The 243,793-nt window shown below is 47.1% G+C and overlaps 2 protein-coding genes and 3 non-coding genes across 16 annotated transcripts; all 5 read left to right on the top strand.

Moving 5' to 3' along the window:
* The first annotated feature begins 4,808 nt into the window (after nt 1–4,808).
* Nucleotides 4,809–139,060, top strand: PUM1 (pumilio RNA binding family member 1). Of its 12 annotated transcripts, none has more exons than XM_037057223.1 (23): nt 4,809–4,926; nt 9,588–9,899; nt 11,175–11,236; nt 39,861–39,929; nt 57,351–57,456; nt 58,428–58,606; nt 69,017–69,183; nt 71,097–71,367; nt 84,230–84,323; nt 85,640–85,756; nt 92,390–92,541; nt 99,503–99,641; nt 100,932–101,075; nt 102,178–102,474; nt 103,554–103,790; nt 118,478–118,745; nt 120,473–120,602; nt 121,991–122,125; nt 125,155–125,292; nt 128,014–128,139; nt 129,706–129,827; nt 133,856–134,048; nt 137,222–139,060. In XM_037057223.1, the coding sequence occupies exons 2-23, from the start codon at nt 9,599–9,601 to the stop codon at nt 137,351–137,353; spliced, it is 3,579 nt and encodes a 1,192-aa protein (XP_036913118.1). In that variant the 5' UTR covers nt 4,809–4,926; nt 9,588–9,598; the 3' UTR covers nt 137,354–139,060. The 12 variants fall into 12 exon arrangements, with proteins under 12 accessions (XP_036913118.1, XP_036913124.1, XP_036913123.1 ...); XM_037057227.1 differs by having other exon boundaries at nt 4,810–4,926; nt 57,348–57,456; nt 85,655–85,756; nt 121,991–122,119; XM_037057226.1 differs by having other exon boundaries at nt 4,810–4,926; nt 57,348–57,456; nt 85,655–85,756.
* LOC118994584 (small nucleolar RNA SNORD103/SNORD85) lies at nt 99,752–99,829 on the top strand. Its single transcript, XR_005068092.1, has one exon. It is a non-coding gene; the product is annotated as a small nucleolar RNA SNORD103/SNORD85 (small nucleolar RNA).
* On the top strand, nt 122,953–123,037 carry LOC118994582 (small nucleolar RNA SNORD103/SNORD85). The gene has a single exon (XR_005068090.1). It is a non-coding gene; the product is annotated as a small nucleolar RNA SNORD103/SNORD85 (small nucleolar RNA).
* Nucleotides 134,890–134,974, top strand: LOC118994583 (small nucleolar RNA SNORD103/SNORD85). Its single transcript, XR_005068091.1, has one exon. It is a non-coding gene; the product is annotated as a small nucleolar RNA SNORD103/SNORD85 (small nucleolar RNA).
* A 10,352-nt stretch (nt 139,061–149,412) lies between the features above and the next one.
* Nucleotides 149,413–182,676, top strand: SDC3 (syndecan 3). The gene is made up of 5 exons (XM_037057221.1): nt 149,413–149,638; nt 176,482–176,599; nt 178,031–178,644; nt 180,467–180,758; nt 181,615–182,676. The coding sequence occupies exons 1-5, from the start codon at nt 149,501–149,503 to the stop codon at nt 181,779–181,781; spliced, it is 1,329 nt and encodes a 442-aa protein (XP_036913116.1). The 5' UTR covers nt 149,413–149,500; the 3' UTR covers nt 181,782–182,676.
* The last annotated feature ends 61,117 nt before the right edge of the window (nt 182,677–243,793 follow it).

Genomic DNA, 243,793 nt, shown 5'->3' with positions numbered 1-243,793 from the left:
ACACCCCTCCCATTGGGAATGGGTATGTGCCCTAACTGGGATGGAACCTGTAACCTTTTCGGCACATGAGATGATGAGCCACTCGCCTAGGGTGCACTACCCCTCAGGAAATGCCCCATCTGGAGAAGTGGTCCTAAGTGTGGGGCTAAAATCCCTCAATTTCTTTCCTTTCCCAGATTCTGGCTCAGTAATTCTTCACTAATTTGTTAACTTTCCAATGATTTTTCCAGTTTTCCTCATTAGTACAGTAGTTTTCCTCAGTGGGCAAATGGCCAGAATTACCTAGTGACCAACTCCGGAGGCCCAAATGCTCCCACGCTCCCAGCTTGCTATGGAAAAAAAACACCCCAAAACACTCTACTAAACAAGACTTGCTAAGAAACAAAGTGACAATGAAAATGTTAACAATGTAAGCATTAGGGAAAACCAAAAACAATAAAGTGCCACCCAGGAGAGATTCTGTAGATATGCAAAAACATTAGTGTAACACAGTTGAAAGAGCAATGCAGACAGACAAACACTGATAACAGAGTATCTTTCCAGATAGTTTGGAGTGTTCCAACTTTGAGAATGTTTGTATCCAGTTTGCCACATTATGGTAACTTGTAGCCAATAGCAGTTGGCTGTAAGAAAGAATGTAAGACTGTGGAATGGAACAGCATTTATCCACTCTGGGATTGGTTCTCAGGTGTCAGTGTGGCCAGGTCGGTGGCTCACCAGTGAGACCACAGTTTGAGAACTACTTACTACTCAAGGAAGTGGTAACGTTTAAAATTCTTGAACCAAGGCTTTCTTGAAGGGCCTTCACTAAATTTTTCTGTCTTGAGATCTCTATCTTTCTCTGATTAGGTTACAATGGGATGAATTGGGTTTCTATTTGTAGTTAAAACCCCAATCTCATATCCAACCTAATCCCCCGCTCCCATTTGTATGAGTGTGGGTTTAAGCAGGTGAATTGTGAAGATTCCCAAGTTTTAGGGGTGACTTCAATTTCAGCGAATAGCCTTAGATAACATTTTTGGGTAAATGCTAATTCTGTTCCTCAACTTCTGTTCCTCAACTTCCCTAAACCTCAGTTTCTCTTTTTTTCCTTTCTCACACGAGAACTTTTAAAAATAAGATTTTATTTATTTATTTTTGGAGAAAGGGAGGGAGAAGGAGAGGGAGAGAAACTCATTTTGTGGTTGCCTCTCATGTGCCCCCATTTGGGGACCTGGCCCACAACCCAGGCATGTGCCCTGACTGGGAATCGAACCCTTTGATTTACAGGCTAGTGCTCAATCCACTGAGCCACACCAGCCAAGGCCAGAACTTTTCCCCCCATTGCTTTTAGAGAGAGAGGAAGGGAGAGAGAGAAATATCATTGATGTGAGAGAAAAGCATCAGTTGGTTGCCTCCCATATGTGCCTGTGACCAGACCAGGGACCAAACCCGCAATCTAGGTTTGTGTCCTGACAGGGAATGGAACCCTCAACTGAGTCACTCAGCTGAGTCACACTGGCCAGGGCAGTTTTCTCATTTTTAAATGAGACTAATGATGTCCATGTCACAGGTATTTGGGGAGGACACACTTAACTGATTTTAGAGAGAGGAAAAGGAAGGGAGAAAGAGGGTGAGAAACATCAGTAAGAACCTGCAACTCAGGCTTATGCACCTACCAGGAATTGAACTCATGATCTTTCAGTTTATGGGAGAACACTCCAACCAACTGATCCACACTGGCCAGGGCTGGAAGTGATGCTCTTATAGGGTTGTTTTGAGAGACCATGGATGGATAATTAGTATTCTGTTGGGATTACAGCATTTGACTGGGAAGGGGTCTGAATAGGGAGTGGTACCACATGGCTGTGACTAAACTGATATTAGAACCTCTGCACTCCAGTAATGAAAGTTAAAGCTTAAAACTAAGGACTTAATCATGGATCTCAGAATGAAATCATGGAGCGCAGCACCTGGTAAGACTCTGGAAATGTTCTGATTTTCTCACGTCTGCAATGTTTCCTCGGCTTACATGTTTTCCCATTACAGCTACTCAGCCCTCTCCAGGGTCCTCACCCCATGTGGCTAAATGCTTTGTCTGCATTATTTCCTATAGTGCTGCTATATTATTAATCTCATGTTACATGGAGAAAAATGGAGGCTTAGGTTATTTCTGGTCTGGCTTAAGAGGTGGATCTGTGTATACAACATATTTCTTATAGGGTTGTTGAATTTGAGAGTTGACACTCTAAATGGCTGTCGAATTCATTCACTTAACAAACATTTAATAAGCCATGACTGCATATCCTGCACTATGTTGGTATTTGGGTTTTCAGAAATGAATATTAAGACTGCAACTACAATAAAGCAGCTACATTTTCTGACAGCTAATTTTGTGTCAGGCACTTTGTATCCGTTAGTTCATTTAACCATTTGTAACCACCTGTAAGAGGAGTGTTGATATCCTCGTTACACAGATGCGGAGTTGAGACTCTGGGACTTGCTCACAGTCACGTTGCCCGGGAGTAGCAGAGCTCAGGATCTTTGTTCCAAGTCTTGTTTTGTTTTTTTTCTCTCCTAGAAATAAAAATCTCACTATTTGCCCTGGCAGGTATGGCTCAGTGGATTGAGCCCTGGCCTGTGAACCAAAGGTTGCTGGTTCAATTCCCAGTCAGGGCACATGCCTGGGTTGCAGGCCACATCCCCAGTAGGTGGCACATGAGAGGCAACCACACACTGATGTTTCTCTTCTCTTTCTCCCTCCCTTCCCCCTCTCTAAAAATAAATTAATAAAAATCTTTAAAAAACTCACTATTCAATTTTTCAAATAAAATAAAATTTAAAAAATAAATATGTATGTAAACAATTTAATCAATACGAATGCTAATTTTCTCTTGAAACTTGCTAAAACAGGGTGTTATAGTCATTTAAATTTTTGCCCATGTATTTAATAGATGAAAATATTCTATTTCAAAGTTGCATTTCTTTTATTATTGCATTTCTCAGTTTTATAGTTTTATGAGATATATTGCACACATCAAAAACTTCACTCATTAAAAAAAAACTTCACTCATTTGAAGTGCACAGTTCAGTAATTTTTAGTATATTCTCAGAGTTGTATAACCAGCATTACGATCTAATTTTAAGATTTTTTCAACCCCCCCCACCCCCCACCCCCCCACTTTTCCCCACTAGCAGTCCCTCTCCATCTCACCATCAGCCCCAGGTTAGTTATTACTTGTGGTTATTGGCATTAGTGATTTTTATGTCTCTTTAGGATCACTCTTTTTTAATTGATTAGAAGTTCTATACTTATCACAAAGATTCACTATTTGTCTACCATGTATATTGACATATTTTAAAGCTATTTTCTCATTTGTTCTTTGTTGCTGGCTATTCTTACTGTAAAGATATTTACATTTCTTTTAATTTTTAAATAGATTTTATTTATTTATCTTTAGAGAGGAAGAGAAGGAGAGAAATATCAATGTATGGTTGCCTCTCAGGTGTCCCCTGCTGGGAACTGGGCAGCAACCCAGGCATGTGCCCTGACTGGGAATCGAACCACGATCATGTGGTTCGCAGGCCTGTGCTCAGTCCACTGAGCTACACCAGCCAGGTCATTTCTTTTAATTTTTAAAAAATATTTTATTTATTTTTAGACAGAGGGGAAGGGAGAGAGGAAGAGTGAGAGAAACATCAATGTGTGATTGCTTCTCCCAAGCACCCTGCTGGGGACCTAGCCTGCAACCCAGGCATGTGCCCTGACTGGGAATTGAACCAGAGACCCTTTGGTCTGTAGGCTGGTGCTCAATCCACTGAGTTACACCAGCCAGGGCTAAATTTCTTTTAATTTTTAAAATGACTTAATTGATTTTGATTCATTGTAAGTATTTCCCTCCTGCAATTATAAAGCTTTTTCCCATACATCTTTTTCTCTGGTCTCTTGGAGTGTTGTGGTTTGCATAAGCTTTTAATCCAGCTCGGGTTTAGTTTGCAAGAGAATACCTATACTTAATCAAATAATACTGATTGGAAAAATCACTTTTATCAAATGGCCAAATTTCTATTCATTTTTGAAACTGGACAGAATGACAACACTGATTGAGTCCTCACAAACAGGGTCAGCCTCATGTTTTTGGTTTAAGGTTCTGCTATTGACGTCTTGAAATTCTTAACAATTTTGGACAAGGGACCCCGCACTTTCCTTTTGCAGTAGACCCTGCAAATTATGTAGAGAGATTCTGCTTACAAGTTCCAGGCACTGTACGGAGCTCTTTACATATATTATTTCACTTAATCCTCATAGCAATTTTAGGTAGCCGTTTTCATTTTACTCTTCATTTTGCAAATGGGGCTCTGGAGACAGGAAGATTAAAAAAGCAACAGAACCAAAAAGCTGCAGCAAAGGGTTTTGATCCCAGCACCCGTCACGCCAGAACCTCGCGAATAAGCGTTCATTTATGCCGCAGCCTATTGCAATCTGGAGGTGAAAGGGAGTGCGCGGGAGCAGGTGCCACGTCTAGACTCCCTTAGTTCATTCTGTGGATCATTTCTGTCCTGACCCCGGGTGCCCAGCTCCGTGTGGTGCGCTCCTGTGCAGGTCCCCCGAGATTTTGAGATTTTTGCCTTCTATCCGCGGCTGCGCGCTCGCCTAGCAGGCGGGCACTCGCGTGAGCTGCCGCCGCGTTGCTTGCGAGTTCCCCAAGTTCACACAGGCCTCGGGTTGGCATGGCAACCAGGCAACCTGTTCCAGAGCAGCCTGCCTGCTCCGCACATGCCGCCGCCACCGCCAGAGCCGGGGCCAGAGCATATCCCATGATGCTCCGCGCCAGCCCAGTCCCTAGTGGGCCGCCATGTTGTTGGAGTGAAAGGTAAGGGGGAGCGAGAGCGCCGGAGAGAGAAGATCGGGGGGCTGAAATCCATCCGCATCCTACCGCTCCGCCCGTGAGTATCCGCACCCCGCCGGCCTCAAACGCTGCTCCGGACCCCCAGCGAGCGGAATGTCCCATTGTATTGGTGTTTGAGAGCGGTTGGGGGGTGAGAAGGGCTTTAGAAAAGTCGCCGGGGCCCTGGCTGAGGCTTCTCACTCGATATTCCTTGTACATGTTTTGGAGTCAGCAGTAAGGCCCCTATTGTTATCAAAGGAGGGATGGGGTGGGGAGCGGGATGGAAACCAGGAAAATGCCAGGGGTTTACGTCCGGGCCCAGGGCATAGGGTTCCCTCTACATTTCTGCTCGGCCTCTTTGGAACCCCCAAAGATTGGTGTTGCCATTGCGGTTGCTTTTTTGATGGGTTTGTGAAGCCCCGAGGGCTCTGTGTGGCCATGAAGTGTAATTTCGTGCCACCCTGGATTTCTTCGACTTCTTGAGCTTCCGTGGCAGCGCCGAAGCAGGAGGAACAATAAATAGCTTTAGAAGCAGCCAGGGCCCTTGTCTACGGGCGAGACCCATCGTGGGGGAACTTTGCGAGCCGTGAATGTGGAGAAGTGGCGATTAGGAAGTTTCAGATCGTTTTTTTTAGGCTCCTGGGTGCTTGTGGCCTTTTGTTTTCGGGAGGGCTGGTGTTTTTGGTGGGTTCTTCCTCTTCGAGCCTGCCTGTGTTGGTGCGTGTCTGTCTTAACTCAGAGGGGTCCACCCCTCGGTAGCAGGAAAACAGATACACAGTCCGAGATAGTTTTAGTCCTCACAAACGTTCTTGGTAAACAGAGATCATTTATTGTACTTGTCACCACCACTCCCACGTCGAGCGAGGAATCTGCTCCTGTAACTTTTTTCTCCCGTCTGTAATCCCCCCCCTCCGAAAAAAAAAACCCCGCACACAACCATGATCAGGGAAGGTTTATCTTTATCGTGACTTGAAGGATTGTTACTTTTAATTGTTCAGATACGAAGGCACTGTGTTTAGTTGTCGGCAATCCGCTCCCTTCATACCCTTCCTGGGATTAAGAATGGTAGTTTGTGAGACTTTTGGGGGGTTCTTTTTAAAAGTCATGTACTTTGGAAGCAGCAGGTTTGTACCTTTAGCTCTTTGTTTATTTTGTGAAAACACAAAAACTCACCAAGACAGACCTCCGAGATATGTGGCTCTTGGTGCAGTTTTAGTAAGCAAAGTATCAAAACATTTGCTCCGTTGCTAATTTTATAACTTTATAAAACACTCTTGGGGGCTATTGATTGTTTATCTGGATCTTTGGGAAATATTAGATTCTGAACTCTGAGTTAGTGTTTTGCCTTAGTCACAATTGAATTAATTTTGTCCAAGGCCACACAGTTGTTTGAAGTTTAATTTGGGTTTAAGATGAACTGTTTTAAAATAAATTTATGACCATAGTTTTTTTTCTCAGTGTGGTAAAAACAAACACTACTAAATTTTAAAATACTAAGCATTTTTGTAGGAAAACGGTGAGCTGTGGAGAGAGATTAAATTGTGTTCCTTTGTTTGAAATAAAATCTAGGAGAGTTATTAAAACCTTTAATGTAAACAGTTTGGAACTGTGGAAGAGCAACTACAACCAGCCCTTAATTTTAGTTGCCTAAAATACTTATTTTTATAGTGTTCCATTTGTTAAAAAACAAGTCACATTCCAAATGCTACACATAACTTTTTAGTGGGCTTTGAGGGTTTTCTGAAAGGTATCAGCAGTGTAAATGTTTTCTAACATTTAACTGGCTGTTTTAAAGTTTTGTGCCAAGATATTAATTACAAAACACACAAGGCATATATTAATTGCTTAGGTATTTGCTACTTTCACACTGTCCCTTCTGCCACGTTTTCTCTTGTTTGGGAAATTGCCTTGCCTAGGTAGGTAAAGCAGGAAGTCTCAGGGCATACAGATAGCTCTACAAAAGCCAATTGTTTTGTTTGAACATTTTTATGGGAATCTCTCCCCCATCCCTTGTGGTAATGAAGTTGAGTTCACTGTGTTGCAGTGGAGAACACCCTTTTCATATGGAAATGATTGGTTAGATAAATGTGGTGGCAAATCTTGGACTTTAGAAAAGCTTGCATTTGCTGATTTAGGAATCCTTTCGGGGACTGGAGTGCCATTGCCTTCATGGGTGGTAACTGGATTCTGGAGTCTCAGCATAGTGACTTTAGTTTACCAAAACTTTTACATCTGTTTTATTTTGATTAAAAAACAAACTTGTGAAGCATGGAGAAAGGATTCTGCGCCCCCCTCCCCCCCATTTTTCTAGATGAGGAACCATGCTCAAAGAGGTTGCGAGTTTAATGGTAAAACTTGGGATTTGAGATTCTTGGCTTGCTCTGGACAAAGACTGTTAGATTGATGCTCCTTTGTGGAAGAAAATGGAACTGGCTACTATCGGTAATAAGTGCAGTGAATTCTTTTGAAAATCAAACTGAAGGCATTAGGATGGCTAGCACTTTGCAAAGACCTACGGTAAACACAGCAGTGACTTAATGATTTTGGCACTTAACCATGAATACAGTTCAATTCATGAAAGCAGAAACTGAAGTCTAGAAAGCCTAGACAAGCCCTAGTAAGATTCTGATGGATTGGAATTGTTAACTGACCAGGCATTTCCAAATTAGGCTTTGAACAAATTACAAATTTCATTGTGTCTTTTTACTTCTGACTTCAAAACATGAATTAGTTGTGAGAAGCAGATGCATCTTTATCAGATGGCTTAGTTATTCAGTAAAGAAATAATAGATTTCTCATAAATCTTGTGAGTCTGTGTTTGAAATGTCAGTTTGGCTAGGGAGAGAGAAATTTGTAGCAGGTTGATTAGCCTTGAAACGAGACTGGTACCTGTGGACACATGCATTCTAGCTGGTCACTGATTAATAACTTTGTAGCAATTTTTAGCACCTACAGGGTGACAAGTGTTACATCTTATATACACATGTAGTTTTTGATTGGAAGAAACTTAAGTAGTAATGTTTCATAATAACATTTTGGAGATTCTTTGTTGAAACTTCCAGAGAAGAAAGAGTAGCAGATGTAGGTGAGAGAAACTGTGTTTCTGTTGACTTACTGGACTGTAGCATAGGGCTGACAGAGGTAGGCTTGGGTGCAAAATGGTTTTAAGTTTGAATCCCTTCTCTGCAACTCATTAGCTGAATGGTCCTGGGCACATCATATAACTTTTCTGTCCCTTTGTGTTTTCATCTGTAAAATAGGGACAGTTAGATAAGTTTGCAGTATATTTGCTGCACAATTATTGCGTTGAAGTTTTGTTTTTTTTTTTAAAGAGTGAGACTCTTCCCTAACAAAGTGTGTGTATCTTGTTTGGTCTCATCCTCTTTGCTTTGCAGGCCAGTGTTCAATCCACTGAGTCACACCAGCCAGTATGAGATTTTATTTTTTTTTAGAGAGAGGGGAAGTAAAGAAGGAGGAGAGAGAGAGAAACATCAGTGTGTGGTTGCCTCTCGTGCACCCCCGACTGGAGACCTGGCCAGCAACCCAGGCATGTGCCCTGACTGGGAATTGAACCTGCAATCCTTTGGTTCACAGGCAGGCACTCAGGCCTCTGAGCCACACCAACCAGGGCACATCCTCTTTTTTTTAAAAAAATAATTTTATTTATTTATTTATTAGGTTTTATTTATCTTTAGAAGGGAAGGGAAAGAGAGAGGGAGAGAAATATCAATGTATGGTTGCTTCTTGTGTGTCTCCTGCTGGGAACTGGCCCCTGCTGGGGACTGTCTTGCAACCCAGATATGTGCCCTGACTGGGAATGGAACTGCGATCCTTTGGTTCGCAGGCCCGTGCTCAATCCACTGAGCTACACCAGCCAGGGCAGGGCTCATCCTCTTAATAGGAGTCAAAGTACTAGTAGAATAATGATGTGATTGCAATTATAATTGTAAATTATTGGCAAAAATTTTGAGTCATCCCCCAATCAATAGTAGCTGAAGACAGGTTTCAGGGTAAGAACATTCTGTTGCTCTTCTTGGTCATGGGGCCTTACTGTTAATTCGAAGAGCATGCTATGAATGTGTTGAATATTTTGAAGGGTCCTGTCAAGTTTTACACAATTTGAGTCATTGTTAATGGGGTTTGGATTTTTTTTTACATTTTTTAAAAATATATTTTATTGATTATACCATTACAGTTGTTCTATTCCCCCCCTTCATTCCCCTCCACCGGCACACTCCCCCCCCCCCCATTCTCCCTGCCTTAGTTTATATGGGGTTTGGATTTTTGTTTGGTTCAGCTGCTTCAGCTGTAAAGTGATATTTTATAAAGCTCTTGCTCATTTTAAAAGTATTTGCCAAATTTAGCTTAAGGTGTAAATAAGTTGGGTGGAGCCACTGATTGAAGTCTAATCCAATGCTGTTACCTTTGATAATAGCATGTTTCTCTGAGGTTGCTGTACTGAGGTCTGATCTCTATACATTGTCTGTAACCTGTCACCAACTACGTTTATTTCCATACACACCCTCAACAACTTAAAAATGGAGGTTTTAGTTTAGAAAGTTGTGTTATATAAGTATTTTTAAATATTTAACTGCTTGTTATAAACTAGTTGTGTATAGCAGTGCAAAAGATGTGGAGCTCACTTTTATCTTGGTGTATGTCAAGTAATGTTTTAAAAAAAATGCAAATTTTAACCATTTGTAACCTGTTTGTCCTTAGGTGTTGGTGGAATGAGCGTTGCATGTGTCTTGAAGAGAAAAGCAGTGCTTTGGCAGGACTCTTTCAGCCCCCACCTGAAACATCACCCTCAAGAACCAGCTAATCCCAACATGCCTGTTGTTTTGACATCTGGAACAGGGTCGCAAGCGCAGCCACAACCAGCTGCAAATCAGGCTCTTGCAGCTGGGACACACTCCAGCCCTGTCCCAGGATCCATAGGAGTTGCAGGCCGTTCCCAGGACGACGCTATGGTGGACTACTTCTTTCAGAGGCAGCATGGTGAGCAGCTTGGGGGAGGAGGAAGTGGTGGAGGCGGCTATAATAATAGCAAACATCGATGGCCAACTGGGGATAACATTCATGCAGAACATCAGGTAAAAAAAAGTTCACTCTTTCAGCTTTGAAACTCTTTTTTAATCGCTGTCCATATAGGATGTCTGCTTTTCATGAATGTCTTCAAAAGCTTAAATTGCTAATTTCAATTCATCTGAATTAAACTGTCACTTGTTTTAAAGGATGATTGTTTTAACATTGTCACATAGAATTTTGGGGCTAAATAGTAAATGACCAATTCATTTTAAAAAGGACTTAAGATTGTTTTAATGTGCACATTGCATTTCTAGGCATACTTTTTTTTTAAACAAAATACTTTTTTCATGACATATTCTTTTAGGAAGTCTTCAGGCTGTTTAAAGGCCAAATACATGTTTTAGAGCCTTTCCTGCTGGGTGTGGGTGACTTATTTTTAAGATGTTAATAGTTGAAAGTAGTAGGAAATTGATTAAAAACCAGCTGTTCAAGTGAAATTTATTTGAAATGGAACTGATACATATCTAAAGTTTTTTGTCACAGAGGAGAGGAGCTTTTAGGTTTTAACCATCTTATCCTCTTGTTCTACAAACTTGTTTCATTCGGTTGATTTTATTATGCTTTTACTAATCTAGAACTGTAGCTAGGAATACAGCATATTTTACTGAGAAGAGTTGAGCCTCATCTGTGTTTCCTAACTTCCTGATAGTGATGAAATGTTTTAAACAGGCTATTCTTTGACATTGGACACAGGTTGACTTTTTGAAGGTTCGTTTTAATTGCCACTACCTGACTACTGACTAGCAAAAGGAACTGGCATCTGTCACTCGGCCTCTAGAGCTTCTGCTCTGCTTCAGAAACAAGTTAGGCACAAGCATACTTGCAGATCTGGGTTCTCAGTTGTGCTTCCCATGTCCCTTCAACAGAAGTTTATTGAGCACATTGATCATAGGCCTTGGTTACCGGAACAGTCATCAATATTGGTGCTCTTTCATAAGTACCTACTGTGCGTAGGTGAGGGATACTAACAAGTATGAGGTATGGGGGGTTCTTGTAAAGCTTAGGGTACTTTTTATCTTTATTATATATCAACTAAGGCATTGTTTCTGATTTGCTTGGAGTCTTGTAGGAGGGGATCAGATTTTATTCATCTCAGTATCCCAGTTCCTAGAATTTGGCGTATATAATAAGAGTCTCAGAAGAAATTTTTTCCCCCTAATTTTTATTTAATTATTTTTCAAGTACAGTTTTCTGTCTATTACTCCCTTTGAGAGGGAGGCGGCTATAATAATAGCAAACATCGATGGCCAACTGGGGATAACATTCATGCAGAACATCAGGTAAAAAAAAGTTCACTCTTTCAGCTTTGAAACTCTTTTTTAATCGCTGTCCCTCAGAAGAAATTTATTGGATGTATGAGTCCTTAATCCTTTGGCTTTAAAATAAAGTTGGGATAAAAGGACATTGTCATGAAGATATAGGCTTTGAATGCCAGGCTAAGATTTATTTCAGTAGGCAGTAGGGTTTTTGAGTGTGTATGTATGGGGTGGCATTTAGTGGTGTTTTGGGAAGACTGAGTTGGCAGTAAGGGTTTGGAGTGCATAAGGGCTGAGATTAATTGGATCACTATGCTAATAGTTTTGGTATGTGCAGTGGAAAAGAAGGTATGGATGGCACTCTAAGGTCCTTGGGAAAGTGAAGTAATATAGGAAGATGAATACAGAGGGGAATATGGTTTGGGGACAAAGTAATTAAATTTAGTAGTATACATGTTGAGCTTGAAATTTAGGTAGCTGTATAGGTAGAGAGACAGACAGACTCCCCCTGCTCCCTGCCATAGGAGGTGCTAAATTAGAGTCATCACAACACAGTTCTATAGGGCTGGACACATGGTATAATGAACAACACTTTAGGGAACCGAGGGTAGCTGCTACGCTGCAGATGTTGGTCACCCACAAATTACCTCTCCTGCAGTCATTATAGTGTATTACGATTTATTGGTATTTTTAAAAAATATTATTTGTATTTATTTTTAGAGAGAGGGGAAGGGAGGGAGAAAGAGGAGGAGAAACACTCATGTGCAGGAGATACATCTCGATCTTACCTCTCATACACCTCCAACTGGAGTCCTGGCCAGCAACACAGGCCTGTGCCCTGACTGGGAATTGAACCAGTGACCTTTCAGTTTGTAGGCCAGTCAGTGCTCAATCCACTGAGCCACAGAAGCCAGGACTATAATTTATTGGTTTTGGTATTGATCTTGCCTCCTGAGGATTAAAACTGAATTGTTCTAGGGCACAGACTCTTGTATGTTTCATGCCTCCTTCCCAGGAGGTGTATGGAATTTTTGTATTGATTGAACGAGGGAATGCCACACAGGTTCTTGAGATTTGCACCAGGTAAAGTGTTGGAACTTGGAGCTCAGCTGTCCTGCTGGGAAACACATGGCAACAGGTAGAGGCTGCTTGGACAAACCGCAGTGCTGAGTACAGTGTAGTTGAAGAGTGGAGGGGCGTATCTGGAGTATCTCGAGGTGGAGATACTGTTATTGATTGGAGTAAGGGGGCTTCTCTGTCAGGTGGGAGTACAAAAGAGATTGAGAATCACTGATGATGCTAGGTAAATTTACTGAGCACTTATGTCCTAGGCACTGGCTATATATTTCCTGTACTTAATCCTCAGTCCCATGAGGGAAATAATACCCATTTTTGAGAGATGAGAAAATGAAGTGTAGTTAACCAGGTAGAACCTGGTTTTGAAATGAGGTCTCTGATTCCAGCGCCCAGGCTCTCTGTAGATTTTTGCCTCCCATTTCTAGCCTTAACAACTTAAACCAAACCAAACTATCGTAACAAAGTAACACATTCTAAGTAACATTCAAGTAATTATTTTCCTTGAATTTTAGAGTAACAAACTTTAGAATAAGGAGATGAATACAAATAATGTTGACTTTTCTCCTGTAATTGCAAGGGCCCTCCCTTTTTTCCCTCAGAAGAGCAATAATGCTAAAGTCTATTTTTTCCAGTTTTATTTTTATTACATGTGTGTTCTAAGTAGAATTGTGAGAAACTTACCTCTATCTCTATTAAGACAGAATGACTCAACATAAATTGATTTTACTGCCAGCACATTCTGCAATATCACTGGGCTATTCCTTTTTGGTGTACCTGTTTCCTTTGCCTCTTTAAAAAAGCCTTTTGGCCCTAGCTGGTGTGGCTCAGTGGGTTGAGTGCTGGCCTGGTAAGCAAAAAGTTGCTGGTTCGATTCCCAGTCAGGGCACATGCCTGGTTTATGGGCCAGGTTTCTGGTGGGAGGTGTGCAAAAGGTAACTGATTGATGTTTTCTCTCACACATTGATGTTTTTCTCTCCTTCTCTTTCTCCCTTCCCCTCTCTCTAAAAATAAATAAATAAACTCTTAAAAATAATACAATAAAAAAAGCCTATTATCACGGACTGTGATGCCAGCCAGCAGTGTTGGAGGGAAGGGTACTATTCATTATGCCAGGTTATGTACTTTACATTCATTTCTCTCAATATTACTCCGATTTATTAGCATTCAGTTTTTTACTGTAAAACATTTTTAACCTTTTGGTGTTAGGGTTTTCCTGTCTGATGTAGGAATCTTCTTAGTGTCTGAGTTTTCCCCTCCTTTACTGGTGAGCTCTTTAAGCTGTGCCAAAAATATATATATGACTGAATTTTTAATATTTAAGTTTTTTTTCAAAGTATGAAACTTGACAGATGAGTAGCATAAGGGCCATTATATGAATTTAACATTAACAGCTTGAGAACATGTATTGAGGTAATATGCAGTACACGGAAATATTTAAAATTAGATGACATTTAGAAACTATAAAATAATATTTCGAGGTGAGGAAGGATGTTTAAATTTGTATGTTTATTTTAAAAACTTGTAACATTCACAAACACTCTGGACTTCATGTATTTTTTTCCCCACATTAAGATTACAAACATTAAGTATCACATTTTTATTTATTCATTTTTTTAATTGATTGATTTTTTAGAGAGAGAACATTGCTTTGTTGTTCCACCCGTCCATACACTCATTGGTTGTTTCTTGTATGTGCCCTGAACTGGGATTGAACCCTCAACCTTGGTGTATTGGGATGATGCTCTGAACAAGTGAGCTGATTGGCGGGGGCTATCACTTGTTTTAGTACAAAAAAATGTTTGTAGTTGGTATACTTGAAAACTTAAAAGCCTCCATTTTGAGGCCAGATTGAGGTCTTTGGAATGGAGGGAAAGAAGTCCCATTGGAAAAATAGTGTATTTATTTTTGTCTATTAAATTTACCCACAGTAAATAAGACTATGTGAATCAAGATACAGAACACCAGCCCTGACTGGTGTGGCTCAGTTGTTTGGGCGTTGTCCTGCAAAGCGAACCCTGTCAGAGCACACCCCCGGGTTGCCGGCTGGCCCCACTGTTGGGCAGGTGTGAGAGGCAAACCGATCAATATTTCTCTCCCTCTTGTTCTCCCTTTGTTACCCCCTCTGCAAAAATAAATAAAATCTTTAAAAAAAGTTATAGAATACTAGATAATACATCTTCTTAACTAAGTGAATAGTTAAAATGTTACATACAAATAATTTATGAATTGCCCTAGCTGGGTAGCTCAGTTGGTTAGGACATCATCTTCATGTGCCAAGGTTGTGGGTTTGATCCCTGGTCAGGACACATACAAGAATCAACCAATGAATGCATAAATAAGTGGAGCAACAAATCAGTGTTTCTTTTTCTCTCTTTCCTTTCTTCTCCTTATTTCTCCCCCGACTCTCTCTTCCCTGCCCTCCTCCCTTCTCTCTCTAAAATCAATAAATAAGAATATTTTAAAAATCACATGTTTACCAGATTTTTTAGGACTTTTTTCCTGAATAGTATTAAAGTTTTCATTATGCAAAGGCCAGGGTCAAGTCTTTGACTTGTTATGATAGTTTTAGTCTCTTATTGTGAAATCTGTTTTCTCTGTAAACTTCTGTGAGATAAAGTGGGTGATGAAATTGGGAAAACATTTTAAGATTGATCAGATCAGTTGAACTATGGTCTCTACTGGATTTTAAGGGCTAGAAATAGGCAGAAACTTAGCTTTGGGAAAAAGAAGATTTAGAGGACAACTCCACAGAGCGTTCTCAGTTCTGCTCGTAGTGTCGGTGCTGGGATGTGTCAGTATCCACAGTGAACTGGCAGCTGGTGGGAGATAATTCTTTACGGCCAGGCAGAAGTCTGTGGGTGCATCCTTCCTTTGGTTCTGTTTGTATCCCCTTTTGCTTCTGCTTGGTGTTGCTGTCTTCAAGTGGTATTATGACCAATCTTTGACATGTCTGTCCTTTCTCCTCTCCAGTGACCGTGGGGGAACCCTGACACTTGTGATTCATAAATACTGTGTAAACCGGGAGGGGGCTCAAGTGTTCTTGATACTGGGAATTTCGCCATTCCCTGGAGATCCTTTTCTGTTGTTCCTGCTGAGTGACTGTTAGACCGTGAGTCTCTTGGCTTTCTGGGCAGTTTGCTAAACCCCCCAGGACTGGGCCAGCAGCATTTAGTTACAACATGTGATAAGGCTGAGTGATTCATGCTCTCATATTTTGTTTTCCTTTACATCTGTACTCTTAGAGCCTTTAAACAAATTGTATTCGGTGTTAACGAAGACTTAACATTGTGCTCTTGGTGGAAAGGACCATCAGTAGGCCTTCTTTGACTATAACTTTTTCTATGTTAAGAATTTGGCTCCAGTGTTGAAAGTATTCATTCAGATGCTGTATGGTACTTGATTGTATGTGCCTACTAGATGCCAACTTGCAGAGGTTTAGGATATATTTTTGTTTGTTGCAAATGTTTTTGGTGTGGAATTAGGGAAAAATTATGGGGTTGGCAGTACTGAGATGTGACAGTGGGAAAATAAGGCTATGTCAGGAAAATAAAGGGGGTATATACAGAATTTAGAAATATAACTAGAGTAGTAGGTTACAGAATTTTCTCTGGGTATCCCTGTAGCCAAAGAAAAGAGGGAACTGGGATGAATCATGAGATTTTTAGTAAGAGAAAAACAGTAGTTACTTAGGAAAAGCTATGTTTCAGATTTCAGTTATGGATATGGTCGAAGTGCTTTGTAAACTGTAAAGTCACATGGGGGTGTTTTCCATCACACCTCTCTGTACTTGCAGAAGAGATACATCTTCTGTGCGTGTGTCCATTTTCTCTCAGGCAACAGCATTTACCGAATACTTTCTACAGGGCGAGCCTGGTACAGAATTATGCTTCTGGGTATTGTAGAAAGAACACTTAAAGTTTATTTATTTTACTTATTTATTTTAAAAAGATTTTAAATATACTTACTTATATTTAGAGAGAGAAGAAGGGGAGGAGAGAAACATCAATGTGTGGTTGCCTCTTTTGTGCCCCCAAGTGGGACTTGTCCTGCAACCCAGGCATGTGCCCTAACTGGGAATTGAACCAGCAACACTTTGGTTCGCAGCCTGCGCTCAATCCACTGAGCTATGCCAGCTGGGGCTAGAACACTTTAGAAGCTATCTGTTCACTCTTGGGAACTGGCTTAACACCCTCAAAGGAATGTAGGGCTGAAAACATAATGCCAGGAGAGTTGGGGGTAGTGTAAGTAATAGTGTTTTTTGCTGCTGTTGTTGAGGGATTCCTCACCCCCTCTTCCCTAGTTTTACACTTACTTTCTTTATCTTCTGGGTATAGTAAGGAGCCAGGATGGGAGTGTGGCTTCAGCCTAGTGGAATGCTGGCAGTTTGCTCTCTGCTTTGAATATTGGGAGATATGGTGGTCAGTGATTGGCAATAGAAGAGTTTAACATTTTAGAAATTTGATTTAAGAACTTGGGCTTGAAGGGTGTACTGTGGTGATAAATCCTGCAGTTGAAGAGTTATTGGACCTTCTCCAGAGAAATGCTATTCGTATTTTTTCATGTAATATTTTTGACAACTGTTGATTTTAAAGTGTCTTATTAATGGTTCCAGAAGACTTAGCGACATGGATTAGTCTATTGCCTTTAATAAGTGCTCTTTTATGGTTGAAGTACGTTTTAAAAAATTAATCAGTTATTTATATTTTTAGATGGGGGAGAGAGAAGGGGAGGGAGAAATAGAGGGAGAGAAACATCAATGTGTGGTTGCCTCTTGCATACCCCCTACTGGGGACCCAACGTGCAACCCAAACGTGTGCCCCAACCGGCGACCCTTTGGTTCAGAGATGGGTGCTCAATCCACTGAGCTACCCCACCCAGTACTCTTTTCTTTTCATTTTTAATTTTTTAAGAGAGAGGGTAAGTGGGACAGGAAGAAAGGGGGGAGAAACATCCATTTGAGAGAGAAACATCGACTGGTTGCCTTCCATATACACCCTGACTGGGGACCAAACCTGCAACCCAAGCATGTGCCCTGACCAGGATTCAAACCATTTCAATTTGTGGGACAACACTCAATTGAGCCACAGAGGAGGGACTAAAGTGCCTTTCTTAATACAAATCTTACAGGAAAACTAAGTTTGTGGAAATTGGGGGCCCTAAAGATTTTTAGAATAACTGAATTACTGATCTGTAATTCACACATTTAAAATATATAATTCAGTGGCTTTTAGTAAATTACAAGAGCTGTACAGTCATCAGCACAGTCAATATTAGAACATTTTTGCTCATTCCTCAAACCTGTACCTAGTAGCAGTTGCTCTTTAGCCCTAGGCAAGCACCTGTTTATTTTCTGTGTCTGTGGGTGTGTCTCCTGGACATGTTACACAAATGAAAACATGCAATATATGGCCCTTTGTGACTGGCTTCTTTCACTTAGTAAGTTGTAAGTGTTCATCCATGTCTTAGTATGTTTCAGTACCTCATTTCTTTTTATTGCTGAGTAACAGTTTGTTATGTAGATATATACCACATTTTATTTATCCATTTATCAGTTGATAGACCTTTGGGTTGTTTCAACTTTTTTGGCTGTTAGAAGCATGTAAACGTTTGTGTACAAATTTTTGTTTACCTGAGGATTTTAAATACTTAGAGAGAGGGGAAGGGGGAGAGAAAGAGTGACAGAAACATCAGTGTGTGTGGTTGCTTCTTTTGTACCCCCAACTGGGGACCTGGCCCCGCAACCCAGGTGTGTGCCCTGACTGGGAATTGAATTGGTGATCCATTGATTCGCAGGCTGGCATTCAATCCACTGAGTAGTACCAGCTAGGGCAGAGTATCTAAAGATTTTTAAAGGTGCTTATACCTCTAATGTACAGATACAAAATAACAGATTTCTTCAGTGGTGCGAGTGCTTTTTAGAAATAGAGATAGGGAGGGTTAATTTATCTACAACTTTACACCATAAATTTGGATTTTTCCAAGTGACGAGTTTTACTGGGCTAATGTACCTTTCTTCTCCATCTATGATGAAAGAGGTTTTTTTCTTAATTCCTTTTTTCCCCCTAGATTAACAGCATAAATAACTTGTTTACAGCCCTGGAAAGAGGAATGTTTAAATTACAGAGAACAGCCCTGGCTGGTGTAGCTCAGTGGATTGAGCGCGGGCCTGGGAACCACACAATCGCGGTTCGATTCCCAGTCAGGGCACATGCCTGGGTTGCAGGCCAGTTCCCAGCAAGGAGCTCATGAGAGGCAACCATACATTGATATTTCTCTCCTTCTCTCCTTCTCTTCCCCTCTAAAGATAAATAAATAAATAAAATCTTTAAAAAAAATTACAGAGAACAGGTGTTTTTTGGGAGCTGTATGTTTAGATATCATAAATATACAGTCAGTTGATCTGATAATGACAAATAATTTCTGTGTATTAAAGAACGTTCTCTAAGGACTTTAACAAGTGAACAGTTCATTAACCTAATTCTAGTTACTGTATGTATTTAAAAGCACCATACCTGCTGTTAATTTTAAAAAGCCCTTTAATTTGTGAAGAATTATTGAATCAAATTGTTCTTTTTTCCCTAATTGTCCAAATTAGAAGAACACTACTTATATGGGTCAGAAGCCTAGCAAAATGCAAAATGATGAAATTAATATATTGTTCTTTCTCTCAAGAAACTTACTTTCATGAAGGATGGAGGAAATTATAAAGAAAGTGATTTTAAAATGAGAATTTCACTGAGAGTCTGTATTGAAATGGGTGCTGAGATGGAGCTGTAGAGAGGAATTTTATATTGCAGTTCCTTCATTTATTAATATTCTCTATAAAATAGTTTCAAGCTCTATGTATTTATTAAGAGTGATGATGTACCTGAAAAAGGGACTAGGAGGAAGTATAACAAAATACTTCTTTTGTTTGTGTGGATACGAAGATTACAGTTAATTTGGTTTCTTGTACATTTTGTATTTTCCAAATTTCAAACTCTGACATTTTTATAGGTTAAAAAAGAAAAAAAAAGACCTTATACCTTCTCTTAAGAGCTGGTTGACCATATTGGATGAAAGTGAATAGGCTGATACATTTCCAGTGAAATTTTGGTGTTGGAGAAGATCTTGGAAATCACTTAACTTTTTTCCAGTGCAGTCATGTCCTTTATGCTAATTATCTCTGTTTTAATAAAAAAAATTTTTGCCTTGGCTGGTGTGGCTCAGTGGATTGAGTGCCCACCGGCTCGATTCCCAGAGCACATGCCTGGGTTGAGGGCCAGGTCCCCAGTAGGAGGCGGAGAGGCAACTGATCCATGTCTCTCTCACACATTGATGTTTCTCTCTCCCTCTCTTCTCTCTAAAAGTAAATAAATAAACTCTAAAAAATAGTAAGAATAAAAATAATTTAGCCCTGACCTGTGTGGCTTAGCTGGTTGGATATCATCCCACAAGAGGAAAGGTCTCCGGTTCCCGTCCTGGCTAGGGCATATCACATGCCTGGGTTGGAGGCCTGTCCCTGGTTGCGCATCCAGGCAGCCTATTTCTCTCACACATTAATGCTTCTCTTCTGCCCTTCCCTTGTCTCTAAAGAGAAATAAAAAAATCTTTGAAAAATTTTTAGTGTTGATCAGAAGTTTCTAAGATAGGTTGAGTATTTCCAGTGAGATCTAGGTGTAATTTTATTTTAGTATTGAATACTTCCTTAATGTATCTAGAAGCAATAATGACACGTACTCTGTAAGTGATGTGCTGGAATGGTTCTAGTCTTTTTACATAGGATTTGGACCCCTAGTAACTCTGTGTTGATTTTTTTTTTAATTTTTAGATTTTATTTACTTATTTTTAGAGAGGGGAAGGGTGNGGCAGCCTATTTCTCTCACACATTAATGCTTCTCTTCTGCCCTTCCCTTGTCTCTAAAGAGAAATAAAAAAATCTTTGAAAAATTTTTAGTATTGATCAGAAGTTTCTAAGATAGGTTGAGTATTTCCAGTGAGATCTAGGTGTAATTTTATTTTAGTATTGAATACTTCCTTAATGTATCTAGCAGCAATAATGACACGTACTCTGTAAGTGATGTGCTGGAATGGTTCTAGTCTTTTTACATAGGATTTGGACCCCTAGTAACTCTGTGTTGATTTTTTTTTAATTTTTAGATTTTATTTACTTATTTTTAGAGAGGGGAAGGGTGGGAGAAAGAGAGGGAGAGAAACATCATTGTGTGGTTGCCTCTCATGTGCCCCCCACTGGGGGCCTGGCTCCGCAACCCAGACATGTGCCCTGACTGGAAATGGAACTAGTTACCCTTCGGTTCACAGGCCCGAGCTCCATCCACTGAGCCGCACCAGCCAGGACTGTGCTGATTTTTTTTTCATTTCCATTTTATGGGTGAGGAAATGTAGGGTCAGAAAAGTGAGTTACTGTGTTTTCAGTTCTCATAGATGATGAATGTTGAAGGTGATCAGCTCATGATCTTTCTACCAGACCTCTTTGGAGACATGTAGTCGACTTTTCCCTAGAATATACACATAGGCTTCTTTTGCACATCACACATTTTAAGCCCTACCTGCTGTTTGTATATTAGGATTTAGGGACACCAGTAGAATTGAGTTTGCACGTCTAATTATAGGAGCCCAGTACTTGATTCATAGTAGGTGCTCAGTGAATGGCATGATGCTTTCCAAAATGAAACTCATTATTTTCCTTCATTCCCTATATTCTATTTCTGTGTATGGCATCTCCATTACAGGCATCCTAGGGATGTAACTACCTGTAGCTACCTCCTGCTTTCAGTAGTTCCGGGGTTATATTCATATGGCCTTATTTGATAGGCCTGTATTTCTTAGTAGAACATTTACAGTAGTCTTCTGACTGGTTTTCTGTAACCTCCCCCTGCCCCACCTTTTCTTCCTTCTGCCTATTCTGTGTTGCTGCCAAATTGATATTTTTGCAGACAAATCTGCTTATGTGTCACTCTTGCCTAAATTTTGTGTTTTGCTTGTAAATTGCTTTTAGCAGTTAACTTCTGAGCTCCTCAGCATGGCATGTTGGCCCTTTGTGTTTGAACTAGCTTACCTTTCCAGTCTATACTGGCACTTCACTTCAGCTGTACTGAAGTGTTTGTAACTTTCTGAGCACACATGCTACTTTTATAATTTGTGCAGTTCCTAAACATAGTGGTTGCGTTATTATTATTTATATAGTTTTCTCTTGGAGTCTCCTTCCCACCTCATCCATGTAGCCACTCCCTCATCTTTTAAACTTGAACAAAAAATATCTTCATTTCTAATAAACATTCCCCTTTAACTCCCTTTTCACGATGGTTGGGTGTCCTTGTTTGGTGCCACCATCATATTTAGTACACACTAATTGTGTTCAGCTCTGTGTATTGGAGTTGAATATTTACTTTTCCTTTCACCATTGGGTGGTAGGAAGCTGTTTCAGTAATGAGACTCTTGGACTTAGGTCCAGACTCACTGAATGAAAATCTCCGGTGATGAGGTGCAGTTCATGTGTTTTTTTAGAAAAAACAACATGTGTACTACCTTGGTTAAGACCCACTGTGATGGTTTCAGCCCTGTGTCTCCAGTACCTGGCAAATGTACCTCATAAATGATGAATGAATACATTATGTCATCAGGACATATTGAAGAGACTTGCTGAGTGGAGTGTTTTATTTTGAAGACTAATAAGATGTCATTTTGAATTGATAAGGTATAAGGTGGATCAGAATGTAGGGTCTTAGAATACTGAGAGGCTTTTGGGCCTGAAGGTAAGAAGGAGTCAGTAAGCATTTTTGAAGGGGTGCATAGAAATGGAAAAAATTTTTTTAAAGATTTTATTTACTTTTAGAGAAAGGGGAAGGGAGGGGAAAAGAGAGGGAGCAGAATGTCAATTGTGTGAGAGATATATGGATCTGTTGTCTCTTGCATGGCCCCAGCTGGGGGCCTGGCCCACAACTCAGACCTGTGCCCTGACTGGGAATTGAACCTGTGACCTTTTGGTTCATAAGCCAGTGCTCAATCCACTGAGCCACACCAGCCAGGGCTGCATTAACTTTTTAAAGTCATTGCTGTCCCATGGCTGGTGTGGCTAATGGATTGAGCCCTGGCCTGTAAACTAAAGCAGTTGCTATTAGCCGCCCCCCTTTTTTGTTTTTTTGTTTTAGGAAACCGTATTGGAGATGGGCAAACAAGGACTGTAGGAACAAGGTTTACTTTCCTGAATTTGTAAAACATTGAAACATTGTTTGTGTTCCCAGTCACATCATATATTGGGAAACAGTGCCATATCTGTTTCAACTTTTCAAGGTTCGTTCCTGTTCTCAAGTAAAGTTTTTGAATTTATTGGGGTTGGTAAAATTATAGATTTCAGGTATACAGATCTATAAATACATTTTTTAAAAAAGATTTTATTCATTTACCTTTAGAGGGAAAGAGAAGGAGAGAGGGAGAGAAATATCAATGTATAGTTGCCTGTTGTGCATCCCCTGCTGGGAATTGGCCTGCAACCCAGGCATGTGCCCTGACTGGGAATTGTACCGCGATCCTGTGGTTCGCAGGCCCGTGCTCCACTGAGCTACACCAGCCAGGGCTAGATCTATAATGCATTTTTTGTATATTGCATTGTGTGTTTACCACTCTAAGTCCAGTCTCCTTCCATTACCATTTATCCCCCATATCCTGTTCTGCCTCTGCCCCCCCCTGCCCCGCACCTAGCAGTGAGGTTTATCAACAAGAATAGTTGAAGAACGTAGCATTCTTAGGAAAATAGAGTGAAGGGTATAGTTTATTGTATTGTCAGTGGTTAACTGCTGTTCAGACTATTGACTTACTTTTCTTACTAGAAGCTTTTACGAGATGATATTTGAGTTTAAGGTTTCTACACTATTAAAGTGCAAAATTTTTGCATTTTATATTATGGTTATGGATTTTGTTCTAAAGTGGAATTTTAAAACATCTCTATTGAGAGATAATTCATATACCATACAGCTCACCCATTTAAAGTGTACTGTTCATTGTTTTTTTAGTATATTCACAGAATTATGCAACCATCACAACATATCAAATTTTGGAATGTTTTCATTACTCCCAGAAGAAACCCTGTACTCATTACCAGTCATTCTCTACTTCGCCCATTCCACCAGGCCTCAGCAACCACTAATCTACTTTCTGTCTAAAATGGAAAAATAATTTTTGATAGTACATGATTGTTCTAAAAAATTTCAGTTATCGTGTTTTTCAGAGTTAACTACTTCAAACAGTTTCATGTATTTCCTTCTAGATTTTCTGTGCATATATAATTTTTTAATTTTAATTTTTAATTTATTGATTGTAGAGAGAGAGGAAGGGAGAGAGTAACATCAATTTGTTGTTCTACTTACTTAAGCATTCATTGGTTGATTCTTGTATGTGCCCTGGTGGATGGAATTGAACCCACAATCTTGGCATATTAGGACCATGCTCTAACCAACTGAGCTACCCGGTCGGGCTGTGCATGTATATACGATAAATACAGATTTATGAATGTGTTGTAGTGTTAGAGGATGAACCCATGGGTTCATCCTCTCTCTGCACTGTATGAGTAGTCCCTTCCCTTGTTGTGGCCATCCTTTCAGGTCAGTATCCTTCTTAAGGGTCCTTGTGCATAGGAATACAATAATTTATTTTGAGTGATTTATTCCAGAGTGATGGACTTTTAGATTTTTTCAGCTTTTGGCATTCAACAATCCCGTAGTAAACAGTATTATAGTTATATTTTTGTACTCAGGAGTGATTCTTTGGAAGTAAAATATTTACAAAGTGAAATTGATGGATCAAAGAATTTATTTTAAAACTTGATACATCTATTTCCACATTGTTCTGCAGCTAGATTGGACCAATTTAAAGTTCTACCATTTTCTGGGTATTCTTTATCCATTTTTTCCTGTTGGTGTATACGAGGTCTATCCAGAAGGTATCTGACCGTGTAATATGAAAAATAGAGACATTTACTGAAGAAGATTTAAGATAGAAGAAACATTGTATGTAGGACAGTGATGACTCAATCCCCTTCAAAGTAGTCTCCTTGGGACCTCACACAATCCTCCCAGTCGCCATCAGGTGCCCTATCTTGTTTTCCTGAATCTCACTGATGGTCTGAATTCTCTTCCATTTCAAAGATGATTTTAGTTTTGAGTAAAGTCAGAAGTCTCAGAGCCCTGGCTGGTGTAGCTCAGTGGATTGAGCACGGGCCTGCGAACCACATGATCGCGGTTCGATTCCCAGTCAGGGCACATGCCTGGGTTGCAGGCCAGTTCCCAGCAGGGGACTCATGAGAGGCAATTATACATTGATATTTCTCTCCTTCTCTCCTTCCCTTCCCCTCTAAAGATTAATTAAAAAAAAAAAAGAAGTCTCAGGGCGCCAAATCTCGGCTTGTAGAGCAGCTGAAACACCTGAGTGATTATTTCACCAAAAAACTCTGCACAAAATGTGAGTGGGTGCATTGTCCTGATGAAGCTGCTGATCACCAGTTGCCCATAGCTTCATCCTTCTTAATCACTGAATAATTTCCGTGGATAAATGTTCAAGTTTACCATAAAATTCGATGTAGATTTGTTGCTCCACTCAGTTATTTGGAAAACAACAGCCACACAGTACATGTGCTTAGTCAAGAGTGTCTACTGCCCCCACTGACTAGTACAGTGAAGTCGTTATTGTTTATACATGTGCATTCCAGTTTACTTGCCTTGGTTGCTGGGTTGCATGATGTTACACATACTGTTCTCCTTATATTAACAGTGGTTGGACTTTTTCCGGACAGACCTCATGTATTATTTTTCTAGGTTGACATGATTACTTTTAAATGTCTTTTAACTTTGTTTACTCTATCTTGCAATTCAGTTTAAAATGTATGTAATCATATTGGTCTTCTGCTTTTGACTTCTTTATGTTTAGAAGTTGTCCCTCACCCAAGCTCCTGTTTCTTGTAATATTTTTATAGTTCTATTTTTATATTTTCATTTTTAATTCATTTGGAGTTTATTTCAATGTATCATATGTAAGGAATTATAATGTAATTTTACTTTTCTCAAGTGGGTAACTAGTGATCCTAGTACCATTTGTCGATTTGAAAAGACCTCCTTTATAATAAATAGGCCTTGTGTATATGGATCTGTCTTGACTCATTTGTTTTAAGTTGTGCTTATTCTGACTGTAGGGCTAGAATTTTAAAAAGTATCTTTATTAAAGTGTAAATGACTTAATAAAATGCATGCATTTTAAACTTGTTTTTTCTTTTTTAAAAAATATATTTTATTGATTATGCCATTACAGTTGTCCCATTCCCCCCCTTCACTCCCCTCCCCCCTGCACACCCCTCCCCCATCATTCCCCTCTTTTGTTCGTGTCCATGTGTCACAAGTTCTTTAGATTCTATATTTCCCATAGTATTCGTGCNCGCCCCCCCCCCCCCCCCGTCTATTTTCTACCTACCGTCTAGGCTGCTTATTCTCTGTACCTTCTTCCCCCTTCTCCTCCTCCCACTCCCCTGTTGCTAACCCTCCATGTGATCTTCATTTCTATGGTTCCTCTCCTGATCTAGCTGTCCTCTTAGTTTGCTTTTGTTTTAGGTATGGTTGTTAATAACTGTGAGTTTGCTGTCCTTTCACTGCTCATATTTTTTATCTTCTTTTTCTTAGATAAGTCCCTTTAACATTTCATATAATAAGGGCTTGGTGATGATGAACTCCTTGAACCTGCCCTTATCTGAGAAGCACTTTATCTGACCTTCCATTCTAAATGAAAGCTTTGCTGAATAGAGCAATCTTGGATGTAGGTCCTTGCCTTTCATGACTTGGAATACTTCTTTCCAGCCCCTTCTTGCCTGCAAGATCTCTTTTGAGAAATCAGCTGACAGTCTGATGGGAGTTTCTTTGTAGGCGACTGTCCCCTTATCTCTCGCTGCTTCTAGAATTCTCTCCTTCATTTTAATCTTGGCTAATGTAATGATGATGTGCCTTGGTGTGTTCCTTCTTGGGTCCAACTTCTTTGGGACTCTCTGAGCTTCCTGGATTTCCTGGAAGTCTATTTCCTTCCTTAGACTGGAGAAGTTCTCCTTTATTATTTGTTCAAATAAGTTTTCCACTCGTGGCTGTTTCTTTCCCCCTTCTGATACCCCTATAATTTGGATGTTGGAACATTTAAAGATGTCCTGGAGGTTCCTAAGCCTCTCCTCATTTTTTTGAATTCTTGTTTCTTCCTTCTTTTCTGTTTGGTTGTTCCTTTCTTCCTTCTGGTCTACTCCCTTGATTTGAGTCCCAGTTTCCTTTCCATCACTATTGGTTTCCTGTGCATTTCCCTTCATTTCAATCAGTTTAGCCTTCATATGTTCCTCTAATTTGTGGCTAAAATCAACCAGTTCTGTGAGCATCCTGATCACCAGTATTTTGAACTGTGCATCTGAAAGGTTGGCTATTTCTCGGTCACTTAGAATTATAGGCTCTGGGGCTTTGAGCTGTTCTTGAGTCAATAATGTTTGATCTGTTTGCACCTGTTATGTATGAGGGACAGAGCCTTAGGTGTTCACCAGGGTCCTGCAACCCAGTCTCTGGGTTGTGACGCTGTATTTGGGGGCAAGGTCAGAGAGGGGAAAAAAATGGCGCTTTGCTCCGCTCAGCTCTCTCTCAGATTTCTGTCCCCTCTGTGGCTTCCCACAAGCAAATTGGGCCCCTCTGGTGCTGGTTCCCGGGTGTGTGGGCCTGTGTACTCTCCAGGACCCAATGGGTCTCTCCAATGAACTCTCTGTGAGCCTGGGAGCCTCTCTCGGCCCCTTGAACCTGAGAAAGTCTTTCCAGTTTGTGCTTTCAGGCTCTAATTCTCATCCCTGGGGCCCTAGCCTGAGCGATCTGTCTCACTGTTTACTCATTCACTTGGTTGATCTGCGCGTGAATGTGTGACCACAGTGAGCCAGCCGCCCTGCGCCCTCACTGGGTCCACCCATCACCGCCCCATGCTTGGGGTCCACCAACCGCCTCTGCTCCTGGGTTGGTTGGACTGAACGCTCTTACCAGCCCTAACGCTCTTTCCAGCCTGACCTGGCTCTGCTGCTGACTTCGCCCCTGACTCCACCCCTCTTACCTGTCTGGCTGAGTGGTTTCTTGTTGTTGGACTTCCGTACAGTTCAATTTTCACTGTTTTGCCTGCGTTTTTGTTTCTGAAACTTCACTGCCTTTAAATTTAGTTGTGGGGGGGGGCACAGTGTTTCCACCTATGCCTCCATCTTGGCCGGAAGTCCGCATTTTAAACTTATAATTTGATAAGTTTTGACATTAAAATATTCTCTTGTGGTAACATCACTAAAATAAAGAGAATAATCCCCATTTGCTCCAAAAGTTTTATCAGACCCCCCCCTTTTTTTAAAGAGAGGGGAAGGGAGAGAGAAAGGGAAGGAGAGGAACCATCGATGTGTTGTTGCCTCTTGCGTGCCCCCCCCCACTGGAGACCTGCCTGCAACTCAAGCATGTGCCCTGACTGGAAATCAAACCAGTGACCCTTTTGTTTGAGGGCTAGCACTCAGTCCACTGAGCCACACCAGCCAGGGCTCCTTGGCCCTTTTTAATTTCCCTAGCATCAAGTGCTGGTCTGCTTTCTCCCTGGGTTTGGTCTAGACTTCTTAATTATTGTATTTTAATGGCATTTGGAATATTAAAAGAATTGTTAGAGCCCTGGCTGGTGTAGCTCAGTGGATTGAGCATGGGCCTGCAAACCAGATGATCGTGGTTCGATTCCCAGTCAGGGCACATGCCTGGGTTGCAGGCCAGTTCCCGGCAGGGGCCAGTTCCCAGCAGGGGATGCACAAGAAGCAACCATACATTGATGTTTCTCTTCCTCTCTCCTTCCCTTCCCCTCTAAAGATAAATAAATAAAATATTAAAAAAAAAAGAATTGTTAGAGAAAAGCATGCCCTACTGCCCAAGGTTTTGACTTGCAGTTGCATTTGCTTGAATGGTCCTCTCTCAGGTAACTATAAAAGTTGCTCCCTCACCTCCTCCGTTTTTTAAATGTTACCTTTTCAGTGAGGCCTTCCATGAACATTATTTAAATTGAAGTTTTGGCCCGGGCTGCTGTGGCTGAGTGAATTGAGTGCTGTCCTGTGAACTGAGAGGTCACTGGTTTGATTCCTGGGCAGGGCACATGCCTGGGTTGTGAGCCAGGTCCCTGGTTGGTGGTGTGTGAGAGGCAACTGATCTATGTATCTCATGTATGTAGATATTTCTCTCTTTCTTCTCTCTAAAATAAGTAAATAAAATCTAAAAAAAGTTGCAGTTTTGTCCCAATTCCCTGCTTAATTTTCTCAATAGCTTTTATAAACATTTTGTACTATTCTCTACTTCCCAAAATTTTTGTAGGGAGAATTTATTGTCTTTAGAATTCGAAATGACATAAAAGCCGTCGTTCTTTTTTTTTTTTAAGGTGTATTTATTTATTTATTTAAATAGAGGATAAGAGAGGGAGAAAGAGGGAGAGAACCTGCAACCCAGATGATTGCTCTGACTGGGAATTGAACTTGTGACCTTTCTTTTCAAAGGAGAACGATGCAACCAACTGAGCCACTTGGGCCAGGGTGGCTTACAACTCAGTACTGCCTCGTGGGTTTTAATTTCTCTGAGTTTTGTGTATATATCTATATTTATTCTCTCCTTCAATAGGTAAATCAGTTTCAGAACTCACTCTCTTGTGTTTTCAGGATGAAATTTCTGTTCCTGGTTACGTGGTTTTCTCCCTAGTTTTATGATTTATTTTCTTCGATCATCCTTGAATTAATAGAGAAGAGTCCTAGAGTTGTGGCCACAGAGGCTGTGTGGGTTGTTGCTTTAGCTTCAGATGATGCAGCTGGCTGCAGGGTAATACGCATAGCCCCTCCTCTTCAGGGTTTCCAGCAGGCTTTTATCTGTTGCCGGTTTGTGTGATCTAGATGGGTCTTTAGTCTTTTTCACCTCCATAGTTGGAGTACCCAAATATTATGATTCTGACATTGTTTAGGAGTCAGACTGGAGTTAGTCCGCCTGTGTAACTTTGGGCAAGTTATTTAATCTTTCTCTGCTTTAGTTTCCTCCACTATAAAAATGGGGTGGGCAGGGGAAGGAGGATAATTAGGAATTTTTTCATAGTTTGAGAAGTAAGTAATTCACATTGCTATCCAGGACATAGTCATTAAGTACTTGTTAATTATAACAATTATTATGTATGGCATAGAAGGCACATTCTATTTCTCCTCTTTTTCACAGTGCTGTCCTTACAGAAACTGCTTCCAGATATATCATAACCAGCCTTTTTATTTATTGTTGGATATTCTATCCCTCTCCCCATTTCTTATTGTTAAAAATGATTATGCAGTGAGCACCTTTGCTTATAAAGCTTATTTTTATTTTGGTATTTAAGATGTTTCTAGAAGAGGATTATTGGTTTGAAAGGTGTTAATATTTTGAAACTTAATAAATGTCGAATTTATTTTCAGCTGATTTTTATCATAGGCATTATAGAGAATGTAGAAACTAAAAAATTTTTAAGTTAACATTTGAGTATATTACCTTGCAGTATTATTTTGTCTATATCACTATGTGGAAATATATATATATATGTTTTTATATATACAGGTTTGTAGTCTACTTTAGAATCCTTAAACATATATATTTTCCTCTGTTTAGAAATTTAAAAAATGTTTTAAATAGTTGCATAAAATTTAATAAATGAACACATGATGTATTTAATAATTCCTGTTACATTTAAACTTTCCACTTTTCACTTTACAATGCCAAGTTGAAGATCTTTTGTTAACAAATCTTTGACCGTATTTCTGGTTATTTGCTTAGGCTAAATTCGTAGAAGTGTAATAAACTGGGTCAAAGGGCATGAACAGTTACAAAACTGGTGCATGTTGCCATTCCTTATTGAAAAGATTGGAAAAGGATGACCATTTCAAAGAAGCTGGCTCTAGAAGTTCCATTTCTGCTGTTTTATCATTTCTAAGACTAAGGGTAATTTTTCACATTACAAATATTTGTAGGTAATGCCTGTCATGCTTTTAATACTATGGGGATTACTTTTATAGAGATAAAGACAAAAATACCATGACACTATTGATAAGAGTACATTTTTGCTATTTCAGGAGAGAGCAGTAAGGCATGTGTACATGGTCTTTGAACCTTAATCTGCATTTCTCCAACTTCTAGTCTATCAAGAAGGGAGAGCAAATTAGTCTTTGTGAATCTGCCCCCTCCCCTTGCCCTGCCCCAGTCCGCACCCCAGTCCACGCCCCAGTCCACAGAGACTACACTGTAGACATGCCCCTTGGCTGATAGTTTTTCCTCTGAACTTTTCAGAATTGTCATTTTTACTTGTGATCTGAGTTGTGCATCTATTAAAAAATACTCACTGTCTTATTTGTAGAAAATTTGTATCTGTGGCTGTGGAGGCACATGATTTGTTTTCTTTCACAAACTGTTCTTGTGGTAGAAGTTCTTATAAAGCTGTTCTGCCTACTGTTGCATGTCTATTAGTGAATACAAGATGACAAGTGAATCTCAACAAATTTAATATTAACAAAACTTGGGAAAAGCCCATTCTGTGCCTTTATTTGTGGACAAATATTTGTTACTTTCACATCACTTACATAGATTCTTTTTTTTTTTTTTAAAGATTTTATTTATTTGTCTTTAGAGAGGAAGGAGAGAAGGAGAGAAATATCAGTGTATGGTTGCTTCTTGTGAGTCAGGAACTGGCCTGCAACCCAGGCATGTGGCCTGACTGGGAATCGAACCGCGATCGTGTGGTTTGCAGGCCCATGCTCAATCCACTGAGCTACACCAGTCAGGGCCACTTACATAGATTCTTACACTCTGCTAGTAAGATTGTTCCTGGTTCCATTGATGGCAAATAACATTAAATTTTATTTTATTTTATTTTTTAAATTTATTTATTTATCTTTAGAAGGGAAGGGAAGGAGAGAAGGAGAGAAATACCAATGTATGGTTGCTTCTGGTGCATCCCCTATTGGGAACTGGCCCCTGCTGGGAACTGGCCTGCAACCCAGGCATGTGCCCTGACTGGGAATTGAACTGCGATCCTTTGGTTCACAGGCCCGAGCTCAGTCCACTGAGCTACACCAGCTAGGGCTAAATTTCATTTTATTTTTAAAAAATAGCCTGATATTTCCAGATTTTCCATATCTGATTTAAGAAGTTTTGGATGAACATTTTTTATTCCCCCCCCCGCTTTTTTTATAGGTCATCTGTTGAGATTGGTATTTCAGAATGAAACTTTTTACTACTAATGAAGACCCTTTGATGTGTTCTCCATGTGCAAATAACCATTTTTTAAAATATAAATATGATCTGTATAGTTGTATACAAGTCTCATGTTTTTGGAATTAGTTCTTTTGTAATTCAAGAATATGCCCTTCAGCTATATGGCTATTATGTAGTAGTTTCCAGACAAGCAGAGATAAGATTTATCATTAGCTTGAGTTTTATGCCTTTTGTTTGGTTCTTTGCTGTCAATTAAAACAGTTTCTCTTTCTAGTTAAAACAGCCTTGTTCTCATTATTTATTTTAGTTTGATCTTGATTGGTGAAATTAAGGGAAAAAAGCTGTCAGAACCAGCAATGGTGAGATTTTTGTATTTAAAGGTCACTAGTACATAGGTTTATTAACTTATTTTGAAAGTACATTTGACTTTCTAAATTGTTTCTTTTATGTCTCAGAAGTGCTGAGATTTTTACATGAAGTGTATATAGTCTGCTAGCCTGGTGGCAAAATTGATAATTTAATTGTGGTTTATTACTTGAATCTATTAGCCATCCTAGCAGAATGTCATCCACAGGTTAGATAATCTGTAACTTTCATATTTACATGTTTACTTTATTTATTTATTTTTTATTTATTTATCTTGAGAGAGGAAGGGAAAGAGAGAGGGAGAGAAATACCAATGTATGGTTGCTTCTGGTGCATCCCCTACTGGGAACTGGCTCCTGCTGGGAACTGGCCTGCAACCCAGGCATGTGCCCTGACTGGGAATCGAACCATGATCATCTGTTTCACAGGCCCGTGCTCAATCCACTGAGCTACACCAGCCAGGGCTTTACTTTAATTGCTAAAGGCAGTAGCAGCTGTTTTTTAAATAAGGGAATTTATTTAGAAAGTCACAGGGGTAGAAGAAGTGAGCTGTAGAACAAAATGACCCAGGAGACAAGTTATAGAGGAGCCTTTGGAGCTTAGGAAAGAGGAAAGGTAAAGATAATGGATGGGGGTAGAGGGGAAAGTTGGGGAGGCCACCCCCGCCGCCTGCGGGGAAGTGCATGTGGCAGCAGCAGTTCTAATGATAAATGAAAAATTGGAAGTTTAGCCTGATTCTGGCTGCTGTGGTGACTTCATCCTTACCTCCCCCCTTTCATGGAATGGAGTGTGAGGATAGCTGTTTAACCCGGGTGTGGTGGGGCTTCTTTATGCTTGCCTGTGATGAGAACAGAGTAGTAGTAAAGAGTATATAGACCTGAATTTGAATTCCACTTCTGGTCTTTATCAGGTGTATGTATATCTTGGAACCTTGGTTTTCCCATTATAAAATGGAATAATGACAGTTTTCTAGGAAAGTGTCTTGAAACTCAGCAAATGTTGGTATTTAGTGTTGTTATTGACAGAGAATGGAAGATTCATAAATAAGATAATGTCGTAGAGTTTGCAGCCGCTTAAGCCAGAAGAGAAGCTTTTTATTCTATTCCCTCCAGTAATCAAGAGGAATGATGATTTATTTACATTTTAATTGAGCAGTGTAATAACTTCTTGCTTTTCTTACAAAAAAGGGATAAGAGCCACCTGTATTCTCAGATCCTTAAGACTATGAAGGAGATCATGATAAAGCATGTAAAGAATTAATAGGGCTCTGGCTGGTGTGTCTCAGTGGATTGAGCACAGGCCTTTGAACCAAAAGGTCATTGGTTTGATTCCCAGTCAGGGCACATGCCTGGGTGCATGAGAGGCAACCACACATTGATGTTTCTCTCCCTCTCTTTCTCCTTCCCTTCCCTTCTCTCTAAAAGGTAAACTTAATAGGACAGGGCCTGGCATGAAGTCTCAGTGATTTTTGTTGTTATTGTTTGTGATACAAATGGATAGTGGAGCAGAACATTCAGTGGTACAGACTTATTAGGTTTTTTTCCCCCTTAATGATTAAATTCAAGTTAGGTTAATTCTCATAATTGCGTTTCATCTTCTCATTGCTCACGTTTCTTTTGCTTTTGCCTGGCTTTTTCTCACTGGTATCTCTTTCCCGTAATGGTTCTTGGCACCAACTCTTCTGCTTATATTGTCCTGAATCTATGTTTGTGAAATGGAGCCGTCATGATCTAGGCTTGCCTGTGCAAAAAATCCCCTGGAGAACAAAGAAAGGTGGTTGTGGAGGAGAAAAGCACCTGACAATTTAGATTCAGTGGTTGAGGAAATAAATACTCTAGTAAAGGCAGCTTTGGTCTCAAGGTATAGAAATTTACTCTAGTTAGCAAAAATTCGGGGCATTAAATCGAAGACCAGGGATTCTCTCTGAACCCCCCAGAGCACTGGGAGGCTTTCTGTTTCCATAGTCTCTTGTCTTGCGTTTTTCAGCTCATTCTTTCTCTTCTCTATGTTGATCATCATTTTTCACCAGGTCGTACTTGACCCAAAATGATAGCCACAACTGCCAAGTCTTTAGGAAATTTCACTTTATTTTTCCATTGCTGTCTGGCTCAAATAAGAGAGAAATCTGATTTGGTCAGCTTACTTTTTTTTTTTTTAAACCACGTAGTAGGGGAATACTTTTGGTATAGTTGTTTGTGGCTAGAGGCTGTGGGAATCGTGAAGTTTCCCTTTTTTAGGCAGGGGTCTTGAAACTCGTCTGCTATAGAAAATGCTTTTTAAAATGTTGATTTGTTGAATTTTATTTTTTCAAGTGCAGTATATAGCTCTGAGTTATTCTTTTAAAATACAAACTTCCAGTGTTACTTAATAAGCACCAGTTCAGTGATACCCTTGAGTTCAAGTTTGGTTCTTCTGTATGAGCAACAGAGAACTGGTTTAACTGGGCCAACCAGGGGAACATTCATTGTAAAGACACAGTGAGCAGTTATAAGACGGTAATCCAAGGATAGGGATGTAGCAAAGGAAGGCCGAGCAAGAACTGGACTGGGATGCTGTTCAAACTTTGTCTTTTTTAGATCTTTTATTCTGGATGGTCTACCATGTTATCTGCTTAGTTTTGTTCTTTGAGGTTTAATGTTCAATAATATCTACTTGAAAAATTATAATTCAATAAAGTATTTGGATCATTAACTTCTTTACATTTTTTAAAGATTTTATTTATTTATTTTTAGAGAGAGGGAAAAGAGGAGAGAAAGAGAGGGTTTCCTGTAACACACCCAATTGGGAACAGGGCCTACAACCCCAGGCATGTGCTCTGACCGAGAATCGAACCCATAACCTTTTGCTTTTTGCAGGACGATGCTCAACCAATTGAGCCACACCAGTGAGAGCTGAGTAATGCCTTACATTTGGATTCCTTTGTGCTTAAGTCTGAGTTTTAGTTCTTTTTCTTTGACTATAATGTTGGCTGGCAAAAAGATGAACAAAAAATCTAAATACAGAGGTAGGAGGAGAATCATCAGTAGACCAGAGTGGTATGGAAGTTTCGGAATGGAGGAATTGTAGGTGACATTATTGAGATTCTTTTTAACAAAATGAGAACTGAAAGAACACAGGCTTGAGTTAGTGTGGTTTTTTTTAAGTGTAAGAATGGATGAGCATAAGGAATAGAGGTTTCTCTGAATTGATTATTTAGCTGGGAATTGAGAAAAATGGATGTACTTTGAAATGCTAACTTGTAGTAAATAAGGTAGATGTTCATATATCTAGGTACTTCTAATATACTGATTATGAAAATGACAAAATGGAGCCTCCTGCTGCCCCCAATTCCCCCCTCCCTCCCAGGAATAAGCAAAACATGCCCTGAACTAACTGAGGATAGGGAAAGAAAGGATGAATGTGTGGGAGAGGCATTTCAGTAGCCTAAAGCTAATCGTCTTTGAGGTGGGTACAGTTGAGTAAGTGCTTACTATATTGCACATTTTGTTTCATTTAATCATTATATCAAACTTGTAAAAGTAGCCCGTTACCTCACTTTTACATATGTAAAAACTGATGTATGTATCATTCATTGGTGATTCTTTTTTAAAAAAAGATTTTATTTACCATATTTTGCCATGTATAATGTACACTTTTTTGCCCAAATTTTTGAGGGAAAAATAAGGATGTGCATTATTCCTGGGTCATACCTGAAATACCTTATATCTGTTCTTGTGTTTTGTAATTATTTGCTACATAAAATTTATTGTACCATAATAAGTTCAAAAATAAATGCTAAAATTCCTTTATAATACAAAAAAGTATCTGAATATAAATAAATAAAAATTGAATTAAAAAGTTAAAGTGAAATTTTTTTCCTGAAAGTTTGGGGTAAAAATGTGGGTACATGTCGTACATGAGGGCACACCCTGCACAGCAAATACACTATTTCTAGAGAGAGGGAATGGGAAGGAGAAGGAAAGGGAGAGAAACATGGATGTGTGAGAGGTAATTTGACTCATTGCCTCTTGCATGCCCCAACTGGGGACCTGGCCCACAACCCAGGTATATGCCTTGACTGGGAATCGAACTGGTGACCCTTCGGTTGGTGCTCAATCCACTGAGCCACACCAGCCAGGGCTCATAGGTGATTCTGTTAAGTGTATATGGAACATGGGGTATGGTAAGTAGGGCTTCTCCAGGTATAATGGGTAGGGTAGGCACTTTAGAATATGATTCTTAAAATGAAGGTTTGTGATGTTTTTGCTTAATGTTTTCTTTTCCAAATGTGGTGTATTGTTCTGGGTTTATCTTTTGATATTATAATTTCCTATATGGTAAAGCACCAACTTAATTTGCTAAATTATGGTTCTCATTAGGAAGAATCCCTGTTAGAAGGCTTACAAAAGAAATTTCTGGGATCTGGAAAGTGGAAGGGAAACTCAAGCATAGGTCATGCATGTGGATGGTATTGGGTGGGATGAAGAGAAGAATATTGAAGTAGGCCAGGCAGTGAGGTGGTAATCTTGCTCTGACTCTTTAATAAAGGGATTGAGAGATGCCTTTATGGGGAGGGGCAGCAGCAGAGAAAGTCCTGAGTGGGCATGCGAAAGTTACATTCCTGGCAAGTAGCCGGAAGAGAAAAGTAGGAAATAATTTTGTGAAACCAAGAGAGATAGATAAGATTAGTTAGTGCAAGGGAGTCTAAGAGACATTTAGCAAAATTGAAAGAAATAGTAAGTAGTACTAGAAATTAACATCAACTGGCCACTCAAATTGAATTCAAGAGAGAGGGGAGTTTAAATACAAGAACTTGAAAGTATTATTGTCTTGATGGGAGCATTTACTCTGATTATAATTTACAGCCAGCTTTTCTTCTTTATAATAGAAAGGGCTTTGTATTACCTGCCTGTAATATTTCTACATTTCTATGTCTTTGTATTACCTGCCTGTAATATTTCTACATTTCTATGTCTTCGTTCTTTGATTTCTCTTGATGTCTGAGCGTCTTCTGGTGATTGTTTTTATTTTTTAGGAAGAACTTTGGAGAGTCTGCCTGATATTAATGACCATGCCAGGTGTAGCTCTCATTTTAAACAATAAGTTCCTTAGTAGTCAAAAACAGCTTTGTGAGAGTGAATTTTTTAAAAAGATTTTATTCATTTATCTTTAAAGGGGAAGGGAAGGAGACAGGGAGAGAAATATCAATGTATGGTTGTCTCTGGTGCATCCCCTGGTAGGAACTGGCCTGCAACCCAGGCATGTGCCCTGACTGGGAATTGAATCACGATCCTTTGGTTTGCAAGCCCACGCTCAATCCACTGAGCTACACCAGTCAGAGCAATTTGGTTTTTTGTGTGTGTGTAGTCAGCTGTGGACAAAATGATTTAAAACAGAGTTTCTGGACTAGCAAAAACTTCAGAAAGTGAGGCTGCTTTCTCAAAAGTCCTCTACAGGAGGTAGGAGGGTAGTACAAAAGGTAGGTGAGGCAGAGAGGGAGACACTGTGAACAAAGGGAGGGCTGAAGGTGAAGAGAGAACTAAAGAGAGTGAGAGGAGACCTGAGAGAGTGAGCTAGTGAGCAAGTAAGTGATGAGAGAGAATGGTGGGTGGGAAGACAGAATAGTGGGAGTTGCTACAAGGGGAGGATGGACATATTTTGAAGGTAGGGGGAAGATACAGTGGAAAGCAAAGACAGGGCCGAAGAAGCATGCTCATCAGAGCTTGCAGCAGAAACAGATGCAGTTTTATCTGGGGGTGGAAACTTCCTGTGGCCACCAGGAAGTTTGGTGATGTAGAAAGGACCTTGCTCTTTAAATTGGAAGGCCTGGATTTAGATCCTAGCAATGCCATTTAAGTCCTAATACCTACTTAAGGGTGGTTAGGGAAGTAATTTCTTTGAGGCTGTTTTCTAATCTCTAAAATGGGAAATGTCACTTAAGTTTTGATGATTACATATAAATATGCATATTGCTTTTTCTGTCTTTGCTTACTCCTCCTACATTTTCCTTGGGAAATAATACATAGAATTTCCAATGTTCTTGGTTAAAACTGTGTGTAGATTTTTGAAAGAAATACCTAGCTCTAGTTAAATTTATGATTAGGTTCCACAGAAAAAGGCAAGATACAGTGCTTTATGCATTTGCTTTACATATTTGTAAATATTAACTCTGACCTGAAGGCTCAGAATGATTTCATCTAACATGTAGAGTTTCCAGCTAACACCCTGTCCCCATCCTCACACACCCCTTTGTTTTTGCTGTATATCGTTTAGGAGCTTACTCAGTGTGCTTACCTAAATAAAGTTTTTACATTGTGGTCATAACTTCTTTTTCAAGGTTTTTTCAAGCTTTTACCACAGTAACAAGCCTTGTCTCTGTTTTGTTCTCATGGCTGAATTTTAGAGTCATTTTGAATTTGATAAACATATTTTTAGCAAGCATCCTGAAGCTGTTTTATATGTTAGTGACAGAATGTGTCATTTGTAGCATAGTGTGAGCTCTGAGTTTTGAAAATAATGTGATGTAAAACAATGCAACTGTATTTTTATGTCATGTCAGTTTAGTTACATTAAGATTATTGGGTTACATACAAGTAGCATGTTAATAAACCCTTAAATCGGTTCCCTGTGCTGCATTGTGGTTCATGCTTTCCATACTCTTTCTTCTCCCTGCCTGGCCCTAGCTGGACCTGCTTTGCATTTGCCCATTGCTAATAATTGTATACCTATGTTGGGAGGTAGTACTGATCAGATGAGGCAGTTTGAGAGATTGCTGCTTCAGGCAATCAGCAGTCTTTCTCAGGAAGCCTAATAGCCTTCCTCCCTTTTTTAAAAAAATTGATTTTTAGAGAGCGATAAGGACAGAGACAGATAGATTTGTTGTTTGACTTATTTATGCATTCACTAGTTGTTTCTTGTATGTGTCCTGACCGGGGATCGGACCTGCAAACTTGGCATATTGAGATGTCACTTTAACCAACGGAGCTACCCAGACAGGGTGAGATTAGCCTTCCTCTTTAACGAGCAAGGCACTGTACTCTAACCTAAGGCAGCAGAGGGGCTTGCTGCTCATATCTAAGAGGAGCAGCAGCCCATTGGACAACAAAGTGTTGTTGAATTTTGTTTGTTTTGAATCTTTCATATTTCAGCCCTGATCTGAACATTACCTTGTAGTAATGACGGTGGGGATGAGTTAATTTGAAGTATGGAAAGATTGTTACAATGTGGGTAGTACATTTAATGACAGGTAAAGGTTGAACGAATTCTTGCGATAATGTGCTATTTTTGTGGCCTCTGATTTTGAAATTTTAGCAGTCTTCCCAAGATCTTCCAGTATGGAGAAATGTTGGGGCATTCTATTATAAAATTTGCAGCACCTTTCCCTGAGGTTTAAAAAAAAAATACTGGATTGGCCCTGGCCAGGTAGCTTAGCTGGCTAGAACATCATCCCAGCATGCCAAGGTTGTGAGTTCAGTCCCCAGTCAGGACACACACAAGAATCAACCAGTTAATTCATAAATAAGTTGGAACAACAAATCAATGTTTCTCTCTCACCCCCACCCTGCCTCTGATTCAGCAGCCAGGTTTAGGTTACGTGGTCATCTTCATGTGAAATTGCCATTCAATATGTTGTTTTTTACTTATTAAATTAAAATGTATGAAAAGTAGCTAACATAATTTTTATATGATGTAATTTGCTTTTTCTTTTTTTTGGATTATGTGCTTTTCATGTTTTGAAAACAAAAGGGAATGGGAGGGGAGAAAGCAGGGGTGTTTGCTGAACCCTGATGGTTAAAGGTAAGTGAACGTTTAATCTCAGTCACTTGAATATTGTTATTGTCTTTGTCAATATCTGAAAGTCAACATAGAAAAGCTTTTCAGTTGTGTTTATTAATCTGTATATAAAATTTGAGATGCTAACTTGAAACTTTCCCCTCCTCTCTTCCGAACAATAGGTACGTTCTATGGATGAACTGAATCATGACTTTCAAGCACTTGCTCTGGAGGGAAGAGCGATGGGAGAGGTAAGTGAGCTGGTGTGTCAGAGCAGTGGGCTGTTTTGTTAAGGGAAGGTTGGAGCTGTCTTCCATCAGATGTGTCCGAATCTAGTCTCCAGAAGTATGTGCTTGTTTTTCCTTGTTGCCATTCCTCATGATAGGAGCAAAATGTTGCAAAATTTTGTCAAAATGATCTCAGTATTATAAGAATGCTGACCTTAGCCTAAAGTCTTAAAAACAAAACAAAGCAACCAAAATGTGAGCACAAATTATTGAATGTTAACCAGTCAGTTGTAAATTGAGGTGTTACAGTTTTACAAAATAATTTAATTTTATATGCATCAATGTCCTTACCTTTGCTTTGTATTCCAGTTGCTTGTGGAAGGGAGATTTAGATTGGTTGCTGATCAGGATGTGTTGATAACCTATTTATCGTAGTACCATTTTTGAGGAAGTTGTTTAGAGCTCCATTGTGGAGAGGAAGTTAGGTTTCTGATAAAATAATTCTGGACATAGAGGCTGAGGCAGTCATCCCTTATTTACATAGAATTCAGACTCAAGAATTTTGGTTCGTACTGTTTAAAATTTGCAAAAACAAACTTTGCTATCATCTATTACACTTGAGTAGGGAAGATTGCTATAATTCTAAAAGAAAGGGGAGTATAGATGAAGTACAGTCAACTTTTGGTGACTCTAGTTATTGACAGTAAGAATGTATTGGTAATAAGGTAGAACATACAATTTGAATTGCTGAAGATGTTACAGATTCATAAACCAGGGGCATTGACTTGTGATTCTCTTGTTCTAGAGAGTTACCTTAGGTTTTTTTTTTCTTCTGTCTTATTTTTTTGTGTATCTAATATTTAAAATTTCCTACATCAATTTTAATGTTTTCAATGAAGGGATAATAGCTATATTCTGGATTATTTTAGTATCAGTCATTAAATATGTTTGTTCTTTGATTTAGCCAATATTCTGTGATCCAGGCACTGTGCTAGGTTCTGAGGACTCAGAATTAAGATAATTTCTTTCCTGATTTATAAGAAATAGTCATAGATTTACCTTGTGGTTAGATATTAAATAGTTAAACTCTTTTGGTCCTGAGATTCTTGCTTCCTTTGTTTTAAGATTTGTTTACAACTTTTCTGAATCGTTTTGTGGTCAGAGTCCAGTGTCCTGTCATTTTAGGTTCATGGGTTTTTGGTCTGTTCCTGTTTTTTCCCCTAAGAGCTTTAAGAGAAGAGAAACACAGTTACTGTATTTCCTGTGCCTGCCGAATCATTGAAACAGTGCACATCAATAAACCTGTGTGGGTACTAGGCACAAGGTTTATAAATTAACTTCTGGAGCAACGTTTGAATAGAAAGTTAACAGATGTGTCTAACACATATAGATGGAGAAACCCCATTTATTTCCATTTCTGTGATTCTAACTTAGTCCACTCTACCAAAATTTTAGTCCCAGGTTTTAAAATTAATGACACAAAATAAAAACAGTGCCTTGTTGCTATTTTGTAGTCAGGACTTCATAGTCTAACAGATAGTGAACAGAATTGACTAAAAAGTGAGTTTTATTTAAATGACAGTAAGTCTTTTTTTTTTGCTCCCAAAATGCTTTTTTTCAAGGTCTCCAAACTTCATCTTCACTTTTGTTAGAAATGCCATTTTTTAAAAAGATTTTATCTGTTTATCTTTAGAGAGAGGGGAAAGGAGGGAGGAGAGGAAGAGAAATAGCAATGTGTGGTTGCCTCTCACACACCCCCTGCTGGGGACCTGGCCTGCCACCCAGGCTTGTGCCCTGACTGGGAATTGAATCAGTGATCCTTTGGTTTGCTGGCTGGCACTCAATCCACTGAGCCATACCAGCCAGGGCTAGAAATGCCATTTTTGATAATATATAAAGAACTCCTCAGACCTGTATGTAAACATAGTAAGTGACTAAACAAAGTACTTTCTATCCAAAAGTACAACAGTAATACAGTGTCATTCTTCCTTCTTTCCTAATTATGTATTCACCAAATGAGTTAAACTACTATTTGTTGACCATTTATGAGGCAGATGCTAAGGGGTTTGCACGCATTATTTCATCAGTAACCCTATCAAGATAGTGCTATTATGCAGAAAAGTAAGAAGGACAATAGAAATGAATTTATTTGCAGAGGGTCACGTAGCTAGTAAATGGTGGAGCTGGGATTCTGGCCTGGCTTCCTCTCCAAACCATGTGCCCATAGAATACACTAAGCCAGTACTTACAAGCTGACTGACAGTAAAAGTCTCTTTTTAGTAAGCTTTATGAAAATTGATTTTGGGGAGGATTAAAAATGCTTAATATACTTCTCAAAATACAAGTACTTAACTGGAGTTATGTTTTTGAAAGTATAACTATTTTCCATCCACAAAGGGGACAAACTGTATGGAGTGAAGTTTCCGTACTCGAACTTTCTCCCTTTAGCTGAGGAAGCAAATGCAGAAAGAGTGCACCACTTTTTGTATGTATGGTTTGAGTTTAGGAAAGGGAGTGATCTCTGTTGGCAGGACTAGTTTGTGATTACTTGAATGGAGGGAGGTGCAAGACTTGGGAATCATCTTCTAGTGTACTTGGGGTTTGTATAGGTGCAAGGTGGGAGAATGTTGGTTTATTTGTTTTTTTCCTAGTGATAAAAGGGAGATTGGCATACAAGAGAAATGAAAATAAGCTTTTATAATAAAAATTAAAAAATGCACAACTTCTGGTTAAACTTCATTAAATTTCCTGTCCTTTAAGCAGTAACACATCTCTGGGAGGGATGTGTGTAAACATAGCCTTCACCCATATAAACACTAGGGTTTCAAGTAAATTGCGTGGAATTCTAAGACCAGGCATGGTTTGTTTTTGCTGCAGTTAATTTATTTGTATTTGTATGTTGGGGCAAAGAAGGCAGGGACACCTCATTAGAATAAACATTACCTATGTTTGAGAATGTATGGATCTTTAGAATTCAAAGAGAATTAGCCACATTAAAAGTAATTGATCTCTAGTAACATTCAGGCTGCTTGGCTCTCGTTACATTTTTTCATCGCCATTACTAAGTTATTGGTGTTACTTTGCAAGATTTATTGACTGTTTTAGTAGAAATCTTGCTAAAGAAATGGCTTCTTGAAGACATCACCTTCAAACCTCGCTGGATGTCTGAAGTACAGCTCTTAGCTGAGGACTCCAGAGTACAAGTGCTTTACTTGCCCCCTTTTCTAGAAAGTCAACACAAGAAGGAAGATAGGAAAATGTCTCAGTTTGGGCCACAAATTATTTTCTAGTATTTCATTCACTGCTTTTATTCAACTTAAGAGTTTAAGTTCTGAAAAATTTAAAGGCACATATTTGAGCAGCTTCTTTATTTACGTATGAAAAGATTAGTCTGGTAGTTGAGTATTCAAGAATGTATCTTTGTAGTAAATACTGAGGAAGGCTCACTGACCTTGGGTTTCTTAGTTCTCTTTCTACATGGATTTGGTGTGATCTTGCACGATTTAATTGTTCCACCTGTAGGAGGGCTGGGCCACATTGTTATTCCTCACATCCTAAGAGGCATGGGTTTCTGAAAGAGGAGAGGGGTTCTAATTGGCAAGTACTTTGCGAGCCTTTGACAGAAAAGGCACTTTATTCTGCATAATTGGTTTTCTAACTTTTAAAAGACAATTTTTTTTTCTTTTCAAAATTACGTAATGTTTTATATGTGGTAAATTTGACAACTTTCAGGAAAGTTAAGATAGTAGTAATTATTTTTGGAGTAAATGAATGCATTTAGATGTGGCCCTTCATCTTTGTCTTAGACAACTGAAGCACAGAGAAACTTATCCTTGGTAATAGACAGGTTTGTGTACCTGAGGAAGGAAATACAGAAAGTGCTTCTGTGGGGAGTAATAGTGAATCCTAACACGTTCCCAGGGAGTAGAATAAGGTGAGATGTATTTAAAATATAGTTTCAGGCTCTCATCAGACATTTCATGGGAATTCTGTCCATAAGTGTGAGACAGCAGAATGGCTTGTAGAGGGAGGAATGTGATAGTGGTTTGGAGAGCTGGTCACCCTAAGAAATGTGTAACGTGATGAAAGATAGAGCTCTCACTGGACCAGAACTTGGAAGCTATAGCTTCCAGTCTGGGCTCAGACATGCATTCATCTTGTTTTGACTATGCTTTTTTCATTGTAAGACAAAGTAGGACTAGATAATTTGCTAGGATCCTTTTAAGTCTAAGATTCTTAGATTTTTGCCCATAATTTTATATTTAAAAATGTAGAAAACAGGTAGTTCTGCTTTTGCTAGGACATTGCATTGGGTATCTAAAAGATGCGTTTTTAAGGGACTTCACCCTCAGGTTCCATAACTTTCCATTGTGTTCTCTAATGAAAAGTTCTGTAGTGCCTAAGACATTGAAGGGTCTGTCCATTAGGGCTTGTGGGTTGGTAATTCTGAAATCAAGGCAGGGGGGAGTGATACCAAGTCTGTTGAAACTTTTCCCCCCACATCTTTCCATCATAGAATTGGAGGCTTTGAGGTAGCTAAAAGTAATTCTAAGGATCCACAGCCCTGCCTCACACTGACAATTCCTCGCAATTACAATCTCATGAGAGGAACTAAGTTGACTCCAAAATGGAATTTTGGAAAGGAGATACATTGTCTGCCAGCAAGACCATGCAACGTTTGTTGCATAAGGGAGGAAAGATTAATAGTTGCCTTTTAGTATGTTGGTATGAAAATGTCTGACCAAGCAGTGTAACCAATCCCTTTTGTTCCAGTATGTAGCTTTTGAGTACTAATAGGAGTGGTAAAAGCTGCCTAGTCCCATGACTCTGTGTTAATAACATTTGGTTGTTGGGCATTTTTTACATCTTGCTATTAAAATGAAATGTTTACTTTAGAGAAAAAATAGTAAGCCAGGCCAAGTGACCTGGAAGAATGCAATCCTAGTTAATAACTTTGCTGCATTAGATTAATGACTGTGTGTTAGGATTGAAGTGACCTCTTCCTGAGTCTTATTTGGGATCTCGTAACAGTTTTGGGATTGGGGTTGGACATTTTGAAGAACAAGATAAGATGAAGTTGTGGATGCAAATGACATTTGGAACTTGCTTCCCAGTTCTGCCAGTTTTAAGACTGTGGAACCCCACTCACTCCAGTATCTGTCTCTGTGCTGTACTGAGCAGACTGGGCATACCTACCGCCGTGTATGTTGAGCTGTCTTGGAATGTTCGGATGCAGTAACACATGCTCCTTTGAAGCAGGATCTAACTGATCCACATACTGCTTAGTCTGTCTGCATTTAATTTCTCCCTTTTGATCCTCCTTTGGCTAAAACGTTTTCATGCTTTTCATCCCCATAACTATGCTTTATATGAAGGCAATCCAATTAAATAAACTACAATAAAATATTATCACTTACTTCCAAGACACTTTGGCATTGAATTCATTACCTATGTGAATCTCCCAACAAGTGTTTGTGAGGTATTAGTACCATTTTTTAAAAGATTTTATACAGAGGGGAAGGGAGGGAGAAAGAGGGGGAGAAAAACACCAGTGTGTGGTTGACTCTTTTGTGCCCCACACCTGGATACCTGGCCCCGCAACCCAGGTATGTACCCTGACTGGGAGCTGCATTGGCAGTCCTTTGGTTTGCAGGCCAGTGCTTAATCCACTGAGCCACACCAGCCAGGGTTAGTACCATTTTTTTTTTTTTACATGAGGAAAATGAGTCCAAAGATAGTGTGACTCCAGCTAAGGTCAAGTGCAAGATGTTGGATTGACTTTATTTATTTATTTAAAAAAATTTTTTTAAAAATATTTTATTTATTTATCTTTCGAGGTGAAGGGAAGGAGAGAGGGAGAGAAACATCAACGTATGGTTGCCTTTCGTGCGTCCCCTGCTGGGAGTTGGCCTGCAGGGAACTGGCCTGCAACCCAGGCATGTGCCCTGACTGGGAATGGAACTGCGATCGTCTGGTTCGCAGGTCCGCGCTCAATCCACTGAGCTACACCAGCCAGGGCGGATTGACTTTAAATTTTATTTGATCAGGCTCAGAAATGTTGTGTTGGCCAAAAGGTTTGTTTTTCCCCCCATAAGATGGCTCCAGTAGTGCTTAGTTGTGTTTAACTTCATTTGAGACAGTTTTGTTAGATTTGTTAGGCAGCTGTCATATCAGCATGCATTTAAAAAAAATCAAAATTGGTGAATTTTTGTGTAGCCATTTTAATATTAAAGATGGAAGAAGATATGCATCATTTTCTGGCATGCTTTATTATTTTAAGACAGATAAAATATGACTGAAACATGAAAAAGATTTTGTGCAGTGTATGAAAAAGCGCTGTGACTGAGCGAATGTGTCAAAAGTGATTTGCAAAGTTTCATGCTGGAGATTTCTCGCTCGACGATGCTCTATGGTCGGGTAGGCTAGCTGAAGTTTATGGTGATCTAATTGAAACATTGAGAACAATCAGCATTATACCACATGGGAGATAGCCAACATACTCAAAATATCCAAATTAATAAAGTCATTATGAAAATGAAAATTATGTCTTTTATGGAAAAAAGTATGGACTTTTTGGCCAACCCAATAATAATAGCTGCAATATATTGAGCATATATGGTTTCTAGGTTTTGTGCTAATGACTTCATATACATTGTAACCTTCACAGTGGTCCTTCAGTATCATGATGCCCTTTTGTAGACCAGGCAAAGAGGAATTAGAGGGGTTAACATGATCCCGAGCCTGCGTCTGAACCCAGATCTCTCTCTAAATCCCACAGTTTTTTGTTCAGTTATGCATGTCTAGAGTCTCCCATTATTCAAAGTCCAGCCTTAATTACCAGCTCCAGTATAAAAGCTCTCTGATCTCACCAGTCAGAAGCTATGGAGGCAATTCAAATAGCAAGTTTTTTATATCATTCTTATAGCCCCAATTTATTTTGTACATGGTGATTTGTGTAAACGCTTTCTATTCATTTTGTACTTAAATTTGTTGAGGTCAGGGGCTATAGCTTATAATGTACCTTGTAAACAGTGTCTGCCTAATACATTTTTTTGAATGAATCTTATACCAGTAAATACCTTTTCCTAAGCATGGATTCCTCTTTATCTTCTCTTGTACTTTAGAAGTTGATATTGCCTCCCCTCAAGGGACCACAGTTCAAGTCAGCAAATATTTATTGTCTATATTCCCTGTTCAGAACACTTTTTTGCCCTCAGGGTTATGGGGGTGTGGAGGGGGGGATGAGGAACAGGCAAAACTGAAAAGCATTTATTCAACTTTCTCTGCAGATTTTTATAGTTTTGAACTATTAGATAATTACTTTTGTTTATATAATTGTAACCATATTAATAGGATAATTTTCTGGGTCATTTGCTGAGGCATGGAAATGTCCTCATATATATATNTATATATATATATATATATATATATATATATATATATATATATATATATATATATATATACATATATATACATACACACACATGACCAGACATAATGGTATTTAGAAAACCGAAATTACTGTCGTTACATTTCTTGTTGAAGCATGTATTAAACTATGCCATGTATAATTCTTATATGCTGATTTTTACTGATGAGAAATCAGAACACCAAAATTTAATTCACAGTCTCTTGGTTAATTAATGCACTCTGTGGTTCTCATAACAAGCACATAGAAGAAGTAGTTTATTTTCTTTCTGTATTGCTCTTCCCTGTATAGAGTAGCCATCCATGAAATATTCATTTCATGGAATGCATGAGAAGGGGAACTTGTCCATATCTGGTGTACTGAGATTCTTGTCTTGTCAGTTTAATAATTAAAAGTATTCGGAGGCTGACTGGGTGTGGGGATGGGTTTGAATATTTGGTCCTATTTTGAGGTAAAGGACTTTTTTCCCCTCTCTCTCAATTGAACTGTTTGCTTTCTTCTTTGGGGATATGTCATGAAGCACTCTAGATGTTTTCATAGTTTTATTGGTGAGCTTTACAGATCCCTACATAATCTGTAGGGTTATCTTTTGTGCACGGGGCTCTCAGGTACTGTAACTAGAATCATTTATGTATTTGTTAGAGTCTAGATGTAGTATAACAAGAAGGTGGTTTTTTTATCGATCAAACCATATAGTCTATACATGTATGGAAACAAATGACCTCGTTTATTTATAGGTAACTTGCAGAGGTGACATAGTCCTCTGTTTCCTTGCTTGCTTTTCCCCGTACCCTGCAGAAAAAGCCTGGGCCACTCTGGGCACTTCTTCATTTTTTTGAACATATTTTCCTATTAGTCTATCAACTTTTATGAAGACAGCAAAGGAAAGTTTCTTTTGGCTCTGTCCAGGAACTTGAAGGGGGAAGGTAGAAAGAAAACTCTAAGTGGATTCAGTAGTGAAGAAAGGATTACTGTGGAGCTTGCCCCAGGTTAATTTACCACAAAATAACATGGAGGTTTATGTCCTAACAGTAACTTTGAATTTTTTTGAAGAGCATACTCTATGAAAGTAATGGCCCGTGTCTTACTGTTTCTTTTCAAGGGTGAAGTTGCTCACAATGATTGTGTTCTTGGTGAGGTAAAGGATGCTGGGAAACCCCTGTGCTTCTTTGAAGAGATTGCATTTTCACAGTAGTCATCAGTTGAAGAACTGTTTGCTGTCTGATTTGTGGCTGTCCTAAAATTTGAGAGCCACCAAATTTTCCTTACCTCTATTTGATTGCCTTTTTTTTTTCCTCTTAACTGGTTCCCAGCAACCCACAGTAGATGTTCAAGACAACCTTAAAACTTTACTGTTGGACTTGTAAACTTAAACTTGCAACATCATATTCTTATATATTTGTATCCTGTTTTTATCTAGCCTTTTCACTCAGTTCACTCTACAGAACAGATTTCTGATTAAAAGAAATTCAGCAGTAGACTGACTTGTGTATACTTAGTGACTTCATTCTTGATCGTCTTAATGGCTGTGAATCTTCACTTTTGAAGTTCCATAGCTTTATTTTTTAATGCTTTGAGAACTGAGGCATCTAAGCTATAGTTTGCATCTTCCTTGCCCCTGTTTCTACAGGTTCCTTCTCTTACTGTTTTTTGCCTGGGTTATTGTCATGATCTGTGCTTAGCCTCTCAGCATCCATGTGCTTCCCCTCACCCCATTTTATGGAAGAATGTCAGATTAATTTTTTAAAATTAGTTTTTAGGATGTTATTCTCTGGATTAGAGCCCAACTCCTTAAAGCCTCACTGGCAACTGAACTAGTTGTGCTTTTTACACCCTTTCCTTACTCCTCTCCTCTGTCAATACCAGGCTTTTTTTTTACTGGTGGACATCTGCCCCACTTGCTCTCATTTCTGACTTTGCTCTTGGTGGAAAGTCCTTTTCACTGTGTTCTTCCTCTCCACCCCCCTTTTAAGGCATTCCTTGACCAGTCCTATCCAGGTTATAGTTTCTTTCTTCATTTGTGGTGGTTGTGAAGTTTAATAGTTGTACCACACTATTAGTGTGTTTATCTTAAAATGCTTCCTAAATGTATCATTTTGATTCCTGGTAGGTTTTTGTTTGCCATCTTTTCTTTCAGGGTAAAGAAATCTTTTACTGCTTTCATTATTCTAGTAGAGGCTAAATGCAGGTTGTTCAAGTAATAACTTACATCAGTAAGTACTTGAGGTGTTGAAACTTCCAAATTTTTCCAGCAGATAGAAAAGTAGTAGTGGTCTTCCAGGTGTGAGAGAGAAGGTTAGATTGCCGCATATTCCCCAGGCCTAAGTGATTTGTGTGACTTCACCCTTACTGGTGGGAATGTTATTAAAGGACTATAGATACAGCGTTTAACAGCGCTTATGGAAAATAATAACATAGCAAAATATTTTTAAAAATCTGTTAATTTTATTTACTGCAAAATTATAATTATACAAAAGTGAAACTTTTTTTAGAATATATTAGGTTTCAACCAAAAGAGATATTTAGTTAAGAGCCTGTTAATATGGCCATTGGTTTTCAGTAGTAACCATCTTGCTACATAAGCTATAGATTTTAAGAAGTAATTACTAGATGTCAGGTTGTGGTGCTGCCTCATAGAGAAATGTGGATAAACTGTAGCAAATGTTTATTCCTAGAGGTTTTTTTGTGTGATTTGAATGAAATGAAATAGCACAAAATGTTATAATATTTAAAAGTCATCTTGCCGTGACCCATGTAGCTCAGTTGGCTGGGCATTGTCCTGCAAAGCAAAGGTCACCTTTTTGATTCCTCCTCTGGGCACATGCCTGGGTTGCAGGCTGGTCCCTGACTGGGGGAGTGTGTGAGATGCAGCCAATCAGTGTTTCTCTCACACATCAATATTTCTCTTCCCTTCTTTCTCCCTCCCTTCCCCTCGCTTTAAAATATAAATAAATAAAATCTTAAAATAAAAATTATCTTTACTTATATGTATTGAGTAATTGATTAAAAAGAAGGCAGGATAGTCCTGGCTGGTGTAGCTCAGTGGATTGAGTGTGGGCCTGTGAACTAGACGATCGTGGTTCGATTCCCAGTCAGGGCACATGCCTGGGTTGCAGGCCAGTTCCCAGCAGGGGCCAGTTCCCAGCAGGGGATGCAGGAGAAGCAACCATACATTGATGTTTCTCTCCTTCTCTCCTTCCTTTCCCCTCTAAAGATAAATAAATAAAATATTTTTAAAAAAAGAAGGCAGGATAGTTCCTTAATTAGTAGATACTATATAAATGGAAGTGAGAACTTAGATCATACTCCTAAAACACCATCTTTGTGATTAAACTATTGAACATTTTGAACATCCCTTATTTAAGCTATAGTTTTTAAAGTGGATTGGAAGTTATCTGCTTGCTTTAAAATGTTTGAAACGTGTTATGAGCTCTTTCCTTAAAATCGCCAGACTTTTGTCACTTTAAACTTATGATGAAGTAAAAATGTCTCTGCTTAAGAGAGATGTAGTGAATTTTGTACCACCATAGTATCAGTTTTTATTTATGAGAAAATTCTAAATCATAATAAAAGTATATTTGGCAGCCCAGGCCGATGTGGCCCACTTGATTTATGCGTCGTCCAGTAGATGAAGGCTTGCGGGTTTGGTCCCTGGTCTGGCCACCCAGAGCAGCCATTTGGTGTCTCTCGCTTGCATTGATGTTTCTCTCTCTTTCCCTAAAAATGTACATTTTAATTTTAGTTGAACTCTACTTGAATATTTTTTAAAAGATTGTATTTATTTATTTTTAGAGAGAGGGGAACTGAGAGAGAAAGAGAGAGAAGCATCGATGTTTGGTTACCTGTCAAGTGGCCCCCAGTGGGGACCTGGCCCCGTAACCCAGGCATGTGCCCTGACTGGGAATTGAACTGGTGACCATTTGGTTCACAGACTATGCTCATTCCACTGAGTTACACCAGCCAGGACTACAATTTTTAAAAAATTTCTTTTAATCATTGAGATAAATTCTTAGGAATGAACATGACTTGATGTATATATACTTTCTGATATAAAAAGAATTGTCCAAAAGAATTGTAACAGTGAATGGATATACCTTTTCTTTAAGCCTTGTAAAAGATACTGATTTACACTTTTATATTTAAAGTGTTTCTTGTTAAAGTGTTAGCAATGATTTACATGAGTTTAGTTCGTAGTCTTTGGGAAAGCACTTCATACCCTGTCTCAGTTGATTTCATGACATAACTGTCTGTGGTGTGGAGGGCTAGGTAGATCCTAAGGGCATTGAGATTTTGAGAAGGGATTTTTGAAAATTTTTGCACATCAGAGCTCTGAGTAGAACATGTGACTATCAGCGCTAACTGGTAATACTGTATTTTCAGTCAGTTGTAAGTGTTCTTTTTCTGAGTTAATGTCAGATTCTTTTAATATAATGAGATATTTATTACTAAGTTGTTAAAAATGGGGGAGGAGGCTATATCTTACCAGCTAGTTAAAATATCAGGTATTTGATTTGAGCATTGGCTACATGCCAAGGAAACCACGCTTGTGTTGGGAGTTTGCACTGCTGGATAGTGATCAGACCTGATCGTGCCTGCAGGGCTGTAGCATTCTTGGGAATAGTACTCCTTAAGAAGCCACACGTCTGCGCTGAGAGACAGCTCTTTGCAGGCTATGTTGAGTATATAAGCAGTGATGTAATACTTCATTCCTGTGGAGCATAGAGCACTTGTTGGAGTGTGCGTCTAGTGTCAAGACCATCAGAAGACTTCACTGATACTTCCCTATGCAAATATTAGTGCAGATGTGGTCAAACAACCCCAGCTCTTAATAAAACATCCTGCCTCTTAGTTTTTGCAAAGCTGTGGTCATGGCTCTTCTTAGGGAGTTTTGTTAGGGCGCTTAATTTTATGGGATTTGCATTGAAGAGGGGTGGATGGTGCTGTGCTCACATCTGCTAGCTGGGCACTCGGTAGCATTTCATTGATTAGTCAATAGTTTTGTTAGTATTATTTAACAACAGAGAGTTAGCAGCTAATTCTTTGAGTGGTGAATGTTCCCGTAACAGTTTGTTTTGTAGGTGAGAAAATGGAGGCATAGAGGGGTTAAATTCATACAGTTGGTATTTAAAAACAGTTTTTTAAAAATGACTTCAGAGTGCTTGTGTGCTTTACCACTATATTATGTCTTAAAATAAACCTAGAGGTTCTTGACATTCTCAGTCCTTTATTTATAATCTCCACCTCAGTTTAAAGGGTTCTTAGGGAGGGGTTAATGTAATGATTGATTGATTGTGCAAGTGTGGCTTTGTGCATTGTCTGTTTGTTGGATGATAAAATAAAAAAGGTGTTTCCAGTCAGAATTTAGAGGTTTCCCCAGTGGATAACAGTATTTGTAAACCAGTGCTTGATTTCTGTTTTGTTCTCCAGAAACCTCATGAATACCTTACTTGATTTTTTTCTAAGTGTTCTCTTTTACAAACCTGTAATTCAAGCTGGGATAGTTGTGTGTTCATGTGCGTGTGTGTGTGTGTGTGTGTGTGTGTTGTGTTTTTCTCAAAGATTTGAGAACAGACATCATTAGGGGGGTAATTAGGAATTCTGTTTAATGAGATACTGCAAGGAAGAGTACAGGTCTGTTGTGTTGCTGGGGAGGATGTGGGTTCCCTCAAGTCCTGGTTCACAGTTTCATAGTTTCATAGGTCTTCAAACAGGGACTTTGATCACTGATTCAGAGATGATTGGATTATGAAATTAACCCACACTAACCAGAACCATAAGAGACTAATGTAACAAAAATCATAATGCATTTTACTAATTTATAAGGAGAAATAATAACTCTCAAGTGGACAGGATAATTACATCCAGTAACCAGCATGCTTGGCTAGAGGAGAGGAAGCCAAGTTCTTACACAAAAGTTACTTGATAAGCAGATCTGGGCCAGGGAAGTTACTTGGATGTTTTTAGGCTAATTTAGTCAAGCTTCTCTCTAACCTGGTGCATTGTTTTTTGTAAAGATAGACTTGTTTGTGCATCATATGCACAAACATGCCAACTGGATAATACTGCCTCCATCTGGCTCCCTGGGTCTCCTTTGCTTTCATTGGACCAATTCCTAATTTCTGTTATCTTCCTTCAGGATTGTCAAATCTTTTAATCCTCTTATTGCCTAGTTATTGTTGTTGTTGTTGTTTTAAGTGAATTTTGTAAACCTCTGCTGCAGTCTGTTCTTTTTTGTCCTATCAAAGAACAGCATTTGTTTCCAAGTTCTTGTTGGGCAAGCAAGCTACAACTATCTTTTCATTCACTAGGTGTACTTCAGTTTTTGGTGAATGAATTTAGATGTGGTTTAAGTGAAGTTTTGGCAACTGCTGACATTTATGCCAGCGGGTTGGTGAACCCCAGGATGTTTTAGCCAGTGCTGCAGATGACGTTACCTTCAGATCAGTTGGTGTTGAATTTGAAGCAGCAATTGGGTACTCAACATCACTTTGTTTTGTAATTCAGTAGATTTTATACTGTAACTTATTTTTTTTTAAAGATTTTATTTATTTATTTATTTTTAGAGGGGAAGGAGAGAGGGAGAGAAACATCAATGTATGGTTGCCTTTTATGCGTCCCCTGCTGGTAGTTAGCCTGCAAGGAACTGGCCTGCAACCCAGGCATGTGCCCTGACTGGGAATCGAACCGCGATCATATGGTTCGCAGGCCCGTGCTCAATCCACTGAGCTACGCCAGCCAGGGCTTATACTGTAACTTATTTTTAAATGATCAGATTAGAACAATAATGTATTTCAGTTGTCTCTTGAATATGTGATTGCTACTAATTCTCAGTAATCCTAACATGTCTGAGTTGATTTGATACAGAATTTTAAAAAGCAAGTCATCTTTAAATATGAGCTACAAGACAGAGTAGGGGATAACATGAAATGGAGTGGACATAATTTTTTCCAAATTCAAAAGTGCTTGCATTTTAGATATTAGAAGTGAAATAAGAAGTGCTTCTTGAAATCAAACTCAAAAAAGTTTTTTGAATCTAAGAAAACTCCCCCATATACTCACAACTACATCAGTTACCTGTTGCTATATAACAAATTACCCCAACATTTAGTGGCTTAAAACAACACAGTTTAAGCCCCACAGTTTCTGGAGGTCAAGAACCCAGTCATGGCTTTGCAGTAACCTGTATTTTCAGGGTCCTTCGAAAACTGCAGTCAAGATTTCAGCGACTCCTGAGTTTGCATCTGTCTTTGCTCAAGTACTTGGGTGCAGTGTTTTCCTTTCCTTCCCGTTTGCAGGGCACCCGTGCAACCCATAGTTTTCTCCCAGAATCTGCGTGCTGCACCCCCCTCTCCTACCATCTTTTTCTTTATCTCTGACAGACTCGCCTTTCAGTCCCTGCTGTTTTCACTGATAATAGTTAATTGGTTTTCTTGCTGCTACTTTGCCAAAGCATATTGAGTTCTAGTGCTTTTGGGGCTGTTCCTAGCATCCATTTAGGGATTTATGTGTATACTGATTGTTGATGGTGGGAGATAAGGCCTCTCGGTATCTGACTGGGGTCTGAATGTTTTTGGCACGTATTCACTCCTGTGAGACTAGTTGTATTTATTACTACTTTGAAATAGAATCTTCACTTTTTAGCACCTTTCTACATGTTGCATTTTTGTTTACTTTGGAGAGAATTTGTCCTATATACAGCCTTGCTTATGTGTTCGGCTGCTTTTGCTGGCTTTGTATAGCCTGGCAAGTTATAGGGAAAGACGGCAGGATTCCAGGAAGTCATTTGGAAGCCTTGAATTCAAGGACTCTGCCTTCAGTTAGCAATTTGACTAATTTTGGACAGATTGTATGTGTTTTGTACAGGGAGGCTGGTATTTATATTAGACGTTTTTCCTTAGGCTTGAGTAGAGATTTCCCAATTTGTGCAGAGATTGACGAACACTGTAATGAATATTTTTGTTTACCTTAGCTCTCTTTCCACTGTTCTATGGAGAATAAAATTAACCAACATGTGAGGTGTCCCCTTTGCTGACATTCTTTCTCCTGGTATGCAGAAGAGAAGCAGATGCAGGCTTCTGCTTGCTCACATTACCTACAAAATATAGGAGAAAAAAATCAGAATATTAGTTGAAAAGTGGATAACCAGTAGAAAAATAAATTCTGTTTGTAATCTTGTGAGAAGGCATTTTGAAACTGAAAGAAGTTGTTTAAAAACAAGAATTCTTGAATTGTGCTTGAGTAGCTCACATTAATTTTCAGTATCCCTTTTGTGACTCACAGCAATTTTTCCTGCTGCGATGCCATTGAATACATTTTTTGAGAAACTACTATGTGTCAGGCATTGTGCTAGGCACTTATCAACAATACTTATAACCACCACGCCAGCCTGAAAAATATTTCCTTCATTAGTACAAAGAGAATGAGGCCCAGGACAGTTCAGTGGTTATTCCTAGGACACATGACAGTTGTCTGATTCAGGGCTTCCTTACCCCACCACTTAGCTGTGGTCTGGGCTCCTCTTCCTGGTTGTCCCTTCCCTGCCTTCTCAGATCTTCTCAAGTTAATAGACCAGTTATCTCCTTGTTTTCCTCTGAGAAGGAGCTAGGAATTGACTGCTTATAACAACTCATCTTCAAGTAAACCTGTGCCCCTGTGTACTAAGTGCTAGACCATGATCTGCATTCTGTCATGATCTTGTTGGATTAGAAAATAGGACCTGAAGAGAAAGGTGTGTGGGAAGCTGCTTTGATCCAGGTAGTAGCTAGCCCATGTCTGTCAGATAGATATATAGAGCTGGATAAAAATTATGCTTAGAAACCTAAAATTTATGTTTGGAGAGTTGAAATTCATTTTGGTGAGGACAGTGTTGCATTATTCCTCCATTATCATTGGGTGATGGGTTTTATTATTGGAAAAGTAAACAGTGTTGTGGAGGAGACCAAGTGGTTTGTGCTTCCTCTGAGAAATTCAGCTCTCCAGGTGTGCTCTTTTATGTTCAAAAGAAGTGATTAAGTATTGTCTCAGACACCTGAGTTTGTTGTCTGACTAGTAGTAGCTGAAATGAAAACATAATTAGAGGAAATAAAGAGGGACATTTCAGTAAGTAAAGCTGATGACAGGAGAATGAAGAATGATGGCCTTCTAATGGGATTTTATTTTGTAACTCTGGTCACGAATGCTTTGATCTTGTGCAAAACTATACTGTGTTTTGCTTGAAGGGTACTTTGCACTTCTTTGGTTGAACCTAGTTTGAAGTTCTCATATTGGTTTAGGGCTATGATGCCTGCATTGCTGTGAAGCATAGAATGTTTTGCGACATCACTTTAATGGCATTACTAAGCACTGTTAAAATTAATTGAGGTTAGGAGATTTTATTTCTCTCCCAGTAATGTGGAAAGACAGCTGTTCTGTCTTTCCAGAATCTTGGAATGAGTTAATATGTAGTTGGGGAGCAGTTCACGCCCCCTCCCCCTTCTTTTTTTTCTGGTGATGGAAGTGTTTTGGTTAACAGAATCTCTGCATATAAAGGAGGTAGATTTTGCCTCCAGCATTCAGAGGTGGGGTCTGAGTTCACGCTCAAGCTTGAGTAACTTTGTATGGTCATTACACATGTGGGCAGGAGGGTTTTAGTAGTTGTAAGTACTTTTTTCAGTAAGAGTTTTCTTAGTAAGCAGTTAGCTAATAGATCTACTATTAGCCTCCCTCCCCTGCAAAAAAAGATCTTGGCATAGGTTAAGTGAATAATTCTAGAAATTTAAGCAGAGCCTCTATTGTGATGGGTTGATCTGTGCAGGCCCCACCCCCACCCCCACCCTTGCCTTAGGCTTCTCTGACTTTTTGCCAAATGTACAATAATTCTCTGACCACAACCTGTGTAGCCAGAACATTCCGATTAAAGACTTTCAGGGCACGTGAGCATCTTCAGTACCCTTGTCTAAAAGAAAGTGTTGACTGCTGTACTTTCATCCTTTATGAATTCTTTAAAAGCATCTATTATTTTTAATTTGCAGCAGCTCTTGCCAGGTAAAAAGTTTTGGGAAACAGATGAATCCAGCAAAGATGGACCAAAAGGAATATTCCTGGGTGATCAATGGCGAGACAGTGCCTGGGGAACATCAGGTAATCTAGACCTAGCGTCTGTACTGTGATTTGTGCCTGTCTTAGAGCTCCTTCCCCAGCAGTTGGCAAGTCGTGAATTTTGTATCAGCGACATAAGCATGTCGAGCAATGTCCTGTTCTGTAGTGTAATTGCCATGAAGGAGCTATATGCTGTAATTTATTGAAACATAATTAACACAAAATCAAATCTTCAATATTTTATTGAAGTGCTAGTCTCAGGGGAATGGTCTTATTTGAAATGACCATAATTTCAGCTATAACTTCTTGCTCTGTACTGCTGTCAGCATACTGGGAAGTAGAAAATCCATGCCTGCCATTTGAAGTCATGTTTCTTTTTCTTCCCCTTGCACCACCTGTGTAACGTGTATGAGATGATCTATCTACGAATGTGTTTGGGGCCAAATTAAGTCACTGGGCACGGATGCTCTTCTGACAGACTGCCCTTGAAGAGGGATGGGGAGAACTTGTAGAAGCAGACACAATGACAACAGAAGGGAATGGCAGATCCTAGGGAGGAAGGAGACAGAAAACTGGAAGGCTGATGTGCTGTTACAGCACAGTGTAAGAGTGGAAGCTGGAGTAACAGCAAGGCATCAGAAAAGATCCAGTTATGTTGTTTTTAAAAAGGGCAGTAAAATCATATTTTGTTTTAGTAGTAACACCAATAAAATATATTAAAAAGAAATTCTGCTACTTGAAAGGAGTAAACATTAATTTATCAACTTACCTACATAAACCAGTTGTGTGAACTGCTGAATTGCTCTGCTGTCCTGCATATATGAGGGGTGTGTTCCGTTTTGTTTAGCTATTTAGAATAGTATACTTAGGGAAAAGCACAATAGAAGGTTTTGGTTCAACTGACCATGGCAGGTTTCCTGATTCCCCGCCACTGGTTTATCCATGAGACATCACTCGTAATTTGTTTCGAGCCTCTGGCTGCACTGTATCATGTTTGTGTATCTTTTTTGTAGATCATTCAGTTTCCCAGCCAATCATGGTGCAGAGAAGACCTGGTCAGAGTTTCCATGTGAACAGTGAGGTCAATTCTGTGCTGTCCCCGCGGTCGGAGAGCGGGGGCCTAGGCGTTAGCATGGTGGAGTATGTGTTGAGCTCATCCCCGGGCGACTCCTGTCTGAGGAAAGGAGGATTTGTAAGTCGGCTCGAGGAGCTTGTTCCTGTCTCTCTCTCTCTCTGATCTCCTGAAACAAAACATGCCTGTTTAGCTTCCTCAGACACTCACAGCACTGATCACAGAGTATTGTGAGACACCTGCTGAAATTAGTAGATGTAAGACAAACTTTTAAAAATAGAGAAATTTTGGGGGGGGACATATTGATAGTAATGTGAGGTAAGAACTGAAATCTGGGTCTCTGTTCATTGGTCTACCAGAAAACACCATTTTTAGTTTAAAACAAAAACAAAAAAGTAAAAAGTGTAAGAACTAAAAATAAAGCTGAAGCTGGGGTGTTAGCGAACAGGTTGGAGAACGGTGATAATGTGCTCGCCCAGGAACCCATAAAGGGATTAGCTCCGCAGGCCGCTCTTGTTCTGCTAGCTGGGCTTCTGTTATGGAATGACCTCAGGCTGCTTCTGAACAGCTTTGTTTCTTACACCCAGCATGTCAGAAAATCAGAAATTCTGTTAATTCTGTACCTGTGCTTTTTTTTCAAATTCATTACCGTTGATTTCTCTGATGCCATATTTTAGCCAAAGCAGCTTTTCTCTATGCCTACAGCCTCTTCCCTTTTAAGTCTAAGCAGTCCTCTTCAAGTATCTTTGATAGCCTTTCTCAAAACTAGTTCTTTTGTCATCGACTCTCTAGATCTTAACACAAATATGTGAATCTTTCCCATTTAGTACTCTGTGATTGGTTTTATATTCAGGTCACAGGCAGGAAGGCCATGACAGTCACCCTGAATCTCTCTTCCCTTTTTCCCCCCCAACTCAGTTTGTTTTGTACCTTTTCAAAGCTCTTCCTCCCCTAAGTCTTTTTGAGCTAATACTACTTGTTGGCAATCAATTAGTAAGAAGTTGACCCCCACTTCTTACTAATTTTTCCTCCATAACTTTCTTTATCTTATAGCGTTTGTTAGTATTTTTATTGGCATACATCTGTTGCTAGGTGTCAGAGTCTTGGTCCTCTTTTCCCCATTCTACTGAAACTTCTTTAAAGTAACATTAATTCAGTTTTGGTGCAGCTTCCTCAAGTGCCAAGTACAGTTCTTCAACATGTTAGTGGATAGTAAGTGAATGATTTGTTGGCATGAAGAGAATAGGTCCACATGGAATTAGCTTTATTCTAGGCATGTCTGAGTTGATGCTTCCACTGACATTGACTCTTGATATACCTGGAGTTTTTAGTCATACAGGAAAAAAACCCAGAAAAAATGAAGTGAAATTAACTTATTTAAGAGGCTGGTTTGAGTTTCTCCCTGCTCCACACCTGGAAATTTGGTGAGGAGGTTAGTCAGAAGAGGATCTTTTATAACAACCATAGGAAGATCAAGGAATTAAACTGGGATTTTTGTCTTACTCTTAAATATTAGCCATTCCAAAGACCTGATTGTTTTGGACCCTTTGACCCTGTAAAGATGTAGGCCAGGTTTAGTGGCTTGTGCCTCCAGATAGGAAAAGACACTTTTTTATTTGAACCTACCAAAGAGGCTGCTTGGGAAAAACAAGGTCTGCGCTTTGGGTGTGGGGAGTGGTATCAGGCAAAAATGATCATTTGCCTATTGTCCTATAGGAAGAATGGTGTTACTACATCTCCAACTTACCTCCTTTATTTTTGGTTTTCATACTATCTCATGAGGACAGATTCCTCATAGGAAGTGCTGCCTTCTAATTTCTCCCAATAACTTTTAGTTATTTACTATAGGAGAAAAGTTAGTATCATGTATAGGTAAGTTGTTAGTGTGGTGAACTAGAACTATATGACTCCTGCCATGAATTCTTTGTTATGTGTCAGTTTCTAATTCTTGTGTATTATCTAAGGGTTGTGTGCCTGTGTTACTGTGAAATTTACAGGAGGCAGAAATATAATTGGAATAAGGAGAAAGGTAAAATGCTGGGATTGAATTATTATTTTTGTCTGTTTTTCTCTTTTTTAATATATTTTAATTTAACTTATTGATTTGATAGAGAGAAAGATATCAGTTTGTTGTTTCACTTTTATGCATTCAATGGTTGATTCTTATGTATGCCCTGACAGGGGACTGAACCCATAACCTTGGCGTATTTGGACAATGCTCCAACCACTGCATTACCCTGCCAGGGCCATTTTTCTCTTTTTGAACAATTGTTTCATTAATTAATCTTATGATAAAGTTATATCTTTTGCATTATGTCTTGTATTTGTATTTATAAAGGCAACGTCCATCCTTAGTTGTTTTGGGAGACGTGATTTTTAGCTCTTTACAGTATTGTCACCAGAAGTTAAGGCCTCAGGACAGAGGTCGGGAAATTGAACACTAACAGTCAGATAATTTACTGAGCTTCTGAGGTTTGCATTAAGATAAATGAAAATTCTGCACAGCTGTGTTCCAGCTTCTTCTCAGAAGGATGGTTGTGGGTAATGAAATATTCCATATTTTGATGTGGATGCCATCTAAAGGGTGATGTGGGAGGGACTGATCAGTGACATCAGTCTGTCACATTGGCATATTCAATATTGGTGGGTGGATGCCTGAGGATTAGTGAACTACTTTGTCTCTTTGTGGTTGTATCCTGCTGATCTTACACCTAACCTGGCTTTGCTCTGCATGTTGGTTAGGGTAACATCTGACCAAAGCTCTGGTTATGGAAACCTGAATCACTTTTTCTTGTCATGATATGCATGCATCTTATTGGGAAAGGTGGGCTTTTAAAAAAAATCTAATCTGTCTTTCAAAGGATTGTATTCAAAGGCCAACAAGCTTTTTGTAGCTGATAGTACTGAAAAGGTGGGTTATTGGTGATTTTTTGGGTCAGAGCACTCAGATGGTTTACTTTTTGGGTGGCTGTGCCAGCATTACCTCCAGTAAAGCCATGGAAAAGCCTCATTTTAATTCCCTAAGAGCAGAAAACATAATTTCTGATGACATAATGAATGTGGACCTCAAAACAAGTACTAAGGGATCATTCTTAGTTCTGACAACAGATAATCCAGACTCTGATTAACTTTTCAATTAAAGAAGGTTAGGCTTAGAATCATAGTAATCTACTCATTATAAAGTGGTTTTCCATTTGCAGTAAGGTTGTTTTCTGGCTATTGTGGAATGAAGGTATTTAATTCTGTCTAGTTTTTTAAAGTTCATTTTGATTCTACAAATGGATTCAATTTAGTAATTTTAGCTTCTGTGATTAGAGTACTTTCAGGCTGAAAATTTAGAATTCAACAGCAGTATTTTCTTAGCATGCACTGTAAATTTTTTTGTAGTATTTCACATAGGAGACAAAGACCACGGGATTGCAATTTTCAGAGTAGGAAACACCAGAATACCAGTTAGTCAAGTCAGGGTTGTCTTTTATTTTCATTTAATTTTGTTTATTTTTGTATCTTTTATTCGTAGAATAAGACACCCACCTATCCCCCAAAAAGCATGGTTCAGAATGCTTATAAAATCTCATGTAACTGGTATTTTGGAGCCACTGGGTGAAATCGGCTATAAAGACCCTGTCGTTGGAAAAAAAAATTTTGTTTTTTGATCTTCAAATAGATGGAAGCCTAGCCAGTCAGAACTTTCCGTCTTTCATAATTTCTATCTTTCTGGTTCATGGTATCCATTGAAATGAGAAAGACCACTGTAAACTTCAATTAGGATGAAGACCACTCTAATCTCAGAAGAAAGACTTAGAAAAAACACTGTGGGAGGCCTTTCTGCTTGTTGGTGCAGATTGACTTACTGTCCAACCTAGAGCATGCATGTACACTCACAGCAGTTTGTTCGGCTCATAAAACTTGGTGACTTGCTTTTCTAGTCTTTACTGCATGTATGTATGTATGTGTCTATTTATTTAAGAGATTATTTATTTTTAGAGAGAGGGGAAGAGAGGGAGAGAGACATCAGTGTGTGGTTGCTTCTTGCATGTCCCCTACCTGGGACCTGGCCCACAACCTAGGCATGTGCCCTGACTTTGAATTGAACCCAGGACCTTTTGGTTCACAGGCCTGTGCTCAGTCCACTGAGCTACACCAGCTGGGCTTTACTGCATTTATTTTAAGTAACCAGTGCTACTTTAATTTATTTCGTTTAAAAACCTTATGCAGTATAATGCAGTGAAAGTTGGGTTTAAGTCTTAACTGGATCTTAATTTCCTCATCTGCAAGATGGGGATAATTAGAACTCCAGAAGTCTTAAAAGTAGATAATATATATTCATATGTTTTGTAAACCTCATAAAATCTTGCTTCTCAAAGTCTTTGGGCCAGTAGCATCATCATCACCTGGAAACTTATTAGAAATACGGAATCTCGGGCTCTACCCCAGACCTATTGAATCAAGCCTGCATTGTTTTGACAAGACCCTTAGGTAATTTGGTATGCATGTGAAGGTATGTTAAATACTACTGTGAGACATATTTTTCTTAGAAATGTAAATACTAGGAAGCTGTGGATCAAATACAGAAACTTTTTTTTTTTTACAGGGTGGGGTTCTTTTAAAATTGAGCTTCCCTTGAACAAGAAATCTACATGCTGTACCTTGCAGTGTCAAGTTTTTAGACATTAGATAAAAAAGTAAAAAGAAAACTTTTAGAAAACCTATTTTTGGTTTTGATTTCTGTAATTAATACCATTGTAGACATTTAAGATGTTTTTTTTTTCTTTTGGATCTGGTGGTTACACAATAGACGTAAACACTCTTAGCTTTCTGCACACCAGGAATTTGATCATACATGCAGTGCCTGGTATATTGTGTGTTCCACTCTTTCTGAAGTGCACACCTCCTTGCTTTGCTCATTTTAAAGTTGGGATGCATCTTTCAGATGACAGCATGTCATAGTTTAATTGCTATTGTTTCCTTTTTAGCAGCACATAAAATGATTGCATGTCTTACAAATTGATGGTGTCTCAGATTTGATGAAATATAGTTGGTGGTGGCTTGATTCTCTACACACATCTCAGAAAAAACCACTGGGACAAAGAATCTAATGATTGGAGTCACAGCAGTTTCTTTTCAGCAGGGAAATGCGAGATGTCGAGCAATTTTAAAGTTTTGGGGGAGTAGAGGTGAGGGTAGGTGTGTTTTTAAAAAGACAGTAGTAAAAAATTAAAATGGGGTAGAGTACTGCTAAGAATTTTTTTTTAAAAAAAGAATGGCTCTTTCATGAGTTGCCGTATTTAATCATTGAAACAACCCTTTGAGGTAACTGTTGAATTTATAGATGAGAAAAATGAGGCTTTGAAGGGAAATGATGGTGCCTGGATTCAAACTTTGTACTAATTTCAGTTCTTAACTGCTTTCTTCTTCTTCTTTTTTTTTAAAGATTTTATTTATTTATCTTTTAGAGGGGAAGGGAAGGAGAGAAGGAGAGAAACATTAATGTATGGTTGTCTCTCGTGTATGCCCTGCTGGGAACTGGCCTGCAACCCAGGCATGTGCCCTGACTGGGATCGTGTGGTTCGCAGGCCCTCGCTCAATCCACTGAGCTACGCCAGCCAGGGCCTTAACTGCTTTCTATATTGCTTTCTATTATGTCAGACTGGCTTGTTTATTAGTTGACTTCCTCACAGTGGATTATATGTTAACTTAAAAGAGTAATTCACATGGCTAGGAATTTCAAACTTTTACTCATTTTAAAGTATTTTTAAAAGTATTTTATTTATTTATTTTTAGAGAGAAGGGAAAAGAGAAAGAGAGGGAGAGACATTGATGTGCAAACATTGATTGGCTGCTTCTCACACACCCCCATCTAGAGCCCTGGCCTGTAAGCCAGGCATGTGCTTAGACTGGGAACTGAACTGGCAACCTTTTGGTTTGCAGGTTGGTGCAGGATTCACTAAGCCACACCAGCCAGGGCCATTTTCTAATAATGCCCCCCAATTTTTTATTACTAGTGGAGCTATAAACTGCTGCTGAGCTTTAAAGGAAATTGATGTTTCAGTTTTTTGACGTTTTGTAAAAAACAGACAATATATACAGGAGAAACCACTTGTTTAGTTAATGTTAGGGTTTCTGGACTCAGTATGTCAAGCAGGTATGTTAAATACTCCTTTGTAAAACAGAGGAGAGGAGCCCTTGCTGGTGTGGTTCAGTGGATTGAGTGCCAACCTGCAAACCAAGGGATCACCAGTGGTTCAATTCCTGATTAGGGCACCTGCCTGGGCTGTAGGCTGGTTCACAGTGGCGGGCATGCAAGAGGCAACCACCCATTGATGTATCTCTCCCTCTCTTTCTCCCTTCCTTCCCCCTCTCTAAAAATAAATAAATAAAATCTTTTAAAAAAAGGGGAGAAGAGTTACTAATTTCATTAAATGTAACTTGTGCTGTATGGAGCTTTGTGATAAAATCACTTGCAACTTATTGCAAGTTAAATTCTCATTTCTCTTACTTCACTCAGAAATAATAGATGGTTCCTGAAATTTTCCTCCTGTTATATGAGTCTTTGAAGAAGCTAAGTCGTAAGTGGATGTACTGTGATCTCTGCAGTATATAGTTCCTCTCTCTGTCTGCTTTTCTCTCAATTCCTTGATATGTAGCAGTGGGACATTCCTTTGCCACTGTAGATCTGGGGTCTCATAGAGCCCGTCTTGGTCCCACTCTTGAGATTTTCATTGGGCTTGGCCGCTTACACTTTGAACACTCACTGAAGCCTGTGGTCGATTCCTGCAGGTTTTGGTTCACATTGAAATCCACAATAAAAAGATGCTGTTAATCCTTTTTTTGTTTTTTCTTTCATTTAGCTAATAGACTTTTCCAGTACTATTATGTACTAGGTAATGTATGACAAAAAAGCAAAATGTAAACTCTGCTTTTATGATGTTTATATTGGACTTAATTACAGTGGTTTACAATTGTAACTGCTTATTGGAGTTAACTGGGGAACTCTTTATAACATTTGTGGGAAGTTGTGTAGGCTAATTAAGTCAGAATCTCTGAGGGCAAGCCCAGACACACTCGTAAATTTTAAAAAGATTGTGATACCCAAACTAATCATAGAGCCGTTGCATTGTGAAAACGACAGTGTCCCTGGTAGGGTCAGATTGACAGTGTACACTTATATTAAAGTTAAACTACATAATTGGGGCATTTCAGATTTTAATCTAAATATCACAGATAACGTTACATAAGAAATTTTCTCCTAGTATGTACCTTTTACTAACATGTTATTTTTGTATAAAATGATTTATACTTTACAAAGCTGTTTTGCACATGTATTATTTCATAGATGTTTGCAAGTACTGTGTTTTAAACAGAATTACTGTTTTAAAGATGAGAAAACTAAGGCTCAGGTTTAATAACCTGTTCAAAGTCCTATGACCAGAAAGTATAGGTAATTAAAAAAGAATGTAGATTCTGTGCAGTCTGAGTTAGTACTTTCTTAAATACCATGTAGTTATGAACATCTTATCTTAAATATTAAAACAATTTTTAAAATCCCATGAAATGTACCAGTCCATTTATATCCATTGTTCTCTTTCTAGGGCCTTTACATTTCTGAGAGATCATTTTTATGATTTTGAATCCTGTATTCTTTTAATAATTTAGGCTTTTTATTCTTGGTACCATTCAGAAATCAGACTTTATGTCAACTATTTTTATTTAGGGCTGTTGTTGATTTACTGAACTTTTTTCTTTAAGCTTATATTGAACCTATGTATGGAAAGTGTGTAACTCATAAGTGTTCATCTTCATGAATTTTTACAAAATGAATACACCCATACATCTATGAAATAGAAGACTCCCTTGGGACATCTACCCTGACGCGCGCACCGCGGCCCCCCCCCCCCCCCCCTTCCGATAGAAGGAACCTGCTATTCTGGTGAGCCATCAGTAACCTACTCATAGTAAACCAGGTAGCTGTGTTTTATTTGAATGGACTATATAGGTGAAAAACAGTCCAGGGCTACCTCGGAAAACCTAGCCTTTAGCTATATGATTGAGAATGTAGGTATCAGTGGCCAACGGTTCAGGCTACAGTGGTCTGCTTCCAGACTGGTGGAGCGGCTTCTGCTTTTCAGCAAGCCCTTGCTAAGGGTCTCTGAGGGAAGAAAACACGGAGCATTGATTTGATGAGTGAGCCTCCCGGTCACCAGATTTCTTGCTTGTTGGTGAAACTTCCTACTCCTTCTTTATCCTGTTGTCTTCCCATTTTGGCCCAGAGACCTTGTGAACTCCTTGTGAGAAGTTGAAGCCGAGTTGCTGCCCCTAAGCCAGTGACTTGATTTGTGGGTTTGTGGAAGGTGACTTGGGCGTGTTAGTTGGGTGATCCTTTTAATGCTCTGTTGCTGACATTGCATGTGTCTAACTCATGTGGTTATTTGTTTGTGGTTATTTGTTATCTAGATTGTATCTCCACCTCTGGGATTCTTATCTAAAGATAGTGGGAGGACCCTTCTTTTAGCAGATAAATTTTGTGGGGAATTTTTTTGGTCATACAATTTTCTTTGTCATAGTTTTTAAACTTCTGCCAGGCACTGTATTTAGTGCTGGGGATATGAAAATGAAACAGCTTTTGTCAGTTTTATCTTTGCAGGAAGAGGGAGCTATTGTCTTTGGACATTTTGAAATAACTTTTTGTCTCCAGAAACCTGTCATATTTTCATCTCTGCTTTGAGATCTCACTGTAGTGCTTAATTAGCCATAAGTCACTACTTTTGGACCACCAACAATCTTACACTTTGAAGATTCTGCCTTGAAAGTCACATCTCAGTGGCTGCCAAGACTGATTTATCATCTTGATGCCATGTGAAACTAAGTTCTATATCCTAAGTTCCTTCTTGTATATGTTGCTTCTTTCATTTTAGCCACAACATCTTTCTTTTTCTGTGTTGCATTTGAACAGAGAATGATTTCGAAGGTACAGTGATCTCTGAACTGAGTTGAAAGGTCTAAGCATATCAAAGTACATGAGTCCCCTTTTCTAGCCAGAGACCTTTAGGAACTACTCTGAGGGCACCTGTTTATTTGCATCTGTAGGCCTCCCCATTCACAACTGTCTGCTGCTCCCGCCTCCATTACGAATGTCTTCCCAGGGGAATTGGGTTGTGGTGACCGGAGTGCTGTGCAGCAGCTCTCATCTTCTGATTGGATTTCGCCTCTGACCAGGAGCTTTGATTTGATGTGGGTGTATTTGTTTCTGCCTTGAACCAGAAGTCAGTCGTCGGGGACAAGTGAGGTTGCTTCTGTCTACTTTTACAAAAACAGTAGTTACCCTTTGGTAAGATTGTGCCAAGCTCTCTGTACCACGTCAAGTCACCTCACTAAATCTTCTTTTCCTTTTGGAAATTAGGGTCTTAACTTAGGATGCTAGTAAGAGGAGATAGATTTCATTTCCTTAGAAAGCAGGATATCAGCATGCTTGGCATCATATCAGCTTGTTTCTTTCTTTCTTTCTTTCTTTCTTTCTTTCTTTCTTTCTTTCTTTCTGATTTTATTTATTTATTTTTAGACAGAGGAAGGGAAAGAGTGAGAAAAACATCAGTGTGTGATTGCCTGTTGTGTGCTCCCTACTGGGGACCTGGCTTGCAGGCATGTGCCCTGACTGGGGATCAAATTGGCGACCCTTTGGTTCACAGGCCAGCCCTCAGTCCACTGAGCCACACCAGCCAGGGCCACATCAGTTCTTTGACATCCAGTCATTAATTATTCACAGTTTGAACCACTTCAGAGATAAATTCTGCTACATTAGTGATTCAGTGTAACATGTTCCATATAGTCTTAAGATAATCTAATATGGAACAGGCAGATAAACACTGGTGAAAAAAATTTATAGCTAGATTTAACATGTTTTGAAGGATTAAAAAAATGAAAGTTAAGGATTATTGGTGAAGATGCAATAGGCTGTGAGATACAGGGTGGAACTGGTGGGGGAGAGGTGGTGGTGGTGCAAGTCGTCAAAGCATTTCCCTCAGAGTAATTGAGTCAGAGTGATGTTAGACCTTGCTTAGCTTAATATTTGGAAGTAAGAGAGGAGTTTACATAGGCAATGGTGACATAGGAGGTTTTTTTTTAAATAGACTTAACATTTTTCCAGTTATACTTTTAGCTGCCGTATCTGGAGCTTCTTGGGAGTTGCACCGTTACATAGAGTTAGATTTGAGAGTAGAGAAGTGGGACCAGAAGATACCAAGTTTTGCCTGGGCTTTGGGTAGAAAGAAAGAAAAAATGGGATGGTGGGACATTGGGCGTGGTAAGATTGTCCTAAACCCTGTAACTTAAATGTATGTCTGTTCTCCCTCATTTGGCAAGACTTTCTGCGGTGTTCCTGCCACTGTGTTGTCTGTTAATTAGATTGTAATGTCTTAAAAGGGCACAGACACTATCCTTTTCTAATTAGAATCTAGTATAGTTTGGTGTCCACAGTGGTTGCCCACTATCATTAGTTGATGATTAGTGAAGCTGAAGCTATTTTTTAAACAGGGCCCAAGGGATGCAGACAGTGATGAAAACGACAAAAGTGAAAAGAAGAACAAGGGTACGTTTGATGGAGATAAGCTAGGAGATTTGAAGGAGGAGGGTGATGTGATGGACAAGACCAATGGTTTACCAGTGCAGAATGGGATTGATGCAGACGTCAAAGATTTTAGGTTTGTATGTTTTACACTTCTGGTTTTTGAATGGGGGCTATGGGTTTTTGGTGTGATTTAGTTTTATTTTGATTTGTTTTCTTTTTCCCTCCTTATGTGTCCTTTTTAAGAATTGAGTCAGGTGTAGGCCATACCACAAAGATTATAAATTAACTGGTAAGGCTGAATTTTCTAAGAGCTGTTGATGCCTGGTGCTTTGCCAAACTACAGACTTTTGTATAGGGCTGTCTGGTTTGCACATTGATTCCATAAAGAGCATTTCATGACTCAAAGATCACAATCATCTGGAATGGATGCCTTGGGACTTTTCCCAGGGTCCTCCCAAGTCACTGTCTCGGGAGAAACCGTGGTTACTAGTGGCAGTTTGTCATGTCTGTCTGGCATGTTAGAGTGAATGCGAAAACAGTTGAGAACTTATTTGAGACTCATAAGCTCCCTGAGACTCAAGCTCCCTTTAAGGTAGGTGGGTCACATATCATTTTTCTCATTCTAAAAAACCAGAGATGCAGCTTCAATGACTTTTCTTAAACACATCCTTTACATGGATACACCTCATTCCATCTCTGGTCATGATTAATTTGCCGGTTTTAACCTGTAATTTAACATACACAGTATTACACTGGTATTGTGTATTTGTCTTCCACATTTGGCAAATAGTCTTCATTTAAGTAGGTAACTTTTAGTGATGATCTATAATTTAAAAAATCTAAAGATCCTTGGTCAGTGATGTACAGATAGAGAATTAAATTTTGCCGCCAATGTCAAAATACAATATATTTTGGATCATTGTTTGTAGAACAATGTTCACTTGCTTAATATTTCTAATCTAGTTTTTGTATCTTGTGACTGTAAAGGATTAAAGTCTTTCGAAGAAATTTGAGGCACAGAGATACAGCGAGTTACCTGAGAGCTTTCAGATGAGTTTGGGCGGCCTCTCCAGCCCGTTGTCAGGCAGCCTGTAGTGGTGTTTCGTGGTATTTGACTTTGGGGCAGGCAGTGGCGGTAGGGTTTGTGTGTGTCGAGCAACACAACGTTAGCTTTGCTTTGTACCAGCTGTAGGATTTCTTTTAGAGATGAAATGTATATAATGTAGTCACAGGTTATACTCCTCTGAATAGATTATAGTACTATTCTGTATTAGTCTGATTTGGAATCAGATAGTCCTGCAGTCCTTTTGTGTAGGGTGGCAGTGCTTACGTGTACCTGTGTCCAGGACATGTACCGATAGTGCCCCTTTTTGCTCCTAGGAGTGTCCTGGCTTGGATGATAAATTACGTCCTCATACTATTTTTAATTCTTAGAGTTATCTCCTTAGCTGGGACATATCCTAGATAATGGATGTATTTGGTAGTATTCTGTAATGGTCTACTTCTTCTGATTTCTTAGAAGGGGAGAAGGGGAGACAGTTTTAGCGTTGCCTAATACATCTAATAATAACAAAGAAGACATTTTTTCACCTGTATAAAAATTTTTTTAAAATAGAATTATTCTCAGAAGTGGAACTTCCCCCTTAGAAACTACTTTTCCATTGTTTCTGTGTTTAACAAGGTGTTGGTTTTGAGGGCATATTTTATTATCTGCATTTTGGGGTCTCTGATTTCATGGATGTCATAGGTAGTGATTTTGGTAGTTCATCCAGTGTTCAAATCTGAGTCCCTTGGTTAAAGGGATTGTAAGTTAATAGCAGAAAATGTGAATTTAAGGGGTGGGTTGTGGGAAGACGAGTAATAGCAGAGTCATTTTATAGGATAGAACATGGAAACACCATAAATGGTCTTGATTGTTTTGCAGAAAATAGTCTTAAGTATTATTGATAATAACCTATGTCACGGACATTGTCCTTAAACTTGGCTTGCTATAGTGTCCCTCCCCACTCAAAATAAGGTTTAATGCCCTTTACTTTCTCTGTTTAGCCGTACCCCTGGTAATTGCCAGAACTCTGCTAATGAAGTGGATCTTCTGGGTTCAAACCAGAATGGTTCTGAGGGCTTAGCCCAGCTGACCAGCACCAATGGTGCCAAGCCTGTGGAGGATTTCTCCAACATGGAGTCCCAGAGTGTCCCCTTGGACCCCATGGAACATGTGGGCATGGAGCCTCTTCAGTTTGATTATTCAGGCACGCAGGTACCTGTGGACTCAGCAGCAGCAACTGTGGGACTTTTTGACTACAATTCTCAACAACAGGTACTGTGTGTGTCTCTGTCACTCTCTCTGCTCTCTCCCTCTAGCCAGCACATTCTTTAAGTAACTAAGAATGGTGGGAGTGGGAGGAGGGTGGCTTATTTTAGGCTATTGATAGCCATCCTTTCTTAGCCCAGCAGTGATGTGGGTTTACAAAGCCTCTGTATCTTCCCTTCAGGAGGCTGATTCCCATGCTGAGGTTGTTGGCAAGAGACCACCCTCCTTTTCAAGTATTTCCTTTGGCTCCTATCCCCGCCCCAAGGGCCTGGAGAGTGGGTGGAGTGATGTTACCTCTTGTGACACAATCCTCTTGGATGCTAACTTAATCTCTCTGAAGAGTAATGTGATTGCGATGCTATTGGTTTGTTTTGCTTTAAAAATAGTAAAAGCTCTGTTATTTACCATTGTCAGGAGTCCAGTGTGAGGTCGTCTTATTAGTAATGTCTTTTAATTGAGTTACTTACCTTTTGAAAACTAGTACCTTTCAGAAGTTAGAATTTCATTAGGGGAAAAATACACGCAAATCAACAGAAAATCTACAGTGAAATTACTTGGCTCTTTTATTCATAAAACCCTGGAAAACATTGCATGTGTGCCTTCTGGTTTTGAAGGCATTGTTTGACTAACTCTAGGGTTTACTGATTCTTCTTTTTTATTTTTTTAAATGAAAATTAGTTGTCTGAATTATTAAAGGGGGGGGCGGTAGCTTCTCAGTCTTGTTAAGTGCGACAGGTTCTCCCTTGTGGCTAAAAGGCGTGTGATGGGCCTTGAATTTCTGGTATGCCTTAATTTTAGACTGGAACATAAATATAAATGTCTGGGTTTTAAAGGTTAACATCTTACTTTGATGTTTCCAAATTCTTTATCAGTGGGGAAATTGACTTTGGGTCTTTGGAGGTCAGTTGTACCATACTGTTCCTTTAGTTGTCATAAATGGTTGACTTTAAATGAGTTTTGATTGATAGATGATTGGAAATAAGGTTAACCATAAAAAGTCTACAGAATGAGATCCCTTTAAGGGATTTTCTGTTGTGCATTTACTCTTATATCAGATGAATATGTTAGGTTTAACTCCAAATATTTTTTAAAGATTTATTTATCTTAGAGGGAAAGGGAAGGAGAGAGAGAGAGAGGGAGAAAGAGAGAGAGAGAAAGAGAGAAAGAGAGAGAGAGAGAGAAATATCAATGTATGGTTGCCTCTCGTGCATCCTCTGCCAGGAACCAGGAACTGGCCTGCAACCCAGGCATGTGCCCTGACTGGGAATCAAACCGCGATCATGTGGTTTGTAGGCCCACGCTCAATCCACTGAGCTACACCAGCCAGGGCCAAATATTTTTAAGAGAGTAAAAAAAATGTGTACATTATTTTTCCTGTAGATCTCTATAGATATGCCTTCTTCTTTGTAAGAATTGACTTTCTGTGTTTTTTCTTGTCTTTGTAAGAAGTAGTCTTTCATGATTTTGCCCTTTATCACAGTGAATCCTCAAAACAGCAGTTTTGCATGAAGCCAGAAATTATTTCAGGTGCTGAAGACATACTAGACTTCAAAATACTGTGTACCACTCCAGTGCACATGGGGACATGATATTTTTGTGTAGAATTCAACTTGTACAGCTTAGGGAATTAATTTGGCAATTTCTTTATTTACATTGAGGTTTGTGAGTATAGGCTAGTCAGAGTCTTTAAACTAGTTAATATCAAGAAGTTTTATCTGGACATCTGCAATAATATCATCAACAATAAAAATAAAGAAAAATAATAAAACATTTTTTCTGCCAATTTTTTATATGAATTCTTGTACTCTCTTTTTTGGTCCAAATTTCTGCAGCAACCCTTAGAACTGTGGCCAATTTTGGTTCTTAGCTTCCATTCCAGTTGGAACCTTTTGCTTGTTATTTAATGGAACCTTAGCTTCCATTCCAAATGGAACCTTTTGCTTGTTATTTAAGGAAGTATTTGTGTCCACTCTCTTATGAATGATAATCTGATTCTCTTTTGTTTAGTTGTTCTTTACTTCATACTCAGAGTTGGGATTCTCTTTGGATTTATCAATCTCTGGTTTTAAAATTGTACCGTTTTTTGGGAGGCTGGATAATTACAGAACTTGAACAAAAGAAATCCACTTTTGCACACCCACGCATAGTTTAGCATGATCACATCAGACACAACACCTCCTCCTATTTATAAAATCCAGGGTGCCTTCACCAAGAGTCCCATTTCAGCAGTTTTCAAAAGTGAACATTTATTATTTTGCAAGTTATTATTGCAAAACTGTTATTGGGCTCTGGCTTCCCATACGTGTCCTGGTTGCTGCAACACAGGGGCGTTGGTGCACAGAGATACCATCGGGGTATGATGTAGTCCCTGTTGTTTATCCCGTGGGTTCGTAATTCTTGCTTTTCTGAGTAGATTGCTTTACACGTTCTTGTACTAGGCACCCTCATAGCATGTATGGGAACCATTGGCTCAAAATTTCTGAGTACCTTCAAGACCTTTTAACCTCTTATAGGCCACTACATAAAAGCCAGTAGTGGTAAGAAGGGCGGATTGTTTTTCTATTGTAAATTGATGTTTGTTCTTACAATTTAACCCTCCAGTCTTTCTTTACCCTTTTGCTTTTCATTACATTTTATTCCCCTTTCCATTTCTACTAATTTACATCATTCTCATTCTTCAAGGTCCAGTGCTGTTACCTTTCTTGGTCTCCAAATCAATAAGTTGTCATGTCTGTTTCCTTTGAACTCTGTAACTCTGTAGTGCTTTGTATGTTGCTTTAAGAAAAAAATGTCACCGTGATTTGCCTTGTGTTTGGATTACTTGTCTAATAGCCCTTCCTAGATTGTAAACTCCTTGAAGGTAAGGCTTGAGTCTTGTCCTCTCTGTGTCCTCTGCTTTGCTGTAGCAGACCGAGTTTTCAGGGAACTAGTTCTCTCTTATGATATCTCAGAACTGCCCCCTCATGATTCATAAGCTTCCCAGAACTGAAATTTGAAATTAGTCTATTAACAGGCCTGGAGGCCACTTTTGAGGCCCAGCATATGTTCTAATACTCGAGTCCTTTAGACCACTGGCTTGTGCCTCAGATACAGATGACTAGCCTGTATGATATCCAGGAAATCTACCTCTTGGATGTTACCTCTCTGTTGCTATGTGATCAAAAACTATGGTTCTCTCATCAGAAAAATGAGCGTAATTCTTTTGATACCAGAATTTGTGGGTGACTTCATGGAAATCCCAGATCTTTGGACTGCAGATTATAAACTTCTGTTCACATTTTTTTGTTCTCACTTCTAGCCAAGTCTATCTTCAATGAGTGGAATGGGCTCCCCGCATCCCACAGCTCTCAGTTCACTTACTTTGACCCATTTGGTCATTTAAATACTGCAAGGAATTACTTGATGACAAGTAATAAGACATTTATGCCCACGTCCTAGGAACCTTAGACAAGGGAGAACATACTCCGTTCTCTGGGAAAGGAAGGACTTAAGAAAGAGGTGAATCTTCAGCTGTGCCTTGCAAGACCTGTTTTTATCAGGAAAAGAATAAAAATTCAGGTGGAGGAAATGGTAAAACTAAAGGCTTTGAATTAGAAATGAACAGGAACATGTTCAGTAGATATTTAGAGAGGTCACCCTACGTGGTAGTTGAGGCTGAAAAAAAAGTGAGGTTGCATAGGTAGTGTTGTGTGTCCTGCCAACTTTGCTGTGCTGCTTTATAGGCAGTGATAGGACAATTTAAAGAAGGAACGACTTAATTATTGTGGTTTAGTTCTTTTGTGCTAAGTGTTAGTTTACTAGCAGTTTTAGACATTCTTTTACCCATGTGAATCAGTTAACTGTTGAGTGTTGTGTCCTTCCAAGGAACCTTAGGTTCTGTCCATAGTGAACAGAGGTAGTGTTCATCATAAGGCTCCTGTACACGAAACAGTTGAGGGACTAAGTGTTAAATTGGTGGATCAGGATTGTGTCAGACCAGGGGAGGGCTTAATGAGGACCTGGGTTGCATGGATGCAACTTGAAAGACAGGTGGAGCATGTATTGCTGCGGTTAAGAGAGCAGATGTATGGAGATGGAAATGACCGTTATGAGCTTATAAGAGTGGAAGGTATTGGGTTGGCCAAAGATTTTGTTTAGTTTTTTCTGTACAGCGGCTCTAGTAGTGCTTAGTTGTCTTTAACATCATTTGAAACAATTTTGTTCATTCGTATTATGACAGCTGTTATATCAGTGTGCATTTTTTAAAAAGCATCAAAATTGGTAAATTTTTGTGCACCCATTTTAATATTGAAAATGGAAGAAGAGACACTACAATTTCGGCATAGTATACTTTATTATTATTTCAAGAAAGGTAAACTCTCATGGAAACACACACAAAAATTTGTGCAGTGTATGGAGAAGGTGCCATGACCAATTGAATGCATCACAAATAATTTGCAAAGTTTCTTGGTACTATTGACATTCTGGCCAAATAATTCTTTGCTCTGGGGCTGTATTATGCACTGGGAGATGTTTAGCAGCAGTCCTGGCCTCTACCCACTAGAAGCCAACAGCAGGAGATGGCCGACATACTCAAAATATCCAAATCAATAAATTTAGGGGTGAAAAGGAAAACCGTGTCTTTTATTTTGTGGAAACCACTGAACAGACTGGTATAGTGCAGTGCATGCATGGGCTTTGAGTCAGAGCTGATTCCAACCCCCAACTCTGCATTTAAACTGTGATCTCAAGACAGCTCTCTGAGCCCCAAATTCCTAACCTGTAAAATCATCACTCAGCAACTCACAAAACAAAAGCACTCAGCATAAGGTCTGGCAAATAGTTAATAAGGGTTCAGTAAATATTAATGTTAGTTAGCAAAGATCATTCTTTTACAGAAAAAAACTAAACAGACATTCTGGCCAACACAACATGTGTTAAAGGGGAAAAGGAGACAGGTATCTGGTCACAGAGGCCTTCCGAGCCAGGCCTGCGTCCCAGACCATGTTAATGATTGTGAGCATTGGACCAGATACCTAGTGTGACACACATCTTTATGTACATTCTGTCCTTTTACCGTAGCTTTCTTAAATAGGTATCTAAACCTGTTTGTTTTTAGTTTTGAGTTATTTGCTACAGTTTGTATGATAGCTTTATTTATGATTTTTTTGAGGGGATCTGTCTTATTTACTTTAAATCAGTGTTTTGATTTGGTGGGGTAAGTTGATTTCAAAACTGTTACTATCAGCTTATATTGAGATATATGACATAGAACAGCCTCAAAATACTGAAAAGGTAATTTTCATGTAGTTCATGACAAACTTAATGGTACTTGTCTAGTCACCTTTAATCTTAAACTTAACTTGTCTGTGTTTATTTAGAGTAGGGATTTGTGTGTGTGTGTGTGTGTGTGAGTGTGCTGTGAACCCCTTGGCAGTTCAGTGAGATCTGTGGACTGAATTCTCAGAATAATGTTTTAAAATGTAGAGAGGAAGTAGGGCTACCGAGGAAGTCTTTAACAACAAATTTGATGATGTGTGTGCTTTATCATATGATGCATGAATGTGAGTTAGGTGGACTTGCTATCTTAAGGAGCATAAACAAGATTTTCAGATGTCTTAACAGTTGCAAGTAACATGACAACGTGATTTCTTTATCACAGATAACAAAGTGGTTTGTTGCTTATAATCATAATTGAAGGACACACTAAATTTTGTTAAAATAAAAATAATTTTGCCCACCCCAAGTACCAAGATCTGGGGTTAAAGGCCCTAATTCAGGGTGGTTTGAAATGCTCATTTATATTTCTGGAACAGTCTCCCTTTTTACTCACATTTCCCCCCTGTATTTTCTTCTCCTCAATCCTGGAAAACATAATGAACAGTTTGTAGTGTTTGGCACCATTTTGTGTTATGATGCTTGAGCAATGTGTTTTTTACTTTATTATTTTTTAAAAGTGTTTATTGATGAGAGAGAGGGGGGGGAGAGAGAGAGAGAGAGAGAGAGAGAAACATTACTTGTTCCACTTATTTTTTTTTAAGATTTTAAAAAATTTATTTATCTTTAGAGGGGAAAAGAAGGAGAAAGGGAGAGAAATATCAGTCTATAGTTGCTTCTTGTGCGTCCCCTGTTGGGAACTGGCCTGCAACCCAGGCATGTGCCCTGACTGGGAATGGAACCGCGATCATCCGGTTCACGGGCCCGTGCTCAATCCACTGAGCTACACCAGCCAGGGCTGTTTGTTGTTCTACTTATTTATGTATTTGGTGATTGATTCTTGTATGTGCTCTGACCAGGGGTTGAACCTCCAGCCTTGGCGTAACAGGATGACACTCTAACCAACTGAACTACCTGGCCAGGGCCTTTAAAAAAATTGATAAAGAGCTATATACCTATTATATTTCCATAAATATATTTTCAAAAATTATTCTAGGTTTCATTAAATTACAATCCTGGAAAGGAGAAACCAAAGCCAGGATAGAGTAATCACATTAATTGTTGATATTCTTTTTTTAAAAAAAATATTTTATTTATTTATCTCTAGAGAGGAAGGGAAGGAGAGAAGGAGAGAAACATCGATGTATGGTTGCCTTTTGTGAGTCCCCTGCTGGGAACTGGCCCGCAACCCAGGCATGTGCCCTGACTGGGAATTGAACCACGATCGTGTGGTTTGCAGGCCCACGCTCAATCCACTGAGCTAAACCAGCCAGGGCGATATTCTTTATTTAGAATTCAGTTAATCTGAAAATAGCCTAATATAGCATGTTTTACAAAATTGCATACTGATGCACTAAAACACTTACCTGTTAAGCATGAATTTTAACAGAGAAAAACACTCTTAAAGTCATAATTGAAATATGCTGTACTTATTTTTTCACAACCCTAGTCAGATGGGAGAGGGAATTGGCATGCATTGCTTTTAGAAGTGTGGTAGTGATTAAATGTCATTCTTATGAGGCCAACTGTGTGCCTAATTTTAATGTAGGAATTTAATATTCTTGGTTTGCTTTTCAATTTACAAGTGAGAGAATTACTCTGTTAGTGTTGTGTATAATCACTGTTAAAATGCTCATGTTAGCTGATAGTTTGGTTGATTGAAGCTTAACTTTATTGTTATTTGACTTTGTTGAAATTTTATGTGATTTTTTTCCCAAAAGATATACTAATTTACTTGGAAGAAGGATATGGTTTTCTCCCCCACTTTTATTTAGATGCCATTTATTGAGGAATGTAAAGAAGTTTCTTTTTAAAAAATTCAGCAGTATGGTTTGTATGTACCTGTTAAACCAGAAATCATTGTAATCACTAGTTGGTTATTTAACCTCGTTAAATGTTAAGCAGTTCAAATAACCTGGTCAAAAGTGGGTTTTAACCCAGAAGCTTTTAAAGCAAACTTCTACAAATTTTATGTTTTGAGGACAGGCCCCAATATATACTTTCATTAAAAACTTATGGTCCCACCATTGATGTAATACTGTATTTTGTCATGTATAATGTGCACTTCTTTGACCAAATTTTTGAGGGAAAAATGAGATGCACATTATATATGGGTAGTACCTGAATTACCTTGTATCTGTTCTTGTGTTTGGTAATTGTTACATAAAATTTCTTGTAACATGTTAGAAATAAATGCTCAAACTCCTTTATAATACAAAAAAAAAGTATCTAAAATAAATAAATAAATAGGTGAATTAAAACAAAAGATATTTTTCTGAAAGTTTGGACCAAAAACGTGGGTGCACACTATACGTGGGAATGCATTATACACAGTGAAAATACGGTACTTTTGGTGTTTCAAAGGGCTGTGCTTTATGAATCCTCGCAACAGCTCCATGGAATAGGGCAGCTGTTTTATTTTTACAGGTAAGAAAATTAAGACATCACGAAGCTGAAAGACTTAGGTCATATACTGTAAGTTATGTAAACATAGGTTTTGGTTTCTAGCTTCAGGCTGTTTCGTTTGGACCTGGTACTAGAAATGCAAAGCCTTCGATATGTGGAGTCCTCTCACCTTCAAGTTCAGCTGCATTCATAGCTTTTTTTCTGCTGGAGATACTGTAAAACGGTACTTAACAACGATAACAAAGAATGGTTTTCCCCCCGTGTTATCTTTGTGACCCGTGGAGAACAATCAGTGCTCATGACCTCAGTGAGATTTTTCACTTTAACATTGACTCTGAAGAGTCTTACCCTCTGTTTCCCCCATTCCTGGGCTTTCTTGTTGGGGGAGAAGCTGTAAGAGGTAATCACAGAAGCATTGTGTCTGTGTGGGGGTGCTCATCACACACACAAGACTATTGTATGCTCTTCACATGTGTTAATGTTAATATAACAACTATATGAGTAATTCATATCTTTATTGTCTCTATTAGAGGAGGAGAGCGAGGCTCAAAGAGATTAGCTTGCACAAAGTCACAGAGAAAGTTAGTGATGGAGCTGAGGTATGAATCTGGGCTTTCTGGCCCCAGACTCTGCTCTCATGCCTTACTCACTATGGATATAGCCTTAAACTGGTAAAAAAGCCAGGGCTGGCAGTGTGTATTATTGAGGGCAGGTGGCCTAGGAAGATAGTCTTTCACATTTGCCAACTTCATATGTAAATACTATTCCGTATTCTGAAAACTCAACAATTACTGATAACAACAGTAATACTAATAGCTGTATTTTATACGATGCCAGCTATATGTCAGTCACTATGTTGGATGTATGTGAGTGCTCAAATTTTCTTTTTCTGGAATAAAACCCCCCACAAAGGTCTCTTGGAAGGTCATCTAGTGGGTAGAGAAGAGAGTCAAACCAGCTTGCTTGTGTTGTTCCCAACTCTTGAAATAGCTGATGTAGTTTCCTCTGCATTTAGTCTTTTGAGCAATATATGAATTCTACCCAAATAAATTATAATCAATAGTGGCACATTTATCATTGTACCAGCCTTAAAATAAACATTTTCTCCAAATCTCACGGAATTGTGTTTCTCAGTTATGATTAGCATGCTTTGTGGAAATCATGAAAGTGTTTATAGAGTTCTGTGCTTTGCCCAGCAGATGGCATTTGGGTGAGTTTTTTCAGGATTCTTTGGAATCCATCACTTGCCAATTACCTAATTTTGTTTTGATTACCCTGTATTTCCAGTTAATATTAGGCAATTTACATAAAGAGAACACCAGAATTACTGTAATCTGTAATCAGATCCTCCTGCTGTAGATGCATAATTTACTTTTGTTAATTGTTTACTGCGAAATACACTAAAAAAATAACTCCTTCTCTGGTCAGTGTAATCATCTGAGATGGATTAACTCTCAAATATAGGATATATGGGAATTCTTGTAGGACCTGTGTTTTTTAAGTGAAAAGTAATGTTTCCTTACTCTCAAAGTATGGTAACATGGTGGTTAGAACCACTAATTCATTTTATGTGGAATTATTACTTTTTGGTATTCATACACTTTATGTGTATTAACAGATACAATGTGTGTGTGTGCATGCGCATGTGTGTGTATGAGTTACATGTAATGTTAAAACATATGAGTCAAGAAGTCATATGAAACGTCATTGGGGTATGGTTTTTGGTTATATTAAATCAAGAAAACTGCCCCAGCTGGGTAGTTCAGTGGATTGAGTGCCAGCCTGCAAATCAAAAGGCTGCTGGTTCTATTCCCAGTTAAGGCACATGCCTGGGTTGTGGAGCCAGGTCCCCAGTAAAGGGGAGTGTGAGAGGCAACTACACATTGATGTTTCCCACCCTCTCTTTCTCTCTCCTCTCCCTGCTGTCTAAAAAATAAATGCAACCTTTTTTAAAAAAGAGATATCCTCAAGATATATATTCTCTATGGATCATCTCTATTTCCCATGTCACAGTGTCTAGCTAATAATGTGCTCAAAAAATGTTTGCTGAGTGAATTGAATTATATTGTTTACAGCAGGGTGCAGGAAAGAGGTTAGCCATGAACAGTGTCTCAGATGGTAAATATTTCCAAAGGTTTAGGCTAGGAAAATTCCAGAGTCCCACTGAATAGACAGTAGATATTTAGTGGAACTATGAGGTATTTTTATAACCTTCAAAAAATTAAAAAAATCAACTTCCCAATTTTACTTGCCTTCTGCCTCCTGGCTGCCCCTCTTGGGTAGACTGCTTCCTGTTGGTAAGAGTTCTGTGCGACTGTCTTTCAGATAAAACAGAAATATGAAACCAACCTGGCAAAACCCCAAGATCACAGTGACCACATGGTCCTGACTGGCTCCATTCCTGGGAGTGCACAGTTGTTTTACTATGTTTGTTGATACACTCCAGTATTTATCCTGAAGACTCAGTATTTAATCAATGTCTATAAAGTGGGGTTATCTTTTTATCAGCATCATAAATGAAATATTTCTTCTTTAACCTTTGAAAAACAGCCGAAGTATTTTTGAAATCTCTGCATGGTCATTATTATTACTATATTTTTAGATCCTCACTAGAGGATATGCTCATAGATTTTAAGGAGGGTGGGGAGAGAGAGACATTAATGTGAGAGGGAAACATTGATCAGCTGTCATGGTAGTATATGCCCCAACTGGGGATCGAACCTGTAACCTTTTTTTCTTTTTAGATGTTGCCTCATTGCTTTACTTTAGAAGCCATTTTAAAAAAAAAGATTTTGCCCTGGCTGGTGTAGCTCAATATATTGAGCACGGGCCTGTGAAGCAAAGGGTTACCAGTTCGATTCCCAGATTCCCAGAGTTCCAGATTCCCAGTCAGGGCACATGCCTGGGTTGTAGGCTAGGTCCCCAGTAGGGGACATATGAGAAGCAACCAAACACTGATGTTTCTCTCCCTGTCTTTCTCCTTCCCTTCCCCTCTCTCTAAGAATAAATAAAATATTTAAACAAAAAAAGATTTTATTTATTTATTTTTAGAGAGAGGGGAGGGGAGGGAGAAAGAAAAGGAGAAAAACAATGATCTATTGCCTCTTGCATGGGCCCCACCTGGAGACCAGGCCTGCAACCCAGGCATGTGCCCTGACCCCCTGTTGAACTGTCGACCTCATGCTTTGCAGGATGACACCCAACCAAATGAGCCACAAAACTGTCAGGACTAACCTGCAGCCTTTTGGTGTACAAGGTGACTGTCCTACCAGCTGAGCACCTGGCCATGGCTCTACATGGTTATTTTTGACATTCATATTGTAAAAGCAAAGACCAACTTTTACTCTGGGATTTAGAAAGATAAATATAGAGAAAGAGAGGTAAGAGGGGAAGTTGGTGAGTATGTTCAAAAATTCACCTTTGTTTTTATTTAAAATCGGGGTCCTCATATATTTGAGGCATAGAAGATAGCCAAATCATAGGATCAGGTCTTTCCATTGAAAGTTAAATTGGTGGAATGTCATTGTCTCCTAATGTCTGAAATAATTGGATCTCTTTATGAGAACATGTACAATTCATGCTCCATGGGGTCTCTTATATATCATCCAGTGATGTCTGCTGAGCTGTTGAAAAGCACCTTAATAAAAAGCAGGTAGAGCGAACGTGCTTTCTAGGGAGGTCCCTTCAGTAAGTGCTCTCACTCTGATTCCAGCAAACAAAGATGTCTTCAGAATGGCTGCATAAGGAGGCTTGTCAGGCCACTGAATCAGGTCACTGGCATCCCCTGTCTTTGTACCAGTACTATTCATGCTGCAGTGTGTGAATATTTGATTTATTGTTATATCCCTAGTTCCTTGCACAGTGCCTAGTAGGTTGTTTCATAAATATTTGTTGAATGAGTGAGTAAATGATTGACTTTATATTAAGACTCTTTGAATTCCTTTCCTTTTTGTGGGAACTAAGAAGTGTGCTAGGTCACGGGTCATAATCCACGTTTTGTTAGTAGTAGCTGTTCCTACGTATAAAGAATAGGTGTCCTGGAAATTCAGGAGCCCCCAAAAGTGGGGCAGTTGTCTGGTTTACTTATTACAATAAGCCATTAGTTGACGAAGGTATCCAGTATCAGTTCCCTGGGGAAGAGGCAGCCAGAGGACAAAATAAATACTTTTCATTTTGCTTTCCAAAACATGAGTGGGTGAGGCTTAACTCAGAGTTTGGGGGGGGGTCTGAAAAGAACTGGGGGGAGATGACAGCACTGGGGGCGGCATGGGAGTCAGGTCACAGTGCCCCTGTCTCATTTTTGCATGCCCAGCTCGGGCGGTGCCTCAGACCCGTTGAACAAGCAGTAGGGCACTTGTATGCATGCGTGTGGTTCAGGGACGTACGATCTGTAACGTCGTCAGCATGTGGGAACTGGGCACATCAAATTGAGGTGAAGAAGGAGGAAACAGAGAAGTAGGAAGTATTGGATACCATGGAAAAGGAGGAGAGCATCAGAACATTTTTGTTTAAAGTATCATGCCTTACTGGGGCTTATAGGAATTTTTATTCAGAGAGATTTTTAAATGATTCATGAAATAGTTCTCTAACGTCACCTTGTCTTTTTCTGACTTCAGCTGTTCCAAAGACCTAACGCGCNAGAGTTTGGGGGGGGGGTCTGAAAAGAACTGGGGGGAGATGACAGCACTGGGGGCGGCGTGGGAGTCAGGTCACAGTGCCCCTGTCTCATTTTTGCATGCCCAGCTCGGGCGGCGCCTCAGACCCGTTGAACAAGCAGTAGGGCACTTGTATGCATGCGTGTGGTTCAGGGACGTATGATCTGTAACGTCGTCAGCATGTGGGAACTGGGCACATCAAATTGAGGTGAAGAAGGAGGAAACAGAGAAGTAGGAAGTATTGGATACCATGGGAAAGGAGGAGAGCATCAGAACATTTTTGTTTAAAGTATCATGCCTTACTGGGGCTTATAGGAATTTTTATTCAGAGAGATTTTTAAATGATTCATGAAATAGTTCTCTAACGTCACCTTGTCTTTTTCTGACTTCAGCTGTTCCAAAGACCTAACGCGCTTGCTGTCCAGCAGTTGACAGCTGCCCAGCAGCAGCAGTACGCGCTGGCAGCTGCCCACCAGCCGCACATCGGTAAGTCCTTAAGCCTGCCACGCCTTCTTTCTCAGTGTGGCCACCATTTTAGGGTCCTGGGTTTCAGACAAATCCCTCCGAGTGAATGGCTCCATCCTCTCGTCCAGTTGTCTCTGGCTGCATTCTTTATTTTTGGAACACCTTCCAGAACTCAGCTAATGGGATTTCTTAATATCTAGCTATTACTGCTCTACCTCGGCTCTTTTAGGATTTAAAGGGTTTACTGTTGTGGTGACTAGCATCAACTCTGTTGGTAAGATTAGATAAAATCTACTCAGTAACGATAGTTTTGTCCATATAGGGGTTGTGTAGACTGTGAGTAGTATCAGCCTCTCTTATTAAGCAGGTGGTACTTACAAATCCATTTTCCTAGGGGCATTTATTTTAAAAGCAGTCCATATAATTACTTGTTTTTAAAGTAGTTTTGCCCTTTTTCTGTAGCAATAGATTTGCTGTGCATATTTTTGTCTTAACTGCCTAGATCAGGGGCGTCAAACTCATTTTCCCTGGGGGGCCACATCAACCTCATGCCTTCGAAGGAGAGAATATAATTTCAGCTCTTTAACAATTAAGGGGCAGGTACATTTACACAGTCCTACAATTACATTCAGCTCTTTGAAGGCAACTGTGAGGCTGATGTGGCCCCCAGGGAAAATGAGTTTGACACCCCTGGCCTGGATGATCCCCACCCACAACCTATTTAAGGTCTCTGAAACTAAGTGCTGTATTACCAGAGGAGTAGAAGTTTTGTTTTTTGTTTTTTGTTTTTCCTGATGTGTTAAAATGCCATGACTGAATAGAAAGGAGGTTGCCGGTCATGGATCGTGGCGTGCTGTGGGGGGAAAGACAGGCTCCCAGCCCAGATGGGTGAAGGCCGGGCGTAGAGGCCTTTGTCTGGGTTTGGGATTTTACAGTTGTAATAGTTTTCTTTAGAAATACTCATACATTTTCTTTCAGAAAAACTTGTTTGGAAAATTGTTATAAATGGAAATAAGTCCTTCCCTTCATCCTACTATAGTGTCTTTTTAATTCCTTGTTTTAGCTTATTATAATATTCTCTTTTACAAATTGTGCTGAATTCAAATCTGCAAGCAGTTTTAGTTGTAATTTTCTATCAAAGGTAAAAAAATAGACAAAAGATGAATGTCACCATAATTTTAGTATATGGATTATTTATTTAAAATTTTTTTTCTTTAGTTTCAACCTATCCTATCTTCTTTTTTTTCTCTTTTTTTCCAACAGCCTGGAATGAATAGTCAAACTAAGTAGTTATTTGGTAGGGCTGTAGTTTTAGTCAAGTTTGTTTTTACTGACAGGTGTGTTTTCAGCAGGTTTAGCTCCTGCGGCATTTGTCCCCAATCCATACATCATCAGTGCTGCTCCCCCAGGGACGGACCCCTACACAGCCGGATTGGCTGCAGCGGCGACGCTAGGTGAGACATTCTGCTGCATGCTGGTTTTTTCTCGCCTGCTCAGTGTCGTGTGTATGGGGCCTGTGTTCTTTGTACTCTTCCACAAATCTGTGTCTCCACTGGGGATTTTTCCTGACTTCCGGTGCCATCTACCTGCCAGCTGCGTATTTCTGCTCAGCTGTAATTTTTAGACTTGCATATACCTAAAGGCAAACAAAAGGTGAATAAATCAGCCACCTCTTGTGCAGGTGTTTGTGATCCATGAAGCCACCACCACCATTTGCTCATACAAATTTTGGGAATTTCTCCACTTTCTCATGTCTTTTTACTATGTCTAGTCTATCAAAGTTCAGGTCCTTATATGCTTTACCTAGACCTTTGCAGTTGTTCTCCTCCATATTCCAAATTTCCTTACATCTTCTCCCTCTGCCTCTAAAAATTGTTCACAAAAGCTGTCTGAAGCACAAACCTTATCCCTTTGCTCTTCTGCTTAAACCCTTCGTTGCTTTCTGTCTTATGTACCCTAATGTTGTGTACAGTGGTTATCAAATATGGCTGATCATTGTAACCTACTTGGGTGGTGGTGGTGGTGGTTGGTTCTTTGGAATCCATATTATTAATGAGGTGCCATGACATTCTGAGGGATTAGCAAGGATCGGGGCCCATTATGTATAGAGATCTCTCCATGGCCAGTACATTGATGTCTTGACATGCGCACCACTTTATCCTGCCCTCACCAAGTCGGGCTAGAATTAGCTCACAACATACATTCTAGCAGTGCTACACTGATTTTAGCTTATCGTAAATACTATGGCGGGTTAGGTCTCTGTGTCTTTGGACACTGGTTTCCCAAGTAAACTTTTCCTATTCTGTACCTGGAAGCTCCTTAGCAGCTGGCATTGCCACCTCTAAAAGGCCTTCCTCTGCTAACCCTTTCCTAATTTTTTCTCTCTTACTTACTATTGTTTTGCATATATTTGCTTGTGGGCGTATACATGGGAGTCAGGCCCCCGCCCCGCACTTAACTCTTTCAAAGGCAGGCGCTTTGGTTATTTTACTCGGGCACAGTTGCCGCTGTCATAGCGGGGTCATAAATGTATGTATGGTAAATTGGATTCAGCATTTGGACAAACGAAATATCTTCCAAAGTATTCTTTGGGAGCATATCCAAGTCATATTATTAATCATGACTAAATATTATTTTATGATTTCACTTATTGTAGAGCATGTGATTTGCCATTATGAACTCAAATGCAGTATAGAAGTTCACATTATTTTATTTAGAGTTGTTCACATATTAGAATGGGATGTAGTGGAAATGTGTAGTGTAGTTAGTTCCCCTGCTCACCCTCCACCTTTGCAGAAGAAATAGAAAGCTAATCCTAAAGAATGATCTTTGCAAACTGCCATTAATATTTACTGAACCCTTAATAACTATTTGCCAGACCTTATGCTGAGTACTTTTGTGAGTTGCTACATGATAATTCTATAGGTTAGGAATGGGGCTCAGAGAGCTGTCTTGTTTGAGATCACATAATTTAAATGTAGAGTTGGGAGTTTGAACCAGCTCCTACTCAAAGCTCAAGCATGCACTTCACTATACTGTTGTGTTGGTCAAAAAAGTCTGTTGAGTGTGTTCTGTAAAATAAAAGACACAGTTTTCATTTTCACCCGTAACTTTATTGATTTGGATATTTTGAGTATGTCTGCTATCCCCCTATTGACTTCTGTTGGTACAGGCCAGGGGTGCTGCTAAACATCTTCCAGTGTACAAAACAGCCTCACAGCCAGGAATTACTTGGCCAGAATGTCAGTAGTACCAAGAAACTTCTCAAACCATTTCTTTCACATTTAGTCAGTTATAGCACCTTCTCCATACACTGCACAAACCTTTTTTTGTTTCAGTTGTGTTTTTATCTTTCTGGAAATAACAAAGCATAATACTTCAAAACTGTGGCATATCTTCTTCATCTTCAATATTAAAATCGCTGCACGAAAATTCACCAGTTTTGATAAGTTTTTTTTAATGCACACAGATATGACAGCTTTCATAATACAATCTAGCAAAATTGTTTCAAATGTTAAAGACAACTAAGCACTACTAGAGCCAGAGTCTAAAGGAACTTTTTGGCAAACCTAAAATATATCTGTTACCTTAAATTATCTTTTCTGTACTTTCTTTCCTCTACTACCTTACTGTATGGTATTTGAAACAGAAATTGTCTAAGTTCTCCCTGACATGCTATTCTCCAGATCACAGTTTGGTGATAAGAACCTTGCTTTTTGTGCTCATTAGCTGAACCAGACTGAGAATGACTTAAGTGCTTTCATACAGAGCTGGACTGTTAAATACCCAAACTGTGAAACTGCGTAGTCTTATGGAGTGTTAATCATGCAGGAGTTGGAACAGGCACCCTGATGAGTCAGTCTCCAGTAATGATGTACCTGGGGTATTTGCCTAAACTCAGTCATGGGCCACAAGAACAGGGAACATAGGAGGAATGTCAGTTAGAGAAAACATAGGGGATAGTTTAAATGCTTATGGTAACAACAGTCTGTGCCCAATAGCAATTTGCTTTGTTGGCTTTTGGGGGAGGCCTTGGGAATATCATTGCAGTTGCAACCTAACCTTTCAAGGTAGGTGTGGCAGTACTCTGACACCTGTTACACCCATTTTGCATGTGAGGAGACTGAGGCACAGGTAGGGTCTTTGTAGTGTTTCTTCTTTCATTCTTTTCTTCAAGTGCCCAAAACCACTTTTCTTTATACACCAGATGCGTTTGGGAGCCAGTCACACTCTTTATCTTGGAGATATGGCTTTCGATGAAAATGTTTTAACCCATTTGTTTTTTATAATAACTCAACTATAACGTAGCTTTTGTAGGCAGATGTGGTGTTTCACAGTGGGGCACCATTATAAACAGTGCTTCTTGTTCTTGGCTAAGCCTACCAGTACGGAAAATGCCGAATTAGAAATATCGGGGCAACATAATTTGACTTGCTTGTGTTTTAGAAGTTTAACATGAAACAGAAAACATGTACCAATTTATTGTGCCTGTTAATGAAGTATGTATTACTCTAGGGTCAATGTCAGAATAGCTGTCTTTGAAACAGCTCTTTGGAACTCTATTGTAAGGTGTGGTTATTAATCAAGTTGTAAATATTTTAAACTCTGTTCTTTAAGAAAGTTCTAATTGGGGGTGTGTTTCAGCAGGTTTGAGGAGCTGGCTTTGAGTCTTTGTTTTTGTTGGCAAACAGGCAGCCTTGATATTTCTTGCTACCTGCTTCAGAAAATTCTGCAGTTTAGCCCTGGCTGGTGTGGCTCAGTGGATTGAGTGCTGGCTTGTGAACCAAAGGGTTGTCGGTTCCATTCCCAGTTTAGGGCACATGGGTTGCCAGTCTGGGTTGCCAGTCCTTAGTAGATGGCATGCAAGGGGCAACCACACATTGATATTTCTCTCCCTCCCTTCTCCTCTCTAAAAATAAATATTTTAAAAAAAGAAAATTCAGTGGTTTAGATTTTTCCCACATTCAGGTTGTTGCCTGCATAGCTCGCTTAGAAAACAAGAGCAGTCTATTACCTACTCTGGTAAAGACTGTGGCGGCAGCTGTTGTGAGAGAAGGTGAACTGATCGTTTAGTTTAAAGCAGAAAGGCTAGTTGTGTTTAAGATACTGAGCAGGTCTGTACAAAGTTAACGTGTTTTATATATATATAAAACTTACTCCCCTCCTACCTGCACATTCCCCCCGCCTTTTAGTTCATGTCCATGGGTCATACATGTAAGTTCTTTGGCTTCTACATTTCCTATACTATTCTTACTCTCCCTGTTTCTATTTTCTACGTACCATCTATGCTTAATCTCTGTACCTCCACCCCCCCACCCCCTTTGATAGCCATCCATGTGATCTCCATTTCTGTGTTTCTGTTCCTGTTCTAGTTATTTGCTTAGTTTGCTTTTGTTTTTGTTTTAGGTGTGGTTGTTAATGATTGTGAGTTTGCCATCATTTTATTGTTTGTATTTTTTATCTTTTTTTCTTAGATAAATCCCTTTAACATTTCATATAATAAGGGCTTGGTGATGATGAACTCCTTGAACCTGACCTTATCTGAGAAGCACTTTATCTGCCCTAAATGAAAGCTTTGCTGGATAGAGCAATCTTGGATGTAGGTCCTTGCCTTTCATAACTTGGAATACTTCTTTCTATCCCCTTCTTGCCTGTAAGGTCTCTTTTGAGAAATCAGCTGACAGTCTTACAGGAACTCCTTTGTAGGTAACTGTCTCCTTTTCTCTTGCTGCTTCTAGGATTCTCTCCTTCATTTTAATCTTGGCTATGTAATTATGATGTGCCTTGGTGTGTTCCTTCTTGGGTCCACCTTCTTTGGGACTCTCTGAGCTTCCTGGACTTCCTGGAAGTCTATTTCCTTTGCCAGACTGGGGAAGTTCTCCTTTATTGTTTGTTCAAATAAGTTTTCCACTTGTTGCTCTTCCTCTTCCCTTCTGGTGGCCCTATAATGTGGTTGTTGGAACGTTTAAAGATGTCCTGGAGGTTCCTAAGCCTCTCCTCATTTTTTGAATTCTTGTTTCTTCCTTCTTTTCTGTTTGGTTGTTTCTTTCTTCCTTCTGGTCCACTCCCTTGATGTGAGTTCCAGTTTCCTTCCCATCACTATTGGTTCCCTGTACATTTTCCTTTGTTTCACTTAGTGTAGCCTTCATTTTTTTCATCTAATTTGCGACCAAATTCAACCAGTTCTGTGAGCATCCTGATCACCAGTGCTTTGAACTGATGATCTAAAAAATCTAAACCACTGAATTTTCTTTTTTTAAAATACTTATTTTTAGAGAGGAGAAGGGAGGGAGAGAAATATCAGTGTGTGGTTGCCCCTTGCATCTGATAGGTTGGCTATCTCTTCATCGCTTAGTTGCACTTTTTCTAAAGTTTTGATCTGTTCTTTCATTTGGGCCATTTTTTTGGTTTCATTGTCGCCCCTGTTACGTAGTGAGGGGCGGAGCCTTAGGCTGGGCTGGGGAACCCACATTGCTGGCGTATGACTGTATGTGTGGGAGGGGTCCGAGTGGGAACAATGGCGCTTACTCTGCTCTCTGCAGGATTTCACTCACTTCCCCTGCTACTCACAAGGAAACTAGGCCCTTCTGGTGCTGATTCCCATGTGGGTGGGTTTGTGTACGTTCTAGGACCCTGTGGGTCTCCTGTGAGGCTGGGGTTTCTCCTGCTGCTGTCTCAACCTGCACAGGTGTTTTCACTCAATGGTTTGAGGCTTTATCTCCCGAGCTGGGGCCCTCTCCCCAGTTCTTTCTCCTGGTTTATTTGCGTACGAAGTGGAACTGCCCCATCCGCAATCCGCCGCCTAGCCCATCCTTCTGCTCCTGCCTTGCCAGCCAGCTGCAGTCTTCTGCTCCCCGCTCCCCAGTCCGCCGCCTCACTGGGTCCTCCAGCCACCACTTTGCTGCGAGTCCTCTCTGCCCAGCTGCCTGTCTCCCCCTCCTGCTGGTCTGAATGGATGTGTCTTCTTTAACTCCTTGGTCGTCAGGCTTCCATACAGTTTGGTTTTCTGTCAGTTTTGGTTGTTTCTTGTTTTTAAATTATTGTCGTCCTTCTTTTGGTTGTGTGAGGAGGCACAGTGTGTCTACCTACACCTCCATCTTGGCCAGAAGTCTTATTTTTTGTTTTTATTTGTTTTCAACTTTGACGTAAATTTAAAATTTTATATATCAGTGTCTTACTGTAGTTGTGTTGAGTGCCTTTTGTGACATTTGAAAAATAGAAATAGGAAAATTAAGCTAAGCCTCTTAGAATCTGAGCAGTGGAGGTTCAGTGGAGTATCTGTCTGGGTTTGTTCTCAGAAGACTGGTGGGTTTTCATGCTTCTGGACTTAATGAAGCACCAGGATCTCTACTCATATTCATCATCTGTGCCATCCTTACCAGTGAAAGCAGGGTACAACTTAAGTTTTGGTTCTTTTCCATCACTTTATGCATACAAATTCCACATTCATTTTTTTTCTAACAACAAACTCTTTTTGTATCTTTCCTATATTCTTTCTTTCTTGGGGAAAAGCATGCCTTTGCCTTATTCCTGACCAAGGCTAATTCCTCCATGTAGTCTTTTTTTTTTTTTTTTTTTTTACTTTTAGAGAGAGGAGGAGGGAGTGAGGGAAACAGTAGTATGTAAGAGATACGTAATCGTTGTTGCCTTTCGTGCGCTCCCTAACTGGGGACCTGACCCACAACCCAGGCGTGTGCCCTCATTGGGAAACAAACTGGTTACCTTTCAGGTCCCAGGCCAGTACTCAATCCACTGAGCCACACCAGCCAGGGCTCCATGTATTCTTAAACCCACCCCTTCCTGTTTCTATCAATAAGACTCCATTTTGATGTACCCAGTGTTTCCTCCTCTGTTAGCTTCTTCCTCTAGGGCTGGAATACATTACTGACTGCAGAAGACTTTGGTGTGGGGATCATGTATACTATTTTTTATTTAAGAAAAGGAATTAATGATTAGCTAGAATGAATCAATGTGTTTTTAAATTAGTATTTTACAGTAAGACCTGCTGAGTCAGATGCAGGCTTTGGAAACCCGGAAATGAGACTTACTGATCCAAACTCTCCTTCCCTTTCTCCTGCTGTTTTTAGGCCCGGCTGTGGTCCCTCACCAGTACTATGGAGTCACTCCCTGGGGAGTCTACCCTGCCAGTCTGTTTCAGCAGCAAGCTGCTGCAGCCGCTGCAGCCACAAATTCTGCTAATCAGCAGACCACCCCCCAGGCTCAGCAAGGGCAGCAGCAGGTAAATGTTAACGAAATTTACTCCGTGTAAGTGTGAATTTTATTTATATGAATTGAAAGGAAATGTTGGTCCAAATAGAGCAACACTGAGAATGGGTGAGTTCCGTCTCGTGTTTGTATCTGAGTTGAGACTCACACTTAGCTATGCTTATTAATGCCACTTATGAATCAGGTTCTTGGTCACTGTAACTAGTTGAAATAATGTTACAATTTACATGTGAGAAAATTGCTTAGAGAATTGTCCAGTTTAAGGGTACATGATTAGCAAGTGGCCAAGTTAGTACTATACTGATAGTAAGTTTTCTTTTGGCAATATTGCAGTGAATTGCTAAGCATCATTCTCAGATCGCTTCTGTCTCTCTTAAAAGTAGTTTGCTATCAGAGGGGAGGTACTGGTTCTTAAGACTGCTAACTTGTAACATCTACTGGGTTGGATATAGATCTTAAACCTGTTATGTCTGTTTTAATTTATTGTATTAAGAACTTTTAAACTGAGTTGGGAAAGAATAATAAAATGCAAAACTGAGTATGTTTTATATTATTTTACTTTTCTTCACCTGAGGACATGCTTAGAGGAGCAGGAAGGGGGAAAGAGTGAGAAACACTGATTGGTTGCCTCTTACAAGGTCCCTGTTGGGAGGGAATATGCAACCCAGGCATGTGCTCTGACTGGGAATTGAACCTGGGACCTTTTGGTTTACAGGATGACACTGTACCCAACTGAGCCAAATTGACCAGGGCTGTCTTTTGATTTCAAATAGGCCATTTTCTACTGTTTACTAGAATAACACCTATTGCTGAATATTGTGAATTGGAAAACTTAAAAACAAATTATTTTTTTAACGGAAGAAGAAACCAATATTAATGCTTGGTATCTGTCATTTTAGCATTACTTAATTAATTTTTTATAAGATTGGGAATATTCTGTTCTCATGGTTTTGCATCCTGCTTTTACAGTTTTCCATGTTATTAACATTTACTGGTTACATTTAAATTCATCAAGCCTTGGCTGGTGTAGCTCAGTGGATTGAGCGCGGGCCTGCGAACCACATGATCATGGTTCCATTCCCAGTCAGGGCACATGCCTGGGTTGCAGGTCAGTTCCCAGCAGGGGACTCACGAGAGGCAACCATACATTGATATTTCTCTCCTTCTCTCCTTCCTTTCCCCTCTAAAGATAAATAAATAAAATCTTTTAAAAAAATTCATCAAAGAATATCCCATACTTACTTTTGACCAATCCATTGTTATTTGATATTTAACTTAGCAATATTTTGATGTTGTAAATAACACCAATAAATATCCTTTGCACAAGTCCTTTGCAGATTATTAACCATGGACTAAACTCCTAGAAGTGGGTTTTTTTTCTAAGCAAATTAAATGGATGTTTAGCCTTTTGATATGTATTGTCAAATTAAAGCTGTCTTTTGAGGTGAAACATCATGCTCATATATATTTATATGACATAATCCAAATAAAAGTCCTTTGCTTTTTGTCATTCTCAAAGAGGGATATGTTTAATTTTTTTAGATTTCACAAAATTATAGGAAAAATACGGATTTTGAAATTCCAGCTAGTTTATCTTGGGCCAGTGTTTCTGTAGTAAGATAAATTTTAGGAAGCTAATATCTGATATTCTTTGCAGTAGATAAAATTGTACTACTAGGTATGTAAGGGAATTTGGCAGAGAATTGTTGACAGAAAGGGTGATTCCTAATAATTAATTTCTTCATGGCTACTCTTTGTAGATCATTTGTATTTATTTGTGTGATGATCTTTGTGTTTAAAGGCTGCCAAATTCTTGTGGATTTGAAAGACTGAAGTAATTGCAGTGTTTTAAAATTAGCTCCAATAGAGTAAGCAACAAAGATAGTAATAAGTACTTCTTATTCAAAACTATCTCTTTAAAGTGCACTACATACAATGTTTTTACTTACTTTGACTCTATAGGTTGTATGACTGTCCATCATAAAATTGAAGAAATGGAATGTGTGTGCCTAGGATCACACAAATACTAAGTTGTTAGGATTTAAACACAAGTCTGTAATTTCCCAGTTTGTGCCATTCTCTGAACATACTGTGTTGTTTGGATTTATGCCAGACTGCGATCTGGTCATTGTTCTGGCCCTGACTGGTTGCAGCTAGGGCAAGGGGCATGGCTTCTGAATGTAGATTCCTTTGCTATAAAATGGGCATGAGGATCATTTGCATTTCAGAGTTTTCTGTCATCTACAATTATAGATCCTATTATGAAAAAGACACAAGCATTAATTTTTAATAGAGCAGCAGCCACATTTTAGTCCCAGTGTTTTTTTTTGTTTTGTTTTGTTTTTTTTAGTCCCAGTGTTATTTTTGCCAGTTTTTGTTTCATTTGTTTTAAAAAAATATGATTTTTCTTGGTGAACTCAGTTGTCGTAGTCATTGAAATGAGAGGCTCTTTTTAAAACTTTGCTTTCGGCTTTTCTGGGCTGCATGTTTTACCAGGAAGCACTCGTGTTCTAGGCACACTGTTCTAGTTCCAAATCTAGTTGCTAGAACTCAGCACAGTCAGTTCAAGGCCATCCATTCCACTTAGTTCTAATTTCTTTTTAAATTCATTGTGAAGGTTGCTTTGACATCCGATCAAAGTTTTTTTCTTTTCTATTTTAAACTATTTGTTTTAAAAAAAAAGAAAAGAAAAATCATGGGTATTGGAATACAAGCACAGGTAGCATTTTGCTAGAAAAGAGTTTAGAGTGGTTTCTGAACTTTCAAAATTAGGGGACATGGTAGATATTGATTCTGCTGAGCATGGTGATCTATAGAAGGATGAATAATTATTAATTAAAATATCCTGTGGAATATCTGGTTGCTTATTAAGTATTGTTAAATTTCAAACACTGTTTAAATCAGTCCCTTTGAAATTTCAATTTAACAGCTTTTGTATCATGAAAATAGGTAGTAAACTAACTCATTAGATAGTGTTTTACAGGTAGGTTTTTTTTTTTTAAATATATTTTATTGATTATACCATTACAGTTGTTCTATTCACCCCCTTCATTCCCCTCCACCCACACACGCCCTCCCCCACTATTCTCCCCCCTTAGTTTATAACCACGTGTCTCAAGTTCTTTAGATTCTATATTTCCCCCACTATTCTCGCCCTCCCCCTATCTATTTTCTACCTACCATCTATGCTATTTTCTGTGCCTTCTCCCCCCTTCTCCTCCTCCCACTCCCCTGTTGCTAACCCTCCATGTGGTCTTCATTTCTATGGTTCCACTCCTGATCTAGCTGTCCTCTTGGTTTGCTTTTGTTTTAGGTGTGGTTGTTAATAACTGTGAGTTTGCTGTCCTTTCACTGTTAACATTTTTCATCTTCTCTTTCTTATATAAGTCCCTTTAGCATTTCATATAATAAGGGCTTGGTGATGATGAACTCCTTGAACTTGACCTTATCTGAGAAGCACTTTATCTGTCCTTCCATTCTAAATGAAAGTTTTGCTGGATAAAGCAATCTTGGCTGTAGATCTTTGGATTTCATGACTTGGAATACTTCTTTCCAGCCCCTTCTTGCCTGTAAGGTCTCTTTTGAGAAATCCGCTGACAGTCTGATGGGTACTCCTTTGTAGGTGACTGTCCCCTTATCCCTTGCTGCTTCTAGGATTCTCTCCTTCATTTTAGTCTTGGCTAATGTAATTATGATGTGCCTAGGTGTGTTCCTTCTTGGGTCCAACTTCTTTGGCACTCTCTGAGCTTCCTGGATCTCCTGGAAGTCTGTGTCCTTTGCCAGACTGGGGAAGTTCTCCTTTATTATTTGTTCAAATAAGTTTTCCACTCATGGCTGTTTCTTTCCCCCTTCTGGTACCCCTATAATTTGGATGTTGGAACATTTAAAGATGTCCTGGAGGTTCCTAAGCCTCTCCTCATTTTTTTGAATTCTCATTTCTTCATTCCTTTCTGGTTGGATTTTTTGTTCTTCCTTCTGGTCCATTCCATTGAGTTGAGTCCCAGTTTCCTTTCCATTGCTATTGGTTTCCTGGACATCTCCCTTCATTTCAATTAGTTTAGCCATCATATGTTCCTCTAATTTGTGACTGTACTCTACCAATTCTGTGAGCATCCTGATAAATAGTGTCTTAAATTGGGCTTCTGAGAGGCTGTCAATCTGTTGGTCGATTAGAGTTATTGGCTCTGGGACTTTGAGTTCTTCTTGCACCATCTTTTGGGCTGTTCGCGCCTGTTCCGTAGCAGGATCGGAGCCCTAGGTTTTCACCAGAGCAGGGCAACTCAGTCGCTGGGTTGTGACGTTGTACGTGGGGGCGGGGTCAAAGAGGGACAATGGCTTCCCTCCACTGCCTGCTGCCGCGACCCCCACCAGCACCGCAGCCACCACCGTCACCAGGCCCACGCGCCTCACTGCACTGTACTCGAGTGTGCCACCGCTGTCAGCCCTCCACCACTGGGTTCGCCCCCTGGGATCTGCGTGGTCCGTCTCACTGCGCGAGAATGTGCGACCTTGGTCAGTCTGCCCCGCACCCTGACTAGTTCTGGGCTGCCTGCGCTCCTAGGTCTGTCCTGCCCGACCCAGCTCCGCTGCTGGCTCCACCTCTCTTACCATCCTCGTTGAACGGTTCGTAGCTGTCGGACTTCGTATATTTCTGTTTTCTGGTCTCTGGGTGTGTCTTAGTTCTCCAAAACTTTTGTTGTATCCAAACTTGGTTGTGGGAGAAGGCACAGTGTTTCCACCTATGCCTCCATCTTGGCGGAAGTCTACAAGTAGGTTTTTCAGACATTTTTAAATGATTTTATTAGATACTAAAATACTGTGAAATTTTATATATGTTTTAATAAAACCCAGACTTGTTACCAATTGATGATAATTAAAATATATGAATATTGGCAGCTGACTTAAGAACTTTGATTTATCATCCAAGCACTGCATCGATTGCTAGAGAGTGTACCATACTGAAACCCATTACTCCTCATTAAAATAGGCTTCAGTAGTCAGGACCACCTTTTTCTTTTTCTTTCTTTCTTTTTTTTTAAAGATTTTTATTTATTTATTTATCTTTAGAGGGAAGGAGAGAAGGAGAGAAACAACAATGTATGGTTGCCTGTCATGAGTCCCGTGCTGGGAACTGGCCTGCAACCTAGGCATGTGCCCTGACTGGGAATCGAATCTCGATCGTGTGGTTTTCAGGCCCGCGCTCAATCCACTGAGCTACACCAGCCAGGGCAGGACCACCTTTTTCTTCACGCAGCTTGTCCACTCTTTTGGACCCTGACCTTTCGTACAGCTCCTAGCCAAACATATGTCTAGCTTATTATGTCCAATGAAAACGGTGCTTGCATTGATGTTTTCCAGTTCTCCAGTGGTTTTGAACTATTAGCATTTGCTGTTTCTCTTTACATTCTGTTTACTTTTCCCAAAGTGAGGCTTCTCGGTTATTGGTTAAGCATCTTCTAAGTCTTGGCCCTAACCTTGCCTAATATTTTTATAATAGTTAGCTGTTGGTTACTGGTTAGCTCCTGTGTACTAGGTATGTTCCTTGCAGGCATTAATTATGTTTTCAACACATCTGCAAGATAAGCCGTTACTCTTATTATATTTATAGATGAGGAACTAAGAAACTAGGTAAATTAAATGTCATCACATCTTTTCTTGCCATTGTAGACAGTATAGTTCAACTTATGCTCCTTCAATTGATATATGCTCATAAATATTTCATTGATTCTTAGTGGTGTCTCTCTTGCATTTTTTTTACCAAATGGTACCAAGGATAATCTGTACCCAGGCTCTTGACCACATGTCTGACTGATAAAAATAGCAGAGTGATAATGAAAATGATCTAATAAGTACTTTGCCTTTGAAAACATTGCAAAGTATATTTGTTTATAAACTTCGGTAATTTTAGCTTTGATCTGTGGGTTTTGGATTTTCACTTGCTATAGTATATATATTCTTCAGAGTATTCAGAATAAGAATGATTACTAGGATCTTGATCTGTTTCATTAATAAAAAAGGAAATCCTTTATTATAGTTGCAGAACTGGTGTTCTGTACCAAAACGTCAGTGATACTCATCTCCGTTTAGAGAGCTGTGTGTTTGTGGGATTTATGAGAGGAGAAATAGAAGTAGTCAGGTCAGAAGCCTCCTAAATTCAATCTGGTGAGCTCATTTGGGCTTTGATGAATGGGAATAGTGTTGGAGGGTAGAGAATATGTTCTCATATTCCATAAAGAAAATATATCAATAGCTTCCTTTGTGTGTGTGGTTTTTGTCACCAATATTTTAACTTAATTTTGAGGGTAAATTACTCATTTTATCTAAATCCTCTACCCCCCCAACTCCATCATACTCTTTCTTCGTGACTTACCTTTTTGTCAGAGCCAGTGGCATTTTATTATAGAGTTACTGTTTATTGTCTGTCTTATTTACAGAATAAAAGCGCCAAGATGGCAGGGCTTTGTTTTTCTCATTCTTTGCATTATTCCTAGTACCTGCCAGATGGTAGGCATTAAAAGCATTTGATTAATGAATGAATCATCACTTTTATATGCTTTTGGCTGCTTTATAAAGGTAATATGTTTAAACTGAGAATGGCAGAATGAATTTCATTATGTGAAATGTTACTTGAATTTTTATTCTAACAGCCCTGACATATGATAGATGCCAGTATATGTAAAAATGTTTTTACAACCACCAGTTCTGTGGCTCGACACAGACAAGAGGGACGGGTTGGGGGGCTAGTAGAAGGTTAAGAGGATTAAATAGGTGGTGATGGAAGATTTGGCTTTGGGTGGTGAGTACACAATGCAATATAAGATGATATATCATAGAATTGTACACTTGAACCTATATAATTTTATTAACCAATGTCACTTCAATGAATTTAATTTTTTAAAAAGTCAACCCAATTTAAGCATGTGGTGGATTACAACTAAGGAGAAGAAAGTAGTTGATTTATTTCTGTCTTGCAGGTTCTCCGTGGAGGAGCCAGCCAGCGTCCTTTGACCCCCAATCAGAATCAGCAGGGACAGCAAACAGATCCACTAGTGGCAGCTGCAGCAGTGAATTCTGCCCTTGCTTTTGGGCAAGGACTGGCCGCAGGCATGCCAGGTGAGGCTGCACTGTTGTTCCTGTACTTTCCGAAGAAAAGTTGGCTCATTGTGAGAGATTCGGGGAATGCGCAGTGCTTTTAGCTGGCGTAGGCCTCTCACGATTTGGGGACTGGCAGGGATGACGTATACTTGCCCTCACTTAGACCACAGTTCGCTGATGAGAGCACCTAACTGTTCTGAGCCAGTCTTAATGTGAGGGAGATACGCACATCTCCACTCATTGCTTCTGGTAGGCTGCTTTCGGTGGTGAGGATCTATTTTTCTCCTTCAGGATTAGGGATAGATTAGTCCAAGGCTTTAGTCTCTACACTGATGTTTTTAAATAGCATTATTAGGAAGAAATTCCTGGTATTTCTTGATAGCATATTCCTTATATTTCTAGGATCTCTTCTGGACCAATAGTAGATGTGTTTTATGGCTGCCTGCGTGTGATTGATGTGTATCTTGAATATGTGTTACTTTGGCTCACTGTCACCTGATCCTGTTCTCTGTGTGGACTGGGTGTAGTTTGAGGTTCTTCCTTTGAAACAGATCTTTGTGAGACCTCAGCATAAATTTTATGTGTCCTTACTGACTGTGGAGCATAGCCAGGTCGACTGATTGATTTATGAATTTAGTGAATACATTTAACTTAATTGTTTTGCTAGTTACTAAGCATTTATATTTTATTGAGAAGTCACCTGTAATTTCTTATGTGGGTCAAGAGGATTTGGAGAGTTCCATCTCATGTGGCATTAAAAGACCCTGTTAATTGAAGCCTGTCTAGGTTTTTCTTGTTAACTTGCTGCATATTTATGCCTAGATTAGTATGCAGTGTGGAAGTACTCTGATTTTTGTCATTATTTGCCCCCTTCTGTCATTTGTGTAATCAAGAAGACTTTAAAAATTGTCAGTGGGTGATTGCTGGTGGTAGGCTGCGTTAGCGCTGTGAAGAGTATTACCCATGTTCTCTGTCGTGCCAAATTTCCTTCCTGACACCTACTGCATGATACATAACACTCGTCTCACTGTGTCGTGTATCATGCTAGATTGTCCCACCAATCTTTTAGCTTACTCTTCACAAGAGCTTTATGAGGGCAAGCATTATTATTACCCTCATTTTATAGATGCGGAAATAGATCACTGGGGATTCAGATTCAGGGTCGTATAGCTATGTAAGTGTTGATGCCAGCACATGCACCTGTCTGTCCCTGAAATGAGTTTGTGACTATTTATATAAAATGCTGGTGCCCAGGAGACATTTGTTAGCTTTATATATACTCACAGTGTGTTGGCTTGTTCTTCCTAGGTTATCCGGTCTTGGCTCCTGCTGCTTACTATGACCAAACTGGAGCCCTCGTGGTGAACACGGGGGCGAGAAATGGTCTTGGAGCCCCTGTACGACTTGTAGCTCCCGCCCCGGTCATCATTAGTTCCTCGGCTGCACAAGCAGGTGAGCGTCCGTCAGACCTAAATGGTGATGGATGACACTCTTAAACTGTGTGGAGATGCACTTTATTTGACAGTTCTCACGGTAACAGTTCTACCCTGTAATATTTCAAAGAGAATCAGAAGCAGTAAATGACATCAGTAGATTCTGACTTTGTTGATGGCATGTACCAGCTGGTTTGCAGCAAGGACCCATTCCACTGTGAACACGGGAGGTTATATTACTTACATAAGATGGTACCGTTGGCAGAAGTTCAAGCCTAATCTCACAGAAATCCATGTCATTATTTAAAATAATGTAGATTCTTTGGTTTTTGTTTTTGGTGGTTTTGCAGGGACAGGGGTGGGGAGAGTGGGAGAAGAGGAGAGAGACGTGACAGAGCAGTACATTTTGGTTAGAGGTGGTAATAGGTTTTATTTTAAGCTGTATATAATTAGGAATAATGGAACATCTAGGAGAGAGCAACATCCTTGTCTTAGGAATTTGAGGGACTTTAGTGTATGGTTGACACTGGTTCTAGAAAAATGTCTTTAATGTAGATATTTGTGAAACATGAGATTTTGGGAAGTAGTTATACTTAAAATGGATATATTTTGTAATCGTACCTGTTTTAAACTCCAGACTCTTTAAAAGCTATCGACAAGCCCTGGCTGGTGTAGCTCAGTGGATTGAGCATGGGCCTGCGAACCACACAGTCACGGTTCCATTCCCAGTCAGGGCACATGCCTGGGTTGCAGGCCAGTTCCCAGCAGGGGACTCACGAGAGGCAACCATACATTGATATTTCTCTCCTTCCCTTCCCCTCTAAAGATAAATAAAGAAAAGAAAAGAAAAGAAATAAAAAAGTGCTGGAAAAAAAAAGCTGTCAACATAGTGAACTTGCTCCAGTGGTTTTTTTACTTCAGATTGAAAGTAGAAATAGTAAATAAAAGCATTAAATGAAGATATCAAAGACAGATATGTGTAGTTCTTTACAAGGTTAGTGTCACTGTGAAAAGATACAGCAGAATTAAAAGACTTTTCAGAAAAGGATAATAATAATAACGTAATTTGGAAATGTGGCTGATCCCTTTAAAAACTCAATGGTTTGCTTTCTTCCTTGTAGCTGTTGCAGCAGCTGCAGCTTCAGCAAATGGAGCAGCCGGTGGTCTTGCTGGAACAACAAATGGACCATTTCGCCCTTTAGGCAGCCAGCAGCCTCAGCCCCAGCCCCAGCAGCAGCCCAGTAACAACCTGGCATCCAGCTCTTTCTATGGCAACAACTCTCTGAGCAGCAATTCCCAGAGCAGCTCCCTCTTCTCCCAAGGCTCTGCCCAGCCTGCCAACACATCCTTGGGATTTGGAAGTAGCAGTTCTCTCGGCGCCACCCTGGGATCAGCCCTTGGAGGGTTTGGAACAGCAGGTAGAAATCAGACTGATGTGCTGTTACAACTGAATTTTAATTATTTTTACAATCTCTATGGAACACTGACAATGCATGGAACTATGGACACATACCACAGGCAGATCTGGACTCAGCCCCATGGGAATCCAGCTGTCCCACATATCTCTGAGATGATGGACTGTTAAAATCAAGATATACAATTGGGGCCTATTTCAGGTTTACACACGTGTTGCTACTTATTTGTATCTCAAAGTCAGTTTGTTACAGGGATTAGAAAAGCAGGGGAGATTTTTGCAGGCATTGGGGAGAACATGGAGGGAAGCATAGAAATGTGGATGTTAAAAACAGGGAGGACAACTCACCAAGATCACCGGGTAGTGGACTCCACAACCTCCAGGCCTTAAAAAGTCATGAGTTCTCTGCAGTCTCTTAAGAAGAATTAAGGTGGATATTATGGAAAAGTGGGAGGAAGGAAATTAGACCAAGATATTTCTAACATTTTGGAGGAAAAAAACCCCCAGAAAAGTAGTAAGGTAAACAATGGGATAACTACAGTGTTTGTAAAACAGTGTTATGTCAGAAGAGAAGGGTGTGTTTGAGAGAAGGTATCTTACATTGGAATTGGGGTCTAGTCCTAACTCTTGATTGAACAACCTATTGAAAAAACAGGCTTTCATGTGTGTCTTGTGTATGGGGCAGCACCCCATTTACACATCTGTTTTCTGTGCTCCATTTTTCTACTAGAACCTTTGGGTTGATGAAAGGCATTCTTTTTAGCCCATTTTCTTTCACCTTTTCCATAGCTTATGTGGCCGTCAGAGCTTTTCAACCCACCCCCACCCCATAATATATGGCACAGAAGGAAGGTAAATTCTGCATATGTGTAATGGTTTGAACAGAAGTTTCATGCTAACCTGAGCCATGTCCTCTTTAATACCTTACCTGCCCCCAGAACTGCCACGTGAACAGCTGGGCTGTCTCTGCTGACAGACTTGCAGTGGTAAGGAGTCTGGGTCAGAGTGTTAGGAACAGGTCACTGGGCTTGTTCGTCAAAGAACAGGCCTGTTCTTATCTGCATTGTTTTAATTCCATTTTAGTTGCAAACTCCAACACTGGCAGTGGCTCCCGCCGTGACTCCCTGACTGGCAGCAGTGACCTTTATAAGAGGACATCGAGCAGCTTGACCCCCATTGGACACAGTTTTTATAACGGCCTTAGCTTTTCCTCCTCTCCTGGACCCGTGGGCATGCCTCTCCCTAGTCAGGGACCAGGACATTCACAGACACCACCTCCTTCCCTCTCTTCACACGGATCCTCTTCAAGCTTAAACCTGGGTAAGAACCATTACTACCACCACCTTGAACTCTAGAAATCTCTTGCCACTGATGCCATTAGATGTACTTTGCATAAGCAAAGGACAATCCCTTTATCCTGGAAGTGTCCTGGGTGTTCTGTGCCTTCCTCGAGTACCTCAGCTTATTTAGGCTGTACCTAGATAGCAAGCAGTTTGGGATTTATGAATGTTTGGGTGCCTCCCTTGTATATTCACTTCAGCTTTAGTACGAACATCTTGTTCTTTGGCTACATATGAGACTCTTTCATTATAAACACAGTACAGATTCATTTTAAGTAAAGCTGGGAAACAGACATGCAGGAAAAAAAGAATGTATTCAACTAGTATTTCCACTGAAATATTACCGTGATTATTATTTTGCCTTATTTTGCAGACCTCCCCCATGTATATATATATTTAATAGCTTACTTTTTCACATAAAGCATTTTACTTTAAAAAGTCTGCCAAGTTCTTAAAAATATATTTGTATATATATATTTTAAACTGTATAGCATGCTAATGAGCGTAGGTGTGCATTTCCCAATTGTATGTTATATATGGGACTTAAAAATCTTACCATCTGGATCCTGGAAAGTGAGGAGGATAAAGAGGCTCCTTAAGCAACAAGCTGTAAGACCATAAAAACACTTGTTTCACATTAAGTGGCAAATTTCTAAATCCTTGAAGGGATAGGAGATGATACACACTCTTTTCCCCGAGTTATTTATCAGGTTTGGGTTTTAAAGTATTGATTTATTTCTTAGTTGGCAAAAGTTGAGGCATAGAATTAGAATGACCATATAATTTAATTTATCATGCAGCCCAGAACACTTTCAGAGTAAATTGGGGGTACTGTTAATTATTATTTGGTGATGACAGGCCTAGAGCTGGACTGCTCTGGGAAAAATTGTCATGTGTGGCCACTTTGTCTAGAAGATTATGGTTTTTTTCTTAATCTTCTATTTACTTATTTTTTAAAATTAAGACTTGATTTTTTTTAGAGCACTTTTAGGTTCTTAGCAAAATTGAGGGGATAGTACAGAGATTTCCCCCGTACCCCCTGCTTCCCTGATACGTAAACTTCCCACAAATCAATACCCCCCACCGGAGTGGTACATTGATTTGTTACAATAGATTAACCTACATTTGCACATCATTATCATCCAGTCTGTAGTTTTCATGGACTGTTTTTCACTTTTTAACCAGCAAGATTCAAAGTGGCTTTATAGGCCCAGAAATGAGGACTGACTATAAATGAATATAGTATGCTTTCACTTGGAAAGACAGAGACTTTGAAATGATGATTTATAAAAATAAAAAATAAGGCTTGAAGGGGATAGGATAATGTAGTTACTATTCTAGAACTAATCATTCTCTCTCTGAGTTTGAAAGAGGAGTTTTAAGGCAACATTATATATATGTAAGTACATATATACATTTGTGTCTGTGTGTCCTAAAATTTCATATGGTAGGAACTGTACAGTTGTAGACCTTATCGTCTCAGGTTGTATGTGGACATTATTTTAGAAAAGTTGTAGGGGCTTCCAGATTGCTAAGTCCGTATCAGACAGCTAAGGGAATGGAGTGCATTGCACAAAAGTGTTTTCCAGTGACGGAATCCCTGGCTCTAAAGACTGAGGGTTGATGCAGCATCATGAGGAATAGATGAAAGTACCAGTTTAGCATGTAGATGTTAGGAACTAACATTGATTGAGTAGTTATTACCTGATAATGTTAATGGTTTGGGGTGCTGTTATATAACTCTGGAAGGTACAATATTGTGCCTGCAATACAGAAGTGAGGAAACTGACCTAAATATCTTGACCAGCTCTTCTCATGTCTGAACAGATTTAGTGTCAAACCTTTTTGCCTCCAAAGCGGTGATTATCGTGTATATCAGGTCACATGATGCATCCAGGGTATCTTTTACGCCAGAGCATTAACAGATGCAGTGATCCTGCCTTTTAGTTCCTTGGTTTAAACATTTTGACTTTGTCAGCTCTTAACTGAGTACTAAATAAACTAAATCTGTAAGGTCAGGTCTTGCAGGTCAGATGGTCTCTGTAATGAATATTTAACTCTGCTCTTGAAAATCAAATGTTACTTACAAAAAGAGGTGGCAGGCCAGATTTGTCCTGTGGGCTGTAGCTTGTTAACCTCTGAACCGTAAAAGCTGTGGCACTTGGTGCTGGAAAGTGGAGCTGGAAATATTACTTGCGTGTAGGGTGCCTTTCCTCTTTCCGGTGTATTAGCAGTTGGATGAAATACTTCCTTATTCTTAACTCATGATCTCCCAGTGAAGTATGAAGAACTATTGGTGTGGGTTATTTTTTTTCTTAATGACTCTTGTTTTCTGCCTAGTTTTATTTTTATTTATTTATCTATCTATCTATTTATTTATTGCCTAGTTTTATTTTTAACATGTCTTTCCCTTTAAACAATTTACCTTGTTTAGTCAGTTTAGTCATATTGGATTTGCATTATTGCTGCAGGTACAACAAAATCATACATGTCATTCTTGAGGAACTTTGTTTCTTGACTGGTTAGAGCTTTGCTCAGCTTAGTCTCCTTTAGAAAAGAGTTCTTGTGTGCTTTATTCTTAAATAAAGGTGTGATACCTGGTTTCTAGCAGTGTCCATACAAAGGGCCTACAGACATTTTGGTACAAGAAACTTACACTTTCTTTACTAAGTGTATATGGGCCACACCTAATAAAGTTTCTACTACTAATACTACTTCACTGCTGCCACCAGCCATCAGTTCTTGCTTCACTAACAACTACACTAAACATTTATTCATTGCATTAAATACTCAAGTGATCATTCTACACAGGGAAGCGTAAACCCAGCGTGGTTTCGTGGCTTCCGTAGCACCGCACAGCTAGTAGACGTTTGGGTGCACATTCTGGTCTGTGTCTCTGTTACCCAGTGTGGGTCTTTCCTCTGTGGGGTCGTTTCACACTTCCTCTGCCCAGTAGTCAGGTGGGTCTTAGGGTATTCTAGGATATTGTTAGGATTATTCTAGGATAATCGTTGACCTGCTGAGTTACTTTTCTGTCATTATTTATTCAGCAATCACTTGTTGAGTACCTACCTGCTTACCACTCTTCAGTGCTTTTTCCATTACCCATTATTTAAATACCAAACTTTAAGTAAAAACAACTTTGAGTTATATCTTACTATAAAACTGTACCACAAAACTCATTTCCACTGTAGAATTCAGTGATTTGGGGTAAATTCCTGAATTGTGCAACCATCATCATAAATCAGTTTTAGAATATTTTCGTCCTCTCAGTGAGATTCCTCGGGACCATTTATAGTTAATCCCCATTCACACCAGTGATCTGCCTCTTGTTTTTCAATTTGCCTTTTCTGGGTATTTTCTATAAATAGAACCATTTAATTATGTGATCTCTTTTGTTTTGTATCTGTCCCCTCTCATGTTTTTGAGATCTTGTCCTTCATGTAATGTAGGACAAAATCTCAAAGTAGTTTATTTCATTTTATTGCTGAATGTCTCCAGAGTCTCTGCATACCACAGATTATCTAACCACTCCCAGTTGAAGGAATTTCATTGGTTATGGTTTTGGGGTATTAGAAATTATGCTGCTATGAACATTTGTATGCAAGTTTTTCTGTGGACTCACAGAGGATCATTTTTTGAGGAGTAGAATTGCCCAGTTGTATGTTGTTTTTGTGTTAAACTTTATGAGAAACTGCCAAACTGTTTTCCAGCTTAGTGTACCATTTTACATTCCCACAAGCAGTATGTGAGGCTTTCTGTAGTTTTAATTTCCATTTTCCTGATGACTAATGCTGTGTTGAGCATCTTTTCATGTGTTTATTAATCATTCATACATCTTTGGTGAAATGTCCGCTCCTGTTTTTGCCCATTTTTTGATTCAGGTAGTTTGTCTTTTTATTATTATTATTATTATTATTATTATTATTTTATTTATCTTTAGAGGGGAAGGGAAGGAGAGAGGGAGAGAAACATCAATGTATGGTTGCCTTTTGTGCGTCCCCTGCTGGGAGTTGGCCTGCAGGGAACTGGCCTGCAACCCAGGCATGTGCCCTGACTGGGAATCGAACCGCGATCGCCTGGTTCGCAGGTCCGCGCTCAATCCACTGAGCTACACCAGCCAGGGCTGTCTTTTTATTATTGGATTGTAAGAGTCCTTTATATATTCTGGATACAAGTCCTTCACCAGATATATGTTTTGTATATGTCATCTTCCGGTCTTTTGCTTGTCTTTTCATTTTTTAGATGTTTTTGTAAGTGCATTGATTTTTTATTTAATGAGGTCCAGTTTATCATGCTTTCTGGTATAAAAATTTTTGGCCAATTCAAGGTCTTAAAGATTTTCTTATATGTTTTGTTCTAAAGGATTTAGTGTTTTAGTTCATATATTTATATATATATTTTTTTTAGTTAAATGAGTTATTGTGTGAGGTGATTGTTCATCTTTTTGTATACATCATTTTCCCCCAGTAAAGTTTTGAAATGTTCAGTGTACAGGTCTTAACATGTCTTTTGTTAATAAATTTGTTCACATACATATGGCTATTGTGAGTGGAATTATATTCTATTTTTATTATTGGATTGTTTCTTGTTTATAGGACTATGATTGATTTTTATATATTGATCTTGTCCTCTGCAAATTTGCTGTACTTATTTATTAGTTTTAAAAGTTTCTGGGTGATTCCTTGGGATTTTCTATATATAGGATCATGTCGCCTGTGAATAAAGACAGTTTTCCAATCTTGATATCCTTTATTTCTTTTTCTCGCCCGATTTCACTGGCTAGAACCTCTGCTACTGTGTTAGATAGAGTAGATGAGAGCCACATCCTTGCCTTGTTCCTGATCTTGGGAATACAGTGTTCCTCTTTTACTTCTAAGTGTGACCATTGTGGGTTTTTCATAGATATTTTTTCTTAGGTTCGGTTCCCTTCTATTCTGAGTTTAAGAGTTATGTCATTGAATGCGTTTTGGATTTTGTTATATGCTTTTTCTATGCTTAGTGGATCATGAGGTTTTTATTCTTTGAATAATATGGTTTGTTACATTAATTGTTTCTTGGATGTTAATCCAATTGTGCATTCTAGGGATCAATCCCACTTGGTCATGATTTGGTTTGTAAATATTTTGGTTGAGGGTTTTTGCATCTATATTCATGAAGGATATCTGTTACTGTATCTTTCACTTGTTGTGGTCATACACACTGACCTTATAACATAGGTTGGAATAGGCTTTGTTTTCTAGAAGATTTTGTGAAGTGTATTTTTTTCAAACATTTGATATATTTCAACAGTGAAGCCATCATAGGTTGGGTGTTTACTAGTGAAACGATTTTAAATTACAAGTTAAACGTTGTGTACGTTCAGGTTTTTCATTTCTTCTTATTGGTGATTTGTGACTTTCTAGGAATTGGTCTTCTTCATCTAAATTGTCAAGTTTGTTGACATGGGGTAATTTTTTTAAATGTGCAATCTTTCTCCCGCTTTGTCAATCTTTCCCTTGCATCTCTCCCATACATAACTATGCACTTGTGCATATGCATGTTTAGTAATACAAATAACATTTTTATGGCCCCAAGCGCAAGGCAGATGTTGTGAATATTTATTTCACTTTGCTTAATATGTTGTATTTCTGCCCTGGCCGGGTGGCTCAGTTGACTTGAGCATTGTTGTGCCATTCAACAAAGAGGCTGCCAGTCCTATTGCCGATCAGGGCACATGCCTGGGTTGTGGGTTTGATCTCCAGTTGGGGCTTGTACAGGAGGCAGCAGGTTGTTGTGTCTCTTCCTCTCTCTCTCTCTCTCCTCCCCCTCCCTCCCTCTCCTTCTCCCTCTAAAAGCAATAAGCAGCCTTTGAAGATTTAAACAATTTTTTAAATGTTATATTTTTCATTTAGAAGTATTTTTAGCCCTGGCTGATGTTGCTCAGTGGATTGATCACCAGCCTACAAATCAAAGGGTTGCTGGTTTGATTCCCAGTCAGGGCACATGCCTGGGTTGTGGGCCAGGTCCCCAGTGGGGAATGCACGAGAGGCAACTACACATTGTTTACAAATAATAATAATAAAATATTTTTAAAAATTATTACTATTAATAATGTTAACTAAATCTGTAATCCTCATTGGTGGTTTGTATATGGGGTAAATGAAGCTGTGACGCTCTCATCTATACCTACAGCATGTGTCTCTAATAAATCCCACCTCCTATCTCAACAAAAAAAAGTAAGCGGTCTAGATATGAGAGTCCCAAGTCTGATTCTCTTTTTTTTAAGATTTTATTCATTTATCTTTAGGGAGAAAGGGAAGGAGAGAAGGAGAGAAACATCAATGTGTAGTTGCCTCTCGTGGGTCCCCTGCTGGGAACTGGCCTGCAACCCAGGCATGTGCCCTGACTGGGAATCGAACCGCAATCATGTGGTTCGAAGGCCCGCGCTCAATCCACTGAGCTACACCAGCCAGGGCTCAAGTCTGATTCTTAATAGTTTCATACCCTGCCTACCCATAGAGTTCTCCATCCTTCATTCTACTCCTTCCCATTCCCTGAAATGCTTCTTCAGGCAAGCATTTTCTCCTTAATTTTCAGATTATATCATTTTTAAACTGTAAGATTCAGAAAGTAGCAGATAAGTGTTTTCATAGTGTAGTGGTCCTCAAAAAGGAGCAGATAAATTTTATTATATACATAGTGACAACACCCAGCCCTTTTCATGTGCCCTGGGAGAAAAGTATTGTGCTGTCAATTGCCACAGTGTTGCAATATGGCAAAAAAAGAATTCAAAAGTTCACAATCTGTCCAGGGGGAAGAATACAAGCATTTAGTTTTATCATTGTGATAGATTAAATAGATTTAATTAAAAAACTTAATAAAAAATCTTAATAAAAAAACTAAATGCTTGTATTAAACTAAATACAAGCATTTAATTTTATCATTGTGATAGATAAAAGATTTTTTTAAAAAAAATTTTACAGAGGGGAAGGAAGGGAGAAAGAGAGAGAAACATCATTGTGTGGTTGCCTGTCCTGTGCTCCCCTATTGGGGACCTGGCCCGCAACCCGAGCATGTGCCCTAGACTAGGATTCGGACCAGTGACCCCTTTGGTTTGCAGGCTGGCACTCAATCCACTGAGTCACACCAGCCAGGACGGATTTTCTATTGTCTTAAAATGCATTCTTCCCGTCCTTTGAATTCAACGTTCCGTTGTACCCTTAATCCTTTAAGAAAAGCAAAGTTCAGACACCAAATGGTTGTCTCTGTTCTTGCAGTAGATGTGTTAAGTTGTACTAATTTCAGGTTGCTTACTAGTCTTGATATGCCTTTAGGTACTTCTCCATTCAAAATGCAAATGGATTATTTCCTGATTTCTCACTTGGTTCTCTGAAAGTTACTTGTCATCTGTAAAACTAACCATGTGAAAATGAACTTTTGGGCTCAGTATTATGCACTAAAGACAGTTAACTTTAGGCTTATTTTAATTTAGGGCTACCTGGCTGTGTATTGGGGAGTAAACTGAGGAGAACATTGTGGTAAAGAGTGTTGCCTCTGCTTGCATTAAGTACTTAGCCAGATATTGGTAGCCTTGGGACATTTTCGAAGAAGACATGGCTTTGCCCCTTAGGCATCTATTAGGACTGCAGGTACAAAAAACAAATGAACAAAAGCATTCCACATAGCCAGTTGGCATGGTTATGGGCAAAAAAACCTTCATAGACTTGTATTAAAAAAACTGGAGTATGTGTATACTAATTTATTATGGTATATTTTTGGCACGGTCCATCCATTACCTTTAAATCTATATGTGTTCTTATTTTTATAGCAGGTCTCTTGTAGACAGCATATAGGTGGGGTGTGTTTTATGGTCCACTTTGACAGTCTCGTGTCTTTCAGTCGGAGCATTTAGACCATTGACATTCAAATGATTGATACAGTTGGGTTAAGACCTACTATATTTGTTACTGTTTTCTCTTTGTTCTTGTTTTTGTCTTTCACACTTCTGTCTTTTATGGTTTGAATTGAGCATTTATTTGATTCTCTTTTCTCTCCTTTCTTAACATATTAGTTATACTTTTATTTATTTTTTTTAAAATATATTTTATTGATTATACCATTACAGTTGTTCTATTCCCCCCCTTCATTCCCCTCCACCCTGCACACCCCCTCCCTCACCATTCCCCCCTTTAGTTTATAACCACGTGTCTCAAGTTCTTTAGATTCTATATTTCCCCCACTATTCTCGCCCTCCCCCTATCTGTTTTCTACCTACCCTCTATGCTATTTTCTGTGCCTTCTCCCCCCTTGTCCTCCTCCCACTCCCCTGTTGCTAACCCTCCATGTGGTCTTCATTTCTATGGTTCCACTCCTGATCTAGCTGTCCTCTTGGTTTGCTTTTGTTTTAGGTGTGGTTGTTAATAACTGTGTGTTTGCTGTCCTTTCACTGTTCATATTTTTCATCTTCTTTTTCTTATATAAGTCCCTTTAGCATTTCATATAATAAGGGCTTGGTGATGATGAACTCCTTGAACTTGACCTTATCTGAGAAGCACTTTATCTGTCCTTCCATTCTAAATGAAAGTTTTGCTGGATAAAGCAATCTTGGCTGTAGGTCTTTGGATTTCATGACTTGGAATACTTCTTTCCAGCCCCTTCTTGCCTGTAAGGTCTCTTTTGAGAAATCCGCTGACAGTCTGATGGGTACTCCTTTGTAGGTGACTGTCCCCTTATCCCTTGCTGCTTCTAGGATTCTCTCCTTCATTTTAGTCTTGGCTAATGTAATTATGATGTGCCTTGGTGTGTTCCTTCTTGGGTCCAACTTCTTTGGGACTCTCTGAGCTTCCTGGATTTCCTGGAAGTCTATTTCCTTTGCCAGACTGGGGAAGTTCTCCTTTATTATTTGTTCAAATAAGTTTTCCACTCGTGGCTGTTTCTTTCCCCCTTCTGGTACCCCTATAATTTGGATGTTGGAACATTTAAAGATGTCCTGGAGGTTCCTAAGCCTCTCCTCATTTTTTTGAATTCTCATTTCTTCATTCCTTTCTGGTTGGATTTTTTGTTCTTCCTTCTGGTCCATTCCATTGAGTTGAGTCCCAGTTTCCTTTCCATTGCTATTGGTTTCCTGGACATCTCCCTTCATTTCAATTAATTTAGCCATCATATGTTCCTCTAATTTGTGACTATAATCAACCAGTTCTGTGAGCATCCTGATAAACAGTGTTTTGAATTGGGCTTCTGAGAGGCTGTCAATCTGTTGGTCGCTGAGAGTTATTGGCTCTGGGACTTTGAGTTCTTCTTGAGCCATCTTTCGGGCTGTTTGCGCCTGTTCCGTAGCAGGATCGGAGCCCTAAGGTATTCACTAGAGCAGGGCAACTCAGTCGCTGGGTTGTGACGTTGTATGTGGGGACGGGGTCAAAGAGGAGCATGGCGTCCCGTCTGCCGTGGTCCCCACAGGTGCTGCAATTGCCACTGTCACCGGGCCTGAGCATTTCATCCCACTGCACACGAGTGTGCCACCGCCATCAGTCCTCGCCCCCTGGGGCCTGCGTGGTCCGTCTCACTGCGCGAATGTGTGACCTTGGTCAGTCTGCCCCACACCCTGACTGGGTCCGGGCTGCCTGCACGCCTAGGTCTGAAGATCTGTCCTGCCCAACCCTGCTCCGCTGCTGGCTCCGCCCCTCTTACTGTCCCCAGTGAATAGTTAGTGGTTGTCAGACTTCCGTGTAATTCAATTTTATTTTTTTTGCTGTGTCTTTGTTCTCCAAACCTTTGTTGTATTCAAACTTGGTTGTGGGAGAAGGCAGTGTTTCCACCTATGCCTCCATCTTGGCGGAAGTCCTATACTTTTATTTTTAAAACGTTTTTTTGTGGTTGCCCTAGAGTTTGTGTTACACATTTACAACTAATTCAGGTTTACTTTCAAATAAGATAGTAAGTACCACTTTGTGTGGTACAAATGCCTTATATTAAGGAAATAATCCTGATTTCTCCATTTCATGGACATACAAGCATACGTATATAATATTAACAGCATATATAATTGAACACATTGTTGCTATTATTTTGACAAACTTGTCAGATCCATTCAGAATAAGAGAAGTAAAAGTTTCTATTTTTATTATATTATTTTATTGATGCTCTTCCTTTCTTTTATAGATCATAGTTACTGACCTGTATTATTTTCCTTCTCTCTAAAGAACTTATTTTAAAATTTCTTGCATTTTAAAATTTCTTCCAAGACAGGTCTAGCGGCAACACATTTCTTTGATTTTTGTTCTTCTGAGAAGCATTTCTTCACCTTTGAAGGAAAATTTTGCAGGATGTAGAATTTTAGGTTGGTGGGATCTTTCTTTCTTCCTTTCTTTCTTCCTTCCTTCCTTTCTTTCATTCTTTCTTTCTTTCTTAAGGTTCTCAAACCCCCCCTCCCCAGTGGCTTGTTTCAGGACTTTTTCTGAATCTTTGATTTTCTATAGTTTGAAGAAGATGTGCCTAACTGTAGTTTTCCAGCATCTGCCCTGCTTGGTGTTCCCCAAGCTTCCTGGATCTGTGGTTTGGGCTCTGATGTGAATTTGAAGAGAGTCTCAGTCATTATTGCATTAGGCACTTATGTTTCTTTTTACTTTCTCCTCCTCTGCCATTTCTGTCATGCGTATTTCTACCCTTTGTAGTTGTCTTGCGGTCCTTGGATATTAAGTACTTTTTTTAGTGTGTGTTCTCATTTGATGTTTGGTGTTTGAGGATTATATATATATCCTCCATCCCAGAGATCCTTTTTTCATCTGTGTATAGTGTGATAATAAGCCCATCAAAAGCATTCTTCATTTGGTTACGATTTTTGTTTTGTTTTTAACCTCTAGCATTTCTTTTTGGTTCTTGTTAAGGATTTCCATCTCTCTGCTAACAGTGCCTGTCTATTCTTGCATATTGTCTACTTTATTAGAGTCTTGAGTGTATTAATCATAGTTGTTTTAAATTCCAGGTCTGATAATTCCAACATACTTGCCATGTGTATTTATGATGATTGCTCTTTATCTTCATATTGTGCTTCTTGTCTTTTGGTTATCCATGCCTGCCTGCCTGCCTGCCTGCCTGCCTTCCCTCCTTCCCTCCTTCTGTTTTTCAATAGTCAGGCGTGATATACTAGTTAAAAGGAAATGCTGTAAATAGGTTTTTAGTAATGTGGTGGTGAGGTGTCAGAGAAGTCCTGTGATCCACATCTCATTCATTTACTGAGCCTATGCCTCTTGACTGTCCACTTTACGAGTGTTCATCGGTATCTCTCCCCCACCCCCTTTTGGTAGGACAGGATGGTTTGAGTAGGCTGGAGTTACATGTTTCCCTTCCCCAGGCCAGTTAGACTCTGATTAACTAGTTTCCCTAGAGAGCTTTGTTAATTAAGGACAGAGGGCTCTGGAATATTTCAATATTCTTTTCCCTTCACTGCTGGAAGCCTGAGGAAAATGTTCTCTGATATTTATTGTGTCTCACTTCTCCACGTCCCCTGTACAGTTGGGCCCCTGGAATTCTAACTCTCTGAGTTGTCCCTACTGAGCCTCCAGCAAGCTGTCAGTCACAGGGTGGGTTTTCCTGTTTGGTGCTGGTTCTGTCCGTGGTTTCTGTGGGTGTTCCTGTTCTGATAGGCTGTGGCGGGACGTGTAGTTCCTGCTGTCTCTCTGGTTGTGAGGGCAGTGTTTTGCTCTGTGTCCTGCCTTCTTTTACGGATCCAATACAAATGCTGACTTTTCAGTCTGTGTAGCTTTATACTTGATGTTAGGGCGGAGTGGTGGCTTCCCTGCTCCTTACTTGTGGAACTGGAAGCCTGTAATACTAATCTAAACAAAACATTTAAGCCCTTAGTTTTGTGTGGACTGTTGTCGTGGAACACAGCTCTGTGAAACCCGCCACTGTCAAACAATGTGGGAAACCTTGCGAGGTCACCGAGAGGTTCCATTTGAGGACCTGGGTGAAGTGCTCCTCTTAAAATAGGGATCGCAAATTCAGGTACTTCTAGGGGCTGAGACTATGTGGATGTATACACCATAGTGAACTGGAAAACACGTTTCTGCATGTTCCTCAACTAAAGGAGATACTTACTGGTGGCCTGCTATTTTCCAGGTACCTTTTCATTAAACAGGAAACTACAATTTCATTTATTATTATGCTTTTTAAAATTTTATTTATTTTGAGACAGAGGGGAAGGGTGGGAGAAAGAGAGGGAGCAAAACATCATTGTGTGGTTGCCTCTTACGTGGCCCCCACTGGGGACCTGGCCTGCAACCGGGGCATATGCCCTGACTGGGAATCGAACCAGCGACCCTTTGGTTCGCACCCCATACTCAATTCACTGAGCTGCACCAGCCAGGAGGAAACTACAATTTTAAACAAAAGTCTACTTTAAGCATTGGTTTAATGTTTCATTGGCTCAAGCAAATATGCCTGTGAACTGTGAGTTTGCCATTTATAATATAGTGTCTGGCAAAATCTCTTTTTCAGATTTGTTTACTTTCTCAATAATAAAAACTGTGTGCATGTGTTTATGTGAGAGTGTGTGTGTTATGTGTGCCTGTGTATGTTGTCTGGCATCCAAGGAGATCAGAGCCCCAAATCAAAACCTAAGGACAAATGTATGAATCTGTATTGTAGGCTTTCCCCCATGATGCGCTGCAGTCAGTGCGTCCAGTGTCAGGGATTGGTTTGTATGTGATCGCAGTAACAAAACCGGGCTATGTGTGGTATAAACACTGTGTGTCCATTGGTTGTATAAGTGTGGAGGTAGGGCAGTGTTCAGGGTTGGTCCCTATCATTCTACCTGCTCACAGACGGTCTGGCTGCCTTCCATTTGTAAGGATGTGTGTTGGGCCTTTCAGAGGTGTGGTTTCGTTTCTCGGTTGATTTGTCACTTTCTCCTAAGTGCCCTTGTTAGTGACCAGGTTCTTAAAATGCCTTGTAATTATTTTCAAAATGTGTGCTCATGCTATTCCTCCTCCTTAAGCATGTTCCTTGATATCTTCATCCTCTCCCAGTGCCTCTGACCTACTTGATTACCAGCTCTTTGCCCATTTTCCCCAGTCTCAAGTCAGGGAAGAAAGAATAGTTTCTGAAATAGAATAAAGAGCAGACATATGGATACTGCTCTTTTTTCTTATAAACACCTTCTCTCCCTTTTTATCAAAAAGAATCATTTTCCACTTGGACTAAGAAATATTGTGGAATTTGACAAGAATAGCAGAGTCCTTTAGAATAAAAAAACTTGATATAGGTGAGTCTGGAGATGACCCGTGTAGTTAGTCGCACGGGCACCAACTCTGGAGTCAAGTCCGGTGGCAGCCCTGGCCGTGGTGGCCATTCATGTCTTTGGACGAGCATCACACCTCTGTGGGCCTTAGTTTTCTGTTACAAAAAATGTCAGTGAGAATTTAATAGAAAGTGTGTATAAAATGCTTCTATTATAGAGCCTGGCTTAGGACAAATGCTAAGTGAACGTTCTACAAATTCTAAAAATGAGCCCTTTCCCGTTGGTTCCGTTACTTTCACTGAGACCCAGACCTTTGAGGCTGAGCCCTAGCACTCTGCAGGGAGATCCAAGCTGGGTGTGTTTGGCGGTGAGCGTTCATTAAAACTCATGGAGAGCTAACCTTGAGTTACTCTTCTCATGGATCCTAAGTTGTTGTTCATCTGCACACTCTTTTTGGTTTATGTGTATTTCTTATCTACTTTGCTTTTTTGTTTAAAAGGAGTTGTGGTGGGACCAAAAAGGCTTCATGCTTGTACTTTTATAGTACAATTTAAAGTTTAAAAAATCCATCATTGTAAAAAATATATGACTTTTGGGAATATATGCTTATTATAATTTATTGCTCTGCTTTGTGTTTTGGTAAGCCTTTTTGTCTTATCTCTATTTTACCTGTCTAGGAAATCACAATTATTGTTCCCTTGTCATCAATCACAGCAGCATGAAAATTGCTGCTTATCACAGTCATTTCAGGCTCTATCTCAACAGGTGTTAACAGCTGCCTATTCCTGATGAAGAACTTGAAAACCTTCCACTTCAAAGCACATGTCCTTTTTTCCTAACCCTTATGTATAAGTCCTTGGCCTGGGGTGCATTAGTGATTTTAAGACTTCTGTTTAGTGACAGACCATTCCTTCAAAGTTTTTTGGGGGCCCTCTTTATAAAACAGGCAAACCTGGGAACCCTGGGTTTGTTTTTGTTTTTTAAATTTATTTAAGGGAGGGCTTCAAGTGGAAATGGGGATCATTCCCTAATGGCAGGATTCTCCCCAGAGCTCAGGGCAGAAACCCACCGAGGTGATGTCTCCATGCATTCCTTTTGTGTTTTCTCATTCCTGGTGCTCAGGTGCTGGATCACACGGCAGGCAGTTTACTCATCATTTTACTGACTAATGGCTACACTAACTGTTGCTCCCATTTTGCTGGCAGTATTTTATCCGTGGTCAAAAACATTTCCCTGATAATGTTTGTGCAAAAGTTTCTTTCCAGCTTGCTGAGTTGCCATTATGGAAGTCGTGGCACTAATAGAATTGAATCTGAATACAAAAGCAATAGAATTGAAAAGGAATCAGAACTAGGTGCAGGCTTTCATGTGTGGGATGCTGTTTCCTTCACTCTTGAACAGAGTTCTTTAAGAATGAGTCTTGAGTTCCCCTGTTCTGTAACCAACAGGAGGACTCACAAATGGCAGTGGAAGATACATCTCTGCTGCTCCCGGCGCTGAAGCCAAGTACCGCAGTGCGAGCAGTGCCTCCAGCCTCTTCAGCCCCAGCAGCACCCTTTTTTCTTCCTCCCGTTTGCGATATGGAATGTCTGATGTCATGCCTTCTGGCAGGAGCAGGCTTTTGGAAGACTTTCGAAATAATCGGTACCCCAATTTACAACTGCGGGAAATTGCTGGGCATATAATGGAATTTTCCCAAGATCAACATGGGTCCAGGTGAGGACTTGGTTTTGGCAGTTAAGGTAACTAAAGTCTTATGCCTTAAATTCCATGCCTCAGATAAGGTATGTGCTAAAGTAAATTGCCATAAAATAATGAAAACAGTTTGCTGCTTAATATACTTCCCATTATTTCAGAGAGATGTGGATTATGAGGGTCATCAGATACACAAGTGATTGAAAAGAATCATTTAGAAATTGGAGTCAAATGCTTAATTAAAACAAAGTTTTTTTAAAGAAATCTTTCTACTTTTCTGAAAGATTAGCCTGTTTTCTAGTTCATGAGACCCTCCCTGCGTGGCTACAATTTAAGAAACAGGAACACTGAGACAGAGATGCATATCTGCAAGTGTTTGCTACTTTAATCCCCATCAAGAATTATTTAGATGTGAGTTTGTATCTCTGCTTCTCAGGATAGCACAGCTCCATGTGTCTTTGTTGTTTTGCTCTGTGGCAGTGGAAGTCTGCAAGAGGTAAGAGCGAAGATATTAGAAGTCAGACTTCAGCTTGGTTTACCCCTCCGTGTTTGACTGCTCCAGTGGGCTTCGCAGAAATGGACCCTGGTCCTGGGGAGAAAGCACAGTCTTGCTGCTCATCCTTCTTGGCTGTTCATCCGCTTTCCTCTTTCTCTTCGTGCCCACTGGCACAACTGCTGAAGAACCTTCCTCATTAAGTTCTGCCAGCTTGCTATTCAGCAAGGATTTCTCATATTTGGATCCTATAGACCAGATTGAGAGACAACATGATTTGTTTTTTTAATTCTCACTTGAGGACATACTTGTTGATTATAGAGAGAGAGGAAAGGAGGGAGAGAGGGGAAGGGAAACATCATTCCGTTGCCTCTTGTACATGCCCTTACTGGGGATCGAACCCGTGGCCCTTCAGTCTATGGGACAGTGTTTCAACCAACGAGCCACACAAGCCAGGGCAACATACTGGTGGTCATCTGACCCAAAAAAAGGGGAATGAATAGCTACTACTTCATTTATAACAACTGTTCCACATCCTAAATGACACTTGCTTCGTATGAATATGAGGTAAATAGTATAGTGAGGCCCACAAGCTTTGAGCCTCTTAATGTATAATAGGTTTCTAAAGGCAAAGTCAGGTGGGATTCTTTTTGTGTTATGCCCACCCTCACCCCTCCTCTCTTTTCATGCCCCCCTCAAACCCACATACACATTTGGTGCATGTGTCCTATAATGAAATATACTAAGACTTAAATCTACTTTTTTTATTTTAAAGATTTTATTTATTTGTTTGTTTATTTATTTATTTATTATTTTTAGAGAGAGGGAGAGGGAGCGAGAGCGAGACATTCAGTTGTGTCTCGAATGCCCCCAACTGGAGACCTGGCCCACAACCCTAGTATGTGTCCTGACTGGGAAATGAACCAGCGACCTTTCAGTTCACAGTCTGTTGCTCAGTCCACTGAGCCACACCAGGCAGGGCTAAATCTTTTAAAAGGTCAGTTGATTTAGGGTATACCTCACACCACAAACATTTTTTCCTTCTTAGAGTTTCTTAAATTAAGTGAGCTCAAGGGATTCATTTAAAGAATACTGTTGTATGTTTGCAAACCCGCATGCACCTGTGCCTGTGTGAGTGTACATCTAAATACATACATAGTTTCAGAAATCATACAGTATATAAGTTGAGCTAATTCTTACTTATTTCCAAGTCTTCCTAAAATGCTGTGGTTGCCCTTTTTACTTTGTACTTTAGATTCATTCAGCTGAAACTCGAGCGCGCCACACCAGCTGAGCGCCAGCTGGTCTTCAACGAGATCCTCCAGGCTGCGTACCAGCTAATGGTGGACGTGTTTGGGAATTACGTCATTCAGAAGTTCTTTGAAGTAAGCCTTTGTTCTTTCTGTCATTTGACCTCAGAGAATTTCCAGAGCACTTTGATTTTCATTAGCTCTTTTTAGAGTTACAGTCCCATTCCAGTCCTCAAAATGAAGAGTGTATGGTCTTTTTAAAGAGTTTCTTTCTTTCTTTCTTTTTGGCAATGTCTATTTCTTATATATGAGATGTAATTGACATAGTATTGTGTAAATTTTTAAGGTATACAATGTATTGACTTGATATACTTACGTATTACAAAAGGATTCCAACTGCAGTGTTGCTAACACCGTCACGTCACATAATTTGCCTATGTGTGTGTGTGTGTGTGGTGAGAACATTTAAGATATACTTACTTAGCAACTTTTAAATATATAATACAGTATTATTCGCTCTAATCTCCATGTTGTCCAATAGATTCCTGGAAGTTATTCATCTTACAGCTGGAAGTATAGTTTCTGAATGTTTTCCAATTCATTTGCAGCTGTGTTTCATGTAAATGTGCAAGCAGATGATGCCCGTTTATTTTAGAAATGTGTTTAGAGAACCATTGTCCCCATTTGATCTAGTATGTCACAATAGTTTCACTAAACATGTCATTTTGGGGGAAAGTAATTCTTGTAAGATAATTTTAGCAGTATCACAATAAAGTGTTCTGAGAAATAAATTTTTTTTAGGATTACTAGAGAATTATGTTTGAACAAGCACTCTAGTGTGTTTTTCATCATAAATTGTAATCATGAGGATTACTCAACATTTCTTCCGTCATCCTTCAGCCTTGGTTCCTTCATTTCCTCCATTAATATGAATGATGTCTTTTTTTGTTATCCTTGTCTTTGGAAAGGATTAATGAGATTGTTGGATTAGCGTGTGTTGTTACTAAACTAAACTGTCAGAAGGGCGGGAGTTCTTGGCTTGCCACTGGAGCCTTGGTGCCCTGGGATCCACAAGCCCAAGCTCTAAATCCAGAGACGAGTGGAGCATTGAGGTGAAGAGTTCAGTACAGAGGGAAAGTGCTGAAACTGCACAGTACCTGTCGCAAAACAAATTTGTCAAGTTCTTACACCTGTCACTTTATTTATTTATTTATTTTGGGGGGTGTATATCAATATGTGGTTGCCTCTCGCATGCCCACTTCTGGGGACCCTGGCCTGCAACCCAGGCATGTGCCCTGACTAGGAATCAAACCAGCGACCCTTTGGTTTGCAGGCTGGTGCTCAGTCCACTGAGTCACACCAGCCAGGGCAGAAACAAAGGTTTTTTAAACAAAAGGTATAATCATAGGTGACTGGGTTAAAAGGGGTGTGCCATTTGTTGATGCAGAATAATGAATGCTTTGCTTTCTCTGATTTCTTTCCTTCTATCTAAGTAATGGTGTTCACCCATACATTATGTCTAGTTTGGCAGCCTTGAACAGCAGCTGGCTTTGGCAGAACGGATTCGAGGTCATGTCCTGTCATTGGCACTGCAGATGTATGGCTGTCGTGTTATCCAGAAAGCTCTTGAATTTATTCCCTCAGACCAGCAGGTACTTGTAAGTTTCCCCTTTAACTTTTCTCTTGGTGTTTGATGTTTCTCCATGGTACATGTAGTGAGCCTTGTACATCGTCAGCCTTTACTTTTCTTTTATAGTTTTTCTTGGTGCTTGTGGCTGCCTTTCTGTGCATGGCAAGCATGAACTGTGCCATTTGTACATTTCTAGTAGATAAGTGTCTTGTTAAAACCATGGGTTTCACACACTGTTCTTTCTCTTTGACAACTTAGGTTTTAGTAGTTGCAATTTTACAGGTGGTCTTTTTGTTTGGCAAGAGTTGAAAGATGTAAGATACTAGTAAGTTGTCATTTTCTTCAGTCTGAACTGACTGTTCCAACAAAGCAAGCATTAATCCAGTCCACCTTCCATTTTCTGTCACTTGCTCTCTCTCATTCATTCATTCACCCACACCATTTACTGAGTGCCTGCCCACAGACCAGTGTGGGGGAAGGGTGATGGAAAGCAGGAGTGAGACCTTGTGCCCCAAGTTTGTGAGGGAGGCTGTGCAGGAGGAGGAGTCCAGGCTAAAGAGGAGTCAGACAGGAGAACAGGGAGAGAAGGCTGCAGTGTTGGGTGCTGGGAGTGGGAGCTGACCCCGGAAGCGCCCACAGTAGCCCACGGCTTCAGGCGCAGTCACAGCACAGGGCCCACCAGCCTCACCCAGCCCCACAGAGACCACAGGGCACAGGAAGCCTAACAAACTCCCAGGCAGGTGCGCTGCAGCTTTGTTTGTGCTGTGAGCCTTGGGGTGCTTCTGGTCTGGACCCTCGGCCTTTGGGCTCTGGACTCACTCAGCCCTTCACAGTGGGGGACGGGGGTGGCCTTGTTCTGGCGATGATGAGCCACTTGCCCTCACTGAGAACACAGTTCGGTAATGAGAAACTTTGTTACGGACTCAAGTTCTGAGCCAGACAAGGCACCTACCGTCTGCAGTTCAAAGCAGAACCAAGCAGAACACGGCATCAGTGTTGGCGATGGCGGCTGAGGGCTGGGGGAGTCCAAAGTCCTTGTGTTGTGAGACTCATAGGTGTGCGGGCCAGGCTGGGAGGCTGGGGAGGTGCGGGGAAGGCGGGAGCCACACAGCAGGTTTGGGGTTCGTCCTCTCAGTGCTCAGTACTGGAGTCGCCACAGTGGTGCGGTGGTGCGGTGTGTCAGTGCTAAGACGCAGGGTGAGGCTGCTGCATTTAGCTTTCTTCTGATGTGCAGATTGTTGTCCGTTTTAATTTTACCTGGGACTTATCACGGTCAAATCTCTTCTGTTTAATTTTCTGGTCCATTTTTTTCCTTTTTTCTTTTTTTTTTATAAGGGAGGTTACTTCCTGATTTTGACTTTAATGCCCACTTACTGAGAGATATCAGGAATATGGTAGTTTCCAAGGAATTATTCTGTTTCTCTTTGTGCTCTCCTATGATTGTGATAACATGTTGATTTTGTCTTCTAACCTTTCGGTTTTTTTTATTTTCTGATTGGATCACAACAGTGTGGTTTTCGCCTCCCTCCCCTCCCCCCAGCTGTTGTTCTTTCTATCCTGTGTTTCTGTGTGTCTTTTCCTGGTCTGGTTTTCTGACACCTTGTTCTGGGCCTAACCCTCTCCCCCTGCTGTGGACAATGCGCTGTTTTCTAGATTCAAGTTTACTCTTGTTGAACTGAACTCATCTCTAGTGGTTTCTTTGTACTTAGGGAAGCCACCTCCCCTTCATTTTCATTATAGGTGCTCCTTGCCTTTATGTAGGTATCATTCTCTACTTATCCCCATAGTTATATTTCCAGAACAATTTTTTTCTGACATTCAATTAATCACTTTAGGAAACTTTCCCAAGTTTATTACCCCTTGCTTGTTCTTGGCATTGTAATCTTGATTTTTAAAATTAGAGCATCTCTTAGATGCTCTGGCATATTCAACATCTTCAGAATTTAAGACTTTGCATTCATAAATGTCACCATTTTATACCGGCTTGTTGTCTTCTACCATAAGTGTGGAGTCAGTACAGTGGAACTGATACACAGAGATGGAATACAGCAGGGAAATTGGGTAGCAAGTCCCAGGTTTCCAGACATGTGTGGTGCAGGTATTCACCTTTGCGAGAACTGAGGGGGCACACTTTGGGAGACGAGTCTGGTCCAAAGTCTCATCTCATTTTCTATGCCCTGGTCATTCCCACCTTTGCCCTGTAACCCGTGCCCCGCCCCCCCCCCCCCCCCCCCCCCCCCCCACCGGCCTTCGTCCTCTGTGTATTCCCTGGATCTGGGTACTTGTCATTAATTAACTGTTAGTACTGTCCTTGCTGACATCACAGTCACTGTGCCCTGGTGGAAGCATCATGTTGGAAACATCACAGACTCGGACTAGAGTTCTGATTTGGTCAGTGTCTGTAGTTTTTCCACGAGTTACTGAGCACCTTTCAGGTTCTGTTCCTGTATAGTTTCTTTATACAGTTGGCAGGTGGCTTACCGACACGCACTGCTTGGCCACACACCGAAGCCATGTTGCTTGTGTTGGACTCGAGGCAGTGTCGGTCTGGGATTTTAACAAGTCATTTAGTTTGTCTGTCTCAGTCCCCATATCTATAATATTCAGTCCATAGGATTGTTAGGAGCATTCATTAAGTCACAGCAGTTAAACGTATGCCTAGCCTAGAGTGACCTCTAGATTAACTACTATTAATAATAATGTGCACCTTGCAGGGTTGTCTTAATAGAAACATGTTGAGTTGCATGTGAAGTTCTCTGATAGGTATACTTAATGTAGGCTCCATTCTGTTTGAAGGTGTCTACATTTTTAATCTCCCAGGGGTCTTTTGCAAGTTAGAATAGTTTTTAAAAGACTGGTTACCATTACAGGAAGTTTTCTAACATGGGCGAAGTCTGTTCGTCACTCACTGCCCTAGTGCCACAGATGAGTTTTCTCACTTCGTTACCGTGGGTCCCCTTCCCGCCCGTGCTTTTGTGTTTGGTGAGGAGAACATTGATTGTCCAGGTGTGTGCTCACTGTGATTCTGGTGGTGCTCTCTTTCCTTGTACCCAATAGAATGAGATGGTTCGGGAGCTAGATGGCCACGTCCTGAAGTGTGTGAAGGACCAGAATGGCAATCACGTGGTTCAGAAATGCATTGAATGTGTGCAGCCTCAGTCTTTGCAGTTTATCATCGATGCGTTTAAGGGACAGGTAAGTGACTTAGGAAAGAAATAAGGGAAACAAATTGGCATGTGTTTCCATTGTGAGCGGAGAGGAGGGCAGGTTTGTGGAGAGTCCTCAAGAGCTGCAGCAGAGAGCAGTTCTGTTGCGTGGCTTCAGGCGCCTGGCTCTCTGCACCCAAGTTGGCTCCTCCCCTTGACTGCGCGGGTCTTCTCTCCACCACGTGGGTGTCTGCTCATGTCGGGACGAGTTAGTCGTTGGAGTTGTTACGGTAAAATCTCATATTTGAAGAAGAAAGTTTTTCCTTTGATTAAGTACTGTTTATCTTGATATTGAAAAATTTTAATCACATTGTAAAATTCAAGTAAATTTACAGAACTAATCTTGCAGGTTGTATGTGACTGTGTTTAAAATAACATGGTGTTTCTTGCTTGATTTTTTTTTTCTTTGTGGGGCGGGGAGGGTGGTGATCAGGTTGGTTTGGACTGTAGTAAGTGGTGGCACAGCTAGAGGTAGCTTTTATTTATTGATTTTTATTTAGCTGTATGTCGTAAGAGAGCCTGTGTGCTCATAGTATCAGCTTCTGAGCACGATTTTCTCATGCTGTGGTTTTTCTAGAGTTGCCCTTTAATTCACTATTGTCATTAACTCCTCATCCCACCCCCCGACCCCCCCGCCCCAATGTAAATGTATTTTACAAGACAGTAACATACATTTTCTTGGGTGATCAAATTTTTTTCAAAAAAGGGTAATAGCAAGTAGATTTTTCTACCTGTTAGGTGTAGTTATGTGTACTGCTAAGCCTAGATTGAAATGGGATTTTGGAGTTTTTTAGGTTTGGGGATTTGTTCAAATATGGCAGAGGGTTGTAAATTATAGACATTAACTGAGTGAGTGATTGGTATTTTCTGAGTTAATGGGTGGCGGGGGGGAGATATTTTTACTTCAAAATTAAGATCTTATATTTTTCAAAATATGTAACTGAGAAAGTGCAAGCATTAAATGACTAAATGGGAGAGAATATTTTCAAGATGAGACTGCCAAAGAGTTGATAACCAGAATATATAAAGAATCCCTTAATCAAAGAGAACAATATAAATTAATGTGAAAATAGGCTCAAAGCATGGATATATAGAAGAAACACAAATTGCCTGTGGACATATGAAAACACAACTCCATTTTAACAATCAGGAACCTGCAAAATAAAGCCGCAGTGATAGACTGCTTCCTACCCACCGGCTGCTGTGTGTTGGCAGGAGTGTGGAGTGTGATCCATCACTGCTGGTGGTCGGTATTAGCACAGCCATTTGGGAAAATAATTTCTTCTTTCAGGATCAGCACTTTGTTTTGTGAGACTTAGCACTCCTGGCCGAGTTGTATACCACATGAAACATTTGCAAATGTACACCATTGGACGTATTTAGACATGCTCAAAGTAGCATTATTCTCCTAGTAGGAAAAAAACCCCAAATTATCCAGATGTCCATTAGCAGAGAATTGGACAAAAAATTCTAAAATAAAAACCTTGTGTACTTATTCAACATTGTACTGTACAGCTATACAAAGTAAACTGCAGAAGCCTACTGCATTGTAAGCAAATGTTTGAAACATAAAATTGAGTGAAATAAGTTGTTCCAGACTGTTTGTGTTAGCATTTCTGGACTCACAATCAAGCAGAACCACACAGTACACTGTGTAAGGATGTAGCTACACACACGAAGCTACAACATAAAACCATAAGTAAGGCACATGGTGTAGCAACTGGTGCTTTCAGACATCTAATAAGTGTTAGCTGTTGCTGTGTTTTTACAATTATTGTCATTTTTTACAGTTTTGTTTGTTTGTTTTTGGAGAGAGGAAGGAGGAGGGGAAAGAGGGAGAAACATTGTCGTAAGAGAGAAACGTCAATGGGCTGCCTCTCCTGACACATCCCAACCAGGGTTCCCGCAGTCTGGGCCTGTGCCTGGACTGGGCGTCAGACTGGTGACCTTTCGCTTTACGGAGCAACCCTGAACCTACTGAACCAGACCAGTCAAGGCGTACTGTCGTTATTCTCAGTAACAGACCTAAGTTGCAAGTTGGTCCAGGTCATTTGGCTAGGACAGGCAGAGTAGATATTAGGGGGTTTGGACTTGAACCCTGTGTCTTCTCACACCAGACCCAGCAAAAGAGGTTCTCTTGCATATTACCAAAAAACACTGCAGTTCAACTCAGAATGTTACTTTGTGATTATGTGAAAGTGCTCAGGATCGGGTTCCCACCCCTTTTTCTGTCCCCGCCTACCCCTTCCCCCCCTTTCCCACCCCGTCCCTTGACACGGGCTCTTAAACCAAGTGTATTTTTCGTGACCTTGACTAATTCTCTTCCTTCCTAGGCTCCTTGGGAAAGTCCTTTTCAGTTCTAAATTTGTGTATATCTCTGAATTCCTAGAGTAGTTAAGAAAAGGGTTTGCAGATATACATACATACATACACACCTTATTATTTATAGAACTAAATGCCATATTTATAATTTGTGGTTTTGAGCCATACTAGAAAATAATCTCCTGGCTCTGTCATTTACTGTCTGTGTGACTGTTGGCACATTATGTAAACTTATAGGAGCTTCAGTTTTCTCATCTGTATGTAGAGAATAACCATGACTGTCTGTCAAGGTCATTGTGAAGATGAATGAGATAATGTATATTAACCATCTGAAGCATTGGAAGTGACAGCTGTTATTTTTTGCCTTCTTTCTTTTGTTTGGCCTTAGGTGTTTGCTTTGTCCACGCATCCTTATGGCTGCCGAGTGATTCAGAGGATCCTGGAGCACTGCCTCCCCGACCAGACCCTGCCTATTTTGGAGGAGCTTCACCAGCACACAGAGCAACTTGTACAGGTAGTGGGGCTGCCAGTAGAGTAACTGCAAACACCTGTGGGCTCGTGCAGGCCCAGAGCTTGTGTGTTTTCTCAGCATAGGTGTCCAGTAGAGGATGATGTTGATGTGTTTTTTAAATGCCCACTGAAGCTTTGGGGCAAGTTTTTCTTTACACCGGCCTGGTTCATGTTTTGTGAATGTGGGTAACGACCAGAGCCTGTCCTTGGAACAGAGATGCGCCCGCCGGAGCTCTGCTGCGGCCCGGCCAGCGGTGTCGCTTGTGGCAGGCCATGCACCCTCCCTGGGGCTCGGTTTTGTCATTTCAAATGAGCTGAGTGGATTAGTGGATTTCTTTCTGGCTTTGATGCTTTCTTTTGCATCTACCACTACAAAATCGCCCATGCCATACTGTTTGACCACTTCTGCATATAGTATGTTCCACTGAAGCAATTTTCTTAAAGCCAGAATTTGTATATATTTAAAAATGCCCAGAGGCCCAAAGATGTCCTGAAATAATTTTTTGTTGTTGTTAGCATTTGTTTTTTGTTTTGGCGTAAAGCGTGATACTGTAAATGTATTAAATTTTCATTGTAGAAGAATTTGAAAATGTAGAAATTAGCAACAAAACAAAAGAAATGATCATAATCCTACCGTTCAGGAGCAAACATTACTTGGCATTGGCACTTTTAAAAAATGCTACTTGTATGCTCTTCATTTTTTAAATCTTACAAAAAATACTTTGCCTCTGGAATTCCTTGCACACATTTATTTTCTCAGTGTCTTTCACTTTAAATGAATGAGGACGTCCATTATATGCATGCAATATTTATTTAATTAGGCATTGTCTGTTTTATTAGATATAAACTTTGTTTCCAGTTTTTCTTTGTTATAGATAGGCACAGCAACTGTTTGTATATTTCTGTTTGAGAGAAAAGTATTTCTTTCTTCCCACCTGTCTTTTCTTTCTCTTGTGTGTGTATGTGTGCAATATTTTATGAAGAACCCAACTAGGCCCTTTGGGGAGATGTGGTGTGTGTGTGTGTGTATTATATATATTTCATTGTCTAGTAGTAATGTGTTCATGTTTCGTAATCATAGGAGAAAATCATTATCATTGCCTACCTGTTTTTAAAGTTCTTACGTGTTCATTAGTATTCAAGTAAGCCGTCATAGTGTTATAGGGAATAGGAGTTGGTTAGATGTAAGGATTTAGGTAACCTCCTGAACTCATTTTTTTAAAGAGTTTGTATTTCTTTTTATTGTATAAGCGTACCATAGTGTTGTGTCATGGGCTTACACACACACACAGCCCCGCCCCCCGTCATTGGACTTACTGGAGTGACACTAGCTAACAACCTTCCTTCCGTAGGTGTCTGGCGTGCACTTCCACAGCTCATCACCTTGAGTCGTCCTGTGGGTGCCGCCCCCAGTCCAGTCTCTGTTCGTCACCATTTGTCCCCACACCCTCCTCCCTGGCAGTCAGCACAGTGTTGTGTGTGTCCATGAGTTTTTTCCTTTTTTTGAGGCCTCCCCCGAAATGAACTCATTTTTATGTAAATTTTATTTCTTCTGTTGTTTCTTGAACAGGATCAATATGGAAATTATGTAATCCAGCATGTACTGGAGCATGGGCGTCCTGAGGATAAAAGTAAAATCGTAGCGGAGATTCGAGGCAATGTGCTTGTATTGAGCCAGCACAAATTTGCAAGGTACGGGCTTTAAATTACACAGACTGTTTTGCAGAGGAGAGGGTTAAATAGCATTTTAGGTCTAAAGAGAAAGAAAGAATTTTCATTTTTTAAAGGTGTTTCTTTTCCTTAAATTATACATAGTTTAAAAAGTCAAATAGTTCTGCCACAAAGCATGAAACATAAGAAATCCCTTAGTGGGCTCCTCATTTCCCTAGAGTCAACCCCTGGCCAGTGTGACTTGGTTGGAGCACTGTCCCATAACCGGAAGGTTGCCAGTTCAATTCCCAGTCAGGAAGCAGGCCCAGCTTGTGGGCTCGATTCCAGTTGGGACACGTGCAGGAGGCAGCCATTACCGTACTTGTTTAGAATTATGAAATGTTCTTTATTCAGTTTCCTTTTTGATGCATGAATTAAAAGACAGTGTAATTATATATATATGTGTGTGTGTGCATGTGTGTGTGTGTGTATGTATATGTATGTATGTATGTATAGGTTTTCATAGTCTTCAAATCTCTTTTTCAGTCTTCCTGTTTTACCAGCTTAAGCATAAAATGCACTAGTTTTCCTCCGGTTGTGAAGTATGTTTTACGTAACTTATAAGTAGCATAGGTTTGAGAAGAAAAGGGTGGCCCTCTGCCCTGGCTGGTGTAGCTCAGTGGATTGAGCACGGGCCTGTGAGGCAAAGGATCACGGTTCAATTCCCAGTCGGGGCACATGCCTGGGTTTCGGGCCAGTTCCCAGTGGGGGACACATGAGAGGCAACCACATATTGATATTTCTCTCCCTCTCTCCTTCCCTTCCCCTCTCTCTGAAAATAAATAAATAAAATATTTTAAAGAAAAAAAATGATGGCCCTCCAATGGCTTAGTGGTTTGGCCTTCTAAATAGACACTGCAAAACCAACTGTACACATAACACACTGCATTTTTATCGTTTATTTGAGAGAGCAGGGAAGGGAGAGAGCTGGGGGTGGGAGTGAAACATTGATGTGTGAGAGAAACACTGACCAGTTCCATCTTGTCCTCAACTGGGGACCTGGCCCACACCCCAGGCATGTGCTGTGACTGGGATTGAACCAGTGACCTTTCGGTTCACAAGCTGACGCTCAGTCCACTGAGCCCATACCACCAACCTGGGCTATATTTTTCTCCTCTGATTTTTAGGACAAATTGCAAGGCATATGTGACTCATAGTCTTGATGTTTTTAAATGGTTTGCTTTTCATTTGTAAAATCTTAAAACACTGTAGCATGGAAAATGGAGAAAAGAAATGAAAGCGCCCCTAGATCCAGACTCCTGATAACCTAACCACATCAGGGATTATCTTGTAGGCCTTGCGTTTTTTCCACACCCCACTTCACCCTGACCAGGGAAATGGGTGTCTGAATTTCTTAGGTCTCTCTTTGGGTCACTGTCCAGTATACTTTTTTGTTCATTGTATTTGATATCTCATCCTTGGATAGAGTGTAAGTGTTACTGTTACAAAGATCTGTGGTCAGGTAATGACTGAGCAGCTACTGTAGGCCCTGCTCTTCCATGGATAACAGTACATTATGGACAAAATGCCAAAACACAATCTGAAGGCGTTAAGGGGCGACCAAGAACAGATAGGTAGGAGGGTGGGAGGGGAAGTATGGCTATCTGGAAGGAGGTGCTTGCACTGGGAAATGCCCTTCCTCCTCTTAAAATTCTTTTTGATTATATTAAGATATAATTGACATACAGCTGCAACTTTGTGTACAGTGTGTTGTCTGATACATTTATATATTGCACTGTGATAACTATAGTTGCGTTAGCTAACTAATACCTTTATGTCAGTCACATGATTTTTTTGTGTTGAGAACCATTATGATTTAGTCTCCTAGAAGCTTTTGAAGTTTTATAATATAGTATTGCTGACTATAATCAGGAATTTTTCTGTTTTTAATGGCTTTTACCCTGTAGACTCTTCCTGGGCTGCTCCGAGCTGGGCTCCCAAGTTGGGGCAGGAAATCTCCAGTGTTCCCAGAAGGCAGGGTTTGGGGAAATCGTGGCAGTAGATGTGACGAAATGACAGGGAAGAAATCCTGGAAAGGAAGAGAACTGTGGGGGTGGGGTCCTATATTTCAAACTCCCCAAATGTCTGGTTGACTCCTCAGTCACAGCTGCATGGGATACACTCCAGGCAGCTCAGTCAGAGCTGGTTTCTTTAGAAACGCACCGAGGTTTCACCTGCTGCCTCCAGGTTGGGAGTAGTTCCCAGCTGGAGCTCGGTCAGCTTGATGCCACTGGGAAAAGTGGGTATAGGAGCAGTATTCTTTGGAGGAACATAGAAGAACTCAGTTTCTACAGTATATCGTTTTCTGTGTCTAGATAACAGGAAAATGTGACCTGTACTCAGCAAAAAAGAGCAAGAAGAAAATGGAAAAAAATAACCCCACCCAGATGTTGGAGTTAGCGGAAGAGGATTATAAAGTAGCTATTTTAATTATACTCAAGGATGTAAAGGGAAATATGCTAGAAATGAATTAAGACATAGTAAATGTTAGTAGAGAATTAGAAGCTTTATTTTAAAAGAAAAAATGGAAATTAAATATATCATCTAAAATAAAATTTACTCTGTGGCCTTAAGAGTAAATTAGAGTCCTGTCTGGTGAGGCTCAGTGGATTCAGTGCTGGCCTGCAAACCAAAAGGTCACCGGTTTGATTCCCAGTCAGGGCATATACCTTGGTTGCAGGCCAGGTCCCCAGTAGGGGGCATGCAAGAGGCAACTGATCAATGTATCTCTCACACATTGACATTTCTCTCCTCTTTTTCCCTTCCCCTCTCTCTAAAAATAAATAAATAAATCTTCAGCAATATTCACTTTTCTAACTTAAAAAAATTAGAGAAAACAGAAAAAGCAACCATTAAAACTGAAAACAGATCAGTAGGAATAAACAAAAAATAGATTAGCAACTTCCTGACATTTTTGGTGGCAACTCAGAATACACAGTAAATCTTTGACTTTGCAGTACAGGCACGTGCATGCACACGTAGCCGAAACTGTATTGTCCACGATTCTGATGCTTAACTATTCTGTTTCAGTTTTTAAAATGAAGCTGGTCACAAATCACTAAGTTGATTATATCCCCACACATGGGCTAGAGACCACAGTTTCAGAAATAATAGAATAAACCTTAAAGACTGAAACTATATTGATTGTGAGTTAGAGTGGAACCCTGTGGCCAATTGGGATTCCATAGTGAGAGCTAATCTACCTGCCAGCTTGCTTTCTTGAAAGACAGTGCTGAGGACTGAGTCTTCCACCCAGAAGAAAAAGTGTCCTGTCCCCAACCCTTTTAGCAGAAAGTTGTGTTCAAATCCTTACCCCTTTATCGAGAATGTGGGTCTGGAGTAGGTGAAGATATACCCAACCAAGCAGTCATGAAAAGTGTTGGGTTTTTTTCAGAACATGCATGTCTGGCTTTGTGCTCCCTGAACCAGGCTCCCTTTTCTGCAAAGGGAGCATCCAGTGGCCATGAGGTTCATTTCCACAGTGCCACGCCCTCGGCCCATGCCGCAACTGCGTAATGCTGCAGAAGGAAGGTGGGGGGGGAAGCTTCTCTCTGTTTTCTGTATCACCATATCCAGTGGTAGAGGCTATCATATTAATTAGATTCGATAGGTTAGTGCACCAGAGTTGATATATTCTTTCACTCAATGTGTCTATAGAGCTTGGCACTAGGGGTGTTGACATAGTAAGTAAGACTTGTTCCTGGTGTCAGTAAGGACACAGAAGGAAAGATAGGCTTTGATTTATGTTGAAATAATGCTCATTTACCAGTTTGGCTGTTTACCAGTCTTATGAACCTTGTGTTTAAATTCCTTCACTTGACCTGGATGTGGTTCACTTTGGAAGCCACAGATGGCAAAGGTGGAGGGTCTCAGAACCAAGCAGTCAGTGAATTACTCTATCTTTCAAAAATGTTAAGATCTCTTGCTGCTGATCCTGAGGTCAGGGCAGAACCCAGGCAAGCACTGGGTCCCCTTTTCTAAGAGTTGTTCCTGGATGTGTTTCCTCACAGCAACGTTGTGGAGAAGTGTGTCACTCATGCCTCCCGCACGGAGCGTGCTGTGCTCATCGATGAGGTGTGCACCATGAACGATGGTCCCCACAGTGCCTTATACACCATGATGAAGGACCAGTACGCCAACTACGTGGTCCAGAAGATGATTGATGTGGCAGAGCCAGCCCAGCGGAAGATAGTCATGCATAAGGTAGGCCAGGCTGGGCAGGGCTCAGAGAGAGAGTGTGTGAGGCCTTGGGTCCTTCGTGTTTCTGAATGCAGAGGAGGGCGGGTGTCTCGCTTCTTTCTGCAGAATTCGTCACTGGATTATGTCTCATACTGTGCTCCTCTTTCCATTATCTGGAGTGGCCATCGCCCTTGTTTGCTACCCCTCCTTTATCAGAAACAGTCCTTGGGAGAGATTTTCCTCCCTTGTCTTCAGGCCATGCTTTTACCCACTTTTTCATAGGAGACCAGTGTCTCAGTCCAATGAATCAACCTGCTTGCCTTACTTCCGTTTCTCCCTCCTTCCTCGTATTCACCTCACTACCATTTACCAAATGAGTGCCTGCCCAGGGCAGTGGCAGGCCTGGCACATGGACCAGATGCCCACTCTGGGCCAGACGCCAGCACAGAGATGAGACTCATCCCTGCCCACAGACCAGTGTGGGGGGAGGGTGATGGAAAGCAGGGGTGAGACCTTGTGCCCCGAGTTTGTGAGGGTGGCTGTGCAGGAGGAGAAGTCCAGGCTAAAGAGGAGTCAGACAGGAGAACAGGGAGAGAAGGCTGCAGTGTTGGGTGCTGGGAGTGGGAGCTGACCCCGGAAGCGCCCACAGTAGCCCACGGCTTCAGGCGCAGTCACAGCACAGGGCCCACCAGCCTCACCCAGCCCCACAGAGACCACAGGGCACAGGAAGCCTAACAAACTCCCAGGCAGGTGCGCTGCAGCTTTGTTTGTGCTGTGAGCCTTGGGGTGCTTCTGGTCTGGACCCTCGGCCTTTGGGCTCTGGACTCACTCAGCCCTTCACAGTGGGGGACGGGGGTGGCCTTGTTCTGGCGATGATGAGCCACTTGCCCTCACTGAGAACACAGTTCGGTAATGAGAAACTTTGTTACGGACTCAAGTTCTGAGCCAAACAAGGCACCTACCGTCTGCAGTTCAAAGCAGAACCAAGCAGAACACGGCATCAGTGTTGGCGATGGCGGCTGAGGGCTGGGGGAGTCCAAAGTCCTTGTGTTGTGAGACTCATAGGTGTGCGGGCCGGGCCGGGAGGCTGGGGAGGTGCGGGGAAGGCGGGAGGCCTGCGGAAGTTTGGAGCGCGTCTGCCCATTCTCCCCAGCAAACATTCACTAAGCACTCGCGCTCTGCAGCAGCCTCCTCTCCCCAGGGCAGCTGTGCTGGCGAGTGCGACAGTATCGGGTACAGACAGGTACAGTGATGCTGGGGACGTGTTAAGGAGAGCCCTGCCAGAATGTCGGCAAGGTGCCTCTTCTAATGTGGGGGTACCGAGGAGGTTCCCCAGGAGTGACACTGCAGTCGAACTCTGGAAACCTTCCCAGGCAGAGGGAACCCAGTGTGTGAGGGTTTGGGAGCGGGAGACAAGACCGTGTGTTTGAAGTAGTAGAGCAGGTTCGTGATGGCGGAACTGTGGTGCCAAAGTCACACTCACATTTCAAATGATTGTCCTGGCCCCAGCTGGTGTGGCTTAGTGGATGGAGTGCTGGCCCGAGAACCAAAGGGCTGGCCGGATTTCCGGTCCGCATCCCTGGGTTGTAGGCCAGGCCCCTGGTTGGGGGCCTGGGAGAGGCATCTGATCACTGTTTCTCTCCCTCTCTTTCTCCCGTCCCCTGTGTCTAAAAATAAGTGAGTACAGTCTTTTAAACAAATGTCCCGACCGGTGAGTGACTGGAGACCGGGAAGCAGATGTGGCAGTGAGGAGGCTGCAGGGAGGCCGCTGAGATCGCTGGGCTGAGAGGTGGGGTTGACCAGAAGTTGGCCGGCAGGGGTTGAGTCTTGAGAATCTGACAAGCTGAGAGTTGTCCACTCTTCCCTGCCGGGCTGTCTTCTTTTTGGCGAGAGGAAACACTGAGAGCGGAGTAGGTGGCTGCATGCACTAACTGTGGACGGAAACATCAGCCGTGCGCACAGTCCCCGCTGCAGCCCAAAGGAAAGGGTAGTAGCGTTGTGCTCTTCCTTACAGATGAGTTTCCGGACGTTAGGCCGGTGTCCGGGTCACCCAGTTCAGACCCCGAGCTGACAGCTGGTGCTAGTAATGACTTTTCCTCCTAGGCTTCTAGGTGAGAAGGTCGTAGTTGACGTGAGTCTGTGGCTCCTAGAGCTGCCTGGCCCCTCCCCGCTGTGCGGACGGGCAAAGGAGACGAGTGCCTGTCCCCACCCCCAAGTGGCTGTCTCCACCCCTGCAGTGCTCAGTCTGGAGCGCTCCTCAGTTGTCTGAGGGTGTGCGAGCCGATGTGCGTGGGGGGGGTTATGGTTCTTGCCTGTGGGTGCGGGGTGGTGGCTAGTGAAGCAAGTGGTTGTGAACACATGTGTTACACGCTGCAGCTGACGTATGTAGAGAGCTCCATGAGCGCACAGGAGAGGAAAGGTGGTCTGGTTACCTGGGATGCACAGGGCTTCTCCATGTGGGTCTGCCTGGGGAGGGGAGGACAGCAGAGAATGCTGGTAGCGCTGGACTGAGCTCGGAGGGGCGGGGGTGGGAGCACAGTGGGGACAAAGGTGGCTTCTGGAGGAGCCTGCTGGTTGGCTTAAATGCCCGTGCTGTCCCTTATTAGCCATTTATCTTTGGGTGAGTGATTTCACCACTGTGCCCACATCTTTTTCATCAGTAAAATGGAGACAATCACAACTCCCTTGGGAGGCTTAAATAACAAGCCTGGCTCCTATGAGTCATTTTTATTGTCATTCGTAGCTTTCTGTGCTGCTCTGAACTGGAGGACAGGGTCAGGGGGTGAGTTAGGATCCAGGGTGCCCTGGAGTAAACCACTCCTCTCAGGAGAGCCAGGGTGAGAAGTGCGGGGCCAGAAGGGCTGCATGCCTGCCCCAGGGTGGCTCTGTGCAGGCGGGGGTGGACGTGTGTGTTCTCCACGAACTGTCCTGGGAGTGGCCCCTGGCTGTCCAGCCACCGCTCCGGAGTCCTCACGCCCTGCGTGAGCGCGTGGGGTAGCAGCTGCGCTCCTGCTCTGACCGGTCGGGGCAGCTCTAGAATGCTGGTGCTTCCCACACACCAGTGGAAGGGGTTGCCCTGGGCTGTGCGTTCCTGCGTGTGCCCCGGTGCGCCCCTGCGTGTACCCCGTGCGCCCCTGCGTGTGCCCCGGTGTGCCCGTTTTCAGACCAGAGTGACACAGGCTGTGCTTCCTCCCCAGATCCGGCCCCACATCGCCACTCTGCGCAAGTACACCTACGGCAAGCACATTCTGGCCAAGCTGGAGAAGTACTACATGAAGAATGGTGTCGACTTGGGGCCCATCTGCGGCCCCCCTAATGGCATCATCTGAGGCCCTGTCACCCCTGTCCCCTCATTCCCACTGACCTCACTAGCCCACTGGTGAATCTAGCCAGCAACCAGAAATGCTCTAGTGCGGAGTCTTGAAATGGGCACATGGTTGCACCAGGATTACCTTCTCCAAAAAAAGGAATCAAATCCACAAGTGGAAAAGCCTTTGTAAATTTAATTTTATTACACATAACATGTACTAATTATTTTTTTTAATTGACTAATTGCCCTGTTGTTTTACTGGTGTATAGGATACTTGTACATAGGTAACCAATGTACATGGGAGGCCACATATTTTGTTCAATGTTGTATCTATATTCCACACGTGCAAACTTTTCAGGGTGGTTGGTTTAACAAAAAAAGTTTAAAATAAAAGAAAAAAGGTTTTTAACTCATTTGCCTTGCTGGCAAGTTTTGCAAATAGCTCTTCCCCACCGCCTCATTTTAGTAAAAAACAAAAATAAAACAAAAAAAAACCTGAGAAGTTTGAATTTTAGTTAAATGACCCCCAACTGGCATTTAACACTGTTTATAAAAAAAAAAAAATATATATATATATATATAAAATGAAAATTGTTTCAGAGTTGCTAAAGCTTCATTTTATTACATTAAGTTTATGAAACTTCTAAAAATTGCCTTTTTTGGAGACTATTACGCTGAAGTAGATGGTGGAGTCTGTTTTGTGGTGAGGAGACATGAGCTCCCAGAACGTCTTTCGAGGCCGGGCAGGTGTACTAGTTTACTGCCTGTTGGATTTTTTCTGTTAACATCGAAAGGCAAAATCTTGATTATTTAGCATGAGAAAAAAAAATCCAACTCTGCTTTTGGTCTTGCTTCTATAAATATATAGTGTACACTTGGTGTAGACTTTGCATATATACAAATTTGTAGTATTTTCTTGTTTTGATGTCTAATCTGTATCTATAATGTACCCTAGTAGTCGGACATACTTTTGATTGTACAATTGTACATTTGTATACCTGTAATGTAAATGTGGAGAAGTTTGAATCAGCATAAACACGTTTTTTGGTAAGAAAAGAGAATTAGCCAGCCCTGTGCATTCAGTGTATATTCACACCTTTTATGGTCGTAGATTATAGTGTTGTATATTGTAAATTGTAATTTCAACCAGAAGTAAATTTTTTCTTTTGAAGGAATAAATGTTCTTTATACAGCCTAGTTATATGTTTAAAAAGAAAAAAATAGCTTGGTTTTATTTGTCACCTAGTCAGACTGTAGCAAGATCCTTTCTAAATGTTATTCAAGATGATTCAGTTCACAGTAGTGTTTTTTTTATTCTAAAAAGTAATGTTTTGCTTATTTTGTGACAGTCAGAAGGACGTGCAAAGTTCAGCCCCTGCCCTCACCTTCCTTACAGTCAGAGCCCTCTCACCTTGTAAAGTGTGAATCACCCTTTTGTACAGAAGATGAACTGTATTTTGCATTTTGTCTACTTGTAAGTGAATGTAACATACTGTCAAATCTCCTTGTTTGAATATAGAATTGCAACATTACACGGTGTACATTTCCAGAGCCTCGTGTATATTTCCAATGGACTTTTTTGCGAGCACACTTGTAACCATATGTGTATAATTAACAAACCTGTGTATGCTTATGCCTGGGCGACTATTTTTTGTAACTCTTGTGTAGATTGTCTCTAAACGATGTGTGATCTTTATTTTGAAAAATACAGAACTTTGGAATCTGAGTCTGTGCTTTACCTTCCCCCCACCCCCAGTGCAGCGCCCCAGGCTGCCCTTTCTTTGCGCCTCTTTCTTTTTTGCTTGTTTTCGGGTGGAGAGAATTGGAATAGGGATGAAATGTCAAACTGTTGAGCCCAATTTGACCCAGAGAGGTTGGGTGTGGCCCGCCCAGTGCTTTCCAAATCGAGATACTCCATGTTAATCCCAGACGTCCCCTCTATTGACAAGTGAGGACACTTGCCTCCCTGAGCCCGGAGGAGTCTGTGCGCACCAGCCGTGGGGAGCGTCAGGGAAAACCCTGAGCCCTGTAGTTCGCCCTTTTCCTTTCTGGTGGTTGTCCCTGCCCCTCTGGGCCTTGGCAGTATTTGTGAGCCAGGAGTCTGGGTTAGAATTCAGTCATCAACAGAGGTCACCAGTTGAGTTAAGCTTTGGGGCACCAACCCCCCTGCCCCCCTCCCCCCCAACCCCTTTCCTCTTGGCTGCTCCTGTCCTCACCCTGCCCACTGTGCCCGTGTTCTAGCTTGTGCATCTTATCCTCCAGCTGGGGGTCTCTTCCAGCTTCTGGTGCAGGAGGCCCTAGGTCATAAGGGTCACTGCCTCGCCCATGGATGCCCACCTTCCCTGGTTACAGCTTTTCTCCAGAAGCTGCTTGGAGAACAACTGCCACTAGGACGTTGGTCTGTGTTGGCAGCTACAGGGTCAGGGAGGCCAGGCAGGAGCCACAGGACCTCACAGCTGGACGTGGAGCCTCAGGGTGGTCGCAGGAGAGAACTTTGCATGGGCCGCTCCAAGGGTGAGGGGCAGTTACTAGCAGGCCCAGGGGTCCCAGGAATAAAGAAGGGAAGGGAGCTGCAATACACAGGTTTCCAGTTCAGGACCTGCTTTTGCTTCAGGGGCTGTAACCGGTCCTGCCTCGGTGGCAGCCTGCCAGAGAGCATGCGGGGCCGGCATCGTGAACCGTGGCTCTGGAGTGACTGGGTGCACCTGTGGGTCCCCCTACTCTGTGTCCTCGGGTGTGTCCTCATTGTGAATCAAGTTCCTTGCTGGAAACGCACTGAAGGTGAAAATAGCATACATGAACTGGTTCTCACATGATGTCAGGGCAAGTCTGGGCTACTAGGTAATGGTTTTACCAGACCCTTGTGGAGGCGGCAGGCAAGGCAGGGGCCGGGCTTCTCTCCCGTGGGCCCTCCGTAGGTGCCCTGGAGTGAGCCTGTCTGAGCTGCTTTCCTCCCGTGTAAGCTGGACTAATAATGCCTCCTGGAGCGATAGCAGGAAAGAACTGTTAATAAATGTCAAGTGCTTGTGCATAGTATGCACTCACGTGTTGGTTTTCTGTTTACACCTCACTATGGTTTTTATCTCAGTACTCTTAGCATTCAGTGAAATGTTTGGTTTTGTGGTTTTAGTTTGGTTTTTAGTGATAACAAAGCAAGATGCTCGATTAGATATACTGGCATCCCCTCAACCCTCTTATTTCAAGCCTGTCTGGCTTTTCAGTTGGACAAATACAGGGTTTAATTTGAACGGCCTCTTACTACCTGGGCCATCTTTCTGAGAACAGGTTCCCTTCTCTGCAACGAGGGGAATGAATACCTGCGTCAAAGTTTGGTCATGAGGACGAGATCACGCAGTTCAGCGCCGTACCCGGCACATGGGCATCATGACGAATGAATGGTATTTATCATCTTTTAGCGTCACCCATCCAATGGCTCTTGCACAGGTTTGGTGAACAAAATCCTTGCCTGTTACATAAAGAAATTCACACAGAGTCATTTATCCCGAACCGACTGTCCAGGCATCTAAAGAGATGGATTCCACCTGTTCTTTCATTACAACAGTCCTAGAAGGAATGGGTTACTGATCCCCACCTCACAGGTACCGAAACAGGTTCCGGGTTCTGATGCAAGTTTGGATCAGACCACCTTGGCCTATGCCCCTCCCTCCACAGGACTGAGTTTCCCGAGTGGGCTGAACTCGCTCAGCGTCCACCTCCTCATTGGCCGGGACACTGCCACCAAGGCTGCCCAAGGATGTAACGCCTTGGGCTGCCACCACCACACACCAGTGTCATGGCATCCCTAGAGTTTGTATAACAATATTTTACCCGGTCACAGTGCTTTATAGTGCGCGTTCACATTGAAGTTGGAGACGTGTGGGGCACTGGAGAGCAGAGCATTCACTTGAAGAGAGGATAGAAAACAAACAAACAAAAAATCCTATGACTTCATGTAGTTACCATCTGCAGCCACACGAGGGTGCTGCCGCCTAAGGAAAGCAGCATGCAGAGGGGCCTTCCGGGCTCAAGGTGCTGAGGTCCGGGCTGGAATGGCTTTCCTAGAGACCAGAGGTCTGGCATCTGCCTTAAGACTAAGCTTCTCACCCTCTTCCTCCACAGTGGCTCCTGGACATAGGGCTAGTCCCTCACTCTGACTTGGGATGGCAGGGTATGGTCATGCATCAGGTTCATGGACCCTGGCTTCACCTTTGACTCACTGTTACCACTGGCAAATCACTGACTTCTCAGTTTCCCCACCTGTCACCTAGAGGGATAGCCCAGTCCTCTGCCCCTCACGGGGGTGGTTTGAGGTCAGATGGCTGGGGCTGAGGGGGACAGTCCCATGCCTCCATTAATGTGACCTGAGTCCCTGGTGCCTCCTTCTGGGGCCACATCCTTAGCTTACCCACCAAGCTTTCGTCTGACTAAAACCACCAAGTCTTTTTCCACCAAGCTTTCGTCTGACTAAAATCACCAAGTCTTTTTATGATACAGCCGCCAGGCTCCAAATGCTAGCTCCTCTGGCCCTCTGTAACCTTCGTAAGTCATTTGCCCTCTTATTCTTCCCTTTCCTCATCTGGAAAACGGGGATAACAGCAGTCCTACTTCGCAGGGTACATTCGAAGCACTTGGCACAAGGCTGGACACGTAGCCAAAAATAGGGGTTGTTGTCATTATTACTATTACCTCCCAGTTTCCCCTGCTCTGTTGGGGTCCGGAGAACTTCCACTTGGGTGACTCGTTAATTTATCCTGCAAACTGGGACACTTTTAAGTATGAAAGCGGATGCACTAAATCATTACCACATGGGGTGTCCGCCCTCCCAGGGGGCCCTGCCTCTTGGTGTTCTCGCCCTGGGCATGCGTGATAGGGCTGCCTGGGAATGCTCGGATGTTGTGAGAAGGTTGGAGTGTGGCTTCCGAGGCTGGGCCGCACCAGACACTGTAGCTCTGGCTCACTGTGTCTGGGACCGCTTGGTCACTTTCCAGGATGCAGTAGGGTGCAGTCCATGGGAGGAGGAACCGAGACCTCCTGCTATTCTCGGATATTAACTTGCCAGTCATACTGGCCAGCCCAGAAGCAGAGACTCCGCCACCTTCCCAGCCTTCAGTGGCTGCTACCCTGCTGAAACCCCGCCCCCCGTCTCACGGAGACGGAGACGTGCCCACCCCCACTGCCCACCAGACCCCCGGCTCAGCTGTTGCCCAGCTCTTGGCCCACAGAAGTTGGATGCAATACTCAGTGTTGATTGTTGTAGGCTACCGGGTTGGGGAGGATTTGTGACGCAATAATAGGTAACAAATGCACCGCACGAAACCTTGGGTAGCCCAGCCTATCCCCAGGCAAATCAGAAGGCCCGGTTCTCATTTCTTCTGTGAGGCATGTGCTGCCCCAGCCTGTGCCGACCTTGGAGAGCCAGTCCCTGCCCCTGCCCCTCGCCAGGGCTGGGGGGATCTCTGGGTGTTCCTCGGGGCCCAGGGTGGAGGCGGTCACAGGCGGGGCTGGAGCTGTGGGCCTCACCTCCCTGAGCTGGGTGCTCACCTCCCTCCGGCCCTGGGAAGGGACGGTCACTCACCCTAACTTCAGGGGGAGAAATGTGGCCCCAGGTCACCATCTAGGAAGTGGCAAGTGGCGGGCACAGGATTTGACCTCCGAGTGCCCCTTGCCTCTCCACAGAGCTCGTGCTAGCAGAGTCCTCTCTGTGTCACCCTCAGCTGGCCCGTCCCAGTGGCACCTGCACAGTGCTGGAATTCCACCCCACGTCCGCCCCCTTACAGGTGAGGAGGCTGAGGCCCAGGGCGAGGGCAGTGACAGCTCAGGGACACCCAGAGGGTGAGAGACAGAGGAGGGGCCTGTCCCGGGTGAATGCCGCTCATCTCCTGCCCTGGGAGGCCAGTCCTGGGGCCCCCAGGTCTGGCCCGCAGAGGGGCTCAGTCCCTAGGGGATGGGGTTTGAATTCGAGTCTCTACAAATCCCTCAGACCCCCCCGAATCAGTCCCATGTGACACACGCAGTGTGCCCATGAGCGCTGTGCTCCCTCAGACTCCCTGGCCTTGGGGACAGGGGACCTCCCTGACTCTCCAGTCCTCCCCCCCCCAGGTTTGACGTCCTCTCCAAAATCCCCTTCATCGCGTGTCACCAGCTGGGCTGCTCTAGCCCCAGTGCGAGGTGAGAAAGAAAAAATATTTTTAGAGAGGAAGTTTTTTCTTCCAGGAAAGTGACTCCAAATGTGCAATTTTTTCCCCAGGAGTGGGGGCCAGGGAGTGTTAGTGGGACAGCCTCTGGATAGCCTCTGCCACCCCCCACCCCCTGCTTTCACCACCACCCTGCCCTCCCCACTTCCTCCACCACCACATCCCTGCTGCCCTCCCTGTCTCTCTTGTCCCACCCCCCACAACCATTTCCTAGCTGGGACCTGGAACGGGCCAGAGTCAAGGGAAGGCTGGACCGAGGGCCTTGGGTGTGGGTGTGTCCTCCCCCGAGTTGTTCCAAACACGAGGGCCTCTGGTCTAGAAGAAGGGGGCGGGTGAGAGGACGCCCCAGGCAGGAGGAAAGCAGCCCGTGCTCTGCCCTGTGCTGTAGGACCTTGGGCCAGTCTGCTCCCCTTCTGGGGCCTTAGTCTTCTCGCTGACGAAATGGGCAGATGGAGGGGTGGGATGCACAGATCAGCACGAGGCCCCACGTGCTGTCCACTCGAGGTTCTAGTGAACAGGCCCCTCACCCACAGGCTGACATCCAGCTGGAGGCCCTTCCCAGGGGGACCCAGTCTCGGGGTGACCCCTTCATAGCATCCACCCTCCAAGGCCTGCCGGCCATGGCTTATTGGGGATGTCACCACCGACCGCCCGTGCATCTCACTAGACTCACTGTGTGGCACAGGACCCCTCAGGGTGGCGTGAACCCGCCTCGCCCAGTCCAGACTCCCACCCCCTTCCCCCTTCCTCCCAACCTCCACCCCCCACCCCCGGACTCATCGAGGGCACCACACGATGGAGTAACACTTGCGGCTGCAGACCCTCACTCAGAGGCACATCGCAGTACAATGAATGACGTTTAAGTCTCAGAGCCTGTCACCCGTGTAGCCACTGCCCCGTCCAGGGCCTTGTTCCTGGCTTCACCTTTGTGATCCCCTCAAAGTGTGCAACTTCAGAGCTCCGCAGAGTGGGGGCCCACTCCCGTGTCCATGCGCAGCCAGCTGCAGGTGCCTAGCCCTCCCTTCCCCTCTGCCCTGGCCCCTCCCTCACCACCGGCCGGCACCTGGGCCACACCTGACCCTGGCAAAGGTTTCCTCGTCTCTGCGGGCTCTCCTGTCCCTCCTTCAAGGCCAGCCTAGCCTTGTTCTGTGCCCACGGGTCACTGGGCTGGAACGAAATCTGGCTACTCCCTCCCCTCTCACCCACAGCTGCCCTGAGGGTCTTCTTTGCAAGCCTCCAGCTCACAAGCCCAGGAGCGGCCTGGGTCCAAATTCTGGCCCCATGCCCGGCAGCTCAGTGCCCAGGGGCTGTCACCCACTCTCGTTTTGAAAGGACTAGCACACAAGGAAGCTGGGACAAGCTGGAGGCTTGACCTTGGGAGACCCTGCCATGGACGGACAGAGGCCTCCTCGTAGATGGAGGCCAGGCCTTGGTCCTCTGCAAGCCCCAGGGAGGCCCCCAGACCACCCGGCCTCCTGGGGCAGCCCAAGTCTCCCCACGTGGCCTCCGTGGTCTCTAGACCAGGAGCCCCCTTGCTGGAGTCCTATTCCGTTCCTGAGTTTCGGGGTCACTGACCTCAGGACCTGCGTTCACTTGGATTTTCTCAGAAGCACTCCTGGCTCTGTTCCGAACCCTGGGCAAGACCGGAAGTGGTGGTGGAGAAGGTGGGTGCGGGGAACAGGGTGGCTGTGGGGGTGGCCCTGGGAGCCAGGACTTGTTGTTTTTAGTAAGGCTTGTGATTGCCTCGTGCCAGAGGGCCGGTTAGGATCACAAAGGTCCCCTGTGCCCCCAGGGGACGCACAGCAAGGCAGTGTAACCTGGGGTGAGTCACCCAGCTTCTCAGAGCCCCAGCTCCACCAGCTGTAAAGTCAGATGAAGCAAAGATTGAAGGTGTGCATTGTGCTCCCCGTGTGCAGGGCTCAAAAGGGCGCCAATGGGGCCTCGGGGCAACAGCCGTTGGGGGGCAGGTGGGTTTGTTGTTTCCAAGTCACCCACGACAGTGAGGATGAGTGAGAGCCTAGCGGGCGAGTGACAGAGCTGCGCCTGGCAGAGAGGGAGCACTCAGCAGAGCCTGGTACCCGCTGCACAGCAGCCTGGAGCTCCAAAGAGCCCGTCCGCTGAGCCACGCCTCTGGGGGCAGGCAGTCGGGTAACAAGCACTGAGCACCCACCGCGTGTCAGGCCTGGAGACGCCACGCTGAGTGAAAGTCTCAGGCGTGGAGCTCAGAGCCAGGCGGCCCTGCCAGGAGCAGAGGGAGGTCTGCCTTGGTGGGAGGTGGGAGGGGCGGCGTGGCTGCCAGGCGTGTCTGTGGAGGGCGGCCTGGGCTCCAGGCTCAGCCCAGTGTGTCTGTGGGTTGGCTGTGTCCAGGGGACAGTGCGAATCCCCTCACTGGCTCTAATCCACCCATCAAATGCTTCCTGATACGCCCCCAGACCTGGCCTTAGAGTGTAACTGCAAGAGTCTGGGTCAGGATCTCAGCTCTCACTCATTCGTGTGACTTTGGGCACGCTTGTCTCCTAGGAGACATCTGCGTGCCCTGGTTGTGACTTTTACTGGGGGCAATGCCGGTGTCCATTTCTCAGAGCAGCACCTGCTGCGCTTGGGTCCTGTCACCGGGCACTGGGGACCCAAGTCTCCCACGTGCGGAAGGCAGACAGTGGAGATGAAAAGCGGCAGCGTGGGGCCCTTGCTGGTGCGGCTGGCTCAGCCTCGTCCTACATACCAGGAATTTGGGGGTTCAATTCCTGGTCAGGGCCCGTATCTAGGTTGTGGGTTCAGTCCTCACTTGGGTGTGTATGGGAGATGGCCAATTGATGTTTTTTCCCTCTCTCCCTTCCTCTCTCTCTAAACATATCTAAACAAATAAACATATTTTAAAAAATTAAACAATAAAAACAGCAGGGTGGGGTGTGCGTGAATGGGGCTTGTCCAGGGTGTGGGGCAGGAAGGCCCGAGATGTCAAGTGGGCCGGGGTCGTTTTTGCTGGGAGCGGGGCATGCCTGCGCGGGTGGGTGGTGACAGCAGGTGCAGGGAGACCCTGAGATGCTGGCTCCGATGCCCAGGTAGCTCTGGGGAGGGTGCCCGCATGGAGGCACGGGGTGCTGGAGTGTGGGTGAATGCCTGCATCTGTGAGCCCCAAAGAGAGCCAGGGGCTGAGGGGCAGAGGGAGACAGCGGCCCAGACCGGCCTTGACTCTGGCTGTGACCAGTCTCTTTGAGGAACAGCAGGTGGCGCTCCTGGCCTGCCCAGCCCCAAGGTTCACCACCACCACCACCTCTCCTCAGGCTGTCGGGAGTGAGGGCTGCCCTCTGAAGCCTCAGGGCTGGCAGGAACCCCCAACAATGGGCAAGGCTCCCTGCTCCCCCGGAGCATGGAGACCGTCCTAATGGCCTCCCTGAGAGCGAGCAAATCCTCTGAGTCTTGCGAACCTCTTGAGACAGTGCTCACTAGCTTTCAGGGCGGCCCCCGACATCGGAGGCCAGCAGACGTTCCTGCACACAGTGGACCTTGGGCCTTGACTCTGCCCTCTGGGAGCTCCTCAGAGCCAGTCCGTTCCCCGGGCCTGGGGCAGCCCCCCCACCTGGAGGTAGTGACCCCTGCATCCACGTCCCTTGCTTTGTAAGCCTCAGCCCGGCCACTTGTACTGAACCCCCAGGACAATGGCAGGGAAGGGCACCTGGCACTGAGCTGGCACACATGGGCACTCAGTTGGCATTTGGAGAATGAGCAAATGAGTGAACCCTGTGCGCTCGTTATTCCCATATTACAGTTGGGAAAGCGAGGCTCAGAGAGGTGAAGTTACTGACCCACCATCACACAGCTCAGAACTGGCAGAGCTTCGGTTTGAACCCAGGCATTTGCCCCACTCTGAGTCAGAGCTCTTCAGCTCCAAGCTCTACCGCCTCCACCAGAACCAGCCCCCCCCCCTGCACTGGGCCTCATCTTGGACCCCCTCAGCCCCCCTCCACCCATGGGTCAGAACTCCTAAAGGGGTTTGGGAATGGGACCTCAGACTGGACCTCAGAATTCCCAGGGAATTTTTAAAAGATTTTATTTATTTACTTTCAGAGAGGGGAAGGGAGGGAGAGAGGGGGAGAATCATTGGCTGCCTCTTGCACACCCCTGACTGGGGACCTGGCCCACAACCCAGGCACAAGTCCCAACAGGGAATCAAAAGGGTGACCCTCCTGTTCGCAGGCCTTTGCTCAGGCCACTGAGCCACACCAGTCAGGGCAGAATTCCTAGGGAGTTTTAAGCCTCAGAGTTGGAATGTTTCCCTCCCTTCCTCTCCAGGAGCCCTGCCAAAGGTCGTTGACCGGGACTTACATAGCCTTTAGGAATGTGGCTCTCACTCCCTCGCAGAGAACACCTTCGAAGCCAGCTCCACTTTATGTTGAGCTGATGTCTGTCCTCCGGACCTCCTTCCAAGGCCTGGGAGGACAAGTCCGGATTCCCCGACCACTGCAGGCCACGGCTGGTGCCGCAGAGCCTGCTCCTCTGGGTGCACCTCGCACAGTCTCCGCTCCGCCCGTCCTGGTTTCAGTTCCGTTGTCCTCAGGGGAATAGTTCCAGATTCCACTCAATTGAGCTCCTATTTTCTGATGGCAGGCCCTTCCCTGGGTGGCGGGACACAGAGGCTGAGAGCAGAGGCTTCCTTTGGCAAACAACCTCGCCCTCCGGGCCTCGGTTTCCCCCCAAGTAAGTGCAGATATTGATCTCAGGGGGGCACTGAGAGGATGGAGGGAGATGGCCCACGTGAGGCGCCCGCTGCCACACCTGGTGCACAGCTGGGGCTTACTGTTCGCCCCTTCTCCTCCCCAAACACCTGGGTGGGGTGAGCTGGGGGGAATGGGAAACACATTCATTGACTCAACAAATGGGTGTTGAGCACCCAGTACGTGCCAGTTCGGAAACACAACAGCAGACAAGACCACGCCCATGCCTGCCCTCCCAGAGCTCTGTGTGGTTGGTGGTGGGAGAGTCCAGCGAAAAAGGAAAGTGCACAGCACAGCAGATGGGAGTAGGGGCGAGGCCAGGGCAGGGGGTAAGGGCAGATGGGAGTAGGGGCGTGGAGACAACTGCACGATGTCACGCAGGGTGGGAAGACCACCGCAGGAACATGCTTCTTACACCACCTGGCCCCGAGCGGGTGGAGTCTCCATTCTGCCCGAGGAACCTGAGTCTCAGAGAGTAGGGGCTGCTTGCCCTAGGTCACAGCCAGCAGGGAAGCAGCACCACCCCGATCTGCCCAGCTTTTCCTCCTTCCTCTGCAGATCTAGCGACATGGCCCGGGGGTCAACGCCCCGCAGGTGCAGAGGGGAGACTGAGGCCCAGAGAGGGCCACTTTTAATCTGAGGTCATCCAGCCCACCCTTGTCCTGGGGACATCAACGTCCGTCCAGTGGGCTTGGATGACCTGGGTGTGGAGTGGCTGGTGGGTCCAGGAAGAGCCATGTGAATGGGGCGCGTGGGGAGAGGCTGGTAGTGACCACACAATGCGACCCATCTACTCAGACCCTCGGGGGAGCCAGTCCCCGCACCCCGCATTCCCACACGGGACGCTCCCCTTCCCTCACGACAGCCCGAGGAGCCGCGTTCTGAGGGACCCCCCGTTCTCCAGGCCGAGGCTCAGCGAGACAGGGTCCTCGTCCTAGACGGCACAGCGGCCGGGGGAGCGCCGCTGTCCCGCCGACCCCCACTGCGGCGAGGACTGCCCGTGCCAGGGCGCGGGGCGCGCAGGGGACCCCGGCGCACGGGCTCTGGGCGGGGAGCTGGGGCGCTGGCGGCCGTGGGCGGTGGGCGCACAGGGGTCAGGGGGCGCGAGGGGCGGGCATCGCCGGGCAGGGGGCGCCCTCGGCCCCGCCCCGCCCCTCAGNGCGCATCTGTCCAGCCGCCCGGCCGCGCCGCCGCCGAGCAGCCGCCCCGCGCGCCGCGCCTCGGGAACAAAGGCGCCCGCTGCTCGCCGCTGCCGCCATGAAGCCGGGGCCACCGCGCCGGGCCGGGGCCGCCCACGGGGCAGGCGCAGGGACTGGGGCTGCGGCCGGGCCCGGGGCCCGCGGGCTGCTGCTGCCGCCGCTGCTGCTGCTGCTGCTGGCTGGGCGCGCCGCGGGGGTGAGTGACGCGCGCCGGGACCCCCTCGCCATACCCCGGTCCCCTCCCCCACTGCGTCCCTCGCCCCTCCTGTGGGCGCACCCCCCGCCCCCCGCCCCGGCATGGCAGCGGTGGGGGAAGGCCAGCCGCGCCGCCGGCCGCCTTCTAGGGGCTCGGTCCCCTTCTTTTTGGCACATTCTATCCCGCCCCTCCACAGAGGCCCGGCGGGAACAGCGCTGCCCCCCTCCCTAGTGGCTCTGGGAATCCGCCTCCCGCTAGCGGAGCGGGATCCGCTGCCCTGGGTGAGGGGCGCGGGGAGGGCCTGACGGCGGGCTGGGGGTCGCTGGGCGCGTGTCCAGGGCTGGGTGTGTCTTGGGTCTGGAGTAAACGTGGGTTTTGCTCGTGGGTGTGCCCAGACAGCGGCCACTTTTAGGGCATCGTGTCTGTTTCCCCTACTGGGGGAGGGTATGTGCATTTGGTTCCTCCCAGGGTCGCTTTGATGAGGGCCGTGGGGGCCCAGAGAAGTGGAGGGGTGGAGGGTGACTTGTGTGAAGGTGACCTGAGGGGATGCGCGAGGGTGACCGTGTGTGGGTGTCCACTTCGGTGAAGGGTGCTGGGACCTGTGGTGTGTGCATGGGTGAAAGGGATGGGTGAGTGTCGCCATGCCCTACCTGTGCCTTTGGTTGTGCCAGGGTGACCCATTGTGATGGTACCAGAGCCTGGGCTGGGTGACCGCTGGCCAGGCTGTGTGTGCCTGCAGGGGAGTGTGCAGGGTGGAGAGACCTCTGTGCTGGGCGCGTGCTGGGACCCACGGAGTGTGTGGATGTGTGCGTGTGTGTGCATGCAGGTGCATGGGGCGCGTGCTCCTGAGGGGGCTGAGTGTGTGCAGGTAGAGGTGGGTGCATATGTGTGAGGTGATTTGTGAGTGTCCCTTTGAGTGACCGACTGCAGCAGCATCTGTCCCAGCTCCAACTGAGGGAGCAGGAGGAGGAGGGTATGGGGAGGAAAGGCCTCCTCTCTGCTCTGTGAGGGACTCAGGCCCCAAGTGAGCTCCCCAGGGGCACGGGTCTGGGGCCCAGACTGGGAACGAGATGGGGGTTTCTAGGCCCAATCTTTTTGGTTCCTTCCTGGACCTATGCTGTCCCCTGTTCCTCAGGCTGAGATGGACTCAAGCCTGTCAGGCACCACCCCCCCCAGAACCCACCCTCCCCTTGCAGGTCCCCTTGACCCTCCGTCAGCCAGCCTCTACAGTGGGAAGAGGACAGGCGGGGACTCAGAGGCTGCTTCTTGGACAGATGGGCTGCTCACCAGCCTTGCTGGTCCTGCGTTCTGAGCCTTCGGGGAGGGGAGTGTTGAATGCCACCAAGTACCTGCACGGGGAGCCGCATGTTCCGGCCCACTCCTCCCTGAGGTGGGGTGCGGAGAAGAGGGCCCTGGGAGGAACAGAGACCCAGCCCATCCCAGCAGCCGGGTCACTTTCTTAGCTACACTCTGGAAGACCGTCTTTGAAACCAAAGGGTTAGAAACCTCACAGCTCTAGGTTCCAGTCCTGTTGCCACCACTGGCCCGTGGTGTGACCTTTGAGAAACCATTTGGCCTCTGCCTTCCCCATCTGTGAAATGGGCCTCTAACAGCCTCCTCAAAGATGAGCTGAGAGGATGTGTGCGCTGCTCCTCAGAAGGCGCGTAGTGAACGTTTGGTGTATCGATGGGTGAAAGGGGGGTCTGGACAAAATGCTTTAGACTTGGGGGCCCCTCAGGAATCTCAGGCTGTGTGACCTCAGCAAGTCACACCCCTTTCTGAACAACTGCTCCTTATTCAAAGAGCAACACTGATAATTCACTGCCCCGCAGGTGGTGGGAGGGATTGATTTGAGAGCACAGCGGGGGACAGACCCTGGCACACAGTAGGGCCTCTGTGAGGCAGGGTGACTCTGGATGTGAGTGCAAGGGGGAGGGTGTGATTCAGACCCTGTGCTGGGTGGCAGATAAAGCAAAGCCTGGGGCTGCTGACTTGAAGGAGAGAAGGGGTGAGACCCCAGAGGGGTGGGATCTTTTTCCAGGCCTCACACCTTCCTGGGGTTGGGTTGTATGGGAAGGGCCTCACTTTACTTGGCCTGGGAGGCAGAGGGTTCGTGGGTGGTGCCCAGTTGCCAGGGGTGCCACACCAGAGGAGAAGGGCAAAGTCTGCAGGAGCAGGGACCGAGCTAGACCTGAAGAGCCCCACCTGGGATGTCTCCAGGGGTGGCCTCCTGGTGGGGTCCGCTAAGGAGATCACTAGGATGGGCGGTGCCTGGCTCAGGGGAGGGGAGGAACAAGGCGGCCCCTGGGTCTGCCTAGCAGCTTGAAAGGGAGTGTGTGTGTGTGTGTTGAGGGCGGGTGGGGCGGGATGGGGAGCCTCCAGAGAGGCTTCAGGGCGGATGACAGGTCTCATTCATGCTGCCTATGGTGAGTTGGGTGTGTGTGTGTGTGTGTGTGGTCCTGGCATCTGCCTTGGGGAGTCTTCTCTTAGAAACCAGGTGACTGTGACTCTAAGGGACATCTGCCTACAGGGCTACCTCAGCTGCTGTGGTTAAGTCACCACCCAGAGAGGCTTGGAGTGTGGGGATCCTGGAAATTCGAGCTTTGAAACATGTTTGTGTATAATACAAGCTCAGGGCCCAGTGGGATTTTAGGTGCTCCTTAGTCTTCTTTGAATACTCCCAGTGATGGGAGTTCACTACTTTGTGGCTGTGTGACCTTGTGAAACTTACGTAACCTCTCTGTGCCTTTGTTTCCACCTCTGTACAATGGGGGAGACTATGAGAATGAAAGGGGTTAATATGTAAAGCTCTTAACACAATACCTGGCACTTAGTAGGCACTCAACAAATGTTCATTTCTACGGTTGGGAATGTGGGGAGGGGTGGGGAGGGGAAAGGTGAGGGACCTGTGGGGAGGATATCAATCAGGGAATTCTTTGAAGTCCCACCCCCACACCCGGTGGTTCCTGCTCCTTCCCCACCCCCACCCTTTCGATCACTCAAGGGCTCCCCGTTCCTCTCCCCTCCAGCTACTCCAGTTGACTCTGAATGTTGTGTTGCCAGGGCAAGATTGTGCTCCGTAAAAACACAAAGTTGGGGACCCTTCCGCTGTTCCAGGCCAGAGCCTGACACAGGGGCACCACGGGGACCTGCTGCGTGTTAGCCTCTGAAGTAGCAGTGGCTCTGGGGACAGACACCTGCTGTGTGGTTTAGGGGAAGGGATTCCTCTGTTTGAACATCCTCATCTGTGAAATGGGCACAGTAGCAGTGCCAGCCTCACAGAGGTGCTGTGACGCGATGACGAGCTCCTAGTGGAGACTGAGCCCAGCCTGCCTGTCGTCAGCCCTCAGGGGTGCACCCTCTCCAGGGGGGAGCCTGGAGAGGTCAAGGAGGGCATTGGGGGAGGAGGTTCAGGCTGAGCCACGCTGGTGGCCACCACTCGTCTCGAGCCAGCTGTGGCTTGCCCTGACCCTTGGCCTTTTTCCTTATCTGTCAGCTGAGGAATACTTGACTTACGGGACTGTACTGGGGGTCACAGCATCCCCCTGGTGCAGTGGGAACCTGGTGCCTCTGCCCCGCCTCCAGCTTCGGGCCAAGTGTGTTTCTCTCCCCCGGGGGTGTGGGGGGTTAGTGTGGGGCTGAGCCCTGCCGGAGAATAGGGTTTGGCCTTTTGAGAACAAATGGGTCCTTCCATCTCATGGATAGGGCACAGGGCCTTGGGGGTCCTCCCCTCCCCCGTGCTGCCGGCAGCACGGGGGCGGGGCCTCTGGGCGTGGGCTCTGGAAGATGCTAGAGCAGCAGTGGGGGGGTGCAGGGGGCGTCCTGCATCGGGGGAGGAGGACACGACAGAGCTCCCCCCAGGAGCCAGGTCTCACACAGGCCTCCCTTCTGTACCTCCCGCTGGAGCTGGGGCCTCCCCCAAAACTGAAATAGGGTTCCCGGAGGCTGGAGCCAATTGAGGCAGCTGGGGGTGGGAGGCGGTCAAGTCTCCATCTCCCCGCCCTGGGCCCTGGCAGGGGCTGAGGGCTTGTTTGGGAGGTCACCTCCACACCCCTGAGGGCGTAGTAATAGAACCAGCGTTTATTTAATCCTCAGGGTGATCTTTGGAGGTAGGAATTATTGGAACCCTCACTTTACAAAGGAGGAAACTGAGGCATAGAGAGGGCGAACGAGCTCCTCAAGGTCACACGCAGGTGGAAAGTGGCAGCACTGGACCGAGCTAGGGCCTGGCAGGCCCGTGGAACTGGGCGGCCGTCCTGATTTCCTCCCCTCTTGCAGTGCGATCTTGGGCAACTTACTTCACCTCTCTGGGGCCTTCCTGTCTCCCAGATTACGCCCGTGTTACTGCTGCCTCAGAGGGGCTGTTCTTTGCCAGGCTCTGGGCCAGGTGTGTCCGTATCTTTCTCACTTAACTCTCACCCTGGCCTTGGAGGTGGGTGATGCTGGGTGGGGGAAGGGGCTTGCTCCTCCACCACCTCACAGGGCTGTCACCTGTTAAACAAGCCCCTGTGAACGTCATTGGGGACGGATCCAGGAGAGCATTCTTTGTGAACTGGAGAGTGCTGTCAACAAAATTGGGGTTGGGGCAGGGCCAGTGGGATCATGGCACGGGCGAGGGGAAATGCTCAGAACCACACGACGGGAGGGCTCTGAAAAGCCGAGTTCCTCCTGGATGCCCTGGATGTGCCCAGGGCCGGGGCCCAGGCCTGCCTCTAATCCCCGCTGGTCGTGGGGAGCTCAGCTGTACACCCCTGCTGCCCCATTCTTGAGTGCTGGCCCCACTGCTCCCGAGGTTCTCTCTGGCCGGAGTGACCTGGAAGCCACGCAGCCGTCAGGAGCAGCATGAGGATGTCTTCCCAATGGGCCGTGAGCTCTCCAGGGCCGCCTGGGGCTGCCCTGTCCTTTGCTGAGCCTCCGTGGCCAGCTTTGGGTCTGGCCCAGAATTGAATGGTTTGAATGAGTGAAGGAAGGAAGCCAGGAATGTGAGCTTTGTGTTCTCTCCTAAGGAATTGGGTTGAGGGGACAGTGAGGCTGGCAGTGTCCTGCGGGGTCCAAGGTTGTACCTGTGGGCTGGGAGGGGCCAGGGGCCGGCCGGGAGGGGCCAGGGGCCGCCTGGGGTGAGCCCCTGGTCCCAGTGCCGAGACTCGGCCGCCATGCCTGGGTGGGTCGGAGGCGCTGTGGGCCGCAGCTCTGGGCTCCAGCCCAGTTGCTTGGAGCCCTGTGATTTTGTGTCGGGGGGGGGACAGGGTGGCTGGAGCCAGAAACCGCCCCAAGGCCCAGCCCCTTGTTCCCACCCACCCGGACCCCCGTTCCAGTAGGGATTGGGGTCTGGGCTGGGCCTCCACCACCTGGCTTAGTTTGCTGTCCCCTCTAATGGTCTACCACATCCTGGGGACAGCAGGCCAGTGCCAGGTAAATATTTGTTGACGGACACCCCCCACCCCCTTGCTTTGGCTCCTAGCCTTCCAAGATTCTAGGAGGCTGTGTAGCCTTCACTTCCGGCCCTCTCCCTCCAGAACAGGCCCTGGCCAGAGGGGCGGCCGCTCCCCTCCCCCATGGACCAGGCCTATTCTCAGCGCCAAACAGGAAGCCATGATTGCAGGGGGAGTCTGAGCAGCGGTGGCTGAGGGCCCAGCTGGGGATGGGGGTGGGGTTAGCCCGGACAGACGCTCTGGGCCCTTCCCTACTTGGCTGCTGAGGGTGGAGGGCACAGCTGGCCGGCCTTTTTTACCAGGTGGAGAGGGTTCTACAACACCCTTCCCCAGCTGGGCCTTGGTGCTGTCTATTTCGGGTTCTCTGAACCTGAGGTAGTAGGAGGAGCAGGGACCTTAGAGCCAACCAGACCAGGGTTGAAATCCTGGTTCTGCCAATTTCTTGCTGTGTGATCTTGCCAGCTTCACTTAAGCTCTCTGAGCCTCAGTTTCCTCTTCTTTAAAATGAGCTAAGATCACCTCTGCCCTGGGGTTGTTTGGGAATGAGCAACAGGAATGATAAAAGTGCCTGAGAGGGCTGCTCCCGCAAGGCCCGTGTCTTCCGTGTACCTGCTTCAGCTTTGCTGTTCTCCTGGCCCTCTCTTGCTCTCACCTGAGCACTTGTTTTCCAAGGGGAGGGGGTGGGGGAGGGAATGAGGCTTTCCCTGGGAGAGTGTGGGGACCAGGTTTGAATGATCACGAGGACCCAGAGCAGAGCCCGGGGTTGGGGGCCCCACTCCAAGGCAGGACGTGGGCTGGGATTGCACCTCGGGAGCAGGCAGGGTTTGGGACAGGTTAGAGGAGGTGTTTTCCAGGATCTCGTGGCCCTGAGTTCATGGGGAATTTAGTTCTCTGGGGCTGTGGGCAGCCTGCAGGTCCAGTGTGGAGCCAGAGGATGGATTGGACCTGGTGACTCTAGGTTCTTCCAGTCCCCAATCCCCAGAGAGACCTTGCTGTTTGCAGCACCAGCTCAGCACATGGCAACACCGAGTTCTTTCCATTTTCCTCCCAGCTGGGAGCTCCTTGGCTTCGTTCCGCTCCTCACACCTGCCCTGGCTCTGAGCAGGAGATTGTCACATTTGCGTGGGTGCTCAGAGGTGGGAGGTGGTCAGCCCCACAGTCCTTCGCCCACAGCCTGAGGCCCGGGGATGCCCGGGTCTCATCCAAGGGCTGGCCCTCTAGCCTTAGGCGGTCTCACTGAGCCTCCCAGCCACTCGGGGGCTGGTGGTGGTCCCCTCACTCGGGAGAGGGCTCAGAGATGGACGCCGCCTGCCAAAGCTCCCGGGGCTGGGCCCTGGCACAGTGGTATTCCATTGCCCCTGTGCCCAGTCTGGACTCCACTTTGTGCCCTTGTCATCATGCCCCCGCAGGGCCAGAGTTTTCTGAGGTGCGCATGGGGCCAGGGTGAAAATGCTGACTAGGGCCTTCATCCTGCTCCTGGGACGGGCCACAGGCTGGCTTTACCTGGGGTCAGCCTCAGCCCAAGGCCCTCTCCATACCCCCTGCACTGCCAGCCAGTCCCCCCCACCTCCCGCTCCACCCCCTTCCCAGCCCTGCGCACTAGCCGAGACTTTAATAAGGGTAATTTAGAATCAATCACCAGCGGGATGTGGAAAATCTAATTGCAGCAAACTGATTGCCAATTCGGCTGTGGGCTTCAGAGTGGCTTATTAGGCCAGTCCCCATCCCTGGGCTAGGGTTCCAGGGGGCCTCTATGGGAGCTGACCAGGGAGGGCTCCGGGAGAGTGGGGGCTGTTATACTAGGAGTGGGGAGGGATAGTCTTGCTTCTTGGGGGGCCTGGCGAAACCCATAAATTGCCTCTCTCTCCAGGGCCTGCGGCTGGGATGCAGGCACCTGTGTGGGTCTCTACCTTCACTCGCCCACCACATTCACGGCCACGGCCTCAGGGCCAGGTTGCTGTTGACGGTGGGGCGGGGATGTCTGCAGCTGAATTCTACCTGGTTTCCACCCTCGAGATGCTCTCTGTGTTGGGGAAATCGGCACAGATGGGGACGATGATAACGGCCAGTACTCAGAGAGCGCATGCTACGGTTCTCCGTGCTTAACGTGCTCTATCTCAGTTTTCACATGGCCCCATGAGGTAGGTGTTGTTACCCCATTTTACAGATGGGGACCCCGAGGCCAGTGAGGTTGAGCCACGTGACCAGGGTGAGGCAGTTAGCGAGCAGCTGCAGCCTGCGCTTCCCTAGGTCCTTGTTATTCGGGGGCACCTGGCCATGCGTGCGCATGCGCGGGGGGCCTGTCTTTTGATTGGCTGATCAGTCCACTCAGCGAAGGCCTGCCTGGTGCGAGCCTGTGCGGGGGTGGGGGTGGGGCTGTGGGTGTGCCGTTATTGTGTGGGAGACCTGCATCTTGTCAGTGAGCCTTTCCTGAGTGGGGTGGGTGTTTGCGGTGGGGTTTGAGTGGGGTTGTGTTGTGCCTGAGGGAGGTTTCAGGGGGAGGCACAGGAGAGTGGCCGTGAGGGGAGGAGGCCCTGCCTCCCCTTCTGAGATGGGTCTGAGTCCCAGCTCTGCCCAGGGGCAGAGTGAACTTGGACAAGCGACTCCACGATGGCCTTGGTCTCCTCTGTCCAGTGACCAGTGGGCAAGCCTCCTCTCTGGGCTGTGGTCAGGGGCAGGGTTGGGGAGGTGCGGTTAGTGAGTTAGTTGGCAGCTAGTTAAAAGGAAGCTGCTGCTGGATAAATAAATTTTATTTATTTTCATTGTTTTACTTCCCCTAAGATTTTACGTCTCAGGTGAATCTGCCCCGGGCTGGTCCAGTGACCCCAGAAAGCTTTTTTCCTTCCCTCTGAGCCTCTACTTCTGCACCCATAAAGTGGGGACCCTGGACTGGGTGACTCAGAGGCTTTCCAGGCTTCCCATCTGAGGAACTGTCAGAAAGACCCGAGGCCGGAGGGGGCAGGGCCCGACCTGAGGTGGCCCACGTGGGGAGGGAGAGCAGCCTGCTGGACAGGGGGTGGGGGGAGGATAGCACGCCATTTCTTCTTGTGGCCTGTCTGTGGTCCCCCTTGGGCCGGGGTGGCCGTGTCCCTCTGCTTGCCCGTCACACTGACCACTGCCTCTCTCCCAGCCTCGGGATGGGACCAGTCGAATTCAGGCCAGCTGGGGACGGTGCTGGGCGTCTGGTTTCCTGGACATGGGGGGAGCACTGAGGAGGGGAATCCAGTGCCCACACCCTTATCCCTACTCTGCTGCTGACCTGCCAGTCACTGTAGCCACTGTTTGCTGCTGTCCCCTCTGTGTCTGGCCTGTGCTGAGCACTGGGAACCCGTGGGGCTCGACCTGGTTCCTGACCTTAGGAAGCTCCCAGTGAGGTGAGGGAGCTCCACACGTGAGAGGAGCTGAGGCTATGAGTCAGGGGAACGAGAGGCTCCAGAAATCAGGGAGGGCTTCATGCAGGAGGCGTCTTTCGTACCAGGCCTTAAAGGATGACAGCGCCTGGGTAGGCAGAGGGACCAGTGTGGACAAAGGCTCAGAGGTGGGAACCGTTGTGATGTATCAGGGAACTAAAGTGTGGTTAGAAGTAGCAGTTCCCAACTGGGGGAGGGTCATAAGTGGAGGTGGGGGCGTATCTCCCTTTGGGGTGAAGGAGCCATTGCTATTGGGACCACTATTTCGAATGAGAGTATGTTGTTTCTTGCATTTATCAGACATTCATTGGGCACCTGGCACTGTGCCATGGGGTATTCTGGGGCTGAATGGTTGAACCCCACAGGGCCTCGGCATGAAAGACCCCAGCGGCTTACAGGAGGGGCTTTGAATCCCAGCCAAAGCTCTGGGTTCCATCCTGCAGGTGGAGGATGTTGGTCTGGAAATGGGTGCAGCCCTGCCACCGGGAGGGGCTGGCACAGGAGACCGACAGGAGCGTGGGAGGAATAGTGCGGGGGCGGAGTTACGCCCGGGGAGTGCCGGCCACGTACAGGCCACTTCACCAACTGTCTTACCTATAAAAACTCAACCCTTGCAGCAACCTTAGGAAGGAGGCTTATTACCTTGATTTTACAAAAAAAGGACATCAAAGCACAGAGGTTAAGCAACTTGTCCAAGGTCGCAGAGCTAGTAAGTGGCACACTCACTGGAATTTGCACTGCTGCAGTTTGCCCGAGAGTCCAGTCTGGGGCACAGGCACTGCTCTGTGCTGCCTAGAGCAATGCAAACTGTAAAGTGCGGTCCCCCGAGAGGATGAATTTAAGGCCAGTCAGGCCTCGAGAGGTGCCTGAGCCGGTGTGGCCGCTGGGGGGGAGGGGCTGGGAGCTTTTGGCTTCTTCCGGGGTCTGTTCTCTATTGCGTGTTTCCTGTCGGTTGGGCCGTGGGCTGAGAACAGCCCAGGTTGGGAAAAGATCAGAGGACTGAAGACAATTTCAGCTGGAAGGGCCCTTGGAAACACTTTTGTCCAACTTGTTCATTGTCCTGAAGGGAAAGCTGAGGCCAAAGGAGTGATCTCTAGGCCTCCTGAGGATCTTCTGAGATCTGGTAGTTCAGCCTTATTTTACATATGAGGAAGTTGGGGCTCAGAGAGGTATAATGGCTTGCCCAAAGTAAAACAGCAAGCACGTTGGCAGCTAATCTGAGACTAAGAACTTTCTCTCCTGACTCCTGGGCAGGGCACCATCCCTTGTATCGTATTTCTTCTCTTTAGCTGTTTCTTTTCTGCCCAGATTGCAGGCCTGGCTGCTCTCATGCCCAAGACTCTAGGCAAAATTGGTTCTCGCCAGTTCATTTAATGTGCTTCTCCAGCCTCATCCCTTTGCCCTGGACAACCCTCGCTGCTTCCGCCCAAGACTCCTGGTACACAGTGCAGCGTTGTCTCATTTGCCTTCATGTCTAGCCATGTGCTGTTCACTCTCCATGGCTTGTTTCCTTCTCCTGTGTTCTCCTGCTTATGCTCCAAAACCCAGTACAGATGCCCCTCCTCTGGGGATCCTTTACCAACCTCTCCTCGTGTGCAGTGGGCCCCTCTTCAGCCCCTTCTCTCCTGCCTCCCGCTCCTAGATTCCAAGGCAGGGCTTCCCTTCTGCATGTAGGGGGTCTGTGCTAAGCCTGAACTTGCTTACATTGCTCCATGGTGCCTGGTTCCCCACGGGGTTACATCCTTATCTCCTTGGAGCCCTCACTTGGATACATTGTTGCAGCAGCTACTCCCCCAATTACATCATCTCCCAGTTTAGCCCTCACACATGTTACTTTGTTTCATTTTCTCCAATTCTGACATTGGTACATTGTATCTTTTTTGCATTCACACTTTCGCACATCCTCAATCTTTTTGACTTCTGGTTCTCCCCAGTTGTCACACCTTATCCTTTCTCCCCCGCCCCCTGCCGCTTGCCATCCCCAAGCTTACATAAGAGGGGAGTGGAGGCTGGCAACAGGGAGCCGTGGGCTCTCGAGGGACGCAGCCTTCCCACCTCCTTTAGCTGAGGGTGGACTGGGCCCTTTTGGACCCTGCCTTTCTGGAAGGTGGGCACACCATGAGATTCTGGGGGCTCAGGTTTGGTTACAGAGATCTCCCTCTGCCCTCCAGCCACCTCCCCACCGCCGTCCTCCCTGGCTCCTCTCCTCTTTCCCCTCCCTTCCCACCCTCTTTTCTTCTTCGTCCTCTCCTGCTCTGGTCCCCAGAGGCCTCGGCCTCACCAACTCTCTGGCTGGTTGAACCTCTCATCTCCCTGGCTGCCACTCAGTGGGGCCAGGCCCTGAGGAGTCTTGGGGGACAGGGGCCTAGAGGGCTGAGGAGGTGGTTTAGGTCAGGGCTAGAGGACCTCTTCTTTACTCTTTGCCCTCCTGGGTCCAGAGCCCCTCATTCCCCTCATTCCTCCTCTAGAAGTGTAGTTCCGAGGGCAATCAGTCCCTCCCCTCGCTGTTCCCAGAAGGACACTGAACCCAAGGGCACAGCTGGGCTGTTCAGGTTCCCCCAGTGGTGCGAGGCAGAGCAGCTCCCCTAGGACTGCGGCCTCCAGGTGGCCTCCGGGAGCTGAGCCCTGGCGTGGCTCATTCCTGTTCTCATATGAAGTAGTGAGGTTGGGAGGCTTTTGGGGACAATCTCAGATCCAGAATAAGGGGTCGTGGCTCCGTGTAGGAGGAGTGGTCTCTGAGGCTGCGGCTGAGCTCAGGGTTTCCCTTTCCTGTGTGGAGCCAGGTCTGTGCTTGTGCCAAGGTCTGGGCTCAGACCTAGACATGCACGTGTGCAGTGAGAGCCGCTGTCTGCACTGATGAGTGCGGCCCAGGGCTGTGCAGGGAAGGACCCTTGCGGCTCACTCCTTTGTCTTCGCTGTTTTAGTGGCTTGGGCAAGAGGCCAGGCCAGGGGCATTCAGGAGTACCCCAGATTCCTGCTCTTCCCTTTCTCAGCTGTGGGGGGCTTGCCTCCAACAGGTGGGTGGCCATGGGTATTAGCAGCCCCTGGGAGAATGTGGAGGAAGTTGGGAGACGTTCTCCCTGCCTCAGGGGAGTCGAGGCACATGTAGGAATGCTCATACCTGCAGGCCCATTTGTATACCTGAGGAACATGCAGGCCTGAGCACACACCTTTGCCTGTGCACACATGTGGAAGCACAGAGCCATGTACATGCCTCAACACACATGGGCATACAGACCAGGAAACATACTCCACAGGTGCACATGTACCACTCAGAGACAGAGCCCATGTACTCACCTGAACACACCCAGACCCACACAGGCATCTAAGCCCACCTGACAACCCGCAGGTGTACATGCATGGATGTGCCTGCATGCATGTCCAGAAACACCACTGGATGTGCTTGCATGTGTGCACCTGTGTGCCGGCATGTACACACCCACACCCACACCACACACAGGTTGCTGGGGCTCCAAGCTACCAGGAAAGTGTCCGTCCTTAATCCCAGCTCTTAATCCTAGAGTCTAGGGAGCCAAGGCCAGAGGGGCAGCTGGTCATCGGCCTCCTTAGCAGTGATTAAGGGCGGGTGCAGAGGCCCCTGAGCTTCGTCTTCCGCCTGACCTCCAGGCGCACGGCTCATTTCAGGCTGAGGCTCCTTCAGAGACTGCGGTCTTGTAATTTACCAGACCCTGGGCGCAGATGTGCCAGGGAGGGGGTGTGGTTGTGTGGCCCCGAAGAAAGGGACACAGTCGGGGAGGCCAGGGGAGGCGGTCCCTTCTTCTAACTGCCTGCCTGATGCAGACCCTGAGTCAGAACCTGCAGCACGGGGCGTCCCGGGTACTCTGATCCCTGGGGACCTCTTTCTGGCCAAAGCATTTCTGGACCAAGTGGAAGGTTGAGGCCCAACCAAGAGATACCTAACTGGGGGCTTTGAGCAGGGAGGGGGTGGTCACTGGGACAAGGTTGGGGTGAGAAGCCCCCAGGAGGAGGTGAGGACTGGGCTGGGTGTTGAGGGCGTCAGTGCCGGGGGCGTTTGGAGACACACATCGGCTGTAGGAGTGTCTCTGAGGAGTGGCTGTGAGGACTTGTGGGAGGAGGGTGGTTTGGGGGTCAGCCCCGTGGAGCTCTGACCTCGACCTCTGCCTGTCCGCCGGGTGGCCTTGGGCGGCTCAGTGCCCTCATGCCCGCTCTGTAGAGCAGGATGGTGACCGTGCTCTGCAGGCCCATCGAAAGCACGGGGGCTTTCTTGGCCCCCGGAGGGCAGCGGGTTGCCACACCCTGGGCTGGTGAGCAGTTCTGACAGCAGCAGCGGCAGTGGTGGTGGGAGGCCTCTGTTACCACGGGGTGTTGGTCACCACTCCGGTCCTTGTCCTGGGGTTGGGGGAGGAGACTGGGTTCCAGTACCAGTCCCTTGCTGATGTCCAGCTTTGAGCCCTGCTTTTCCAATCTAGGTTCTTCCCCACGAGCCCTGCTTGCTCCAGTTCCTGGGCTCATGCATCCAGACCTCCCTGGGGTCCTGTGCTGGCCTGGGCCCGGCCCTGGTGGGCCCCCTGCAGGGATGGGGGCAGCTGGTGTGATCTGGGGCCCTGATGGGAAGAGCCCAGGGCTGCAGCCTCTGACCCTGCTTGTGGAGGGCCAGGTGATGGGTGGGCTGGGACCTGAAGGATGATTTATTTGGTCAGGGAAGCCATGTGTAAGTGGCAAGTGAGGGGAGGAGGACGTACCTCACCCCTGGGTTGCAGGGCACAGGGTTCAGGGCACTCAGGGCCCCTAAATCCCTGTGGGTGTTTGGACTCCTCTGTCTGAGTCCAGTGAAGGGGGTTCTTCTGAAAGGCAGTGGGCAGTGGACCCACAGAAGGCTGGGGTATCATATCAGGGGAGAGACTCTGGGACTCTGGGGTTTTCTGTGGCTCCCTCCACCCCCAGCTGGGGCTGAGTGGCTGGAGGGCCCTTGTGGAGTTCTTAGCTTTGTCTCCTCGGGACCCTTTGTGGCCCGGGCCCTGAAGTCTGCTCTGTGAAGCTCTGTGAGGTCACCTCTTTCCGTCTTAGTGACTAGACGGGGGACCAGAGCCAGAGCCAGGGACTGGGAAGGTCACCGAGGCAACGGACTGGAGGCGGGAGACTAAGGGGCACAGGCCTCCTACCTGAGTTCATCCTGGTTGGGGTTTGAGCACCTGCCAGCCAGCGGCCTGGCCCAGCCCTCAGGACAGACAGGCCTCTGAGCTGAGAATTAGAGAGCGGAAACCAGCCGAGGGCTCGGCGGCTGCCAGCTGCGCTGGGCGGAGGCCAGCGCCCAGCAGCCAGGCGGCGGCAGGACAGGGGATGAGGGGTGGGCCCCCAGAGACGTGTCTGTCCTCATGGCTGCCCTGGACAGCCGCAGGGGGCAGGGGCAGGCAGACTTGTCTTCCAACTGAGATGCGCTTCACTGCCGGGGCCCTGCCACTCGCTCTGCTCCCTTTCCTGGCAGGGACTCACCCTCGCTCGTCTTTCTAAGGGCAGCCAGGCACCAGCCACGTGGACCGAGGGCCTGGCGGGGCATTTCGGGACCACTGAGGGCTGGGGCTGGGACACTGGGTGGGGAGTGGAGGTGGCAGCCAGCCTTAGCTTTGAGTAGCCGCCCTTTTCTCGGGTCACTTTGGGCCAAGCCTGCCCTCTTCCAGTGGCCCCACCTGACAAAGTGGCCTTTGACGGCCACAGAGAGGCCGTCGCTGTGCCGGGCCCCTCCCACTTGTGTTCTGTAGCATCTGGGTTCGCCCTTCGGAGGTGGGAGTTGGGGAGCCCCCGCCTGGGGCTTGGCTGGGGGGGACTCAGATGGGAGAGGAGGTGAGCAGGCGTAAGTTTCACCTCTGTTCCCAGCTGAGCATTTGAGTCCGGGCTCTGCTCTGTGACCCTGGGCAGGTTTCTTGCCCTCTCTGAATTCCAAGCTCACATTCTTTTTTTTTTTTTTAACAAAAGCTCTATTGAAATTTAACTCACATACCATACAATTCACTCATCTCAAGCATGTAATCCAGTGGTTTTTAGAATATTTACAGAGCTGTGCCACCATCACCAATTTTGGACATTTTTATCTCCTGTTTCTAAAGTTTTTCCTGTACCTAATGGCAGTCACCGCCCCTCCTCCCCACCCCACACCCCAGCCACGGCGACGACCAACTTCCTTTCTGTCTCCATGAGTTGGGCCTTTCGTATCAGTGGAGCTGTACGATATGGGATCCTCCGTGACTGGCTTCTTTCACGTGGGGTGACGTGTTCCCGGTGTGTCCGTGTGGCAGCACGGGCCACATCTCACTCCTTTTTTGTTGAATAATTACCGCTTTGTGCGGACGCGCCACCTTCTGTTTACCCATCAGCGGGTGCTCACGAGGGCTGATTGCGCTTTCTGGCTGTTAAGAATAATGCTGCTATTTTTAAAAGTGTGCGGACATATGTTTCGGCTCCCGCGGATAGATACCCCGGGAGTGGAATTGCTGGATCATACGGTGACTGTGTTTAAGCTTTTGAGGAACCGCCAGACTGTTTTCCAGAGCGGCTGCGCCGTTTTCCGTTCGCCCGGCGTCACGCAAGGGCTCTGGTTTCTCCGCAGCCTCCGCAGCCTCCACAGCCTTTGCTGATTTCCAACCTTGTGGTCACATTCACTCCTGCAGCCATTTGTCCCTCAGAGGGTGGTTATAGGCCACCTATGTTTGACAAGGCCCCGTGGGACTCCTGGGACCCAGGAGATGAGGGGGAGAGCTGGGGCATCTGTGTGTCCCCTGCCTTTCCTGCCCCCACCTGGGTCTCACAGAGTGTCATCTCGGGCTGGGGGAGGCCCTGGAGGCAAGCCTGGCCGCAGGCTGGTCTCTGGGGGCTCTGCCAGTCCCTTCCCCAGTTTTTCCCCTCTGATTCCTAGTGCTGCACGAGGTTCCCCACCTGGGCAGTGGTGGCGGTGGCCCTGGAGGCCCGTGGCTCCCTGCCTGAGTCTGGCTTGTTCCAGAGTGGGACAGTGTGTGGGAGGCATGGGCAGTCACATCTCCACCCTGTGTTAGTTTGTGCTGGTTATAAACAACCCAGCAGCTGGGAGGGTGAGGGGACCACGGCCCCAATGCCCAGGCGGCTGGCCTGGAGACGCGCACACACACAGATGGGGACGTTGTAGGAGGAGGCGTGTGTATTGTGTGGCCTCAGGGTGGTGCTGGCGTGTGCCTGGGGAGGTTTCGGGGAGGACGGCAGAGCCTCGGGTGTCCCAGCCCAGCTGGGAGGGCTGGGTCTGTCTTGGGCTGACTCCAGCAGGGGCTGTTCAGTTTCCTGGAGGAGGGTGGGGGGGCAGCCCAGTGAGGTTCCAGGGCAGGTGAGGTCCCTGGAGCCCCCTCACCTGTCTTCAGGTGGCCCCCAGGATCCTTCTGCCCTTTGGGCTGGCCTTCCCTCAGGCCTGTGTCGTGGACACCAGGGCTCCTATTTGCTCTTGGTCCCTTCCCCACCACCAGGCCATACCCCCTCCTGCCCTGCCCCCCACCACTCCATCCCAACTCTCCAAGCAGGCTCTCTGTGACCTCCAGCAAGCTGCCCGGCCTCTGTCTGTGGGCAGAGGCCCCTTGCACCTGCCTCCATCAGTGGGGGGCCGGGCACTTAGTAGGTGCTCAGTCAACACTACTTTCCTCCCAGCGCAGGTCTGGTTGTCAGGTGGCTGGAATTGTAGGCTCTCCTAATCTGCATGTTTTGTGTATAATTTGCATAGTTGTTTTATGAAAACCTATGTTGGGATCTGTCTCAGTTTCTCCTTCCCCCTCCAGCTCAATTGGAGTCCTTCCTGGTTGGATTTCGGAGGGACCTTTGTTTAACCCCCTGATTTTATATGTGGGGAAACTGAGGCCAGGGGACAGGGCCCTGCCCAGAATCACATAGAGACTGGGGGCAGGAAGTGGGTGATGCGGTTCCATAGCAGGTGGTCCCACTCAGGATTCATTGAACAAATATTGCTGGGGGTTGACTATGTCCCAGGAGTATTCTGGGCCCTCGGGACACAGGAGCGACCTTGGCAGTCACTACCCCTAGGAGTCGTCGGAGGGGAGGCAGGCTTTAGACAAGTAAATACACCAGCGGACCACAGGCAATGGGGAGCTATGAGACAGCCCCGGCGTTGACAGTGACAGCGAGTGTGAGAGGTCCGGTGGGTGCATTTGCTGGTCAGGCAGCAAGGCAAACTTCGAGGAGGGAGACTGTGCCACTTCCTAGCACCTACTAACCCCAGTCGCCACTTGGCATATCACAGCTGGTGTCTCCCTGTGATGGGATCATCCCCCTCCCCCCCCCCCCTGCTCTGTAGGAGGCAGTGGGGCCCAGCGCGGTGAGGGGCCTGGCTGGGCTCTCTGGAAGCGAGGGCTGGAGTACCTAACCCCACACTGGGTTGCTTTTGGAGGCTTATGGGCCCCAGGAGTGGGGGGCCCTTGCCCATTTGGTGGGAGGGGGTTGCCGAGCCTGGAGACTTAGTCCCAGTCACCTGCCTGTGAGTCATGGGTGGTAGGTGGGGCCGCTCACCTGAGCCAAGCCACCTGTCATGGGAGCAGGAATTGCCTTCCCTTTCTGCTCACCTCCAGACATTTAGTCGATCTGTCTGTCTGTGTGCAGGGCCCTGGTGCAGGGGAAGGAAGGGTTATGTGGACTCTGAGGCTCTCCTTACAGGGAGGAGCTTCTGGTGGGGGTACTGGTGAGGGCTGAAGTGGGCATGCACCGCAGCATGAGGAGCACAGTCCTTAGGGTTCACCTAATCCTGGGGTCAAATTTGGCTCCATTGCTGTGTGACTTTGGGGCGGTTGCTTCACCTCTCTGAACTTTGGTTTGCCCATCTGTGCAATGGGGGTGACAACCCCTCACGGGCGAGGTGTGTGGACAGGCACAAGGCAGTGTGTACACTGAAGAGCCGGGCACTGGCGAGTGCTCCCTTGTGCTGGCTGTTAACTGCTCTTCGTGGTAAGGGACACAGTGGGCCAGGCCCCCAGACAAGAGCCCCAAGAAGCGAGTGTCATGTCACAACCTGGGAACTGCACGTGTTCTCACGGGGCTCAGGAATTCACCAAGCACAGGAACTGGTGTCTGCAAGGCCAGGGTTCAAATCCTGCTGTTGCCCCCACTGGGGTCCCCACTGGTGGCTCAAGTGTCTTCACCTCTAGGCGAGGGCAAGAGCGCTTGCCTCCCGGGGGGTGGGTAGGTTCAGTGGGATGTGGGAGAAGAGGCTCATCTGAGTGATAAGAGCGTGGCTGGTACCCCCTCTTCCCCCAGTAAATGACAACACAGTGGAGGGTGAGCCCCAAGAAGGGACTCCTAAATCAGAGCAGGCAGGTGGTCGGCACCTGGGGGCCTCGCAGGGAGGTGCCATTTGAGCTGACTGAGCATGCACCCTGCTGCTGACTATGGACCCTTGTGCCTGGGGTTGTGCCTGACACAGAGTGGTGCTCCATCGAGGTCGCTTGTGCTGGCTGATCCGTCAGGGACGCACTGGCCCGGCAGAGGCCAGGAAAGGTGTTCCAGGAGGTGGGAACAGCATGCGGAGAGCCTGAAGGCACCTGAGTTCCCAGAACCGGGAAGGGTTGAGTGTGGGAGGAGAATGGCAGGGTGAACCACTGGTTGAGAGTTGGGACCAGACCGCAGTGGGTGGTCCTGCTCTCAGGCCCAATCTTGGGAACAGGAATGAATGAGCCATGTGAGTCTGGGTGGCCAAGAGGGTGACGCAGAGGGCAGGTGGCTGGGAATTGATGGAGCAGTGAGGGGGAGGGGTCCCAGCCCTGGGTTGAGGAAGGGGCTGGCCTTCCCAGGTATGCATCAGCGTCCTGTGGCTAGGTGACCATGTGAGCAGCGGCCAGCCAGCACCGACTGGGGCCGGGAGGGATGGCAGGGCAGGAACTGGGCTGATAGGAGACGGCAGAGGCGGGGGAGGCGTGTAGGGACCGTGGGTGCTAGGTACAAGGGGGCTGCCCGGGGTGCGGAGGTGAAACCCCACACGTGGCCCCGGGCCCCGCCAGCTTCCCTGTCTGCGGGTTCCTCTCTTTGGTCCCAGTGGGGTCCTGGCCGAATGCAGGGAATGTCGCAGGCCGGAGGACGGCGGAGATGGGCGCTCGGAGAGCATGCCCTCTTCCTGCAAGGAGAGGACTCTGAGTTATGGTGGAAAACGGGAAAATACACGGGGCCTGAGGGAAAAATGAGAACCGTCTGTAATCCCGTGGCCCACGAAGAGCCTGTGGGAACCGTTAGCAGAATTCAGTGTTTAGAAGCACACTTCGGTAGTGAGTTCACTGAAGCAGGAGCAAGGTCATCATACGTCTTTTGTGCCCTATTTTTTAAACTCGATGATGAGAGTACTAATGGCCATGATAGCACCAACATGGATCAAGCAGTTCATTAACACGAGGGCACATGGGGTCTATCACAGCGAACCCACGAGGGGGTGTGGCCATCTTCGTTCACCAGGAAACCCGGGAGAGAGTCGGCCACCTGCCCGAGGCCACCCGGGTGAGAGACAGCCATCACTACGACCCTCTGGACAGCGCTGCTCTGTCAGTGTGTGTGTTTTCCCATGCCCTTAAATGTCCTTTGACACAAATAGAAAATGAAAGCCCTCCGTTGTGCGTCTGTGCCTTTTAAAGGCCTGACCCGACAGTACGTGTTTGTGGAAACCCAGCAACTGCGCTGTGTGGGATCCCGTGTTAGGGTGGTACCCTAGCGTGTATCACTAGTCCCCTACTGTTGAGATGGAGGTTATTTCCACTTTTTCTCATTTATAAATAACGTTGCCCTGGATCTCTTTGGCCCGCGGCTGAATTTTTAGATGCCCGGAGTGTCAGAATGAGAAAGTCCCTGAGAGCATCAGGCTCGGCTGTTCATTTTACAGACGGGGCAATGGAAGTGCACAGAGGGGGCAGGGGTTGTCTGGGTCCCGGAGGCTGTGGCCTCCTGAGCTGGGACATTCGTGTGGCTCAGGGTGGGCGTGGAGGAGGGCAGTGCCCCGCGCAGAGGGGTGTTCAGAGGGAATGGTGGGAACACGGGGGTGGGAGGTGGAGAGAGTGAGAGGGGATGGGCTGGAGCTGATGGTGGAATCGGGTGGGCTGGGGAAGGCTCTGCTCCGGGTGCCGTTGCAGAACAGTTGGCTGAGATCAGAGGGGCCCAAAGGGGCACTTCCTGTCCTCAGAGCTGCCCTGTGGGAGATCGGGGATGGGGCAGGGGGCGGGGTGGCAGGGTTGGTGTTAGCGACAGTGTGCATCTGGGCTTTGCCTGTCTTTTTTTGGTGGGATGTCAGGTTCAGCCTAGGCCAGTTCGGCCCCTCTCCCCACCCTTCACCTCCCCCAGGCCCTTCTGCTTTCTGGGACCTGGGTTCTGTGGCCCCTTCCCTGGCAGATGCAGCCTCCTGCCCCTCACCCCTTCCAGCAGCAAGTGAATGCGGTGGGTGCTGGGTTCCCAGCCAGGGCAGCTGCAGACGGGTTCGGGTGGAGACAGAGGCTTCCCCCTCCCTGGCCCGGGCTCTCCATTGTGTAGCCCCCACGGCTGTCCTGCTGCCCAGAGCCTGGCCCTGGCCCACATTCCTGCGGTGGTGCTCTGGGTCTCCGGGTTGGAACCGGTGAGCGTGAGGGGCACTGCGTTCTCACAGGACTGAGGGCCTTCCGGGGATGGGGGCTGGCGGGGGTGAAGCCTGGAGGGACCCTGGGGGCTCTGCTCGGACCACCCTGCCTCCAGGAGCTGGTTGTTAAGTTGTGTGTCTCTGAACAGACCCCTTCACCTCTCTGAGTGCTACTTGGAGTGGTGACTCCCCACCACTGGCCCCTCTTATCAGGGGGCGGGACAGTGCAAGTCTTCTCCCTCTCTGGGGTCAGTCTCCACATCTGTGAGGAGGGAGAGTTGAACTCGGTGAATGAAGGGTTAGCCCTAGTGAACCCTTCGGTGGGAACCAACCATGGCCTGGTGGTGCCAGCAAGCGACTGCTGAGCGCTGCCCTCGTGCTGACGTGCTCTTTCTTGGTGCGTCATCTCACTCAGTTCTCACAACAACTCTATGGAGTATGAATTATTATTGTCCCCATTTAACCAAACACAGGCTCAGAGAGGGTGAGTAACTTGCTCAGAGTCACTCAGCAAGGAAGCAGAGCTAAACTTGAACCAAAGACTGTCTGAATCTAACGCTGGGATCCCAGCCCCTGCTCACGTTGCGTCTAGCCACCACGAGAGCAGGGCCGGGTCTGGCCAGTGCCGGGGAGGAAGCTCGGGCAGAATTAATTGCACTCGATTTTATTCTAAGCTTTTGCAACATGATTAGCACTGCCCAGGGGTGCCAGGCTCCTGGCCTCCTGCCAGCTGACCTAATTTGTGTGTCTCTGTCTGCAACTCACCCTCTCTCTCCCCTCATCCAACCTCTCCCCTGCTGGGCAGCCTTGGCAAAGCCTCTTAACCTCTCTGGGCATTGTAGCCTCGTCTGCAGCATGGTGCAGTCACCCGACTCTGCCGCCCTCACGAGGACGGTGAGACGTACGACAGATAAAGTCTTCAGAAGTGAGAGTGGTAGGAACATGACTCCATCCGTTGCTCAGTTCTAGGTATCGGGTCCTCTGCGCAGCTCGTTGTCCGCATGGCCTTACGTGAGTCTCGCAGCAATTCTACGAGCAACGTCCTGTGGTGCTCACCCCCATTTTACAGATGAGACCACAGAGATGCCCGAGATTCGGGGGCGTGCCCGCTTTCTCACGGGTGGGAAGGGAGGCACTGATTCATTCCGGCTCAGCCTCTGGGCCTCCCGTTTTCTCTGGGAAGGCTCATGATGGGGGAGGGCCGGTGGTGGGGGCCGGGCATGAGAGGCCCCGGACCTCTGGTCTTGGCAAAAGGCTGAGGGCAGAGGGAGGAGCCCTGGCTTTCTCCTTGACCATGTCCCCGGCACTCAGTGAGCGGCTGTGAACCGAGGAGACTTACCTGACACCTGGCTGCTCTGGGTTCCTCACCTGAAACTCTGTGGAGAAGTAGGTGGTGCCTGGGGAGACCCTCTGATCTCTGCGGGAGCCTGAGGTGCCTCTTAGGGGCTCTGTGGGTCAGCTCTAGAGGAATAGGGTGGGGGACAGCGAGGGAAAATGGCAGGGCAGTCCATTGGGAAGGGGGCTGGGTGTGTGTGCCTATGTGTACCAGGAGGGGAGTGTGCCTGGGGATGTGCGTGGTGCTTGGGTGTGCAGGGGACTGGGGGACGCAGGTATCAGGGGCCTGTTGGTGGGCATCTTGGAGGTGGGCACCTATTCAGGGTCGAGTGGGAGGAATGGCATGTGGAACACTTGGTGTGTGCTGTGTGCTCGAGCGTGTGGACACTGGGTGTGTGCTGAGCACACGCTGGGGGTGAGTGGGGCTGCAGGTCATGGTGCAGGAGCCCTGGGTGAGCAGCAGTCGGGGGTGGCCCTGGGCAAGGATTCCAGATGAGAACCCGTGTTCCCGTCTCAGTTCTAAATTCCTGCCTCAGTGTCTGCATCTGGGAAATGGGAATCATAAAGCCCTGGAAGGGATAATAAAAACCCTGGGACTGAGGAGGCTGTGCAGGTGGTGTGCGTCCAGCGCCTGAGCTGGGCCAGGCCCTCAGCGGCTGAGGGCACAGGTCTCTACAACCCCCAGAGCCCTGTTTGTGGCTCCACTGGGGATGCCAGACCCTCGCTGGCTACTCAGTTGGGTGTCTGCTCCTGGGACGGGCGATGTGGGGAAGCAGAGCCTCGGGCTTCTGTGGTGGGCACGCTGTCTCTCCTGGGCCCTGGGCCTGTGGATGGTGGCTGTGGGGAGTGTGGACAGGGGCAATGGCATCCATGAGTTGTGAGCCTCGTGTCAGAGTCCCCACTGTGGGGACGTGTGCGGTGATGTGCATGGACATGGGGAGGTGTCAGTGTGTGCCCTGGGGGGGGCGTGTGCCACCCATGTGCCGATGAGATTTTTCTGAAGTTTGGGGCACCTGTGGATGTGGCACGTGTGGAGCAGGGTGCATTTTGTGTGTGTGTGTGTGTGTGTGTGTGTACACATGTAACTAGGGGTGTAGGAAATGGGTGAGCCTAAGGTGGTGTGTCCCAGGCTGTCTTGTCATGAGCTAAGGTGGACGCACAGGTTGGGTCCGTAAATGTTACTTACAATTATGTGTATTTGCTGGGGTGTGTGTGCATAGTATGTTTCATAGGGTGTGGCTGCTGGGAATGTGTGATGTGTGCATGAAGATGTTGCTGGATTATTAGCGGCAGTGTGCGTGCGTGTGTGTGCACACGTGTGTGTATTTATCAAGCATAGTAGAGTGTGAGTTTACCTGGAGGCGTGCAGTGAGGGTCAGGGAGAGGCCAAAGGGTCCTGGGGCATTCCGATTCACTTCTCCTTTAAGGGAATGGCATGGATAATTATGCTAATTATGCATGGTTATGCAAATAGGAGGTCGTTTGGGGGTCAAAGGCTGTTTGTCACCCTCCTCTTCTGGCATTTTGTGCCTTTGAGGCTTTCCCTGCTGCCTCCCAGGCTCAGTTCCCCACCCCCATTTTTCCCTCTCCTTCAGGCCGCCGGGAGCTCCCACCACCAGCAGCACCCCGCTGTGTTCCTGGGAGGGCCCCACTGAGCCCCACTTTGAGCCCTGGTTCCCCAGCTGGCCCACGGAGGGGTGGAGCTGGCCCTTGGCCAGCTTGGGGCCAGTGCTGGGCCGTATGGAGTTCCGCACCCCACCTCCCAGCCCCACAGGTCTCAGGGGTTCTCAGCATGTAGCTTCCTGGGGCGACCTTGGGTGGCTGGGCTATTTACTGTCCGCCGCCCGCCGCCGACCCCCCCCCGTCTGGGGGCTGCCGCTTCGGAAAGAATGATCTCTTGGGTTCAGGGCCCTTTCCCCAGCTTTGTCTGATGAGCGCGAGGCTAAATTAAGATGTGAGAGAGTTCTCTCCCGCCACCTCCCACTCTTGCCTTCTCCTTCTGTGGCGGTGAGCCCTCCCTCACCCATGTCCCTCTGACCCCTGGCTTTTCTCTGTCCCCGTCTCTTCGTCCCGTGTCTCTGCCCTCCTCCCTCCCTGTCATCCTCTCTGTTCCTCCATGATCTCTCCCTCTCCTGCTCCCCCATCTCTACGGGGAGCTGGAGCTCCTGGTCCTTGGCATGAAGGAGATGGTCGTCATGGTAACAGTTGTCATGTCAATGGCTACTGAGCGGGATGAATAGTATCTAGGTGAGAGCTACCTGAGTGGAGGCTGATGGGTTCACAGGAGGCTCCATGCTTGTCTGTGAGCCTCGGAGTTCTGCAGCACAGGCCCGGTGTGCCTGCCCCCATGCACGTGCCTTTGTGCTCCCAGAGGCACGCAACACACAGCACTTTGGGTGGCTGCCTTAGGTGAGTGTGTGGGGGTTGTGTCTGCGTATGCTGTGTGTCTCTGGGTGTGTCTGGTCAAGGGTCTGTGTGGTTTTGGGGTGGTGGGTGGTCTTTGGGTTTTTCTGCTGGCCTTACTGGGAGCAGGGCGCGAGGGGCTGCTGTGTGGCCCTTGTCACTGAGGAGTCATGGGGACTCCCAGTTTCGGCCCTCATGTTTACCCCAGTTTGGGAGTCCCTAGGGAACACAGACTTCTCAGAGCCTCTTCTCCCAGCTCAAGGTCTCCCTGGCCTGCCTGGAAGGATGGAGTGACTGAGGGCGGCCCCGCCCAGGAGTGGGGCCCAGGTTCGCAGTCTCTGGCTTCAGCTGTGGGTGCTGGCCGAGTGGGCAACCCCCCAGCTTCCTCAACTCGGGTGCTGGGGGTGTCTTCTGGGGAGTGTGGGTGGAGATGGGAGCGAGGGGGAAGCTGGACGGTGGCTGCCCTGGGTTTCTGGGATGTTTAAACCGGAGGACGACCCAGCAATTAGTCACGGGAGCAATTACACTAATTGTTCCACTCCATGACTCACTGGTAGCAAGTAAATACTGATTAATTCATTACTTTGAGACTCTGTGTGCGTGTGTGTTAACAAGGGCGGGGTGGGGGAGGGGACTCTCCTGGCCCCCTGCCCTGGCCTCCTGCCCTGACTGGCCTGGGTAGGGCTTTGGAGCAGGTGGTCGTGGCTGCCGGCAGGACGCCAGCACTGGGATCCTCTCTCTAGCTCTGTCTCCCGGCTCCGCAAGGGGGCCTGTCTGGGGCGGGGCGCGAGAGGCTGAGCACAGAACACAGTGCCAATCCAGCCCGTCTCCTGCTCACACGCCTTCCGTGGCTTCCACGCCCGTCACACAGTGCACACGCTCAGTCAGACTCCTCGCTGAAGTCGGCAGCGGGCACTGAAAGCCTCAATGGGCTTCTCCCACCACAGCTGCTGCCCCTGCCCCACCCCATCGTGCCTCCCCACTGCAAACTCCCTGACAGATACTTCCTACCGAAGACCTACTGGGTGCCAGACGCGGTCCTGCCTCCTTTGAGGTGCAGTCTAGTGGGGGCGAGCACAGTCCCCCGAGCAGGGCCCACACGAGTAGACAAGCTCACAGCGGTGACAGACGTGGATTCAGAAGCACGAGGTGCTCTGGCAGGTCAGTGCGGGAGGGCTTCTCGAACGAAGGGACAAGGCAGCAGGGGTCAGCTGGCACGGTGTCGGAGGACGAAGGCGTGGGACAGGAGAGTGTTCTAGGTGGAGGGCACAGCATGAGCAGAAGAGGCAGGAGAGACCAGGCCTGTTCCAGAAACAGATAGGGGCCAGGGTGGCAGGATCCCAGCGACTGAAGGAGTGCAGAGGGACCCTGGTCGGTGGCGGGGTGGGGGGGGGCAGGCGGGGGGTGGTGTGTGTGCTAGAGAGCAGGCAAGCAAGGCTGGCTCTGGCCTTTCTCTATTTCAGCTGTTAAGACTCAAGGCTAATCTTCACATCTGAGCTCCGGGAATCAACCTCGTGGCCTCCCCCCTGAAAGCTCTCAGGGAGCAGGGACTGTGGCTGGGCTTAGTCTGGAATCAGGGCCGAGATGTGGCTGGAGGTGGGGCCAAGCCGGCCCCTCCCAGGGGCTTTGCACTCCTCTCCTGGATACCCTTGGTGCTGGCTCTTGGCCCAGGGGTGCAGTGAGGAGGCGTGGTCCGGGCCCAGGAAGCCCAGCTCCTTGTCTTCCCAGGTTCTGGCTGTAGGAAGGGTCTTGTGCCTGGTGAGCTGGATCCTGGGAGAAGGCCCTCTCAGACCTCCTGGCCCCCTGGAGACCCTTGAGGAAGCATCAGGCCCTGAGCTGACTCTGTTGCTGAGAGCCTTGGGGGCGGGGGGAGTGGAGTTGGAGATCATGGTGGGTGGTCTGACTTCTTGTTTTGGGGAGGACCCAGGGCCAGGGCTGCAGCCTGCATTCCTTTCTCTCCCTGTGTCCCACCTTTATCCAAGGAAATTCTCTCCCTGAGGCCTCCCTCCCCCACCCCCATCCCCCACCATGTCACATCAGTCTGACGGGACTAACTGCCCTGCCTGTGGGATTTCAAGGTGTAAGACTTTGGGTCCGAGATGAGCCTGAATCTCACCATGTTAACGTGCTCTCTGGTGGCCTGGGGCAGGTGAGCCTAGTTCTGTCCTTTGTGGAAGAAGGTCTGGGACGCTGGCCACGCTGAGAGTCACACCAGCCTGTGCACAGCACCTGCTGCACACGAGTGTGCACAGCACTGCACACGTATCACACGTTACCTGGTAAGGCAGGTGCTGTCTGCTACAAATAATGAGGAAACTGAGGCATGGAGAGACTAAGTAACTTGCCCCAGGCCACACATGTAGTAAGTCATGGAGCCAGGATGCCAGTCAGCTTTCTGGCTCTAAACCTGGTTCTGCCGCCCAGTGGTTCCGGTGGGGCAGTGACTGCAGTCCTCAGTGGTGGTGGCTGGCAGCGAGCTGGGCTTCTGCCCTGACTCCCGGGTGGGTGGGTGGGAAGTGGGGAGCAGGCCTACCTTGGCTCTGCCCACCTGCAGGCCACACCTGGTGCTGTCCCTTTGTTGTCACTCGGGCCATGAGTGTGTCTGTGGTCCCTCTGGGCGTGTGCAGCCTGCCGGCCTCGGGGTGCTAAGCCCGTGCCTGCCTCTGCCGTCCCCAGACTCAGCGCTGGCGCAGTGAAAACTTTGAGAGGCCTGTGGACCTCGAGGGCTCCGGGGACGACGACTCCTTCCCTGATGATGAGCTGGACGACCTGTACTCGGGGTCCGGCTCGGGCTGTAAGTACCTCCCCTTGCTCTTCCGTGTGTGTGTGTGTGTGTGTGTGTGTGTCGTGTTGGCCACACCAGCCTGCCTCCAGGGCCCTCCACGAGGTTGTGATCTCAGGGAACAGAAACCTGTGCTGGCTCACCTCAGTGGTGGCCCCGGGGGAGGGGAAGTCCGGCAGGGTAGCTCATGGACCTCAAGCACGAGAAGGGCCAGTCGGCCTTCTGCAGGGGGACTGGGGCCATATGGACTCCAGCCCAGGACTCCCTGCGGCTCTGTCTCTGTGTTGTGTGCACGGCTCAGGTCTCGGCACAGACCTGCGGCCTGCATTCTGGGGACACAGACATCCCTCAGTAACCCAGTCTGCAATCCTATTCCAAATGCTTGGAGGAACTGAGCCAGGCAGGTCCTCAGTGGAGACCACTTGCCTGGCTCAGCCCCTTTGGCCCAGTCAGCTGTGGCCAGGGCGGGCTTAGAGCAGTGATGGAAAGGGCGGGGTCTGAGGCTGGCGCTGGGAGTGGTGGGTGGGTTGTGTGAGTTTGAGTCCCAACTTGATTGCTTAATAGCTATGCCTCCTTTAGCCGCCTTCCCTCTCAGAGTCTCAGGAAGGCTTCGGTATAAACCATCAGGGCCTGGCACAGGGAGGGAGCTCGAAACGGGGCTGTGTGCTGAGATCGGAGCCCATGGGAGGACGGCAGGTCTGATGGGATGAGAGGAGGTCTGTGTGCCGCAGACCTGGCTGCTCACAGCCCCTTGCCTCTGCCTTCCCATGTTAGCCCACTTTTAAAGCCTCTCACGAGTTAGTTTTCATTCAGTTCATCTCTGATGGGCCATGTCTCTGCTCCAAACCTTCCGGGCTTCACTTCTCGGCCTGGTTCAGACGCACCAGGAGCTGATGCAGCTTCTCCCTTCCGGTCTCAGTTCCTCCCAAGTCCCTTCGCTTGACCCTCATGAGTCCCCCAGATTGCTCAAGCACTCCCTTGAGGAAGGCCTTCTTCCTCTTGCCCTCTGCCCGTGCCTCAGGGGCTCTGCACCCACTGCCTCTTCCCAGAATGTCCTTGCCCTCCCTGCGCCCCCAGCCCTCTAGTACGATCTGTGGCCCACAGGCCCTTAGTTATCCCTGCCTGGATTCAGCCAGTTAGAAGCCCCAGGCTGGGTGGGCGGGGATGGTCAGGGAAGACTTCCTAGACTAGGTGGCTCCCTAAAGGGACTGTTGGCTGGGCAGAGAGGAGTTGGGGATATTCACCGGCCATCAGCCAGCTGGTAACCTTGGGCCAGACTGTGCCCAAGGAGGAACCTTTCCTTCATCTTGTCCTGGGAAAGCTGTGCAAAGGGTGAGGATTGAGAGCCCTTCATCCTGGTGGCCACGGCCTCCCGGGGATCCTCATGCCCACACCCACACGGTTGCCCAGATCCCTAGCTCTCTCCTCTCCCCTGCCCCTCAGACTTCGAGCAGGAGTCAGGCATTGAGACGGCCATGCGGTTCAGCCCGGACGTGGCCCTGGCAGTGTCTACCACAGCTGCTGTGCTACCTACCGTGGATGTCCAGCCCGTGGGCACCCCGTTCGAAGAACTCCCCTCTGAGCATCCCACCCCAGAGCCAGCCACTAGCCTCCCAGGGGTGACGGAAGTCCCAGAAGAGCCCAGCCAGAGAGCCGCCACCATCTCCACTCCCGTGGCCACCACTGCTGCCACAACCACAGGAGCCCCAAGTGTGGCCTTGGTGCCGGCCACAGCGGCCACCACCGTTCCTAGCATCCCTGCGGCACCCCCTTCCACGGCCACCACTTCTGTCATAAGGACCACTGGTGTACGGAGGCTTCTTCCTCTTCCGCTGACCACGGCAGCCACAGTCCGGGCCACCACCCCAGAGGTGCCCTCCCCTCCCACCACGGTGGCTGTCTTGGACACAGAGGCCCCAACCCCCAGGCTGGTCAGTACAGCTACCTCCAGGCCAAGGGCCCTTCCCAGGCCAGCTACCACCCAGGAGCTTGACATCCCTGAGAAGAGCACCCTGCCCCTGGGGACCACGGCCCCTGGACCCACGGAGGTGGCTCAGGTAAGCAGGCTGGGAGACAGCAGGAAGTGAGGGCAGAGGAGGGTAGGTCAGGGTCCGGGCAGAGGCGAGGACTGGAAGGTTCTGGGGGTGAGCCAGTCAGGGACGGGCATGGCAGAGAGGCAGGGGCTGGAGGCCAGGGCTGGGCGAGTCACTGGGTGAGGATGGAGGCTGAGATGATGGGGACAGAAGAGAGACCAGGCTGGGTCTCAGGATGCTGGGAATGCACTGGGCGATGTGTGTGTTGGTGGGGGCAGGGCCGGGGCCCTGTGTGTTCTGGTTCAACAGCGCAGACTCGGGAGTCAGGGAGTCTGGGTGGGAGTTTTTCCACTGCCACTGTTCAGCCATGTGACTTCAGGGAGTCACCACTGTTTTCTATACCTTCTATAGAAAGGTATAGAAGGGTATCTTTCTATACCTTCGCCTATTTCTTCATCTGTGAAAAGGAGAAAATAGGAATGCAGATTAGCATTGAGAGAATTAAGTCCCCTGACATATTAGGATAATGCCTGGCAATAAATAGTGCAGAAATAAAAAGTTTTAGAATTATTATCATAATCATTGTTTTATTGCTATTAGTCTGAGAGGAACGCTAGTAGCTGGATGGCAGGTTCAGTTCTGTGTGCTTTACCTGTGCCGGGTCCTCTCCCCTCAAGCCCACCCCCTGGGGCGGCACTGTGATCCTCCTCTGACAGGCGGGGCCCCTTCCCCAGGCTGCGCAGCCAGCAGCGGCAGAGTCAGGGTGTGAACCTGGTAGCTGGCTCCAGAGTCCTGGGAGTGTGGGGTGGGGGGGTGCAGCGAGGGACTGAAGGGAGGAGGATGGGGATGTCAGCATGCTAGGAGGGATGGGACAAGGCGGTGGGAGGAGTAGCCGGGTCCTAGCTGGGCATGCTGGGCGAGGCGGGTCCCTGGTGACACCGACGGGGATATTAAAGCCCTTGGCAGCCAGCCCCACAGAGGAGGGCCCGCAGGCCCTAGAGCTGCCTTCGGGGCAGCGTCAGCACCCATGACTTCCCAGCTGGCCCAGCAGAGCAGGGAACCCCTCCTCTGAGCAGCCAGGCAGCCTGATGCTCTGCAAGTGCTTGGCTGAGCAGGAAGAGGAGACTGTGATGAGACCGAGGTCAGGTTGCTGACAGCCTCTGCACTCGGCCACTCAGCCCTGACACCAGGCCCACCCTCTGGACCCGTGTCCTGATCCCAGCTCTGGTCCTGCCCCCCATGGTGGAAGCCATCCAGATTCATGGTCACTGGGCTGGTTCCCTGGACATCTGCCCCCAAGGGGCATCGTCTTTGGAGTCGTGCTCTTGGACAGGCCTCCAGGCTGAGGAGTTCACCTGTGCCCCAGGCATGTGGACTGGGGACCAGACCTAAGTGTGTAAGAGCTGACCCAGCAGTGCCCTGACAGAAACTCGACAGGAATCTTCTTCCATGGCAGCCTGAGGGGGAAGTGATGGAGATGGGATGGGGACAGGATGTGGCCAGATGAGAACAGAGACAGCATAGTGCGTGGTCAAAAACACAGATGCTGGGATCGGATAGATCTGGATTTTAGTTCTGCTTCTACCACTTACTAGCTGGGTGTCCTTGGGCAAGTTACCTAACCTCTCTGAGCCTGTTTCTTTTTTTGTATGTTGGACATTACAACAATGCCTTCGCAGAGATGTTGTGAAGGTAAAACGTCCATGTGTGCTTAGCACAGTGCCTTGCACATAGCGAGTGCTTGGTAAGCACTAGCCCACAGGGGCTGTGTGTATGTGTGTGTGGCTGCCCCGTGGCCGGGGTATACTGGTGCCCAGGGCCTGGGCTCATGCCATCCTCCCCACAGACCCCGACTCCAGAGTCCTTCCTGACCACGATCCGGGATGAGCCAGAGGTACCAGTGAGTGGGGGGCCCAGCGGGGACTTTGAGCTGCCGGAGGAAGAGACCACACAGCCAGACACAGCCAATGAGGTGGTGGCAGTGGGTGGGGCTGCGGCTAAGCCGTCGCCTCCACCTGGGACACTGCCCAAGGGCGCTCGCCCAGGCCCTGGCCTCCTGGACAATGCCATCGAGTCGGGCAGTTCAGCGGCTCAGCTGCCACAGAAGAGCATCCTGGAGCGGAAGGAGGTGCTTGTAGGTGAGGCTTGGGCCCAGGGGAACGCGGGGTGGGGCAGCTGGTCTGGCCTCAGTTTGCCCTGGGGGGATGCAGGGTGTGAGTTTCCTGGGAGCCTAGTTTCCCAGAGTGGCCCCCTCTGGTGTGTCCCTGGACCATCATCGCTCATCCTGGAGCCTGACATGCACTTCCTGTTACCTCCAGCACTTTCCTCAGCACCCCCCCCCCCGATCCCCCTTCAGACTCTGCCCTTGACCCCTGCTTTCTTGGGCCTTGCTCGTTGACCCCTTCCAGACCTCGCCCTCTGGGTCCCAATTTCTGAGTCCTTTCTTTGGCCTGATTGGCCCACCCTTGAGCCCAGGCACGGAGGACCTGCCCTGGCTGTTTCCTGCAGTCTGGACTCGGGCCCACCACCCTGCTTCCCACCCAGGGTGGCCATGAGTGGGGTGGGCCCTCCACCTCCCGAGGCTCCTTTTCCATCATCTGTAGGGTGGAGTTAACCAGCTTGCTTTAGTCAGTTCTCTGCATGTCTGTTCGTGCGTTAACTCCTGTGGCTGGGATGGGTCACAGTTCAGGTGGCAGAGTTTTTCTTTCCCAATGGCATGTAAAATAGCTGGATGGGGACCATGGCACTAGCCTTGAGCTGCATGAGGCTTCCACGGGCTAGCGTGTGTGAGGTGACTGGAGCTGACCAGGCTGCAGTGGGGGCTGTAAATGGAAGTGGTCAGAGTCGACTCCAACTCCAATTTACCAGCCCCGACCCCCGACCCCCAGGGCCCTGACCCCTCTCCCCAGGCCTTCCTCTGGCCTCTAAACCATACACCCCCGCCCACCCCGGCCCACTCCCCTGGGCCGTGACCTCTGCCCTCTTCCTCCACAGCCGTGATTGTGGGCGGGGTGGTGGGCGCCCTCTTCGCCGCCTTCCTGGTCACCCTGCTCATCTACCGCATGAAGAAGAAGGACGAGGGCAGCTACACGCTGGAGGAGCCCAAGCAGGCGAGCGTCACGTACCAGAAGCCTGACAAGCAGGAGGAGTTCTATGCCTAGCGGAGCCTCAGTGCCTCCCAGAGCCTCAGCGTCGCCCCTCCACCCAGTCCCTGGCCCGTCCCACCAGCCCTGGCCTGGGGAGCGGGCCCGGGAGGGAGCCCGGCCCCAGCTCCTCTCCGCCCAGCCTCCCGAGGTCTGCCCAGACTGCCAGCCTCACCCGGATCTTCCCCAAGGCACAGGGGGCACTGCCGTCGGCCCTGGACTGTGCCTTTACGAGCTCATCTCTTGTCCTCCGCCAGCCTGGGGCTTCAGGACCTCATGTCAGATGGACGGGAGGAAAGAAGCTCCTGAGTGGCTGTGGGAAGAAAGGGTGGGGCTGGAGATGGGCTCGAATGCCAGCCGGGCCCCACGGGCTAGCCAAGGTCTTCTTTTAAGGGCAGAGGGGCACTCAGGCTGGTTCCCAGGATAAGCATTTACAAGCTCAGCCTTGAAATCGAGACACTGCCACCTCTTGCTTCTGTCCCAGGCCCCTCTCCCCAGGTGAGAGCGTGTCCCTTGCCGCCTGGCATGACCGGGGCTGTGGGGTCGCTCTCCCCTCACCCGGCCCATTGCACCTGCACCTGGAGGTTTCACCTCTTTCCCGTCTGCCCCTGAGGACGTGGCTTCCTAAGAGTGTCCCGGCAGCCATGGGTGAGGAGGGCTGGCTGGGCTGCTCGGACCTCCCTCCTGCCAGTGGACTTGGCACAGACAATGTCCCCCACAAGGTCACGTATATTGTCACGCCCAAAGACAAAAGCATGAAATGACAAAATCGTGGGCAGTCCTGACCACCCTGCCAGTCCAGACATGTCACAGACTCGCACATTCTCCCAAAGGTGTTTCTTCTCATGCGTTTCTCATGCACCTTCAAATGCTCATAACAATGCAAGTCACAAGCCATTGTCACCCAGTGACAACAGCGTGGCCTGCTTCCCTCACCGTCTGCCCCTTCCACACACGCACACAGTCTGGCACCACGTTCTCTGGCTTTCAGGCTCAGTGGGAAGGGTGGGACCAAGCCAGTACAGTCAGCCCATATTGGGTCCTCTGAGTCACCCTGTCACGGTCAGCCCCTCACCATAGCGCCCCCACCGCCAACCACATGGCCACTGACCCCTGTGTGTCAGACACAACTCCACGTGGGTGCAGTCCCACCCCACAGGACCCATGCTCACACTGGAGGAGACAGGTGGGCACTTCCCGGTCAGTGTAGTGTGGGAGGGCGCTGCCTCGGAGCACTGCACACCCCTCCCCTGCCCCCCCCATTCTCTTTCTGTAGCCCGAGGGGTTGGTTTGGGGCCAGTTCCCCGCTAGGGGGGAGCCTTGCTGAGGAAGGCAGGCTGGTTCCTGGAATTTGGCCTCGGGCTGGGGAGGGGGCTTGGATTTCCCAGGACCAAAGGCCACAGGTGGGGAGGGAGCCTGTGCTCCGGCACCCGGTCTCCCACACCCCCTCCTGCTCTGAGCTAGGGGCTGACTCTGCCTCCCAGGACACAAGTCTCCAAAGTGCCTGTGAGGGTGGGCCCTGCCGCCCGGGCCCTCTGCACCCTCTCCCCTTGGCCTTGCCAGGCCCACCTCAGCCCCACCCTGGGGTCCTCCCTGGGCCTTCCCCGTGGACACCTTGCCCGTTTCCTTGGCCAACAACCTGGTGGTTCTGGCTGCAGCTGGAAGCAGCCCATCCAGACGCACCACCAGGCCGAGGGCTGAGAGCAGGTGGGGGCAGGGGTGCCACAGGCCCCCCCAGCTTGCCCCCACTCCTTTACCCTGTAAGCAAGGCTACTTCTGTGGCTATTTTAAATGTGGGGTCACAAATCTCCTTTAGGGAGGGTGCACTCAGCGGGGGTGCTTAGAGCCCCAAGACGTGCTCAGTAGCTGGCTGGTGCTCACGCCCCACCCCTCACCTCCAACCCAGATTAAAGTCAGGAACCTAGGTTTTATTTCTGTTCCCTTTTCAAGATGTGCTGGCGACAGACTTTTGCTGGGTGAGGGGTGGGGGATGCCTGAGGCAGTGAGGGCCAGGTTCCAGGGCCTTCCACCATCTTCCTTTCAGCCTGGGGCTCCATCTCAGACTCTCAAATGCCTCAGCAGGGCCCGGAGGCTTGTGAGGAATCCAGCTGGTCCCAGCCTTTGGAGGGGGGGGCAGGAATGGGGAGAGGCATCCTGGGCCTACAAATTGTTGAAGGTGGTCTGGCCTCAGTCACCTCTGGAGCTGAAGGGCTGGGGCATGGGGGTTGGAGAACACCAAAATCCCAGCCGTCCTCTCCCCTGAGCCCTGGTGGGCTGCTGTTTGGAGCAGCAGCTCTGGTGAGAACGCCTAGGCAGGCCGAGGCTGAGAAACCAGAGAGGACCTGGGCCCCACTGGGAAGCCCAGGGGTGCTGGGACTGTGTCAGACCTCTGGTGGGGGGTGGGGTCCAGCACAGGATGCACAACTCGGATTTAGGCTGCCTGGAGTGGCCTGCGTGGGTCCGGCCTGGCTTCCAACTTGGGGCTTTGCCTCCAGGAACCAGTCTCTTCTCTGTGTCCTTAGCCTCTGAGAGAAGAGGCCAAGGCCCTCATTCATGGAGCCCTGGACCCAAGACAAATGTCCAGGCTTTATCCTTACGAAGTTTAGCGGTCTGGCCAGCCCTAGTTGGGCAAGGCAATCCAAGAGAGAGGTCGGTTCAAAGGGTGAGCTGGAGCTCTCCTAGGTGCAATGTAGGTACAGGGCCTGCCCAAATAGACCCCCAGGTGTGCCCATGCTCCTGGGGTTGGATGGGGGGGTCAGTCGGGCCCTGGCATTTTTTGGAAGCATGGCTGATGCCAAAGGAGAGGGGGTTTGTGTGAACCAAGAGCCTCTAGGGCCTAGGCTGCCGGGGAGCACAAAGGCAGGCTGGGAGTTGCAGGTTGGGCCCACGCCCAGTTGTGATTTCTAGAGCCAGGCCCTGTCTCCCCAGGGTGCCAGAAGGGGGTACCTCTTCTGAAAGGCTGGGCCTGGAAGATCTCTGGGCAGTGGCCTGGGGAGCTCAGGCTGGGACCCCCTGGGGTTGGCAAGTCACCTGTCCAAAGCCCCTGGGCACGGGGAGTAAGCCCATCTCGGGCTCTCTGACAGCCACCACCCCGGACTTGCTTCCCCAGGCCTCCTGCCTGTAAATAGAAGCTCTAAGCTGTACAGATTTACACAGATGCTGAGACCAGACTCTGGCATTGCTGTCTAAGGGCTGACGGCCCCAGCACCCCCTGGGTACCCATCTGGCAGCTCGGTGCGCCTGGCCCCAGCGTGGTGAATGCATGTAAATATTTTTTGTAGGCAGTGTGGCTCCAGAGAGCCCCCTGAAGACAGTGTCCCCTCCTGTGCGTCCTTTCTCCTGTACAGAGCCCTCCAAGAACCTGTCCTGAGGCAGGCGGGAATTTGTCCTCTGCCCCAGGCTTTCCCTGGCCCCTCTCCCCATAAGCTGTTTATTAACCACACCTGTCCTGAGTTCATGGCCAAAACTATGTGGAGGGAAGAGACTGGAAAACGACCAAGGCACCTGTTGGGGGTGCTCATCTGTCCCAGAAGGAACTGTTGGGGTTTTTTGTTTGTTTTGCTTTGTTGTTTTTTTTTTTAACACTTCCCGTGCTGTGCCCATTTATAAGAGGAAATAAAATTAAGCTAAAATGATGTACTGTAGCCAGAGTGTGAGCTAAATACAGAGGTCATGGAGGGAGGGGTGCCCATGGTCCCCCTTGGACCTCAGCCACCTTGGGCTTTAAAAGAAATCGAGGATCAAGCAAGGAGAATGGACCAGCAGCCCCCTGCGGGAACCATTATGCTAAATTGGCCGTTGTGAGAGAGTCTGGAAACCACAGAGCAAGGCTGTGGCTGGGCCAGGGTGGGGCTGTGGTGGTGCTGGCGGCCCTGTGGTCCACCCCCAGGGGAAGGACCATGGTTTCAGGCCACAAAGAGTGAATGGGGACCATAGGATATTGGAGTCGGACTGGTGAGTGGGATGGCTCCAGGGTCTGATCCGCCTGGGTTCAGGCCCAGGGGACCTTTCCTCACCGACTGTGGAGAAGCTCCTTGGCCTCTCCAGGCCTCGGCTTTCCTGCCTGGTGGGACAGGAATGAACAACGTCCCGCAGATGGAACGTGGAAGGATTACAGGAGGCAGAATGTGGAGCACAGTGCTGGGCACAGCCAACCTCGGCTCATGGGGTCTTGGGTGATGGCACTGGAACGGAGTTCTGTGCCTGCAACCACAGACCGACCCCTGGGATGGCAGGGGTGGGCGGTGGGGGGCACTTCTGAGGGAGGGAACCCTGGGCCCCTTGGTGGAAGTCCCTTCTCCAGGGCCTCAGTGGGGCTGTCCTTGCACTCTGGTGACTGGCCTGATGCACCTTGGGACCAGTGGGTCACTCGTCCTGTGAGAAGTCCTTCCCTCCCTCCCATGTCTCCCTCCTTCAGTCCTTCTCTGGGCACGCATGTGGCTCCGAGCCCTTGCCACGAGCCAGCCCCTCAGTGTGAGTGTCTCCATCACAAACTCCCCTCCTCTGAGGGTGACCTTTCCATGTCCCACCAATACTTTCTCTAGAAATTTAGCCTTGAAATAGGTCCCACTCACACAGGGTCCCAATGGTTCTGCGGTGGATTGGGGTCTAAGGCCCCTGGATTTGGTACAAGATCCTCCCCTCCCCCTCTCCCTCCCTCCACGAAAGTTTCTTTTTGAGTTCCCACCCTGTGCTTGGGACTAGATGGTCAGAGGTCGCCAAGAGAGCCCAGCCCCTGCCCTCGGAGCACTCACCGTCGGTTGGAGAGACGGGCAGTAGCCGGAGTCTCATGGCTCTGGTGAGCTGGTCAGCCACCACCTCCAGCCCCTCTCTGCCGGGCAGTCCAGGGATGGGGTCTCACAATGGGACTCCGGGCAACCTGCCCTCTAGAGTCGCAGTCTGCACAGCCGGAAACTGGGGTGAAGGGGCCAGCTCTGACACCTTGGGGGCCTCATGGAGGACTGGGCCCGACTTAGGAACCTGCTCTGATGTGAGGGGTGGCCTTGCTGCCATTCAAGTCCCACTTCTCGACATGACCCCTCGTCCAGGGAGCTTTTGGAAGGTAATTCTGCCCTCCTCTGAGTTCCTGGGAAGAGCATGATCTTGGAGTCAAGTGGGCCCAGCTGTGTGCGCTTGGGCTCAATGTCCCACCTTTGTGAGCCTCAGTTCCCTCACATGCAAATGTGGACAATAAGGTGGATATTTGGGGGCTCTTGTGAGGATTAAATGAGATAGTACATTGTAGCAACCAGCGAAGTTTGGCCTGTGTCACAGCCTGCAGCTCAACTGAAATCCCCCTCTTCGTAGCACCTGTCTTTCCTCAGGCAAACCCGTATTCAGATCCCAGCTCTGCCGCTGACCGGCTCCGTGACCGTAGGTGAATCACTCCAACTCTCGGTGCTCAGTCTCCGCACCTGTGAAATGGGAACACTTGTGCCTGCCTCACATGCACAGTGCTCCGAACGGTGCCTGGCCTCGAGTAGGAACTGTGTCAGTTTGGGTCATTATTAGTGGTGCTGGTGTTATCATCTTTGTTACCATTATTTGCAGGGCCCGGCATTGTCCCCGCTGAGTGAGTAAATGACACTGGGTCCGAGCGGACATCAAAATACGGTGTTGGCTCTGGTAGGAACTCTGCCTTAGGCTTGCTCGAGCTGAGGCTGGGCCTGGAAGCCGTGCATTCGGGCTGCAGGGCTGCGCTGGGCACTGCCAGGGAGAGCGTTTCCCTCTGGGCCCCTGGGCCCAAGGGATGAGCAGCAAAGCAGAGGGGGAAGGACGAAGAATAGCTGATTGTTCCCTGTAGAGGTCACAGCCGCCTGCTGGAGCTGTCCCGGGAACAGAGCAGAGCGTGCTCAGCCTCCGAGGACCACCCACTCTGTCTCTGCCCGGCCGGGGTGGGGGTGGGAGGGCAGACCAGAGGTCCAGCTTGACCCCCACCAGACCTGTGCGCCTTATCCACAGGCAGCAAAAAAGGAGGCAGGGCTGCCAAAGCCATGTGGTGAGGTGCCCACTGTGCCAGGCACCCCTGGGGGGGGTCTTCTCATGTATGTGTTTCCTTTTAGCCTCATGCAGACCTGGGTTTTTTGAAAGTGAAGAAACTGAGGCTCAGAGAGCAGAAATGTGAAGCCGTGAAGCTGTGAAATGGGAGCAGTGGGATTCAAACCTGGGTCTTTGCCTGAAGTCGAAGTTCTTTTAGTCCCATCATGCCATCTCCTCCCTCTCATGTTAGGGAGCTGTGTGAGCATGGGAAGGTTCCTAAGCTTCTCTGAACCTCATTTATATCATCAGAAAAGCAAAAGCAACAGGGAACTGAAAGGCTGCAGAAATACATTCACAGAGGACCTTGGCGGGTGCCTTCCATGTCAGCACCCATTGCCAGGTACCATGTCATTTAATTCTTGGAGAGAATGATTCCTGCCTTTTACAGACAAAAACATACCCTGTGAGCAAACTCTGCCCTGCGGACGCTTCCATAGGACAGCCAGTTTCTTCAATGAATAAATTACAAGTAAACAACAACAAAAAAGAAGTGGAGAGGGAATTTACAGACACGCTTCAAAGGCATGTCAGCTAATCCATGTACTAATTATGGGACAAGTGGAAACTAAACGTTGAGTGAATATTTCTGATAAAGGAGCCATTGTTAATGTTTTTTGAGCTGTCATAATGGCCCTGCAGTCACAGTCTTTAAAAAGGGTCGTTATCTTTGTAGCAACTGAAATCTTTGTGGATGAAGCGACAGCACGTCTGGGATTGGCTTACAAACGGCCAGGGAGGAGTAGGTGGGAGAACAGGAAAAAAGATGGGACTTGAGCTCATAATTGCAGAAGCTGAGTAACCGGCACATAAGGGTGCATTACATTATTCTCTCCACTCAAGTTAAATTTTAAATTCACCGCATTAAAATGTTAAAACCCAAAACAGAAACAAAGGAAACGGACTCCCAGAGGGGCGCAGGAAGTGCCGGGGGTTGCCCTCCCGGAGATGCAGAGCTGGGGTTTCTGACCCCAAGCCCGGTCCCCTGCCCCTTGCCCCATCCCCACTCTGGCCTCCTGCAGCGTCATATTTTCCCCGGCTTCGTGTCACCCCCTTCCGGATGGCCAGCTCTCTCACGCGGCCCACCCCCAGCCCTTCACAGACACCCTCTCCTGCGTGGCTCTGAGGGAAGAATGCATATGACACTGTGCTGAAGGACGTGGTGTCAGTGACCGTCCGCCCCCAGAGGTGTTTGTCTTCTGCCAGAGAGAGTAACAGACACGGCCCCGCCCCCTCGGGCTGCAAGTCTCAGCTCACAGAGCACGTCCCAGGGATTCTTGGTCTTGCTTACTGTTCACAGCAGAACTGGGAGGTAGGGTGGTTGGGGTGACTCTTCTGACTCTGAAGGACATTGGATTTGGTCATTTCCCCCCATTTTCAAGCCTCTGGCCAAGTCCAGTCCTTTATCATGCCTTGCTGGAGATACTGACATAGACTTCCAGCCTCCAGAACTGTGAGAAAATAAATTTCTTGTTTAAGCCAGTAAATCTAGTTGTATTTGGTTATGAGAGTCCAAGCAGACTGATACACTTAAGTTTTACGAAAACCATGAGAGGTAGTAGGTACTCTTATTACTCTTGTTTGCAGATGGGGAAACTGAGGCATAGAGATTCTAAGGAGACTGAAGTTTTGGGTAAGAAAACTGTACAGTTGCAAGATGGAGGCACAGGTAGACACACTGTGCCTCCTCACAAAACCAAAAGAAGGACAACAACAAATTTAAAAACAAAAAACAACCAGAACTGCCATAAAATTGAACTGTATGGAAGTCTAACAACCAAGGAGTTAAAGAAGAAACATTCATCCAGACCAGTAGGAGAAGCAGAGACTGACAGCCAGGGCAGAGAGGATTCATGGCAAGGCGTTGGACAGGGTGGTCCCACAATTGCATAAACTGGGAGGAACAACTGGGGAGCAAGACAGACCTCACAACTCAGGGTTTCAGCAAAGGGAAATAAAGCCTCAAAACCTCTGACTGTAAAAATCTGTGGGGGTTGCGGCAGCAGGTGAAACTCCCAGCTTTGCAGGAGAGTTCATTGGAGACGCCCATGGGGTCCTAGAACATACACAAATTCACCCACCTGGGGATCAGCACCAGAAGGGCCCAGTTTGCTTGTGGGTGGCGGGAAAAGTGACTGAAAGTTGGGGAGAGCTGAGCAAGTGGCATTGTTCCCTCTCAGACCCTCTCACACATATAGCATCGCAACGCAGCAACATGGGTTGCCCAGCCCTGGAGAATACCTACGGCTCTGCCCCTTACTGCAGAACAGACGAGTGGAAACAAAAAAATACAGCCCAGACGAAAGAACAGATCACAGCACCCAAAATAGAACTAAGTGGTGAAGAGATAGCCAACCTATCAGATGCAGAATTCAAAACACTGGTAATCAGGATGCTCACAAAAATGGTTGAGTATGGTCGCAAAATAGAGAAAAAAGTGAAGGCATTGCAAAGTGAAATAAAGAAAAATATACAGGGAACCAACTGTGATGGGAAGGAAACCGGAACTCATAGCAACAATTTGGAACAGAAGGAATAAATAAACATTCAACTAGTTCAGAATGAAGAAACAAGAATTTTAAAAAATGAGGAGAGGCTTAGGAATCTCTGGGACAACTTTAAATGTTCTAACGTCCAAATCACAGGGATTCCAGAAGGAGAAGAGGAAGAGCAAGAAATTGAAAACTTATTTGAAAACATAATGAAGGAGAACTTCCCTAATATGACAAAGGAAATAGACTTCCAGGAAGTCCAGGAAGCTCAGAGTCCCAAAGAAGTTGGACCCAAGGAAGCACACACCAAGGCACATCATAATTAAATTACCCAAGAATATTATGATTTAAATATTTTATTTATTTATTTATTTTTAGACAGAGGGGAAGAGAGGGAGAAAGAAGGAAAGAAGTGTCAGTGTGTGGTTGCCTCTCGCATAGCCTCTACTGGGGACCTGGCCTGCAACCCAGACATGTGTCCTGATTGGGAATTGCACCGAGGATGCTTTGGTTTGCAGGCTGGCACTCGATCCACTGAGTCACACCAGCCAGGACTTATTCTAGTTTCTTAATCATTTACCCGATATTGATAGATGCCTACTGTATGCTAGCCACTGTGCTAGGTGCCAGGGATATGGAATTGAAAGACACACAGTCCCGGCCCTCAGGGAGCGCACAGGCTGGGGTGGGTTAAGACACACCTGGCATCAGGTACCCCAGACACTACTCATGACGTGGGAGGCACGTGGCTGCGTCAGACCCATCAGGGGCTGTTTTAGTTCATCCTATTCCAACAATTACTGGGCATATGGTCTACACAACAATGATCTCTCCTCCCAAAGACAAGGCAGACAGATTTCTAGAGTGAAAAACCGACATAAAAAGCACAGCCTTGACTTTATTTTTAGGTTTCGAAGCCAATGTGAAGTTGTGAAATGTATTAGCTGGCATTGTGGGTAATCAGCCACAGTTCTTAGAAAGCCCCCGCCCTCGCTTCGATCACATGGAGCTAATTTCTGCCTGAGGGAGGGGCGCACGAAAGGCAGAATTCCACGGTGCCGGGCGATACAAGTACCGAGTGCGGAGGAGAAAGCGATGAACTTCGAGGCTTCCAGGAAGAGGACATGTTTAATTCGAGTTTTGGAAGCTACGCGGGAGTTCTTTGTGAAAAGAAGAGGAGAGGCGTTCCTTAATCAAGGGGGAAAGAGTGAGAAAAGCACCGCAGGCTGGGGTTGGGTGGAAGTGAGGCAGGAGTGTTCGGTCCCGGGGGCTGGTGAGATCAGGGGGGTGAGTGCCTGGGCTTTTGAATGGCACGCTCAGTGGTTCAGTATAAGCAGCGAGGGGGCGGAGCTTCTCTGAGAGGGGTGTGGCCAGATGTGTGGCGGCAGCCTACAGGGAGGGAGGCCAGCAGCTACGGGCAGGGCCATCAATTTCCCGGACTGGAAGATCCTGGGGGGGGGGGGGGGGGCAGTGACAGTGCAGTCTTTCTCTCTCTGGTGTTTCCCATGACATCTGGCAGGGGCGGGGCATGCACCCGGCGGAATTCAACACAAGCCTGCTGTGTGAAATCCATGAATGCCTCAGGACACGCATACATGTGTGTGGATTTCAGGGGCACCCCAAGCTGGCCTCCACCCCCCACCGTACTGTCCATGGTGCTAGGGAACACTGAGGCTGCAAACCTGTGGGCTTCCTGGCAGCAGCTTGGTGTGTGCATGTGTTTATAGAATGGGTCGGGGAGGGGACACAGCGTTTGTTTTGGGATCAAGGCAGGGAGGGTCCCAGCTGCTCCGGCTTCAGAAGGGCTGCCCAGGTGCTCACGATGTTTGGAAGGCAGACTTTCACTTCACCTGGGCAAGCCTCAGTGCGAGGGTCTGAAGCAGGAAAGGAAGCCAGACAGAAAGGATGGACCCACAGTGGGCAATGGTTTTGAATGTCATGGCTGAGAGTCAAGATCTACAGAGAGAGTGACGAGGTCACATTGGTGCTCCAGAAAGATCACTCTGATGGCAGCAGGGAGGATGGACCCGAGAGGAAGGGAGATTCTGGACTCCGAGTCCCACGTTAGTACCCAATGGCCTGCGGCAGGGTTTTGGGGAAGGAGGACATAGTGAGGGTGAGAGTCACCAGGCAGGTCCTCCTGGAGGAGGTGGGGCTTGAGCTGGTCCTTGACTCACAGAGGGAGAGGGTTCACCAAGCAGGGCAACAGCACAAGCAAAGGCAGCGAGGTTAGAATGAGTGGTGGCTAGGGGCAAGTGACAATGCCTGCCTCTCTGTCCCCTCTCCTGCCCACTTCCTTGCTGGGACCCCTCTGGGACGGAGGGGCCTGCTCTGAGACAGAACTCAGCTGCATGTCTGGGTGTCTTTGGCTGTGGCTGAGGGAGGGGTGGGCTGGGTGCAGCCTGGAAAGGTCCTTCCATTGTGTGTGAGGCCAGGCTGGGGCCGCGGAGGCGGGTCCATGAGCCCTTTGTTTGCAAGTCACCCACAAGCACTCCCTGATGGCCATGGACTTGGGGCTATGTCGTAGGGACAGGTTGTTCTGCCTCAGCTGGTCCTGGTGTCATAGCGGAGGGAGGGGGCAGGGCCAGGGCCAGGGCCGGGGGTGGGCACTGGTGGCCTTCGACGCTGGTGGCCTTCGACGCTGGCTGAGGACGGACAAGTTGCCTTTTGCCCTTGAGGTTCAACAAATCATCACTTCATAAAAACCTTTAACAACATGATCCACACACTGATGGATGGAACCTCCCAGCACCTGAGAATCCCAGAATAATGGAATCTTCTTAGGATCATGAAATCTCTCATAATGGACCCTGTGGAAATCATAGGATCATAGAGGATAGCAGAATCTTGAAAGTCATACATTTTAAATGCCCTCCTTTTGAAGTGTGGTGAAGGTAAAATGAAATATCACATGGCAAGCACATGGAACCGTCCTGGAATGTTGTAAAAGCTCCCCAAGTGTCAGTTGGTGTCTCTGTTTCGAGGAAACTCAGGCCCAGAGAGGCGACGTGACTTGCTCAGGAACTCACAGCTGGGAAGCAGTGGCTCGGAAGAGCAGCGGCCTGGCCTGGAGGAAACCCCAGGTGGGTGGAGGCCCTCCGATGCTGAACCCCTGTGGCTGAACCAATTGGTTCTGGGTCTGAAACTAGGTCTTGGAACAAGGCGCTCATTGGTGGGGGTGGGGGCAGGAGGCAGGGAAGAGCTGCCCAGGACCCCCGGCCTTTGAGCTAGCCCTGGCTCTCCTCACCTATCCCTGTGTGATCTCGGGCAGGTCATTCCTTCTCTTTGGGCCCCAGCTTCTCCGTCTTTAAGAGAATAGCATCTCCCTGCTTCCCTTCCAGGGAGGGCGGGGCAGGCTGTGCGATCGGACAGCCCCCGGAGCTCAGGTCCTGGTTGTGAGTTCCCAGGCAAATACCACCACCTCTCTGAGCCCATTCTCCCCTCTGTGTCCTGGGGAGGACCAGGCCCCAGCTGCCCTCCCAGGTGGCATGATGGGCAGGCTTCCTGCTTGCAGGTCCCAACTCAGCTGCTGCTCGATGGGCTGGTGATTTGGGGCAAGTCCTGTAACCGGCAGGCACCTTGTTTTCCATAGCGGCGAACGGACACCACAGGGACACCGAATGGGGTGAAGAGGTTGATACAAGTGCAGTTCTTAGACCAGTGCCTGGTGGGCGGGGAGGGCTTCACGAGTGCCCTACCACTGTTATCACGGGAGGCTCCGTGGTTGTGAACAATTGATATTCCTGGTCAGCGAGGAGCTGGGAAAGTGCTGCCCAACTGTGTGTGTGGATGTGAGTGTGTGAGTATGAGTGTGTGCATATATACGTGCCTGCGTGTGGGTGATGGTGCTTATTAAAAGCAGAGCCTGCTGCCCAGAGTTGAGCTGTGTGCCCAGAATAGCTGCGGCTCCCAGCGGCCTCTCTGGGGACTGGAGTGTAATGAGTGTTTACGGAGCGCCGCCCCCCTCCCCCCACAGAGAAGAGAGGCGCTGAGGAGCCAGCTTCCAGCCAGGCAGCGAGCCCTGGGAGCCCAGTGTTATTATATTAACAAGCATCAGGGTGATGATTACCATTAACGAGATTATTCACCAGGCAGCCTCCACCCTCCCCGGGCCTTGGGCTTACGGCAGGCAGGCAGGCAGGCAGGCCAGCCTTCTCCTCCATCCTTGGTGGTCTCTGTCCTGGGGAAAGGGGAGAGGATTCCCTGGGGGCTGAGCCCACGACATCCTTGTCTCACTGCATCTCTCCAAGCCCCCAGGTTAGCACCCCATTTGCAAATGGGAAAACTGAGGCTCAGTGAGGGTGGACTGGCATCCTCGCACACCTGTGTGAGCCCAGACACGTCTTTTCATGTCTTCTCAGTGCTACCTGCAAACAGTTACGGTGGAGCGAGCCCTGAACCGGCACTGTGGGTGGACTCACTCTTGCAGCTTCACAACAGCCCCACCAGGAAGGTACTACTGTCACCCTCTCCACAGCGGGGAAGCTGAGGCACAGGGTAGTGAGTAACTGGCCGTCCATGTCGTGTCTTCTGCTGTCATAGGGCCCCCTCCTCCCACAGGCAAGATGAAGGCGTGGTTCCCAGACGCTACGTCTCTCCAGAGCAGGCTGAGCTGGGGGCTCTGTGACTAGGGGCTTGTAGAGAGTTTCCTTCTTGTCCCTTTTCCCCCACTGGCCCCTCATCAAGACTACCTCTCGGCACAGGCTCTTGGGGTCACCAGCCATGCAAGGCTGAGGCTGCTACCTACACACCCACTGATGCCACAAACATTATCCCGACCCTCATTGGCCCTGAACACTGACCCCTTTGGATACACTCTGAGAGGTCAGGTTCCCTCACTTTAACTGCATTGGCCAGCCACTCTGAGTCAAGCACTGTGCCAGGCCCTGGGGACACGTGATGAGAGAGACAGACTGTTCTCATGAAGTGTTTAGTCTCTGGAGAAATCAGTGCAGGGCACATTATTTACTTCCAGGGGGACTAGGCACCCCAAAAGTCAGGAGAGAGGCCTGTGGGGTGTGGAACGGGCCCCCACTGAGGGGGCTGCCCTTGACTTGGGGCTACAGTGCTGTTGGAGCACAGGGTGGGTCAGGAAAGACCTCCCAGGAAGTGACATTTAAGATGAGGCACAGAGGCTGGGCAGGAGCTGGACAGTCATGGGGGCAGCGAGATCCCCATCGAGCCCTCGTCTGCCTGATCCGCCCAGCACCCAGCGCGCAAGTGCCTCCCAGGTTCAGTCATCGCTCAGTCCGTAATCATTTATCAATTAAACGTTTCTAATTTGGATAGTCGCTTTCTCATTCACGCTTTATTCCCTCATTCTAAATTCCCAGATGCCTATCCCATTTCAGGCTTGGTGTTGGACCAGGGAATGCAGAATTAAATCAGTCTTGGTTTCTGCCCTGAGCTGCTCCCAAGCTGGTGTGGACAGAACAGGCCCTTATGTACAATACCATGTGATCAGTGGACTCTGAAACCCTTAATCCAGGCTGGGGCCGAGGTGGTCAGGAAGGCTTCCCACAATGAAAGGAAGAAAAGGAGGGCTGGCAAAGGTGCACAGCATGCACAAAGGTATGAAGACCCAGCACAAAGCTGACTGTGAAGGGCCCTGAATGCCAGGCTGTGGCAGAGACTGTGGCTTTTGCCTAATATCTACTCTCCCACAGTAGGGAGACATGGCTGCTTGAAAGAAAGACTACATTTCCCAGCTTCCCTTGCATCTGGTGGGGCCATGTGATTAATGTGGCCAATAGGAGCAGAAGTAGTGTAGGCAGTTTCAGGGTTATTTCCTTAAAGAGTAGTGGTGTGTGTGCCCTCTCCTCTACCTTTTACTCTTCCCACTCACTGCCTGGAAGGTGAACAGGTCCTATCTTGGAGCATCTGAATGAGGACAATGGCCCGGGAATTATAGAGCAGTAAGATGGAAGGAGGCCGTGTCCCTGATGCCACGGAGCACCAGCCACTGGATGGTTTATATGTGAAACATGAGAGGCAAATAAACTTCTCTCTTATTTTAGTCAGTGTTGTTTGAGGTCTCTGCCTTAGGAATGAAGCCTGCACACTAGCTAACCGCTGGGCACAGAGAGCCGTTAGAGTTCTGTGGGGAGGGGAAGGCCCTTGTCAGATTTGTATTTGGGGAGCTGAGTCTGGTAGCAGGAGTGCAGGGCGGGGTGGAGGGGAGAGAGACAGAGGCAGGAGGACAAGCGAGGTGGCTGATGTCTTGCACTGCGGCAGAGATCGCCCAGCCTGGCCCAGAGCGGGCCTGCTCCGAGTGTCCCTGCTGAACAGAGGGTGGGCCAGTTCTGCACCCAGGCCTGGATATCAGCCCTGGGGAATCTGGCCTTTTGCTGCCCTGGAGCCCTGGGACAGCTACTCTGGGGACAGTCGCTAATGCAGGCCTGAGGGTGGGAGGCAGAGGGCTTGGGGAGGAGTGAGAGGCAGGTGGGGAAGTGTCTATGGGGAGAGGGTGCCTGGGGGCGGGGGAGATGGTGGTGGGGCAAAGACAGACGGAGAAAGACTTGGGGTGGGGGTTGCTGTGCTAGTCAGGTCTCTTCCAGTTGCAGGAAGCAGAGACCCAACCGGAGCCGGGACTTCACTGGCTCTCAACTCAGGGAAGGGCACACCTGACTCTGAGACTTGAACAAAGTTGTCGGGGGCGCCAATCCCTCCATGCCACCTCTCCCTGTTGAGCTCAATCTCTCCCATTCCAGACAGCCTTTCTCCACGCTGGGGGCAGGAGGTGGACATGGCCCCAGGCAGTTTGGGGTCACATCCTTTCAGGTCCCCTGAGAACCCCTTTCTTCCAGCAGCCACATGTAAATCCCAGGGGAATACCTGGCTGGGGTCGCCTGCCCACCACGGCCAGTCTCTGTGGTCAGGGGCCTGGGGGCTATGTTCGCCATGCCTGGATCTCTTGTGCAGCCTGGGGCTGAGGGGCTGGGGTCCTGGGATTGTACCACCCACAGGGAGGAGAGGAGAAGCAATTTCCCTAAGGAAGGAAGCATTTTTCTGTCACCTGGAGACTAGGGGCAGGGTTTCTGGGTGGACAACAGCAGTTGAGACCGACAGCAGTCACAGAGAAAGGGCATATGGGGGGATTTGAGACAATGACTGGGGGTGGGCCGCGGAGAGGCTGGCAGGATGTTTGCGATAACAATCTTCCCGTGCCTCTCCCCCAGCAGTGAGTGCAGGCGGAACGCATCCTCAGTCTCTGTTTTCCTGTCTCTGGGCTCCGGTCTCACTGAATTGTCAGGGAAGAGCACGTGGAACCAATGCCTAGGAGCGCCAATGGGCAGAGAAATGCCAGGCTTCTCTTTCTAGAGCTCCCCCCTGCCACTTCCTCTTGGAAGCCCTTCTTGCCTCTCCCCAGCTTGGCAGAGCTGGTGGCCCCCTCCCTGGGCCCCGGTTCCTGCTATCAGCTTGTGTTTGGGCTCAGCTCCCCCTGTGCTCCAGTGAGCACCCCCACATCTGTGTTGCTTTGGGCCGAGGGCCTTTGGAAATGCATCTCTATCCTCTTAGTTCACCCCTCTGCCCCACATTTTGGTCCTGCCAGCTCTTGGGCATCTGCATGTGTCTCTGTATATGTGTCTGATGAAGATATGTTTGTGTGTGTGTGTACATGTGTGTGGTTATAAATGCATGTCTATGCACGTATGTTCACCTGTATGTATAAGACTGTGGAAGTGTCTCACGTTATGTGGAGATTTAACAGGTAGATTTTGTGCGTCTGCACACTGTGACTGTGTATACAGGATGGTGTGGGGCCACTCCCCTCTGGGACCTGGTGGCCTGCAGGTGTGCACACAAACACACACAGGCCTGCACTGAGGTATAGATACACACAGACACAGACATAGACACACAGTTGAACACACATCCAGGCACAGACATACAGAAAGAGACATGCTAGTTACACACCCTCGCACACACCCAGAGGCCTGACTGGGGACCTTCTGTGGCCCTGCCTGGGGCTGGCCCGGACTGGGGCTACCCTCCAGAAGGAAGCTGAGAGCCTCGCCTGGGGCAGGCTGGGGGGAATGGATTCCCGGGGCTTCCCTCCCCAGACGGGGATGTTCCTGAGTGCCCAAGCAGTGGCTGGAAGCCAACCCCACCCTGGGTCTTCCATTTCCATGTGGCGGTGCCTCTGACAGCAGGAAGGCAGGACTGCCCTGCAGGGCAGTTGTTCTGGAAAGTGCAGAGGCAATGGGGCCTCGGAAGAGGACTTCTCACCCAGCGGTCTTTCTTTTTAGGAAACACACCTGGAGCACCACTGGCCCGTTACAACCTCCTAGAACCACCGTGACCTGCATTCATATTATTCTGTCTGAAGGGCCAGGGCCCCAACTCAGGCTGCGGGGCGTGAACACAGAGGTGGAGGAGGGGCTCATTATTTATTAGGTGGATCTGCATATACTACAAGAGGTTTATTCACTGCGGTATCCTTGGTTCTTAGCTCAGTGCCCAGCACATGGATGCTCAATAAGTGTATGTGGAATGAATTAAGGAAGGAGGCTATTATTAGCTCCATCTTATGGACATGGAAGTTGAAGTTCAGAGGGGCAATTTGGCCAAGGTTTCACAGCAACTGAGAAGCAGAGACAGGGTTTGAACCCAGAAACTGTCAGAGTATCAAGGCCCTGCTTGTCCTGCAGTACATGCAGGTTTGCTCCAGATGAAACCAGTGGACTCTGAGCTCGTGGCCTGGGGCCCTCGTGTCCTCCATGTACATCTTCACCACTGGTTCCAAGTCAGTTTCCTCATCTGGACAATGGGTCTGACAAGGTATCAGATGTGAAGGCACAAAATCAGTTCATAAGAAATGTAACTTGTTTAAAAAAAATCACTGACCCGGATTTGTGTTTTGAGGCCCCATTTCAATGTGTGTAGCAAAAATGTAATCTCAGTTATTTGGGGCCTCCTACCTGGGGGTTGTGTCTGGGTTGGGGAGAGAGGGCAGGGAGGGAGCTGGGGCTGGGACCCGCCCTCTGGGCTGTCATCACCACACCAGGGCCCCAATGAGGTGCCCTCCTTCCTGCCTTGCCTCTGGGACCAGCCCTCGGATGTCACAGCTACGCTGCCCCTGTGCCCATCCCTGAGCCGCTCAGCTCTGGCTCTCTCTCGGCCCCTTCTGGGTGCAGAGGGGTTGTCCTGGCCCTGGGTACGTGCCCCAGCTCCAGCTCCAACATGGACTTAGCAAGTCTTTTAATCTAAGGTTTTCTTCTCTGTGAAGTGGGGATAATAAGGCACCTGCTTCCAAGGGTTGCTTGTCAGGTAAACATGTCAGTCCACACAGGATGCTCAAAACAGCACCTGGCACCTTGTCACTGCTCAGTAAGTGTCATTTTAGCTATTTCTGCTACCTGTTCATTTGCTCATTCCGGGGGGGTGGGTGGCATGGCTGAGGACAGGAATGGGGGCAGGGCGCCTTGTCTCAGGTCACCTCCATGCCTGCCCCTCCTCCTGACTTCTGAAGACTGACAGGTTGGGGACTGTCCTGGTGATGGGGCAGCATGGTGTATGTGTGTGTCAGTGTGTGTTTGGGGCGTGGCTTATGCACATACAGGGGTGAGGAGCCCCATGCTAGGAACACCGGCCCATGTGCCCTTCCTCTGCGGCAGGCTGGTGATGGCTCTCTCTCCGGGGTGCCCTCTCTGCCTGGCTCTCTCTGCCACCCTGCCTGGGCTGCACTGCTGGAGGGAGGGTCTCTTCACTACTGGCCCGAGCCTCTTCCGTACCCTCCTGGGTGCCCCAGCACCCAAGGGATGCTACTCGGATGTCTCAGTTTGGCCTTCAGGGCTGTCCACCATGACCACCAGGCCCAAACTGACCTCCTGCTGTTCATCGCTCAGTGTCCATCCTGTGGCTCCGCTCCCTCTGTCCATCCAGACCCCACACCTTTGCTCGTGCTGGCTCCCCATGTGGACGGCCCTGTGCTTTGGCTGTACCACTTAAAAGGCAGCCTCTTCTCAGGGTCCAGCTGCGTGGCTGGCCTTGGGCCCAAGGGGATGTGTGCAGCCAGGGCCGTGCTGGCTCAGCAGTGGAAGGGACAGGAGCAGGGGTCCAGGCAGGCCCCTTCCCTCCAGGAAGCTGCGTAGGGAAACTTCAGTGGAGCTAAGAGGAGGACAGGGCAGGCAGCTGGGCTGGCCGGCAGGTGGCTGGCTGGTGGGGCCTGGGCACAAGGCCTGCTGTCTGGGAAGCAGGAGAATTGTACAGGTATGTGAGTTCGACTCAGTGGGTTCGAGTCCAGCTTTTTCTAGCTGGTGACCTCAGGCAAGTTGCTTAACCTCTCTGGACCTCTTTGCTTCCTTTGGAAAAGAGGGGTAATAGTAGCTGCTGCCTCAGGGGAGTGTCATGTGGACAGAGTGCAATGGGATTCGTCTCCTGCGTGGACAGTGCCTGGCACAGAGTAAGCGCTTGGTAGACATTGGCTCTGACCATGAGTGTGGCCTCTGGCAGTTTGACGGGCACAAGTCAGGGGCCCAGACCCACGGGTGCTGGGCACCAGGCAGACAGGCAGAGCTGCGAGTGGGTGCTGGGGTGGAGACCCGAAGTGAGAACAGGAGTGCATGCTGCGTGACGTCGGTGAGTCAGGGTCGGGCCTTTTGTAGGAATTGCTACATGGTCAGCACAACGCAGAAACGTGAGTATTAGCTCACGGCCCTTGTTGTAGATTGTGTCCCCCCCAAAAGATGTGTTTAAGCCCTAACCCCCGCTAACTGTAAATGTGACCACATTTAGAAATAAGGTATTTGCAGAGGTAGTCACATCCCATTGAGGCCAAGATAGATGAGGGAAGGCCCAAATCCAATGCCCAGAGTCCTTAGGAGAAGCGGAAAATTTGGACAGACACATACAGGGGAAGGGGGCCCTGGGAGGGTGGGGGCCGGGACTGGGGGGAAGCTGCCGCGGCCACGAGTGCCCGGCAGCGCTGGCGACCACCAGTGGCCCAGGGAGAGGTGTGAAATGGGTTCCCCTCCTGAGCCCCAAGAAGGAACCAGCCCTCTGACACCTTGATTTCAGACTGGAGCCTCCAGAACTGAGAGAGTAAGCAGCTGTCACTCTGAGTCCCCAAGTTCGCAGTCCTTTGTTTGCAGCAATCCTAGGAAACGGATGCGGCCCCATTTCACAGATGAAGACACGGGCGCTCTCAGAGGTTAGGTCACCAGGCCAAGGTCAGTGCTTGAACCTGGGGTGCTTTGCTCCCCAGCCCCTGCCCCTAGCCAGTGGGAAGGCTGTTTTGCGGTCAGGTGTGCCCAGGCTCCGCAGCATGGGTCTCTGTGTGTCTGGAGCTGGGGAGCTGCTCGATGTGTGCCTGCTGAAGGGAACAGGGGGTCCGGGGGAGACCCCAAGCTTTGTGCCTCAGGCACTGGCTTGGGGGGTAGCAGAGGCCTGAGAGTCAGCTCATAGGGTATCAGGCACTGACCCGTCAGGGTCTATGCTCTTTCAGTGTCCAGGGGGCATCCATCTGGTGCTCAGGACCCTGGATGGAGCCAGCCCTGTTTTTAGAAGACTCAGGCTCTAATGCCAGCCTGACTCCCTACCAGCCCCATGACCTTGGGCAAGTGACCTTGGCTCCCTCTGCCACAGTTTCCTCATCTGGAAGATGGGCCAAAGGCTTGGGCGGGTGGGTAGGGCAGAACTCGAGACAAAGGGCCTTTGTTGCTGGTGCCGGGAGTGGACTGACGCAGGGAAGGCTGCCCTAGGGACAGTTTAGGACAAGGTGACCTTGGATTCCCTCTGGGAAACAGGAAGTCCATGCTGCCCAGGTCACCGCCCTGGCCACAGGAAACCAGCCGACCCCTCCACTGTGTCCCAGCCCAGGAAGGGATTTGCTGTTTTGTCAACAGTCCGGCTAGTTTCTGAGAGCAACACTCAGAGCTGGGGGCAGGGCAGGGAGTCTGCTCTGTCATTATGTAGAACAGCTGCTGAGGCCCAAGGGACGGCCCCAGGTTGCACAGCGCCCAGGGAGGGGCCGAGGGAGCACTCCGCACCTGTGACTCTCCGAGGCACCTGTGACTCTCCGAGGCACCTGTGACTCTCTGCAGCAGCAGTAATAGGTGGCGATCTCTGCCTTTCTCCCCAGCTCACCTGCATGCCTTACATGTAACAGCGTCTTCAGCCCTCACAACGCTATGGGGTAGACACCACGATTACCCCCATTTTACAGATGAAGAAACCGAGGCGCAGCATTGTCAACTATGCTGCCCCGGGTCCCACAGCTAGTGGGGAGTGGATCTGGCCCAATTTTTCCTGTTCCAAAATGGGGAAATTGGGGCCTGGGGTGGTGAAGGGGGCCCCAGGCCTCCTGTGGCTGGCACGGTTAGCTGTCTACTGTCCTCTTCTTCATCTTTTCTCCCAGGATCCAGGCTTTCTTCATGGTGCCCAGATTAAAGAACCAAAACTATTTTTCCCACCCTCTCTAGTATATCAGGGTGCCACGTGACACATTCTGGCCCATGAAATCTAAGCAGATTCCCTGGGTGGGGATTCCAGAAGAGTCTTTAAAAAGAGATCATCCTACTGGTATGGGCTTTTAGCTTTTTACCTGTCCCTTTCTTTCTGAGCAGAGCACAGACCAGATGCTGGAGCGGGAGCAGCCTTTTTGTGATCCTGAGGCCATAAGTCCGAGGCTAAAGCCACATGCTGAGGACAGCTGAGCTGAGAGAGGGAGGGGGTCCAGTGACATGGATGTCCCTTTCTCAGCCTGGGTCTGTCTTCTTCTGGACTTCCTGTTAGATGAGAACCAAAACATTTCTCTTTGATTTAAGCCCCAGTTCAGTTTCTTTATTCCTTTTAATTTTGCTGCTTGCAGTTACTCTTGACTTACTTGTGTCTAGATTCTCTGAGTCTTAAATTCTAATCAAGCAGGAGTTGGAAGGACATTGAGGAAATATCTAGCTCAGGGATTTTCAAATTTTGTGTTGCGTCTGTGCTTTGGGGGACCTGCAAAACCACTGAATATCTTCTATGTACATATGAATATTTATGGGAGGGCCCCATCTCTTTGCTTAAAAGGCCCAGCTCTGTTTTTCCAGTACTCAAATATGTCGAAAAGCCACCGTCTCGCCAAACTCTTTACATAAAGGTGGGAAAACAGACAACGGCTGACTCAAGCCCAAGACAGCAGGAGTGGGAATAAAGAGGCCCCACAGCACCTTGCACGGAGGGGGCGGCTGGCAGGGAGGGACGGTCCCTCTCAAGTAGCAACCAGCCCCACGACTGCAAACGAGCCTCGTGCACCTGGAGAGAGGAGTGCGTCATGACTGCGAAGGAAAATGGGGCAGTGATGCCACCCACGGGAGCAGTGTGACATGAGATGAGGAGTCTCCATCAGTACATTCTAGACCCTGGGCTGGGGGTGGGGTGTATCGGTGAGCAAGACAGATGCGCCCTCTGCTGCAACAAGCGGCTGAAAAATGTTCAGGCACAGGACACCCAAGAGACGAATGTCTCCGGCACCCCCTCCCCCCGTGGAGTCGCCTGGTGGGAAGGGTCTTTGACTGAACCTCGGCCTGTGGTTTCCCTGCCTGCCTCGCCATGGCCTTTCTGTGTGGCCTGAGGCAATCTCTGCCCTCTCTGGTCTCTGGGGGTCAGGGGGAAGCTCTCTCCAAGGACTCTTTCTCTCTCTGACATCCAGGCACAGAAATGATCCCATTTTTAAATGCACCTGTGTGTTTCTTAACCGCTTTCATGTGTCTCTTTTCCTTTCAGGCAATGGCATCCAGGGTTTTCGAGAGGAATAGGATCGGGGGTCAGGAATACAAAAGGGAAGGCTTGATGTTCAGCTTTTGACTGAATGGGATCCTGCAGTCCTTAGACAGATAATGGTCTTGAAAGCCAGGCTTTGTTGAGAGGGGGAAGGCTTTGTAAGTCCTCTTTGCACATCAAGAGCCCAGCCTGGCTGCCCCTGAGATCATAAGAGGAATGTGCAGAGGGTCGGGGAGATGAAGGCAGGGAAACTCCTGCCAGGCAGGGAGAGGGAGAGGGGGGTCTGTCATGGAGGGGATTCTGGTGGGGCGGAGCCTGGGTGAGCATGTGGCCTGGGTCCAAAGGAGAAGCCTAGGAGCCTGCCCTCCTGGGCATCAGCCTGCAGTGGAGATGAAGCCAGACCCCAGATACTAGGCCATCAGTGCTGACGGGCCGCTTGCCAACGTGGGGAAGTCGGTTTGATGGGGAGCATGACATTGGTGGAAGGGGGCTGACCTAGCATTGCCGGGCCCCCAGGGCCTGCGTGGGGTGACCAGGAGGTCCAGAATTCCAGCTCCCCAGGATTGAGAGGCCCTTGCGACAGGGACACTGAGGGAACCCCTAGGCCACTGCAGTGGAGACAGAGCCAATTCTACCACCAGCAGGGACAGTGTGGACTGTGGCTAGTGCCCGGAGAAGCAGGAAGAGACACCTTGCATGGTGCCAGTGTGGACCAGGTGAGCCACACACAAATGGGGAGACCTCCCCCCCCTGCTCCCAGGAAGCACGGCCAGCTTCCCCGACCCGTGTCTCTCCTGGCTGTCATGTTTGGAAGGGAAGGGGGAGGGAGGGAAGCCCTGAGTATTCGCCCCAAGGCACTGAACTCCAGAGACACTGTGTGACACTGGAGGGGGACAGGGTCATGTCTAATTGATGATGAACTTGCTAGCGAACAGTCCCTCTCCCCACCACCCCCACTGTCAGCGGGACAGGCGTTGGAGAGTAAGATGAGCTCGTTGGTGAGAAGTGTAAGGAAGCTACGTTCACTTTTCCTCTAAGTATCTGGCTTAACTGTGTGCAGGTCGGAGCTGTCAATATCAAGAGAAGGGGCCGCCCATCTTTGTGTTTGTCCTTCCCACCTCTGGTCAGCTTTCGTTTTGCCAGTTAGGTGGGAAGAGGCTGGCAGGGGCAGGCGGCCCACAGGCGACAGCTTCCCAGTCCTTTGGCAAGTGCCCTCCCATGTGCTGTGGTATTTGGTAGTCTCAGGGGTGGTCGCCCCTGTTTGAGGCACCTGGTGCTCTGGGAGGTTAAACAATCTGCCCAAGGTCACACAGTGAGTTGATAGCAGAGCTGGGACCTGAACTTGAGTCTTCAGCCTGAAGTCGTGTGCTTCTCACTTTCGAGGATTCTACGGGAAGCATCGTGACCACATGATTGATGACGGTGGTTACGAGGCCATGATCTACTTGGGGACCTCCTGCGTGTGACAGGGGACATTATGGTGATCAGTCAAGGGCTGTTGGGGAGCTACTTGCTGGCTTCCTGGCGTGTCCCGGCAGGGGCTCCGAGCCATCACCCTTGTTACGGTGCGTTAGGGGCCCAGATGAAAAGCTCCAAACGCACCCGGCAAAGTGACGTGCAAGAAAGACTCATGCATCTTGCTCCAATTAAGGTCTTGGAAGAGAAGAGAGTCTAATTGTCCCACAATTACCTTTATTTATCAAACTCAGAATGAAGAGTGATTATGAAGTGTCTCGGGAGAGCTTCGTGGAGTTTGGGTGGTCTGGGCTGGATGGGCAACCACGCTGCTGCAGGACAGAGGGCCCACCCATGGGGGCATCTAGGGAGAGGCTTTTAGGCCCCGTGGAGGAGCAGGTGAGGGCTGGCCCCTGCCTTGCTTCTGGCTTGCAGGGGGCTTCCAGTCTGTCTCGTCCTTCTCCTGGGTCTTAGCTTCTCCCTATGGAAAGTGGCCTGCTCATTTCCCAGGGAAGGAAGGAAACTGGAGACTCGTCAGCAGGCTCCTACTGTATGCCTGATGCTATGTCCAGCCTCCTCACACACGCTGTGAAGTCCCTTTCATATCTCATGAGGACACCTCCCCCAGCAAACCTCTCTGGGGCCCCCAGGTTGGGCCAGATGACTCTTTAGGCCTCCATTCCCCAGACTTTGGTGGGGTCTTTGCTGTCCTGGGGGTTGAGTGGTCCATCCCTTTGCTTGGACTCTGAACTCTGCAAAGGCCAAGATAATTTTTTAAAAAAATATTTTATTTATTTATCTTTTTAGAGGGGAAGGGAAGGAGAGAGGAAAGAAACATCAATGTATGGTTGCTTCTCGTGCATCCCCTGCAGGGAACTGGCCCATGCCGGAAACTGGCCTGCAACCTAAGCATGTGCCCTGACTGGGAATCGAACCTCGATTGTCTGGTTCGCAGGCCCGCACTCAATCCACTGAGCTACACCAGCCAGGGCCCCAAGATAATTTTTGACTCATGTTGGCATTCCTAGCACCTGGGATAGATCTCCAGTAGCTTCCCCATAAATGTTTTTTGAATCAACAACTAACAGATAAGCAATTTAGGCTCAGGGGTGTCAGTAACTTGCCCAAGGACACAGAGTTAATAATTCTCAGAGCCAGAAATCAATATCTTGAGAGGACCCTTCATCAAAGGGCGAGGGACAGGGTAAGGAGGGAGAGGTAAGCCTTGGAGACGAGCCTGTGCAAAGGTGTGGGGGTGAAGGAAGGCTTGGCTCTGCTGGGGTGACTTGACTCTGTCCAGGAGGGCAGTGGGTACTGCAGGGTGGGAGGCTGCACCCCTGGGCTGGCCCGCCTCAGCCTGCAGAGCCAGCTGTCCACTGTCAGCTCTGACCCTACAGACTCCTGGGGCTCCTGGGTCACCGGCACATCCTAACAGATCCTGTGGCACGAGAAGGAAGGAAGCAATCTTGGTTTGCTTGGATTCCGCTGGTCTTTCCGTAACCCCTGTGCTGGCTTTAGGAGCAATGCCTAGAGACAGCCTTGCACAGCGGGGTGGCTGGGGAGTCGGGGGCACAGGCTGCTCTTTTCGCCTGGGGCTCCTTTGCATCCTCGTGTTGGCTGTTGCCTGGCCACCGTCGGAGCATGCCCTGCCATGGCTGAGCTGGCTAGAAGAACCCAGGAGGGCTTGGCGTTTGTGGAGGACTTACTGGGCAGGGGGCACAGAGGGTGCTGGGCACTTTTATACATGATCTTCCACTCAGTGTAGCCCTCAGGTGGCACCGTTACCCCCATGTTGTAGCTGAGAAGGCTGATGCTCCATGGGTTAAGAGGCCGGCCTGTGGACAGACAGCTCTCTAGAAGCAGGGCCAGGATCTGGACCCAGGACTGTCTGGGTCCACCGCGCCAGGCTGCCTTCCAAACTCGCCTGAGTTTCTTAGCCAGACATCCCTCTGGCACGGTGAGGTCCTGCACAGAAGGGTCCCGTGGGCACACGCCCCTCCAGCCAGGAGACAGGCACTGATGCCAGCTGTTGGCCCTGACAGGTGGGCCCAGGGCACACGAAATAAGGAGCAGGAATGAGGGCCTGGAGGCAAGTGTTGGAAAAAGTCCAGTTCTCACCCAGCTCTGACCTTGAGTGTCTTGGAGTGAGTGCTCTTCAGAGGGAGACAGTATTACCACAATGGTCACTTTTATTTTAATATACATACATATTCATAATTCACCCACCTAGCTAACCATCCACCTCTCTATCCATCCAACCATCCGTCCACCCACCCATCTGTTTGTCTGTCTGTTCACCCATCCATCCATCTACCCCCATTCCCATGAACATGTTCCACCCACCTACTGATGCATCTGTCTATCCATCCAACGACTGTCTACCCGCTCTCAGCTGGTCCATCCATCCATCCATCCATCCACTCACCCAGCTACACACGTTGGTTAATTCAGCGGTTCAGTGAGACTGTTCACGGACCCAGGCTCCTTCTGTATGTTGGTTTGTGGTACTCAGAGGGTCAGGCTTTTGTTCATTGTCCTTCCTCCTCATGGCTGCAGCTCCTCATCCCCCCACATCAGTGTGGAGAGGCCTGAAGAGAGAACACCCCCTTTTTGCATTCCTTTAATGAGGAAAACTTCCCTGAAGCATCCCCAGTAGATTTCCTCTTGTGTCTCCTGGGTCAGAATTACATCACATGGTTATTCCCAAACCGCTTTCTGGTGAGGGAAAATGACCGCGATGGCCTCAGACTAGACAGGATGAGGCCCCAGTCTCCTCCTGAGCTCCAGAAGTCATGAATAAAATCGGGATTCATTTAGCAAGGAAGAAGGAAGGGGAAGAGGAGGGTGGTTGATGAGTAGGCAAATGTGTCAGCCACTCCATCCATCTTTTCCATTCACTCCCCATCCACACAGCCATTCATCCATCTGTATACCCCTCATTTATCCATCCATGCATCCATTCATCTATCAAACATTTATTGATGCCCACTGCGAGCCAGTCCCTCTGCTTCCTGTCTGGTGGGAGCCCACAAGAAAAAAATCTCATTAGGGAGAAATATGGAGTTTCCCATAATACCTCTGATAACGGCTTTATTTAGTCACAGTAAGAATAATATCCGAAGATCGTGCTGTGCATTGCAGTTTGTAAGGATCTCCCAGGACCACTCCTTCATTCCACACACGTTTATTGAGCATCTGCCGCATGCCAGGGCCAGCTTTTTAGTTTTACAAAGTGCTTTTTCTTACATTTGTCAGAAAGAGCCTTCCAAAGGCAGGGACCAAGCTACAGTCATGGAGCATCATCTCCAGAGCCTTCCTCAGGGCCAAGGGCAGGGAGTCCTCTAGGGCAGGTGGTTTTTTTTTTTTGCGTGGGAGCTCCTCCTCAGGTTAAAGAAGAAAGGGTTTCCCAGAGACAGGGCAGGCCTTTCTAGAATCGCAGACTGACCATTTTTCCAGAGCTGGTGATGGGCATTCTTCAGAGCTAGTGTGGGGTGTCACAGTCCACAGGCAGGGGGTCTTCTGGGCATAGAAGGATAGATTTGTACTTCGCTCTGCACAAAGTGGGCATCTCCTCTTGACCTAAAGATGCAGGGTTTTCTCTGCAAAACTGGGAGATGTCCCTGGCCAGCCCTGCAGGGCCTGTGAGGCAGGTAGAGGTAGGTCCATGTTGACTCAGATGCCTCCATTGAAGTCAGACCCACCCCTCTTGCCCACCTTTCATCCCTGGTGTACCGACCGGTCTGGGCAACATCTGAGCATGTCCAGACTCACCCTGAGATTCCTTCAAAACGCATTGCTCCTGTTCCTTCTCCAAGGGCACTCTCTGCTCAGGTGGAGGGGCCAGACTGTGTGAGTAACAACCAGATTTTGGGTGGGGATCCCCCACAGCCATGGGCAGATCTTCTGATAAAATGTTTTCTGACATTGCATTTTCTAGAGCCTTGGGCAGAGTGGTTTTTCATGGCCCTATAGCTTAGGATGAAGTGGCATCCAGAGCAGCAGTGAAGTGATTTCCAGGGTCAAGATCAATGTCTTCCAGAGTGTGCCCCAAGGTGTTTTTCTGTGTTCAAGAAGGAGTGTTGTCTGGATGCAGGGATAGAGCATTTTCCAGACCTAAGATAGAGGGTTTTACAGAGCTCTGGACAGGCATTTTCCCAGACTCGGGAATAGAATTTTCCAGGGCTGGGGATTGAGAATTTTCTGAAGCAATTTTCTGAAAGAGCCCCCCTACCACCTCCAATTCCCTGTTCATAGTCACAGTTTTCCAGAGGTGGTAAAAAAAATTCAGATGGAGGACGGAGGATCATCCCTCGGCTCAGAGTGGGGAACAGCATCTCCTCCAGAGGCACAGGGTGTCTGGGCTGCTCAGTATTTCAGGGTCCGCACAGTCACCCTGAGATCCCATTGAGCCCCGCTCTTGGCTGCAGCGCCCAGACAGAGGGTGGCAAAGCGCGTCCCATCTCAGCCACACAGCTCCACTTGAAAATGGTTCATACTCCCCAGATGATGCAGTTCTAGGCCCTCAAGGTCAGAGTGAAAGCTCCTTGAGTCATCTTACTACAGGGGGAAAGAAAGTCTGAAAGCAAGGACCTCAGAGCCTTCTGTCAGCTGGAGTGTCCACCTTGTCCCCTTTCATTGCTGTGTCGGTCACTTCTTGGCAACTTGTCCACATGCCCTCAATAAATAGGAGTGGATAGACCTAGACATTGGCGTAAAGGAAGATGTCAGCCTCATCAGGACCAGGTCAGGGAATAACCAACCAGAAGTGCCAGGAAAATCAAACTGCATGGAACTGCAACAACTGAGACATTAATGAAAAAGTCAGCCGGAACAACCAGACCCCAGGTGTGCGGAGACCAAGAACTAGGGCCCAAGTGAAAGAACAGGGCAAAACTCCAGAAAGAGAGCTAAGCGATGAGGAGATAGCCAACCTATCTGATGGAGAGTTTAAAGTCCTGCTAATCAAAATGGTCACAGAACTGATGGAGCTTGGTCGAAAAATGAAAACACAAAGGAAAGATACCCAAAATGAAATCAAGCAAAATATTCAGGGAACCAACAGTTACAGGAAGGAAACCAAGATTCAAAGCAAAGACTTGGGCCCTGGCTGGTGTAGCTCAGTGGATTGAGTGCGAAGCTGCAAACCAGAGGATCGCGGTTCGATTCCCAGTCAGGGCACATGCCTGGGTTGCAGGCTGGTTCCCTACAGGCCAACTCCCAGCAGGGGATGCACAAAAGGGAACCATACATTGATGTTTCTCTCCCTCTCCCCTTCCCCTCTAAAGATAAATAAATAAATAAAATCTTTTAAAAAAAGAATAAAATCTTTAAAAAAAACACAAAGCAATGATTTGGAACAAAAGGAGGAAATAAACATCCAACTGGAACAGAATGAAGAAACAAGAATTCAAAAAAGTAAAGAGAGCAAGCCCTGGCTGGTATAGCTCAGTGGATTGATTGAGCTGGGGCTGTGAACCAAAGAGTTGCCGGTTCGATTCCCAGTTGGGGCACATGCCTGGGTTATGGGCCAGGTCCCCAGTGGGGGCCACGTGAAAGGCAACCACACAATGATATTTCTCTCCCTCTCTTTCTCCCTCCCTTCCCAGCTCTAAATAAATAAATATAATCTTTAAAAAAGTTCAAAAAAGTGAAAAGAGGCTTAGGAATCTCTGGGACAACCCGAAACATTCCAGTATCCAAATCATAGGGGTGCCAGAAGGAAAAGAACAACAGCAAGAAATAGAAAACTTATTTGAACAAATAATGAAAGAAAAACTCCCCCAATTTTTCCAAAAGAAATAGACTTCCACAAAGTCCAGGAAGCCCTGAGAATCCCAAAGAAGTTGGATCCGAAGAGGAACACACCAAGGCACATCATAATTACATTAGCCAAAATTAAAGATAAGGAGAGAATCTTAAAAGCAGCAAGAGAAAAGGAGACAGTTACCTACAAAGGAGTTCCCATGACTGTCAGCTGATTTCTTAAAAGAAACCTTGCAGGCAAGAAGGAGTTGGAAAGAAGTATTTGAAGTCACGAAAGGCAAGGACCTATATCCAAGATTACTCTATCCAGCAAAGCTTTCATTTAGAATGGAAGGGCAGATAAAGTGCTTCCCAGATAAGGTCAAGTTCAAGGAGTTCATCATCACCAAGCCCTTGTTATATGAAATGTTATAGGGGCTTATCTAAGAAAAAGAAATGATCAAAAATATAAACAGGGCCCTGGCTGGTGTAGCTCAGTGGATTGAGCGAGGGCCTGCGAACCAGAGGATCAAGGTTCGATTCCCAGTCAGGGTACATGCCTGGGATGCAGGCTGGTTCCCTGCAGGCCAACTCCCAGCAGGGGACGCATGAAAGGCAACCATACATTGATGTTTCTCTCCCTCTCTCCTTCCCCTCTAAAGATAAATAAATAAATAAAATCTTAAAAAAATATAAACAGTAAAATGACAACAAACTCACAACTATCAACAAATGAACCTAAAAGAAAAGAAAAACAACAAAAACAAAAACTAAGCAAACAGCTAGAACAGGAACAGAATCAGAGAAATGGAGATCACATGGAGGGATTTCAGTGGGGAGGGGGAAGGGAGGAATAATGGGGAAAAGGTACAGGGAAGAAGAAGCCTAATTGGTAGGCATAAAATAGACGGGGAGAGATAAAAAAAAAACGGTATTGGAAACAAAGAACTAAAAAAAAAACCCTTATATGTGCAACCCACGGGCATGAATTAAGGGAGTGAGGTACTGGAGGGTTGGGGGTACGGGGTGGAGGGAGGGTAAAGGGGGAAAATTGGGAAAACCGTGTTAGCATAATCAATAAAATGTACTTAAAAGAAGAACCAAGTTAGGGTCCCTGGGCAGCTGCTTCCCCCAGCCCATCTGCGCTTCAGCTTTCTCGTTGCACACGTGACAACAATGTAGCGTGTCCTGTGCGTGAGTCCCCCAGCATGGTCCCGGGGAAGCAGGAGCCCTCTGACAGATGTGAGGCACAATGAGGGCAGTGAGGAGAAGCCGCACTGGCCTGTCTGGGGGCCGACACTCCTTAATGGGGTGCCCTGGGAGGCCCCACTTCCTCCTCTGACCCTCAAGTTCCCGCACTGTAAAACTCAAGGGTTAAAAGACATGATGAGAGTTAATATCCACAGCAACCCCGACGCGTATTAACATCCTGTGAGCTGAACCTTGGCCTTCAGAGAGCCGCCCCAGAGCCCATTCTCCGGGCAGGGGAGCCAAATCATTTCTCAGTGCCAGTGACGACGACATCCATCAACATCTCGTAGGAGGGTGAGGCGAGGCTCTCGTGGCATAAATATAGTGACCTAGGCACTGAGGACAGCTCCTAGCGAATCAATCATCTTCCCTAGAGATTTTCTGGGCACCTAGACGGTGCAAAGATGAAAAGCAAATGGGAGGTCAAAGTGTCCCAGGGACGAGGGAGCAGTTAAGTCTGCCTTCTCTGTCCGACGGAGCTCCCTGCCGAGAGGGCCGGGCAGCAGTTCTCATCGCACCGACTCTGCTCCTGAAGATGCGTCAGAGAGTGACGCTCTGGAGACTACACGGTTTCCCCGGCCCGTCCAAACTCCTGGCCAGCACACGCCAACGTCTCAAAACACTGGTAAACATGCATACGACAACCTTTCAAGGATTTCCGCTTAGAATAAAACATTTTAAATGGACATCAATAAAAATTATTATTTACTATTTTTTATTATTTTAATTTTATTTGATGTTTTTTTTTTATGTTGCTATTTTTGAGCCCTGCAAGAACCAGCAGTGGACAGGTCTGCGCACGCATATGCACGTTGTGGGATGCGAAGGGGGTTCACCCCCCGAACCACAGTGGTCACCGCAGCATTGTCAGTAACCAGTGAGGGGCATGCGCACTGGGTCTGGGCTGGGAGTGCCCCCAGGTGTCTGGCAGAAGCAAGGAAAATGTCTGGGAAATAATCAGGCAAGGAACCTGATCCCCAAAGGAGAGCAGTGAAGATTCACCTGCCGATCACGCTGCCGTCTCCCACCTGGACTGGCGTGCGTTGTGAAGAGCTCCCAGAAGTGAGCACATGCGTATTAACTGCCGAATATATTCTACTCGTTTGGTACGCTTCGAGCACTTTTTTTTTTGGTAAGCCATGCCGATATGAGGATCCAACTAGTGAGGGATAATTACAATTACTTAAATTTCAATCAATATTTAATTTATTAAAGTTATAGATCTTAGAACCCAGCTCTTTCTTGAGCGTTTACTTCCAACTTATGGATCTTGATATTTTATTCATGAACTTAGTAAATTTTACATAAAAGCAAGATCACATTTACTTGTTCATTGATTCATAGTCACTTAACTTATAAATTTGATAGATTAAATCCCCATAAACTTTTAACATCGTTTACACATTTAATTAAGCATATTCCTTTAGACATTTCAAACTGCAATTACAAATTCAATTTATCTGATTCAAACACTTCAAATACCTGACAAGGGAAATTTACAAATATGACAAATTATTCCTAAGCGCTTAAACACCTTCCGTAAATCTAGTCAGACATAAAAGTAATATTTAGATACTACTTCAGATGTGGTAAAAAAAAAACAAACAAGCAGAACAATATAAAAACAAAACAATGATTGTAAAATTTCTTACTGCAACTGTACATACAACTTACATACAAAAGTATCAATACTATTGTTCATTTCTTTAATATCTTGCTGTGTTAAAAGAAATATATGAGGGTCAACCTATAAATTTCTCACCCCTATCAAGATAAAGCCCCTGGCTGGTGTAGCTCAGTGGATTGAGCCCAGGCTGCGAACCAAAGTGTCACCAGTTCGATTCCCAGTCAGGGCACATACCTGGGTTGTGAGCCAGGTCCTCAGTGGGGGCCACATGCACATGAGAGACAACCACACATTGATATTTCTCTCCTTCTCATTCTCCATCCCTTCCCCTCTCTCTAAAACTAAATAAATAAAAATAAAATCTTAAAAAAAAGATGAAGTCTATTACTATCTTAGATGAGAGCTAAGGTTCTCAGCAGAAACTCAGGTCTGTGACATGGGAGGAGGGACTTCATTCGGTTGAATCCTGAGTGTTGGGCCGCAGGAGACCAATCAAAGATGCTCGAGGCCAGTATAGACCCAGTCATGGAAGGGCTTTCTGGCATTGATGGTGGGATCTGTTGGCCACATCATCAGTGCTTTTCAAACTCTTGCCTTTTGGCTGAAACTTAACCGATAATATGTTTCAATTTCTTGCACCTAAGATCCTTTTCTGGAAATGACCCGCCTCTTAAACTCATGAGGGGGATTCCAGGCCACTCAATGGTATTTCATTTCCACCAAACAGCCCAATTGTGTAATTTCTTTTTTTAGATTGTTCCCTTTTATTTATTCCCATGATCATTCCTTCCCCTGATGAGCGCCCCCCTTCTGCAGTCACCCCACTGTTGTCCACGTGCGTGATGTCTTACATTGGAACCTCGTGTGCTCGTTTCCTGTCCACTTTTCTGCAAGGCTGTCTTTTTCTTATTCACTTGCAGGAGTTCTTTTATGAATTCTGTATGTGTATTCTTTGCCTGATGTGTCTGTTGTAAACGTCTCCTTCCCCTCAACTGAGATCGAGAGTCGGGGCCTTTGCTCTGAAGTCCTCTGCTCAACTGCAGACGCAACGTCGCCTCTCAAGCGTTCAGCGGGCCTGTTGAACTCGGTGACCAGATCGACCTCTCATTGCTGGATCCTCCACCCTCCCACTTCAGCCCTTCTGCTGCCGCTGCCACTGGGTAAGGGGTTGGCAGCATTCTTCCTGCTGTCGGCTCGCCCCATTTTTGAGCCCTTTTTCATGTCGTGAAAGAGAAATTACATATAGAAAGTACATAAAACCAAACACGTGATTCAACAAATAAATGCCTATATAACTACCATCCAGGCCAAGGAATACACGGCCAACCCTCAAAAGTTTCTTAGAGATAAAAAAAAATCTACTTATCTATTTGTCTCCCTGCGGACTCCCCCTGCCCACACACACAGTGGACCCTTGAAAACCGCAGAATTGAACTACGTGGGCCCACTTACACACAGTTCTCTCAATGAAAACGGCAAATGTGCTTTTCTTATGATTTTCGTGTGCCATTTTCTTCCCCCTGGCTTACTTTATTGTAAGAATAGAGTATGTAATACACAGAGCACACAAAGTATGTGTTAACTGACCATTTATGTTATCAGCAAGGCTTCCGCCCACAGCAGGCTGTTAGGAGCTCAGCTCCAAGGGGTCGGCAGCTGTACTTGGGTCTTTAGCTGGCAGGGCGGGCAGCTGCCCTTCGCTCCCTGGTGCTCAAGGGTCAACTGTATTACACACATTTTAGGTTTGCCTGCATTTGAACTTTACATGGAAGCAGTCTCACTGAATGCCCTGTCTGGCGTCTTCATTCTTCCCTTCGTCATGATAACACGCATCCTGTTGTCGTCCGTGACTGTTCATGCATTTTAATTGGTGCCTATTATTCCACTCTAAGGCATACGCTGCCTTCCACTCTGATGGATATTTGGGTTGTTTCCAAGTTTCAGCTGTTAAGAACAGTGCTTTTGTGCTTCTAAAAATACCCTTATACATTTTTATGATACGCAAACGCATGAATTTAAGGTCTATACCTTGAGCTATAATTGCCGGCCACAGGGTTTATATCTATTTCCAACACTCCCAGAAAAAGCTCAACTCCTTTCTAAAGTGGTTATAACGTATTTTTTTTCCTGAAGTTAGTATCGGTGAGCTATATTTTTCTTGGGATTTGTCCACTTCATCTAAAATTTCAAGTACACTGGGCCTGAGAATTTTTAAAAAATATATTTTATTGATTATGCCATTACAGTTGTCCCATTCCCCCCCTTCACTCCCCTCCACCCTGCACACCCCTCCCCCACCATTCCCCCCTTTTGTTCGTGTCCATGTGTCACAAGTTCTTTAGATTCTGTATTTCCCATAGTATTCCGGCCCTCCCCCCTGTCTATTTTCTACCTACCGTCTAGGCTACTTATTCTCTGTACCTTCTCCCCCTTCTCCTTCTCCCACTCCCCTGTTGCTAACCCTCCATGTGGTCTTCATTTCTATGGTTCTGCTCCTGATCTAGCTGTCCTCTTAGTTTGCTTTTGTTTTAGGTGTGGTTGTTAATAACTGTGAGTTTGCTGTCCTTTCACTGCTCATATTTTTTATCTTCTTTTTCTTAGATAAGTCCCTTTAACATTTCATACAATAAGGACTTGGTGATGATGAACTCCTTGAATTTGACCTTATCTGAGAAGCACTTTATCTGCCCTTCCATTTTAGATGAAAGCTTTGCTGGATAAAGCAATCTTGGCTGTAGGTCTTTGGATTTCATGACTTGGAATACTTCTTTCTAGCCCCTTCTTGCCTGTAAGGTCTCTTTTGAGAAATCCATTGACTGTCTGATGGGCACTCCTTTGTACGTGACTGTCCCCTTATCTCTTGCTGCTTCTAGGATTCTCTCCTTCATTTTAGTCTTGGCCAGTGTAATTATGATGTGCCTTGGTGTGTTCCTTCTTGGGTCCAACTTCTTTGGGACTCTCTGAGCTTCCTGGATTTCCTGGAAGTCTATTTCCTTTGCCAGACTGGGGAAGTTCTCCTTCATTATTTGTTCAAATAAGTTTTCCACTGGTGGCTGTTTCTCTTCCCCTTCTGGTACCCCTATAATTCAAATGTTGGAACATTTAAAGATGTCCTGGAGATTCCTAAGCCTCTCCTCATTTTTTTGAATTCTTGTTTCTTCCTTTTTTTCTGTTTGGTTGTTTCTTTCTTCCTTCTGGTCCACTCCCTTGATTTGAGTCCCAGTTTCCTTTCCATCACTATTGGTTTCCTGTGCATTTCCCTTCATTTCAATCAGTTTAGCCTCCATATGTTCCTCTAATTTGTGGCTAAAATCAACCAGTTCTGTGAGCATCCTGATCACCAGTATTTTGAACTGTGCATCTGAAAGGCTGGCTATCTCTTGGTCACTTAGAATTATAGGCTCTGGGGCTTTGAGCTGTTCTTGAGTCATAATGTTTGGTCTGTTTGCACCTGTTATGTATGAGGGACAGAGCCTTGGGTGTTCACCAGGGTCCTGTGACCCAGTCGCTGGGTTGTGATGCTGTATGTGGGGGCAAGGTCAGAGAGGGGAAAAGAATGGTGCTTTGCTCCGCTCAGCTCTCTCTCAGATTTCTGTCCCCTCTGTGGCTTCCCACAAGCAAATTGGGGCCCTGTGGTACTGGTTCCCGGGTGTGTGGGCCCGTGTACTCTCCAGGACCCTGTGGGTCTCTTCAACGAACTCTCTGTGAGCCTGGGAGCCTCTCCCAGCCCCTCGACCCCGAGAAAGTCTTTCTAGTTGGTGCTTTCAGGCTCTAATTCCAGTCCCTGGGGCCCTAGCCTGAGTGGTCTGTCTCACTGTTCGCTCCTTCGCTTGGTTTATCGGTCTGGCTGAGTGGTTCGTTGTTGTCGGACTTCCTTACAGTTCAATTTTCTGTGTTTTGGCTGCGTTTTTGTTTCTAAAACTTAGCTGTCTTTAAATTTAGTTGTGGGAGGGGGCACAGTGTTTCCACCTACGCCTCCATCTTGGCCGGAGGTCTATGGGCCTGAGAGTTTTTATCACGTTCTTTTCTATGTCTCCATGTCTGTGGTGCCTGCAGTGGTTCCCCTCCCCCCTTCCTGTTTTGGATATTGTTTATTTGTGCCTTCTCTGTGTTAGTCTTGGTCAATGACCTCAGGGCACAGTCACTTCCATGGCCACTTTTTCCTTTGGGTTCTCATATTTTTTCCAACGTGGTCATTTCTTATTGTCTTGTCAGCTCTTCACTGCTTTGAAGAAGAAGCTTTTAAATTTTTATCAAGCATCTTCATCTTTTTTGATGGGAGGGCTACTCCTCTGTTTCTGGAAGTCCGTGGTCATTCACGAGTCCTCACTTTGACGTCCGACGTGCAGCCCACCCATCGGTGAGTGCCACCAGCTCTGCTCCTAAAATAGACCCCAGCGCCGCCCATGGCTCTCTAGCTGTCATCCGGTAATACAATATTTCACAAGTGCCGTCTTCACCCAGTTTTGAGATCTTGGCTAGAAACTCTCAACTCCCATTCCTGGGCCCTTTGCTGCAGCTACACGCCCCAACTCTCTCCTGTTGGATTCTCACACTCCTGGGGGACAGCACACCTAACTACCGGAGGACTTGAAGCCAAACATCGGAGATGATTCCTTCTTTACAGAATTGTTCAAATACGCTATTCCCAGGCAGACTGAAACCTACTAACCCTGCCCGATTTGCCACACGTCAGCTGCCACCTCGTTCCAGCCTGCTGTTCCTTGTTCCTGGTGCAGCCCTCCTGCGTGGCCTGCGTGGCCTGCGTGGCAGCCTTCTCTGGTTCCGAGCTGAGGAATACACGGTTCTGCGTTTCATCCATCCGGGAGTCACTGTACATTGTTCTGCTTTCATCAGAACCTAACAGACAGTAAAACAGTGACTCTGTCTCCTCACTGCTTCACGTCTCTGTCACCTCCAGCCTGGACCCTCAGATTGCACCTGACTCTCTGTGTTCTTTTTTCCTGTCTCCCGTCTGTGACGCTCTTACGCTGAACTCAGACCGAAACCCAAACACCTCCCTGTGTGGCTCCGCCCCTGCCGACCTCCCTGACCCCCTCCACTCCCCTGTGTATCACGCGCCCGCCACACTGGCATCCTTCGCCTCCTTGACTGGGCACCTTCTCTGCTGTCTAGAGTCTTTACATCATGGAAGTGTTTGGAGTGCTCATTTCAGACCTTCCCGCGGCTTCTTGCTTTTCCTCATTCAGGTCCCAACTCCAGTCTCCCAAAAGAAGGCTGTCCCTGAACATCCTTGCTAACGCTGGGTACAGCATCTTTTCCTCTGATCCACAGTCAGAGGTATAAATAGAATTTCTTGAAGATGGAGCACCATCCATTTCTCGGGAATAAAGAACAAACAACATCTCTTCCAGGGCCGAGGGACCCAGCCCTTCCTCTGCCCCCAGGGAAGAGGCCACAGGGCTCGGGAGCCTCCACAGACGTGGCGTTAACAGTTGGGTCTGTCCCCGGGGGCTGTTTTGCAGTTCTCACTTTCCTGGCCCTTCTTCCAAGGCGCCCTGAACCTGTTCCCACTTTAGGACCCCCGCACTCATGCAGAGACCTCATTAAGACTTCTTCTCCCGTATTTCATTCTGAGCGCCCTCTGCCCAGAGAATGTGGGTGTGGTGTCTCGTGTGAAAGTGTGCCGGGGTCTCTAAGTCAGCCTCCCAGCTGGCCCTGTTCTACACCCACAGAACCAGGTGGGCGTGTAAAAACAAATGAGCGAGAGATTCGAGGGCATCTTTGGTTTTTGTCTGGTAGAGGGGATGATCTCTCCTCCTTTCAGTGAGGACGTGGGCAACTCTCCTGGATGCTACAAACAAACCCTGCCGAGCGGTCCTACAGCCAACACGCCGTCGTGCCACGGACATGGACTTTGGAATCTGGCGGACCTGGGGTCGACCCAGTAAGGCTGCCGAGTCTTGGGTGAGCCAGTGCCCACCTTGCAGGTTGTCACAAATGTCTAAAGTAGTGAGGTACGTGAAGGTCCCAGGTGTGCCCCGGGCTGGAGGGTCTCCTGGCTAGTGTTCAACTGTGAGTAAAAGGCCAGAGGTAGGAAAGTGCAGTGAATTGGAAGTTGAGGCACCGAAAAAATCTCCAGGTTCTGCCACGCAGCTCAGCTGTGTAACTCTGGGCAATGGCTTCCCTTTCCTGGCCCTCAATCCCTCATCTGTGAGACCGAAGGCCGAACAAGAGGATTCCAGGGGCACCACCAGCTCTGACAACCTCGGCTGTAAGATTCTCTTGACATTTAAGGAGCTGCCAGGTTATTTACCTTCGTTCCGTGGGAGAGGACATCTGTAACCATTGTGTTAGGGATTTAGGTGAGGCTTTGATGGTATTAACATGGTGTTATGATGAAATTCAGGCTTCTTGTCAGACAATCATACTTGTGTTTTCCCCAAGTGAGTGCACAGAGGTACGTGTGATAAATGGCACATCGAGGCACCCCTTTGTGAGGCCTGAGCAAGTGCCCCACATCCCAGTGTGGAGCTGTGCCACGTGAGAGTCTTGGCTGGGCATCTCCACCCTCTGCCACACTCAGTAATAATAATGTCATCACCATAGCTGATTCAGTGGTAGTTACTATGTGCCCGCAACAGACGTTATTTAATTCTCAGTAACAACCCGATGATTGTATTATAATGACCCTGCTAACCAGAAAATAGGCCCCATCAGTCTTCAGAAACCTGAGCCAACAGATGGGCAACTTTCCTCCCTGCCTGGGGGTGAGGGGTGGGAGATGCATAGCTGAGGGGACGGGACGAGCCTCAGCTTCCAGGTGATAACTACAACGTGAGTATATGAGGGGAGAGAGGTGCATGGAGGATGTGCAAAGTTGGGGGGGACTGGGGCCGGTCATGGGGGGGGGCTTGAAGGGTCCACACAGCTTTGTGGACTTGTACTTGGCAGAGACTCTGCACCCAGTTCTGGGAATACAGAGATGAGTAACTGTCTGTGTGTGTGTGTGTGTGTGAGGGATGGGGAGGCACGGGCCTGGAAAAGGACAGACACCTTTTCAATACGGCGTGACTCTCCAAACAAAAGTATAAAAGACGTCAATGTCGCATGGAAAGGGGCGTGGCATGGAAAGGGGCGTGGAGGCCCTGTCTGGTGCCTAGGAAAACCCTCCCAGCCTCCCAGGTGAGGCAGTGATGGTCACTCAGCCACCGGACCTGTGGCTCCACAACCTCTGTACTCCTTTCTGATTGGCTCCTCCCACCTCCTCCTTAGGGTCTTAGCCCCTCCACCCCAGCCCTCACCAGTCTCTGCCAGGTCTCCTGGGCCATCCCCCACAGAGCACATACTTAATCATAGCTTCCTCCCCTTAAATCCCTCCAGGTGCCTGAGAGTACGGCCCGAGATGCTATGGCATGACTTCCAAGCTCCTGGGGGCCTTGTTCCTGCTTCCCCTTTCAGCCTCACCCTGAACTCATCCTCCGTTTCAACCCTCCCTCTCCCCCACTATCTGATTTCCTGCCATAGTGTCCCAAGTGCTCCTTGCTTTCTCTCACCTGCCAGTCTTTGCGCAGGTCGTCCCCTCTACCTTCCCCACCCTCCATCATCTGGCTAACTCCTTCAGGCCCCAGCTGGGCATTTGTCCCTCCCAGAAGCCCTCCCAGCTGGCAGGTGGAGCAGGGACCCTCCCTGCGTCCCCACAGGCCCTGCTGCTCTGTTTGTTGCTCAGAGAGGGCGTTCTGGGAGGGAGGGATGGAGGTGTACTCATCACTGTATCTGCAGAACCCAGGCGGTGGATGGTGCTCACCACTGTTTGCAGGGTGAATAGGTGGGGATTTTGTTTCCTGGACAGGGGACCAGGCTGTGGCAGGGCAGAGAATGGGGACCTTTGGAGGAGTTTGGGTCCTCGGGCTGCGGGAGCTTGGCTTTCCCCCTGGGGTCTGAGCAGGAGTCCCTGGGACTGAATAAGGGTCCCTGGGTCCTGCCATAGGCTGAAGAGTGGTTGCCACTGAGCCTGCTCCTCTCATTCCCGCCTAGCTCCAGCCTGAGCTGTCATAGCAACAGCCCGCCCCGCCGCCTGGACCAACCAATGGCAGCGGATTCTGGTGAGGTAATGTCCAGATCTTGCAGCTCATTGGCTCCTCTTTGGCTCACATCTGGGCCGGGTCTGCGGGGTGGAGACCCACCGCGGAGGAAAGGGTGTGGGGGAGCCCTGGGACTGTCCGCCCTGGGTCGGGTCCGTTAGGCCCTCCGTGCCCCGCTCCGCGCTCCCTGCTCTGCTTTGCCCCCTCTCCCTCTGCCCTGGGTGTGTCTGCATCTGCCTTTCTCATCTCTTTCTCTGCGCTGCGTTCCTGTCTCCGTGTGTCTCGGTCCTTCTCTCTGGGCTTGTCTTCCCTGGGGTCTCCATCACGCCTTCACCATTTGCCTCTGCTCTGAGGGCGCTCAGTCTCTGAGTGCGTTTCCCTGTCTCTTTGCACCTCTGCTTCCCCGTCCGTCTCTCCCTCCAGTCTTGCTGACCTGCGCCTTCTCCAAACAAGGGTGCAGTGAGAGCTCCTTGACTCGCAGCCAGAAGGTGACTCAGTGCTCCAAACCGCAAGGCTGGCCTCGCCAGTTCGGAGGCAGCTTCTTCCCCAGTTGTTGGGAAGCTCTGGCACCGGGCTCAGTTCTCGAGACCCTGGTGAGCCTGGGCCGGCCTGTTCCCGACGTGCCTGACCGGACTTCTGTTCTCGTTGGCATGTCACCCAGTCGAGGGAAAGGCGGGATGTTCTGTGTTTCGGGGACAAGGAAAGACATAGAGGACAGACTTGGGGAAGAATAAGCATACCCTTCAGTAATTACAGCAGAGGGGGTTAGGTTAGAAAACTGGAGGAACTCCCAGAAAACAACAACAAATGTGCAGGCACGGGAATGAGTTAATGACCAAGGCAGTTGACTTTTTGCTCCACCTCCCTATCTCCTGGTCCGTCTATCAACACGACGTATCCGTGCCTCTCCTTGTGGATAGACTCTTTGCTGGCATTGGCTCAGTCCCCTGGGCTCCAGGAATCACACAGCCCAGTCAGGGAGGCAGACACACAAATCCTGGGTTTTGATGGGATTTCTGAGGAAGGCAAAACTCACTCTGCCAGCTGTGTGCAGGGCTCAGGCAGGGAAGCTTCAGGGAAGAAGTGACCTTTGAGCTAGTGTGGTGGGGAGAAGGGCCGGTAGCTTATTTGGATACACCTGGGTGGTGCAAAAAGGCAAGAGACCCGTCTGGATAGGTCCCTACAGGGTTGAGGATCCGGGAATGTGGATGCCTGCATGGGGAGTTTGCGCCTGATCCCAGGGGTGGTGGGGAACCATGTAAAGGCCCTGTGCAGGGGAGGGGCGTGACCTCCCTGGTAGCTGGGCTGTTTGCTCCCTCTGTTTGCTCCCTGCTGAGTCCCAGCGCACAGCACTGGTGCTCCGGCACTTTCGGACAAAGGCCCAGACTGGGGGGCAGCGGTGGTCCTGACAGGTGGGGGTGAGATGATGAGGCCGGTATCCGTGTGGCGGTGGAGGGCTGGGAACCTGGGTGGGTTCCGGAGGTGGGAGGGCGGTAGGATGGTTTGCCAGGGGCTGCGGTAGTGATGGGAGGGAGGCGCCAGGGTAGCGCTTGTGCTTCTGGCTGGAGAGCTGAGGATGGGGCCAGGGAGAGGAAACACAAGCAGGGGCGGATGTCAAGGGAAAGGTGGTTCATTTAGAATGGGGTCCACAGAGACCGAGGTGTGTGTGAGACGTGCGCGTGGGGCTGTCTGTGGGCAAGGTCGGCTGGGCTGGCCACACAAAGGTACCTATGAGGTCACATAAGAACTGGGACTTTTTAGAAAAAGATTTATTTATTTTTAGAGAGAGGGGAAGGGAGGGAGAAAGAAAAGGAGACAAACATCAATGTGTGGTTGCCTCTCATGTGTCCCCTACTGGGGACCTGGCCTGCAACCCAGGCATGTGCCATGACTGGGAATTGAACCAGCAACCCTTTGATTGCTGCAACCCTCTGGCACTCAGACCACTGAGCCACACCAGCCAGGGCTGAACTGCGGTGTTTAAGAGCTCATTTTTCAGATGAGGATGTCCTTCAGCACCTCAGGGGGACTTAGGTAGGGGTCAGGAGTCCTGGGTTTTGATTTGGACTCTGACACCGGCCTGCTGTGGGACCCTGGGCAAGTCACTCTTCCCCTCCAGGCTGCAGCCCCCTGCTCTGCGGGCAGAGCCTCTCAGGGGTGGAGAGAGGCCTGGGCCACTGATTAAGGCTTCTGGATGTGGTTTGAAAACAATGATGTGCCCAAAACAGGATAATGGAAGTGGCGGTTATTGATGTGTTCACGTGTACAAATTAATATTTTGAACAAAGATGGAGGGATTGCGTGCATGATTTCACCTGGAGATGAAAGTCTAGATTAGAGTCACACCGGGGAGTTAGAGGGCTGGTGACAGTCTTCCAGGTTGTCCGGAGCAGTGGCCTGTTTTGGTGGGAAAGGTGCCCGGTGGGAGGCAGGCAGGGGCTGGGCCGAGCAAGGCCTAGGTCTGAGCCAGAGCTGCCACTTGCCCCAAGCCTGGACGTCTGCACTCCTCCCCCAGATCCTGCCAGTCCGCAGCTCCGAGTCCCTTCTCCTGGAACGAGTCAGAGATCTGCTGACTCCTGGCCTGCGGGTTTCCACAGGAGGAAAGCCCGCTGTTGGGGGCCTGTGCTGCTGCCTCCCTCTCCTCGCTCATCCCTCAGGCCCTCAAATCTGAAGGCGTGAGATGGGATCCTGCCCTAGCTCTGCCTGTAATGCACCCTTGGGCAGGTCACTTCCTCTCACGGTCTCAGGGTCTCAGCATCCCTGTGTCCTCAGGCTGTAGCTTGGCCACTGGTACAAGGTATGGACTGAATAATTGTTGCTTTAAATTGAATTAAATTGCAAAGTAGTTCATTTGACTGGAGCATGGGTTTGGGGAAGGGTGGACAGAGAGCTCACGGCACTGGGGCCATCAGAATACAGGATGCCTGCAGATGCGCCTTGGAAAAGGGAAGGGAGCAAACATGCCCAGGTCTGCGTCACACTGCCTTTGGCCAATGGCCCTGAAAGGCTTCTAGAACAAAAAGTAGACACAAAGGGGGATTCGCCTTCCCCTCATCCCTCCGATGAAAATGTCTTTATTTCATAAGAATGCATCATGATTACATTCTCCTTAGCCCAGTGGGCGAGACTGTGGACAGAAAGGGGCCACATACCAAACCTGACGAGCTCAGGGGAGGCCTGCGTGGCGGCAGCCGCACAGTCTCAGCGACCCAAAGTAACACACGATGGTCGGAACATAAAGGACGGACTGAAAGGGGTCAGGGCAGGCGGTCACATCTGAGGCCTGAAGCTTTCCTGACAAAGGTCAGTCTATACCTTATGTGAGTCTGTCTGTGGTCCTTTCGGATCTAAGATGACACACCCTTGGGCCTCCTTTCCCCAGACTCCTGAGGGAGCAGCCACCACTCCGGGACCCCGGGACCCCTCACTGCTGTCTTGCTGTCCCACCACCTCTGTGCTGTGCCTGGGGGCTGTCCTGCACCCACCAATGTAAGAAACAGTCTGTCTCTCCGTTTTGCTTTCTATGCGATCCTAGCGATTTCCCCCCTTGATTTCTTCTGCTGCTCCCTTAACCTACCGAGGATGGATTCACGTAACCCTAACCCTCCACCTCTTATTCTCCTCCTTTTATTCTAATGTATAAAATAAGCTGCAAAACTGCCATCCTCCGAAGTGTTTTCTCAATCTGTTGAAGTTTTGCTTCCTGACAATTGCCATCGGTGTGGTTCAAACTCGTTAAGACTCTCTACGCGTTTGGGCATTTCTGACACGGGCAAGAGTGAGGACCCTGAGGCGGGCAGCCTGTTTCGAATCCCGCTCTGCCCCTTCCTGGCTGTTTGAGCCTCGACAAGTTATCTGATGTCCTAGGGGGTCAGTTAGACTCAACTATAAGTTACAAGTGATACTATTACCCACCCCATGGGGTTGTTGTGAGGGTTTAATGCACTATTTGATGTCAAGTACTCAGGACAGTGCCTGGCCCGTGTGAGTGCCCCGTGTTCAAACCTCAGCTCCGTCACTTATCTCTGAGGCCACAGGCAAGCCCTTCCTCTCCCTGGGCCTCAGTTTTCCCTCCTTAAATGGAAAGCCCGTTACAGAATGTACACCTTTCTACAGGCCTGAGGGGTTATTATTCCTGTTGAAGGGAGCTGGCAACTGTGCTGACATTACCCATCAGAGGCTCCGTGCGCCCAGCCCCAGACGGGCTCCCCATGTTGGATGACCAGACTGCTCGTAGTGGGGGGCGGGGAGCAGAAGAGCATCTGCTGGTGTGACCCTCTAGGTCTCCCTCTGTCCCTTCCTGACTCCTTGGAGCTGTTGGGCGAGTCCGGCCGGAGGCACAGAGTGTGCCAGCTCTCTGGGCCTCTCTCTGTCTGCCTGCAGAAGGGCTGATTCTGGCTCGCTCTCTGATGCCGGTGGCCACAGCGGGCTGGCTTTGCCTCTCCGAGGAGGCTTCATCTCTCATGTCAGGCCACTTCCCCGGCTCCCCATCTGTCTTGAGCGTAAGCCAGGTTCCTCCTGAGAACCCGCAGGAGTTTCACTGCCCAGGCCTAGCCCCTCTGGCCTTACCCAACCTTACTCTACCTTTTTTCTTTCTTCTCACTTCACTCCAATTACATTGGCCATGCTGATTCTGGACTCCCTGGCCACTCTCCGGCCCCAGGGCCCTTGCACATGTGGTTCCCTCAACTTGAAATGATATCCCCCCAGGTGGGTAATGTGGCCTGATGACTTCAGGTTGTATGTAACTCAAATATCACCTACTTACTTGGCTTTGTAGAATCGGAATGCCCCCCACACCCCTCTATACTCCATATTCCCTTGTCTCGGCTTTATTTTTCTCCTCAGTACTTACAGCTAACACACACTTATTTATCTTGTGTATTATATCTTCCCCACTAGAATGACCACTCCATGCAACCAAGGAAGACAGGCTGGGAGGGGGCGTTCCATGGGAGAGAATAGTGTGAGCAAAGGCACAGAGGCGTGAAATAGGGTGCCACGTTCAGGTAGTTTATGGCTGGCCCCTGAACAGGAAGATGACCTCGCCTTCTCCCTGCCCCCATGCCCATCCTGGCTCAGAAAGCCTGATCCTCCCCACTCTCCTCTGCCCCCTCCAGTTAGGCTCCTGGGATACAGACAAGAAAGGAGCTGGTCTTTCCTGGCTCTGCTGGAGTCCTGCCGCTGAGGTTTGGTTACCATAGTGATGGGCTCCATGGAAACTCATAGCGGCCTTTTCCAGGATGGGCCTGGACTCCAGCCCACCTGCTGATGCGTTGTCTCCACGGCCTCAGCCTCCTGAGGAGATGCCCTGGTGTCACTGTGCCACTTAAGTCCTTACCCTTCCACCTCAGTGGAGATGGGAGAGTTCCCAAGGTCAGAGAGGTGGTTATTCCAGCTCGCAGGGCCCCTCAGGTGGGTCAGGATCGCACATTAGACTCAAGATACAGAGACCGAAATTCCCTTACATTTAGGCAAACTGGGGGCAAGTCTTTATGTGGCTGCTGCTTGATGTCTCGCCCGTCTGCCCTGGAATCCTGGCCTGTCTACTCGCGGAGCGTATTCTCTTGCTTCTGTTTCTCCCCTTGCCCTGCTGCTCTTTGAGCTCCAGTCCGTCCAATCTGCCGTCTTCATGCCACGGCCCCACGTGCACCCTGTTCTGGGGGACGGGCACGCTGTTGACAGGCGTGCTGTTGGACACGCCTTGGAGGGGACCCCAGCCTCACGCCATTGGCCACCTGGACTCAGACAAGTCACTTCCTCTTCCTAAGCCTTGGATTCCGTGTCTCCGAACGTGTGCTTTGCAAGGCTGGCTATTCATCCAAGAAATGTGCTGAAACTGGCCTGCAACCCAAGCATGTGCCCTGACTGGGAATTGAACCGCGATCCTCTGGTTCGCAGGCCCGTGCTCAATCCACTGAGCTACACCAGCCAGGACTTTATCGTACTTTTAATGCATGTGTTTTGCTGAGAACTGCACTTGTGGTCTCACGGAATCCTGATGGCAACTTGATGAGACAGGATTCCCAGTTCATGGTGACAATGCTGACCTGTCCCAGGTCATGCAGTGACCACGTGGCAGGAAGAGAGCTCAGGCTCGCCTGACACTGGAGGTGCACTCTTAACTACTCTATTATTTGGTTGGTTAATTTTTATTGAGCACCTGCTATGGGATGACCTGGTTTCTGCCCTATGAGCCTCTGCAAGGAGAGATGGGAAAAAAGGGGGAAATAAATATAACACTCATTGTGGTAAGTAGTATGCTGAGCTGGAGTGTCATGGAGGGACATTCTTCAGAGGGGGCGAGTGGTCAGGAAAGACTCCCTGCGTCAGTGACACAAAGGATGAGAGGTCCGAAAAGAGAAGAGACCCAGGCCAGGGCACGGGGTGGACAACGGCTGGAGGTGGAAATGGGTTTGGTGTGACCTTGAGGCTGGAAGGGGTCAGAGGAGCTTGGAGGTCATGACTGAGGGGAGGGCAGGCCCAGGATGAGCTGGAGAGGCAGGCAGGAGCCAGATCCCTCAAAGCCTTGTAGTCTGGGATGCACAGTGTGGTTTATTTAAGGGTGGTGGGAGCCACTGGAAGGTTCTAAGTAGACTCTAGTGGGTTGACCTGATTTGTGGAAGGAGCCACACTGTACTTGGGAGAGGCAACGTGGGGGCTGAGACCTGGCAGGTGCAGTGCCCTGGTGGAGTGGGAGAGGAGAGGAGGAGGCTGGGGAAGAGGTGCAGAGTGGAGGAAGCAAGACTGCAGAGACCTGAAAGAAGCAAGCTGTGGCCCAGAGGTGGAGTGGAGAAGCATCTGGGTAGTGCTGGCAGCTTCCCTGTTTCCACTCCTGGTCCTGAGTGGGGCCCTTGGCATCCTGGAGACGGTCAGGCCACGCTTTAGTCCGGCTGCTTGCTGGGCAGCCACACATCCCCTGAGGAGGGTGGTGTGGACGTGTGTGTGCATGTGTGTTGGCAGGCATGTGTGTGATCTGAGACAGGGGTGGGGACCACGAGAGGCCTGGAAGGCCTGACCCAGAGACACCAAGGAGCTGTGGGCAGGGAGCGGCCGGCTGCTCAGAGCCTTTGGGTCTCACCTGGAAAAGGGTGATAATAACATGTGAAAATGCCTTGCCAGATCCTAGGTTCTGCCCAAGTGTGAGGAATGATTAGTGCTGCCCAGGCTACAGAACTCGGAGTGAGGCATGACCTCAGTTTTGCTGAGAGAGAGAAAAAGAGGGAGAAAGAAAGAGAAAGCGAGACATCACAGGAGAGAGAGAGAGAGAGAGAGAGGCAAGAAAGACAGAAGACAGAGACATGGTGGAGACAGATATGTAAAGAGGTGGAGAGAGAAAGGAAGTGACACGTAGGTGGATGGATGCGTGATACATTGATCGCTTGATTAATAGGTAGAGAGTTAGATAGGTTTGGGAGACAAGTGAGGGAAGGAGACAGACAGAGAGACGGAGACTCCGAGAGAGACAGAAGGAGACGGAGAGCAAGACAGAGGGCGAGAGAGCGAGGCGGTGGGTCCCAAAACAGGAACAGACATGAGCTGTGGGCGGTAAAATTATGAGTGATTTTGACTTTCATATTTTAGCTCACACTACTTTCTGATTTTTCTCTATATATACTTAAACAATTATCTTCTTAAAGACATGGTTTTTAGACGTAAACTGGATTTTAAAAAAACTTTCTGCAACTTGGAAATATCTAGAAGAAGCGTCACAATTTGCATACAAACGGACCCAGAAATTTCACTTCTTAGAATCTATTCAAGGAAATAATCTGGGATGTGCCAGTGATTTAATTACAAGGGTAATTTTGAAGTTTATAATAACAACAACCCCCCCAAACGACACGCCTCAACTGCAAACCAAAAAAGCCCCTCCCCTACATGAGCAAAAACAGGGGAATGAATGAATGAGAGCCATCCGTTCACAGGATGGATTTCCGTGGAGCCTTTCAAACGATGCTGAAGAAGGTAACTCACTGAGCTGGACATCCCTGGCATCTTGGCCTGTGAATAAAAAAGCACGTTTCCAAAAGGTACAACGGGACACCCCTCCGTCAGAAAAAAAGATAGGCTTGATCTGCAGTTTCATCTCCCGGGTGCTAGCTGGGGTGACTCGCAGCCACCAGCACAACTGGAGTCATTGAGAACCTCGCCCAGGCATTGGGAATTCTCACGCAGAGGGGGTGCCCCCTGCCTTTGGCTCTCTCCGGCGAGGAAGCTGGGCGCAGCTGTTCACGGTTCACGGCGCTCTAATCCGGCGTGACTTTGACCGTCATAATTAAATCGCACCTCGTCCGTGTCAATTCACACGGACTTCTCTCACTGCCTTATTTATTTATTTATTTATTTAGGCAAATCTTCCCGCAGAGGCTACCGCCAGATGTGACCCATTCAAAGCGGAAGACTTTCTCACAGTTTCACGGGCTGTGACAGTTTCATTCCCTCCACAGTTGCAAATAGAGGTCTGTCCTACCTTTTTAGATGTTACCTCCCGGGAGTTCCGTTCATTGCAACCGGGAGGACAATGTAACAGGTGTGTGAGGGCGGCCTTCCCCAGGTGGAGGTGGCTAAGAGGGAGGCTGTAAACCTTCAGAGTCAGTCCCTTTGGTTTTTCGATTAAAAAAGTACATCATCACAACGCCTTACAGAAATTCCGGATTTTATTCGTCTTATCTCATTTCAAAAAGCATTCCAGGAGGCTCATCAAATTACACACCGATATCATAGGGTAAAAGCAATTGAGGTCGTCAGGGTGAAGAAAAGCTCATGACATAAAAACAGGACAAAAAGAATAATGCTGGAAATAAAGCACGTGCGTGCCTCGGGATGCGGGGTGTCTGCTCGGCTGGGATGTCAGTAGCACCCCGTGGCCTATTTTCAGCCTTTGCTGTGATTTAACATAGAGCAAAATGTAAAGAAATATAAACCTGAGGCATAAACTCTCACCTTTGTCCTAAGCCCAACTGTTATCAATGTTTGTGCAAACAGAGCTTGATTTTTCTTTTAAATCTCAGGAAAAGAGTTCCTTTCTCCCATTCCCACTGTTTCCAGCGCAGAGTTGGTGACCTGCCCACACCCCGCTCCGAGGCACCCCAGGTTTCTCTCTTGTGTCTTGTGTACAGTGAGATCCAAAGAAGAGGAAACCTTCAGTCCCCAAGCTCAAGGGCAAATACCTTCCTGGGCAAAAGGAATTAGTGTTTGTTTAAGGGAAGACTTTAAGCTTCCCTTCTCCAGCACTTGCCGGTGTTTTAACGTTTCGTCTTCAGGGGAGCTTCTGCTGCACCCCTGGTCCTCATCCGGGCACACACCGTCTGCACTCAACCGTGGGGCTGCTTTTACTCCAAGTGAGATGTTGCCTTAGCAACCAGCTTACCAACTCACTCAATTAACCTGCTTCCTCTCTGTAATCAATACTCATTAGCACGGAATCACTCCTTTGCTCTGCCTTGAAGTTTTAACCACTCATTCGGGTCGACCTGTTTTTTAGAGGTAACACTTCTGTCTCCCTCTGAGCATGGAAACCCCATTTGAGGGTTCTCCCCAGAACCGCTCTCGCTGGGGCCCGGGAGGCTGTCATCCTAACTCGGATGCACCTGACAAGTACCGGCTGGTGATTTAGCTGGTGTTGGCAGTGGAGCCTCCACGGTGGCTCCTGGCATTCTAGGGAGACACCGGGGCCTGGCCTACGGGGGACCTGGCACGAAGGAAGAAGGCCCTGCCACTTAGAATCAGAGAGACGGCTGCCGCTCACTCCGGAGGCCCCTGGGAGGCTCCGAGGGGGAAATGCTGTGCCGTGGTGGTTGCTGCAGACTGATGGGGTTTGGGATCAGAGAGAAGAAATCGTTACCAAGACCCCAGACAGTCTGCCCCACCTCCTGCGCTCGTTCTGCGGCTGTGCAAGGGGTGGTCGTGGTGTTACACTGTATGAGGCACGGGGAGAGAAAATTCTGGATAGCTTCCTAGCTGCACAGAGCCCAGTGTGGCAGGGAGAGGGGGACAATGGACGCTGGAATGTCTTGGCACTGTTTCCTGACCCGCTGCTCTCCAGGGGACCTGGAGTGGATGGCCGTCCTGAGAACAGGGGTGCTGGCGGGTGTGCGGGGCCCAGTCAGAGAGGAGAGCGGACTCGTTCTAACAGCGTTCGGGGAGTGGACCCTGAGCCCTGGCACCCAGGACGCAGAGGCTGGGCAGCACGGTGTGTGCAGACCTCAGCAAAGTTTGCCGTAGGCATGTGCCTTGTAAGTGGTGTTGGGGGCAGAGCGGGGCGGGAGGGGAGGATGCGGGAGAAGCGGTCCACCGGCCCCCTCCCGGCAACGTGATGATGGTAGGAATAGCACTGCTGGCTGGGAGATGACCCACAAGTGAAAAACGTTTAATTAATTCATTAGAAGCAGTGTTCTAGGCATGCGACACAGGCACCGGATGAAGAAGCAAAAGCTCTGTTCTCAAGGGGCCCACAGTCCTAGCGGCAGATAACAGGCCAGGAAACAAACTAGAAGCGCTTCAGGTGTGCAGGGGGCGGTGAAGGAAGAGAGCCCGAGAGACACGGGGAGGGCGGCCCCTCTAGGGGGCGGGGTCAGGGAGACCACTCTGAGGGGCTGACGCTGGAGCTGCCGAGGGATGAGGGGCCAGCGGGTGAGGGGCCGGAAAAGGGCTCCCCGGAAAGAGAGAGGGAGTGCCAGGGCCTGTCCCCAGCTCGAGCCCCCACCTTCCTCTTCTCAGCTGTTTCATCAGAAGCCTCCTCTGCTCTGGGGGCCTTCCCACCTGCCCCCAGCCCCACCACAGAGCTACGGCTCCAATACAGATCCTGGGAAGTTTCCAGCCCTTAACACACACTCAGCTTTGTTGGTAATAATAATAAAAAAACGCCAGCACCACTCTAGGATACCATTTTTTATCTTGGACATTTGGGAGATCTAAAAAAAAAAAAGAAGAACTGGCGAGAATCCGGCGAAAATGTGTCTCTTTCCAGTTGTAGGTGGGACTACCAAACGGCAAACCTCCGGAACGCGGCTTGGAAATATGGGTCAAAAGCCATAGTGATGTTCAGGCCTCTGGAACCGATCATCGTATTGGAGGATTTGTCTTGGGGAAGAATGGAGGCTGCGGCAAAGGTTTGCGCACAGAGATGTTCGTCTGAGTGTTATTTATAGGCAAAAACAAGAAACAGGGCGGCCATGATGGCCTGACCCCCGGCACCTGGGTGGCCGTGACAGTGAAGGTCTTTGTTGTCAGGTGAATCTCGGTTCACATCCTCACTCCTCCAGTGGCTGCTGCGTGACCTGGGCCAGTTTTTCGACCTCACTGGGCCTCAGTTTCCTCACTGGCAGAACAGGGATATCATTTATCTTTTTTTTTCATGAGCAGAGAAGAGTCATTTCTATGAGGATTTTTAATAGAGAAAAAAAGGACAGCTCATTAACTTTCTCTGATTCTCACTGAGGGTGATTAGGTTTAAAATGAAGTCAGGGCTCAATAAATGGCAGCCACACTCCCTCAGCACGGAGGAGCTTCCAGAAACGGGCACTCCCCCACTTAATCGCGCATGACTCTGGGCCTCGGGCTCCTGGACCCTGGAATGGAGCTGAGGGCAGCACTTGCCCCTAGGGTTCTGGGGGAAGATGGCGTGAGCATTGTCAACAGCGGCTACTGGCGGGGCCACACAGACGTGGGCTGTTATTTTCATTCATCTCATTGCTGAAGGGCATTCTTTCCGATGCCATGATTGTGCACCAAGCCTCCCAGGGCAGGGCTGCGTCTTCCGGCCCCCCCACCCCGGTTGGGTAGGCAGGGGGGGCTCCTGATCAGCTGTCTGCAAGGCTGGGGAGGGAGGGAGGGAAGAGGACGAGTCCCGGGGGATGGAGGTTTGAGCTGGAAGAAAGAGGGCCAGGCCCCAAGGCCCGAGGGGAGGAAAGGGCTCTGGGTTCCCTTCCCTGTGTGCCAGGCAAGTCTCGAATGAAATGCCGGGAGATCCTTTGGCTGGGATCCTTTGGCTGGGATCCGGTGTCCCCTCCTGTACCCTTCGGACTTTAGGCCTGGCCGTTCAATGACCCATAAACCCACCGCACTCCCAACCTGCAGCCAGGCCTGGGGCCAGCCTGCCCGTGTCCTCATCCCTGCACAGCCTCTTAGCTGTGAGATTTGGGGGAAATCACTTAAGCTTTGGGTGCCTCAGTTTGCCCCCTGCAAATTGGGGAAAATCGTAGCACCCGCCTTAGGGTTGTTGTAAGTAAAGGAGTTAGGACTGGCACACAGCAAAGGTTCTCAGAACATTGGAGGGGGTTGCGTGGATGGGCCCCGGATGAACTGAGTGCTTCAGAGGCGAGAACTGTTCTGAGAGTGACCTGGGGGGAGGAGTCTGGAGCTGAATGCTGTGGTTTGAGCCCCTGGTCTGTCGCTTACTGGACACAGGAGCTCGGGCAAATCATTTCGGTGGTTTGGAGCCTCTGGTTTCCTCACTGTAACTTGGGGGCATGTCCGTCTTCCACGACTGTTATGCAGATCGCATGGGGAGCCCTGTGGGGGTGCTACCTACTCCATGTGCCGGACTTAAACTCCCAGTAACCCCACTCGAAACCTGCTCCAGGTCCGCAGCCAGAACCCTAGGCAGCCGGGCTGGGGCAAAGTCTCTCTGGTTCTACGTGGCTTTTCCCAGCAGAAGAGGTGATTACCGGTCAGCGTGTTTTGTCAGCTACCGAGCTGGCAGGTCTGGGGCAGGTGGGGAGGAGCGCCTGAGCCAACCTCCGGAGGGAGGCAGTGTGGGCTGTGGTTATGACCTTGACCGAGGGCAGGCCAGACCCGAGTTCTCTCTGCTTGGCCCCTTCTTGCGTGCATGGCCTTGCAGGGTCACTGGGCATTGAACCCTGACGTCTTCCTCTGTAGGGAGGGCATTACCGGGCTCCCTACTTCACGGGGCAGCTGTGAGGCCCATCTCACAGGTGTGCTCACTGAACTGTAGCGTAGGTCAGGGCTTGTGGGTGCTTGTGTGTTCAATCCGCCACCCACTATTAGCTGACTCCCGCAGTGTGTTGGGTCCTGGAATTTGGACACAATCCGCCTGCCCAGGGGGTCCCCAGGCTTGTAAGGGAGTAAACGTGGAAACCATAAATGGCAAATGTCAGTCCAGTGCTGAGTGGCGGGTCAGAAGAGGGAGCCACGCCTGATGGTAGGGGGTGGCGGGGGCAGGAAAGGTGTCACAAACCAGGGAACAGGATGTCCTAGCTGCGGCCCACTGGAGAAACAGGAGTCTCTCAGGGAGGCCAGGGGACGAGGTGAGGATGCTCCTGGCAGGACCGCCCTGAGATCATCAGGTGCCCCTCACTGGACAGGCTTTATTTAATAATCCACAGAACAGCCCATTGTCTCAGGTAGGCCCTGTGGTGATCTCCATTTGGGGCACAGAGAGGTTAGGGAGGTCGACTCAGGTCACATAGCCATTAAAAGGCTGGGCTGGGATTTGAAGCAGGCTAGTGGGTTCCAGCATTCACCTGCCAACTACTTCCCCTTCCTGCCTCCCTGGGTGCTCAGTCCTGAACCCTGGCCCCTCATTCCCAGGGTCATGTATCCCTCCCCTCTGTGCCCGACCCATTCCTGCTCTGTGCCTGGGTCCTTTCTCCTTAGGAGGCTGAAGACGCAGCTACAATGAAACACCTTGGCTGCCAGGGTGTGGGGGAGGGAAACGACTTCTCAGAACTCCAACAAGCACTCCCAAGCCCCAGCCTCTGCTCTGGTCCTGGCTGACTGGGGTCATGGTCACCCCCATCACCAACACCCACCCCGCAGCCCCTTTTCCTGACAGAGGCCTTGGAGGCTTAGAGTCTGAATACCACTCTGCCATCCCCAACCCTTTCGCTCCCCCCCACTGGCTCTGGCCCACCCCAGTGCCTCCCGTCCTGCCCCTGTGCCATCCTCCCAGACTTGCTGCCTGGATCATTTTTCTCAAACACAATTGGTTCTTGTTTCTCTCCTGCCCCCTGCTGCCCTGGGAGAGGGTCCCAGTCCCCCAGACAGACCAAAAAGGTGGTTCATCATCACTCCCCTCTCCAGCTCCGGGTCGCACACACTTCCACAGGCACAACCGGCTCTTCACGGAGCATCTCTTTGTGCCTCCGAGAGCCTCTGAGCTTCCATAACTGCCGTTCCCCCTGCTGGGCATGCCCTTCCTCTCTCGTTCTATGGTGAAATCCTACTTACCCTACAATGGCCCCTCCTCTGGGCAGCCTTCCCTGATTTCCCTAGGCAGGGCTGTGTCCTTCCAGAACCTCGTTCAGCTTAGTATCAGCAGTGATCCTGGTGTGTGACAGTCATTTGATTGGCTGCTTCTTCCTCCCATCAAGCTTTGAAGCTTCTTAGTCATGTCCCAAAAGCTGCCACCATTGAGCTCTTACCGTGAGTGGGGACAGTGCTAAGGCTTTGCCTGCTTGACTGGCTGTTCTCCCAACAACCCTGGAGGCTGGCGCCGTGTTCATCCCTGTTTTATAGACAGTTAAGTGGACGCACAGACGGCCGCAGTGACTTGCCCGAGGTCATATGGCACAGAAGTGTCCCAGTCGGTCTCCCTGCAGAGTAAGCATCTTAACCAGCCCTCTCTGCTGCCCCTGTCTTCCCAGCAGAGCCCAGCATGGATCAGCGGCTGAATGAATGAATGAATGAATGAGAGGTCTCCCGTGGCTGGGTCTCTAGATTAGCATTGGAAGGGTCAGGGGAAGGGAACTGGCATGGAGGGAGCCCCTGAGTGTGCCAGAAGCACCCCCATCCCCAGCAGCCCTGGGACCCTGATCATATCTCCCTTTACAGACCAAGAAACCGCTGAGGCCAAGTGCTGTTAAAGGACGCCCCCGAGTGCAGACGGAGTCTCTGTGATTCAGAGCCCAGTTTAGGACTGGGGTCTGGGGCCTGCGTGCTTCTGGAGAGAGGAGAGGGCCTCCTTTGGGTTCCATCAAAGCTCCCCTCTTTGAATGAGAATCCCAGAAATCTAAACTGAAGCCAGGGCTTGGGGCCATGGCCTGACTCTGGTTTCAGGGGGCCTGGGGATGGGGCTCCGCACATTTTCAGGATGAGAGCTCAGCTGAGGTTTGGCCAGGAGAGGCTGGAGGATGGGAGAAGGCAAGTTTAAGTAACGGGGAAGAGCTCTGGGAAACGGGCAGCCCCGGGATCCAATCCTGCCTCCGCTACCTGTCAGCTGTGTGACATTGGGCAGTCATTGAGCTCTCGGAATCCCCCTCTCCTCACCCAGAAAAATGGGGGTAGTCTGCCTCATATTGGCTTTTGGTGAGTGTCACAAGTGTCACATCTAAAGTGCTTGCTTGGCACACAGTAGTAGCTTCGTCAGTGGGGTCAGAATTAGTCTCTCTGGAATGTGGGTTGGGTCGAGAGCCAGGATAGAATTCATGGGAAACTTGGAGCAGGGCTGCCCATCTGCTCCCTGCCTGTCTGTGCTTGTCTGCTTTTTGGGTCCACTCAGACTCGGCTAGGGACTCGGTGACAGCTGGTGTTCTGGTAACAGCAGAACGGAGGGTGATGCAGTCTTGAGTTCTGATCCTGCTTCCTTCACTGATTTGCTGGGTGACCTTGAGCAGCTGACTTGCTTGCGTTAAGCCTCAGTTTCCCCATCTGTAACACAAGGGTATTGTTACCTTCCCCTCAGGAGCTCGGTAAGGATTTACAGGGTCACTACACCAGGCACAAGTGTCCACCCAGTCTTCTAGATCTCAATAAGTGTTTCATTTAAAAAAATGATTTCCTCCCCAGGGGTTTTTCACCTCATGTTATTTGTTTTTGGAAAATGACTAGGGCTGCTTGTAGCTGGCTTTCTTCCCTCCATCCCTCCCCCCACCAGGTCGGTCCCCGTCTAGGGCCAGATCCTCAGTGGGCACGACGGTCCAGATAAGGCCGCTCCGGAGAGGTGGTGCCCGGAGGGGTGGGGGCAGGCATGGCCCTGCAACTGTGTGAAGCTCTACAAAACCAGAGCGGGGCTGGTACAAGCAGCAACTCAATGTTTTCGGGGTCCTGCCAGGCCCCAGGGCCTCTGTATCCAGTAAACGAGGTGTGTGCGCCCTCTGCTGGCCTTTCTTCTCACTGCACCTTCAACCAGGGAGACTCCCAGCCACTGGGTCTGGGAACCAAATGTCCATAAAAGGTGGAGTGTCTAAACTGGGAGGATCCTCAGAGCTCATCCACCCGTGCCTGCCTCGCCGGGGGAGGCGGGAGGCCCTTCGTGGGCCAGGGAGCCTGCACAGAGCAGGAATTCAGGGCCCCGAGTCCAATAGTAGGTTCCGTCAACACCTGGAGTGGGGAGGCAGCTCCTCCCCACGGAGGGCCCTTGCAGCTGGGCTCCAGCTTGGGGGAGGGGGCGTGGCGGGTTGATCTCAGAGAGCGGAGGGGGTTTCAGATTCTCGGCCCCTCACCCCCTCTGGCTGGGTCGGTCATGGGATTTCCTGTTTTGTCTTGAAGCAGCGTCACTGTAACCCGAGAGCCACGGAATGGGAACTCAGGAGGGGTGTATGTGCGTGCGTGCGTGTGTGTGTGTGTGTGTGTGTGTAAGCATGTTCGTCAGCAGGTGCTCTGGGCTGGTGACTTTACGCTACTGGTGCTCTGGTCTTTCTTTAAATCAGTGTGCCCCACCTCCCCTCACCTCCGTCCCCAGGAACTGCCACCACTGTCTGGGCCTTGGTCCTCCAGCGTGAGGTGGTGGCAGTGTAGGGAGGGGACATGAGAGCAGGAAAGGTTGTTGCCTTCAGAGCCAGGGAGGAAGAGAAACTGGAGTGGGAGGGAGGCAGGCTTTGCAGCAGATCAGCAGTGGGGTGTGCGGGAGAGACGGGGGTGGTCTGGCCTGGGTGAGGGGTGGCACCCCTCAGTGAGATGGGGGGCTCAGTTTGGAGGGGTGGGGTGGGAACCTGTGCAGCCACCTGGCGTCTGGAGGCCGGTTACCTATGGAGGGCACTGTTTCCTCCTGACTGCCTCTTGCCCCTGGGCTGCACGCACGTGAGCGTGTGTGTGTGTGTGTGTACGGCATCTCGGCAGGCCTACATGCTGCACCTGTTCCTGCCCATGGGCCGGAAGCTTGGCGTTGCCAGAGACAGGGCCCCGGAAGCCTCTTTGCCCCAGGGAGAGGCCTGCCTGGGCTGGGAAGTGACCCTGTGGCCCCCACTCTGATCACACCAAGGCCGGGGGGGTGTTCTTTCCCCCTGACAGACTGGGTGGAGACAGCCTGGCTTAGAGTTCAGATGGGAGTCCCAGGCCCGCCCCCGACCGCCCCTGGGGGTGGCCTAAGGTTAGTCTGCCTCCCTCCGGACCTCAGCGTCCTCACCTGACAGATAGGGACGGTGGCTGTAGCTCGCAGGTGCTCAGGGAGGATGAAATGAGGCGTTGTCCCCTTCTGGGCCTCAGTTTCGTCGCCTGTCAGATGGGGCTAAGCAGAGTGACACCCAGCTGTGTGAGGAGCCAGTGAGGCTGTGTGCCTGCATCACACTTGCCAGGAGTTCCTGATACTCCACTGGTTGCTACTCTGCTCCAGGTGCTGCTCCGAGAGCCCCGCTTACGTGATCCATTTTGTCCTCACAGTCACCCCAAGAAAGGAACTATTGGTATCCCGTTTTATAGAGGAAGAAACCAAGGCATGGAGAAGTCAGTCGTGTGCCCAGGGGTGGCCTGTCTCCCCAGTAAGGGCCGTGGGTTCAGCAGCTTTGGGGCCACAGCCGTCTCTCAGCACCTCACCGTTGCTCCGGAAGCACTGGGAGTCTGGTGACTGCCCTCCTTCCCGCTCTGCCACTGACTGGCTGTGTGGCCCTGGGTGCGTGTCCATCCCCACTAGAGCCCCATTGCCCCACGTGCATGGTGAGGGCCCAGGACCAGCTCAGGGGCACAAACTCCAGGGCCCCCGGGCTGGGCAGGGAGCCGGGCACCGCTGGGCAGTGGCTGCTCAGACTGGTGGTTACGAGGCGCAGTGCAGGCCCAGGATTGCCAAATGTTTGAACTTTTCGAGAGAAGCAGAAAATTTGGATTTTGATGTGAAATCTGATTTTTAAACGTTGGCAACAATTTAAAAGGAAAGACACTGCTGGACCAAACAGAGCCTATTTGTGGGCTGCTTCAGGGCTCGTGGGTGTCACTTCGTAATCCCCGGGCTACCCGATATCTGGGGGCCTGTTCCCATCCTGGGGCCCTTGATGTAAGTGACTCACACTGCTGAGTGCTGACTGTGTCCAGGGCCATGGGTGGTGTCATTTAACTCCTCTCCGGCCCCCACCCCAGGACTCCTACCGTGTAATATTATCCTATCAGGTAATGTTATTGTCTTCATTTGATAGGTGGGCAACTGAGGTCCAGAGAGGTAAAGTAACTTGTCCAGGGCCACACAGCAGAGCTGGGGGACATAGCAGGGTTCTGTTGCTCCAAAGCTCACTTATGGCAGGCAACCCTGCCACAATGACCCCTGTACTCTCTGTCCAGCCTCCTGCCCACTGGGGTTCCTCCAACCTGGCCCCCTGGGGCCTCACTCACCCGATCGTCAGCCCACAGCTAGTCTGGCACAGTCTTGGCCCAGAAGGAGGGCGAGCCAGGCAGGAGGCTCCTCCTCCCTGGGACCCTGGCTGCAGCCCGTGCTAAGGACCTGCTGGCCTGATGAAAATCTGCCGAAGCTGCGCTGAGGCCACGACCTCCTCCAACAGCCCAGCCAAAGGTGTGGGGGTGTCTCCTCCCTCCGGAAATCCTGGGGGGGAGCTGGCTGGACCCCGTGTCGGCAGAGCAGCTGTCGCTTTCTGTGTTCCCCCAGCAACTCCTGCCGCAAAACCCCCGGTGCACAGAGACTGTGCGTGAAGGTGCTCAGGCAGGCACTGTGGCTCTGTGTGGGCTGCTGGGTGACGGGGTGCCTTTGCACACGCATCTGTGTCTCGGCCCAGGAGGCACATCTGCAGGTGGGCTGCGGCGTCTGCTCTGGGCGTGCCTATCTGTGGGCACTGTCACCTGGGCAGGTGCTGCCTGAGTGCATGGGTAGGCACATGTGCCCACACATGTGTCTGCCACTTGGGAAACATACATAAACGACTGTATGACCATCGCCTGGACCCAGAGGTTGCGTGTGTCCCTTCCCAGTTGACACCCCACTCTCCAGGTGACCATTTCTAGTCTTTGTCACATGCATTGGGACTTGAGTTTCCCTTGAGTTTTGCCCTGTATCCCCTTCCAGGTCTGTGAATTCAACCAGTAATAGCAGCAGGAAGGATTGTGGTCTGGTATTTGAAAGAACTTCCAGGTGGACTTCCCTGGAATCTGGGACTCAGTCCCTTGGGGAAGCTACTTGAATGCCACTTCTGATGGTGAAGTCGGTAAACAATAATTAAAGCAACTGCCATCTATTGAGTATTTATAGGTGCTTTAGATGAATGATTTTATTTAACTGCTGCACAACCCTATAAGCGATATGATCGCCCCCATTTTGTGGATGAAGATGCTGAGACTCGGAGACAGGCACTGGAATGCCCAAGCTCATAAGGTAAAGAGCAGAGCAGAATTTGAACCCCGGTTGCTGTCTGCAAAGCCTTGCCTGTCTCCCTGCCTCCCCAAGGCCACCTGTTCAGATCATCAGTGACCTTTTGCTGGGGCCGGGACCTCAATCCAGTGGACACTCCCCTTGGGATGTGCTGGGAAGAGCTGAGCTGCATGGCGACAAGGGCGGCCATTGGGCCACCAGGGGAGGGTGGGGCGTGGGTGCTAATTCGTTTTATGGGGCAGCAGAGGGCAGAACTGGGGCCAATCAGAGGGATCCATAGGGAGTCAGATTTTGCCTCAAGTTCCAGAAAGAACATTCTGTATCAGAGCCTTCCGGCCATGGAGCAGATTTCCTAGTGCAGTAGTGAGGCCACCGTTGCTGGGAGTGGCCAAGCCGTGGAGCGCCTGGTTGAGGTGTGTGGACAAGGCCTTCAGCCTCAGGAGGCCTGGACACGCTCTCCAATGGTCTTCCTCCCACCTGTGGCTCTAAGGACCGTAAGGGGTGAAGGCCCCACCAGCGCTGTTCACATCGGTGTCTTGCTGGCTCCGCCACCCCACCTTCTCCCACAGGAGCCCCTTGTCTTGGGTGAGTTCTCCTCTTCTCAGGTGTGTGGACGAATCCTGTGTGAATAAGTTGGAGGAGGCAGCCACCTGTGTTGTCCTCTCTCCCCATCAGTCATCGCTGCCACTGCTGCTTCAATTTCTCCTTTGGCCCTGCCGTCCCCGGCCTCCAGATTCTCGGTCCCTGGTCACCGCAGGAGCTCACTGTCTGGGGTGAGTGAGGGGAAGGATGCTTCTCGAGGGTGGGGGTCCCCCAGCAGGCTGCCTGCACCGACTCACAGGGCGGCCCCCTCTGCTCACACTCCATCTCCTCCTCCCTGGCCGGTGACGGGGCTGCAGCAGGTCCAGGAACCAGAGGGCAGGACGTATCCAGCACCAAGGATACGCCTCCATCCATCCCGGGCCCTGCTGCTGGGTCTGACCTGCCACCCTCCGTGTTCTCTTAGGAAGGGTTTCTCCTTTGGTTCCTGACAAAGAGGTGCTTCCGGCTTCCACTGGGCACCTGCCACCATTGCACGGCCTGGTGGTTGGCTGTGCGTAACTGGATGTGTTGTGTCCCTCAGCCCCATGGGCTAGGTGTGTCCCATCCCAGCTCGGGCCAGTCAGGCCCTCTGTTACCCGCTAGAAGTGATCCAAGGCAGGCTGTTTTGTGAGAAAGGCTTTCTTTGGGTCTCTGTTCACCCCACTTGATTTGCATATTAAAAATCATACACTTTGGGAACCATGGCTGTAGAATGAATTTTTCCATGTGTGTTGACCAGCCTTGAAGGTGGCCCCGCCATGATCTGTTCTTATGGTGTTGACACTCTCGTGTGGCCCCGCCCACATTGCAACAGGTTGGTCTGTGGGACCAGTCAGATGGGGAGGCACTGACGGGTGTCACTCTTGAGGTTAGTCAGCTTCGCTCTGCAGCTTTGCTCATGGCCAGCTGTCTGGTCACGAGCAGCCCAGTGGAGAGGCCTGTGTGCAGCCTGCAGCCCGTGGCCACGGGTGATCAGTGGGCGATCCGAGAGCGGGTCCTCCAGCCAAGGATCCTATCACGTTGTAGAAGATGGACACCTGGGCAGACATCTTGACTTTGACCTCATGAGAGACCCTGAGTGAGAACCACCAGCTCAGCTGCCCCTCCCTCCCGCCCCTCTGAAGCTGTGAGATATAAATACTGCTTTAAACCACAATGTATGGGCAGGTGTCTGTCATGCAGCAATAAGTGACTGGTATGTGCTGCCTGAGGACCTGGCAGGTTTTCTGCGGCCAAGCTCCGCAGCTGGTGGTTGAATTCTGGGAAATTCCCCCAATGCTTAAAGTAACCCCTCTTCTGATTGGGGCTTCCTTAAATTCCCGCTTTTTCCTGTCAAGTCATCTGAAGTCAGTAATCTCTGGAGACAACATTTTTCAACGGACAGAGAACAGTCTGTTGGGGGACCTGTCCTAGTTTGTGCGGCCATTCTCCGGTGCTCGGACATCGAGGTTAGTTCCATTCTTTGTGATGAACAACGCCGCGATGAACATCTCCGGCACCTGGAGCTCTTTCCCCATCTCCAGCGACCCCTGGGAGCGGCCTTCCTGGGAGTGGGATGAGGGGCCGAAGGATCTGGGCCTCTTCAAGCCATAAGATAGCGTCCT

The sequence above is a fragment of the Sturnira hondurensis genome, unplaced genomic scaffold, assembly GCF_014824575.4.
Source record: "Sturnira hondurensis isolate 20B ecotype Veracruz unplaced genomic scaffold, ASM1482457v3 Scaffold0009516, whole genome shotgun sequence".
NCBI classification, from domain to species: Eukaryota; Metazoa; Chordata; class Mammalia; order Chiroptera; family Phyllostomidae; genus Sturnira; species Sturnira hondurensis.
This window is presented reverse-complemented; position numbering and strand designations above follow the sequence as displayed.

What these genes read in the sequence shown, in the direction of transcription:
- PUM1 (XM_037057222.1), top strand. Translation starts at nt 9,599, where the DNA reads ATGAGCGTTGCATGTGTCTTGAAGAGAAAAGCAGTGCTTTGGCAGGAC. An exon ending in CTCTTCAAGCTTAAACCTGG is followed by an intron (nt 103,791 to 118,477) that starts GTAAGAACCATT and finishes TGTAACCAACAG; the next exon opens with GAGGACTCACAAATGGCAGT. An exon ending in TCGATGCGTTTAAGGGACAG is followed by an intron (nt 125,293 to 128,013) that starts GTAAGTGACTTA and finishes GTTTGGCCTTAG; the next exon opens with GTGTTTGCTTTGTCCACGCA.
- SDC3 (XM_037057221.1), top strand. Translation starts at nt 149,501, where the DNA reads ATGAAGCCGGGGCCACCGCGCCGGGCCGGGGCCGCCCACGGGGCAGGC. An exon ending in GACCCACGGAGGTGGCTCAG is followed by an intron (nt 178,645 to 180,466) that starts GTAAGCAGGCTG and finishes TCCTCCCCACAG; the next exon opens with ACCCCGACTCCAGAGTCCTT. An exon ending in GCGGAAGGAGGTGCTTGTAG is followed by an intron (nt 180,759 to 181,614) that starts GTGAGGCTTGGG and finishes CTTCCTCCACAG; the next exon opens with CCGTGATTGTGGGCGGGGTG.